The sequence below is a fragment of the Octopus sinensis genome, linkage group LG6, assembly GCF_006345805.1.
Source record: "Octopus sinensis linkage group LG6, ASM634580v1, whole genome shotgun sequence".
Classification (NCBI taxonomy): domain Eukaryota; kingdom Metazoa; phylum Mollusca; class Cephalopoda; order Octopoda; family Octopodidae; genus Octopus; species Octopus sinensis.
The window spans coordinates 46,740,528-46,975,527 of NC_043002.1; the positions used below are offsets into that span (position 1 = coordinate 46,740,528).

The 235,000-nt window shown below is 35.8% G+C and overlaps 1 protein-coding gene and 1 long non-coding RNA gene across 3 annotated transcripts; one reads left to right on the forward strand and one right to left on the reverse strand.

Annotated features, from left to right (window-relative positions):
* Positions 1-37,186: 37,186 nt before the first annotated feature.
* On the reverse strand, positions 37,187-225,873 carry LOC115213502 (unconventional myosin-Ic). 2 transcript variants are annotated; one of them, XM_029782508.2, is made up of 32 exons: positions 225,450-225,873; positions 151,999-152,244; positions 148,622-148,737; positions 141,908-142,106; positions 138,474-138,554; positions 137,289-137,468; positions 133,480-133,578; positions 131,534-131,644; positions 129,555-129,626; positions 127,087-127,206; positions 126,760-126,827; positions 125,203-125,308; positions 121,578-121,658; positions 118,345-118,482; positions 114,081-114,176; positions 111,954-112,034; positions 109,303-109,408; positions 106,275-106,392; positions 102,262-102,375; positions 85,289-85,365; positions 82,514-82,582; positions 79,065-79,149; positions 77,900-78,059; positions 74,930-75,013; positions 70,238-70,331; positions 68,368-68,438; positions 62,664-62,805; positions 60,386-60,456; positions 56,966-57,001; positions 43,455-43,555; positions 42,515-42,614; positions 37,187-37,658 (listed from the first exon to the last, which is right to left on the reverse strand). In XM_029782508.2, the coding sequence occupies exons 2-32, from the start codon at positions 152,122-152,124 to the stop codon at positions 37,638-37,640; spliced, it is 3,123 nt and encodes a 1,040-aa protein (XP_029638368.1). In that variant the 5' UTR covers positions 152,125-152,244; positions 225,450-225,873; the 3' UTR covers positions 37,187-37,637. The 2 variants fall into 2 exon arrangements, with proteins under 2 accessions (XP_029638368.1, XP_029638369.1); XM_029782509.2 differs by lacking the exon at positions 56,966-57,001.
* LOC118763913 lies at positions 87,551-182,017 on the forward strand. Its single transcript, XR_004999673.1, has 3 exons — positions 87,551-87,767; positions 166,450-166,536; positions 181,812-182,017. It is a non-coding gene; the product is annotated as an uncharacterized LOC118763913 (long non-coding RNA).
* Positions 225,874-235,000: the final 9,127 nt, after the last annotated feature.

The window sequence follows — 235,000 nt, forward strand, 5'->3', positions numbered from 1 at the left end:
TCTCGAGCGGAGGACGTTATGATGAATTTTTAGTATATCATTTTCGATAAAGGTGGAGTTTCAAGCCTTTGGCTGGGACTGGCGTACTACATAAAGTATAAAACATCAATTTTCAGCTTTTGTAGAATAGCGGGCCCTGCTGACAATTCTCTAATTGGGCACCGCACTTCCTAGTGTTGGTCCTGCTCCTACCCAACATGTAACCCTAAAATTTATTACCTTAAACCTATCCGAATGCTGGCCAAAGATACAGAAGTTACAGTTCTAAAAGAACATGGAGACAATCCGCTCACTCTCACAGCTTAATGATTACAGCTGAAAGTGAATATTTAGGGATGAAAAAATAAGAAAACGTATGCTTATAGTTTGACAATGTCGACGCGTCTAATAACCAAAGTTTTTAAGTCTTGACAAAAAAAAATCATTTTCTCTTTTTCTCAGAGAACTTAGACCAAATTTAGGGAAAGCTCCGAGAAAAATTAACAGGGTTTATCTTCCATGAATGTGGGTAACAAGCAACTCCAAAGACCCTACAGTTGATGAAAGCATAATGCTCATTTCAGTTAAGAAACACCGCTTGCTCTCATCAGTTTTAAGTATAACTTACTGATATAAAATTCTGTAGGAGTGTGGTAAGTAGCTTGCGTACCAACCGCATGGTTCCGGGTTCAGTCTCACTGCGTGGCACCTTGGGCAAGTGTCTTCTACTATAGCCTCGGGCCGACCAAAGCCTTGTGAGTGGATTTGGTAGACGGAAACTGAAAGAAGCCCGTCGTATATATGTATATGTTTGTGTGTTTGTGTTTGTCCCTCCAACATCGCTTGACAACCGATGCTGGTGTGTTTAGGTCCCCGTAACTTATCGGTTCGGCAAAAGAGACCGATAGGATAAGTACTAGGCTTATAAAGAATAAGTTCTGGGGTCGATTTGCTTGACTAAAGGCGGTGCTCCAGCACTCAAATGACTGAAACAAGTAAAAGAGTAAAAGAGTAAATTTAACATATAGTTTCGTTGATTTTAAAATTCTCTTTATAATTCACTTTTGGAAATAATTGGTAATTTGAAGACGATCAAGAAAAGAATGGCCAATTAGATTATTCTTTCCTTGATCATTTTCAAATATTTGATCCATAGAAGCAGATTAATTACACCGCGGTAAAGTCATAGATTTATTAGTATTTAAAAACCTGATTACAGTTATTAATATATAATAAAATAATATATAATAAAAACCATTGATAAAGTAATGTTTAAAGATCCTTAAAGCTCCTAGGATTATCACATTTCGTCGTTGACAACTAACCTGATGTGCATGCATATTGTGAATAAAATGACGTATAGCTTTAAACAGAGAATTAATTTAGATCCAAAATACTATTAGATCCAAAATACCATATTAAAGCAGCTTCCCCTAATTTCTTTTACGCTAAGCAATATCAAATTTATTCAAATGTTCCATTAAAAAAAAACTACCCAATCCAGGAGTGAACGCCATTCATGAGTATTCGGTGAGATTTACAAAATTAAAAGTGAAAATATAAACAATTATACAGTCCAAAAAAATGCTTTTATTTATTTATTTATTTCAACGGAAAGAGATTTAATGCGATAATTGTTATTCAAGAAGGAATTACTTTACTATTTTTAGACCGAGAGGAAATGCTCCCGCAGAAATATGTATGACCATCCATTATAGAAAATGGTTTGCATATTTCTCCTTTAATGAAATGAAGAATATTTATGCGAATACTAAAGTTATGTTTTCATTTGTTCTTACGACAGACGAATGCGTAGAGCCTCGTAGTAGGGATTAACTGTGCAATGAAAAAAAGGTGAAAAGGGATGAGCAAATAAAATCGGCTAAATTTTCAGTTTAGTAAAATTTGTGAATTGGAGATCTTATAATGAAACATTCGATGTAAATCCAGTATTGGGGGGGAAATGCTTCTAAATAAGAATCTACAGGTGAAATAGTATACATACGAGCAATGAGTTACGCGTGAGCTGTAGCACGTAGGCTGGTTAATGACAGCATTAGTAGGAAGAGTAGCCTCTCTTAGAACAAACGTCACATTTTGAAAGATATATCTTGGCGATCATATATTACGTATTGGTGGTGATGATTTGTAAATTCCATTGAGACGTTTGAAGACTGAACAAATTATATTCATATATTGTACGAGGGACGTTCAATAAGTAATGCTCCTGGCCCACTTGCAATTATTTGAAATTTTGCATGTGCAATTATTTATATCTCTATAGAATACGTGGCAAATTACAGCTCTGGACTAATTGCAGTTTCTGATTTACAGGTGTTTGAACTGAGTCAAGTATGAAATGGAGCCTGTTGAGTGTCGAGCAGTGATCCGGTTTTTGTATTTGAAAGGACGCACACCACGGAAGACTTATGATGAAATGAAAGTAACTTATGGTGATGATGCCCCATCATATGACCTTGTAAAACGCTGGCATCGTGAATTTAAACATGGTCGGAACTCTGTGGAAACAGCTCCCAGATCTGGTCGCCCCCCTTCTGCCATTCATGAGGCATCTGTCCGTCAAGTTGAGGCTGCCATTTTGGAAGATCGACGCATAACTATTCGCCAAATAGCCCATGAGGTCAAGATTAGTACCGGGTCTGTGGAAATTATCATTCATGACCATTTGGATATGCAAAAGGTGTCTGCAAGATGGATTCCCAGGTTGCTCACACCTTTCCAGAAGCAAGAACGCGTCGAGTACTCGAGGATGAATTTGGAGATGTGCCAAGATGAGTCAAAATTTTTCAAAAGACTGATTACACAGGATGAAACCTGGGTCCATCACTATGATCCAGAGACCAAAGCCCAGTGAATGCAGTGGAAGCACCGTGACTCACCTCCTCCAAAGAAGGCAAGGGTTCAGCCCTCCGCTGGCAAGGTCATGCTCACAGTCTTTTGGAACCAGGACGGAGTAGTGATGACAGCTTTCCTGGCAAAGGGTACCACAATTACAGGAACCTATTATGCTTCATTTTTGAGGAAATTAAGAGAAGCTATCAAAATCAAGAGGCGGGGCAAGATCAGCAAAGGCATCCTCCTCCTGCTGGACAACGCTCCGGTCCACATCTCGCTTGTCGCCAGATCAGAAGCACAGGTGTGCGGCTATGAACTCCACCCCCATCCCCCCTACTCTCCTGACCTTGCACCCTCTGATTTTCACCTCTTCCCAGCCATGAAGTTGTTTTAGAAAGGAAAGCATTTCCCAGATGATGCAGCCTTGATTTCTGAAGTCACGTCGTGGTTGGAGGACCAAGCTGGGGTCTTCTACAAAAACGGTCTCCAGAGCTGCATCAAACGATGGGAGAAATGCGTAACTCTGGGTGTTTTCTATGTAGACAAAGACTAATAACTGTGCCATGTTTCGTTGCTCTACTGCTATAGGAAGTGGGTCAGGGGCATTACTTATTGAACGCCCCTCGTATTTAGCGGGAGTCTGCCAAGATATATTCACGATAACTTATGACCTCAGTAAGCTAGCGAAACACATCAGGTATACAGTGACCCCCGTATTAAAAATGATAAGATGAAGCTACAGATATCTATTTACAAGAAAGTAGACTGAGCTAGTAAGAGATAAATTACTTCGCTAAGAGTACAGGTATGCGCCAAACAACATTAAAGACTAACTGAATATGAGGTATAAACTTTTAGGTTGTTAGGTACATACCCAGATGCAACTGTACAATATGAGATTGTTCTGTATTGATAAGAGATGTAAAAGCACACGAAGACTTCAAAGTATGGCAGTAAATGTTGACTACACCAAATTGTATGGAGAATATGTATCTTATCAGCAGTTTCAAAAGTTATCTCTCTGTCTGTGTATGAGTGTGTATATATATTCCTTTATTCTTTTACTGGTTTCAGTCATTTGACTGCAGCCATACTGGAGACCACGTTAAAAAATTTTTAGTCGAAGAAATCGATCCCAGGACTTATTCTTTGTAAGCCTAGTACTTATTCTATCGGTCTCTTTTGCTGAACAGCTACGTTACGTTAACACACCAACATTGGTCGTCAAGCGGATGGGGGGGGGGGACAAACACACATAAATAAACACACACATATAGGGCAGGCTTCTTTCAGTTTCCATCTATCAAATCCAAGATTTTAGTCGGCCCAAGGCTATAGTAGGAGACACTTGCCCAGGACTGAACCCGGAACCACGTGGTTGGGAAGCAAGCTTCTTACCACATAGCCACGCTTATATATATATATATATATATATATATATATATATATATATATATTATATATATATAATATATATATATAATATAATATATATAATAATAATAATAATTATTATAAATAATATATATACATATATGCATATATACATACGTATATGTACATACATATATCTATACGTATATATATATATATATATATATATATATATATATATATACGCATATGTGGGCACAGGGCGTCATAAAACGTGTACACAAAAAAGTACGAAGCACGACTACATGGAACATGAACAATTCTTTCGAACAACGAAAGACACAAATGGAAAACAAAGCAAGCATAAAGAACAACCCTTCATCAGTTGTTGGCTGTTTTTCTAGTCTTGTATTTCGAGCATTTAACAACAATATTCTCTTTCGATAAAACAGTGGCTCCCGCAAAGCAAATTAAATAAAATTTGGGATTTTTGCGGAGGTTCAAAATAGGTAGCACAAACAGGACAGTGAAAACAAACAGGAAGGGCTGCTAAGCCTAAACGAGGTTGTGGTGGCGAACGTGTAAATCAAGCTAGGACAGGAGACAAACAAGAACACGTCTTCCTTGTTCCAGCTACAACAGAGAGAAAGGAAGAAAGACAGCCGATGGTCACGTGGGAGCCACGTGAGCAAGGGAAGAGGAGCGAGGGAAAGAGAGAATGACAGAGTAATAGAATAGAATAGCAGAAGAGGAGGTAAAGGAATAACAGAGAGAAAAACAACAAAAGAGTAAAAAGATCGTATAGAGTGCGCATCAGAATTAAGATAAAACTTAGTTGGAAGAGGATGCGTGGCGTTTAATCATATAATAATATATATATATTCATATATACATACATATATGTACATATTTACATCTATACGTATATATATATATATATATATATATATATGCATATGTGGGCACAGGACGTCATGAAACATGTACAACAAAAAAGTACGAAACATATATATATTTCAAACATTTCACAGAAACAAAAAAAAAAACGGAAAATTTGTTGCTAATTCCTCATCAGTCAACGCCCAAAAGATCCTTACATTTTCGCGCTTTTATAAACACACACACAAACTCATATATATAAACATATACTTAGGTGCAGGCATGAGTGTGTGTGGTGATTAAGAAGTTCACTTTGCAACCATGTGCTTTCGGGTTCAGTTCCACAGCGTGGCACCTTGGGCACTTGTTTTTATGGAAGACCAGCAGTCGCCTATGCATACCAGTCTCTGCTCTCTTCACACCACCAAAGGAAAGGCAAAAGCGGTTACAGCTTAGCACCAGTGATATCGCCACTCATTTCTACAACTGAGTGAACTAGAGCAACATGAAATAAAGTGTATTGCTCAAGAACACAACACACAGCCTGGTCTAAAAATCGAACTCACTACCTCATGTTTGTGAGCTCGACACTCTAACCACTAATCCACGTCTCTTCTGCTGTTGCTTAGTCCCATCTCTACTCTGATCGACCATACTCAGGATAATAAAATTTTTAGCTATGGCCATTTCGGAGTAGAGGTTTCCTCGGTCTATATGAGGCATAAACCGCCTTTTTCGAGAAGCGGGCCGTATGAGACGTGGCTTATCATCAAGCGGGCCACACTACTCAAGAAAAAATACAAAATGAAGATAGGTTTTGTTAGGTATGCCATTCAGAATGTCCTGCGAGCCGATTGTTGCCAACGACTGCTCTATATTATCTAATGTTCTCCAGTTTTGTTTCTATGTGCTGACATGTGAACTGAATATTGGGCTACTACTTTCTAGCTGATCGAGCGACCACATAAAGGCTTTGCCATCGGTAATAAAATGGAGATATGTGCTGAGACAGATGAAATAGACACTCTGAAAGGCAATCATCAGATTCCGTGTGAGATTTTAAAAAAAACATAAAGGTAGGGGAAGGACCGAACATTATATCTCAATTTTTTTCCGTTTGTCGTTGTTTAGCTTCAGTTCAGCACAAGATGATCAAGCCTATAATTACAGACGTTCCATCCATGGCGCTACCATCCTTTTATACAGAAGGGTCTTCATTGCCTAGCCCTTTATTTAGGACGGATAGGGTACAGTTTGTCGAAAATTTAGCAACAGACCAAACCGAGCAGCCGCATCCAAAACTCTTTCCCTGGTCGAGTAGAAGAAAAAAATACGAGCAAAAACACAAACTCTCTTCTATTTTTTATTGATTTATTTTTATTGATTAACCCCAGCTCTGTCCTGGTCAATCAACTCTATGATCAAAAATGCTCCAGCCGTCACTATATCATTGCTTTTATTCCAGATATTTTATATCTAGGCCATAATATCTGCTACTCGCAAGCGAATATGATCTGGTAGCTTATACCCACGCTTTCGCTGTTTGTTTTGTGAAGGTGCGTAGTGTAGTGGTTGGTGTGCGGATCGCAAACATAAGGTCGTGTGTTCGATTCCTGGTCCGGGTGACGCGTTGTGTCCTTCGTTTCACGTTGCACCAGTGTTCTCAGCAATAAATGAGTACTGGTCGGGTAGTAATGCAACCCTCTTTCCGTCCAGCTATCATATCGTAAGTGAAACTGTTTTATTTTTGATCCAGATACCAATGTCCTCGAGAGGAGCTCTCTTGAGGACGACTTCGTAAGGCAAAAAAAAAAAGGAAAGAACAAAAACAAAAAAAGAAAACTGAAAAAAGAAAAGAAAAGCAACTACACTGGAAGAACTATTTAACCCTTTGTCTTTGTTTTAAGTTTGTCTTAAAAGTCCATGCCTGTTTTCAGACTTTTAGATAGTCCTTGTTTGATGCGTTCTGGGTTAATATGTAGCTTTCATTTCATAAGTCCAAAGTTTCTTTGATGGTTGAAAAAATTTGGAAATGTGTATCAATATATGATGCATGGAAGGCGGCGGGCTAGCAGAATTTGCCTTTCATCTTTTTGGGATCGGTGAAATAAGAACTAGTTGAACGTAACTCGATTTAATCCCTTCCCCGAAGTTGCTGGCCTAGTGCCAAAATCTGAAGCCAATATATGATGCATGGACGCCAGGGAAATATGTCCTGTGTATAACAGGTAAAGCGCAAAGGGTTAATAACACGCAAAGCTGTTAAATTTACTTTTAAATTTGAAATTAAAATTTATGTAAATGAGCGTTAAAATTTTCGTCACACAGCTGCGGCCTGGTTTCCGCGGCTTCAAGGTCTTCTAGACTCTTTTAAAATTCTGTTTTGATCCTAAGTGGTTTTACACAAAATTAAAGAAAGATTTTAAAAGTTTAAGAATCATCATCACCACCACCATTATCATCATCATCATCATCAGTATCATTTATTTATTTGCTAGAAATGCGGTAGAAGCAAATCTATACCTTAATAGACGTAACAGTGTTAATAAATTTACTGCTGGTAAGGTAATCGGTAAACAGAAAATTTAGTCAGCTTGCATCGTGTACACATGCTAACAATTTATACATTATTACACCAGCTACTCTCAAACCTTTCTTTTTTTTCCTTCTGGCGAATCTCTTCCTTATAATCAACAGTGTTGGCATGTTCCATGTGAAGAATATAATGCAAAAAAATAGTTGGATACCATAGAACATACAATAAACAAGTATTATTTGTTATTAATTTGATTAAATTTAAACATTGTAAATCCTGTCAATTTCTTTATTAACCACGAGGTTGAGAAAAAGAGGGGACGATACGAGGACAGACAAAACAAACATTGGGGTCAGGGTATCGAATGAGACGAAACGTATGAATAAACAAACAATTAAAATATATACAATTAAATGAGAATGAGTGATTTACAAAAAATGAAGCGGAGGACGCGGTCGACCCCACAAACCACATACGTCGTCAAATGAACTTTTCTTCCAGAGTCGATAGTAACCTGTGAAGTACGGTACCTCCCACCCCTTCTGCATAGGTTTCTGGCCGTGTGCTTGTGTACGAAATCACTTTAATTCAATGTCATGTCACCTTTTAAACAAAGTGGATTAGTTTGGCTCTCTCTAAAATGTAACTCAATTCACGGCAGTTTCAGAGAGGCGCGCGCGTATACACACACACACATCATTCGCAATTGACAGTCAGTTTTGCTCGAAATTTGTTTTCTGTTATAAACATTGCCGAAAACCATTGTTCACACAACCAAGTATATGTGTGGGAAGAGCAAAAAGTACTCCACCCATTTTCTAGACAAACAAACGGCTTGCGTTTAATTAGTTGCGAATACTTGGAAATTTCAATGTTTTTACAGACCTTGAATATCCCAAAAATTTCTTATGCATACCCCTGGGAGGACGCATATCACCTGGGGGTACGCTTACTACAGTTTGAGAAGCCAGAATTACGTATTCCGCCGAAAAATACCTTCACTAAAGTGTAATCACGAGCTCCTGTGAAGCTGACTTTGCGATGCAGTGTCAATTCCCAGTTGAGCCAAATAGGGAAACCCCTACGTAGCCACTCGAGATTCTCTATGAAGCAGACGAAATTCCCTCTATCGTTAAAAAAAAAACAATAAATAAAAAAAAGAGGAACGCAAAGGGTAAGATAGTCTTAGGGACACAATGGTAATAAAAAAGGGGGGGAATGGTCACGGTTGGAATGATTTTGATTACAGGCTTGACTGATGAAGATGGCGTGGGATTTAAACATCAACAATTATAATATTCCACTTAAATTCTCGTACTTTGAGTTAGCTGGTATGCATATTTACATTCATGCTTACACGCTTACATACTTACATTCACACACTCATGCATGCAAACACACACATACATACATTTATACATACATTTACACATACATACATACATACATGCATACATGCATGCATGCTTATATGCCTGAGCTGTGTATAAACGCGAGAAAGGTACTGAATGCAGTTTCTTGCTACGTGCGATCCTTCAGACAAAAACACTAAATAGCAACGAACGTATTCCTCAAATTTAAATGTACGTGTGTGTGTGTGACTATACACTAGCCTACATTTAATACGAACTAGGAAATGCAGTATTGTAAGGTGTCGTTTTTTCAAATGTATTTAGTAGCATAAATATAATGAACTTGTATTTCGCGAGAAGCGAAACTGACCAATATTTTTTAAGTGCCTGAATCACCACCACCTCTTATTCTACAATATTCGACATCATAAATGCAAAATTCAAAAAACTTTTGAAGAGGGAATATCTACACAAAACTTGGAAGAGAGAAAACAGAAATCTAGAATATGTGTATGTTACAGCGAAAGAGCATTTACATTATAGAAAATCTACTTCTATAGAAATATAACAAAATCTATCTACCTATCTATACCTGTCAGATAATTTGCACATAATACAGTTTGATCAATTTGTTTGTTTATATATCTTTTAGTCTACTTTAACGTTCTCTATATCCATTCAGTTTAGGCAGTCATCTATCTTCAATCTATCAGCCCTGACCGTATTTTATGTCTGTACATTATTTTACATTTTTTAAATTTTCTTCGTCATATTCCTATAATCCCCGTCAATTTATTTATTGAACGATTTTCCAGTTCTATTTCATTGTGGTCAACACGATTCAAAACAACTCTACTGCCACTCTACTACTGCTACTACTACTGTTCTGTTGCTGTGGTGTAGATGTTATTACCGCTCCTACTACATCACTATTGTTGCTCCTGTTATATTATATATATATATTTATATACACACTTTTTTTCTTTACCACAAAATTCAGGTCGATTCATACTTTTTATATACACGCAGTAGATGTTAAGCCAGAAACAAGAGAGAAAGAGGGAGACAAAGACAGACAGACGGAAAAAGAGAGAGAGAAAAAGAGAGATTAGCAAACAAAAGGGAAATGAACGCTACAACTTGCTGTTGATGTCTCTCCTCTCTAGGTTCGAATCATGCAGACGACAAGCCTTATACACTTTATAAAATAGCAATATAAAGTAAATATAAGCAAACTTATAACCCACAATATTCATTCGTTTTATCCATATTTAGTAATATATATGTGTGTCTGTGTGTGTGTGTGTATATATTGATAAGAGGTGTGATATGAGAGAATAGATGTTTATTCCATTAGTTGACGTATTTTTTTTTCTCGATAGCCACGCACCAAGCTTACTGTGATCCCTGATTCTTTGAATGCCTATTCTTATATATATATATATATATATATATATATCGGGCCCTAAAACCGTGATTGCATTAACATTAACTGTTGGTCTTCGTAGCATTTTAATCGTCGATTACAAAAGTTAATAGATCGTTGGATATTGTAACTGGTCATATCAAAGAACACAAAAATATATTCTTATAAGTGCCCATACTCTTGCTCTGTTTTCTTCCTATCTCTCTCTCTCTCTCTCTCTTTCATACCCGCGCACGCACACCCTCACGTACGCAGATACTGGAAATGTAGTCTTGTGCATGTGACTAAACGAATTTCGGGACTATATAACAAACATAAGCATCGTATACATGCCATACATTCTTACAAATCTGAATATATGTATGTATATTATAGAGCACTGCTGTTTACAAACATACGTTTGGGTGCGCGCGCGAGTTCAAACTAGTCATGTTTACAAGAGAATATGTATGTGTGTGTGAGTGTGTGTGTGTGTGTGTGTGTGTGTGTGTGCGTAGAGTCTACAACTATTGAAGAGGTTGCAAGAAATAACGAAAATTTTAGGAAAAAAATTAATAAATGAGTAGAAATTGAACCTGAGAGTGTTAATTAATAAAGCATTAAAACAGAATGACTCTCCCCAGATACAACACAGTATATATATATATATATATATATATATATATATATATAGAGAGAGAGAGAGAGAGAGAGGGAGAGAGAGAGTAACGATAGATAGGTAGGTAGGTAGATAGATAGATAGATAGATAGATTGATAAATAGATAGATAGAAGATAGATAGATAGATAGATAGATAGAAGATAGATAGATAGAAACAGTTTTGGTGATGCAAGCAGGAAAAGAACTCAAGACTTAATAATTAGCAGAAGATACATAGTGACCCAAGGGCCGAGAGTTTCGTGTATTGGCTATTATCATACTATTATACATGTGGAGAAAGAGAGAGACAGACAGACAGAAAGAGAAATAGATAGATAGATAGATAGATAGATAGATAGATAGATAGATAGATAGATAGATAGATAGATAGATAGATAGATAGATAGCTGTTATACACGCATTCTCCCATGAACATGTTTACAACCAGTAAACACACGCATAAAAAACAATAAAAAGCAACAGTAAAAAAAAAGCACAGTAAAAATCACACAAACAAAAAGAAAAACCATAACGTAGCTGTCAATCATAATGTTGAAAGCTGACGACGCCTCGGAAGTAGTCCAGACACGCCTCTCATTCCTCTGAAATTGACAACCCTTTTTCTAATACGACTTGCTCAATAGCTGCAAACTAGTTTTTTTTTTCTTCTTTCTTCCACAAAACACTATCTCTCTCTTTCTACCCAATTTGGCTTTTCTCTCTCTCTCTCGTCTAACACCCACCTTTTTTTTCTTCCTCTTCTGTATATCACCAAATATTTTGATTATTTCTAATAAATGTTTTAGAAATTATATTTTTTGAAAAATTTTATTTACTACAATCGTATTTTAACTACGGAAATTTAAATGATACTAAAACCAATGAATATATGTATGTGCATATATATATATATATATGAATATGTGTGTGTTTGTGTGTGTGTGTGTGTGTATATATATGTATGTATGTATGCATATAGTCTCAGATTTTTTCTATCAGGATTTTTAAACCAATATTTACACGCTAGCTTTATCTGCTTCGAGGTTTTCATATTGTACTAGTAATATTAAACAGTACTTATTGATAACTCAAAATATTTCAAAACCAATTATTCTTTTGAGTTCCCCAATCAATTTCAAGACTTGATGATACTGTATATCTATTTGTCTGTGTATTCCCAATGTATATGTATGTTATGTATGTATGTATGCAAGCAGGTATGTATGTATGTATGTATGTATGTATGTATGTATGTATGTATGTATGTATGTATGTATGTATGTATGTATGCATGCATGTATGCATGTATGTATGTATGTCTATCTAAAATATCTATCTGCGTTGATACTTTGGCCGATAACTGATGGGGATTTGCCAACCTTCTGTGTCTGTTTTCATTTGTTTGTACATTTATTGTTTTTAACTTTATATATATATATATATATGTGTGTGTGTGTGTGTGTGTGTATGTATGTATGCATAACCTTCTTTAGTTATTTATTACATAAAAAACGAACATTAATATCGAGAATTTTGCAAGGAATGATTGTGTGAAGGATTGTAACATTCATTGCTTTAGTATAAAAAAAAATATTAGGTTAACAATGTAAAAAAATTTGTTTAAAACGGAGCGATTTCAAATGAGAATTAGAACTGGGTAGAGAAACAGAAACAAGGTTCGCTGAGAACTAATTGCCTAAGCAAGCTATCCACTACTCTAATAACGGTAATGATATACTTCAATTTAATCGAAAATTAACACAAGCTTTGTCTTGCTCAGTCAAATACAACAGATTCTTACGCACGCCTTCGCATGCATTCATCTTTCTCTCTGTCCGGGTCTCATGACTACATATTTTTTTCCTTATATGCATTGACATTCATATAAATTTGTGCATAATTAAATAGATTATATACCAATAAAATAAGAACATAAACATCATCTATAGCTATCCATCCATCTATCTATCTATCTATCTATCTATCTATCTATCTATCTATCTATCTATCTATCTATATGTATATATGTGTGTGTGTGTGTATCTTATATACACATCAAGCTATATTTCTGGTTGTGCGTGTGTGTGTGTGTGTGTGTGGTTGCGTCTATGTATGTGTGTGCGACTGAATTTAAAGACCAACACATCCGCTTCCGGACGTTGTTTTCTTATGGCAATGTCAAGTATACAGATACACAAGAAAATACGTACATTAGCATCCCTATTGCAACATCCAAATAAACAAAGAGGATGTAGGGTTTTTAAGGAGCTGAATAAAGGAAGACGTGACCTTCGTACCGTTCCTATCGTCATTGGTGACATAGACGAAGTAGAAATTGTTCAAATGAGGGCTAGAGCTGGGAGCACTCCTCTTAGTCAGCGATACGCGCGCGCACATACTCACATGGTCATATCTACACCTCTCTCTCACTCACTCTCTGCGCGCGCACACACACAAATATATATGCACATACACGCTTCTGAAACTGATGATTCACTCACTCACACCTCAAATTTTCTCTGACCCGGTCATTGACACAATTCCGTGGAGTTGCATCCGCTGACCAGGTCGCAGACGTGCGACGAAACTTTTTGATACTGCATAATAGACTGCTTTTAAAATAATGGTAAAGTATATATATATGTATATAGCAAGTAATGTTCGTAGTCACTTCAATTAGGCTGTTCCGTTTGAAAGGTCTTAACTGTGATTTTTTTTAACCCCAAGAGGACATCATATATATATATATATATATATTTCGATAAATAGATAGATAGATATATTCTTTTACTTGTATCTGTCATTTGACTGCGGCCATGTTGGAGCAGCGCCTTTACTCGAACAAATCGACCCCAGGGCTTATTCTTTGTAAGCCTAGTACTTATTCTATCGGTCTCTTCTGCCGAACGGAGACGTAAACACACCGATATCGGTTGTCAAGCGATGTTGGGGGTGACAAACAAATACTCACACACACATATATGTATATACGACAGGCTCACAAGGCTTTGGTCAGCCCGAAGCTATAGTAGAAGACACTTGCCTAAGGTGACATGCAGGGGAACTGAACCTGGAACCATGTGGTTGGAAAGCAAGCTTCTTACCACACAGCCACGCTGATATGTATGTATTATGTATATATATATATATATATATATATATATATATATATATGCATACATAAATGAGTATCTTGTGTCTGTGTAAGCATATGTACGAGGGACGTTCAATAAGTAATGCCTCTGACCCACTTGCAGTTGTTTGATCTAGCTAAAATTTTGCATGTAGAATTATTTATATCTCTATAGATGAAGTAGCAAATTACACCTCTGAACCAATTCTGGTTTCTGATTTACAGGTGTTTGAACTGAGTCAAGTGTGAAATGGAGCCTTTTGAGTGTCGAGCAGTGATCTGGTTTTTGTATTTGAAAGGACGCACACCACGGGAGACTTTTGATGAAATGAAAGTAACTTATGGTGATGATGCCCCATCATATGACCTTGTAAAACGCTGGCATCGTAAATTCAAACATGGTCGGAACTCAGTTGAAACAGCTCCCAGATCTGGTCGCCCCCCTTCTGCCATTGATGAGGCATCTGTCCGTCAAGTTGAGGCTGCCATTTTGGAAGATCGACGCATAACTATTCGCCAAATAGTCCATGAGGTCAAGATTAGTACCGGGTCTGTGGAAACTATCATTCATGACTATTTGCATATGCAAAAGGTGTCTGCCAGATGGATTCCCAGGTTGCTCACACCTTTCCAGAAGCAAGAACGCGTCGAGTGTTCGAGGATGAATTTGGAGATATGCCAAGACGATGAGTCAAAATTTTTCAAAAGACTGATTACACAGGATGAAACCTAGGTCCATCACAATGATCCAGAGACCAAAGCCCAGTGAATGCAGTGGAAGCACCGTGACTCACCTCCTCCAAAGAAGGCAAAGGTGCAGTCCTCCGCTGGCAAGGTCACGCTCACAGTCTTCTGGGACCAGGACGGAGTAGTGATGACAGATTTCCTGGCAAAGGGTACCACAATTACAGGAGCCTATTATGCTTCACTTTTGAGGAAATTAAGAGAAGCTATCAAAATCAAGAGGCGGGGCAAGATCAGCAAAGGCATCCTCCTCCTGCAGGACAACGCTCCGGTTCACAACTCGCGTGTCGCCAGATCAGAAGCACAGGCGTGCGGCTATGAACTCCTCCCCCATCTCCCTACTCTTCTGACCTTGCACCCTCTGATTTTCATCTCTTCCCAGCCACGAAGTTGTTTTTGAAAGGAAAGCGTTTCCCAGATGATGCAGCCTTGATTTCTGAAGTTACGTCGTGTTTGGAGGACCAAGCTGGGGTCTTCTAAAAAATCGGTCTCCAGAGCTGCATCAAACGATGGGAGAAATGTGTAACTCTGGGTGGTTCCTATGTAGAAAAAGACTAATAACTGTGCCAAGTTTCGTTGCTCTACTGCTATGGGAAGTGGGTCAGGGGCGTTACTTATTGAACGCCCCTCGTATATACACATACATTAATAAATATGATATATATATATATAATATATATATATATATATATATATATATATATACACACATAAATGCGTCTATCTATCTGCCCTCTCTTTCTCTCTCTCTCTCTCTCCTCTCTCTCTCTCTCCCTCTCTCTCTCTCTCTCTCTCTCTCTCTCTCTCTATATATATATATATATATATATATATATATATATAATTCATACACACATACGCATACATCACAGACGCATGTATGCATTATTTTGGTCCGAAGTTCACCCTCAGATAAAGTTTAGTTTACTGAAGTCTCTATGCACAAATTCGTTTAATCTCGAATTGGTTTCAGATATTGAGCTGCGGCTTCTACGGTTTAATCAATAATATCGATTCCAGTATTGCTTTCAATCTGATACTCGTTTTATTACTCTCTAGCTGTCGACCTGCTTCGTTAAAAGTACTCAATTTAAAGACAGATATTAGACCGGTGCCAATATAGAGATGCGTTGATAGACACACTCATATGCATGCTTGCACACACACACACACACACATTCCCATTTTTTATTGTTTAATCTTTTACTAATATCAATCTTCGGACTGCGGCTATAGTCGGGTCTCACCTTGAGGGGTTTAGTCGATCAAGCCGATACCAGTATCTATCTCTTTTATAGCCGAACCGCTAACTTACAGGGACATAAACAATAAAACACCGGTTATGAAACGGTGAGAGACAAATACAAATACGAAACTCAAACGCGCGCACACACACAACACACACATACGTGGCCACACTGATAGATGCATGCATACATGCACACACACACACACTCACACACACACACACATATCTATATATATAAAACTGTAGTTGTGTGAGTGTCTGTCCCCTTCGATTTAGATTCCTAACTACTCCCACATTTTGCGGTGCAGTTTAACCAAATTCGGGTATCTTATAGTCGTGATTCATATCGAGCCCGTCTGGGTATTAGCGCGCGTCTACGATGAGTCTACGATTTTAAAAATAATTTAACATAATTTTTTATTCCATTTTAATGCATAATTTTTCGTGTGTCGATGGCGGCGGAGTTGGCGTCCATGGTCACACCTGTGTTGCTTCTCCCCCTTCTTCCCTCCCTCGTGAAGCTGTGGGGAAGGGAGTGTAAGGAAATCAACGTCGTAAAGCGTTGTCAAGGAGACCAGCGTTCTTTTAGAACAACGACTTCATGGCTTGAAGACACCAAAACAGAAATGGCTAAGAAAGCCCGAATTGGCATCTATAAGGGAAGTAACTCTCTAAAAGTGCTTATATAGTTATTTCCCTTACAAACCCGAGCAACGCCGGGCGATACTGCTAGTATATATATATAACGAGAGAGGGAGAGAGGACATTTGTATATACATATATATGTACGTTTGCAATGTATATATGTATATAGTTTTTCTTCGGGATTTGAGTTTTTTCTTTGAAAATTTCAGCCCGGCCACTTATGAAATGATATGGTTGTATGGTTAAAGTGAAGGCAGTTCGTTCAATTTGTAAACATCTGAGTTGGTTGGTGTGTACGTGTGTGTGTGTGTGTGTGTGTGTGCGCGCGCATGCGTGCTTATGTGTATGTTATGGCCAAACCAAAAGCACACCAAATCCAGAAGAGAGCAAGTCGATTACATCAACCACAGTGCTCAACTGATACTTATTTTAGCCAACCCGAAAGGATTAAAAAAGCAAACTCGACCACGGTTGACTTGGAACTCAGAACATAAAGACGGGCGAAATTATGCTAACCATTCTACCAGCTCACCGTCTAAAGGAGAAGCTATTATTCCTGTCGATATTGTTGGTACTCTTATGGCGGCGATGAACAGGCAGAATCTTTAACATGCCGGGCGAAATGCTCAGCAACATTTAGTCCGTCTTCACGATCTGAGTTCAAATTCACCGAGGTTGACTTTGTCTTTCATCCTTTAGGGGTCGATAAAATAAGTACCAGTTGAGTACTGAGGACGATGTAATTGACTTACCCACCCACATCCGAAATTGCTGGCCTTGTGCCAAAATTTGAAATCAGTATTGTTGATACTCTCTAGCTTGCGGTATGTGTTTATTTGTTTGTTTGTTGAGCGAAGCGGTCTTCGTCCCAGAGCTTGCAAGATCGCGCCTCTGTAGTGGAAGAAGTCCGAATCGAGGTCCTTTGCTATTCGTAAGACCCGCAGAAGAGAGAGCAGGTCAACCCCCGACACCGAGAGCATCGACGGATGGATGAATGCGCATCCAGGCTCAGCGGTTGCGTAGGAAGTCGAGGACAAGAAACAGGAAGAAAGAGTGAGAGAAAGTTGGAGCAAAAGAGAACAACAGGGGTAGCCACCACCCCCTGCCGGAGCTTCGTGGAGCTTTAGGCGTTTTCGCTCAATAAACATACACAACGCCCAGCCTGGGAATCGAAACCGCGATCCTCCGACCGCGAGTCCGCTGCCCTAACCATTGGGCCATTGCGGTATGTGTATCTGTGCTGGTATGATGAGTATTTCTTCTCCAATTTTCTGTGTAAGTAGGTCAGCCTAGCCATCCTTTGGTTCACATGGTACACCTGTATACTCAGAGTATTTGTTTAAGAGTTCTTCATTTAATATCATGATGTTATCTTCATTAGTGAATATACTTCTGCAGCACTCATAAGTCTTCAAGAATGATCTTCTGTCACTTCCTTTATCCGTCCGTTTAATATTTTCTTTCAGTATCGCTGTTAATGTAGAAGTTGCCAGTGGTTGTTAGTACCTTCGCAGTCCTTATGTCCAAGATACGTATTTCTTCAATTGCCCAGTCAAGGAAATGCTGGTATAAATGCTGGCACTATGAAAGCAGTGTGGGAGATTGTTTTAGTTTCTGCATTGCTGTTGACGTGGAAGTTGCTACTTGTTGATAGTATCTTCGTAGTCCTGATATACAAATTGCATATTTATTCAGTTGCCCAGTCTAGTATCCTAAATGTTGGTACAGATATTGGCACTGTGAAAGCAGTGTGAGATATTGTTTTATTGACTGCAGATAGCTCTGACTTCCTAACATTTTGAAGTCTACTTAAGTATTCTTTTCTTTGTCTATCTTTACTCACAGCATCAACATACGCAATTTTCTCGTCGATTCAGTATTTGTAGCACTCATCACTGGTGTTAAGGGAAATAGACATTGGTATCTATGTTCCTTGTTTGGTTGACAGTTTTCCTCTCGTGACTACCAAATATCTTTTATCTTTTACTTGTTTCAATCATTAGACTGCGACCATGCTGGGGCACTGCCTTGAAGAATTTTTAGTCAAGTGAATCGACCCCCAGTACTTATTTTTTCTAAAAGCCTGGTACTTATTCTATTGGTCTCTTTTGCCGAACCGCAAAGTTACGAAGATGTAAACACACCAAGACCGGTTGTCAAGCGGTGATGATACACACTCGTATACGACGGGCTTCTTTCAGTTTCTGTCTGCCAAATCCACTCACAAGACTTTGGTCGGCCCGAGGCTATAGAAGACCCTAGCCCAAGATGCCACGCAATGGGACTGAACTCGGAACCATGTGGTTGGGAAGCAAGGTTCTTACCACACAGCTATGGACACTCATCTTCACCAAACTCCATTCCTATGTCCCGTGAAAACGTTGCGACTAGTTCTAAGTGTCTGTTGGTATCGCGGGTATTACTGAAGTACAGCTAAAGGTCACCAAGTAAGAAAGAAATTTTTTTTCACTCCGTAGCAGCTCTTATAATCTAGCCTTTGCATTCCCCTATTAAAGCTGACAAGGACTTCGCTGATATGAAGAAAAGCATTGCAGATAAGCTCTCACTTGGTAATATTTAAGCTGATAGTCTGTTAGTGAATATAGTAGTAGCTTCGGCTTTACAGCAATAGATCCGCATAAAAACCTAGAAATAATGGTTTTCTCAAAAAAAAAAAAAAGAGAGAGAGAGAGAGAGAGAGCGAGAGAAAGAGAGAGAGACTGATTCACATTTTTTAAATACAGTTGATTAGTAAGTACAGTGAAAATATGTAAAACATTCCAAGGATTCTCTATTTGAGGCTTTGGGGATGAACACATATACCCAGTTACATGTATATATAGAACATTCACTCATGCATTGGCATAAACAGTAATAAAGCACACAAACACGTGTACTAAAGGAACACGCATACATACATACGCACACGCACACACACACACACACACACCATTCCAGATATCTACATAATCCAAGACCTGTTTTGACTTAATCTCCGTGATGTGAATATTATTCAAATACAGATTAAGGTAATAAAAAAAAATCTGAGGTTGATATGACTCTTCTTTGCAGATCCCATCACGTAGCCTTTCCATTTCCTTAGCAGAACTGATAAGAAGTTCACTGCGAAAAAGAAACGCAATATTCCAAGGTGACAGATAAGTTATCGTTCTGGAATATTCTCTATTTATAGTATAATGTTGTCAGTAATATAGTTCTTATCGATAGTTTTGTGGATCATGGCGTTGTCAGTCCCTTAACGGCATCAACAAAAGCAGCTGGAACCTAGACAAAGTGTAGTGACTCTAAAATCCACAAGTGAGGGATGGTGCAAAATGTTTACTTATAGTCTAAATTATTTCACTTCCTTAAGGACAGCTTGGTTGAAGGGAGTGCTGCTCAGTACATACAGCTCCACATTCCTTTCTTCCCGCCTGCTCACATTGGGTGTTTCGCAGTGATTCAACTAACCCGTACACACCTTAGACATTACATTCATGCATGATGTGCGACTGTGAATTTTGGGCACATGAATCTCCTCGCTTTTAGCTAACAATATTGTACGTACAACTGCCAGCCAGCGTGACTCATCGAGATCAGCGTTCATTGTTCTTTTGAACAGTTTAACGGGGGATTTCCCTGTAGAGTGTGAGCTTCCTATACCAATAACCGACGATAAAGTCTCCTCCAGGTAATTTTCCAATTGGTAGTTTCACAACCGTCAGGTGAGTTTCAAGGGCGATATTGGAAGAGAAACTTGCACAGTTATCATGCCGTTGCTCATTTAACCATATTGCATTATAGTTGTGTTGTCTGATTACGTTCTAGATGCCACCTCTTCAAAAAAATTTTTTTTAAAGCCCCATCGAGATCAGTGGTTCTCAACCATTTTTTTGCCTATGAATCCCTTTGATTCCTATTTTACTTAGTGGGTGGGAGGGACCCCCATAGCCGTTTGACGACTAAAATCTCCTTAAATGTTATTAGGAATTGTATTTAAAATTGCTTAAATATTTTGTGTATCGTAGAAATATAACCAGTTTATTGCATATAAATTTTAACAACAAAATATTGTATGGACCCCAAACGGCCATATGGGCCCCTGTTGAGAACCACTGGTCTAGATCATTCTGGAGAGCGGCTTTTACGACCCTGGTGGTATTGGTCTTTCATACTGTGATATACGGCTTGTGAGGTTAACGTAGTGTGATTGTTGGCAATTCCCTTACTTGCCGCCTGTAGTTAATGTTTAATAGCAATTAGCTTAGCCGTTTGTAGGTCTTGTCGACAGTTCCTGTAGACCTTATGCAATCTATTATAAAGTCGCAGATGGTGAATCGTGGATTTATTATTTACTTTGCAGCGGCTATCCTATATTTTTTTCCTGAGTCTATGAACATTTATCTTGATAGGGGTCGGCCATTTTAATTGTGTTTTCTCATTACGAGCGATCTCTGTCACTCCCATCTCTTGGCGGATGGTAATCGTATCTAAGTATTATAGGATATTCAATGTTCAAAAGCCAGGATTCTCGATCTGTGCTAGGTGTTCCTTAGCAACGCAATCGATCACAGATAACATGAAATCAGTTAGTTTTCTGTTGATTCATGTCGTAATTGTTCCTTCATATAATTGTTTATTAATGTAAATGATGAAATGTTGTTTCAATTTAGCTGTTAGTTTTTTTGTTTTTTTTCCTGTTTTCAATTCTTTATATTCTTCACTAATTTCTGTTTGTTCATTAGCAGCTACCACCCATCTATTTAGTGGCGATATGTTCGTCTCGGTGTTATTCTTGTTATTGTTGTTATATCGGTATCATTTCGCATTATTTAAGGTCTTCTAAGGATGACAATCCATTGCTCTGGTCTTTATTTAATGAGCGATTTTAACAGCTGATTTTTTTTTTACTCGGTGAAGGTGGCTTGTAGTCAAAAATAGCTAAAAAACACAGGCCTGTCTTTTAAAATGTATTTTGTGAGTACGTTTTACATCTCTGTAAAACTACCCTATATGGTAATTTCAGGTTTGCAGTAATAAAGAGCCCAAACTAAACTCTTCTATTTAGCCATATCCGATGATTATTAATTTAACTTGCTACACTTGGAAGATTCTTCAACATGAAACCGTTCGGTAATATGACATGGTTATGAGACTAAATTTATAATATTATACAAATATTACCTAATATTCGAGTTCCTGCTGACTTACTCTTTTACTCTTTTACTTGTTTCAGTCATTTGACTGTGGCCATGCTGGGGCACCGCCTTTAGTCGAGCAAATCGACCCCAGGACTTATTCTTTGTAAACACACCAACATCAATTGTCGAGCAACTGTGGGGGGACAAACACAAACACATGAATACACACACATACATACATACATACATATATACATACATACATACATACATACATACATACATACATACATACATACATACATACATACATACATACATATATATATACATATATACGACGGGGTTCTTTAAGTTTCCGTCTACCAAATCCACTCACAAGGCTTTGGTCGACCCGAGGTTGTAGTAGAAGACACTTGCCCAAGGTGCCACGCAGTGGGAATGAACCCGGAACCATGTGGTTGGTAAGCAAGCTACTTACCACACAGCCACTCCTGCGCCTAAAATGCAAAATTATTGGACACCCATATATATATATATATATATATATATATATAGGCAATGTCAATTTGATTAAGGGAAATAAATGAACATCACAAACATTAATTACCCCCCCCCCCAATTTTTCTGTGCAAGTTATTCAGCAAGAACTTACAGAGCCTTCATTTATCGTCTACGCAGGAGATAGATTGTCAGTAGATCATATATCCGAAAAAGAAGCACACTCTAAGTAAAGTATAGAGCAGCAATGTATTTACATGCAGTTAAATATCTGTTAAATAAAGCTAAGCTCTTTACGGATGCAAAACCATTGGTGACTCTATGACCGGACATATATTTAACTGCGTATATATATATATATAATATATATATATATATCGCTCAGAGATTTAAAACATGTTGTTTTTCTCGATACGAGATCAGCGACTGTGTTGCTTAAAGAATATATATATATAATGAAAAAACGGAGAAAAAAGACAAGAAAAAAAACAACAACAACGCGAGGACGTAGCACATGCAAAGTATAAATACGATGCTCAGAGAAGAAAAGAGTGGTTGTTTTACGTTTCGAGCATAGCTCCTCTTCGGAAACAGGAGACAAAGAAAGCCCAAAAGGAAAGGAAGGAGGGAAAAATCGCCAACAGTCCACGTGTAGTTATATTTTTGAAATGACCAGAAGTAGATGGACAAAGAGAAAGTGCTTTCTGGGACAGGAAAATGTGAAGAATGGTTAGTATTTGTGTGTATGTGTGCGTGGTAACGTGTGTAAGTGTGGTACTGTACGTGTGGTAGTGTGCGCGGCAGCGTGTGTATGTGTGGTAGCGTGTGTACGTGTAGTAGTGTGTGATAGCGTGTATGTGTGTGTGGAAGTAACTGTGTGTGTGCGTATGATGGTAACTGTGTATGTGTGTGTGTGTGTGTGTGTGTGTGTATAACGGTGTATCTGTGTGGTATTAACTGTTTACATGTGTTGTGTGATTGGTCTCTGTATGTTAAGGTCGTAATGAGAGATCAGTAGCTATAGTGATAGGAGCGTGTATGGGTGGTTGTGGCAGTGTGTGTGTATGTGTGGTTTTGTACGTGTGCGTAGATGGGATGGTCGGTAGTGAGTCGGGGGCAGTTTGAAGGATAACTGAGAGGCAGTCTGAAGGGTGTGTATGTGTGTGTGTGTGTTTTGGTATGTGTACGTAGACGGAGTGGGAATGTGTGTATGTGCGTGAATAAGTGTATGGATGCGTATGTGTGTCTTACTCTGTCTGTTTATCTGTTTGTGTCTTTCTCTCTGTCTGTATATGTATGTGTTCGTCTGTGTGTGTGTGTATGTACGTGTACATGTATATGTGTTGTGTGTGTATGGAGGTATATTTGCGTTCATGTGCGTGCGTATGTGTACCTGCGTGCGTGTGTGCGGGAGGGAGAGAGAAGTGAGGTGGGGGTGTGGGTGCATTGTCATATAGATGTATGTGTATATGGCGATGTCCTGTTCTTATTGTATATTTTTTGGTATTTTGTCCTGTACATATCGCTCGTGCATTTACGTATTTTTCACTTGATGTATTTTATATTTATAATCGAACGCCATGCAGCCTTGTCCACAATAAGTTTTTATTTTTTTATTTATAATTCCTGCGACTCTACTCTGTTTCTTTCTTTCTCTCTATTCCTCTACAACCACATTATTTTCCGTTTTTCCCTCTCCTTCTTAGCTGTCCCCTGTCTATCTTTCTTTCACACCTTACAATCTGCCGTTCCTTCTCTCTTCTCCTCACTCCCTTTGTTTCTTTCCCTCATCCTCTCTCTTGTCTCCCTTCTCCTCTGCCTGTTTGCTCCCACGTGACTACAGGCCATTTTTTCTCACCTCTCTCCTATCTGGATGCGACGTGTACTTCGCTGGACGTATTTTTTTCGCCTCCCGATGTATTCTCTCTCTCTCTTTTTTTTTTTTTTTGTCTTCTACTATTTTCTTCCCTATCTATTCTTTATCCTTTCAAAATTTCTCCCGGGCGTTCTCCATTACAATGTATCTTGGCCTGACGGCCCCTAATGTTCGCCTTCGTCGATTGTTTACTCTGTACATCCACTCTGTCGTTGTTTGTTCGTTCGAAGCTCTAACGCTACACAAATTTCGTATTTTTAAAAGTTCTGGATGCTGCTGTTTTATGAGGTTATCCTATCTTGTCATTGAAAACTCGAAATAGGGAGTAATTAACAGTCGACAACTGAGAAATAGTTAGATTTCTTTTGGTATTTTGTCCCGTGTTTGTCTCTCGTGATGTGTTTACGTTTTTTTCACTCGTTGGTGATGTCCTCTACTTGATGTATTATATATATATATATATATATATATATATATATAATATATATATATATATACATGCATGTATTAAAGGTATTCAACGGATGCCTTTTTGCGTCGCTCCGTTGCTTCTTGGAGTTTCCATGGATTCAGGGAAACTCAGAGTGATACAAAAGTCGTTGGCTGAGTACCCTCTAAAATATATATTGCATGTTTTCCTTCCCGTTCATTATAGAATATAAAACACACACATACATGTGTGTGTGTGCGCGCGCGCAGACCAACTGCGTTCACGTTTCTGACACTGAATTCAGGTAAACGCCCAGTTGTCTTTAAAAACCACATTTATGAAATCATTTAGATCAGTTGTTCTACTTGATGTCCTCTACATCAAGTAGAGGACATCACATACATATATATGACAATGCACCCACACCCCACCTCACTCCTCTCTCCCTCCCGCACACACGCACACATACGCACGCACATGAACGCACATATACCTCCACACACACAACACATATACGTGTACACGTACATACACTTCCACACACTCACACGCACATACACACACACACAGACGAACACACATACATATGGCCCTTGAGGGTCTATATAAAATTTTTGTGGGTTCACGCAACAAGATAGTAACTTGGGGATCCAAAATCGTATTTTAAGGGCTCCTGAAGAATTTTACATTAGATGTATGTATTGGTATGTATTGCAAGAAACAGCTAGGTTATTTTTCTCTAACATTTTTCATAGTTCAACCTAAACAAGTTAATGTCTGAAAAACAAAATAGGAATTTTGAAAGAAGTTTCCATAAAACTACTATTTAAACATCGAATGACTATAGGGGTCCACTAGAATAAAATACTAATCAATGGGGCCCATAGGTAAAAAAATGGTTGTGAAACCCTGATTTAGATGAAACGAAAATTGGTTATCGTTGCACTTTAATGATCATAGAACATATAAGTTTGCAAGTGATGCATTGGACAAAATACTTTGCAGAATTTAATATGACCATTATAGTCTAAGTTCAAGCCGAAATTTGTCTTTTAGCTTTTCGAGGTCGATAACTTAAAGTACCAGCCAAGTACTGATGGTGATTTATGTTCCAATAATGTCCCTTAGATATCAAAAGAATTATAATAGAACACTTAGAAAATTCACTCATCTGATTTTATTATTGCTGCGAGATCTCACCAGCCCTGTTCGAGAAATGATCAGCCTTCTCTGCCACAAAGATAATTAGTCTGACGACACGGAGGCAATCTAGAGACCCACTACTTCAGATATCTTATGCCTCTGTCCGTGACCGCACCAAGCACGCAGACACGCGATAGCTTATCGTAGGTGGGGTGGGGTGTGCAATATCGGAGGAGGAGTGGGGTATTAAAACAAGTAAATACTTTTAATAAATCCTGTTTAATATCTGCAGTTCAAAAATCAGACCGAACTCTCGTTTCAGCCTATTAGTTTATCCAGAATTCTACTGTTGCAAGCACTCTATGCAGCCGTGTAGTATGGATTTTGGTCTCACTGTGCAGTAGCCAAATTGGCCTATCCTTCATTAAATGTAAAATACCTTTGACTAGAGAAAACACTGTTCATTTATATATATATATATCCATTTAAAAGTGAGTGCTGTGTTAGAACACAGAACACTATAATAGTTACTGTGAGAGAACCTCTAATATGGGACTTGTGGTGCATATAAGCACTCCTGCTTATATCGCAAGCGGAAGATAACCACATGGCTTCAGGTCCCGTTCTACGGCATGGCAACTTGGACAAGTGTCTTTTACTAAAGCCCCGAGCCAATCAAAGTCTTGTGAGTGGTATAGGTAAACGGAAACTGAAAGAAGCCGTTGGTTATCTGTGTGGATACATGTATGTATGTGTCTCGCATGAGAGCCAGTGTTGGTTTGTTTACATCCCCGTAACTGAGCAGTTCAGACAAAGAGACCCATAGCATAAGTACCATACTTAAAAAAAAACAGTAAGACAGCACAGAAAACGTACTGAGGTCGATTGTTCGATTAAAACGCATCAAGGTGGTGCCTCAGCATGGCCGCAGTCCAATGACTGAAACAAACAAACGGTAAAGATACTTGTACTTAATGGCCACATAATTGATATGAGATTACATATGTATAAAATAAAATAATCACTTTTTGCTCAATATCTTTAAACAAAACGAAAGTTAAGTCAGAATATTTATTGAAGATTTCTGTGACTTTTCCTGTATTAACTTGCCTATCACAGAGACATATACAAATGTTATAGCGTATGTATTGGATGTACAATCCAAGATTCTGTGTACAAGGGCACTGAAATATGTAAACAGCTGTTGAAGATAGAAATGTTTTCTGGCATTGAAAAGGAAAACCGTATCTTGTTAAATTTCTAGCAACCACTTGAAGCATTTCAAATTTTCACCAAATTTTTTCAACGTTTTCTACACTGATGTAGTTTCGAAAATTTAACAAGATTCTAAAGGGCTGTGCCTAAATGATATCAATGATGGTTTAAGTATTTCAATAATGATTGCGGTTGAGTTGATGTTTGTTAAATTTCTTCGAGCCACTATTTGAGGTACTTCAAGTAACTGGAAGACATTTAACAAGATCCAGGAAATTTAGCTCTTGCTATGTGGAGAATACCATCTCCCTAATATATTCTCAGACGGGTGTTACTAATTAAACATTTATACGGGATGTAATGGTTTGAACTCTATTATTCGTAATACGTGGATTACAATTTTGTCGGTTATTCTTCTTGGCAAACGTAGTGTGTTATACTTTAAAACTTACAATTCCGTAACAAAATGTTTTAATGGTTCCATTTCTGGAGAATGTGCATTCTTAGCGGGACGTGTTGAGGTATTTCGTACAGGAAATACTTTTATAATCAAGGAAATTGGATAATTGTCTATCTGCATCTTTAAATACTTGTGTCGGAAAACGGAAATATAGACAAAAAACAAACAAACAAAAAAACAAAACAAAGAAACAAAAACAAAACAAAAAAACGTTTCAATACGATTACAAAATAAAAGTCACCAGAAAAGAGTAACATCTCATTTAAATGTCATAAGTAATTTTTTTTTAGTATAGGGAGAGGACCTGAAATTTGGCGGCAATGTGTTAATCGATAAAATTGATACTCAGTACGAGATTAGTACTTTATTTTATTGACCGTTGAAGGATGATAGGTAAAGTTGATGGCGGCAAGATTTGAACTCAAAATGTAAAGAGATGGCAGGGTGGCTAAAGCCTCTAAAAGAATGACTTGCGGTCATTCTTTTCGAGGCTTTAACCACTCTGCCCATCTACTGCTCGCAAATACAAGAAATAACATTTAAAGTTATTAGATATTTTAAGTAACTTATTAACTAACAGTAAAATGATTTATACACAGTGACAGTGCAGGTTATATTACAGTACTAGCAAACGCACCCGACCTTTGGACGGTTTAAGCTGCTTTGGTGGTATTTTTTTTAGGAAATAATTGAACTACGTAGAAGGTTTATGAGTAGCACAGCAGTCTATGTTTCCGACTAACCTAGGAACGGAAAAGTAAACTGAAGGTTGGTTATCGTTGCCCTTTAATGATCATAGAACATATAAGTTTGCAAAGGATGCAAAGTAGAGCTACTGAAGTGTTTTGGGAGTAGATTACGGATGACTACAAAATATAGTTGATTTACATGAAAGCGAAATTTCTTGTCAGAAACAGCCACATAAATGGTGTAAGGAAATTGAAGGAAGACGTTGAAACTTCCCCTCTGCGAGTTTTTTTATTCAACAGCAAAGGGAGCTATTTTTTCGGAGAGATAAGCTAACAAAAGCCTCTTTATTCTGTCTTCACACATAGCCTGCGCATAAACTAACAGCGAATGCCGCATAAAGTTAAATTGGTATGGAGTTTTCTGAAAGATACATATAGCTTTCGCTAGTGGAAGCAAAACTCTTATTTAAAGGATGATTCTTTGAAGCGAATTATATGCTAAAACGTATTTGAAACAATGGACAACAGTTGAAATATCAAAATGGATTGGTAAATAAGGATCCGTAAGGTGAAACAACGGTATCAAAGGTAAATAAATGTATCAACAAATAGAAGAGAAGGAAGGGAACATCACATTTCAAGTAACACAGAATAGGTAAAGGTAATCTTGCCAAAGTTTAATGCAGTTTAAATATGTAGATTAAGATAGTTTGGTATTGGATATTCATCGCGTACAGTATTCCTAGTCAACTGAATCACCGCCGTAGGTGGACGCCGGAAATAAATAAGACAAAATCCTTTCACTTATAAAAAAAAAGAAGATTTAAAATGTATGGAAGACCTACAGACAAAAAAGAAAAACAATGCCAATTTACGTCCAATTATGCGGGAGCTCTGAGCAAAATGTTATAGTGCATGACCATCCTTGGGACATAAGTAATGTATGTGTAAAGTTTGGTGAAAATCGGTTGAGAATTGTGGAAATGTATGCGTCAGTCATTATACACACATATACTGTGATTTATATAGGCGAACAGTGGCAATAAATAAACAGACAAAATTCTTTCACTTTTATAAAAGGATTAAAAAAGTATGGAAAACTCAACATACAAAAAAACACTTTGTCCACTTACGTCTATCTATGCGGGAGCTCTGGGCAAAATGTTAAAGTGCATGACCATCCTTGAGACATAAGTAATGAGTGCGTAAAGTTTGGTGAAAATCAGTTGAGAATTGTGGAAATGTATGCGTTAGTCGTTATACGCACACATACTGCGATTTATATATACTAGATTACACATGTAAAAAAAATCACGTTTTAGACAATATTTTTATTTAATAACTTAAAACAATGAATCGGAAAACAAAAATTAAGTAGGCGATGTTTCGTTTTGTGATCTAGAAAGTGAAACTATTGAAGTCGGAAAAAATCGGGTTAAGAAAATGAAATTAAAATAATGCTCGGTGGTTTTCAACTAAACTTGGCATTGGAAAGAAATTGGATTTTTTTTTTAACTGAGTGGGAAAAAAATATGTCGTAATGGATATTTGTATTAATACAATGAACTACTGTAAGTATAATTAACTTTCTTGCATCGTTGGGACAAATTCATAATAATTCAGCGATATATTGGAATGAACCAATGTGTTTGGTGTTTCGCCACACATGCTCAGATGGAATAGACTTGGAGGTGTTGTGGATGCGGGCAGCATCAAAGTATTCGACAGGATTCTCTGGATACCATATCTCATTGTGTCACCTTGTCGTGCTTTTATATTGGTTGGTGGGCAGCAGTTGGCTACAGTGTTTTAGCAATGGAGCCGATTGGTGTCGGTATAGGAGCAATAGTTAACTGGGAAAAACTATAATGGAGATGTATGTGTTATGTGGTATATGGATCATCCTGCACAGATTAGCGAAAACGATTTACACAATTTGTTAAATGCCTTCGACAGCGTAATTGTTTACTTATATATTAATCTATAACTAAACAAATTATAAAGCAATTTACAAAAAATCGGATTTTACAATTATGATTTCGTTACATCATGTTTATATCACTTTTATTTCAGCTTGTTTTAGAAAGTAATTCTTTCACTTATCAAGTCGAGTTTCCGGCAAATAACGATCTCTACCGACTTCAGTAGTTTCACTTTCTGGATCACAAAACGAAACATTGTCCTCAAATCATTTATTGAAAGTTTCCTCAGACATTTCATCATGTAACTTTTTTGAGATTTTTTTTCCTGGTGACTTTTCTTCTTGCTTTCGTTGTGTTGTGCAATGAGTGCTCGATTGTTTTTACTACGAGTCACTATTTGACGATCCTTGAAGTTAGTGCTCTACTTATTTGTTTATTAACGACTAGTATAATTTTATATGACGGCCGGCAGAGATTAAAAAAAAAATATTGGCTTTACGTGTAGCAAGTAAACAGTCACCGCAGTAATACTAGCGATCAGCAGAGATAAGTGAAAACTAGGTCATAGTCAAACTGAAAAGATAAAGTCTAACTATACCACAGAAGTTGTGGGAAAACCACAGCGAAAATAATTTTTTTTACTGGTGGAGAGTCCCAGCTCAAGATGTTTTTACGGAAGTGAGAATGGTTAATTGTGACATTGGCCAATATTATGCTCGTTTTCAAACAAAACACAAAAATGAATACAAATTCTAAAGGATTTGATACAATCATTCCACCACCACCACCACCACCACCGCCGCCGGAGAGTTGAATGATTAAATGGTTAACTCTTATTTTTACTTGCTATGTCTAGAGGAAGCGTCAAGGTTCATGGCCTTCAACAGACCCTCTGAGACCGGTGAGACTGATGTCATTAATGTTGCTTTCGAACCATTGCAAGTGAACACCTGTAGGAAAGATATGACGAGGGAGGGAATTCCAGAGCGCCGACATTTTGTGCTGGAAGGATTATAAAGGATTAGTGCTGGACCTAATGGCTAACCAAAACAAAGTTGATGAGAAGAGAGATGGCTGAGTCAGGAATGCCTGGGTGGACGTAGCATGAACCCGACCATCTCCGAGAGGCAGATGCCATTATGGTAACGTTAGAAAAAGCAGAGGGGAAACAAACAGCGTGCTAGTGGGGAAAAGTCTGGAGCATGTCAGAGTGATTTTATGCCAATCAATCAAGTGGTTCTTTTTCTGGCTGCAATTTAGGATGTTTATGTTCGCAGTAGCAGCCTCATCCCAGATGTGATCATTTGGGCATTTTAGAATATCAATAGCTGTTGGACCGAAAGAAAAAGGTCAGTCGTTGGGAGGCAGTCTTAGCTATGCCAAGGATTCACTTTCACCAAGAGTAATACTCAGTGTTAGTGAGACCCAACATTTAGAGCGATCATGAGAGCTCTTGTCGTCTTCTAAACGTGTTTAAGAGAAAGTAGTATAATGAGGTTTTCTTGATGAGTGACATTCGTGTTTCCTTGCAGTTGTAAAAGACATCTCAATTAGAGGTTGCTTCTGAACTCTTTATTCATGGAGTCACTGCGAGTTTGGTTAGTAGCGTCTTGGATGCGAATGAATGATGCGTGGTTGTGGAAGGTTATGGAAGAATCAAGAGTAATATTGTCTGCGTAAGAGTGGGTGTTATTGGACGTGACAGTAATTGGTCATTGGTGTATAGAAGGAAGATATAGGGGGGATAAAACGAACCCGAGGACACGTCAGAGTTGATAAAATGAGGATCAGAAAGAGCTCCGCCAATACGCACCTCACACGTTTCAACAGAACGATTTGATAGGAAGCTAACGATTAAAGAGATGGGAACCAGATGAAACTCAAAGGTGAACAGTTACAATAGTTTACTTGCTAGACACGGTCGAAAACTTAGCTAATGTTGGGGGCGACATTTTCTTTTACCAAGCCTTTCCAGGGTAAGGAGCCCACTGGTGAGTGACATAAAAGACTAAACGGTTTACTGAAATTAATCCTACAGATCTTTTCGGTTTGAACGGCAGTTTTTTTCTAGCGGTGTCATATGAAATTGTCACCCATAATTATGACCCTAGTATCGATCTATTGCATTTCAATCTGTTTTAGGGTTAGGGTTAGGGGTGGGGGGAAGAGTATCTTTTTTTCTTCAGAAATGTAAATAAACCCAATCTGTTTCTTAAACGAGACATATTCATACAGCACAGAATGTTTTCACCTCAATAGACGCCATTGATTGGTTGAAATTGCAGAAATTGAAGAAAAAACAACAAATATCTTACAAACTATAGAATTTTCTCAATAAAGCCAAGAGAAAAAGATATACGAAGTTTAAAAGTGTTTAGTTACGTGGAAATTATTTTAAAAAACTGCCGGTCTAACCGAAAAGATCCAATCCTACAATACAAAATCAACAACAACCTAACTTAAATACAATCCGAAAAATACGAAAAAAATTTCAAATCTTCACCAGTCACCAAGCGAAGTGATATTAACTGTTAATAAACAAAGTAAAAATAAACTAGTAAACGCAAGGACTACTCTCATTTTTCTTTTATAAAACTGTTTACAATATAGAAGAGCTGAGTGAAAGTAGCGCAACGAAGCACTAAATGCTCTACATGCTATGATAAAACCAGGCCAGAATTTGGTATTATAAGTCCGTAGTCGATAAAAAATAAATAACACCAATATACAATCTAGATTTTGTCTACTATACTCCTTCGCACTTAATGAAAAAAAATATAACAAAACAGAAAAACAAACGAATCTAACAATACATAAACATCACACTTTCCTCATTCCTTTAAGCCTAAAAATTACCCCCCTCCCCACAAATCGATATCAACTCGCACCTTATCAAAACTTTCACACATTGTCTAAAATATGTCAATAATAAGTAAAGATTCTGACTGACAAGATCTTAGAAAGTTTTATATATCAACGCCCACAGAGCTGTTCAGTAAAACATTATAACTGCACCAAATTAGCAACTCGCACACTTTATTTTCCCAGTCTTTTATGTGGTTCATATAACACAAATTCTCTTTCAAGTTGTCGGCGACCTGTCTACTCGTACGGTTTAGCAGCCAAGTCAGTTATTCTTTGATGCTGAACCGCTTTTCAGAGTTAGCAAGTGATGCCGTTGTCGATTGATCTTATTTGTTTATTTATTTATTTCTACATTACTACTATCATTAATTCAGTGTTGGTTGGAAAGTTTAAATTAGAGTAGACTATAGTGATAGTAACGTAGAGCTAAAACTAAACGATAGCAGTAGTTGTGGTTGTATACAACAGGACTAGTTGTATAGTTAGATTTTGTAATTTATATAGCAGTAATAGCCTGAGTATTTAGTATTAGGCCGCTCCGATCTAGGATGCATTATAGATATATAAATCGTCCCAAATACTTGATTGGTACTTTATTTTATCAACTCTGGAATGATGAGAGTCAAAGCTGACATCGGCGAGAATTGAACTCAGACCATATAGGGCTGTACTCGAATGATATAAACGATGGTTTTAAGTATTTCAGTAATGATTGTGGTTGATGTTTGTTACTGCAATGATCTACGTGTTTGTAATTAACAGGACTTTATGTGATACACCCACTGTACCGAAACAAGCGCTGGGAGTGAAGTATATATATCTGAATACTAATTAAGAAACGTTTTTTCCATGACGAAATTTTCCCCCAATGACATGAAATCATACATAAATATATACACATTCGTTTATGCATTATTATGGATTAAATATTTATACACTCACACGCACACACATGTATGTATATTTACACACACACCTCGCAAATCGTTCACCTCTTTAAACTGAACAATATCCTCACGGGAGAATTAATGAAACAAAAAGCTATAATAAACACAACTCTAACTATAAGGAGTCTATATTAATTATACTATTTTCCACTATCAGTAAAGAAAAAAAGTCACAACATAAATGTAATAATAATAAGAAAAATATAACAGGAGATATAGTGAACCTACAGCTTTAGTATTGCGTAAAAGTTAATTGCACAACATTCTGAAACACATAAACGACGTTTTTGTTTAAGAAATAAGAAAATGCACCTTCATGTTAGTGAATAAATATCCCGATCACAAATAAATAAAACGGCGAAACTATGCCAATAAAACTATCGAGTTTATCGTAACTAAAAATAAAGAATAATTCTTAAACCAAATATTGCTAGTAACGTCCTAATGTAAAGCATATTTCTTAATTCTCCGGATGTGTGTACTTCGGGATCCAAACTTAAGTTCTACGGTAATTTTTTCATAGTTTAATAGAGATGATTTTTATGTAATGTCTGAATCACTGAAGCAGCGCTGATTATAGCATAACTTTCTTAAGAGGGTTACTCTTTCGACGTCATTAGTAATTTAGCACTTCACGTTTTTCATGAATTTCTGGATAAGACTCCACTTCTAACGCCGTGTGAAATCACTCAATAAGATATTTAAACTCAAAAGCCGACTTAGTAAATCGACATTTCACATAGTCTTTCCTCATGCCAGACATAATAAACTAAAGTCAATGATTTATATACGTTGATACAGAAATAATATTTTAAAGCGACAAACTATAAAATTATTTTACCTGTGGACGCATATTTGTGTGTTGTAGCCGTTAGTTTGAGGAACAAGTGCATGTAATTTTTAAGAGCGCTTCTTTATTTACCTCACTTTTTTTTTTTCATTACATGGGCATTTCAAAATGAGAAGAAAGAAAATTCACCTGCATTTGTATCAATATTTATTCCAATTTCAATTTCATACTCCCAGAGAATATCTTTTCACATACATATTTATCTGCGATGAATCACAAACGTTTACCATCTTTTACCTCGATTCACTTATTTTGATTACCTCATGTATCATATTCCGTAGGAAAACAAATTTTCTTCAAAGACAGTTATATTGTCATTCGTCCATATTTCTAAAACAAATTCTCCATAAATTATAATTTGAAAGTCTGTATTTAGTAAATGACATAAGAATCAGTGAAAATATGGTATGATGCAACGTAATAACAAAGGCAGTGCTATCCTCCAAAATTAGGTGGGATGTAGGGTCAACATGGAAAGGGAGGTTCAGTAAAACGAAATGCAATTTTATTTATTATGGTCTTGGAGATTACGAATGGGAAGAAATTCATCAAGAGGAGAAATGAGTGGGAGATGAGGTGGTTACAAAGTTCGCTAGTCCAAAGAACAAAAACATTGTAGTAAAGTAGAACAGACAAGAATTATCTAGTTCAACAGTGTATCATAGGTTGAGAGTTGCTTTTCAAGCAATTTAAAAAAAATAAATTTTTTTTTACAGATGTAGTGCTGTGAACACCATCTGAAATATGAATGGTACACTGGTGTATGCTATATCTTTAGGAAATACATGTGGATTGTGTTGAATGTAAAATGGAACATCGTTAGTGAGTGAGCTGCTTTTAGCTGTGTAATGCGTTGTCTGCTCTTGAATAGTGATGAACATTGCATGTTTTTGTGAGGTAACATTTGACAGCGTACAAGTTTATTCTAAATTCCGCTTTCCCTCATACCTTCTCATCCATACTTATTAAATGTGTAGCCCTGGATCCCCGACACAACTCACCTTATCACTCTACCCCTCCCTTCTCATTAAACTCTGACATTAACCCCCTTCTTTTCCTTGTCCCTTCCATACTCTCTCATCCAATAGTGACTACTCTTCTACTCTTTCCATTACCTATTTCTTTATTACCCACAAGGGGCTAAACACAGAGGGGACAAACAAGGACAGACATAGGTATTAAGTCGATTACATCGACCCCAGTGCGTAACTGGTACTTAATTTATCGACCCCGAAAGGATGAAAAGCAAAGTCGACCTCGGCGGAATTTGAACTCACAACGTAACGCAGACGAAATACCGCTAAGCATTTCGCCCGGCGTGCTAACGTTTCTGCCAGCTCGCCGCCTTACCACCTTCTCATCATACTTTACCTTCTCTCATCACACTGTCTAGAATTATTGCACCGTCTTTTCCATTCTCTTGCTATATAGGAGGTGTCTTTAAGCCCTTAATCTTTTAAGGTGTAAAGCAACTGATTAGTGTTGGTGACCAGAATCAAAACAAAGAAACAAACAAAAAAAAAGAAACACCACACCCATTAAAACCATGCCAAAGTATACATGGGCACATAATATGGTCCTTCAACTCCTTGGATCCTGTAAACTGTTCAAACCATACCTGCATAGAAAACAAATGTCAAATAAAAATGATGATGATGGTAGTACTGGTGGTCAAGGAGCAATAACTATAAAAATACTTAAAGATAACTATTGAAAAATATTAATTTTTCAAAGTCTTGTAATCGTTTATTTTGATCGGTTATGATTTCTAAATCTACTCTTGGCATTTTCTTTGTTTGAGCTACAGTTCATTGCTACAGTTCACCTATCTGATGGCAGTAGGCACCAAATCATCTGATAATGTTATTTGTGATAGACTTGTGTTGTATCCAAAGGGAAATTTATCTTCAAATACTTCATGCTATCAAACTAAGAACTAAGTACTATTGTATCAATTAGTTCTCCACCTAGGGGGATATTTATTATGCATTTACTTTCTAAGCCTCATCCAAAATTATCTCTTATCAAATAGATATTACTTTATCCTGTCGAACTTCAGACTGTAAAAAACAAACGAAGTCAACCATCTTTGCCGCAGATCATTGAGCATAAAGCTCTTCTGGTTGATATTATGTGATTGTATTTATCTGACTCGATTCTGTCTTTCTTGTTCCCATGTGCGTATTGTATAATATGTAATGTATTTATTGTGACAAGGAGTGGGGGGTTTCTAGCACAATCTTGTCAGTATGACTTGTAAATAATATATCACTTTCGATGATTAGTAACAATATTGGAAAGCTTGAAAATGATGAAATAAAAACAAACAAGAAAACAACATTAAAAGGCACTTGCTAGTAACACTGGCTAGCACCATTTCTTTTTAATCATCAGATTGTATCAAAAGCTTATACAACTTTGCACAGGCCTGTGTGTCTGATTTAACTACAGTTTCTTTATTTGATCATTCTGGTAAAACATACAAACTCACAAGTGGCCTATTTTATATTAAGGGAGCGCAAAAGAAAGAAGAGAGATAGGAAAGATTTTCAAGAAAAGGAGAAGAAAAAATGAAAATGAAAGTAGATATATTATTTATCGAAGCTGAAGTTGTTGAGAGAAGCTGCAGTTTTTAAGTAGTTTGACAGCAATTTCTATATCACAGGGAGCAGTAGAGGCAGAAAGATCTTTGAATGCAGTGCTCTGGTCATTTGAAAATCCTCAATGTGGAAACTGCATTGTCATAGCACCTGGACAGCCTGAAGGGTAGGAACTTACTTTTCAGATCACTGTAATGGTGGAGCAACCTGGAAATAAAATGAATGATTACTTGGAATGGAAGATTTGAATTTCAGAAATTTATAAACATATACCTTGAGAGTTTGTTTTGGCATATCACCACTATCATCTTTATCTCCTTCTTGGCTCATGATTGTAATGTTGTGAGTATGATTCTCAGTAGTGCATTGTGTCCTTGAGCAAGATACTTTGGATCTTTTCGGTTTGAACGGCAGTTTTTTTCTAGCGGTGTCATATGAAATTGTCACCCATAATTATGACCCTAGTATCGATCTATTGCATTTCAATCTGTTTTAGGGTTAGGGGTGGGGGGAAGGGTATCTTTTTTTTCTTCACAAATGTAAATAAACCCAATCTGTTTCTTAAACGAGGGACATATTCATATAGCACAGAATGTTTTTTTACCTCAATAGATGTCATTGATTGGTTGAAATTGCAGAAATTGAAGAAAAAACAACAAATATCTTACAAACTATAGAATTTTCTCAATAAAGCCAAGAGAAAACTTGTTTCAGTCATTTGACTGCGGCCATGCTGGAGCACCGCCTTTAATCGAGCAACTCGACCCCAGGACTTGTTCTTTTGTAAGCCCAGTACTTATTTTATCGGTCTCTTTTTGCCGAACCGCTAAGTAACGGGGACATAAACACACCAGCATCGGTTGTCAAGCAATGCTAGGGGGACATACACACACACACAAACACATATATATATATATACATATATACGACAGGCTTCTTTCAGTTTCCGTCTACCAAATCCACTCACAAGGCATTGGTCGGCCCGGGGCTATAGCAGAAGACACTTGCCCAAGATGCCACGCAGTGGGACTGAACCCGGAACCATGTGGTTGGTTAGCAAGCTACTTACCACACAGCCACTCCTACGTGAAATTATTTTAAAAAACTGCCGTTAAAACCGAAAAGATACAACACTTTATTTCACATTGCTCTAATTCACTCAGCTGGCAAAAGTGAGTTATATTTGTAGTCCAAAGGGCCAGCCTTGTCACATTCTGTGTCATGATAAATCTCTCTCAGAACTACATTATGAGTACACATATCTCTAGAATGCTGAGCCACTTGCATGTCTATTTCATGAGCAGGCTGTTCTGTTGATCAGATCAACTGGGACCTTCATTGTTGTAACCAATAGATTGACAATTAACTACTCCTAACCACCCCTATATAATGTGTGGTTGCCATGTATCCCTTCTGTAGCAAGACACCTAATCTGTTCCTCAATTATATTTTAGCCTTTCAACATTTTGCATAAAGCTACTTTGCCTTCAAATACTCTCCTGCTCACTTAGTACTATCAAATGATAATGATGATAATGGCTGTTCACAGAGATAAAAAATATAATAAACAAAATATACAACAGCTGATTGACATAATTGGTAGTTTGTAGAATTCACTTGTAATTTATAGAGTTCTAAATACTAATTACAAACACCAAGGAATGATTTCTCACTGTATGCAAAACATTTGTTGTTGCATAGCTTCTAACTAGGTTAGTTTGAGCAGATCAATAGCAAAGACTTAATCAATTCTTTAACAGTAAAACACATTTACAACACCCCATATTTTCAGATCTAAACTGCTCTGTGATTAGTTTGGGATCAAGTGTCATCAGTACTTTGGTGTTCTACATATAATCACCTGGTTGCTAATGTTGATCCTTTTGATCAAAAATTTACATCTTAAAACCTGTTGTACAGTTCCCATTTTTAAAGCTGATAGAAACTTTGTTGAGAGAAATTTGACTGCTATATTGGGCAAGTCAAGCAACTTTACACGGGATTAACATTTCCAACACAAAAGATTGTACTTATATCTGTATATATATAAGGCAGGATGTGTGTATGTGTATGTGTGTGTGTGTGTGTACGTGAATGTAGTTTATGCACATCCACAAATTAGCATGCATGTTGCTCAAATTTTAGGAGGACATTTGTCATGATCCTAGCAGTATTTTCGTCAAATCATTTTCCCCCAAGGCAGCTGTCAAGTAGAGCAGCAAGAAGGAAGCTACTTCTTTGACCAGCCAATATCAAGTAGAGAAAATATTGGGCCAATAAGATGGTGGAGAGGCCACTAGCATTTTGGGACACTGTCATATTCTCCAATGAGTCCAGATTTGCTGTATTTTCTGCCAGTGGTTGAGTGTGGGTCTGGAGACTCTGTGATCAAGAATTTCATGTGAAAAGATTGCAGCCAACAATGAAATATGACAGCTATTCTGTGATGTTCTAGGGAGCAATGGTCACTCAGAGCTAGTGGAGTGTGAGGGAAACATAAACTCTGATAAATATATGTTCATATTGTAGAAAGGACTTCTTCCAATCTTCTCCAGTGGTAAAATGATTAAAGAAGACTATTTATGTAACACAGCTAGAATGACCCAAGATGTGTTGGATGAGAATGGCATTAATAAGCTTCTCTGGCCAAACCAGTTACCATATGTGAACCCTACTGAACACCTCTGGGGCATAATGGACAGGACACTTCATAAAAAGAACAAGAAAGCATCTTCAAAGCCAGATCTTTTGAGATTACTGCATGAAACTTGGCAAGAAATTCCTCAAGAGAATATTCGTCATTCTGATCATTAACATGCCTAATAGGATCCTTGCATTGAAAATGCAAAGGGCATGTCTACTAAATATTAAATATTCACATTATAACAATTAATAAATAATTTGAATGTATAATTTCAGATTTAAATAAATTTTAACAGTTGTAAAGGTGTCTATTTACTTCTGTCATATCTGTGTATATATTCAATGGGCTTCTTTCAGTTTCTGCCTACCAAATATACTCAGAAGACTTTGGCTAGCCTGTGGCTATAATAGAAGACACTTGCCCAAGGTGTCATGCAGTGGGACTGAACCTGGAGCCATGTAGTTGGAAAGCAAACTTATTACTATACAACTATGCCTGCACAAAATTTTATTACTTCATTCATTAGTGAGAAGAATTAGTCACATGTTCATGTTAATACATAATAAATTAATGTATTATCATATATAATCATAAATAACAAGTTTGCTGAATATATGAATATGCTGTAAATATATGATAAATCAGGTGTTAAGACTTGGTCTGATGAGAGCAAAGACTGTTGAAGGTGATGTAAAGGTTCTGATGTTAGACACAAGTCAAGGGTGTTGGAGGAGTCAGTGTGTCAGTGTCATTAACAATACAGATAGGCAAAGAAACTAATTGATGTGTAGATAGTTCGATCTGGTGTCTCTATCTGCATTGTTGGTGTAGGAAGAGGGCAAGAGCCACGAGGAGTTGTGAGCAATGAAATCGTTGAGGATAAAAACAAAGGAAAGAGCCTAGGTCTTTTAAACAGCATTATAGGTCCCTGAGTAAAGCAATGAACTGTGGACACCTATATGAATAACCACAGCAAATATAAATTAGCTTTGAGTCCTATGATGCATGGAGTCCTCAGACAACTACCCAGTGTGTCTATGCCTTAAGTTGGTACTAGAGAGAATTAAATTGTGCAAGATGTTTTTGATGCAGAACAAGAATTAGTGAAACAATAACTGTGTGGCTGGAAAGAAAAACAAACATGAATAAAAGCATTCTTGTGATGCTAAAATAAATGTAACACTAAACTGATCCCAGAAGTGAGATACTGAAAGGCAGTGAATCCATAGTGATAAGTGAATATTTATTAAGAGGACCTATCCAACACAAGTTGGATCTATTCCATCTCAATCACAGATTTTTTTAATTAATTTTTTTTTAACTAAACAGTTTGAAACTTTGAATACTGGTACAATTTCTCATGTAGAACACGAGATGTATTGTTATTGTTGTGATTTTATCTTACCATAATCAACAATAAACACATTTCGTCAATATAAAAGTCTTTATTAGATAAAAAATAACATCAAAACATGAAAGTAAAACAGAACAAATAGCGGGTTATACACTGGAAAATACAGTAATTGTAGTGGCAGTGACAAGTTCACTCGCTGGCTGCTAGTTGATAGTGTAGAAGGGAGGGAAAGAGTAAGGAATGTACAGTGCTGACTAGAATGGAAGAAAGAATAAAGGTGGTTTGTTCACCATAAGAATAGAACAGAGTGGTGACATTTAGTAGAGATGACCTGGAAGTTGTTTTTCTTTGATTACTATCGCAAACAGCAGTAGCTTTCTTCAACCGAATACACATTGTTGATTGGTTGAAATTATCCAAATCCAACAACTTTAACATGAAATAACTTCTAAAATACGAAATTTGTCAAAAACATTCAGAGTAAACCATGTTCTATGTGAGAAATTCTACCAGTATTTGAAGTTTCAAACTGTTTAGTTAAAAAAAAAATTAATTAAAAAATCTGTGATTGAGATGGAATAGATCCATGTATGTTATGATGCTGATCCAGGAGAAATAAAGTAATATTCTCTCTAATTTTGGCACAAGACCAACAGTTTTGAGAAGAGTAATTTGATTACATTGACCCTAGTACTTGACTGGTACTTTATTTTATTAACTCTGAAAGGCTAAAAATAAAAGCTGACAACAGTAGGATTTGAACTCAGAATGTAAAGAGTTGGAAGAAATGCCATAAGCATTTTGCTTGATGTGCTAATGGTTCTACCAGCTCACTACCTTGAAATATAGTAATACTGGATACAAACTTCAGATAACAGTTCAATTTTTAATTAATTGACTAAGAGCATATCAAAATATAATTCAGATTACTCTAACAAAAACAAACAAAAAACAAAATAACCTAATTAGTTACCCTAATAAAAATAAACTAAAAAAATCAAACAGCTGATAATGAAATGAAATGAAATAGTTCATTAATATTAAATTATGTAAACTAGAACTTACAACAACAAGGCCTCCTGCTTTGTTTTTCTTTACAGAATATACAGCCCCTTTGGAGAACTGAATGTTTCCTTGTTTACCACTTGATACATCATGCGTAATACTATAGAAAAAAGAAAAAGCAAATCAAATATGATAATTCTAACTGAAAGGAAACAGAAAAAAGAATTGTTTTAATATAATTCAAAAATTTTGAGAAATGCCAACCAAATAATCTATCAGATTGAACACTTCTCAAATCATAAGCACTATAAAGATAGCTGCTGAGTTTTCTATTTTATTTCCTTTCACTCATAATTACTAGGTCTGTGTTCACAGCTCTACCTCTGTCATCAATTTGTAGTTGGCATCAGAGTAGGTTTGAGTCATAGTAAGTAAGAAAAGTCACTGCAAGAATTGGTGGCTTGGTGTGCTGAGAGCATTCAGGTTTTGAGGCTTCATTTTATAGGAGCAGAGATGTTGATGGTAATATAATGGTTGAGATACTCAAAATTAACAAAAAAAGATATTATTGTGGGCTATAATAACAGGGGCGGACCCAGTGGTAGGGTGGGCCTAATGGGCACATGCACCCCTCATGAAAAGAAGTCGTCCTTCTAAATAATGTTATTATGCCTTTTTCTTCTGGAATTGTATTCCCTTAAAAAAATTCCTGGGACTGTGCCTGAATATATTAGTATGTTGAGCACACTTTCCCATTTACAGATATGAGAAAGGAACAGTTCACAGCTTAAGATCCTTTTAGCAGTACTCATTACAGAGGATCTGTAATGCGGGTTTCTTGTTGAAAGGAACCTCAAATGCATCTGTAATTTATTTGGATGACAATAAGAATGATGAAATGAGATAGTTCAAGCAGAAATCAAACCTGTATTGTAGTCTCAGCTCACTGAGAGCTTGCCATTACTTTATGACATTCTAAATATTGCAAAATATATCTTACCTATTTCCTTCGGCAACTGTCACAAGGTTAGACTTGCTAGTAGCTACAGCAATTTTGGTAAGGGCCTCAATCAAATAGTCACTGTGAAGTATTAAATCACCCTGATAAAAAATAAAAATTATTCCAAGTCATAAACTTGGTAATAAATGTGAAATAATTAATATACTACTGTTGCGTTTTAGTTATAATTAAGTTGTCTATGGCAAGTTGACTTATTTCATTATGAGGAATTGAAGGAGTTTTGTAAGTGCAGAAATCTAGAACTGCGTGCCATTTTTATCCAAACCAACAGTTATTTTCTGTATAAGGCTGCATGGAAAAGAAGCAGTGTATAATTTAGTATAATAAAACTAAATGAAAAAAAAAATATGATTAAGGAACTGAAGAGATCCAGACATACAGCTTTTAGATACATGCCAAATTTAATGACTTGATTTCTTTTGAGTTAGAAATGCAAGTTTATCTTTCAAATTGAATTAATTATCTTATTTGATACTGGGATTTTTATTTACTGCAGAAAGATGAAAGAGTCACTCTTTTGAATGGGAATAAACAGTAATTGGAGTATTATTAAACACTGCTTTCTGATTGCCGATTTCAAAAGGGCGCCTATGTGGTCATTCAACCTGCTTTAATTAACTGTCAAATCCCATTTGTTTTACACAACCATCTTAAAAGGGGATGACTATGACTTAAATGCTGGTCAAATGATGTATGTTTGTTACACAGAAACACCTGCAAAAACATGAGTAGACATCATCAGAACACAAAACTAAACATGAAACAAACCATAAAATTTTCTAAAGCAATGTTTTCAAAAAAATATTCATACAAATACAAACAACACTATTTACAAAACTTCTACATAAATGCACAATGTTAACAACAACAAAAATACTATATACTGTCATTTTCTCCTATTTTGACGCCACAAAATTCATTCATTAATTTAACACCTGCTTATTTCTTGCTAGTATGGATTAGATGTGGATTTATTTGAAGCAAAATTTTATGACCAGAAGCTCTTCCTGTTACCATATCTTACCTGTTTTTCAACTAAGAAATTGTTTATTTCACAGGTCTTTGAAAGCACAGACAGATCAAATGTAATATCATCAATGAATGTATACATCAACACTGCTTCATTCAAACAGTAGCAAGCATGGAATATCAACATATATACACACACACAGACACATATATTATGAGTTTCCTACAGTTTCCATCTACCACAAAGCATTGATGGGCCCAGGGCTATAGTGTAAGAATGCTTGTCTAAAGTGCTGTGCAATGGGATCCAGGACAAGAATACATTAAAAAAATGTCATAACTCACAGAGTTAAACTTTGTAAACAATACGGAAAAAGTTTAAAATACCAAACTAAAAAAGTAATAACTACAAGTATTATGAAACTATTATTGTTAGTTCAAAAAATATTAACATATACAATGTAGGATACCTCAAATTTCTAATTATATTCTGATGTACATATCAGCACAGCTAAGGCTTCATAGTATGAAGTACATTAATATAATAAACACATATACCACTACCAACCTCACCAACCTTCCCACCAGATTACGTATTCTAACTGCAAGACTTTAACATAACTGAAGAAGACATCAATGTACTCCACAAAACTTGGTTTTCAAATAATACAAGTAATACATGAGGTGACAATAGTGTTCATACAAAACTCTTCTTAAATCCTAAACAACCTAAACTGACACAAGCACATATAATCTCACTAAGCTAACTACAACAACTCTCTAGGTGTCACCTTCTGCTCCACAAACCTTGCTATCTAACAATTCCCTAACTCATTTCTGACTTCCTACTCATTATCAATCACAGCTACATATCAATATAAAAAGTAAAACTACTCTTACAAAGTTAAAATAAAGCCCAAAGTTTATGCTATACAACTTGCCCTTATTTTTTTTTAATCATGCGCACAACCACATATACAGATAACATCACATTCATGTCCTCCAATATTCTCCAGCCACAACTATACAACTACTTCAACCCTCCAGCTATAACCTTGAAACATAAATTCAAACTTAAAGTAATACCAACTAAATGCATTCCCCCTCTCTCTCTCTAGCAGCAATACCAAAGTACATCAAATGTAACAAGCCCTCATACCCAACAACATAAACATACAACACATACACAGGACAATAATACAAGGAGTTACATAGAATACTTCCAGAAGATTCACAACATGCACAGAAGAGATAGTAAAGAAAGCAAAATTATGCACAAACATACTTAGAACACTCACAGGCACAACATTAATAGAAACAAACAGCAATGCAGATATTTAAACAATCGATTAAATTCATTACAAATTAGGCTAACCCTACATCGGCTGCCAATCTCTACATCATAAACTACAAAATATACCACCAATACATTACACATTATAAAAAGTTGTACAGAGATCACACTCAAAATGAACCCCAAAATACTAAAAATGAAGTACCACCTAGATATGTGAACGGCACAATTTGTTACCCATACAGATCCTTGCCACTACATAAAAAATTAACTCAAAGCAACCAGTCACATATACAGCATGGCAAAGCATTAGAAGAACAGTAATGAGCCAATGACGGAGTCTTTACAAAGTGGTTTGACCAGGAAGAAATATAGACATATCTCCTTTAAATCACAGCCCACTACCTTAAAAAAGAAAGGCACCCAGTATAAAGTGGTCTTCAGAAAAAATGGGATGGTCACAGCCAGAAAGTTTTTGATAACAGGTCTCCTGGATTAGAATTGACCTGCAATTACAAAGCAGCTAGAACAGTATCATAAAATCCTTATCTTTACCACTTAGCTCAGTCAAACATAAAAATAGCATATATATATATATATATATATATAAATGCTTGCAGTATCACTAACTGTAATCATTGCTGCACTACATGCCACCAACAATAAGTGCAAAGAAACAACAGCTGTCATGCTCTGACCAAGCCTACAATGCCTGCCTTAACTGTCACTAATGTCTGAATCTGGAGGCATACAAAACCAGGCTGGACAATGGAGTAGTTACATGCCTTGACTGTCACAGGGCAGCTTATATAATTCCTTACTGTATGGTCTTTAGCTAGATAGGAGGGCATAATATAAGTAGAAGGACAGCTTTGGGATTGTCCTGTCATTTGGTTGATTACCTGCATACCATAGAGCTGCTGGATCAGAGCTGACGTGGAGCTACATAACAACAATGTTCTTAAAAGTATCTTTTATAGCTACTTAGAGACATATAGTTGTTATATTGATCAACTGGAGCAACTACTTATATCTCTCAGATTATCAAATGTTCTGGTGACAATAGGAAACCAAGACATAAGTTACTCCAAAACTAACTTCATCTACTGAGCAATGCTAGAAATACTTTTACAACAGTTCAGAAAACTCATTTTAGTTATTATTATATTACAAAGTTTTAAAAAATCAGCTTTGAAAGAAAATTAAGAAGACATAACAATAATCAGATTGTACATTTCAATTACCATTTAATGACACAAAATGAGATATAAAAGAAACAAGCATACAAAGGCAAACAAGTGAAAATGATTAAAAAACAAATTGTAAGAAATAGCTCTCAGGCAAAACATTTCAAGACTATCAGAAAAGCAAATATGGAAAAATGTTAAAGATTATTAGATTTGGTTTTAAATGGGGAAAGACAACATATCTATTTTATTTTCATGTTTTACTTACCCATCCATCATTGACTTTTAAATAGTTTATACATTTAAAAAAATTCTTATATAACAAAATATCCAGTGTTGCCCAGGCTGGAAAGTAACTGATAGTGGCCCAGGATTGTTCTTAATGATGGTATATTCAGTCGAATAGAAAACCATTGCATTTCTCTAGGAAAGTTATCTTTCAAACAAGAAATGAATCTGTTTTCCATTGTGTTTGTAACAGTCCAGTGTCTGATATATTTTATAGTTCAGTTATGTATTTGACATACATCTAAATCAAACATATTAGATAAGAACACAGAATTAACTAAATTTGAAAACAATTTTATTTCATTTGAAATTATTATTAAACATAATATATTATCTTTTATTCTTAATGTTAAATTCTTAAAATCATTTGAAAAATGAGCAAAAACCTAGAGTGTTGGGAGCTAAAGCATCCATGGAACAACAGGTACACTCAGAGCAGACCCACACATCTAAATTGTGGGACTGCAATACATGCAATGATAAAGAAATGGCATCAATAACTGTGATGAGTCTCAGCTTATATGATAAATGTGTACCCTTCATAGCCCTGGCACTTCTCAACATTGTCATGTCAACACCTCACAATATGATATTTTTGATTTTACCAACAGAAGCATAAATAAAAAGATTATGGGGCTTCCAGTTATTGAACATTACACATAAAGTTGGCAGTATTCCTCAAAAGTATCCTAAATAAAACAATGCAGTATTCTTCAAGAAGCAGTTTAGCATCAGAGATTTATTGATTAACATAGCAGTTTAGATGTTCTAGAAGCTGAAATCTTCTAAACTGAAAGGCAGATCTGTTGGTATAAATGAAATTTCTGGGAATAATCGCACCCTCTCCTTTGATGCACTCAATGAGAAAAGATTTGCCAATGGCATGTAGCATTAACCATTTTCTTAACCACTAGTCTTGTGCACTGCATAGAGCTGATATAAATTAGGCAGTAGTGTCACTGGAGATTCTCTTTTGAGCTGAAATGAGTGTGACTGCAAAAACCTAAAGGTCCCAATGAATTGAAAAATTTCACAGGATAATAGCTATGGCTGTTTCCTAGATGTACCTGCAACAGCTCCCAGTTAATGCTGTTAATTCAAGCAGTTTTTGTTTTTTGCACAACCACTCATAGGTTAGCTAATGAATGATGTTGCAAGTTGAGGAATACCTTCGATGTCAATTGATCAATTGCCTGAATCAATACAATTATGGGCGCTAAATTTATGGCGTGAGTACTATACAAAAGTAAATCTCCTCTCTCCAACTTGTAATAAATTTTTGGCATTAAAAAGACGAGTCTCATATTTGTAGATAGTTTGATGATTTTAACTTTGATCCAAAGTGATGTCAATTTAAAGGTAAACTTAGATTTCATTGCTTTTGTTGGAATTACTGGCAGAGTTTGATGAAAGTTATCTGACAATGTTACTGCCACTCCACCCAGTTGAAATCTATTGCTGAACACATCATCTAGAACTCTTTTGTGAGTCATTGTGTATTTATCTCAGACAATCATTTGGTATCATTTAAGAACTTATTCAGTTCCTGAATTCTTGGCAATGTTACAAAGAAGGTTATCATTTGCATCCAAATCCATAATGATTTTGGAATCAGAAATGTACTGTATGGTCTAGAAGAAGGAGTATATTAGCAATACTTGAAGAAACATGTGCAATAGCTATGCTTTTATATCAACAAACATTGGCAAGTAAGAAATAAAGAAGAAAACAAAAGATGTCTAAAATGATCATGTTCATCCACTGGTGACCAAAGAAGACAATGATTTAAACCATATGGTATCTCAACAGGGGAGCAGGGAATCACTACTCCAGCCAATATGGAAGCCTGTGCACCTGAAGCTATGGAAGTAGTAGCATTTCATTGTAGCAAACATATACCTCCATTGCATACATGAAAGGATGGCTAGTTGTGGTTTGAAAAAGTTTCAATCATCAATAAAGACTATGATTGACTACCCAGCACTTCATCAGGAGATGCAATGACATGATGTAAGGGCAGAAGATTATAGCTGTCCCCACCTGTACTACACCTTCCATGAACCTGAAGCTATGCAACTGGCAGTAATACATAGTTTCAAATTTGCAATACTACTACTGTCTCAATGAAAGATCCTCTGTCTATGGCTCCAAGAAGCTTTGGCCATCAGTAATAAATGAAAACTCTGACTGTGTAGCACTTCAACAAGGGACACAGTAATGTTGGGGAAAGAAAACTGCTACTGTTCCTGCCTATGCTTTACCTTCCATATGCCTAAACTATGTAAGAAGTGATATTTTTTTTACAGATGTAAACCACAACAAGACTATCTGATTCTTAGTTGGAGTTCTGTCAATTATGATTCATGTAATCTTATGCATTAGACACAGATGCTAGACCAGTGCAAGGATGTTTAAAGTGAGAAAGAGCTGTGTGCACACCAGACGCACACTCTTGTTTTCTCACAATATACTCAGTAGCAAGATAAATTTAAGACAATTAAACTTGTATGAGGATACAGGAAATTGTTAAAGTGACAATGAATCTCCAGAGTTTGCAGTACCTTCTAATATGGTGTGTGTCATGACCATAATGCCATAAAACATCATTCTAGATGTTTTCTCTTCAACATGAATTCTAGCCCAGTATCATGGTATGTTGTCACCTGCAGGATGTCCAAAATCCACCTCTTCATCAAGCAAATTTTGTGAGGTTGGCCCAACCAAGTGCAGGTTGTATTGGGTTACACTACCAATACTGGGTGCCCTTAAGCAACCTGACAATACACACACACACACACACACACACAGTGGTTTTAGTCATTAGACTGCAGCCATGCTGGAACACCACCTTGAAGGGTCCAGTTACTCAAAGCAACACTGATTATCAAGCAGTGAGAAACAACCACAAACATTGACATGTACACACACACACACATGACAGGCTTCTTACAGTTTCTACCTACCACATTCAATGGTAGTCATAAGAAAAACCAGTTTGAATGGGTGAAGGAAGCAAGAGCATGATGGCAGAGAGAAGTGATTGAGGTACAAGAGTTGTATATCATTGACATAATACTTCTGACACTTCCTTCATGAAATGCAACATCTTTAAATCAGTTTTCATCACTTCTTCCAAGTCTTTCTTGGTCTCCCTTATTCCACAGGATTCATTCACTCTGAGCATGCAGCACATCTTTATAAAGCTGCTTTCCTCCATTTGATTTCTTTCATTTCATTTGTACTCTATTATTCATGCTCACTAATATTTTATACTCAGTGGAATATGCTTGTTCATTTCTTTCTAGTATTCAAAGATCCTTTGCATTCAAGGCCAATGTTCTCTACCTTGTAGCATCACTTCACTTCACACACAATATTCCTTTCACACTGAGGGAGAAGTCCTTTGTTGACAACAGTGGCAAGAGCTCTCTGAATTTGAATGTGTATATACATATATATACATACATACATATATATATATATATATATATATATATATATATATATAGATAGATAGATAGATAGATGCACACACACTCACACACACACACATATATATACAGTAGTATCTGGCAATATCTGCATATTAAGACAGAACAGATATACATAATTCATATGTTATGTCAAAACAACACCACTAAAGTGAAGATTTTATACACACACACACACTATATATATATATATATATATGTGATAGTGAGGGATTATCAATCTGGGCAAAATACTTCATAAGCTCACTGTTGGCACACCAAGCTAACAATATAAGATTAGTGAAGAACTCTCCTGGTACACTTTTAGTAGGGTCCGAGGGTATGATTTATCACAATTCTATATTATAAATCTATGGATGGGCTCCAATATATGTGTGTGTGTATGTATATATATATATATATATATATATATATTGAAACTCACACACATTGGACGATACCTTTATGTTAGGTAAAAGGAAACTAAAATACTAATCTACCTCAGATTATTGCTGTCAGTATTTCTTAGCAAACATCTATATAGTCTCTTAATAGTTCACTATTTAAATAATTACAAATATTCTTTCTCAAACTGGTATGAATCCAGGCAAAGTTGTTTTTGAGCCACAATGAAAACATTTAAAACAGATTAATTTAAGACGAGTTTCTGGAGGTGGAATCCACATGGCACTTGGACTTGAATTAAAGCCACCATGAACTTTCTTAGAAAATCATTCTAAAAGTTAGTTGCAATATGTGTCATAGTATGTATTTGTTCTTATTTCAATAGATGTATGTAAATGGATGAATAACAGGCCACTGAAATTCCTCTGGGATTGTAGATATTAATATTTATTTAACATATGTAAATATGATGTTTAATGTTGATGTGAATATATACATCTATGAACTTTTAAAACACTATTTCTATCAGGGAGAAGGGTAGAAAAATCTGCATTCACTTAATACAAAAGAGCACTGAAGCAAATTATAACTTCTATGTATCTTGATTGCTCAAATAAACTGTCATCTTCCCTATCACTCTCTTTTCACTATCTATCTATATTGACTATTTGATATCTATTCATCACTCTCTATTTCTCTGTATGGTGCTACGCTCAGTCTATCTATCTATCTATCTATCTATCTACATATATATGTATACATAAATATGCATGCATGCACACTCACACACACATACACACCCTAATTAGCCTGTTGTTGCTGGGCAATTTTCACAATAGAATGTCTTTATTTCAATTTTTTTATTCCATGTCAGACCATGTCTTTTCCAACAGCCTCTTGAGCAGAATGGATTTCTGCATTATTTTGGGGAATTTATGTCTCAGTAAACAAAGTTTTTGTTTTCCCATTCGGTGCATAGGTGTAAAGATTTTTCTTAACTTGCTGCTGGTGTTTGTTAGTTTGTTTGTTGAGCGAACGGTCTTCGAGAAGTCTGAAGCGTGGTCCTTTGCTATTCGTAAGACCTGCAGAAGAGAAAGCAGGTCAGCTCCCAACACCAAGAGCATCGAAGGATGGATGAATGCGCATCCAGGCTCAGTGGTTGAGTAGGAAGTTGGGGACAAGAAACAGGAAGAAAGAGGTAGAGAAAGTTGGAACGAAAGAGTACAACTGGGGTTGCCACCACCCCCTGCCGGAGCCTCGTGGAGCTTTAGGTGTTTTTGCTCAATAAACACACACAACGCCCAGTCTGGGAATCGAAACCGCGATGCTCCGACCGTGAGTCTGCTGCCCTAACCACTGGGCCATTGCTGCTGGTGTTTTGTGAGGGTCTTTTGATTCTGTCACCCTAATAAAATTCCTTATACACATGTACACACACACAGTGTGAGTGATATACATGTAGAGAGAGAAAGAATGAGAGAGAATATGGTAAATATATACAGAGAGGGGGAAGTTTACTGTGAAAAAAAGGGTAAAAGACAGAGCAATATATATATAGAGAAATTTCTTCTGTTGCTGTCACAGATTTTGAAATTTGAAAATTAAGTGAAAAATTTCAAATTTGGTTAATTGGTGTGATTCCTTTATTCTGGAAAAATTTGAGTAAAATGTTGCAGAGGTTTAAAGTTTGATAATTTTTACCCAATCAGAAAACAGGATTTGGAAAGCTAGCAATTTCTGAATGATAGCTGTCTATCACAAAATGAAAGCAAAAACATTGATGATGAAGTATTAAACAAAACAAAAGGAAAACATTTCATTCAAGTTGTGAGAAGTCTTAATAAGTTTTAATGAATAAAGTCATGTAAATAATGTACATAGAGATAGACAGACACTCTCAATATTTCATTACATGAAGTATCTAGAGGGAGAAGAGGAGCAGCATGCATGAAAAGTATGCATATATATATATATATATATATATATAACGGGAAGCTTTATGAAAATAAACAAAAGACGAAGGCAGGTGGAAAACAAACGAACAATTGCATATATATATATATATATATATATATATATAGAGAGAGAGAGAGTGCTAAATAGTGTGGTAAATACATAGAGAGGAAAGGCATAGAAGACAGAAAAACCCTGACACACAGATAGAGAGGTAGATTTGGTGATCTAAAATTGAATTATTTCTTGGAGCAAATCATATATATTTTTTATCATTAATTACCAAAAACTTTCCCGTTGAAAATCAAATCTGTTGCACTCTTTTGGAGCCTTTCCATGATATACACAAATACATACACACATATACTCTCATTTATATAGCGTGTGTGTAAAGTTAGTCAGAGGAAAAGTTAACTTAGTAAAGTTATGGTTGCATACAAGGAAATACTGGTTTTTACACCTAGTAATTTTGGGAAATGAAGTTTCTTTAAATCAATAGGTATGTATTCTTAATATATGAACTTATATATATATATATGTATATATATATATATAAATTTAAAATAATAAGGGTGAAAAATTGAATATTAATTTGATTAATATCAATTTAAAACCAGTGGTCTAGCATATAGAAAAATCTGAAGATTCAGAAAAATTGTATTACATACACACACACACACATATATATAGGGAGAATTCACACAAAAAAAACAAAAGATGAAGACAGGTGGTGTAGACAACAAACAGATGTATTAGTATAACGCTCAGGAAGTGAAAAAGTCTTTAACGTTTTGAGCCTACGCTCTTCCACCGAAAGGAACACAGAAAGAAACAAGGAGAGAGAATAATAAAGAATGTGTAGTGGCTAGCGATCTATCATGGCAAAGGCCGGACAGAAGGATCACACCTTTTAAAGGGGAATAGAGAGAGAGAGAGGGAGAGAGACACATAAATAGAAGGAGTGATGGAAAAATTAAAGACACAAATTAAAAACAAAAGAGAATACACAGCATTTGAAGCCTTACAAAAAAAAAATGGTTGCCTTCACTACTTTCACTCTCTTTACTTTTCCTTCATGTGTGACTCTCATTTTCTACCCCTTGCCATTCCCCTATTGAAAGAATGATAAAGAGAGAAGGAGAGTGGTAGAGAGAGAGAGAGAGAGACAGAGAAACAGACAGAACTACTTCTTTTCTAATTTTTGTCTTTTTACAGGTTTCTTGATCGGTAAATAGTGTCATACAGATCTAGCAATAAAAATAGGTATGGTTTTGTTGTTGTTCACTTTGTAGTTTCTGAATATAAGGTGGGCGTACAAGTAAACAGATCATATATATATATATATATAGACGTGCACAAAAAATAAATTAATTTGAAGCTTGGTGAAGAGAAAGAGTTGTTGTTAATATTTCGAGCATAGCTCTTTGTTGGAAACAGGAAAGTCCAAAGGGAAGAAGGAAAAATAAGGAAGAATCGCCAACAGTCCACATACACGCACACACACAGACATGGTGTTCCCCAAAAATGTGTATGCACTTTAATGGCCGATAACTCAATTCTTATTTCTTTTTAGTTTTAACCCATAAAAAATAATCCTTTCTTCTATAGGCACAAGGCTTGAAATTTTAGGGGAGTAGTTAAGTCAATTACAGTGACTCCAGTACTTAATTTATCAACCCCGAAAGGATAAAAGGCAAAGTCAACCATAGCTGAATTTGAACTCAGAATGTAGTGATGGGCAAAATACCACTAAGCATTTTGTCCTGAATGCTAATGATTCTGCCAGCTCAAAGGGAGCCAGACTAAACTTTGATCAAAGGAAATTTATCTTAAAGTACCGTAAATCCTCAAGTATAGTCTGCCCTTCGGTATAATACACAGGGGATTTTTAGGGGGCTGTACCTATGAAAAACCTAAACCTTGTGTATAATACGCATCCCTTCTCTAACTTGAGTCAAGGAGGTCTATATAACGTCCTTGGTTTGTAAAAATGTATACGGTAACATACTTTATTATTATTGTATATATAACATAATGCAAACGTGTAGCATTTTTGTGCATTTTCTTTGCAGAAAATAAAAAAAATAACAGTAATAACATTTTATAAATGTTGCTTACTGCAAGTTATGGATGATTCTTTTATGACTTCATTGCTTTCAGGCTTAGCTTAAGGTATTTTCGCGCCTGACGTCACAAAATGCGTCTGAATAAACATTGCTGGACAGCAAATAGAGAACTGAACATTGCTTATAAAATAATTTTCATTTTTAATCTCATGAACTAGGAGTTTTGACCTTTAAATTTTGGGAAAAAAATGTGGATTATACTCAAGGATTTATGGTATCTACTAAATTTGAAAATGTAGTCAAATTGCAAAGACAGTTTTAGAGGGAGTTTTAATGAAGATGATCTGGACTGAAGAGAGGAGTTTTGTGAATGGTACTTGGTAAGACATGTAGAAGATTCACACTTTCCAACAGAAATCCCTTCATGTTATCATCATCCAGTTACATTTAAATTAAATGGCTCAATTAACTCCAATAATTGCACCCACTAGGGACCCGAAAACCTGCATATTACAAAGAAACATCATGTTACAGTACAGTAAAGCTTATTACCAAAAGGGTTAAATTGGACCATTCACTTTTGGTGGTACTGTAACTGGTACCCTTCACTTGAACTTGCTACAACGATCCATTATGTGAAGCATTCAAGAGGACTTGAAAATGTGGAGTTTTATTTCTGGCAAGACATAATGTGTGGGCCTATCTTGTTGAGATTTTGCCAAACAGGTGGATTTGATGAAGAGGTTCAATAGCAAACTCTGCACAATCACTATATCTCACAGCACAGTACTTTTTCTATGGAGATACTTAAAAGATAAAGTTTACAGTGCAAAACCAGCAAGAGTTGATGAACTGAGGGCAGCCATTGAATAATAATGAACACAAATACCAAATGAAACATTTCTTGATATTTGCAGTTCCATTGCTTTGTATTATCAGCATTGTCTGAACCAGAACAGTCATCAGTTTGAAAACAGGTGTTCATAAAAAAAAAAATAAAATTCCACCTGTATATTCTGTTAAATTTTGAAAATGAAATGTATTTTAATGAATGGTAACTATATAATCATTCAATGGGAGTACACATTTTTGGGAACACCCAATATGTGTGTGTGTGTGTGTGTGTGTGTGTGTGTGTGTGTGTGTGTGTGTGTATGTATGTGTGTATATTTATATATAAACTGACTGTTGACATTTCAGAGAAGCCTCTCTAACTGGTAACACTTCAATTCTATTCCAAGCATGCTAAATGATACCAGATACTTGAAAAATAATCACTGCCGAGTCAGGGGTATAGATCAATGCAGCTAATGGTCACTATTATAAATTCAGATAAAGGAATTGTGCTTTCCTCAGAAACCATACAATGTATTGTAACAAAACTATTGTAAAGACTATAATGTGGTTTACGTTGTCCTCTGAACATGATTTCAAATTCAATAGAACGTACGCTCTGACAATGACTTCTTCAATGAGAAAACTTCTAGCATTGGAAAATATTTCACTGTAGCATATCATGAGAAACTGAAGCAATCTTAGAATGATTTCTTAATAAGGGTATGATGAGTGTTCTAAATTAGCAATCATATTAGGAGATATACTTACTAGAAGAATTGCGTGACCCAACAAGACAATTTTAACATTGTATAAAACATTTGAAATATATTTTACTGAAAATAGAATCATTTCTGGCTAGAAGCAAACTTTCAATAAATATTCAGAAAGAAAATAAGATAAAACATCTCTATGGAAGTAAAGTTGCAAAGAAAGTTGAATCATGCTTATTTGAAGAAATGGTCATAAGAATCATAAAGCCTGTAAAGGGAGGAAGTACTTTCATGAAGGGTATGGGTGTTACCTTATCGTAATCAGGATCATCATCCTCACCTCCAGACTGAGATAGCAAAATGAAGGGGAAAGAAATAAAATGTTAGTTCAATGAAATGTCATGTGAATGGGAAGAAAGTGCAATAATAATAATAATGATAATAATCCTTTCTATGATAGGTGCAAGGCCTGAAATTTTGAGGGAAGGGTTAAGTTGATTACACTGACCCCAGTACTCCACTGGTACTTAATTTTATTGACCCTGAAAGGATGAAAGGCAAAGTCGACCTTGGTAGAATTTGAACTCAGAATATAAAGTTGGATGAAATGCTGCTAAGCACTTTGTCCAGCATGCAAATAATTCTACCATCTCCCTACCTTAATAATAATAATAATAATAAAAATAATAATAATTATAATAATTCTTTCTACAACAGGTACAAAATCTGAAATTTTGTGGGAGGAGGCTAGTCGATTACATCGATCTCAGTGCTCTACTGGTACTTATTTTATCAACCCCAAAAGGTTGAAAGGCAAAGTTGACCTTATTGCGATTTGAACGTAGAATGTAAAGCCAGAAATGCTGCTAAGTATTTTGTCAGATATTATTAAAGCTCACAGCCATAATAATAATAATCCTTTAAACTCCAGTTCTCAGCTGATACTTAGTTTATTGACCCAGAAAGGATGAAAAGCATTGTTGACCTTGGCAGAATTCAAACTCAAAAGGCAAAAATGACCAAAAATGCCACTAAGCATTTTTTCAATTCAATTTTTATTGGCTTAAAAAGGAAAAGCAAGGCCATGTAGGGGGACAGAGAGTTATGTACAGGGAGGGTGGTCATACAAAGAGTTCAGGCCATTTCTGGTCAAGAAAGACTTGGAACCGAGTGGTCGTCGGCATCTTATTCCACAGATCCGCAACCCGGATGGAGAAAGTCCCTCTCCTTCGATTGAGATGAAATCGTCGCTTTTCGGAGTGACCCCGCAGCCCATGCTCTGGAGCAGGAGTGAAGAACAGCTCTTTCGAGAGGTTACACTTTCCAGTTATGATGTTGTGAGCGACAGTGAGATCACCACGGCGTCGTTGAGAGAATAATGGTTGAGCATCTTCAGCCTTTCTTCATAAGACAAATGCTTGAGACCAAGAACCATGCGGGTAGCCAGCTTCTGGACTCTTTCGAGATGATGTATGTCTTTGTATGTATTTTGTGTAGTCTTCTAATGATTCTGCCAGCTTGCCACCTCTATGATGATGATAATAGTAATAATAATAATAATAATAATGATAATAATGATAATAATAATAATAATAAATGAATGTAGGCTTTTTAAGGAAATTGTAATATGATGTATTCTAAAGTTGTAATGTATTGTGTTAGTAACCAATTGAGCAATGACAATTATATCACCAGTAATTTATACTGTGTAATACTTCGTTTTGTTTTGCAAAGTATTATGTAGTATAAATTAACCTAGAAACAGATAACAGCTATGAAGAAAACAAAACACTCAGACAATACAGTTTTTTAATCAAGCAATTACTTATGAAAATTATACTTTCATGGTTCAAAATTAAATGAGATGATGGAAATTAGCAATTTTGAAGAATAGGTGATAAATGTTGAAGAGCCATGGGTAGATTCAATCACATATATTTTTGTGATACTAGAGTGCAAACATGCCTAAGATAATTGGCTAATAAAAACAATTACAATTATTTAAAGAAATAACAAAAGATTGTATCCGCAAGATATAAAATACTATCAAGTTTCCAATGAAATTCTATATATCTTTTTGTAATTTCTTAACTACCATAAAATGTTTACATTCTCAGATAAGTAAAATTATTTCAGCTGTTAGAAGCATGAATCAATGTCAAAATATTGTAAGTAAACTAAATTTGCTAGAATGTCATTTTTAATATCAACCTGTTTTCTTGGCTCTATGATATAAAATTTCTATTTTAAAGTGATCTAATTTAAAATCTTCTGTCAAAAATTTCATGTTAATTCATGTTCTAAACCAGTTTAATTATTAAAATGTTATTTTACTAAATTCTTCATTATTTTCACAATTAGTTGAAACAAAAGCTATAATTAAGAGTTAAACTGGTTACAATATTTTTCTTTCATTTCTTCATTATTATGCAGGAGGAAATTAAAAAGGTTTTCAAATATGGTCAAATAAAGCTTTATTAAAACTATAGTATATAATATATTGAATCAACCCAGAATATTAGAATTTATTTTGAGTCATGGGGGGAACCCCAATTTAATCACAACAGGAATTAAACTAAGAATATAAAAGCATTTAGTCTGGTACTCTAATATTTCTGTTTACTAGTTACACAAATATTTTGGTATAGCATAAAGTGGAAAATTAAGAAAGCTTTCCATTTTAAAATTCAACTTATGAAAAAAATGCTTCCTATTAAGATAAGATAATAGTCTCTTAAACATATCACAAACAAATTGAAAGTTTTATTCTTAACAGTGCAAACTATATCTAAGTTGACATTATTCATGAAAACTGGGAAATGTTTGAATTTCCACATTTCTATCGTCCTTAATTGAACACTGTTAATATATATAGTGTAATTATCAACAACACCTAAACACAAAAGAAAGCAAAAAAAAAAAAAATTATAAGAATAAAGAAAAACCTACTTCAATCAACACCAGCTGGTTATTATAGAAATTAAAAAGACCAATGCCAACATAATCATAAATGTATTAATAAGTTCATTTACTATGAGGAATGAGTGTAGAAGATAACATTTCAGGTTGTTGTCTTTCATATGAGTGAAATAAGAATAAAAAAAAAGTGTTGCTAATTGCCTCCATCACCAATCTTTATATTGCTCCTTTCCTTATGCACAGATGAATCGTAAAACCCAAAATATTAGATTCTACACTCATTGCAGCAATGAGGTTATATCCAACTCTCTTATAGACTAATTGTGTCCAATGTAAACCATTGCTACTTTCCTCAAATTTTACATTTATCTCACGAATATAATAAACAACTTCTAATTTAGAAATTATCCATTTAAATTATTGGCTATTTTATTTTCAGAAAAATAAAAAGTTGCTATGCAATTTAAGAAATGTTTATAATTTTATTTTAATATGGTGTCAATTAATAGTGTTCACTACAAAGAGTTGCTAATAATTCTATAGCTAAGTAAGAGAAAATATAACACTGTCTGGTATAGAGATGTATATAGATTAATTTCACAAAATGGGTTGTAGTACTTTCACATCCTAAAGTGTGGCAATGTACATTCTTGCTTATGGTCGTTATCAAAATAATTAATGCAGTATTAGTAGTTAAAATATAATTAGATAAATCTTTTTTAAGTCATGCAATTTCTTACTATCATTTTTAAGTATTAGTCACGTTATTAAAAATTGCATAACAGATGCTTTTAAACAACAAGCTCACTCACCTTGGTCCCATTTTCCTCAGTTGTTACTATAGCAACAAAGATACCATCTGTCAAAGGGCTGGTCATTACACCTATATACAAAAGCACAGAATAGTATATATACTCTGACATGTTCTTATTGGAATTAGGCAAATAATTGGTCTTATAGGAAATCAGCATAAAAAACACAAACAAAAATAAAACAAGACTTTATTATTAATTCATTCATAACGAACAGTGAAAAGCTTCCATAAAAGGGAATGAGATGTTTTCATATAGCTGTTTTGGCCTGCCTTTTTGGCACCAATGATTTAATGCTGACTTATTTAACATCAGACATTTTAATATTTCATTTGCTCTCTCTCTCTCTCTCCCTTTACATGTGTGAGGAGAAGAAAAGTGCTTATGTCAATAGATTTCAATTAATAAATTGAAATGTCTTCCTCCCTCTCTCACTCTTTCTTTCTCTATCTGTATGTGTATATTTCAGTACACACACATATGTGTGTGTGTGTATGTGTGTTTGTCACCAGTGTCAAAAAGTACTGTCACCAAACAGTTTCAATGTCCAGTAAGCTGTGCCAAACTCAATGAGTCCAAACAGCTGAGCCTCCATCATTTCATTCCATCCAAAATATTGGAATATATGATTTATTTAGCTTGGTGTATCATAGTACAAAAATGAAAACTGGGCTGCACATGTCTCATGTTCCAGATCAAGATAACAAAGTACTTATTTGCACAATGATCTTACAATTTGTATGAGTGAAATGCTCCTGAGAAAAGTACTTAAACTTTCAGCACTCTGGAGTCAGTCAATGCATATTAAGCATTTTGGCAATGCCAGTTGTTGGAAAACTGCCTTTTTGATGGTAGTACAATACTCTGTCAAATGACAAAGAGGCATTTAATCAGTTAGTTTTGAGGTACTGAATAAGGGATATCTAATACTTAGTTTAGCAATATAACTGAAGTGATAGCAGATGGTGCTGTAGTAAATAACTCTGATGCCAATGTAAATCCACAGATTTGCAGTTTAATTTCATTAATGGTTGAGTTTGCTCTCAGATCATTTATGTCAACACAACCAAATTCAGCAGTTTCTTGTGAAACTCTGGATGTTTTCACAAGTTCTAGAAGATATTAGTTTGGATCTACTGCTGAATATAGAGGGACTAGTAACTAAATTGTAAAATAAAATCAGAGAAAGATCCTGGTAATGACAGCAAGATTATAGAAGTCTAAAAAGCATTATGGGAGCGAATTATACTACAGACCTCTCTAATTCTTCAGAGAATGGGGCAATGTGGTAACTTACTCCCGCAATTCAAGAATGCATAGATAGTTACCATTTATAAGAGCAACTGACAGGACTGTGGAAACTACTAAGGAATTTACCCACACTCAATTGTAGGAAAAATTCTATCAAAACTACTGCTTAAAAGATTGTAAATGATATCTGAACAAATTCCTTGTTAAATATAATGTGAACTTCATGTATCTTGGAGCACCAATGTTCCTAAATGCACTTTCCAACACATTAAATAAAAGTATATCTTGAAGATCAGGGAGTCTCTCAAGGTTGAGCCTCCATTTCTCTGAATTGAAGATGATGAAGGGTCGAGACTCTGATACGACAGACATGTGGTTAGAATGTTGCAGGAAAGGATTGCAAGAAAAATTCTTCAAGCCATGCCAACTGGCAGGAGACCTAGGAGTACTGTGAGTGAGATGGTTGGATAATATCCATTGCCTCAGTTGGTCATGCTTGGGAATCCAGCAGGAAAGCATAATGAGGACTGATCCTGATAGTGCCCTATGGAGGAGATGCCTCTGAGAACTCTAACCCTCAAAACCCTTCTGGGAAAAGCGAGTGGCAAAAATGGAAGGATAGATAGTTCCATACGTGATGAAAGAACAGGATATCCAAGTATGTCAGAGGATAAAATGAATACAGTACATCAAATCACTAATAAAAGTTCATATGTTTTTCTTCATGTACCAGCACAAAGACTCATTTTCTTAAGGACATCTGTGCACAAAATCCTGAAGGTTATTTTGCATAAAAAAGAGCTACCATTTGCAGGCTTTACACAATTCAGTAGATAACTAACACCATATGCTCCTTTGTATTCACTGTAAGGGGTTTTAAAAGAAAAGCATAAAGTGAGTAATTTTTATTAAAATAAGTACTTGACTTTATATCCACCCAGTATCTGGAAAAGGAAATTCTCTTTTGCAACCAAATGACACTTCAAAAAGAAGAACAAGAGCATAATGACTGAAGAAACATACTTACGTTTTAGTTGCATGAAAGTTATTTTATCCTTCACTTTGAAATCTTTTTCATTCAAAACATAGAGAGCTTGGTTTGTAACAATGAGGATACGGTTTCGAGGCTTGTAACCATGACGATCATACTTGGTAACAGCAGTTGCATACTACAAGAGAATTGTCTTGCTAAAGTTATTCTGCATAGATTTAGGAATAAGAATGTAATTGCACACATAGAAATAAATATACACACACCTGAATGTGTGTGTGTACAAAGTGTCCATAAATTACCATTACAATTTGAAGTGTATGAGTGTGGAAGTAGTAAAGATAATTTATAGACACCATGTGTGTGTGTGTGTGTGTGTGTGTATGTGTGTGTGTGTGTGTGTGTGTGTGTGTGTGTATGTATGTACACTGCATAAACTGGTGTATAATATGACTGAGTGTATAAGACAACCCCAAGTTTTTGTGGAAAATAGCTTGAGTGCTGAAGGCGCAAGGTTTTTGTTTATGGGTGAGCTGAAGCTTCCCCAGCAACCCCTGAAATCTCTATTTTTCTTGTATTTCAATAGCATTTTAAGAATGTTTCAATCAGTAAACTTTATATGCAACAATTCTGCAGTCTGGTTGCTTAAAATTTATTCAGTTCTTTTTAAAAAGTAGTCAAATATTGTAAATTACCTACAATAGTACACATCAAATGTACCTGGCTGTGGTATAAACACTACCCTAGTGATGTCACTTAGACATCACTTATTTTACAGGAACTAACATGGTGTCAAGTATACCATAACAACACCATCTACTTCAAATGGATTTACAAGTTCACTTACAGTATGTATTATATTGTAATATATTAGAAATGTTGTTACAAAGTACACTGCTAGTATTTTCTTTAATTTGTAAATTTTGTCTTGCTTCATGAGACCATTGGTCTTGAAACAGTGTATCCATTTTGATGCTGCTCATGGACCATGTCTGTTACATGCTTATATAGAATTGGTCGGTCTGCAGTGCCTCCTCTCATTGCACATTTTGTCCTGGGTTCACTCCTTAATAGGTCTTCTTTTAATCTCCAAATTCTTACCATCTTCTCGGTTACACTGTATTCTCTCGCAGTAGCACAATTGTGGGACTTGGTGTTTGCTACCACTTTCAGCTTAAAACCTACTTCATATTTCTTTCGTTTATCATTTGGAGCCATGAGGGAGGTTTTACAGTCGCTGGAAATTAATGTTCACCCAGTGAGAGTACTACTGCTTATGAAAGAGTGACAACTTGAGCCTTTTCAAGAAACCCTGTCAGTAAAAATTTAAAAGTAAGGTTTATTGTGATTGGTCTGACTGACACAAACTGGCCAGTCACAGAAGGTACTGCTATATGCTGCTAATCTGCCATATCAAGTAGGTTAGTTACTGTAAACTATGCTTGTTCTGAAAGCCCTCAGCTGGCTGGGTGCTGTATGAGAGAGCACTCTAAGGAAGCAGTGTAAACAGAACGGATCTGGGACATGGCTGAATGGGCTGATTGTTTACATTTTCTGTCTGCCAGCTGTTGTAAATGGTGACTGGTGTCTGTCCGCTAAGATTGCTGTGCTGTTATTTTGATATGATTTTAATATTAATCCAGCTTCTCAAACATATGTGTAAGTATCAGTAGAAAATACTGAGTTGTAGAACCATAAGATCTATGTGAATGTTTCACAGTGTTCTTCATCGATTTGTCTGAGTATCAGTAGAAAATACTGTGGTGTAGCACCATAGGACCTATGCAACTGCTTTACATTGTTTTCCATTGCCATTGGTGCTACTCTAAACCACAGGAAGTTATAGTTCAGATTTTATATGGAGTATATAAAATGACCCCTAGTTTTGGGTTGATTTTTTTTGAAGTTCAAATTCAGTCCTGTAAGCCAGTGTGTGTGCGTGTATATATATATATATAAGTATATGGACTGTAGCCATAGTAACAAAGTTAAAGCACATAGAGTGAAGCCGTTTGTCAAAGACTGAACTTGAATTCTGCTGTGCTTGCGCACTAAGGTTTAACATTCTAGCTCACTTCTGCTATTTACAACAGTGCTTAGAAAGAAGGTGTATAGCATATGGTCATTGCATTGACCATGACAAAGAAAGTTGTCATGGCAGTACCTGCTCAGAGGCCTGTGCAAAGTTGAAGAAAGTGTATGAACTGCAGATGTTTCCAAGATGGCCAAATAAATGTCAATATTGATGAATGTTCTGGGAGATCTGCAACCAGCAGAACTGAGAAAAACATCATAGACGTGTGCGAGGAGAAATCATCGAATTACCATCTGTGAGTTATCAGAGGATGTGCAGATTAGTTGTGGTTCAGTCCATTATCATTGAAGATTTGGGTATGAGACATGTGTCTGTCAAGTTTGTGCCAAAACTGCTTTCAACTGACCAAAAGGTCACTCAGGTTTCAGTTGCACAAGATGAAAACTTTTTGAAAACTTTGCTTAGGCTTGTGAGCAGGTATCGCCAAGCTTTTGGCAAATTTTGATGCAGATCCTCTGCTCAACTTTCTCTGTTATGGTCAATGTGACAATTACACACTACACACCTTTCTTCCAAGCACTGCTGTAAACAGCAGAAATGAGCTAGAATGTTAAAACTTAGGTCAATCTTTGCCAAGTGGTTTCACTCAGTGTAGTTTAACTTCATTATTATAGCAACAGTCCGGATACTCATTGATCAGACTAGGTATATATATATATATATATATATATATATATATTTATTTATTTATTTATTTATATATATATATATATATATATATATATATGCTTGTGTGTGTGTGTGTGATTGCAGAAGGAATATTCATAGGAGTATATTGTTTATAGCAGAAGGATTTTCAGTGTTGCATGGGAAAATAAACAACTCAATTTTTGGTCAATAACTTGAATTCAAACCAGGTAATTTTGCATAAATTCATGATTTCATACACATTATTTTCTTTGTTTTATTCATAACAGAAATAAATTTTAAAAAATTATTGAAACATCTTTAAATTTTACTTGAATTTCAATCATTCATTATCAAAGAAGATACAACAGAGGTATTTCAACCATGCCAATCTAGTCAATATATATATATATATATATATATATATATATATATAGAGAGAGAGAGAGAGAGGGCATGTCAGAATATAATATTTATATACATATACATATATATATACATACACACACACACACATACATACCCACACATATATACACATACATGCACATATATGTAATAAATTGCCATGTGTGTGTGGTGTACCAAGTGAACAAAGCAATGACTTACATTTTTAATATGTTCTTGCAGATTTGAACACAAATATGTTAATTGCTGATATGCTTCATCAGAGGTGAACGATTTTTTCCACAACAAATGTGTATTCATAACACTTTTGATTCATTGCCATAAGGGGACTCTGGGACACCAGGTGTTTTGACGTTGTTGTGTCTCATCAGCCAAAGCTATTGCAAACTAATTAATCTAACAAGAATTTGTGGCTCTTGTTTATAATTTCAGCATGCTTCAACAATTAATTTATAATTGCTGAAGCATGTTGATATCTATTAACTAGTAATAAATCATCATGTGCACAGTAAAAAAAATGACTTACAGATCTGTTCTTAATCCAGTCCAATCCAATCCAATCTGTCCATCCACATGTCTGTCTGTCCATCCATCTTTCTATTCATCTATCTATCTATTTGTCTCTCTCTATACATATGTATATACATCCCAACCCATACTTGCATGGAAAGTAAATGTTAAATGATGATGATGACGATATTGTATATATCATTTAATTCATATTGAATATATATAAATTACATATCAGTTGATGTATGTGCATATATGTGTGTATAAATATGTGTATGTATCTTTCCGCAAAGGAAGGTGTTGGTATATACAGGAAAGTGGTTTACATTAACCTATACAGTGTTGGCTAAAAGTCTATTCTGCAGTACAGTGTATATATATATATATATATATATATATATATATAGAGGTGAGTTGGATACAAAAATTCAGGGTGAATACTTGATAATTGTAAGCACCTGTATATACCATTTGGTGGTGTAGGTAGTAGAGTATATTAATCAAAATAAAAACATGATGCCAAGGATTCAGTGGTACATATGTTTCGGGCCTTTATTAGACGGATTTATAACAATGCATTGTGAAGTAGTAATTGTGCACGGCTGAAGAAGGCATTATGCATTGTTATGAATCCGTCTAATAAAGGCCCGAAACATATGTACCGCTGAATCCTTGGCATCATGTTTTTATTTTGATTAATATATATATGTATATATATAATATATATATATATATATATATATATATATATATATAATGCCAACCGCTTTACAGAATGTGCCGGGTGCTTTTATGTGGCACCAGCATCGACTCTTGGAGGTCAATCCTCTCCACCAAGGTTTAACACTTGCGCTGTGGAGTGCAGGTCTTCTTGAGTTGAGCAAGGTACCAGGCATCTTGGTCTTTTGCCATCTTGCCTGAAAGGTTCAGCACCCTGAAATCATTCTTCAGTAATTCAGACCATGTCTTTCTGGATCTCCCACTTCCACATGTTCCATCTACTTTTAGAGATCAGTACTTCTGTATGGAGTTGTTGGCATCCATCCGTATTACATGACCAAACCAGCGCAGTCTTCTTTCTTGCACACAGCATCTAATTCCTCTTATACCTAACTTCTCTCTCAATACACTAGAACTCTGTCAAACATGAACACTTACATTACACATCCAGCAGAGCATACTAGCCTCATTGGTTCACATTAAAAGTAATTACAATAAATTCTTTCACAATTCCCGTTGCCAGCCCTCATCTGTTTCCAAGTAAGGTAATATTTCCTCATGATCAGAAATGTTATTCATGGAAGACTGTAAATGAAGTAGACTGCTTACAGCCATTACATAATGTCAAGGCAGGTAAACACACACACACACACATGATAAGTGACTTTCAGTTTGTGTTCACCAAGTCCATTCACAAGGACTTGGTTGGCCAGAGGGTATCATAGAGACACTCGATCAAGGTTGCTATGCTGTGAGACTGAACCTGAAACCATGTGTTTGGGATGCAAGCTTCTTACCACATGGCCATGCCTGGACTAAATATTTTTGAAGTAACTTGATGTTTAACCTGCATTGCTATAGTCTTCTATAACATACAGATTTTATACCTAATATACAGTGCTTCAAGCAAACTTCAACACTGATATTTTTTAAAATTTTGTTCCTATGGCTGGATGCCTTCCCTAACAACACTTTACAGAATGTACTGGGTGCTTTTGTGTGGCACTAGCATTAGAGAGGTGTCATATCATCAATAAGACTAAAGGGTCCTCACAACTTACACTTTGTGTCTACTGGGTATGTTTTTTGAGGCACCAGCATTAGAGAGGCAGCTATGTCCTCAACATGATTGAAAGAACAGATGAAGAATTAATATCATTACATATAATAAATATATATTAAGTAAAAGATTTCAGTTTCAAATGAGTATACATGTACAGGTGTATACATATAAATGCAATATCAATATAGTACAATGACAATAACACAACATCTATTTGGTTCTTTTCTAGAAAATATCATTATTTCAGATAAATTTGTTCTTTATTTGTTTTCTGTACTGAAAATATGATAAACAGAAGCATGATTTGGATAACTTACCACAATTTCTTCATTTTGTGCTTTTATAGTGGCATCAAAAACGGATGTTCTGAGATGTTCATGGTGTGTTGCTGAAGAAATAAATAAAATTTTGACTGTATTGTTCCATCAAAGAACCATTGCATATGCTTTCTTCTTCAGGTTAATACTAGTATTCAAATCTGAAAGCTATATTTGTTCAAATAGTCATACCTAGTTTTGCAGATAATATATCACGAAATTACTCTTTTATTCTTTTACTTCTTTCAGTCATTTGACTGCAGCCATGCTGGAGCACTGCCTTAGAGGGTTTTAGTTCAACAAATCGACCCCAGGACTTATTTTCTTTTAAGCCTAGTACTCTATTGGTCTCTTTTGCCAAACTGCCAAGTTACAGGGATGTAAACACACCAACACTGGTTGTAACACACCAACACTGGTTGTCAAATGGTGATGGAGGACAAACACAGACACACAAACACACATAGGTATATACACTGATATGACAGGCTCTTTTCAGTTTCCATCTACCAAATCCACTCATAAGGCTTTGGTCAGCCCGAGGCTATAGTTAAAGACACTTGCCTGAGGTGCTATGCAGTGAAACTGAATCTGGAACCATGTGCTTGGGAAGCAAGCTTCTTACCACACAGCCATGCCTAGTTTATATTTGTCTCGTAAATTTCCCAGTTTTATATCTATATACCATTGATATTAAGAATGTTAAAAATTTACAAAATATTTTTGTTTTGTTTATTGCCAGATAAATCTGATTAAACAGAGCAATAATCAAAAACAATCCAGCTGTGATCATCTTGTATGTTCATAAAAACAGTTTGGTTGAAATGAGGGAAATTTGGTAGCTATTTCTTGAATAATCACGTAAGGGGATCTGCATTGGTGAAGCCCATCATTATTTTGTCAGTTTTTATTTTATATGCATAGATGCCTGTAATATGATGGCTTCATTCAAATCCAGTATGAAGTAGCTATTTATCACACATCTATTAAGCATACCATAACCTTCAAGAGCTATTTGGGTCATTACTTCATGTCATGTGTCAAGCACAAATCAGCATGGTGGGCCCAACATTTTCAAAGCTATTGACTATAATCAGAAATTGCTGGCACTAGAAATAAGAAAAGTGAAATGATTCAACCAAAAATTTAAACTGAATTGTAGATTCAGCTTCCATAGGTGCTGAAGTAGCTGTGTGGTAACTAGCTTGCTTACCAACTACATGGTTCCGGGTTCAGTCCCACTGCGTGGCACCTTGGGCAAGTGTCTTCTACTATATCCTCGGGCTGACCAAAGCCTTGTGAGTGGATTTGGTAGACGGAAACTGAAAGAAGCCTGTTGTATATATATATGTATGTATGTATGTATGTATGTATGTATGTATGTATGTGTATATATATATATATATATTATATATATATATATATATATATATATGTATATATCTTTATGTATGTGTGTGTATATGTTTGTGCATGTGTGTTGGTCCCTCCCACCATTGCTTGACAACTGATGCTGGTGTATTTACGTCCCTGTAACTTAGCGGTTCAGCAAAAGAGACAGATAGAATAAGTACTAGGCTTACAAAGAATAAGTCCTGGGGTTGATTTTCTCAACTAAAAGGCAGTGCTCTAGTATGGCCACAGTCAAATGACTGAAACAAGTAAAAAAGTAAAGAGTAAAAGCGTGTCCTATATCATTCACAAAAAAAACATAAAACAAACATATGATTACTGCCAAAACATATTCATTATATGAAAGCAGTTCTCACATGAGACAAAAGCTTACATTTTAATGTGAACCAGCGTTACTTTCTATTTTACTCTTTTTATTTTATACAGAAAAAAAAAGAAGAAAAATTATAAAATTTACCTAGACGATTGGTGACGAAAGGATCTTTAATGCTAAATGGATAGGATTCCTTTTGACCTCGAAATATCCGTTCTGCAAGAACTTTTTGTTCCATCTGCAAAAATATTAGGAAAATAATTAATGATGTGATGTAACATACATTGACAACAATTACAGAATAATTTTTCATTCCATGGGGATGGGGGACAAACACAGACACAAAGACACACATAGGTACATACACATATATGACAGGCTCTTTTCAGTTTCCATCTACCAAATCTACTCACAAGGCTTTGGTCAGCCCGAGGCTATAGTAGAAGACACTTGCCCAAGGTGCCATGCAGTGGAATTGAACCTCGAACCATGTGGTTTCACTGACACTATCAGCATCATCCTTTGCCTTAGTACCCATTTGGGATCTTTTCTGTTTGAACGGCAGTTTTTAACATAATTTCTAGGTAACTAAAAAATTTTAAACTTCGTATACTGGTAGAATGTGTTTATAAAGCATCTTTTTCTCTTGGCTTTATTGAGAAAATTCTATAGTTTGTAAGATATTTGTTGTTTTTTTTCTTCAATTTCTGCAATTTCAACCAATCACTGATGTCTATTGAGGTAAAAAAACATTCTGTGCCGTATGAATATGTCCCTCGTTTAAGAAACAGATTGGGTTTATTTACATTTGTTAAAAAAAAAAACATACCCTTCCCCCACCCCTAACCCAAAAACAGATTGAAATGCAATAGATCGATACTAGGGTCATAATTATGGGTGACAATTTCATATGACACCACTAGAAAAAAACTGCCGTTCAAACCGAAAAGATCCATTTGCTAATATAGGTGTCTTAAAATACGCTCTAAGCAGTTTTCCATTGTAGTCATCCATTTTTTAAAAAGTTTAAATTATTTTGTATGCCACACATATCTAAGCTTTTTACTAATTAATCTTAATTAGACTAGTTAATATATATTTCTTTATCATTTCAATTACATGTTTTTTAAAATCGTATGTTCTCCAGTTATCATCAGGTGATATTATACACATGTGTGCACACTACTTCAGATTAGGATTACAACAGTGTGTGACACATAAAATTTATATGCTATTCTCCTGCAATGCTTGTATGTTCCAGTCTTTCATATTTAAACATATTTCAATAAACTTATATCACTGGCTAAGATTATAGTATGTTTAATAGATGTGTGATAAATAGCTATGAAGCCATCATATTACAGGCACCTATGCATATAAAATAAAAACTGAAAAAATAATGATGGGCTTCACCAATGCAGATCCCCTTATGTGATCATTCAAGAAACAGCAGTTCATTTAAACTAAGTTTTTATGGTGCTTCTTTTTCCATGATGGAAATCTTATTTGAGAATGGCATAGATTTTATATTTTTATTCCAGTTAATTTATTCCAGTCTTGACCTCTCCTCAGAACGTTCTAATGTTTTTAAATCCTTAATTTTTGGCATTATTCTGTTTCATCATTTGACAAATGTCTTATCTTTCACTTGTTGCAGACATTGGACTCGAGCACCACCTTGGAGGAATTCACTCAAACAAATCAACCTCAGTACTTATTTTTATGCCTGGTACTTACTTTATCAGATTGTTTTGCTGAATTGCTAGTTATAGGGTATGTAAACAAATGAACACCAGTTATTATATGGGATGCATGAGTATGGGGAGCAAAGATAGACACAAATATACACACATACACAAACACATATGGTGGGCTTCTGCACAGTTTCCTTCTACCAAATTCACTCACAAGGCATTATTTGGCCTGGGGGTTTTGTTGGAAACACTTGTTCGGGGTGCCATATGGTGAGACTGTTCTGAAACCACCATGTGGTTGCAAAGTAAGCTTCCACAAACATAAGTGCAGGAATGAAATTTGCTTAGGAGTGCAAACCCATTTTTTAGGAGAATGTTCAAAGTGTTTTCATTCCCCACTCCCCCAATTTTAGGGAGTGTGCTTACACTCACACCCTGTGTCCACAAATACATTAGACAGTAAAGGGCCAATTTTTATATCTATGTTTCAGTCATCTCTTTGGGAGGTTTTTGCACTGGTGAAGGCTCTGTAGAGTGTAGAGTTGATCCTGAAGTTAGGATATATTTTCTACAGATTCTTTTTGTAATTTCTCTGAAAGACACTTCTACTATATCAGAGTTACAGGGTTTTGGTTTTTGCCTACATCTCATATTTTTGAGATGCTAGAGGGCTCAAGAATTATCAAGACATTCCTTTCAGGAATGTATTCTCATTAGGTGACATTGTTTTTGTCTGTACATTGTATTTGCATCAACCTGTTATGGACACTGTATTTTTAGTATATCCAATTTTTGTTTCAATAAATGAAAATCTTGCACCTTTTTTTAAATCAAAATTTTTTTCTCCTTTTCCAGAATGAATTTTATGGAGATGTGAATATTAGTCCTTATGGTTCAATATATGGATATCATCATGTGATTGAGGAAAAATAGAAGATAAAGTCATATAATGAAGTTAAACTGTAGGTCCTAATGAGTCATATTCTTGAAGTTCTTCATATCAATATTTGCGATATGGAAGGTGGTGAGCTGACAGAATTGTTAGCATACTGGGCAAAATGCTAGCTTTACATTCTCAGTTCAAATTTTGCCAAGGTTGACCTTGCCTTTCATCCTTTTGGAGTTGATAAACTAAGTACAAATTGCATGCTGGGTTGATGTAATTGACTTATCCTCTCTCCTAAAATTGCTGGCCTTGTGCCAAAATTTGAAATCCATATTAGCGATATAGATGCAAAAAGTGAACCCATAAACAGTTTTCCGCTTGTTCATGTGTCTCCAGATGAATTTTTTTTCTGAACCCCATGACTTATAAGGTTGGAGCATAACCCAATTTCCATGGCATATAAGTGATTGAGATTACTGTACTCTTTCCTGAATAGAATGTTGGTCTGTCACAGGGTTAACTTCTCACCTTTTGCTACAACTCATTCACCACTAAGTGTACCAAAACAATGTGAGATGAAGATTTTGCTCAAGAACACAATGCACTGCTTAGTCTGGAAATTGAAACCATGACCTCACAATCATGAGTGCAACACCCTAACCTCTACACCACACACCTTTACTTTCAGATGAAAGTAATCAACTATTTTTATGTGGAATATTAACATTTCTTTTACTTTGGGTAGAGAAATTATTGCTCTTTCTAGAAAGTTTCGATTGTTTCTTGTCGGTGGGTGAGTCCCATTTTGAAAAATCAATACAAGTTTATTAGTTGGAAACACTGCAAACAGGTAAATAAAGCAGTGACTAGATATTTGAAGAAATCTAATAAATCAGCTCAGTTTTAATAGATGCAAACATATAACATCTGAAGACAAAGAAATGATAATTGTAGCATAGTACAAATAAGAATAAAAATAATAATATGGCCAAATATTATTAATTTCTTCTAGATATTTGTTAACTTATTATTTTCTTTATTGACATACGTTTGTGCAATATTACTGACTATCTTTCTTTTCTTTGTTGGAGCCAACTGGCCTAATAAAGTAGGTAAAAGCCAAAGTCCAAGGACACTAGTAGAGGTATGTGTCAGTATATACTATGCAGTAAAGTTCATGAATTTGGATAAGTTTGTATATATATATATATATATCGACTGCTATCTTCACCAAGATAAGACTGCTTATCCTGTCTCTTTCATAATAAGCTGTCTCCTCAAGCGTTCAAAATAAGTTTTCCATCGTCTTGGCTGAACAGCCCTCATTGTTTGTTTTTACTGTGTTATTCTCTTTGTTCTGTCTTTTACTGTTTTTACTTTTATTGTTTTTACTGTCTTGTTTTGTTCTTACTGTCCTGTTCTTGTTTCCACTTTTACCTCTCCACAAAAATGCTAAATTTTATTTAATTTGTTTTGCAAGAAGGACTGTTTCAACGAAGTTGCGTCTTGTCCTTGCCTTCGGAATGCAGAGTAGATGAAACAGGGACAATTGAAGAAGGAGAATATTCCTTGTGTTGTATGTCTTGTACTCGGTTCTTTCATCGTTTAAAAAATAGTTTGTTTCCATGTTTTTGTTTTTATGCTTTAGTTTCTCATTGTGTTCAATGTTTTTTTGATGTCCTGTACCCATATATGCATGTATATATACATATAGATGTAGGTATGTACATATATGTATGTATATATGCATATATTTATATATTATTTATATTATATGTACATATATATATATATATATATATATATATATATATATACATGGGAAGAAGTGACAATTTTCAGATGATGGGAGAAGTGTCAAAATATGATATCTGGAGATTATTCTTTCAAATATTTTTCAAGTAAAACTCTTGAACTTCTCTAATAAATTAAATTTGGTAGACTTACACAACATTTAGCTAATGTTCTGAAATTATTTTTAACCTCACCATTCTAGTAATACTTTCTTTGAAAAATATATAATTGTAATTTACTTTACTACTTTTTCTTTTTTTACCATTTTCATTGACCATCAGCCTCAGAAACTCCTGGATTCATTTTTATCACATGAAAATGTTCTTACAGTCAGCCCACCAACTTCTCCCTCTATTTCTCCCCTTCTTGCATTACTTTTTCAGAGAATCATCATGGTTTCTTATCTTGGAAATAAATTTATTTTTTCTCAGAGAACAAGGAAGAAAACTATATTAAACTTACCTGAGTTTTTCTTTCTTTAGAAATACTAAGACAATATTTCAACACCATATTTCTCATACATAATTTACACAGCAGTGTAGATGTCTATGAACAAAAGAAAATAGTTAAAGTAATAATTTATAGAATTAAGAGAAAATGTTCTGCAATAAAATCAATGAAATAATTTTGAAGATTATTGTGATATCTTGAACGTATGTTAAGATATCTAGAATTATAGATGCTTCAATAGTCCTCCTCCTCCTCCTTCTTCTTCTTCCTCACCACCACCACCAGTGGCAACAGCAGCAGCAGTTAATGCAGGGTTTCTCAACCATTGGTTCCTATTTTGCTCGAATGTACCCTCCGAGCCATTTGATGTTTAAAAACTCCGATTACATTTTTATAATTAAATATTATTAGAAATTGTATATATATAAAAAAAAAATTAAACTATTTTGTGTATTGAAGGAATATAACCAGTTTATTGGACATGAATTCTTTAATAACAAAACCTTATATGGACCCCAGTTGAGAACTACTGATGTAACATCTGTTTTTTATGCTAGCATGGGCTGGTCAGTTTGACAGGAGCTAGCCAGCTGAAGAGCTGCCCTGACTATGTCTGTTTTATATTATTTACATTCGACGGATATTGTCCTCATCTTGTTTGTTGTTAGCATAACATTTCAGCTGATATACCCTCCAGCCTTCTTCAGGTGTCTTGGGGAAATTTAAAACCTGGGTTCTCATTCCTAAGGTATTTTTCGATGTTGTTATCATTATTGTTATTGTTTAGGTCACTGCTTGGAATCGAACTTGAAATCTTGGGAACAGTAGCTGGTGCTCTTAACCACTACACCATATGCCCACGGGCATATGGCATAGTGGTTAAGAGCATAGTGATTCCAAGCAGTGACCTGAACAACAACAACAACAATAATAATAATAATAATAATAATAATGACATTGAAAAATACCTTAGGAATGAGAACCCAGGTTCGAAATTTCCCCAAGACACCTGAAGAAGGCTGGAGGGTATATCAGCTGAAATGTTATGCTAACAACAAACAAGATGAGGACTAATATCCGTCGAATGTAAATAATGTTCATAATTCCTCATCTCTTAAATATAGAATTGTATGTCTGTTTTGTTGTGGTTTCTATGGCTGGATGCCCTTCCTAATGCCAACCACTTTACAGAGTGTATGGGGTTTCTGTTATGAAACCAATAGCTATTTTAGCTTTCTTTCTCTCTGTGATATCTTAATGATTTTTCTAATTTAATCACAAAATTGAAATTCTTTTAGGCATTTGAATTTCTTCGATTTTTATATGGAAGGAGGACAAGAAAGAGTAGAGCAGGGGCTTAAATAGAAGTCTTTAGTTTCATGCCACTAAGGTTCAAATTTACTGTTTCATTGCCCTGGCATACAAAAGTACAAAAACTTGTATTCTGAGATTCATTTTACACTGATGTTTAAAAGTTGATGAATCATCATCATCATCATTGTTTAACATCCACTTTCCATGCTAGCATGGGTTGGACGATTTGACTGACAACTGGTGAACCAGATGGCTACACCAGGCTCCAATCTTTATCTGGTAGAGTTTCTACAGCTGGATGCACTTCCTAATGCCAACCACTCCGAGAGTGTAGTGGGAGCTTTTACTTGCCACTGGCATGAGGGCCAGTCAGGCAGTAATGGCAACAGCCATGAAAAATTCATGTTTATTTACGTTTCACCTGCACACTGGCACAAGTGTCAGTAAGGTGACACTGGTAACGATCACGCTCGAATGCCAGTTAGCCACCAGCACGAATGCCAGTTAGCCACACTGGTAATGATCACGCTTGGATGGTGCTCTTAGTGCTCCACTAGCACGGATGCCAGTCATCGAATTTGATTTCGATTTCACTTGCCTCAACAGATCTTTGCAAGCAGTGTCCAATGAAGGGAAGGTACGCATAAGTGGGTTGGTTACACCCCAGGCATAGACCACATGGTTATGGTCTCACTTGGCTTGCCGGGTCTTCTCAAGCACAGCATATTTCCAAAAGTCTCGGACACTGGTCATTGCCTCAATGTTTGAAATTATGAGCTTCCATTAAATGCTGGTAACTTAACCGTTTGGTATAAGTCTATTTTTATCGATGTATATACATTTCTGCATGATTGTGTGTGTGTGTGTATACATGTGTAACACATAAAATCATGATCATTATTGTCGTTTTAAAGCACACTTTCCATGCTTGTATGAGTTGGATGGAATTTCTTGAGGCATATTTTCTACAGCTGGATTCTCTTCCTGTCACCAACCCTCACCTATTTCCAAGTAAGGTAATATTTTCTCACGACCAGACATGTTTTCATGGAAGATTGGAAATGAAGGTGATTCTTATTTACAACTATCACATGATGTCAAGGCAAGGTGACACGAGGTCACATTGTAATCAATACACAGAAAACAACAGCTCAAAATATTCTCAAATTATGAATTTGAGCTGTCCAGGGCAACAAAAATGAATAAATCAAACACAAGGTTTAAATGTGAGCTACCATAAATTTCTTACTCAGATAGTATAGTAATTGGATGAGCTTGCACAGTGTGCTGTGTAATGCCATGCAAGTGCTCATGCTTAAAAACAGTATATATATATATACATATATATATATATATATATATATTATATATATATATATATATATATATATATATGTGAAGTTTTAGTTGTAAACAAGCATCTCTGTCATACATGCAATGTTGCTTGTTCCTAGTCTTCTGTGAAAAACATGTCTGGCTATGGGGTAGTATTATGTTGCTTGGAAACAAGTGAGTATTAGTGACAAGAAGGGTATCTGGGCATAGAAAAATCTGCCTCAACATACACAAAATGTATATGGAATAGTAGAACTAAAATCTAACTTAGGTGGGTAATAAAACTTATTTTTACAGGTTACTATTTAAGAAAAAAATAACTCACAAACTTACCTTTTGAAGTAATTCTGGATATGGAGGCCAGGATTTATCTAAAACAGATTTTGGCAGCTTTGTTTTCAGTCTCTGAAGGTAGTTATATTTAGTATATTGAACAAATTCTTGGTTTTCCTTACACGCTGGTTTTTTGCGGTACATAAAACCTTTGATGAATCTAAAAACACAAAGCAGAATCACTGGTTAGCACAAATTGAAGACATTCTGAAGGAATTGATGACAAGGTTAGATGAATGCATTTATATGAATAAGAGCATAGCAATGAGGCATCCTTTATCACTTACATAAAATATGTTGGACTTATACCCAAGGAATTAAGAAGAATATATTTGTCATATACGTCAATTATTTAACTGATTGTGAAAATAAAATTACATGCATAATGTACCTTTAAAGCAAAATGGGGAAAAATCTCAATAAAAAAATGTTTGTAGAAGTGACATTTTTGAGGACCAAATCTACATTTCTGGCAAGCATAGCTCTCTGTTAAAAAAAATTCTTTGATCATCTGTAAAGTTTTGACTACCTTCTCTAAACATTATCACAAGTGTGTCCACATCCTAGAAACTTGCTCGCTTTATGTCACTTCCACTTAACTCTTTTGAAACCAATATTTTACTAAATCCCTCAAAATTTGTTAAAACACATATATCAGAATGGTCACAAAGGAGTTATACATATATGCCATACCTGTCTATGTTTCTTTTATCACTCATATTGTTGTACACACATACTAAACATTAGGTCTGTTTTGAGCCAACTAGGAGACATTCTGTGCCATCATATATCATCTTAAAATTGCAGACAAGCACCCCTTGAATCACACCCTATTATCTTAAATACAAAAGGATAGATTAGATAATGTAGTTCCTAATATAACAAGTTAACTGGATGGTTATAGCTAGAATACCTTTGATCATATACATGCTTGATCAAGGTTGAGTTATGGCTATATAGCAACTACACCTGATTCTTCATCATAATAAGTGTATCTCTCCAGAAGTTAGTCCCATCCCATGTTTTCTCCTTCCTACACAACAATTCAAACTAATCCCTATATATGTTAACTGCAGAGAATGATTTACCTTCAAGAAGATTTTCTAGAACTTTGAGTTCCAACTATTTCTCCAATACTGAAAGTGATTTAACAACATAGACTTACTTGCGAATGATTTGTGCAGCTCTCTTTCGACGTTCCAACAATTTCCGGGCCAAGAACTGTCGTATCCAGCATTGCACTACAATAGCTAAAATATAACAAATCAAAAGATTGTTAAATGCTTATTTATTAGATTCACAAAATAATAAAAGACACCTTAAAGTTCAGTGAGTAAATTACAAATTTAGAACCATGCAGAGTTTATTTTTCAGGCATAGTTGAGTGATTAAGAAGCTCACTTTGCAACCATATGGTTTTAGATTCAGTCCCATTGCATGGTACCTTGGGCAAGTGCCTTCTACTGTAGTACTTAGCCAACCTGTGAGTGAATTTGGTAGATGGAAACTGTGTGGAGGCTTGTCATATGTGTGTGTGTGTGTGTCTTTGTATTTGTATATGCCTCCTCACTGCTTGACAGTGTTAGTTTGTTTATGCCCTCGTAACTTAGCTGTTTTTGCAAAAGACTGTCAGAATAAGTACCAGACTTAAAAAAATAAGTCAGTCAATTAGATTAAAACCTTCAAGGTGATGCCCAAATATTGTTGCAGTCCAATGACTGAAACAAGTAAACGATAAAAGAAAAATGATAGCACAGATGAGATAATTTTGATATTTTAGTTTTGGCAATTTATATTCCTTTTACTCAGTTGTGAATAAAGAGGTGAACTTATCAGTGTGAGAAACTGAAGTAAACAGAATTAAAGACTCTTGTCCAGAATCACTTGCAGAAATATGGAGATCTAGAGAAAAAGTGAGTGAGCAAAAGAATAAACAGAAAAGTCACAGTCCAAAATGTTAACTGAATTAAACATAATAAAATGTTCCATGTAGCAAAATTACCTTCAAGTAATACCCTGGCATCTTAAAAAAAAAAGGAAGGACACATTGAATAATATATCCCTGTTTATGAAACGCTATCTGAAATAAACATGGGATGTTCACTTGGGAACAGTAGCAACCAATACTATTGATATGTAGGATAGTTATAGTTAATATTTCTTTAAACAAAATCTAGATAGCTGATACACACACACATAAGTGAGTATATAAATAATCTCCTCATGAAAATATTTACTGTATGTCCAGGATTTTCAGCTGTATGGAAAAGTTTAACTATATTGTAATTTAATTACTATTCAAACTGATAGCAGGTTCCTTGCGGGAGTGTTTACTATGAATTCTCCTTGATTCTTTGAATCCATTTTTCTACTTTGTGTGTGTATATATAAAAATATACACACTTTATGACAGCTGTGATAACATTTAAAAATAAAATTTCTTTTTATGAAGGAATTAACTGCTCAGATTTTCTATATAAAGTGATGCCAGAATTTATCATTGCCAATTTGAGACAGAAAAGATAAACAAACTCACTAATACGATCTTGAACCAAATATCTATTCCTTGCCAATCAACCATTTTACTAATTACACAACAAAAATTTTCTTCTATAGTAAGTACTCCTAAAATGCAGCAGAGATTGAATTTCACGTGAAGATTCATGAGCTCCAAACACTTGGACACTCAGTTCTAAGGATCTCTGTTGTTTGAAGTATTTGAAGTTTGAAACAAGTAGTATGTGTGTGTGTGTGAAAGAGAGAGAGAGAGAGAGAGGAGAGAGAGAGAGAGAGAGGGGGGAGGGAGGGAGAGAGAGAGAGAGAGAGAGAGAGATCTATATATGATGCGACAGTGCCATTGTCATTAGCAGTAAGAATTCACCATCTTTTTTGGGTTTAGATATTCATGCTAACATGCCCCAGAAATCTTTACCCATTGTTATTATTTGTTTTGTGCCTGTTTCTCCATGCTGGCACAGGTTGGATAGGTCGGTCTCATTCCAAATTCCACTTGGACTTGGCATTGCATCATAAACTAGAACATAAATTAGCCCTAAATTGGATCTGACATGACTAATATAGTAGCATTTTGAAACATGGTTTCATCTGAACTGGGCTCACTAAGAATGCTAAATGAATGCTATTACAAGTATAAATAGCGTTCAGCAGTAAATCATTTTATGACTTTCATGTGTCCAGTATTTTAAATATAATAGTAAATATGAACAACGATCTCTAAAGCAATGTGTTGATATTAGCACTGTAACATTACCAAAGATGAAGTCTTTCGATTTATTTGGGCCAAGTTTCTAAAAATAACATTTATTAACACAACTCCAGGCTCATTAACTGTTGACAAGACCTTATCTTTTAAGTAAAATACTGACATGCTCGCAGTGTTTATTTTCCATGCTAAATTTTACTATGGGATATACCCACAGATTTTAGCTGCCACTACTTTAATAATTCAACTTATTAGATACATGACAGTCACAAATGTCTGCCGTGGAAAAGATGTATCAACTATACAGGCATTTCTAGTAGTATAATACTCTCACCAGCAATTATTTACCCTACATTAGTTACCAATGCAAAAATTTAATGGTGAAAATCTATGGTTTTACTTCAAAGTAAAGCTTACTTTTTAAATACTGGAATAGAAAAATGACATTGCAAGGTGGAGGTATCAACATCTGATAGTAACCTAAATTAATTTTTAATGAGTTAAGACTGTTCTGAGAAACAAAGAAAAATACATATACATATACCCAAGCTTATTCCCCATTTTTTTAAGGAGTGGGTAGCCACAATAAGACACACATCAGGCATACCATTCATTTCCTGGGTATGACTATAAACTACATCTGGTAGTGGGACCCTGGGGCCCTGGCTTCAGGGTTTAAAGAGTGTAGAACTACCTCATAGCCACTATTGTTCTCAGGTCTACTCTGGCCCAGAGTGGTAGCACCTGTAAGGGTCTCAGCTATTGGTTAATTAGCAAACCCTACTGTGACTGGGGAGTGGGGATCAGTAGAATGCAGTCACCGTATTCCCTGCATGGTGTAAGAGGCGACTAAAAGGGGCTGGAGCCAGGGGGATGGGAATCCTCTCCTCCTAGTAAATCCATATTCCTAAAAGGATGGCAAGAAAAGAAAAATACTTCAGAATATTTCAAATGTTTCTAAAAGAATTAAAAGATGATCTTAAGCAGTTGTATTTATGCTTACATTAAAGCTAATATTTTTGCTTTAAGATCATAAGCAGTAAAGATTTTAAAGAGTTATATATCACCTAATGTGTTTATTAGGTTTACATACCAAAGATTTAATAATTGCAACAAACTTGCACCTGACTTTTGAAAAAATAATATATTTCTATCATAGGTAATTTTCTAATTTAGCAATCATCATAAACTATTTGATAACTTAATGTTATTCATGAAGAAATCTCACCAAATATTTCTTTTAGTAAGACAACTATACTGAGCAACTTTATAATTCATAAGTTTTCATACAAGATTTCCATATAATATTGACTCAGTTCTGCCTTCATGGAAAGTTGAATAAATATAAGTCGAAAAACATAAATGGTATCGAAGGAATGAAAATAGTTTACCTGAGAATCGTAATTTCTTGTAGATCTGTTGTTGCCTATAGCCCTTAAACTTAGCTTGAATTTGTGTAGCTGAAAAAATAAATAAAATATATGATAAAGTTTAAGAGATAAATAATATATAAGATAAAGTTTTATTATCACCAAGGATCAGATATTAGACATGATTCATGAGGTTAAGGGCCTTCATAAATTTTTAACACAGAGGAGATGAGTAAAATTTAGTGAGTTGATACATACTTTAAAGTTGTACATTAGTGTATTGTAAGAAATCTCAGGAAGGATAAGAATTCTAAAAAACAGTTATCATCAGAATATTGCAGATTCAGGAAAGAAACAGATTATGTTATTGTCATCATCATTTAACATCTACTTTTTTATTCTTACATAAGTCAAATGGAATTTGTTGAGGCAAATTTTCTATGATCAGATGCCTTTTTGTTGCCAACCATCACTTGTTACCAAGCAAAGTAATATTTCCCATAGTTTTGGTCAGTCCAGGGCTATAATAGAAGATACGTGACTAGGATGCTCTGCTGTGGGACTGAACCTGAGACCACATGGTTGGGAAGCAAGCTTCTTAACTACATAGCCATGCCTGTGTCTCATATATATGGTAAATAAAAACACAGCTGTATCAGCTGAATCTAAAGCGGGGGTGCAAACCACAAAAGGGGGGGGGAACCCCAGAAAAACATTCTGAAGATTAAAGTGAATTATGTCTGCTTTAGAAGAGACAGAAACAAAACCAAATCACGGGGCAAAGACTGGAGTTTTCCAAAAGGCAGGTTTGTTGATTTGCATGTGATTTGAGATGTCAGTGATCAAAGCATCTGCACCATCTCAGAGTTGTGTTTATAGTAGGTAGTAGCTAACCTTTGTGAAAGTGACAATATGGTTCCAGAACTGAGGTATTTCTTGGCTTTAACCCTTCAGTGTTCACATTATTCTGCCAAAATTAATCCTTTTTTATCCACATTGTTTTGAACTAATCATGCATTATCTTGTAGCTATGAGATTTTGATGAGGTAGCTGTTAATTTTTAAAATGATATTGTAGGGTTGGTGTGAGAGACCAGATCTGGCCAGTTTGAACATAAAACAGGCAGAATACTTTTGGTTGGATATGGCTGGTTTAAATGCTAAAGGGTTAAGGAGATAATACTTAGTGTCTTAGATGCAGTTCTGGCAATGCTAAGAATGTTTGGTTTTGAACTAAGCTTAACACGGATGGTAAGTAGCAGCGTGTGTGTGAATGTGTGTGTGTGTGTGTGTAAATATGATGAAGATAATTAGTTAAGTTGGAAGTAGTTAACAAGTCTGTGTGCTATTTCTGCCTTCTTTGAAATTAGTATTATTTATATTTTATGTCATTAAAAGTTATCAGATTGTAACAACTCCATTGGTGCTTGAAATGAGTACTGTGTGTATGAGTAGACACACACACACACACACACACACATATATATATATATATATATATATATATGCAGGGTGTTTGTGTATGTGTAGACAATTTTTTGGTATGTTGCAACATAAAATCAGTCATTGGCAGTAAGAATTCACCATTTTCACTGCTTCAGTCACTCAAGTTAATATCCTCCAGAAGTCATTAGTTGCTGTCGCCATTGTTGTTGCCGCCATCACCAGCTCCACCACCACCACCACTGTTGCCATCATCACTGTTGATAACTTTTTATTTCTTCTTTACCATGGCTAGCAAGCGTTAGCATCATGGTAGACAACTAGTTATTAATAACCTCACTGAGAAAAGACTGGAAGTTTGTGTGTGAGCTACTGTTATTAACACCCGGTAAGACATTGGGTTGATGAAGACTGAGTGAAAGAAGAATGAGGGTTGAGCAGATCAAACATACTTTTTTTCAGAAGGTACAATTTGTTATCTGTTACAGTACAATTAGCAAGTTCTGGATCAAGATGATTATATCTAAGCATAATACCAAAGACAGACAGTTTATGCACTGAACTTTAGCTTCATGTTTAGGGATTATACTGTGTAGCAACTGTTATTTCCTATTTGCTTACTCCTTGAAAGTATGAAAAATGGCTAATATTTCCTTCAAACTTTGCTTTTCTTACATTTATTCAAACCCCAAAGAATCCCTCTCAACACATGATTATCATGCTCCCTCACTACTCCTGCTCATCATTAGAGATGCACATATTGTCAGCCACTAAGGGACAAGCTCAAATGGTTATGGTCAAGCAACTGAGAAGCGAATCTGTGGTGCTGAGCAGAATATTTGTTAAAATGATATTTCTGCTTCAGTAACTTAGTGTTGAATGTGTCTAAACTGTAATGGAAAGTAGGCCAGTTTCAAAACATTGATGGCCAGGTCACAAAAGCAAAGTTTGAAGGGAATAGTAGTTATTTCCTTTGATTCCTAGATATAAGCAAATAGGAAATAACACTTTCTGACCAAAGACAAAAGAATAAAAATTTAATTACAGTGTAATGTTATTAATTTTGATCTTTTTTCTATTAAATTAAACAGGAAATTTAGAACCACGAGCTGTTTTAGACAGGTTGGTATCACAAGGGTTAGATTGACCCAATAAATGTTTGGTATTTATTTTATTGACTTCCAGAAGGAAGAAAAGTGAACATCAATCCTTGAAGGATTTCATGCAAGTTCAGAATAATGACTGATGTCTCATAAATTATAAAGTGAATGATTAATACAATACGAAATTGGAACCAATGTCTTATACACCGTCAGTAAAACTAAAACTGATTCTAAAATTTAATTATACATACCAAGGCAATTTTTTTTCATTTGAAAGGCATCTTCGGTGGCAAACAGTACTCGAGGAAAACGAATGAAAAGTTTTGTTCTGAAAATAAAAATAGATTCTAGTCAAGCAAAGATTTATCAAAAGAAAACAAAATTTTAAAAAGTATCTTTTTTAACAAGCATTCAGAAATGAAATTTTGGACTTGAAGACAAAAACTGATGTAGAAACCGGATTTACCTTAAGCTAGTTACAGACAATCTGCAGACTGCAGGTTGCATGGGCCTATGGACTTTCTGAGTGGCATGGCTAATGAAAAATTGTCTTTAATTTTTGTAGTTGTGTGGCCCATCTGATGATTAGCCATGTCTCAAGTGGCCTGCTTCTCGAAGAAAGTTGCTCATACCTGCCCTAAGCTAATGCTATACACATCCTAAACAGTCAGAGAGCTACTAATGTTAGAGCTCAATTGTATATGTTTCGAACATCAGTGATATCCATTAAAAAAAAATATTAGGTGGTTCTAGTTTTTACCAAGGTTATTTGGTTGATTGATTACATCAGTGATTATGCAGATATCTCAGAAACCTTTGAAACTAAGAAGTACAAATGTTTGGTCAATGATTAAGTACAACAAAAAATTGTTTGGATGTTTTTTTCTTTATACATAAATTTGATTTCTTAGGAAATTATTGGGACACATGCTGGGGAAGTTACGAGTTACATAACAAAAACAAAACCAGTTTATGGAAAAATTTCTTGTAGATATTAATGGTTATAATAGTTCAGAGGAAAATATCAGCCACTCCATTGACAATATTAGTAAAATAATTTCCACCCACCCCACCTCTTTATTAATAAAACAAAATAGAGATGGTCTCCATATAATTCTTTCTTTATCATGGTATTGGATAAGTTTAAAAAGTTGTCACCATCTAAATTTTATTAAACTTGGTAATGTTTTTGTCATCTTTCAATCTTCACAACCTCTCTTCTACAGAAGAAGTTGCAGGTCCTATAAGAAGTGGTATTCAACCATTGCATTAATTTAGGGTCTGGAGAGCCAAAGAATATGATTATATCCTGGGATCCTTTTTTAAAAAAATGTAGACATAACATAGTTCACTTGAATTTTGAAAGGACATCTTCTTCACTCCCAGGTCCCAAAAGCATCTAATGCTAACTTGCAAAATTCTTCTTGGAGACACCTGAGGTTGTCTACACCCCCATCCATATGAAATGCTGGTTGAGTCAGAGCAATGCTCATGATTTCTTCAGCATTTCAATTCCATGACTATAAGGGAAAGGGAGGAGTTATATTTAGAGTTACATCCAGTTTGAATGCTTGCAGCTGAGTGGGCTCTGCTAAATGCACTAGAGAACCAGATGATGGTGACAAATTTAGGTCTTCCACCCAAGAACATGTGCAGTCCAAATGACAGACTTCCGCACAGTTTACAGACATCCACCCCACCCCTTGGTTGACCTGAAGCTATGGATAGAATGTAAAATCATGCAACTGAAAAGTGAATTCCTCAAACACACAGCCAAGTCTGTTCATGCTTCAGTTTCCTGCTTGTAAAGAACAAACACCAGATCTTCAGAGAGTGTTTACCAACAAGAGATTAGCAGCTTATCTAAGGTGGGATTTATCTCATCTTTTCATAAGTTTTTTTTTTTTTAGTTGCTTATAAAGATATTCATATTTACAATTTCTAAATGATTAGAAATTTGAATGTTCAGTAATTATAAATATTTGATTTGTATGAGTTCCTGCAGTTTCTGTTTACCAAATTCTTTCACAAAGCATTTGTTGGCCTCGGGTTATAATAGGAGACACTAGCTTAAGTGCTGTGCAGTGGGATTGAGCCTGAAACCATTTGGTTTCAAAGGGACCTTAAACACACAACTGAGCATGTGTGTGTGTGTGTGTGTGTGTGTGTATGGTGGGGGAAGGGATGCTGCAAGTAGCAGTGTCACTATAAAATTAAATGAATCTTGTTTTGCAGTAGTAAAATAATGACAATGAGATGAGGTGGAAGAAAAGGAAAAGAAAAGAAGAGAAGGGGAGGGCAGAAGAATAAGCCCAAGTAGAACTAGCTACGACATTATGTCCAACCCTCTCAAATAGTCCTGAGAAGCATTTGCTTTTATAAAGAAATGATAAAATTTTAGTTTTAACCAAGGATAAATTACCTAAACAACACCAGTTTGAAGTTTTATTAATGAACAATCTTAGTTATTTGAGAAAGAAGATAGGAAACTAGGATGCGAAATTTTTTTTTCCACGAGAGTTCCAGACCCCAGTTATGAACTCATTTGCATACAGCCAATCAGAGCTCAGCTATCAAACTAATGTCCACCTAGTCACGAAAATACTCTAGTTGAGTTTAGTGGAAAATGTGCATTATAGCAAAATCTAACTGTTCTAAACAGGTTAATAGGGGTGACAAATGTGAAATTTAGTGAATAGAGTGAATGGAGAGCTGCTCACTGCTGGTGTCGTAAGTGTTGCCAATTTGTATAATTTACTAGAAAATGTAAATGAGTGTAGTTTCCTAATTTTTTTTACTGATTTGGTACATTCCTGATTTAAAATGTTGGTGTTGATCTGGAAACATTGTAATCAATATGGTGTTGTGTCATATTGCACCCTCCTTGCATATATCAAAAGGTACATGCAGTATCACTAATCTCAGTCTGTTCAGTCTGAGCATAGGTACCTAATGTTAGTTCCATGCTCAATTGATCTATGAGGATGGGGTGGGGTGGGAATGTGGTGTTTATGTGTGACCTGCTATGCTGTATTCACAGAGTGGCATACACAATTCTATGCCTGACTGACTGTACTAGTACACAGTATGTGGATTTTAAAGGTAAGCTCCGATTGGCTGTATGCAAATGAGTTCATTACTGGGGTCCGGAACACTCGTGAGAAACAAAATTCCGTGGCCAAGACATCAGCATTAGTAGTAGAGGCAGGAAAAACAGGAGTGAAAATTGAACTCACTTTAAAATCATGTTCAGCTCACCCATTGAAATCAATCTGTGCTCTGGATTTTGTCTATATTTTTTTTTTCAGAGAGAAAGTTTTTATTTTGTCTTTACACAAAAACTGTGAAGGCGCTTGGCTCAGTGGTTAGAGCGTTGAGCTTACGATCGTGAGGTTGTGAGCTTGAATCCCGGACTGGGCTGCGTGTTGTGTTCTTGAGCAAGACACTTTATTTCACGTTGCTCCAGTTAACTCAGCTGTAGAAATGAGTTGCGACGTCACGGGTGCCAAGCTGTATCGGCTGCTGCCTTTCCCTTGGATAACACTGGTGGCGTGAAGAGGGGAGGCCGGTATGCATGGGTGACTGCTGGTCTTCCATAAACCACCTTGCCCAGACTTGTGACTAGGAGGGTAACTTTCTAGGTGCAATCCCATGGTCAGTGTCGTGACTGAAGGGGGTCCTGACCCGACACAAAAACTAATTTTTTGTCAACTTATGGTTATATTTGGCGGTGATCATATTTTTTTGCCAATTAACCACATACACTATATATACGTTCTTCACTTCAGCTTTATTATGATTCTTATTTTAGTGTCCTTTGTCTGAAATCTTTCATCACACCTCCTGTGACCTCTTCAGTGACTCTCCACCCTCGTGTCTCCTCCTGTTCTGTTTAGTCCATTCTCCATTTCAAATTTTTTGTCAACATATTTACAATAAAGAAATGATTAAAACAGCTTGTCAGACCACATCATGGTCCCAATAGACAATAGAAAAGACGTCCCAGAGGATGGTGAAGGAGATGTGCTGGGAAAAACTAATTGACTCATGGGGCTCACACTTACGGATAGCCATCTCTGCCCCAACAGCAATGAGCAAGAATATGGTCCAGGGTCCAAGAAAGCCGGAGATCTTCATCTCCACAGGTTCGACCATAAACCTGTCAGTATATTGTTTCTTTTCTTGTTATTCTATTAATCTTTTTTGTCACAATGTTGAAAAAACATTTAAGGTGGCGAGCTGCCAGAACAGTTAGTACACCAGGCGAAATGCTTAGCAGTATTTCGACTGTCTATGTTCTGAGTTCAAATTCCGCCGAGGTCGACTCTGCCTTTCATCCTTTCGGGTTCGATAAATTAAGTACCAGTTGCGTACTGACGTCGATCTAATCGATTGCCTCCCCCCTCCCCCAACATTTCGGGCCTTGTGCCTAGAGTAGAAAACAATATTGAAAAAAAAACATTGGCAGAATTCTGGTTTAAGCACCCCTCATAACATTTTTATTTTTTGGAATTTTCAGAAAAGTTTTGCGAATTTATGTTCTACTCATGAGAATTCATAGAATTAGGAGAGAGAAAAAAAGATAATTAAAAAAATTTTTTAAACTAATCCTGCCTCCATAAATCTTTAAATTTCCACTCTTTTTCGATTTAATAAAAAAATCTAACTTTAAAATAAAGACTGATTTTTTTTGCTTAAATCCCAGCAATGGACCATTAAATGTGTTTATGGAAAGAAATATATTGAAAAACATCAATACATGTCAGAGAGAGAGAGAGAGAGAGAAAGAAATGAGGGGGGTATCAGGTGGTTGTGAGAGGTGCTAAAAATAACCGCTAAATCATACACACACAAACTTTTTTTTTCGTAACTGTATGAATTCTCGTGTGTAGAACACAAATTTCTGAAAATTCCCAAAAAATAAATGTTATGAGGTGTTTAAATCCCATATGAGGTGCTTAAGCCAGAATTCTGCCAAAATATTAATGACAATCGAGGGCTGTCCTAAAAATATGAAACTAAACTGGGATAGAAAACGAGAATGACGTGAAAACCCATAAATCTTATATTAATAAACACGAAAACTATGCATAGAACGTATATGCGTACATAAAAGTTTTTTCAGTCTTTGAACCTATTTTGTCACCCATGCTCTTACAGATACGATATAAATAAATCATTACTCATTCCCCATTGTCACCTGGGTTTTTCTTGGCGAGTGTCCACCACCTTTCTGTGTATGGATGTTCCTAATCAACAAAAGTTTGAAAAAATGGTTCATACTATATAAGCTAGGAAACCTCCCCGTGGTTTTTCACTTCTGTTAGTTATTTAGGTATACTACTTTACTGCGGTGTACCTCATTTGCTATTTCAGAAATGATCATGCCTATGACTAGAAGATACAATACAACAAGGAGCTAGTGTTTATAAAACTACGCGATTTTAACTATTGTCACTTTCAGTTCAGTTTACTTCCACTTTTTTTTAAACCAGAATGTTTTCGTTGTCACACTTGTGCGCTGAGAAGTTCAGTTACGGATATTAGTCGCAAGAGGGAAGTCGAAATTTGTAATAAGGAACAGAAACTGGGTTTCAAAGTTATTCTATCTATTTATTTATTTATTTCAGAGCAATTTTGTAAACAGGTTTTTTTTTTAAAAAAAAAAAACGTCAATCACTGGTTCACTGCATTTACGATAGCAGGAGTTAGTCTAAAAGCACCGGTTTTCGTGTTTTCTTGCCAGTGTTGACAACTATACGTTGCTGAAAGATATACATATACTAGTGTATATAAACATACAGACTTCCGCCTACCAAATTCTGTACACTAAAGCATTAGCTGACTCTTGCCATAAGTGCTTACGTGATGGCAACGAACCCAGTGTCAGGTGGTTGCGAAACGAGTTTGCAAAAACTTCGCGTCCGACTCGCCAACTACATTTTTCAATACGTGCGAACCTTCAATGTTGTTACTGCATTTGTTAGCCCCGAGCCAATCTTGATTAAGCGGACCCATTATCAAAAGCATTGTTGCCTAGACCACCATCTCGTTTCTTCAGTGGAAATGGAGACGGTGTAGCATTTAAACTCGGTACAGTCCTAAGTTACACAGTCTGGCAGTCCCGTGTTACAAAATTACAACAGGTCTAATAAAAACTGAAGACACGAATGCCTTTCAGCTATTTTGAGGCCTCTGTGGATAGAGCGACCTAAAGTGTAGCTTGTTTAGTTTATGCTTAAATGTAGCACTAAATGTATGTAGGTAGGACATTTTCCAGTGTCATTTTTAAGTTCAAGACAGTCGAGTGTGATTTTTAGACACAGGCAATTTCTCCTAGATCGAGTGACTACGTACAAGTTTCTTCGACAGTTCAGCGATCTACTGAAACAGCGGTTATATCTCCCTTAAGTCAAAGCCCACTGCCTCGTTTTCAATTATCAATTATATTTAAATATAATTATATATTTAAATATAATTTTATATTTAAATATAATTGAAGACGAAGATGGTAAACAGGCTAAGTTGACTTCGGCGGGATTTGAAGTCCGAAGAATAGAACGGGACGTGGAAATAAACTCTGAAAAATAGAGTAATATTTAAGAAAAAAAAATGAGGTGATAATAGACATGGCCGAACCATCTTTAGTCAGAGTTCGTTTAAGTCTAATTAAGTTTGCAACATCATTATCAGTAGATGAGTAGAATACTGAATCAAATCATTACAGTATTTTGTAGTGTATCGTAACTCACAATCATACTTCTGGGTGTGATGAAATGTGCTACATGAAAAGCCTATTCTAATTGATGTCTCTTTGTGTACGTTGCAGGTTATAATCTAAGCAAACTTTCTCGTAGAGAAATTCTAATGCGACCTCCAAAATTTGTAGATTTCTATACAGCTATGGCTAATTGTTTATAATACGGAATAGGGGATGATGGTTTAGACAATTAAAGCGATCTCAGTATTTCACTGGTACTTAATTTATCCACCCTGGAGTTTTAAAATGCAATACTAGCCTCCAGCGGGATATGAACTTGAATAGAAAGAGCTGGTGAAAAATACCGTAAGGTATTTTTTCCGCCTTTGTAAACGATTCTGTAAATCTAACACCAAATTACTAATACTACTACAAAAATAATAATGGTTTCTGATTTAGGTGTATGTTCATTAGTCGATTACAGATGCGACAACGGTAAATTTATGCTCGTAATGTTTGAATCTATTGATATAGTTGTTTTTAACCACGGGAAGCATGTGATTAAACATGTTCATTTAATCTTTAATTCAAACATAGTATATCTATTACCTCATTATTCATTAACATTTTTTTCTTTTCCGTTTACTTTATTTATTTTCTCTGAAGACGATCATGTGTGATTAGAGAAAGACTTGACTGCTATTTCTACTTCCTCGAGCGACCGTATAAAAAATCTCGTTGAATTGTGGTCTCCCTTGTATGAATAATAGGAAATACCCCACCACCACTTATGGAAGCAGATGACTAAGTCACGTAGCAAGTATAAACTTTATCAGAAGAAATGAAAGGAATAATAAATGGAAAGAAAAGTAGTACTTTATTAAGTTTTAATATCATGTAAAATATACATTTAAATAAACCTTACATTTGTTACATTACTATATACATACATATGCATAAACACCCGCACATGGCATGTAGATAGATAGATGGATAGATAGATAGATAAATGGGAGCAGGTGTGAGTGTTTTAAAGAAGTTTGCTTTCCAAAAACATGGTTTCAGGCTCACTCCTACGCCACTTTGAGCAACTATCTTTTACTACACCCACCAAAGCCTTGATGAAAACTGGAAGAAGCCCTGCATATGTATGTGTGTGTGAACGTTTGTGTCCTTGTCTTGACATCGCACGATAGTTGTGAATGAATATCACTGCAAAAACATGCCCCCACACACACCATAGGGTAACATTATCTTGCTTGGAAACAGGTGAGGATTGGCGACAGGCCGTAGAAAATCTATGCCGTCCGACCCATGCAAGCAGGGAAAAATGTATGTTAAAAACGATGATGATGACGGTGGTGTATATACGTACAAATGTGTATATAATGCATGCCCACCTTTACAAATTATACACACACACATGAATAATCCCTCTTTCTCTGTCTCATATACTTATATATACATTTAAGTTTCTTCGAATAATTTTGCTTTTTATTGTTTCGTTTAATAGCACTTTACAATTCCCCCTTCAAAATATAGTGTTTAATAGCACATGACAATTTCCCCTTCAAAACACAGTGTTTGTCGTACGTCGCTAAGAATACCTATTTTTAAGTTAATTTCTTTTACTAACAACGATTCTTTCAAGAAAAAAAAATCACGTAATCCTGTGAACTAATTGTTCTCGATACAGATAAACCGGGTTTTACCCTTTTTATAATAGCGCCAACTGTTAATTCACCTGTTATTTCATTCATTTTACAAAAGGTACTAATAAAAACAAGGGAGCTTCTACGATTGCTAGAAATAGTAGTCAAATTTTCATTAAATCGCACCCTTCCCTTTAAGACAGATGGCATCAAAAACTACGTTGGATAATGTAGTATTAAATGCTCCGTTATAGAAAATTCCCGAGATGGTTACGACTAGAATGCTTTTGGATACAGGTTAATAAATTAGGACCGGCTAAGGAACAACAACGTCACGTGATTGAGTCATCTGCCTTCGTAGGACAATGAGGAACGGGAACTACCTATGTAAACTACAAGCGAGGGAAGATCCACGCGGTTGAAATTGAAGAAAAAAGCTATAATGTGGAAGATCGCCGAACACACACACACACACAGATACGGGTTATTTAAATGTACGTGTGTACACCGCACATGTACATTTAAATAACCCGTGTGTGTGTGTTTATCAGTCACAAAGTTCAGATTTTCGGTCGATTGACTTGCAATCACGCGGTAACTCAACATGCTAGAACTGGCAACCAAATCTTCCACAAAACACTCTTGTTATCTTAAATTGTAAGAACTGCGACTGTTGAGCACACGAAAGTGAAAGTAGCATGTTGTATTCAAAGATCTCCGTAGTTCTAGATATATCTAAATACAAGATGAATATGCTTGGAACACTTGATTATTTCCTATTTAGTCGATCAGGGCTGACCTAGGATTCCATGCTGGGACTAAAAAATGACAATTCGAGTCAAAATATAGTGTTTGTCGTACGTCGCTAGGAATACCAATTTTAAAGTTAATTTCTTACTGTCTAATACTACCAATGAAATGTATCAAAATAATTATTATTACTAACAATAATCCATTTCAAGGTAATAACTTGATAGGATCGCTAACTTTGCGGGCAAAATACATCTCAAGGATCGCTAGATTGGCGGGCAAATTATCCCGCAATTCTCTTTTCCTTATATTCCGATACGAAATCTCGCTAAGAGATTAGTATTCAACAACTGACTTGATTTAATCGTCTATATCCTCCTACAAAATTGTTAGACTAACTTTCGGATGTCTATAAAGAGTCGTTTTACTTGGTAAGAACCAAATTGAACGTGGATCAGTTTCTGTCCGCGGGGAAAATGAAATAAAAATAACTCCTTTAAATTGAAAACTTTCAGTTTAACACACAACACACACACTTTTTTCTTTGACGCCGTTGTTTCTGTAGTAACCCCATAGTTTAGGCGCCGAAATAGAAAATTTCTCAGATTGGGAATAAACGTTTTGACACCTTTCGCATGCGTGGATTCGAGTATACAAACGCGCGAAAACATGCGTCTTTCTAAAGGTGTCCGAACCGCGTTGAGTCTCATCTTTCAAAAAACGTTCCAAAGGCGACCATCCCGTCCTGTAAAAAGAAAGTGTTCAAATTGTGCACATCCAGTTTATTTTAAAGCTTCCAAACCGTGACCACCTCTATTTTTTGTTTAGCCCAAATCTCCATACCCAACAATCATTTTGGTTGACCCTAACGCCTTCCTTTCATTAGAGATATATACTACATCAAAGCTGATTTGGGGCTTAACAACAATGACAACTAGCGATAAATTCGTTTATGTGCCTGTACAGCTGTTATCCAGCTATATTCCTTGCCACTTTCGTAGTTAAAATTCATTAAACATTATTTTAAATAAGATCTGAAAAGTAAAAGATGGGATAATCACGTGCAGAATGCCTTTGATCATGTGACTACCTAGATCAGAGCTGACCAACAACTACGGGCTGATACAGCTCATCTAACGCGGAATTCTACTGTCACCACCCAGTCTGCTAGAAATAACAGCCAAATCATTACTGAAACGCCTTTCATTATACAAGCCTGTTGGATCAAGGATGACCAAAGCCTAATCAACAATAACAACAACAGACAAAAACTATGCAGAGGTAGGGGAGATTCGTCAAGACAGATCGTGTGACCGCGTAATGGGATCCTCGTTAGCTGAGATTAAGTTTGTCGCCAGTTATAGTCGTTTCGGCATTCCAGCTACGACCATCCCATTTTGTTTTTTCAGTATTATTTGAAATATGTCTACTGTGCGTTATTATTTGGTTTTTAGTATTTCTATGGATTAGTCTAATAAGGAATGTAACTGTTATTTCTAATATATTGAGTGACAACAGTGCATTCACACGCGCGCACATATACAATCATAACACAAATTTGCGGTTCGTTATTATTTAACCCCAGGTCAGCTCTGATCTGGCAGACTTAAGACTGAAAACATTCCACATATGACCATCCCATGATTTTAGCATAACTCGGACTACATTATTCAATGTCTTGAAAAAAAAAATTAAGTGTGAGATAAGGGAGATTTTAGCTTAAAAAAGTGAAATGGTCACGGTTTTAAACGTGGAATGGACACGGAACACTTTTCGAAAAAGAATGGATGTTCACGGTTGGACTGCCTTTAGAAAAATGCAGTCACGCGTTGACATATTTCCGAGCCTTTTGTTATTTGTCTTCTCAGTTTGCACAACTGGTCCGTGCACTGAAGTGACTTCTTCAACCCCAGAGAACCTCCAGCACCCGAGGGTTCTCCATACAACCTGAATGTATGGAGAACTTAGAGTCCCGGACACCAGAATTCCTTTCGCACTCTGACTGGTATGGTTCAAAGGAGTGAAGAGTAATGCGTTTAGCACTAGCTTCGCTGCAGTAGTTCTCAGAGTAGTGTCCAGTAGAACACCAGACCGTCTTTGGAGTTCCCGACTCCAGATTTATAAGTTTTGCTCCCTAAACTTTCTATCTCATCGAGCCTATTCCAGGCATTTAGGTAGAGCTGTCCACTCGAAATAGTGATCTCAGCTATTTAACCATGGTCCAAAGCTACGCTCTACGCTTTTATTATCGTAAAAATTGACACCATCTCTTTAAACTTGAACACAATTGAGTTTTTAATAATATAAAAAATTTACGGAAAAAAATATATAAAAGAATACTAGAAAGTTAACAAATCGCAGGCGTGGTTGTGTTGTAAGAATTTTACTTCCCAACCACATGGTTCCGCACTTAGTTCCACTGCGTAGCATCTTAAGCATGTGTCTTCCACATAATTGGATTTGGTAGACGGAAACTGAAAGAATGTGTGTGTGTGTTAAACACCATCGCTTGACAACCGGTGTTGGTTTGCTTGTTGTCCCCGTAACTTAGCAGTTCAGTAAGACAGACAAGATCGTATATAATATCAAGCTTTGTAAAAAGTACTGGGTCGATTTATTCGACTAAAAATTCTTCAAGGTGGTGCCTTAGTATGACCGCAGTTTAATGACAGGAACAAGTAAAAGTCAAGGTTTTCTGCCTTTAGTGAAACTAAACTCTTATACCAAGCCAAAGTGAAAGTCATTGTTTATTAAGCACCTAACAACACAACTTATTAAAATGCGCATTATGTAACTACAGTTTAGCGCCGTCAGCCCGCGATTTTTATTACTGTATAATTTTCTGAAAAATGCATATTTTTAAATGAAACTTTACAGAGATACGTTTCTGAGAAACATGATTATGTTGTGATAATATTCAGAAACAAAACAACCTTTTTATGGCTTGAGAAGTGAATTTCGAGTCATCCTCTCCCCCACCACTAACCCCGTTAACTTTGTTACCACCAATTTTCCCTAAGTTGAACACTTTCCACATTTTAAAAAGAATTTTATGTTCGAAACTCCAACATTACATAATATTATACACTATCGTAAATGTATTTCTGGAAAATGTCATTTAAAATATGCATTTAAAAGAAAGCCGTGAAGAAACGAAGTCGAGAGAGGAGAATAATCTCAAACTCTTTAAAATAAATGTTAACATAATCGTAATCTACACCCTCGGAAACGTATCACTGTAAAATTACATAAAAAAATACGCGTTATTTAGTAAGTTGTGAAGAAAAAAATAAAATCGGAGGTAAGAATCACCAAAGTGTAGTCATGCACGTTTATCTTTTTCAATTCGAACATAACTCAGAGTTGAGAAAAATCCCTCGTTTAGTGACTTTTGAACACACACACACACACACACAAACAAAATTATATTATTTTTATTTAAGGACTGCATATATAACTTGTTTTATTTCAAATGTTGAAAACATGACGGAAACAAACCGTTGATATTGGTGTTCAGATCATTACTTCCAAAACGGAATAGAAATAGCTTATCAAAATTAAGATAATTAGTTTTCTCTGTTAAAACATGCCCACCGCCACTCTCTATACAAAAAGTTAAACAAGGAATCACTTGTGGCTTTTATCAAAAAAAGTTCTTAAATCTCCGGCCACGAACATAAGTGTTGGGAACTAAGTGATAATTAAAGTGTTCAAATTCAAACCTGAATTATTTTTTTCATAACGTAATTGAAATGACCAAGTTCGTAAACTGGAAATATATTCTCCGATAATTCAATAGCCCTTACGTTCTTTCATCTAAATATGCACTAGTTTAATTGAAACAGAATTTAAAACAGGAACAATATGTTACGATTTCTTAAAATCACAGAAAGGTACATAGTCGGCTGCTTCGACCTTAGTACCTATTGACTTCGAGTGGGGAAAGACAGCGAACAAGGACTTTTTAAAAAATAAATAATAAACATTAACCATAATTCTTTCTATTATTATTTTTTTTTTTTTGTAATTGTGTTCTTTTAAAATAATAATGGTTCATAGACACAACGTTACAGATATGAGGGTAGTGGTGACTATCTACCCCGAAGTTATAAAAGTGAAGTCAGCCGCAACGAGATGTTCCGCTACAGTCTACCGTTGGTCCACTGTAGGCGAGTGTTTCGATTTATTTCTTTGATGATCTCATCACTTGTTACTGCGACGTATCTTAAGGAATTTTCATAACTTTTCTAGCATGAGTTGTTTTCCGTAATTCCACTTGGAAAGACCCCGCCCCTATTTTCTCGCAAATTATTGGCTTAATTTTTTTTTTTTTTGCCAAAAACCCACGTTTTCGTATACTAATATTCCGGAAAATTGCTAAAAATCGGAATTTTTTTGCCCTCTCCCCATTCTTCAATTTTCCCTTTTTTTCCGTAGACCTAATCATAAAATCCCAACCCTAACCCTAAAACCCTAAGTCGAAAAATGTTTGGAAATTTTTTTTCAGAATCTTAATCCCCGTTTTTTCCGCATATTTTGACAAAAAAAAATTGTGAAAAAAGTTGAAAAATGAAGAATTGGGGGGGGATTTAAAAATGCCGATTTTTGCCAAATTTTTTTGCTGATTCGTATTCTCCGTAGCCGAAAACAAGGGTTTGTGTACAAAAAAAAAAGGGTGTTTAGGGGGTGTACAAAAGGAAGTCTTGTCTTCCGGAACCGCTTCCCCACCCAATTATTGTGTGTGGAGAGAGAGAGAGAGATGAAAGTAGAGTGCTACGTATGAAAAAAAAAAAGAAAATATCAGTTAATTAGTACGATGTAGGATATTACTGGTAAATTTTATTAAAACGGGAAGAGAAAGTAAAAATTAACTAGCGTTAAGAGATTCTGTCTAGTTCTTTACGATTTCGGTTACTTTTCCCCCCATCCGTTCATTTTTACACCATCGGCATGAAACCTGTAGTGGGCTAACAGGATGTTATATTCATGATTCACGACCTCATTGCGACTAAATAAAGAGAAATTCGAAATCGCAATCAACGTAAATGTGATAACAAAGGGAAGTAACTGTCAGACCTCTGTCCCAGCCTGAGTCAGTCCGGCGTAGTTTAAGCTTGAGTCATCTCCCAGTGTTAGTAGTTTCCTATCTGTTACTCATCCTTTCATTATCCAACTTAAATTTCCAAAGTGAACAAAGAACTGTTTTGGAGCTGAGAAATGCGTCCAATGCCGAATCTCTATGGATCCCTCTTCCAAATTCAATGAGCCACCTAACGGAAGAGTGTGAGTGTGTGGTGGAGGGGAATGTGCCTCAGTAAGAAATCAATAATGACGAAAAGCAATGAATCTGTGTTTAATTAAGTCAAATGTTGAAAAATAAATATTTCATGAATATAAAAAAAACTAATGTCGTATATTTTGGGGAGAGAGCGTGAGAAGTTATAATATTTATACCTTTTCTAAGTTATGAATTACGTGAAAAACGTTCAAATTAAGCTACACCACCAGGTAATTCAGGTGGTGCAACTTAATTTGAACGTTGGTATTATCTAATTGCAAAATATTTACCTAATCAGCAAAATGATAGTTTAAAATTACTAAATGTCACACAAGTTATAATTAAAATAGATTGTTGCAGTTATAAATTAAGATAGGAATAAAGATTAAGAAATATAGAATCTATGATTCATAGCATTTTAATAAATTAAATTATTTCATTGGCAAGTGAACTTTAAGTTTTCATTTTAAAATTAATCTTGCTCTGATTGTAATAATGCCATTTAACCCCAGTTTTGCACTGATTAAGTGCAGTCACACTAATTATAAACAGGGCTGCAGTAATAAATTAAGACAGCAACAAAAATTAAGAGATATAAAATCTATGAGCCATGATGCTTTAATAGATTAAATATTTCATTGGAAATTGAACCTTAAATTTTTTATTTAAAAATTACTTTTGCTCTGAGAGTAGTTTGCCATTTAACCACAGGTCTGCATTGATAGAAAGGACCATCCTATCTTTTTTAAGAGTATTTAGGAATACATTATCCAATATGAACTTTCTATTTTCCAGGTGACAGTGTGATTAGAGGAACATTTGACTGTCATTTTTAGCGAGCTGAAGGAGAACAAAAGATTCCTTTGTTGGTTTGCTACTAGTAATATATCTGATATATTTTCTAGATGTAAACATAATGGGTTTTAGTTTAAACAACTGGAAAATTTTTATATAAAAAAGAAATCTATATTCTGAGTATAAGAGGCAAGGATTAAACAGAAAGTGATGAGCTATGGTGATAGTCATTCTTTGATCTCATAGTTGAAACCACTCCATTTATATTGCAGATGCTTTAGAAAAGGCATCGACATCACAACACCACCATATTTTCAGGTGAATAATAATATTGCAATTATCTTCAATGATATGGCATGAATATAGATACTTTTAAGGTAAGGTCAAATAAATGTTGAAATACTGATTTCAAATTTTGGCACAAGACCAGCAATTTCAGGGAGGAGTAAGTTGGTTACATCAATCCCCAGTACTCAACTGGTACTTATTTTATTGACTCCTGAAAAGATGAAAAGCAAAGTTGATCTCAGCAGAATGTGAAGATGGATAAAATGCTGCTAAGCATTTTACCAGTTCATCACCTTTAAGTGTTGAAATAATATAAGAGAATTTTGTTTTACTATCCCAATTTTTTAGTTTGTTTTTTAAATTCAATTAGTTTTCATGTTGAAACTTCAAACCAAAAGAGGAGAGAATTAAGTGGGGTGAGGAATTGTATTGAATTTTAAAACTGATATGGAAAACCAAATGCAAATCTGAAATTCACTAAAACAAATTGACTATATTTAGCTTATATGCTTGTGATCTGTATTCAAATTAATTTTTTTTATTTCATAATTTAAAACTTGAAGTAACATTCAGTATATATAAACTGAATTTTCAAGTTTAGAATTTCCTTTCCAAATTCTGGAAAAATCTGAAAATTCAAACAACAACAACAAAAAAAGAAAGCTTGTTTAAATGAATTTGAATCAATATTTCCATCTCTGGACTAACGGTCTATCTGTACTCAAGTTATGCAACTCTGTACCATACCACTTAACACCAATAAAAGGCATGTTACCAGATTGCTAATATACACTCTCAATATTCCACACCAATATTCCACACAGGAGAAATTATATGGTTGCTTGACTTAACAGAATTTTGCAGAATCATTCAACTGAGTCTAGCTAGAGTAATACTAAAAGTATTTCAGTTCTTTATTTGTTGCTTCCAATAAGTGGAACTGGAGTATATCAAAACAAAATCTACACAGTAAATTCCTCTTTCTCTATTCTTCAGTTTATACCTACTTGTAGAGCATATAAAACAGTATGCTTCAGATTACAATTGACCTTATTTATCCAGGATTTCTTTAGTTATCACTAAGAAGATACTTAAATTTCATGAACCCCTGGTACAGACATGGCTGTGTGGTTAAGTAACTCATTTTGCAACCATATGATTTTGTGTTCAGTTCCACTGTGTGGCACTTTGGTCAAGTGTCTTCTATTATAGCTCCAGGCTAACCAATGCCTTGAGAGTGAATTTGGTAGATGGAAACTATGTGGAAGCCCATCATATGTATATGTGCATGCATATGTATATTTGTGTTTGTTAACCCACCTCACACTGCTTGACAACCGGTATTGGTTTGTTTAAGTCCCCATAACTTAACAGTTTGGTAAGAGAACAACAAAATATGTACCAGACTTAAAGAAAACCTAAGTGCTTTGGTTGATTTCTTTGGCAAAAACTCTTCAAAGTGGTGCCCCAGCATGATTTGAACAAGTAAAAGATAAAAGACCTAAAATCTGAGTACCTTTTGATGTTACTCTTAGAGGACAGATGACCAAAACAATGACACTTTCTTCATCTGATAATGCCCTCAACATTGAACAAACTAAAGTGACACTAAATTTAACAAGGATTTTCTCATCAAGAAATCTGTAGTGCAAATCTATCTAATCATAGCACTATCATTAGGTTTGAAGACATTGCAAATGAAAAAATAGTAAAAATTTTAGCATATAAATTAAAGCTTCAATGATTAAAGCAAAAACTTACTTTCCAAGTCGATAGTCATCGTCTCCGTACTTTAGGTACTTGACTAAACACTGGACACCATCTTTATGTGATCCATTGAATGAAGGCCATGTTGAAGGACATAAGGATTTATACCTGTTGGAAAGAAAATTTTATTTAAAGCAAGAAATTTGTTTTTAAATATTTAATATATTTCATCTTCAGAATGTAACCAAAAACTAAGTTCAAGTTGCTATGCAGAGCTTTTCAGTATGTTTAATACACAATTTCAGTGTCTATGGTATTCTATTAATACACACTTTTTACATATATAATCACTATTGACCACATAAACTCAGTCCATGTGCCTTGCTTGTTTGCTGGTAGACTGTGATTTGGTGCAGTGAGGATGACCCCCTCAAAGCACTGGGTGTTAAAACACCTGAAAGTCAAAGAGAGGCAAGACAACTCACCCAAATTCCATTCAAGAGCAAAGGTCATTGATGTTTCATCACTTTTGTGACTTATCAACATTGCACACTTGAACCAAACTGGAGATGAACTGTTAATGTTTACAACAGTAGCACTGTTTCTAATTCATATTTGAATATCTAATCGCACTGAAAGATATGGTAGGACTCAAGGATCTAACCGTATACTATAACTCCCAATCTATGAATTGTTAAAAGAGCTAAAGTATTTAAAATGATTTTATATTTTGTGAATACAATTGCATTGGAAATACCTATTTCTTTACCACCCACAAGGGGACAAACAATGACAGACAAACGGATTAAGTCAATTACATCGACCCCAGTGCGTAACTGGTACTTAATTTATCGACCCCGAAAGGATGAAAGGCAAAGTCAACCTTGGCGGAATTTGAACTCAGAACATAACAGCAGACGAAATAGCGCTAAGCATTTTGCCTGGCGTGCTAACGTTTCTGCCAGCTCGCTGCCTTAAAATACCATCTAATATTGCTTTTCATAAAGACAAGAAAAAAATTACCCTACATTTGTAATACATTTTAGTATCCACATATATAGATTTACAGTCAGAGAATAGAAAGAACTAGAAAGCAGCCAGAAAGAAAGTTACCAATCTTGTTTTCATAAAAGATAATTTTGGTATAAATATGTCTTTTATTCAACAGTAGAATAGATAGGTGGTGAGATAAAGGAATATTTAAAGATGTTGCTTCTTGAGTAAAATGGTCACATTAAAAATTGAATATGCAAATTTGGGGTTAAATTCCTTAGAAAATGAATGCAAACAGGAATTTCAAGGAATAAAAACTTAAAGCAGGATCTTCTACTCAAACTCATTCTGGATTTTTCAACGAAATCAAATAGTCAGCAGACTGCTGTTGATCAATTTTGTAGTGAAACATCATAATTAGTATGTTGGTTTATATTAATATATTTAAGAATGCAACAAACCAAATCAAAGAGAAAACAAAAGTGAATATTTAATTAAAAATATTAAACTGAAATGAATACCTCATTTAAAAGTTCCAAGATTTTATACAATTGATGTACTTCAGAAGTTAGGTTTAATTAGGATTGATTTTTTTTATACTCCTGTTTAATTAATTTGTTTGATGCTAATTAATGTCTCATTGGAAGTATGATGATCAGCGTAACAACAGATCAAAAGTGTGTCAATAATAATAAAAAAAAGTGTTTCTTGCTTAAATTCCAGCTTCAGAACAAAAACAATACCAAACAATCAAGAAAACCAAGGGAGGGGTACAGCCTATATGTAGTTAACTGACCAGCTCATGTAATGTTGAAATGTTCTCAAGAAATTCTATTATTTTTAAAATGAATTTCTCATTGTAACATATACACTTTCAGGAAGGGCAATCCAACCAACTCCATAATAAAAACATGATGGCCAAAGAAAAACACTGATCTATAAATGAACCAAAGAAAGAGTCTCTCTGTGGTCATTCAATCTGCTAGAAATAGCATCCAAATTCCTTCATATTACATCTATTTTAAAAAGGACACATCATTTTAGATATCCCTAAAAACCAGAATGTTCGCAACTGACCTAAAACTAAAAGCCACTACCACCAACAACAACTTGGTTCAAACAAACAAAGCACCTTGTGCAAAGTGTCTTCTACTATAGCCCCATGTCAATTAAAGCCTTGTGCATAAATTTGGTAGATGGAAACTGAAAGAAGTCAGTTGTGTGTGCAGTCCAACCCATGCTAGCATGGAAAGCGGACGCTAAATGATGATGATGATATATATGTGTGTGTGTGTGTGTATATATATATATATGTATATATCAGAGGTGACTCCAGATCATCAGCTTTACTCAGGCTCATCACAGATTTCGCATAAAACGCATGCCTGCTCGATGAATTTCACGTTTTTCCGCAATACTTTTAGCCCCAAATAGCTTATTTTTTTTATATCTAGCACTATGTATTTCTCCATTTCTAAGTTAAGGGTAAAAATAAAGCAACCTTGCAAAGCACAATTGATCTTAACACACAGACGCACAAAATAACAGTAATCAAATAACAGCAGAGTGCACAACAAACATCAGTGATTTGACTATTGCTTGTTCTCTTGACAAAAGATGCCAGTTAGTCTTTTACACCTGCCAGGCTCGTTCATACTAGTTTGAGTTGCTGAATAATTTTTCGTTCCTTTAAGAATATTGTAGAACGGAAACTTTTTATGTATTGGAATTTAAATCCTTGAATTTATTTCTTCAAGAAAACATCGAATTTGAATTACTTTTTAATTTTTATGAGTCAGGCACGTGTGAACGATGCCGAGAGAACTGATAATTTGTGACACAGGACACCTCTAAGATGACTGCCAGATGCTGAACAAAAACAAATGAACTGCAACCAGGCTCAATAAAAGAGGCCTGAGTTATTGGCTGCAATTACATACTTGAAGTCAGTGTCGGCAGAAATTAAATTGGCTTGCAAATACATGTTCACTTCACTAAATTTATACTTGGGCTAAGCCTGAGTGCCAGAGTTGCCACTGATATATATATATATATATATATATATATGTGAACATTGCATGATAATTGTAAGTGATCATCACTGTCATACAAGTGGTGTCGCTTATTTCTAATCTTCCATGAAAACCTATCTGACTATGGGTAAATATTGCTTTGCTTGGAAACAGGTGGGGGATGGTGGCAGGTAGAGTATCAGGCCATAGAAAATCTGCCTCAAGGAAATCAATCCGATCCATGCAAACATGGAAGGGTGAATGTTAAAATAATAGTGATGTAGCAAGTATCATTAGGCTGTGTCTTTTGCTCCAGGACATGACACAATAACTCTAATGATATTTGAACTTATCACTGTGCAGTCAGTAATCCAAATCTTAACTTAACAGCCCTCCCTTGATATTTAATAAAAAGATTTCTTGAAATTGGTCAAGTCTTACTGAAGATATGGCTGTGGAGTTAATCAGCTCACTTTTCAACCATGTGGTTTTGGGTTCAGTCCAATATGCAACCCTTGGGCAAGTATCTTCTACTATAGCTCTGAGCTGACCAATGTGTTGTGAGTGAATTTGGTAGCTGGAAGCCTGTCCTATTTATGTTTGCTTCCCACCACCACTGGACAACCAGTTAGTTTGTTTAGATCACTGTAACTTAGTGGCTAGGCAAAATAAGCAAATAAAATAAGTACCAGAATAAAATGAATGGAATTGAATTGACAAAACTTTTCAAGGTGGTACCCCAGCATGGCAACAATTCAACTACTTAAACAAATAAAAGATAGAAGATTCTACTCTTTATGTATCATATCTGTATATCTAAGACATTGGGATTTTGTCTCCTTGTTATTCAGTCAATTGTCTCCACACCACAAGTCTGTTCAAGTATTGTTGACTAAGGTTATCCAACAATGTCATCAGTCATATGAAAAGTAAAACTGATATATGTTTCAACCAAGCCACATTCTCATGCATTATTATTTGCATGATGCACAAATAGATTTTAAAGAATTTAACAAGGTTAAAATATATAAACAAACTGTTTATAGAATCTTATTTATTTACCTTTTCAAGAAAACTTCGTATGGTCTTCTGTAAGCAAAGCCAGCTCTTCGTACACGTAGATTTTCCATCAGACCAAGGTATTTCACCTGATGACTAACAATTTGGTCATCAAAGAGGTCTAATTATAGAAAAACATTAGAAAAAGGAAAGTATTAACAGAGATAATGAAGGAGACAACCATAAAGTGATATGGATTATAAAATAAACAAACAATACCTGAAAAATATTAGATTTTTCTATCTGGAAGACAAAGGAGAAGTTTCAGGAATTTTAAGGGTTCTGATATTATTTGATTGGTAGAATTAATAGAGGGACAGACAACATGCTTTGTGGTGTCTAGTTATGTCCCTTTATCTTCTGAGTTCAAATTTCACTAAGGTTGACTGTTGTTCATCTTTCTGGAAGGGTCCAATAAAATAAAGTGAGTTGATTTATGTCACTAGGTCCTTTCCTCAGAATTGTGACCCTGTGCCTATGCTAATTTTATGAAATAGAAGGAACCATGAAGTTTCTTTGACACATAACTAATTTAAATTTAAAGACAAGTATTTTTTAATAAAAACTTTCATGTTACCATACTATTTACCAAATAATGAAGGAGCTTCTAAATGGTAGTTTGGTATGCTAGAAATAGCAGCCAAATATCCCTAAAATCAGACACTACTGTTTTAAAAAGAGGGTGGATGGCTAATGTATTCAAGGATATATGTTTGAAAACATGGTAGAATAATTACAAGTACACTGTCCTAAAGCTTATGTCCCCTTGATCAGGGATGACCTGAGGCTGAACTTCTTAGATATTTACAAAGTTGAAGTGGTGAAGGACAAATAAAAAAAAAAAATGGAAACTCTAGTTGCTTCTTGTTACATATATAATAGGGGTACAATTCAGCATACAAAGCATGCTGATAGATTTTGGTTGATGACAATATTTTTATGCAGTTCTGAACAGATGAGGAAACATCAGAACATGTCTATAGTTTACATATCTGAGACAGTACAACTGCTATATATACAAACAATCTTAATCACATGCAAAGAATCTCCAACTAATGTGAAAAAACAAAAACAACAAAAAAAAACACACACACAAAAAACAAAAACAAAAAAGGGACTACTCATCACTGTAAGACATCACAACCACAAGCCTACAGGTATTCTATATCCTCTCTTTGATTCTTCAACCACTATCAGAGCAGACCATGCTCGTTTGAATCAGCAACTTGTGTACTTTGTCAAGTCTACATCTGCTGCCTCCCTTACTTCTATGAAACTCATCTTGCTATCATCATTCACAGTCTCTTCACTCATTCCTTCCATTCAGTGTATCATGTTACTGATAGTATCCTATATATCCAACCATCATCCTCTCTTTACTTCCAGCCACCACTCTCTCTTTCACAAGCCATTTGCAATTGATAACTATTATTCACTCTTAGCACTGTTCACCTCTGCTTCTGTTACTAACCCTCCATCACCAATCATGCTGCTCCTACACTCGCTACCTCCAGTCACCCATCCAGGTCCTTTTTTTGTCATGACTCTCTATTCTATCTAGCTTTTTTGGTCATTTGTCCAACCAAAACGAAACATACATATGAAACATGGTCCTCCAGCCAATGCAGAAGAGCAGTAACTCTGAATAAGAACTGGCTCGGACTGTAATGACACATACAACCCACACCAATAGGGAAAACAGACTAACAAAAAAAAAAAAAATACAGCAAAGTAACACCTCTGCTTAAAAGATCTAAAGTACCTTTTCCTTTAATATTGTTAACTTGACCGTATCTCACCATTCCTAAACCTCATACTAGATATTCTTCTAAGCCTTCTTCTCCAGAACTGCAATCCTCTGAATTCCTTCCCTGTGAAAGTTTTCCAAGATACGTTGATCCACAGACACTAAATCTAAACATCAACAGCATTGATCTCACCAGCTTAGAGAGGACCTTGCAGTTTTCCTTGTATTCAGTAATGTTGCTAGGGGAGGGGTGATTTGCTCTAGGCAATGCTTTTATGGGTGGGAGAGAGGCAGCACTTTTGGATCTGCTGTATAAGTCTATATAGGTTTGGAGCCCTAGGGGTAGGTGTGTGACAAAACTCATGAACTGGCCTGCGTGCTACACACTCTAGCTACGACTCAGCCTGAATTAAGTACTAACAACGGATTGGCCATATCGTTAGAATAGTGAACAAAATGCTTTGTGATATTTAGTGATGAATCTGGGTTCAAATCCTGACGGAGTCAACTTTGCATTTCATCTTTTAAGTTCGATGAAAGAAAGTACCAATCAAGTACTATGATGATATATTCAACTTTACCCTTTGTTAACTTGTAACTAAGTTAGAAATCCCTTCTATTTCATGTGTCTTCGTGTTAATACAAATAACGATTTAAAAAGAAATTATAGTTTAAATTAGATGTAATGAAAGTTTCTTCAGTAGAATTTCCCTTAGTCACAAGATTATAACTTATTCGTAATTTTCCTGAAGGTTAAACTTGTGCAACATGCATTTTGAAAACATTGTTGGAAGACTGACTGTACATCAAAAGAAAAGTTCGGCTACAAGAACTTTCATTCATTCAATATTATAGCGTATATTACTACATGCCTGAAAAATTATCTTCCTTAGATCTCAACGCGCTAACTTCCCTTTTCTTGAAAGTTTACTTAAGATTGATCCATGTTATTTTGTTTTTAAACTCAGTGTCAACCATGATTGAATGGACCTATGATCAAAAGCATTCCAGCCATGACCACTCCAGCTTTTTACACCCATCTTTACATGATCGCTCATTTCTTGAAAAGAATAGATACATTATTTAATGTGTCTGTTTTTTTCAACAAAGTAGGGTACAATCTATAGATATTTGGCTATGATTTCTTGCAAGTCAAATGATTACAGGGTAGCTTCTACAATGATAGTTCCTCAAAGTAGTCCCACAAGGTGTGTTATATTACAATAATATAATAACTGAAATACAAAGAGACCTAATGACAAGCTTGAAATAGTGAGGACTAACCAGATCGTTTAGAATCATTTGGTTTAATACAACGAACATAAGAAGGTTCTTTTGACATCAGATTTTCCATAAGTTGATTAAGGCTGACCTTGAACTGTGTTGCTGCCTGAAAAAAAAAAAAACCAAAACATTATATAATTATTTGTGAAATAAGGAATATTTTGGAGTTTATTAATATAAGAATTTGAATTAGAATCAAATGTATATGCTAGATAAAAATGAAACCAAAACAGACTTATTTGCAACATAAGGAGCATTTCGGATTTTATTCATTTAACAATAAAATTAGGATTGAATGTACATGCCCAGTAAAAAATGAATCCATAAAAGAATTATTTGTAAAACGGGGAGCATTTTGGAATTTAATCATTTAGCAATAGAATGTACATACCAAATAACAATGGAACCAAATATTTAAATAAAATATCCACCAGTTTTACTAGCAAAACTGAATTTTTTTTAGTAATATTTTCATTATTTCTATTTTAACCCCAAAAGGTTTCAATTTTTAAAATGAATGACAAACAAAAATATGTATGACATTTTTCCTTTCTTGTATGAAAATTTATAAAATAAAATGGAAAAGTTCACAGTAGAAAAAATATCCTTCTTAAATTGTCAAATGGTTTGAATAAACATAGAGAACTAGCACTCCGTCAGTTATTATGATGAGAGTTTCAGTTGTCCGATCAATGGAACAGCCTGTTCATGAAACTAATGTGTAAGTGACTGAGCACTCGACTGACATGCATACCCTTAATGTAGTCCACAAAGAGATTCAGCATAACACAGCTGTGACAAAGCTGGCCTCTTTGAAATACAGGTACAACTTATTTTGGCCAGCTGAGTGGACTGAAGCAATGTGAAATAGAGTATTTTGCTCAAGGACACAATACTTGGCTGGTAATTGAACTTATGACCTTATGATTGTGAGCTAAATACCCTAACCACCAAACCATATGCCTTCACAAACATAGAGAGCTTCTGTACAAAATCTAAACTTCTTCAATGTCAGTTAAATGTTCTTTAACAAATTTCCTAATATCCTTAACTCTTTTGATATCAACTGACCTGGGACCACCCTTGGTTCTAAAATATATATTTCCTATCTAAAGAGATATAAATTCAAATTTCCCATTAAAATTCCATGTTAAAGTATATTCCAAACATCAGCATAATATTAACAAAGTTATTTTACCAAATTCTTCATAATTTTAAAAATTAATTGAAATAATAAGCATGTATTTCAACAGAAGTATGGTAACAAAAGCGTTCCGACTAAGCAGTTAACTTAAAATAGTTAACAATTCAGAATTAAGTTTCAGAGCTATGTCAGTCTTGTCATTTACCAGAGCAAGGAGTGGATTAAAAAAAATGAAAAGTTAAGCAATATATGATATATATTTCTTTACTACCCACAAGAGGCTAAACACAGAGGGGACAAACAAGGACAGACAAACAGTTTAAGTCGATTACATCGACTCCAGTGTGTAACTGGTACTTAATTTATCGACCCCGAAAGGATGAAAGGCAAAGTCGATCTCGGCGGAATTTGAACTCAGAACGTAACAGCAGACGAAATACAGCTACGCATTTCGCCTGGCGTGCTAACGTTTCTGCCAGCTCGCCACCTTTGGTTGTGATAATATATGATATAACTCATCAAATGCTTACTTATTAGATAATTTATATTTTATCTGTTACTTGTTTCGGTCACTGACTCCATGCAGAGGCACTGCCTATCAGAGTTTAGTTGAACAAATTGATTTGATTCTAATATTTATTTTATAGTCTGGTATTTATCCTATTGACCTTTTTGCTAAATTGCTAAAGTATGAGTAATAGCTGAACCATGGACACATTGAAACTCCGACGTCTGGCAGCTGACTTCGCAGACACCCATAAAATTATTAACCACCTTACAAACAATAATGGACATGTTTACAAAGTCAGAAAACAGCACAGCTCCCATGACTTTTGAAAACATTTTTTCACGCTAAGAGTTGCTGAAGCATGGAACAAACTGCCGGCATCAGTTGTTAGTTGTCGGAGCACTGCATCCTTCAAAACTTCCATGCTTCCTGAGATTCGCCAACACTACACCTGATTTTCTCCCCTCCATACACATGCAAGTATGTATCTGACACATACACTGTTCGCTTTCCAGACATTTGTACATTACTGCATATACTTTATATGCACTTTTGACAAGTTGTGGTGCACCTGAGCACTGTATACAATAATTTCATTATATATTATTTATATCTGATGATTGTTAAATCATTCTACCACCCATGGAAGGTTCTTTAGCATGAAACTGTTCAGTAATATGAATTGGCTATTATGAGACTAAATTTATAATGCTGTATGAACAATACACCCACTCTATTACCTAATAAATAATTGCCTGATTTTTCCTGAGTTATGAAAACTTACTGGACAGCTATATATGTGAGTATGTTTGTTTGTGATGTAGAGAGATAAATAAGTCTACAATCCCAAATTCAAGAATACTGTAAAATTCTAAAAACTAGCAGTTAAAATTTTTTAATTTCACTTTCTCATAAAAAAAAATCTTAACTGATGATAAATTTCAATCTAAACAAAGGACACAGTAACAGTTTCAAATTCAAGCCTTAAGAAATACATACAGTTTCTGGTCTTTTCTTGCTGATAAGTTCTTCCTTCTGAAAACATAATGCAATTATTGGATTTGTTGCTGTACACATCACCTGAAGAGAGAGAAAAAAAAATATATATGTAGAGATAAAATGTATCAACACCACTAGAATAAATTAGCAATTTTCTTTTTATATCATAAGCATTTAGGTCGATACAGCTTGGCAACTCATTTCTACAGTTGAGTGAACTGGAGCAATGTGAAATAAAGTGTCTTGCTCAAGAACTGGTGCCAAGCTGTACTGGCCTTTGTCTTTCCCTTCGATAACATCAGTGACATGGAGAGGGGAAACTGGTATGCATGGACAACTGATGGTCTTCCATAAACAACCTTGCCCAGACTTGAGCCTTGGAAGGTAACTTTCTAGGTCCAATCCAATGGTCATTCATGACTGAAGGGGTCTTTACTTATAAGTATTTAGAAACTTTGAGAGAACATGAAATTATTTGTTTTTAATTGTAGAACTAAAGTTCTACAGTTAAAAAAAACCCTGATTATTTCATGTTCTATTGAAGTTTCCAAATTCTTATGATGTAAACAACATACAATTATCTGGTAAGAACAAAGCTTCTAAAATGAACAATGAATTTTGAAGGATTGTTTTGGTCCAATGGTAGAAAGTCAGTCATGATTACAGAAGATGTGGGTCCCAGAGGCAGCCTTCAACTTTTCTATCCACAAGGGTTTTTGACCCAGTATTTACGCCTATTATTTATAGCTTTATCTCATTTGAATTCTGCAGTTAAAAACTCTTCTAGTCAAGGTAGTGCCCATAGCCCTTTACAGGGTCTCCAAGACTGACAGGAAGGAAGGAGGAAGTAATCTTCAAGCCAAAGACCTAGTCTAAATGCTTGCAATAGAGTGGTGTTTACATAAGGCATCGCAGGTGTTAGATGGTAGTGTTAAACTGATTGTCGAATTAACCCAAACAGACCATGGTAGGATTTGAACTTAGAACACAAAAGGACTGGAACAAATGCTGCAAGGCATCCAGTTTAATCTTTTCAGTTCTGCCAATCCACAGCTCAACATTGATACTTTTCTTTCTTTCTGAACCTGAAAGGTTGAAAGCAAAGATGACCACAGCAGTATTTGAACTCAGTGAATAGAGTCAAAACAAATAATACGAATGTGAGGTATACTTGCCATCTCAATATGGCTAACCACTAAGGGTGGGTGTTACTGTAGCTTGTAGCCCCAGGAGAACATCGTCTCCAGCTGGCTTTAGGCACACTTTCTGTGCCCTTATGGTATTTGCAAAGGGAGGTCACCCTTCCCTCGTCAACCTAAGTATGAGAAATGATTGGGGCAGAAGAGCCAGGAGTATGGGTGGATGGAGGCAGCAAGATTGTATGAGGGAGAGAGATTTATTAAATAATATGAAGTATTTTTCTTAATGCTAAAATGACTCTGCTGATTCTTACAACATAAAAGAAAATATATGTGCTTATTTCATCACTGAATGTCTATGCTCCATGTTGGCATGGGTTGGACAGTTTAACAGGATCCAGTGAATCCAAGGACTGCTTCATGCTCCAGTGTTTGCTTTGGCATGGTTTCTGCGGATGAATGCCCTTTCTAATGCCAACCACTTAACAGCAGATGCTGGGTGCTTTTTGCTAGCTGCCAGTACCAGTGTGGTTGCCATGTGGCTCACAAGACTATAAAACTAGACAGGGTGGCTTTATGCTAGGACAGGATGAGTAAAGTTATGAGAAGGGGCCAGTGCAGAATAGATTTCTTGCTACAGAGGAGCCATATGGCAACTCACATTTTAGAAGGGAGTGTGGGAGTAATTGGGTGGAGCTAGAAAGAGATAAATATAGGGGTGACGAAATATCTGGATGGACTCTCAAGGTATGAGAAATGATTGGGGCAGAAGAGCCAGGAGTATGGGTGGATGGAGGCTGCATGAGTGTATGGGGGAAGAGAGAGATGGGAAATGTATATGATGGAAGGGAGGTAAGTGACAAGTGTAAAGATTGGGAAGTCGAAAACGAACATCATATAATTGTCGATGATTATCAAAGAAAATTGTAAATCAGAATAAAATTTAATATCACACAGTAGTAATATCAATAAATTGTATATAACTTACTTCTTTTAAGTCTCGGTAGAGAAGGTCATTATTTTTATCTAAAAATCCTTTGACATTATATGTAACCTCTCCAGCATAATGGATCAGACGAAATTGCTAGCAAAATAATAATGGATCAAAAGTTAAATGAACAATTAAGGAATATATGAAGCTTTTTGGATATTATAGTTTTTAGAAACAGTACCAATTTCTTCAACTCAGGTATTTTTTATTGTTAATATTATTTTAATGAAATTATGCAAAAACCATCAAAAGTACCGTAAATCCTCAAGTATAATCTGCATTTTTTCCCCAAAATTTAAAGGTCAAAATCCCTAATGTGTACTATATACGAGATTAGAAAATGAAAAATATTTCTAAGCAATGTCTGAGTCTCTATTTGCTGTCCAGCAATGTTTATTCAGACGCATTTTGTGATGTCGGGCGCGAAAATACCTTAAGCTAAGCCTAAAAGCAATGAAGTCATAAAAGAATCATTCATAACTTGCAGTAAGCAACATTTATTAAACGTTACTACTGTTATTTCTTTATTTTCTGCAAACAAAATGCGCAAAAAAGCTACATGTTTGCATCATGTTATATATATAATAATAATAAAGGATGTTATCGTATATATTTTTACAAACCAAGGATGTTATATAGACCTCCTTGACTCAAGTTAGAGAAAGGGTGCGTATTATACACAAGGTTTAGGTTTTTCAGAGGTACAACCCCCTAAAGATCCCCTGCATATTATACTCAAGGGCAGACTATACTCGAGGATTTACAGTAATCTATTTTTAACCAATTATCTTAATAGGATCTGAGCTAAAGTTAGTAACAACTTGCTCTATTATTTAGATAATAATGTATTAGATAATAGTATAACATTTTGCAATCTCTCTTTAAATTCATTGTCTTTTCTTAAGGGTTAGTAATGATGTTCACACTAGTGTGCATAGCAGCTTTTATTGTTTAAAGGTATATCTCTGAATATGATTCAGCTTCTTAGTACTTATATATCTTACATAATTTAGGCTAAAAACCTCGCTTAGTGAAAGTAGATCATACATTTGCACTTGTATATGCAGACATAGATAAGCTTTTTCTCAGGAAGATTGGCAGTTATCCATACATGGGATTTTTTCTTCTCTGTGCCACTTAGACATGTGCAGTATTTTGGCTTTGTTTTGTGTTTTCTATTGTATTGTTGTTGCTAACGTTTGTTATAAAACTGAATTTTTACCATGTGTATTATTGAGAAAATAATTTTATTTTATTTTATTTATTTTTTTAAACTAATAAATGGTTTCAGAATATCTAAAGGTCCATTCTCCACTATTATTCTGAAATTTTTTGACATTTTTATTGTGTACACATACTACTGTAAACATCCAATTTGTTTTGCTTATTAATAGTTTAATATAGCTATCTCTAAGACAGCTGGTGGGAGTACTAGTCACTAAGATGATAGCAACAAATATACCCCACCAACCAATTTTTGAAAACACAACATAAAAACATAAAAGTAAATTTAATAACAAATAAAATTAATAGAAAAAAATTACAAACAGTTATAAACAAAGACAGTTAAAATTAGACATATAAAAATAAGTGGTGAAAATGCAGACTTGAATGACAATAACAAACGCACTGACAACAACAATAACTCATTCCTTGCCAGAATTACAAGCCAAAATAAGATATTAGACACTAGTCAACTCCAGACAAAAACAAAAAAACATAGGTGTAGTATGTTGTAAAAGTGAGTGCTTCTTTACAAAACAAAATTACATAAGAGAAAACAAAAAGGGAAATGATTTAGCTTTAATTTTCCATAAAGCAAATCTTGGCTTTCATTTATGCTTTTAAAAACGAAGTTGGAGAAATCACTGGCCAATTGACTGCAGCAAGGGATATAGAAGCATGTGTCTGATCTTTAAGACCATGGGTAATGTAAAGAGATAGGCAGAGCTGGTATGCCAGGTACTTGTGGACAGGCATTAGGAAAATAGGGTCATGGCCAGAAATATTGGTATTCACAATGCCTCTTGATTTGTCGTCCTCTTTTTTCTCAGTATGATCAAGTAATGATTGCAGAGGTGACCTGTGACAACACAAAGCCAGAGAGTAGACTCCACTCTACTCTCACTCAATCTCTCTTTTACTCTTTTACTTGTTTCAGTCATTTGACTGCGGCCATGCTGGAGCACCACCTTTAGTTGAGCAAACAGGCCCCAGGACTTGTTCTTTGTAAGCCTAGTACTTATTCTATTGGTTTCTTTTGCCAAACTGCTAAGTGATGGGGACATAAACACACCAGCATCGGTTGTCAAGCAATGCTAGGGGACAAACACAAACATACACACACACACACGCACATATATACGATGGGTTTCTTTCAGTTTCCGTCTACCAAATCCACTTACAAGGCTTTGGTTAGCCCGAGGCTATAGTAGAAGACACTTGCTCAAGATGCCCCGCGGTGGGACTGAACCCGGAACCATGTGGCTGGTAAGCAGGCTACTTACCATACATTATTTTTATATGCGCATCTCCATTGTAACATTTTGTAATGTATATATGAGCCTCTGGGACTAATAAAATATTATTACTATATATTAAAAGAAATCATCATTATTATTGGTGCTGTTATCAAAAGTAATACTACAGGGAAGTTGAAATGGTAAAGTGCAAGACATTCCAAAGTTCAAATGCCATCAGATCTGAATTGGTATTTCATTTCTTTGCGTAAGTCAATAAAATAAGTATAAATCATGTAGCAATTTGACTGACTGACAATAACTATTCCCCATAAATGTGAGGTTTCTGCCAAAAAATGTTTTTTAAAAAAGGCCTTTATTACTACTTAAAACTTGAAAGTTTATTTTTCATATTTTTCTAATTCTACACCTGAAAAGTTTTCAAATGCAAGTTTCTTAAGTGACAATATTGTAGATGCACAATAGATCTCTTTATATAGCAGACCATAGGAAAATCAGTATGGCCAGAAAATAAAGTCAGCACTGCAAACTAACAAATCACTTTTTAATTTTACAATCCTGCAACAGTTCAGAGCAGTAAGTTGTTTCAATCTTGTGACACTTATTCTTTTATGTAGAGAGACTAATCCATTTGAAAATTTGTTTTGGCTATGAACAAAATTCTGAATTCTATGCACTTTTAATATGATATAGTTAAAAATATCTAAGGTAATGTAGAAATATTACAAAACCATTTTAAGAAGTAGTTGGAGTAGTCCAAACTACAGTAGATATATAAAGGTACCAAGAAATTTGAGCATGTGCATATGCATGCACATAACTATAGCCAATGAAAGCTGGTATATCTATATATATAAAACTGTAGTTGTGTGAGTGTCTGTCTCCTACGATTTAGATTCCTAACTCCTCCCACATTTTGCGGTGCAGTTTAACCAAATTCGGGTAGCTTATAGTCGTGATTAATATCGAGCCCGTCTGGCTATTAGCGCGCGTCTACGATGAGTCTACGATTTTAAAAATAATTTAACATCATTTTTTATTCCATTTTAATGCATAATTTTTCGTGTGTCGATGGCGGCGGAGTTGGCGTCCACGCTCAAACACCTGCACCTGTGTTTGCTTCTCCCCCTTCTTCCCTCCCTCGTGAAGCTGTGGGGAAGGGAGTTTAAGGAAATCAACGTCGTAATGCGTTGTCAAGGAGACCAGCGTTCTTTTAGAACAACGACTTCATGGTTTGAAGACACCAAAACAGAAATGGCTAAGAAAGCCTGAATTGGCATCTATAAAGGAAGTAACTCTCTAAAAATGCTTATATAGTTATTTCCCTTACAAACCCAAGCAACGCCGGGCGATACTGCTAGTACATTAATATAAATAGTATTACTGGACCCTAAAGTAGAGAAAGTAGATTTAAAGCTAGAATGTAGATGATAAATAGAAAACAAATGAGCTCATATATCTTGAGCTGAAATGCACATCATTGTATCATAAATGCCTCCTAGCTGCTGAGAATATGCATCCAATCAACTAAAAATTGTCTGAAATAAACAGGTGTCTTATCAAGTAGATTCAATTCAACTTTTGCCATTTGAATCCATGGAATTACAGCTAAATAACAACACTTTAACCACCCACCTCTCTGAAGATTAGGATACATTTATAATAAATAATTCAGTTAAATTTCAGTGATCTGAATTTTGCCAAAATTGAGATGAATATAAAGACAAAAGCAATTATTTAAAATAGAAAATAGAACAATATTTCTTAAAATTTCAACATACATCCCGTTCAATTGTTTTTCTTGTTGCAGTGTCTGCTGATACATGAGATATAAAATGTGCATGGTCCTTGTGAGTCTGAGATAGCTTGTCTAAGAAAGTCAGATCTGTTGGATCTCCAGGACGAACACATTCTTCATCCTGAAATAAAGTAAACATAGTCTACTTGTTAGAAATAAGAAATTTTATAGAGAATTACTTTGATCAATTTGTCAGTGTGTATTTATGACATATTAATGAAAGGTCAGGCAAAAAAAAAAAAGAAAAAAAAAATATTTGTAGTTACTATCATTTTGCAAGTCAATTTACAATTTCTTCAAGATAACTTTCATTAAAATCATGATTCAAAATGCAATCAATTATGGTTAATTGTTTGAAGTCTCTGGATGCATATTTACTAGCAGTACTATCTCATAATGCCTAGTTGACTAGTAGAGATGACTAAAATAGTAGTTGCTAGTATTAATGTTTTATTGAATTTAATTCCGTCTCCTTTTGATTCTGAGTTCAAGTTGCAGTGAAAATTGAATTAAATTTTCAGTCATGAAAACCAATAAAAAAATTCCATAACATACTGAAATATATATATTTTATATATATATATATATATATATATATATTTAATATATATTTTAAATATATATATATTTTATATCATCATTATCATTTAACGTTTGTTTCCATGCTAGCATGGGTTGGATGATTTGACTAAGGACTGGCGAACCAGATGACTGCACCAGGCTTCAATCTTGATCTGGCAGAGTTTCTACAGCTGGATGCCCTTCCTAACGCCTACCACTCTGAGAGTGTAGTGGGTGCTTTTATGTGCCACCGGCACAAGGGCCAGTCAGGTAGTACTGGCAATGGCCATGCTCAAATGGTATTTTTTACATGCCACCTGTACAGGAGCCAGTCCAATGGCACTGGCAACGACCTTGCTCGAATGATTTTTCACGTGCCACCAGCACAAGTGCAAGTAAGGCAATGCTGGTAATGATCATGCTGAATGGTGCTTTTTATGTGCCACCGGCATGCAAGCCAGTTAGCTGCTCTGGCAACGATCATGCTCGGATGGTGCTCTTAGTGCTCCACTAGCACGGATGCCAGTCATCGAATTTGATTTCGATCTCACTTGCCTCAACAGGTCTTCGCAAGCAGAGTTTAGTGTCCAATGAAGGAAATATATGCATAAGTGGGCTGGTTACACTCCTGTCATAGGCCATGAGGTCATGGTCTCACTTGGCTTGCTGGGTCTTCTCAAGCACAGCATATTTCCAAAAGTCTTGGTCACTAGTTATTGCCTCGGTGAGGCCTAATGTTCGAAGGTCGTGCTTCACCACCTCATCCCAGGTCTTCCTGGGTCTACCTCTTCCACAGGTTCCCTCAACCGCTAGGGTGTGGCACTTTTTCACACAGCTATCCCCATCCATTCTCGCCACATGACCATACCAGCGCAGTTGTCTCTCTTGCACACCACATCTGATGCTTCTTAGGTCCAACTTTTCTCTCGAGGTACTAACACTCTGTCGAGTATGCACACTGACATCACACATCCAGTGCAGAATACTGGCTTCATTCCTTGCAAGCTTACACATGTCCTCAGCAGTCATGGCCCATGTTTCACTGCCATGTAGCATGGAATATATATATATATATATATATATATATATATATATACACACACACACACATTGAGAGAGAGAGAGAGAGAGAGATAAAGAGAGAGAGAGATTTGTTAGTGCATTTTACATCCGTGTTTCAATGTTAGAATGGTTGAGAGAAACATATTATTGAGGCTTGACAGCCAGCTGCTCTTCCTAACAATAACCCTTACCTGTTTTTCAAGTGACGCATTTCTTATTTCACATGACTTCAAAGTTGTGAAGTGAGCAGACAGTTTATTGAGAGGGAAAGTAACACTACAACGTAACTTATACAACTGACTTTGTTGATTCCAAATGTAAAGAAACAGATTCATGCATACACACAAACATATGTATATATGTGTATTTGTGTGTGTACATACAGAAATACACACACATATGACAGGTTGGTTTCAGTTTCTGTCTACCTCATCCATGCATAATGAATTAGTCAACACAGGGCTGTAAATAGAAGACACTTGTCCAAAGTGTTGCACAGTGGGACAGAACTTCAAACTACACGACTGGAAGTGAACTTCTAAGCTACACAACCATGCCAGCATACACACACACATGTAAAGGTGTGTCTATTAAAAAAAATTTAATTTAATGCAAGTAAAATATTAAGTACATTTGAGTTACAGCTAATGAATTTTATTTCTGTTTTACATACATTTTTTCACACTTATGGTTTTGTAAATTTGCATAACAAAACAACCCACTTTTTGCAAGAAACAAACCACTTCCTACCAAAACAACCACTGCCTAACAAAAAACCCTCCCAATTAGGGTGCAAGAGAGGAATCTATGTCAGTCAGAAAGACAAAATTATGTATCTCAATCAGGAGCACAATAGATCAAACATGCTTTGAATGTACATTCATGAGATCGGTAGTCCAACACCTTAAAACCAACACTCATTTTCTCTTATTCTTTTATTATCCATCCATCCATTCATCTTCACCCACCATTCTTGGGAGAGCTGTGGGAACAGAATCCTCAAGTACTTCTGCCAAAGGCTCCTATGAGAAGCAACCATCATTAGACTTTCTGGCTAGATTCCCAAGCATGACCAACCGAGGCTTAGGATATTATTCAGCCACCTCTTTCTTGGTCAACCCCTAGATCTCTTGCTTGTTGGCATGGCTTGAAGAATCTGTCATGTGATTCTTTACTCAACATTTTAATCACTTGTCTGTAATATTGGAGTTGTGGAGAAGTAACAGATTGACCTGGAGAGATTCCTTGATGTTTGTGCTACACACCCTATTGAGTAATGTTACTCTAGAGATCCTTCAGAGGAACATTATAAATGAGTAACATGAAGAACTGCATTGTGAACGAAACATCTCAATGTTTAAATTGTAAAACTGAGATTCACAAAACTTGATTCAGTTGTTTCAGTATTGTTAAGTCAGACACTATCACAAACTTTTATCTAATTAGATTTTCATATTCAGTTATTTCCTTAAAAACACAATTGCAGAGTTTACATCATTCAAATTTTATTCTTTAATAAAGTTTCAGCACTTATCAATGAAAGTATATACCATATGATTTTAAGAGATGATACAATATTAAAATGATGCTTACCATAATAGCTATCACACCAATTGGTCTCCCTTCAACCATATCACAGATAATTTTATTGTTAAAAAACTGAACTGGTTCCCACTGAAAGGAAAAAGAAGGTAAAGTTACATTTTAAATTGCAGAAGGATTCTAAGATCCCCAAGTTATTTAGAGGCAATTTACACATTTGAATCCTATGATTGAGGATAAAAAATATAAATTGATGATCAGTAAAGAGAACAAGTGCAATATAGAGAATGGCAACAATTGCTTAGTAAGGTTTTAAGTCTTTGTAAATAGATTTACTATCGACCTCTGCATTATTCAATGAACATAAGGACATTACAAGATGCTACAGTTGCAATGTTAGTAAAATAATACATAGTAATAATAATAGTTTGGTGTTAATGAAAATAATTAAAACTATTCAATTTCTTTTTTTTTTTCATTTTCTAGACAAATTGAAATATTTTCTGAATAATAAGAAAGAGAGAGTCAAATCTAGATATTTTCTATCACTGGAATCGAGTTTTAATTCTCCTTCACATAGCAAATGTAACTGTAAATTGGTGCCATACATGTACAATTCACTGCTGTAAGGATTAGATACACTTCAAAATTAGTGGGTATTCATTAGCTTCAGGGTATTCATTAGCTACATTATCAACACATTGTGTTGATAATATAATTGCTTGAAATGAATGAAACAAGTAAAAGATAAACAACTTTATTTTACACACATTGTTCTGGAGAAAACTTTTCATAGAGTTAAATGGTCTGTTGATTAGTGGGCAATTATAAGATTAGGTGCAAAAGGACCAGTTGTGGAGCTTTCCAGGTGATATATAATGATGCTAAAACTAGGGTCAGTATTGGCAGTGCACTCAATTGGACTTACAATAAATGTATTCTCCACACTTTTCTGTTTGTCTTTGATTTAATTGTCCCAGAGTTCAGTGAAGGACTCCCATGGAAGATTTTGTATACTTTAACATGGCTCACATTGCATAATCTGTCAAATAATTGTACAAGTTGCTTAAAGCTTGAATGAGTTGAATTAAATGAAAAGGCATCAATCGTTTAAGTAAACAAGGCCAACTTAATATTGTGCAGTGAGTGGAAAGAATGGGCACTCAACAAATTTTATGTAGCTCAAGTGGATTGAGACTTGATCAAAGCTTAAGGTACATCAAGTATGTTGAAGCAGGTAACAATATAAAGAAGCATTGAAAAGGGGATTATGGGTCACTAGAAATCAAAGTAATGTCATAGGCTACCAAGACAAATCACTTGAAATAAAAGGTAAGTTTTGCTGCTAAAGTTACATGAATAGTGCTGGAGATGGAGCTAGAAATATGTATAGTTCAGTGGGATGGAAGACATCAAATAAATTATTACTGCCCTCGTATGAAAAGACATGCATCTGAAGTATTATGGAATATATCAGTGAAATTTGAAAAGCAAATATAGAAGATTTGTATCAAGTGTATAATGGTAACTTGTAAGGTTGATTATTGGTCAGTGAATAAAGTAACTAAGTATTAAGCATATTGAGTGATGTATGCAGGTGAAACAAATTAGGTTTGAAAAGACATATATGAAGTAATATTCTGGAAGAGAAAGTATCAAGAATTGTTAGTGGAAGATGTTACTAGCAAAAGTAAACCATAGAAAACTTGAAGGAAGTAAGTTGATCACATAACAAGAGGATCTTTCAGAGAAGATAACAGAAGATTTAGACATAAAAAGGTGTGTTACAGTAAGCATGAAATACATGTGTTGTAGTGATGGTGGTAGTGAATAGTGAATAGCAGAAGCATTAATAATGGTTGGTAGTGACTGTAACAGTAATAGTGAAAACAAATAATAAAAAAAAAGGTTTATCAAGAGGTGTTAGATTCCAGACCTATTTTAGGATATTATCTTTATATCTATTAAGATATACCACAGAGCTTTATTAACCCTTTTGTAACTGTATTTATTTTGAGATGCTCTGTATTTCTTTCAATTACTTTAAATATAACAAAGAATTTAGTAAAATAACTTAGTTATCATTCAGCTAGTGTTAGGAACATAAATTGTGACTAAGGTTTGGTGGAAGATTTTAATTCAAAACTTATGAAAACAAGACATTTGTACTCAGAGCCAGAGCCGGTTTCAGCCGGATTGGTAACAAAAGGGTTAAAGCAGAACAATTTACCCAATGGATTTATATACATAACAGAAGAAAAGTCATATGATATTTAAATAATGTTGCTGAAATTCAGTTATAACAACATTAAACAGTGTCAACTGTGATTTGTATAACTTAACATTGATTGAATATTTTGTAGTGTAGTTCTTTCCTGACTATATCTCTAATGAGCAGACTACCAGTGCTTCACTTAATTTTCAAGACAATCTGGAGGAGTTTAGTTACTCTCATCCCCACCATCTCTCTCTCTCATGCTCCCTTCCATTCACACTTATAAAGAGTTATAGCACTGGATCTCACCACTACACAATGTACTGCATCGACCTTTCAACTTTGTCTGTCTGTGTCTCTCTCCCTTTCTCATCATCATCATCATCATTGTTCAACCGTGGTTGAGACAATGGAATTTACCATGCTACGCCAGACTTCACAGTCCATCATAGCATTATGGAGGTCCTGTTGCTGGATGCCTGTATCCCTGGAGATTACTTCAGGGTAGGAGAGTGTGTGCCCTCTGGTGTTGCGAGTAGATGGCTTCCAGAGAAGAAGAGTAGAAATTGCCTCGTTTTCAGCTCTACAACAATGTCCAGCAAACTGGACTCTCCTACCTTTCACAAGAGATGACACAGGTGGTAGTTTCCCATATATTTGCATTTTGGTTGGATGACGCTTCCACGAGAGATTTTGAGCTCTCATAAGGAGGCGAGTGTAGGTTCCATCCAACCACCTCTCAAGCTTCTTTGATAACATCCAGGTTTCTGAGCCATATAGTAGAATTGGTTTGACTGTGGCTTTGAAGATTTCAAGTTTGAAGTCTCTACTTAGATTTGATGACCAGATCTTATGCATGTCATTACAGGCTGACCAGGCCATACACTTTCTAGTTAGAAAATCTTTTCCAGATGATGATATGTATGACCCAAGATATTTGTAACCCTGGACACTACTCCTTTCCCTCCCCCTTTCTCCTGTCCCTTTTATATTTCCCTTCCCAACACTGTTTACACCGTTAATCTCTCCATTACCACCCTCACATCATATTTCACCTTCCCACCACCATGCTGAAAATCATCACTCTTTTATTCCATACTCCTTCCAGTTATGGCAGTTATTTAGTCTTGCCTATGACAAGGTAACCTCACACATGTTGGTGCTACAAAAAACCCAAAACCACCCAATACACTCTATAAAGTAGTTTGCATTAGAAAGAGCACCCAGTCATAGAAACTATGTCAAAATTGAAACACTGGAGCGCAACACAGCCCTTTGACATGTCAGCTTCATGTTGAACCATCCAACCACTGATGCTAGTGAACTGATAATAATAGTTAGATTATGTTGGTGATGACTGACTAAAATCTCATTATTTCATCTATGCTAAAATGAAATTTTAGTTAAGATTTTAATTTAAATGTGAACGGATTGTTAATAAAATGGTTAAGCCATTCTTACCTCAATTCCTTCACGTTGGTACTCTTCTTGTTCTGATTTCAATGTTAGCTCAATAAACAGCTGTTGGAGTTTCTCATTACAATAGTTGATGCAGAATTGCTCAAACCTGGAAAAAGGAGAATGAATTCATGAACGAAACAACAAATCAGAATTTATTTAATTATATAGGCACAGGCATGGTTGTGTGGTTAAGAAGTTCATTTTGCAACTACAGGGTTTTGAGTTCAGTCCCATTATGTGGTATCTTGGGCAAGTGTTTTCTACTAAGCCCCAAGCTGACCAATGCTTTGTGAGTGAATTTGGTTGATAGAAACTGTGGGGAAGCCTGTTGTGTGTGTGTGTGTGTGTGAGTGTGTGTGTATGTATATGAGTGTATGTCTTTGTGTTTGTCTCCCCTCCTGCCCACTGTTTGACAACTGGTGTTGGTTTGTTTATATCAGAGACTGATAGAATATATATCAGACTGAGAAAAAAAAAAAAGAAAGAAATATTGGTGGTGATTTGATTGACTAAACCCTTCAAAGCAGTGCTATCTGAAATAAAATACAATCACATAAGAATATGTAGTACTATAGTATATTTTAAAAGTGGAATGAAATTCTTTGATCATAGGTCAATGAAGATTGACTTCTGATTAAAAAACAACAACAATACAATTGACACCACCAACAAAAACCCTACCAAAATCAAAACCAACACCGCTACTAACCTACCAACTTTTGAGTAACCAACTAGTAATGACATTAATATCAGCATAAAAAAATTGTTTGTAACTACATATGAAGGTTGGAAAATATATGTGACATTACAAGATTTTCATAAGTACAAAGTCTACATCATATTTGGAGTGCTATTGTGACACTTGCAAATGACATAATTGTTTCAATAAATCATAGAAGATGAAGTGCTCAAATTGCTACTGTCTCACAGAAATTTATTTGGAGCTAATGCTGTAAGAACAAAAGCAATATGAGAATACAGATAATAATAATATGGAAATTCCACCAATTCAGTGCATCCACTAAGCTGTAGAAAGAGATTGTGCATCATAAACATCAAACAATTTGGGATAAGTTCTTTAACCCCAAAGTAAATGACGATTAAAAATTATATGATAGTGGCTTTCATCCTCCCAGTAACCCTCATTCCACTCACCTCTCACACAGTAGTCAGCAAGTTTCATGGTAAAACATACCCTATTACGATATGAGTCTTATTTATTTCCAAACATATTTCTCTTCAAATGTTTTTATTTATACGTATTGTACAATGTATGTTTAGAAATTATTTTTATGCATTAAGTGGTTATGTTATCTGTTTTTTTTTTCAAAAAAATCTATCAGAACACATTATCACTTTATACTACGAAAATAAATGGGAAAAATTAATTTTGCTTTACAAGAACACATTATTCTCATAATATGGGATATTCTTGTTGTCAGAAATTTCGTACTGTTATTGTCAGGGCAAATGAAAGATGGAAAAAAAAAAAAATTCTAATTATAATTAACACTAACTGATACAAAAATATTTCTGTATAAGTTTAGTTTAACTTACCCATTTATTTGGAATATTTCGAAACCATATATATCTAACAGTCCTAGTAAAGTACATTTTTCTTTACACTAAAGAAATAAGAAAAAGAAACACATTGAAGAAGTAACAGCATGTGTGAAGCCACTGATAAAATATACAAGATTAAGGATTACATTTTTATATAATTTATAAATTTTCTTTTCAGAAGTGTCAATTTCATATAATTTTGAAAATTTTCAATTACAACAATATAAGCTAAAACATGACTAATTTTAGTAGTAAACACCAAAGTCAAAATATAACAGTAATTAATAACTGATGATTAAAATTTCATTATTATTTTCTTACTTTTGTTGCAAGAGATGTATTAATCTTTTTGACAATCCAAGTAAAAAGCCTGTCATATATTCCTTTAGCAAGAGCATCTCGAGCATAAATTGCTTGTTCCAAATTTAACGGGGTCTGCATCTAGAAAAAGTAATAAATACGTGTTGAATTAGTGAAATATAGTTTTGGCCACTGATGAACTATTAATAAAGAACCCATAGTTTTTTTTAATAAACACAAAAGTACAGGCATGGGTTTGTGGTTAACTTATCATCTTTGCAACTTTGTGGTTTCAAGTTTAGTCCTATCAGTCTCACTGCATGACATCTTAGGCAAGTGTTTTCTATTATAATACAACTTCTGTACATGTGTGTGCCTGTGTGTACACACACACACATCATCATCATCATGATACTGTTTTGTGTGTGCATCATGTATGTATGTGTATAAGCATGTGTGCATGCATGTTCTACTGTTTTTACTTCATAATTTCAAATTTATGCAAATTTTACTGCCACTTTGCATATAAGTAATCTTTCAAAATTCAGCAAGGACTTATGACATATGATGACATGGTATCTTTTCCCTTTTCACAGAGTCTTTGGAATTAGAATATCAATGTCTTAGGGAAATACCTTATGCTATTTACAAAAAATGTTCACATTCAAATTTATTTTCTCAAATGTTGCCTTTTTATCTTATGCCTTATGGGTTTCAACTTCTTTTACACTCTTCCTGTCTAATGTAAAGCATATTCTACCCTCATTAGTTCCAGATATCATTATGATGCACACCACCAACAATAATTGGAAAAGAACAACAACTGTCATACTCTATCCAAGTCCACCAAGCCTAACTTTGTTGAAAATATTACCAGAATTTGCAGGCATATAGAAATCAACTGGGCCATCTTGGAAAATAACATACCATATTACAGCTGCAAACTTTAGCTTTCATTTCAGTTTCACAAATAAACAACTTAACATCATTATCATCGTCAACAATATCATAATAATCATCAACATCAATAGTAACAACAACAACAACAAATAATATTAATGCACCAGTAAGAATTTTGAAAAATAAAGAAAATATTGTTATAGTAATAATGATTTTAAACAAATGAAGAAAATACTGTTCAGAGCTAGCAAGGAGAACTTTTGGATCATGTTCAACAACCATCAGATTCGTATGTGTATTTTACAGCCATTCATAGTACTTTATATCATGGAACAGTAAATCCATGAAAAAAAATCAAGTATTACAGAAAACAATTGGCACACTTAGACACACCCCTTGTCTACCCAATCACCCTATCCAATCCTCTGCATCACTTCTCTTACTTATATTCACCTTCTTGTATTTGAAGATGTACTCTGACTTTCATCACAATCTTCTCTCTTTTCCAACTGAGGCATCTGCTACTGTTTTTCTATCATCACCTGGTTTAAAGCTATCGGGCCCGCTCCACACTATACAACCCTCAATTGAGGGGTCTTGCCTTGCAAGTTACTTGATGACCTCACTAGTGCTGGTACCACATAAAAATCACTCAGTACACTCTGTAAAATGGCTGGCATTAGGAAAGGCACCCAACTATGGAAAAAATGTTAAAATTGATATTTGATATTGAAGCTTAGCACAGTCCCCTAGCTTGCCAGCTCCTGTTGAATCATTCAATGGACATTAAATGGTGATGATAATGATGGGACAAACTGAAAACTAAAGGCTAGTAGCAAAATGAAAGCTAATAAACCACTAAAAGAGAATGCTCTTAAAGAAAGCAAAAGTGAAAAATTGTATGATATACTCCAAGATGGTTATTTATCTCTAAACACTAAATGGCATTTCTTTGCTCTAAAAATGGGTTCCCCCTGCTGGAAATGTCAGGCTTCTCTTCTTTCTCACAGCATAAAGTTTCATGTCTTGAGGAACCACCTGGACACCTTATCACTATTTACCTTTTTGAAGCTCCTACTTATCATTCTCATCCTCTTTTCTAAAAGTGAGTAGCCATGTAGCTCCTCTAAAACAGGAACTTTCTCTGCTTCACTCCAACCTCCTCTCATACTTTTGACCCTACATCTCCACACATAAAGCTGTTTCAACCACATTGAGTTTCATAGTCTCGCAATCTGCAAAGTGATCTCACTAGTGCTGGTGGTATGAAAAAGAAAAAAAACCCATTCAGCTGTATGTTGGTGTTAGGAAGGGTATCCAACTGTAGAGGCAGTGCCAAAGCAGACACTGGAGTACAATGCAGTCCTTGGACAAATTGGATCCTGTCAAACTGTCCAACCCATGTCAGCATGAAATATAAATGTTACATGATGATGATGATGATGATGTTTGAAGTGATCATTAACAAACCATGCAATTTGTATTCTGTTATTAATATAGAATCAAAGTACGTTAATACATTCTTTCTGATCAAATATTACAGTGAAAACTAAAACTTCATCAAATTTTTGTAATATAATGATGCATACCTTTTCCTGTCGGACATCAATAGTTCGGTGTTCCAAAGCTGTAATTAGCTCCTCTTCTGGACATCCAAGTAACTATAAACAAAGAAATATATTTATTTCTAAATTTCCAATAGCAAAAAACAGAAATTAATGAGCAAAAAACATAAATTAATGATACTCAGTCTGCTAGAAATAAGAGCCAAATATCTTTAGTATCATCTTAAAAATTGACATTTGTATAGTGGATTCTTGGTTACAAAGTGCTTGAGTAAAAGATAGAAAGGTAAGAATTTGAATTCTTTTGATTATGGTTAAGTTTGCATAATTAAGGATGACCTGGAGCTAAAAAAGGTCATCCAGTCTTGTTTTAATTAACCACTAGAAAGGCTACATTTTATCTCTGTATTTATTGTTGTATCTAAACATCTGCTGAACCACATCCTTGACAAAGGTAAAGTAAAGGGTAGTAACATAACCAGGTGAAGGTGTTAGGACAAGGGTGAAGCACCCCGGGTGATGCTTTTGTGGGGGTGGCACTTCTGACCTAGCAACCAAGAAGTGGAGAGTGGGGAGAAAACTCAAGAGCTATCCCCGGCAGCACACATTCTGGTTACACCACTGTTACAGTGTCTTCTTTTTTATTCTTTTACAGAGTCAAGAATTTTTCAACCCTAAGCTGAAGTATTATATTCAAGAACAGTTTGGAACAATAACTGTAGTTAATTACTCAGAGACATATTTGCATTAAAATAAAAGTTAAGTAGTGTTAATGTATTTAATGAAGTGAGCATTAAACGCCTAATTTTAAATGACAACATTACTTCAAAGATTAAAATTATTTTAATCATTTCAGTATGGAAGATAACTCTACACATGTTTTAGTTATTAGACCTAAACATAAAACTTCCGAGGACTAGTGAAAGTAATGATTAGAAAATCATAAGATTAATGTTCAATATTATAGATGGGCACCAAAAATCATAGCCATGACTTGCAAGTGAGTATGATCTGGTAGCATGTACCATGATTTTGCTCATTATTTTAGGTGCTTATGTAATCACGAGCAGACATAGACACCATCTCCACCCCCATCATACAATTTTTCACTTTTGCTGTCTTTAAGAGAATTCTCTTTAAGCTTCCATTTTGCTACTAGCCTTTAGCTTTCAGTTTGTCCAATCATTATCATCACATCAAGGATGTAACAGCTTCAGGGAGGGAGTGAGAGAGCTGCACTAGCAAAGGCTGGTACTCATTTTCTTATTTCTTTATTGCCCACAAGGGGCTAAACATAGAGGGGACAAATAAGGACAGACAAAGAGATTAAGTCAATTACATCGACCCCAGTGCATAATTGGTACTTAATTTATCGACCCCGAAAGGATGAAAGGCAAAGTCGACCTTGGCGGAATTTGAACTCAGAATGTAACGGTAGATGAAATACCTATTTCTTTACTACCCACAAGGGGCTAAACACAGAGGGGACAAATAAGGACAGACAAAGGGATTAAGCTGATTACATCGAGCCCAGTGCATAACTGGTACTTAATTTATCGACCCCGAAAGGATGAAAGGCAAAGTCGACCATGGCGGAATTTGAACGCAGAACATAATGGCAGATGAAATACTGCTAAGCATTTTGCCCGGTGTGCTAACGTTTCTGCCAGCTCACCACCTTACTTATTTTCTGTTGGGAAGACAAGAACAATGTGAAATGAAGTGCCTTACTCAAGGACATAACTTGTCACCTAACCCAAAAATTGAACAACCAAACTTTATGATAACAACCAGGCCACCCATTTATGCGTCCATGATTAAGTGCAAAAAAAAAAAGTATATTATAAAAAAATGAGATTACACTCGTAATTACCACATGAAATGCAATATGTTAACTTTGAAAAATACCTGATTATCCAACCTAAACATACTTAATTTATTTACAAGATAAAGCAAACAGTTCAATAAGTGAAACATTTTCAGTAAGTGGTTGAGTTACTTACTTTGGCAATATAAGTTTCATGTCCATTAAGTGATAGTTTAGCCACACCCTGGTCTTCTTTATGAGTTATATTTCCTAAGTGGATCACAGCTGCAACAATAGAAAACAAGGACTGAAAGAGAAAAAAAAGGAAATGGAATATTTGCAAATGATAATGAATTTCTAAATGGAAAAGATAAAAATGAGATAAATAAAAGGTTGAGCAATATGACATATAACAAAAATAATAGACAATTTGAAAAATAAAGAAAAATTTTTTTAACAATATCCACTATTAACAAGATGAGTATAGGATTGGCTGGCTGATATTTTCAGACAACATGGTGCTACTTGGCTTGTCCGACAGTGATCTGCAGCATGCACTGAATGGGTTTGTTGCCATGTGCTGTAAGGCAGGGGTGAGAATAAGTGTTGTGAAGACTGAGACAATGGCCATCTCAAGAAAGTCTTCCAGATGCACTCTGCATGTTAATGGCATTTCACTGAGGCAAGTGGTCAAGTTTAAGGCTGTTGAATGTTAGAATTGCAGGTGCTGTCACAGTAATGTGCCAACTTCAGCATTCAATCTTCAGAAAAGGAGAGGATGGTAAAAATGCCGAATTTACTATCTTTAATTTGGTCATGAATGTTAGGCAATGACCGAAAGTATTCAAATATGAACACAAGCAGCTGAAATGGGATTCCTATGAAGAATCTCTGGGGTAATGTTACTCAACAGAGTGTTACGTAGCTTGGAGATCAGGAAGTCTCTCTAGGTTGAGTCGCAACTTGTCCCCCATCAAGAGGTCGTGGCCTCAGTATTATGGACATGTAATTAGAATGTTACAGGCAATGATTACAAAACAAATTCTTCAAGTCAAGCCAACTGGTAGGAGATCTAGGGGTAGATCATGAGTAAGATGGCTGGATAACATCCATAGTCTCAGCTGGTCAAGCTTAGGAATCCAGTAGGAAAACGTAATAATGGTTGCTTCAGATAGGACTTTATGGAGGAAGAGCTTAAGGACTCCTATATAATGACCCTCTCAGGAACAATGGGCAGCGAAGATGAGGGGACAGTAACAAGATGTGAAAGAAACTGTTTTGTAATCCTTCATCATAAGTTTCACTTTCATATAGATCAATGGTGCTCAATCTATTGACTATGTAGAGCACAGAAAGACGAAACAAATATTTACTGGTATACTTCATACAGAAAGTTAATAATTACAGGTACATTTCATCACCATCATCATCACTACCTTCTCTTCCTTCTACTTCTGAATATCCACTTTCCCATACTTGCATGGGTCAGATGAAATTTGTTGAGGCAGATTTTCTACAACCTTCACCTGTTTCCAAACATGTTAGTATTTCTCTGTGGTTAGACATATTTTCATGGATGACTGGACACAAATAACACTGCCCTTAACATGGTGATACCTATTTACAACTATCATGCAACATCAAGATCAGGAGGTACAAACATGCACCCAAACACAGACACACACACAAATTACCAGCCCAGGTAATTTGAATCAAACCATGTGGTTGGAAACCAAACTTCTATCCCACAGCCATGCCTGCACTTATGAAACAAAAATGAAATATTGAATAACATGGATATTCTAAAGCCTAAAATTATATTTCCAAAAATCTATGGGTTACCTAGTAGCACACCATTTAGGAACCACAGGTACAGAAAATATTGAGAATAAAATTGCAATCTGATAGAGCTTAGTCTTCTCTAAACTATTATGCATCTAAGGTCAGAGATCATAGGAACAAAGTATCAACGAGGTAAATTACTCTGTTAGGAATCTCATCTGCATCACAATCTTAGTTTAATAGGAACTCACCACTACATCCATACCAAAACAAAGTCATTAAAAATCCAATTTTAAAAATTCAATTATTACACACAGAATATGCTGATATTGAAACTTAAGTTTAAATATAACATCTTACCTCTTCTTCAGAACTGGAGAAATCACAGATTTTCAAGGCTTGACGCATTTCTTCAAAGTTCTTCTTATCGTCAATAGATGCAATCTTAATACTTTTTCCCTGAAAATATATGTTGAATACTTAATGGCACAAACAGATATAACAATTTTTTGTGCAGAAACATGGATAAGTTTTGTAAAAAAGAAGTATTGACAATTGAATAACTCAGTATATTACAAGTGCTTAAAACTGCAAGTAATATACTGGAGTTCATTCAGTTGCATCTTCAGAATTTTTAACTTAGAACTTAAACAAAGACAAGGAAGGTTTCCACACTGTATCATTCAGTCTAGGAGAGGGATACTCTGGTAAAGATTAGATTAAACTCCTGTAAATAAATGTGCAGAGGGAAAACATGACCAGAGGAAGTCAGGGTTGCAATTTAGTCGAGGAAAATATTATAAAAAGTGTTGAAGTGTGAAGGTTTATAAGGCATTACCTGTGTATTTTTTTGCATGTAATCCAAAATATGTGGTGGGTACACTGTCCCACAGATTTGATCGGAATACTGTACTGTAGAGCACACATGGTCTTGTACAGAGCTAGCATTTTTCAAGACACTTCCTAAAAGGGGATAGCCAGAGGAGGAAGGGCAGTACTCACAGCTGTTTTCAGAGCATCTGAGACAAGTGGGAATAAGTTATGTTTAGACTGGTGACCTATTCAAAAGACTTGCAGCAACTGAACTCTGTTAGAGGTACCCAAGAGCCAAAAGGTGATGCTAATTAGGCTACAGATTAAGTTAACCATCAAGAGTAAAAACAATCCCACATAAAGGGTTTTACACAATTTCTGTTTACCAAATTTCATAAAGCTTTCATCAACTCAAGGCTATGGCAGAAGGTGTTCTATACTGGGATCAAATCTCAAACCACATGGTTGCAAAACAAATTTCCTAACCAAAAGTCATGCCTGCAACAAATATTCCTGGAATTGTGGTGCACCTGAGCAATGTATGCAATAATTTCATTATTATTAAAAAAATCTTTGTAAAGCAGACTTCCTACTACAAAGTCCAAGCCTTGTTGCTTGCGTGCCTCAGTGAGCCTGAGAGTTAAGCCAGAGAAGCACAAGCTTCTGATGGGGCTTTCCATGATGGGCAGGTCAAAGAAAATGGGTCAGACTAATAGAGATCACCCCTTCCAAAAGGTAAACATGAGTTTGCATAGGGCCAACACCCCTACAGTAAGTTACAAACATCAAAGACAATTCAATAATCAACAAGCCTTGGGAGAGGGTCTTCTTTCGGGGAAATAGAAAGTACAGGTACAGCCCAGAGTTGAGAACAATGAGAAAAGTTGTTGATGGCCTATGCTCTATAGGAATTGAATGGGGTGCTTAAGTGGAACAGACTTCAGTATATGATATATGTCATCACTATGAAAAGTTTTCAAGGATTATAAGATGAATATTTGAATAACACATGTGGAAATCATCCTTTTAACAACAGACAAGCACACAAATTTTAAGCTCAAACACTAGCCTTAATAATGCTATTTTTATGTGACTAATTACCTAACTAATGTAAGATAACCCATTTCAGCTTTTTCTAAATAGTTTCAAAGTTTTAGCATAACCAAACAAGTAACAATGAGAATTTCACTGACAAATGAATTATAGCAGTGGTTTTCAGGGGGTGAGGACTGAAAAGGGGTGGACAAATAATCATATTTAATAAAACTAAGATAGTTTTAAGTCTTTGAATTTGTCCAACACCATGGAGAAGAAACTAGAATTAAACAGAGGCCATCTCTATTCTACACTTGCGTCAGAAATTAATTAGCACTTCTCAAATTTCTACATTTTCTTACATTTTCTTAACTTGTTATCAGAAACGAACCCGTTTTTAATCAAAAATTTATTAAAACATATCCCAGCATACCACATAATAGTCAATATCTTGTTGCTCCTCCTTTGGCAGCAATGACAGCTGCTACGCGGGCTGGCATGCTGTCTATGAGCGCCTGCAGGTACTGTGCAGGGATAGCCCTCCATGCAGCAAGAAGTGCCCCATGCACATTCAAATCCCTACCCAATCGACTCCAGAGGTTCTCAATAGGGTTCAGGTCAGGTGACTGGCCAAGCCAGGCCAGTCGATGACCGTCACCCTATGGTCCTTGAAGAAACCAGTTGTGAGCTTGGCTGTGTGGGGTGGCGCGTTGTCCTGCTGGAGCACGTACTCCTCACCACCAAAGAGGTATCCCACAGAGGGTAGGGCAGCATTCCGTACTATCTCAACGTACTTTGCTGCGTTGATGTTGCCTTTGACGGCATAGAGCCGCCCAATACCACTGTAGCTGAATGCCCCCCACACCATGCTTCATGGTGGGAGCAATGCAGTCTTTGTTGAAGCGCTCACCCCTGCGGCGTTGCACATGGACAGGCTTGTCACTGACAAGACTGAATCGCGACTCGTCAGTGAACATCACTGTCCGCCACTGCTGCACGGTCCATGTCTTGTGGGCACAGGCCCAGAGCAGCCGCCTCTTCCGGTTTTGGGCTGTAAGGAGCGGCTTACGGGCGGCCCTACAGGATTTTAGACCAGCTTCCAGTAATCTGGTCTTGACGGTGGTTGTAGACAACTGCTTCCCTGTCACCTTTTGCATCTCCTCCGCCAGTTGCCGGCTCGTTGCCCTTCGGTTGTTCAGCGACTTTCGGATCAGCATCCGGTCCTCCCGCTGGGTCGTCAGCCTCTTCTGTCCCCTACCCTTTTTGTCAGCTGCTGATCTGGTTTCTTCGTATTTCTTAAATAAGCACTGAATTGTGCGCCTGGCTACACCAAGTTTTCTGGCTATTGCAGCCTCCGACAGCTTCCCACGCCACAAGAGAGCCTCGTACCGTCTCTCCAAGGTCATGCGAGGTCTTGGGCCCATCTAGGAATGAACGATAAAAACCAGTTATTTTCATTAATACTATTCATTTGAATAATGTTATGCTATAACAAAACTACTATGAGTTATTATTCATTAAACAAAAAAAAAGAAAGCAGAATTTCTCACTTTATTTGATGTATAACAGAAAGTTTTGTGAACCGGAAGTGACGTCACGAAGCAGAGTGTAGGAGAATTTGTGAGGAAAAAAAATCTTGCAAATACACAAATCAATTAACCTACAAGCTGTTCAAAACGTCTTACGCGATGAGAAAACTTAGTACGGTGTGATTTCGGTCCTTGCGAGGCGCTACCTATATCTATTAAACAAAGGAAGATTTGTCTGCATCCGCACTCCAAGTTGTTGTTGCACTGCTATGTCAACATCATTAGGCTGTAGACTCTCAAACTGCTCTGCAAACAAAGTTACGTCATCGTTCTGTGCAACAGTGAACTCGCAACAAAGCAATAGTTCGAGATATGGCCACTAGGTGACAGCACATACCTTGAGTGAAGAGCAAATCAAGGGTGCTAATTAATTTCTGACGGTAGTGTATGTAACTATAGCCATTAACACAAGGGAGATAACTACAAGATACCTCAACACGAGGCAGAATTTGAAATTAAATCATTTGAAGATACATAGCATTCATTTTTTGAAGTTCCCACAGTATCTATTTGGTGGGAAACATGTATAGTACTATTTCATTCGTTTCAGAAATTTTTGCTTTCTCATTAATAAAGAGGGGGCAAAAGTGTTTAGTTATTACTATTTGGAGGTAGGAGGCTGGGATTTTTCACTTTATAAACTACTGAATAATATAACAAACACAACAGAGTTTTAAACAAAAGAAATAGATTTATTATAAATAAATTTATAGTATTTTAAATGCATATTACCTGACATAAATAGTGGTACTTATTGGGATCATCATCGAGATTCACTTTCTCAAGTAATTCCTGATCTTTGCTGCATAAAAGTTGGTAAAACACATGAAAATTACGTTCTCCAGGAGCATGGTGAATAACTCGAGATTTTTCCAGAAGATAGTTGAGTATATGTCCACCCACAGGAGCTCCCTTTAATAGAATTTTAAAAATATGGTCAGTTTATTTTCCAAGGTCTACTTTATAAAAAAGACTCTTACAGTGACAAGGAGAGATATCGAAACACAGAATCAGACAAAGTAAAAAGAGAAATGGGAAGAAGAAAATAAAAAAGAAGATAGAAAGGGAATAAATTGTAAAAGTGACAGAGAAAATGTTTTGAGAAAAGAAAGAAGAGAGAAAGAGACAGGAACATAGAGAGAGTGATCTGATATTTACTTAGACCTGAAACCTCATAATAATCATTGCGTTACCCGTGGGAATTCCATGGCTTTGAAAAACTTGATGATTGCTGGAAGTTTAGAGAGCTATGAAATACACAATTTCTTTTGTAATTGCATTTTCCCTCAAGTGCTGATTCTTAAGACAGAATAAAGTCTGCATAGGTAGTATTGAAAGTGCAGTCTTAGGATAGAACATCTTCGAAAACTATATTCTTTGCCATACACTTGTCGTCTTTTCCACCTTGAACGTTATCTGTTATTCTTATCTTAATGCCAACTGTAAACATGTTCAAGAAAGAATTACATACAACTGTCCATAACAAAAGACTGGTTCACTTCTCTTCACATTTCTGTGGTGATTACATTATTATAATTATAGAAAATGAGTTGAAAAAATAATCAGCATCATCATCATTCTAATGTCCACTTTTCCATGCTGACATGGGTTGGATAGAAGTTATTGGGGTGGATTTTCTACAACTAAATGTTCTTCCCGTTGCCAACCTTCACCTGTTTCCAAGTAAGGTAATATTCCCCATGACCAGGCATGTTTTTGTGGAAGATTGTAATTCAATGACACTGCTTCTTACATGACAGTGACATTCATTTACAATGACAAGGCAAAGCCAAGGCAAGAAGACACACATGCACATATGGTTGGCTTCTTTCAGTTTCTGTGAAACAGATCCACACATAACAGCTAACAATGTTAGCTGTTAGTTGTGTTTACAACTTTAAAATGTGTACCACTTACCTTATAATCAAATTGTATATCCATAAATTTTCCAAATCTGCTAGAATTATCATTTCGCGTAGTTTTAGCATTTCCAAAAGCCTATAAAAGAAAATAAGATTTTTTTTTTTCAAAAATGTTTTAAATTCAAATTATGCTTAAATTAAATTTTTTTCTACAACTATATGCAAACAAAAAGTTCCATATTTAAATGTAAGCACTCTCATTCACAGATATCCTTCTCTTTATCTTTAACTTGTATCAGTCACTGGATTGTGGCCATATTGGGGTACCATCTTGAAGGATTTAGTCAAACAAATTGACCCAAGTATTTATTATTTTTAAGTCTGGTAATTATTTCATCAGTTTTCTGCCAAACTGCTAAGTTATGTGCATGTAAACAAACCAACACCAGCTGTCAAGTAGTAGAGGGGACAAACACAAACTTACAAACACAGATATATATATGCAACAAGCTTCCATACAGTTTCCACCTAGTAAATTCACTCACAAAAGCACTGGTTGGCCCAGGGCTACAGTAGAAGACAATTGTCCAAGGTGTTACACATTGGAACTGAACTCAAAACTAGGGCTGGATTAAGACCCACAGAGGCCCTAAGCACTCAAAAGGTTTTAGTGCCCCCACACATATGTAATCCAAAATATAAATAATAATAAACCATAAAATATATTTTTATTCTTCAAAATGAAACGAAACTAACAGTAAGATGGAAAAGAATGTTTATTTTTGTATACTTCCACTTTATTTATATTTGAAAAGTTTTCTCCAACTTTCTTTAAAGTTTTCTCCAACTTTCTTTAATTGCAATGTTTTTGAGCAGATCTTCAAAATTAATCTTATGTAATGCATCTGCTTCTCTTCTTAGTAAAAATAAAGCATCCATCCTTCTTTGTAGCACAGTTGTTTTGATGAGATTGTTAATATACTTTAACTGAGAAAATGAATGCTTAGCTGAGCAATTTGTGACCATTAATGTTAAAAATATATGAAAAGTAATGTCTACATTTGGAAAGGCACACTCGATATTTATTTTAGCAAGTCTAAAATGATTTCTAATGTGCCGTAAACTATTTACAATTACTGTGGTGCCCACCCTTCCGTCAATGCCCTAAGCATGTGCTTATTTTGCTTAAGGGTTAATCCAGTGCTGCTCAAAACCATATGGTTGCAAACTGAGCTTTTGGACAGCCTTCTTCTAATTTTTGTTTTCTCACGTGTTTGGGAAGAATCAATATATAATAATCACACCCACTAGCCACCAATCAGGAAACTCCAATTTCTTACAATTAGTTAGCAGAACTAGGAAAAAGAATAGATTAAAAAAATGCACTGTTCTCTTACAGAAGCTTCCTATATCATAAAGTCCAGTTAGTTATTATCCAACCCTGTTTGGATCATACCGTCACTATCAATGGAAATTTTTTTTAGAATGAGAGTGACATTAATGCTATAAAATAAAGTGTAAAAATAACAGCAAAAAGCGAATAAAAATAAGAATCATGCTCCAGCTTTTCAATACATCTATAGAGGTTTACTTTCCAAAAACTAAGTCTACAAAAATGAAAGTGAAAAAAATTATCATTAGCTTTTATTTTTCCTTTGTTTCAGTCATTGGACTGTGGCCATGCTCGGGCACTGCCTTGCAGAGTTAACTCATTAGCATTTAAACTGGCCATATCAGGCCGAAATATTCCACCTGTTCTATGTTCAACTCAGTCAGATTCAGTCCCTCACACCTGCTCTATAATGTCTTTCTGGAAGTATACAATGAGGTCATTGAAATCTCAAAGCTATGAAATAATGCATGATTAGCTCAAAATATTGTGAATAAATAAGCATTGTATCTGACAGTCTAATCTGAATTCTAATGGGTTAAATCAAACAAATTGACCCAGTATTTATTTTGTAAGTATGGTACTTATTCTATCAGTCTATTTTGTTTATCTGCAGAGTAACCTGGCTGTAAACAAATCAACACCACTTTGTTAAGTGGTGATGGGAAAGACACACAGCATCATCATTATCATTTAATGTCTGTTTTCCATGCTGACATGGGTTGAATGGTTCAACAAGATTTAATAAGCCTCAGAACTCTTTTGAGCTCTAGTGTCAGTTCTGGCATAGTTTCTATGGCTAGATGCCCTTCCAAACACCAAAGACTATACAGAGCATACGGGGTACTTTTTTTTTACATGCTACTGGCACTAGTGTAGTCACCAAGTAATATTTAAGACAAGAAAGGAGCAGGGAATAAGAAAATAGGAAAAACTCCTCAACCAAGTGTGTATGTGGGCGGGGAGTATTTGAGAGGAGTATGGTGGTTTTATATCAGGTGTTGAGAAACTAAAGTATGATAGGTGGAAAAGCAAGGTGTAGAAGCAGTGGAGGAGGGAAATGTAGAGGTACATAAAGAGGGAGCTATAGTAGGGGTGTAATGTCAGATATGAGAGTGTATTGAGAGTGATAGCATATAGGAGCGGTATTAAGGTAGAATATGGCACGAGAAAGTGTGATAGCTGAAGGCACAGAAAGGTGATCAGTAGTAAATGGTATGGAAAGGGATGATAATGTAAATGAATGATGGAAGTAGTTCATGGGGGAGGAAATAACTGGAAGTGCAAAGTAAGAAGCTATGTAATATGTGTAAATTCTGCAGCTGAGTATTGCCATTGATAGAAGAATTATGGGTGTTAGGAGCTGGAATTAGGGGAAGGCTTGATGAGGCAAAAAGAGAGGAGAGATAGGGCTCCACATATAAAAGCATAACCAAGGTAGTTTTAGAACATCATTTTTGCTGTGATGGATGGGTCTTCTCAAGCACAGTGAATCACCACTCCTCACGGTCGTTTGTCATCTTCTCATCAACTCACAAGGCATTGGTCAGCTTAAGGCAACAGTAGAAAATACTTACCTGTGATGCTACATAGTGGGATTGAACTTGAAACAATGTGGTTGGGAAGCAAACTTCTTAACCACACAGCCAATCACTTCTACCTCACATCTAATCATGTAATACTCTCTCCTCATACTCTTATGAAACTACCTTCTCACCCCACATCCTAATCTACTGTCTGTATCCTCTTTCATACTCACCTTCTGTATCTTGAGATACTCTGGCATCTCATAACTACCATCTTTAGCTCTTTTTCTAGCTACCTCCATCCACCCTTATACTATACTGACTTGCCATATATTTCATTTGTAGTAAGACACCTGTGCTTTCCCTTAATCATACTTTAGTCTCTCAACACCTGACTGTATGTATGTGTGTATATGTGTGTATATATATATATATATATATATATGTATGTATGTATGTATGTATGTGTGTGTGTGCGTATGTATGTATGTATGTATGTATGTATATATATATATATATATATATATATATATATAATATATATATATAAATATATATATAAAACACACTTACCTCTAAAACTGGGTTGGATTTTAAAAGCCTATCTTTGACCCTTTCAACTTCACTGGAATGAACATTGCATGCTGCTATGTATTGAAGCAACTTTTTGGATGCTTCTGTTTTGCCAGCTCCAGATTCCCCGGAGATAAGTACACATTGGTCCCGATTTTCTCCTCGCATTGATCGATAAGCAGCATCAGCAATGGCAAAGCTATAAATAAAATGATAGAAAATTCAACTCATTTTGGTAATGAATCTAAAAATAATATATAATATAATGTATATTTTACATGGATATATATACAGTAATACTATAATAATGTACATAATACATATAATATATAAAAATATATATAATATAAATAATAATTAAATATATAATATATAGAAATATATAGTAATATATATTGAGAAATTGAGACCCCTTTCAGTCATGACTGACAGTGGGAGTGCACCTAGAAAGTTACCCTCTGAGGTACAAGTCTGGGCAAGGTTGTTTATAGAAGACCAGCAGTTGCCCATGCATACCGGCCTCCCCTCTCCATGCCACTGATGTTATCGAAGGGAAAGACAACAGCAGATACGGCTTGGCACCTGTGACATTGCAACTCGTTTCTACAGCTGAGTGAACTGGAGCAACGTGAAATAAAGTGTCTTGCTCAAGAACACAACACACAGCCTGGTCTGGGATTCGAACTCACAACCTCATGATCGTAAGCTCGATGCTCTAACCACTGAGCCATATATATATTTTTTGAATAGGTGCTTAAAGGATGCTTAAAATATCTCATGGAATAGGATATGGTCTAGTCATCTACATAGTTAATCAGATTGTACAGGAAACTACCACAGCAGTTGTAGCAGCTTTATAGTCAACTGTTAACTGTTACGAAGAGGTATTAAATTGATGGACCGGGTTATGAAAATTAGGAAAAGAATTATTGCTCAACTAATTAGGAAGAGAATTAGCCTGAATGAGATACAGTTTGGTTTTGTGCCCGGAAGAAGTACTACTCATGCTCTCTTTCTAGTAAAGCAATTGCAGGATCAAATTTCTTGGCTTTCATGAATCTGGAGAAAGCCTTCAATAGGATTCCTTGCTCTGTGATCTGGTAGTTGCTGTGGAAGCTAGGAAAGATGAATGACTGGAGAGAGACATCCAAGCCATTTACAGGGGAGTGGGCAGTAAGGTAAGAGTAAGCTATGAGTCATCATTATCATCATTATTTAATGTCTGTTTTCCATGCTGGCATGGGTTGAATGAGTATGGCAATAAATTTAATATGCAGGTCGGAATCCTTCAAAGTTCAGTTCTCAGCCCCAATCTATTTTTCACCTTCCTCCAGGATATAACAGAAGAATTTAAGACCAGCTGCCTGAGGGAACTGCTCAATGCTGAAGACCTTATTCTTATAGCTGAATCTGTAGAAGAATTAGGAAAGAAATTCCAGGGTGGAAGCAAAACCTGGAATCAAAAGGCTTTAAAGTTAGTTTGGTAAAGACCAAAGTTCTCTAGTAAGCAGGAAAACAGAATATACTAATCCCTTCAGGAAAATGATGAAAATGGACCTGTTTGATATGGAGAAAAGTTGTAGGTAGAAATTCCATATGTTGTACCCAATGTAAACTATGGACACATAAAAGGTGTAGTGAATTTATAGGAAGATTAACAAAGAATAAACTTTGTTTGTGGTAGATGCATAAGAGCAATAAACACCAAGAAAACAGAGGATATAGTTTTTCTTAAACAACCAGGAGGATCCTTAGAGGTAGTAGGTAGTTTTAGAAAATGAATTGGCTGGGGAAAGTTCAGAGAATTATTATCTCTGTTGGTAATAAAAAGCCTGTCTCTTTCAGAGTGAAAGCCAGATGGTGTGATGCTTATGTATGAACAGCAATGCTACATGGTAATGAAACATGGGCCGTGAATGCAGAAGCTATGCAAAGATTAGAAAGAAATGAAACTAACATGCTCCATCTGATGTACAATGTCAGTGTGCATGTATAACAAAATGCAAATGTGTTGACAGAAAAGCTGGGCATAAGGGGAATCTTGTGCCCAGAAGAATCTTATGTAATGTGCAAGAGAGAAGACTATACTAGTATGGTCATGTAATATGTATGGATGAGGACAGTTGTATAAGGAAGAGCTGATCACTAAATATGGATGGAAACTGTGGTGGAGGGAGACCAAGGAAAATGTGGGACAAAATAGCGAAGACTGACCTAAGGTTGAGTCTCACAAAAGAGATGACAAAACTAAGACGATTGTCAAAAATGAGGTCAAAAATAAAAGCATATAGTTTATGTCAATGCTCTGCACCCAGTTTGTACCTGTCAAGTTTTCCCCGCAACCCACAACTCACTTTCATAACACCCATCCTTTAATCTCCCTTCTATGGTACTATTTCCTTGCAGGTTGTAATTACATGGGAACACAAAAGCATATATTTCATCCTGTCTTTTGTGCTGTCACTTATTCTTCTCTTTGAAACCGCTTCCTTTGTCGCCCATCCTGCATTCTCAACATCATACCTTAGCACTACATTTTCTACTGAATACTTCCTTCTCCTGAACACCCACTCATACCTGTCATTGACACCTGCACCCCAACATTTGTTGATCACTCACTGTATCTACCCCTATGAACCTCTGATCTACAACTCAGTTACTGCTCGTCCCTCTCTCTCCCTCACACTTTATATAATTTCTCTATTTCTCATTTATCTATGACTTTATGACACTGATGCTCTCCATTTTTCCTTTTATGTCCTTCCATCTATCACTTCCTCCTCCCTGGCCCACTTCTATTTTCCTTTATCATCCCTAACTGAGATTCACCATTGATCACACCTCCACCTTTGGTCACCATTCACTGCATCCACCTCTATCTTTAACCATCAGGCACCCTCCTTTCTCAGTCTTGCAAACCTACCCATCCAGCTAGGATCAAATTTCTGTCTTTATTCACCATTTATCCATCTTCATGTACCCTGACACTTCATCTCCACTATTCTTTCTCTCTTTCCAGCTGGGGGATCTCCTTTACAAGACACCTATTCCTGTCGTTTTTTCATACATTAGCCTCTCAACACCTGGTACAAAGCTACCTTCAATAATATTGTACCTCACTCAATCGAGGGGTCTTGTCTTGTGAGTAACTTGGCGACCTCACTAATGCTGGTGCCATGAAAAAGAAAACCCAGTACATACACTATAACGTGGTGGGTATTAGGAAGGGCATTCAGCCATAGAAACCATGCCAATACAGACACTGGAGTTCAAAGTAGTTGTTTGGCCCATAGAATCTTGTTGAACTATCCAACTCATATTAACACACAACACTGATGTTTGATGATGATGATGACAACAACGATGACAATGATGATGAATTTTCAGAGTAAGGGAAATTATTAACTAAATTGATGGTATGCTATTTGTAATCCTTTATTTTTTTAAAATTCTAGTGGGTTGAAAGGAAAAAAATTAATTCAAATTGTATATAAACTCAGAGCTTAAACTTCCAAATTCTGGAATATCCTTAACAAAAGTCTTGTCACGTAGGTTCCTTAATCTTGAGTAAATTATTTGCGATAAAATTTTGTTAGCATTAGCTAGGCATAACTTAACATTTTGCTTATCATAATTTACCTCCTGATAGTCAAGAATGAAACAAAATTCAAGTTCTATACTTTAGCAATAAATGATGCACAAATTTGTTCTACTGTTAAATAGGCAAATAGAAAGAAAGAACTTGCCATGGAGTGACCACTGCAAGGAAAGTAAGAACTTTCCATACAGTGATCACTGCAAGGGAGACTACCCTTGATTACATAGAAAAATATTCTACACATGAGTTATATGATAAAGAAATGGATATAAGTGTGGGTGGGGGAGAGAAAGGAAAGCGAAAGTTAATAGTATCATCTACAGCTGTGAAAATGATTTAAATAAAATGCTCATTAAGGGAAATTTCCTTGCAGAAAAAGCCAAAGAGGAAATCATTAGCTGCAAAAGTAGATAATAACATAACAGAGCAATGAAAATGGAACTAAAACATTTTTCTATGGGATTTTAAAGCAGAAGTAAAAATTTTCTATGAATTTGTCAAAAAGTAACAAACACTATTAATAAGGATAATGATGTAGTGGATGAAAGTTTTTATAAAATAGATGGGTGTCGTTGAAAAATTCAATATTTTATGGTTCTGACGAGCATAATTTTTGTTTTTCTGATATGAAAAATAGGTCTATTACCGTGAAGAGGGGAAGGAGAAATTTAATGCTATTAATAAAAAAAAAAAAAACAACCCTCAGTGGAGCTTTTAAGTAAATGCGTAACAATTTGAAAAACCTTTTTGCCAATGTTTTAAGCTCTAACTATTAAGACATACTACTTAAATTGACAGCAACAAGACTGGGATAAGAATTGTAATGCTCAAAGATACAATTCGAATTCAATGATACAATTTTATACTCATATTTTTTAACATGATATTGAGAAAAACTCAAATACCAGTTGTAATAATTTATAAAGCTAGTGCAACACACACATACACGCGCGCGTGTGTGTGTGTACACAGATGTACATAGGTAGTATTTTAAGAACCCACATTCATGGTTATAAAGTTAAAATTAAGAAAGATCCCAAATACACACACACACATACATTCATTGTTTCCAAAAAAGTAAACAGCTATAAGAGCTGACATGCCCATAGGTGCAGGAATGGCTGTGTGATTAAGAAGCTTGCTTTGCCTCTGCCAATGACTGAAACTAGTAAAAGAGTAACAGACCTTGGCTACATATTCTCATCTAATTGTATATCTATCATTATCTTTTAACATTCACTTTTCCATGCTTGCATGGGTCAGATGGAATCAAGTAAGGTAATATTTTCCCATAGCAAGACATATTTTGTCACAGAAGACTGGAAATAAACAGTCTAATTTTTATGATGATGAAGCACATTAACATCATCATGTGATGCCTTGACAAGGGTACACACAATCACATTCACACATCTCTCTCTTGGTCCCTACACACCCACACACACACATACGACAAGCTCCTTTCAGTTTCTGCCAAATCCATTTACAAGGCTTTGCTTGACCGGAAGCTGTAGTAGATGACACTTGCCCAAGGTGCTACACAATAGGACTGAACCCAAGACCACATGGTCGGGGAATAAGCTTCTTAACTACATAGCCATGCCTGCATCTATATATTTATTTATCCACAATACAAATTCATTTTCTTTTCACAACAAAACAAGAAACCCCAGTTTGATATAATTTTTGACATTGGTCATGTAAAAGCAGTCTACTATTCAATCTAAATATTTTTATTGATTTATGGGTTTTGATTACAATATAATGTATTTAATAAAATATAATGTTTTAAAATGACTTTATACTACACAGTCTTTCATTAAAAAAACCCAGTTAAGGTCTAACTGAAACCTACAGGCTTATGCATTCAGAGCTTATCCAGATTTTCAAGGTGTTTATAGGCTGAAAATACAAAACTCAGATCCTTAATAGAGTACCAGTCTGTAAAAAGGTTAACTCCCAAGGTGTCATTGATACTCATTTTCAGCTGAGTGTACTGCAGCAACACGAAATGAAGTGACTTGCTCAAGGCCACAATGCAATGCCTGGTCTGTGAATCCAACTCATGACCTAACAATTGTGAACACTACATCTAAACCACTAGGACACACACCTTCACATTGTGTATGTTGCTTACTATAATATGACAGTGTTAAACCCTTTAGCATTTAAACTGGCCATATCCAACCCAAATATTCTACCTGTTTTATGTTCAAACCAGCCAAATCCAACCTCTAACACCTATCCTACAATGTTATTCTAAAAATATGCAATCACATCATCAAAATCTCAAAGTTACAGGAAAATGCATTATTAATATATAGTAGTGTGATTTAATTAGCATTACTTTTGAGGGGTTAAATGGAAAGAATATTGGAATGATTTCTCATTACCTTCTCCTAAACAGCAAGAAACCAAAGATATTTAGAGGAAGGGAAATAAAAGTTGTAATACTCAAACTCTATCCAAGAATATCAATAATCTAAATGAGGTGAAACATCTCCATTGTATAGTATTCCCTTGATTTTATCTACTTGCTCCTGAGAGGATTAGATTGTATCAATCTGCTCATGAGAACATTTGAATCAAGCTCTCCAAGTTATTTATACAGTGCTTACTGTATTTGATGATACAAAAGATATTTGGGCATATTAGAAGCATTCCAATTTCAGTAGTATGTGTTCAGGAAAAAGAGCCCCAGGGACAAAATTAGCTTATGGAAGGTTCAACTTCGTAGTGTGATCATTTTGAAATTTTTGAACAAAAAAACTTGTCACTTATATGCTTTCAAATACAATATATTAATTTTGGTAGCAAACTGTACTCTTTTCTACCTCAATGAACCAATGAGTGTTAAGTGAAAGCAGTTAAGGGAGATTTTCTGAGCAAACATGCACAGATTTTGCTATCTTAACACTGATAAAATCATAAAGAATGGGGGACTGATGATTTGTCAATAGACTCTACATTTGACACTATTTTCCATTTCTATTTTTATAGATCGTCTAATACATGTATGCCTTCTCTGATGAATTAGACTATTATTTCTTCCTGAGTCGTTCTCATGCAATCACACCCTCATAAGAGATAGGTATTAAATTTGATTTTAAACTTACACGTGTGGAGGAAGTTCATAAAAGTTGATATTGCGGTAACTATGCATAATATCATTGTTATAGATATCCAGTTGACAGTAAGGATTCACTGATACTAGGACAGGACCAATATAAGTCTGCAACAATAAAAGTTAAAGTTTTACATCATGTTCATTACAGAGATTTTATGAGAAGTTTTATAAAAGATTAAATCAGTAAATTAAAAAACAAAATTACTTCCCAGGTAAATGGACCACCAATACCGAAAATCTAAGCACAAAAATCTTTCAGCTAACTAGTAACAGATCATTTTTTTTTCTTTTTGGAAAGAAACATAAATTTACTAGACTGCTTTGACAACAGTTGTTGCTATTAAATGGAATTTTGATATAATATTGGAAAAGAGGTTGAATTTAATTAATTGTTTTTCTAGAAATACTGTATGAATAATTATTTTTCTAGAAATATTGTATGAATAAACTCAGAGAAAAGCCCTTGTTTATTTATTCATTTCATATTCAGAGGTAGCAAGCTAGTAGAATCATTAGCCTGTTGGACGAAATGCTTAGTGGTATTTCTTCTGGCTCTTTATTCTGTGACTTTAAATCCCACAAAAGTTGACTTTCATCCTTTCAGGATCAATAAAATAAGGACCTGTTAAACACTAGGATTGATGTAATCAATTAACACACCATTTCCAAAATTGCTGGCCTTGTACTGAAACTAAAATGAATTTATTCCATATTTATACTAAAAGTACAAAGAGAAATCAATTACTTAACTCTTAACTTCCTGTGCATATTCTATGTACTGTTCATGAAGTTTGGTTACTTTTTCTGATGAGTTGTAGTGCACCTGAGCACTGTATACAATGAGTTCATTATAATTATTATTGAGAGAGAGAGCAGCACATGCCATCAAAGTGACACTGAAACCCAATATACCAATCATGACTACACAACTGATAAGGGTACACCATGCACATGCATCACAACCACATGTGCATGACATGATGACTTTGTATCAAGCTAAACAGTGCATGACCAGTTAAAAGTTTCTTCAGGTCGAGTAGCCCATCCCACTCAAACGGTCCCTGAGTAAGGTTTGTTTGAGGATGATGAACAAAACACCTATGTTTCCAGAAGTGAGTTATTCAAACTCCAAAGAACTCCTCTCAACACATGGCTATGATGCTCCCCCACCACTTCTGCTTGTGATCAGAGATGCACATATCGTCAGCCACTAAGGGACATGCTCAACTGGTTAAGGTCAAACAACTGACAAGCAAATCTGTGGTATTTAGCAGAATATTTGCTGTAGCCCATCTTTTATACAAAGACGAAACATGTACATGATAATGCTTCCAATCAGTTTGTTGATCAGGCACCTGTGGCTTTTATGGGTTTTTCCAAGAGTAACCTTTAAAGCACTTCCCCCTATTGAGAGTTTTGTTACATTGTTTTATTGTTATCAAATGTTTACACAAGTGGTTTTTTTTTGGGTTTTTTTTTGCAAAACCCTTTGTATATTGTCAAGTGTTGTCCTTTAATGTTTTGATTTATATTAGTCCTTGAGGCTGATAAAAGAATGAACTATTATTATTATTATTATTATTATTTATTATTATAAAATTTATCAACTTTTTTTCACAGATTCAGTTCTTATTTAAAGTGAATACTAGATCTGATTTTCACAGTAGTAGCAGTAGTAGTAGTAGTAGTAGTAGTAGTAGCAGTAAAATGAGGTGGGTGATTCCTAAGAGTAGCAGTACTCATGTATTACTATCCCCATAGCATTTTGAATGCTCCTCTTCATGCTATATCCATACTGTTCATAGTATATACATACTGTATTCATACTATTAGAAAACAAATCATATATTTTAGTTGCACATTTAAATCATAGAATATAAACATACAATTTATCAAATATGAAGCATAAAAATTTAATGTATTTTACCATTTCGCATAAACTTTCCAATAAACTGAAATTAATGGCTGAAAAATACCCACAAAAATTTATAAAAAGAAGCTACTAAAATTGTTAGAATGTAAAATTCTAAAACATATTCACAAATTATAATATTGTGAAATATGAATAACATGTATATGATCTATATAAACACAGATCTATTCAAACAGAACGAAGAGATGGTTGTGGGTTCAGTCCCACTGTGTGGGAAAATGTCATGTACTATAATCTCAGGTCATCAAGGCCTTGTGAGTGAATTTGGTAGGCAGAAACAGTATGGAAGTCCATGTGAGTGTATGTCTTTCCTCACTCACCACAAATCGGCATTGGTTTGTTAACATCCCTGTAACTTGATAGTTTAAAAAAAGAAACTGATAGAATAAGTACCAGACTTAAAAAATAAGAAATTTGTTCAACTAAACCCTTCAAAGCAGTGCCCTAGCATGGCCATAGTCCAACGACTGTAACAAGTAAAAGAAAAAAGATATAAATGTAGTATTGCGGGCCTATTTGGTACAGTACACCTTGCCCATTACCGAAACCTATTTATGATATTGGCAATTCATATATTGTCACGGGTACATATTGTTATGCTCATTACTTATTTCTTAGTGGTCAAGTCCATCTTGCTGAAAGTATGTATTATAATGTAGTTATTTCTTTACTACCCACAAGGGGCTAAACATAGAGAGGACAAACAAGGACAGACAAACGGATTAAGTCGGTTATATCGACCCCAGTGCGTAACTGGTACTTAATTTATCGACCCTGAAAGGATGAAAGGTAAAGTCGACCTCGGTGGAATTTGAACTCAGAACGTAATGCGAGACGAAATACGGCTACGCATTTCACCCGGTGTGCTAACGTTTCTACTAGCTTGCCGCCTTATTATAATGTACTATAGTTTACTATTTTAATCAGTAGTACCAGATTAAAATTGATGAGTGTTTTCTTTACTGGCAAGAAAAGGATATTTAGGTATTGGACCAACAACTAATTGAACTCGCTACTTGTAAATTACAATTCAACATAAACTAACAATAAAAGAAGTTATGCCAAGGTTGTGTGCACTGCAAGGCATTTGGAGAATGGAAATATTTATAGAACCAGCTTTCTTTTTGGAGAAGTTAATTTAGTACTGGAAGATCTTAGGTTCAGATTCATCTCCTTTACTTTTAATGAATCATTTGTTGGCTTATTTCTCAGCCTTTCTGCTTCATTAATACATTTGTTGATGAGAGAGCTATGATTTGCAGTGTGAAAGTAAACATTAACAACTTGCTGAAACTAAACATTAACATTCTTTTTAAGCAGCAGATTACACTGTATCGGAATGGAATAGAAAACATTTTAACAGTTTAAAATAAAACAAACAATAAAAGATCATTCAAAACATATCCGGAATTGACTAAAGCAATTATACTTACATAGATAAGGTTTTCTTTAAACCTTTTCTTGAGGTTGAGCTTAAAAGCATCAGGATCAGTAAAATTTTCCAGAAGGACAAAGTCCTGCAACCCTACATGGTCTCGCTTGGTTAATTCACTCTCCATGTTGATGCAGACTTGGAAAAGCTGGTCCACAGAAATAAAAGAATTTAATCACGTGCTTTACTGGCTGCTTGTTGTTGTGCAGTGAAGAAAGAGCTGAATGTATTGACCTTCTCCGTACATCTAAAAAGCAAACATAAAACAAAAAAAGATCTAAATGTAGCAAAGACTAGTAACAGAAAAATGAACAAAAATAATAAGTAAAAAATTTTAAGTTTCGAGATGCAACATTAATTAGAAGTTATGACTAAAACAGGAAATTATTCATATAAGCCTCATTATCATCATCATCATCATTTTTTACATCTGATATTTCCATGCTATCATGGGTTTGAAGAGTCCCCTCCAACACAGCATCCCACTGCTTGTTGCATTCCAGCCATCCTTGTATGAGGTTCACCTTCACGAGTTCAGCCATCACTACCTCTGCTTGTGTTTACCAGGGTCTTCTTTTTCCATTGAATCTTTCAACATGACTAATATTTTTTCACTCACCTGTCATCTTCCAAAGACATATATATATATATATATATATAAATAGATGTGTGTATTTTTCCCTGCGTTTAACTCCATTTATTTATTTATATATATATATATATATATATATAAATAGATGTGTGTATTTTTCCCTGCGTTTAACTCCATTTATTTATTTATATATATATATATATATATATATACACACATACATATATATACATACATATAGACATATAGATATACACATACATACAAATATATATATATACATATTTACATACATATCCATAATACATATATTACACACACACACACGCGTGCATGTGAATACACACACATCCCTTTCTTACAAGACATACATAGCATAATCATTACAACACAAGGAACTTGCAACTATGGAATGAGCTGCAGAATGGCATGTCTAAAAGGCAGCAAGTAAGCAACTGAATGATCAATGATTTGTACTTTATCACTGTGCTGTGCTACACTCATGGCCAAGACACTTAGAACTTAACAACCCAATCCACCTAACTGTAAGTAGGTACCAGATGGTGGTTTTTGTTGTTGCTGAATGAGATGTATGCTCATAGAAGAAGTTAAATGCAGCACTTGAGATCAACAAAATGCACTCATATATTTCATACAATCATATGTATGTTAAGTATAGTGGTAATGGTGGGAGTTTGTTCAGCTAACCCTTCAAGGCAATGCCCCAGTGTGGTCACAGTACAAAGAATGAAACAGGTAAAAGAAAAAAAAAAACATATAGGTCAAATGACCTTTTAGAGGTTCCAGCATTGTGGTAGAGTTAGTTCATTGCCATTAAGTCATGGCAACATTTTAAAATATATGAATGCATTTGTTAATTTTAAGTGCTTACAGTCATATGAATAGAGATACATCACATGGGAGTACAATGTTATGACATTTTCAGACAGTTATTGATGATATCAGTTACATCTTACACACAATTTTCTCAAAGCTGACAGTTGTTGTCAGACCTAGATATTTTGACTAAAATTTAATTTTTGTTCTTGATGTAATTTACTAGACATCTCATTCTAAAGGAATTCTAAAGCATACTCCTCAAAACAGAGTGCCAATATCTTCAAGAAATTTTGATAAAATGTCAAGAGGTTTGATGCTGAAGAATCCAGATTTCTTTGTACACATTCTGAAATGAATTTAAACATTATAAAGCCACATTATCAGCTTACTGTGAATGCAAACACATTCATTCTATGCTACAGATGTATAGCAAAAAAAGAGAGAGAGAATTTACTGACAGGCTGTTTCACAATTAGTTAACTAATCCTCAGAAAAGATCAGAAAAAGTCTTCACATCAGCTGCTATATAAAGCAGTCATAAATCAGCTTAGTACTATAGTGGATGGTCACTACACTCAACCACCACACTACTTATGAACTTTACACACAGAACACCGGATGATACAAACTGTTCTATCTACCATTTATTTCAATAAAGTTTTGACTTTATTCTTTGATACCTACTTATAAAATACTAAATACAACCTAAGAAGCAACACAAAATGCTACCTGGCTAACGGCCTTCCGGGTCACCAAAATTATGTAATGTACATTCTAGAATCTGCAGTTTTCCAAATGGTGTATCAGAAGTGCCTGCCCTCTTATTTCCTTGTCTTCACTTGAACCTGTATAGCCTGTCCTGTCATATCCTGACAAAACATACATACCGCCTCACCCACAGATGGCATTATAATCACACCGTTCCATTATTTTCCAGACATAGATGCGCAACTACTCCAGCATGACATCAAATATTTAGAAAGTTTCTAAACAAAAAATATAACTAGCACTACCAAATCTACCAGCCTTTCTTTATTCGCCAGTAACATCAAATGACATCATACAATGTCCTGACATTGTACTCCCATGAGAAGTATCTCTGTCCATATGCCTGCAGGAAGAGGTGAATATGGCACTTAAAATCAACAAAGAAATCTGGGTTCTTCTTGAGGATTAAATCTATTGACATTTTGTGAGAATTTCTTAAAGATACTGCTACTCCATTTTGAGGGATACACTTTAGAATTCTTTTCACATACTTAACAACATAAAAGTATTGTGAACCAATAAGAGTTAATGTGTGGTTACTCAGCCAGCTAGTAGTAGTAGTAAAATATCTTATAAATCCCATCATACCATCTGAGAAAGAAGAATGCAACAATGGATAAAGAAATCGCAGATACACTTGGTTCTGGTATATCTAGGATTTGCTTATTCAATTTGCTAGTGCCACAAAAAAAAGGTAACCACTTTGTAAAGTGGTTGACATTAAAAAGGGTATCCAGCCACAGAAACTATGCAGAAGACATTGGTGCATCATGCGCTTGTCCGATCATTAGCCTGTGAAACTGCAGCCCAGGAAAGCCAGATGTTAGATAATGATGATGATGGTTAGGCTAAAATGAAAACCAGGATAGTCCATGACCTTTGATCATTATATCAGTCTGTATTAAGTGAAAACCTTGAAAATGAACAACAGCAGCAAGAATATGAATGGTCCACTCAGAAAAATGAAGAACAATTTGAATGAGCATTGAGAAAATTTCTTTGAGGCATTGTTAGATATGAAATATGAAAAATTTATATGATGTGAATATATATACATATATATATATATCAGAATCAAAATCGATCAATGGAATTGCAGATGTGTTACCAGTGCCGGTGGCATGTCGAAACTCTACTTGTGAAGACCCGTTGAGGCAAGTGAGGATCAGAATCGAAATCGATCAATGGAAATTGCAGATGTGTTACCAGTGCCGGTGGCATGTAAGAGAACCTTCCGTTTCGCGACCGTTGCCAGCACCGCCCCGTTTTGTGTCCGTTGCCAGCCTCGCCTGGCCCTCGTGCCGGTGGCACATAAAAAGCACCATCTGTTCATGGCCGTTTGCCAGCTCTGTCTGGCACCTGTGCGGGTGGCACGTAAAAAGCACCCACTACACTCTCGGAGTGGTTGGCGTTAGGAAGGGCATCCAGCCGTAGAAACACTGCCAGATTTGACCCCCAGTAGAACCGTCCAACCCATGCTAGCATGGAAAACGGATGCTAAATGATGATGATGATGATGATGATATATATATATATATATATATATATATATATAATATATATATATATATGTGTGTGTGTGTGAGAGAGTGAGAGAGGGCGTAACAGACAATATCCCTTCTCAACATCAGTATATGACTCACAAATATACATAGATTACAAACAGGTAATAAATACAATTGAGTAACACAAAGAGACAGCAATGCAAGTAAAATATTAGACACTATATGGTTACAAGCCAGTCTTATCTGGGTACCTCAGACAATCCAGAAGAAACTATACCTACACACACAAATGCAATGCGTGCAAAATCAGGACACTTTGTATAGTTACATCCTGCATAAAGACTACTGAAACAAAAAATAGGTCAATATCAAACTGATAAACTGACTTGCAACTTGTTTGACAACCATTCAAAATTACATACACCATACACATGCACACATGAAATAAATGCAATTTATATACATGCAAATACAGTATATATATATATATATATATATATATATATATATATATATATATATGTAGGAAGAAAACAAAAATAGAGACAGTGAAGTTAATAAATGTTTATTATCAATAACAAATCAATCACTATCCCTTACAGCTGTTTCAATTAATACTCAATGAATTAAATATTAAGTTCCTATGCCCTGAGCATAATATCTTCAGAAGGGGAAAAAATACACCCTAAGATGTTTTGACTGAATTCATTATTCAGTCTGATATAATGAATCCATAAACACACATATGAATTTAATTCACTGAGTATTAATTGAAACAGCTGTAAGGGATAATGATTGATTCGTTGTTGATAATAAATATTTATTGACTTCACTGTCTCCATTTTCTTTTTCTTCTTTTATATGAATATAAACTACATGGTTTATATAAATATATATATACCTATTATTTTAAGGAAATATTCCCCCCAAATATTAGGTATTGAACTAGTATTTCCTTGGATGAGACCATCCCTTCATGAGGCTAACATAACCTCTAATCAAATTATACATATTTAATATACATACATACATACATGTATATATATATGTATATATATATATATATATATATATATATATATATATCATCATCATCATATATATATATATATATATATGGCTCCATCAAACTCAAACTCGCAGATGGGACTATTCACAATACACAAGGCCACCACAGCAAATAGACCCAAGGTGGACACCGCTGGCAACAGCATACACCTCATCTCGATGCTCCTACTGAACATCAGAGGACTGCTAACACTCAGTAACAGGACAAAAATCCCGTTCTTGAGAGACTTTGTTGCATACAATCAAGCCCTTACGGAAACACACCTGAAACCGGACATAGCAGATGCGGAAATACACATACCACTGTATGTTGTACTACGGACCGACAGAAAAGAAAGGAGTCATGGAGGAGTTGCTATGTACATCTGTGAGGACCTCACACCCCAGGTCCTTTTGTCATACTCAAATTCGGTGTGTGACATACTAATTGTACATATAAGGCAACTTGGTGTAGTTATATGTGCTACATATCACCCTCCAGATGCCCCAAGCCATGTAGGCAAGTTTGAAGACTGCCTTATAAAAATAGAAGTTCTAGTCACATTAGAACAACACATAAGTGTACTTCTTATGGGAGACTTCAATCTACCCAATGTCAGATGGCCCGAGGGCCTTTCTCTCCCAGGAATGACACGATGTGAACGAGGACAGGCGAGGTCCCCCCTGAACCTCATCAACACTCTGTACATGGAGCAAGTAATACTCCAACCAACCAGGGCAGGTAACATACTGGATCTGTGCTTCACAAATAATATGGATCTTATCCATAATGTGAAAGTGACACCGACACTACTCTCGGATCACAACATGGTAGAGCTGACCATGTACGGGCCAAAGGAAAGCATGGACATGCAGCCTACAAGAAACTCTCTGAATCTTTCCAGCTTGAACTTCCATAAGGCAAACTGGAAACAAATTGAGAAAGAGATCCTCAAACAAAACTGGCCTGAATGTCTATCCTCACCAGACATCGACATGAAACTTCAACAATTCATGTCTGTAATGCAAGCCATATGCTACAAATGTGTCCCAGAGAGAAAGGCCTCTGTACACAAGAGCAAAATCCCCAGAGAGAGGAAAATTCTAATGAGACGGCGTACAAAAGTTTCAAATCGCCTAAACAAACAAATTGAAAGCAGTGAAAAGTCCCGCCTGAAAATAAAACTATTGGAAATTGAAAAATGTCTGCAACTCTCCCATGAAAAAGAAAGAGCAGACAAAGAAGCCTGGGCTATAGACAACATAAAATCTAACCCCAGAGCTTTCTACAGGTATGCCAAAGAAACAGCTACGGTGCACTGTAGGATAGGGCCACTCCTTGAAAAGGATGGCACACTCACAGGAAATCCAATGAGGGTAAGTGAAATACTAAATGAGCAATTCAAGAGTATTTTCACCCCACCCCTAGGGCATTTTCAAGTCAGCAATCCAACTGACTTCTTTACCACTGCAGATATAAAATCGGAGGCAGCAATGATTGATTACATCAATATAAAGGAAGATGATGTAATAAAGGCTATTGATGAAATGAAAACAAACTCAGCTACTGACCCAGATGGATTCCCAGCAATCCTTCTAAAAGTATGTAAGAGAGTCCTAGCAAGACCACTGCAGTTCCTCTTTCAGAGCTTCCTTGCAACTGGCAAACTTCCAAGAAAACTGAAGGAAGGTAAAATATGCCCTATTCATAAAGGAGGTAGCAGAGCGGAGGCCAAGAACTACAGACCTATCTCTCTGACCTCACACATCAGCAAGGTCATGGAACGAATAGTCAGAAGGAAACTAATCACCTTCCTTGAAGAAAATGACTTGCTGCCTGACACTCAACATGGTTTCTGACCAGGAAGAAGCTGCTTAACTCAGCTCCTACAACACTATGACTGGGTGCTGAAACGACTGCTCAACCACTCAAATGTGGAAGTCATATATCTCGACTTTGCAAAGGCCTTTGATAAAGTCGATCATGGAATGCTATGTCACAAACTGCGTGATCTTGGCATAGTTGGAAAATTGGGAGAGTGGCTTCATGACTTTCTGAAGGATAGAAGCCAGGTGGTAGTAGCCAATGGGGCCACTTCCATTAACATGCAAATAGTAGTAGCCACTTCCACTAACACGCAAATAGTGAGCGGTGTTCCGCAGGGCACTGTTTTGGGACCACTATTGTTCATAATGGCCCTCTCAGACATACCCTCAACCACGCAGAGAGCCACGATCACAAGTTATGCAGATGATACAAAAGTTTCACAGGCAATACAGAACCCTGAAGACACTAAGCACCTGCAATGTGAGCTGGACAAAATATACAAGTGGGCTGAAAAGAATAGCATGCAGTTCAATGCTGAAAAGTTTCAAGCTCTATGCTATCAGCACGCAAAACTAAATGCAATACCCAATAAATACACTGGACCTGGAGGGACTGCAATCCCAGAGGCACAATCAGTGCGAGACCTGGGTATTTACATGAGTGATGATGCAACTTTTCATGTGCATGTTGCTAAATTGGCAATGAAATGTAGGCGGCTGACCGGATGGATTCTTAGAACCTTCAGAACAAGAGACCAGGAAACCATGATGGTCCTCTGGAGGACACTTGTCCTAAGCCACTTTAACTATTGCTCTCAGCTATGGTCACCATCCAGTGTCAAGTTAATCACAGAACTTGGGGTGATCCAATGAAGCTACACGAAGAAGATAGCCTCTGTGCAGCATATAAGCTATTGGGAAAGACTCAAGAGATTTTGACTCTATTCCTTAGAGCGTAGGCGAGAAAGATATGCCATAAAATACATCTGGAAGATCCTAGAAGGACTTGTCCCAAACTTTGGCATCGAGAGTTACACAAATGCCAGAACTGGGCGCCACTGCATAGTGCCAAGGACTCCAAATTTGCCATCAAGATGTAGGACAAGATACTGTGATAGCCTGGGCTTCCGAGGCCCACAGCTCTTCAATATCCTCCCGAAGAACCTAAGAGACCTGCATGGGGTGGATGCAGATGTCTTGAAAATGAAACTGGATCTCTTCTTGTCAGGTATCCCAGATGAACCAACTTCACGGCAGGAGGTGCAGATGAGGGCAGCTGCATCGAACTCTCTCATGCACCAAATGGCAATTGCTAAAAAGTATTCGTGAAGTAAAATCATGTAGCAACACCAAATGGCGGTGCCCCAGCATGGCCACAGCTAGTGAGCTGAAACTAGATAAATAAAAATATATATATATATATATATATATATATGTATTCCATCCTTGCTTTTGTTTACATTTGATGCTTTCTTCCAAGGAATCTAATGCTCTCAGCCTAGTTTTTCCTTGGGGCTGGCCAGATTGGAGCAATCTCAAGAATAATCAGCCAAAATTGTGAGGATAATCTGGTTCTTGACTGAAGATAGGAAACTTCGAATGATCCGTCCTTGTTTTCTTTGTATCGTCTATCTGGATGTTTTGTTGTCCCTTTTTGTATCACCTAGTTGTCCGGATGTTTTGCGTGCTCGTCCCATTTTGTACTTTATATATATATTATATATATATATACATTCTCTTTTACTTGTTTCAGTCATTTGACTGCAGCCATGCTGGAGCACCATCTTTGTAAAATGTACTAAGAGTATTTTATTGTAACAGTATCACTAAGGAGAAGTTACCATGCCCTCAATAAGACTAAAGGATCTTCTCAACCCTCACTTTTCACTCACTTACCAACAATTGTGTAAAGTCTCCTGGGTGGATTTATAGTGACACCAATCTTAGTGTTGTTGCCTTATATACTGTAAAATTAGAAAGTCCTTGCTACTCTATGATATATTCATTCACTCAGGAAAGACTATGTGGCTTAGGAATGCAGTGAATACTGAACATGTGTGAAAGTGTGGGTAATATGAATATCAGTTTTTTTTTTGTGGGGTGGGGGATGAGAAGAAAAAGGAAGCAGCAGGGATGATATGAAGTGTGGGTGGTGTGTGAGAGATGCACAGTGCCAGGATGAGGCCAGAGGTGTACAGGGACAGAAACAGTGGGAGACAAATACAGGTGGTGATGCGGGGGAGGAGGTCTGCCATTGGCAGAATGTGATGTACAGGTTAAAAGTGAAGGTGAGAGGGGCATTAAGTGGAAAAAAAGGCGGTAAGAGATCATACTGAAAATGCAAGAGACAAAGGAAGCCTGCATTCTCAATATTGTCGCTTACAGAGGATGCCCTATTTCTATATAATGACTGAATGGTTAACAACAGTAAACATAACAACAATGCTAAAACAAATTTTGTTCCTATAAACAACATTTCCTCTAATACCTTCAGTAATATTATGCCAAATTGTTGAAGCGCTAATTTTTCCTAGCAATGAAAATTAATTTCTGTACTGAACTGTTAAGTGCATGTACACCTGAACATATTGATTCTTCAGATTGGCACAAGGCCACAAATGTATATTGGAGGGGATAGAATTGATTGAATTATCCCCTTTTTGAAAAATGACTGGTTTTTAATTTATCGACATGGGAGAGATGTCAGAGTCTTATTCAGCAGGTTTTACAGTGAATAATATGGAGAAAGAGAGAGAGACTATCTAGACTATCAAGAGTAAACCATATATTGTGAGGTATTTCAATCTAGCATCCTACTGTTTAGTTACATTATAATATCAGCAAAAATAATTATTTAGTGTAGCTTATGGAGGCAAAGCAAATGCATACTGTTTCCAATCTTTGCAGAACTACAAATTTAGCCAGTTATCTCCATGAGATATAAGTAGTTCATTCCTTTTAAACACATGTACTTAATTGTCTGTGTGTTGGTTAATTTTCTGTGGGTACTGGTAGTATAAAATATGTAAACTACTAGCACAAATAAAGAAAACAATGTCCAATAATATGCAAAGGAGGTGAATAGGCGCAGGAGTGGCTGTGTAGTAAGTAGCTTGCTTACCAACCACATGGTTCTGGGTTCAGTCCCACTGCATGGCACCTTGGGCAAGTGTCTTCTACTATAGCCCCAGGCCAACAGAAGCCTTGTGAGTGGATTTGGTAGACAGAAACTGAAAGAAGCCTGTCGTATATATGTATGCATATATATATATATGCATGTGAGTGTATATGTTTGTGTATCTGTGTTTGTTCCCCCAGCATTGCTTGACAACTGATGCTGGTGTGTTTATGTCCCTGTAACTTAGTGGTTCAGCAAAAGAGACCGATAGAATAAGTACTAGGCTTACTAAGAATAAGTCCTGGAGTCGATTTGCTTGACTAAAGGCAGTGCTCCAGCATGGCCACAGTCAAATGACTGAAACAAATAAAAGAGTAACCCATTCCCCTTGTGATATTATGAAAATAACCAAAACAAATTTTTCTATATTCCTTGTTCATGTAGATACACCTCTCTTTAACTGAGAAATATCACATAATACATTGGCACAAGGCCATACATATTTAGAGAAAGGATAGTCAAATGGATCTACACTAGTATAGTATAGATACTTAATTTACATCTTCGACACTTCTGGAACATTTCTGAAGGCAAATTTAGTCAACTATACTCTTACATTACACACTTGTTGCTTTCTGTCATTGAGAGCAATATATATTAATGAGCTGAAGAAAGGCGGAGTGAGATGACAGAAAGTATAGAACATTGAATTAAATAAAATACCTTACAGTATTTATCCTGCTATGTTCTGTGTTAAAATTTCAACAAAATAAACACCATTAATTTACACAGATCATTTAAATTGATTATCTTCCACCACTAATAAAAATATTATATATAGCCTTAAGTTAACTTAGGGCTATGAATATAACCTTAAGTTATCTCAAGGCTATATTCATAAAGAATATAGTCTTAAAATAACTTAAGGCTATATTGAAAATGCATCAGCACCTACTACAATATACAAACAAAAGAAATATTTGACCTAATATTAATTCTAAAATTAATCAATGAAAATAAAAAGAAATTTTTTTTCCACATTAGTGCAGGCCCTGCTGTGTGGTTACGAAATTTACTTTGAAACCAAATGGCTTTGGATTTACTTCTACTATTCAACACTGTACTATAGTTTTGGTTTGAGCAATATCTTGTGAGTAGATATTACAGGTGTAGGCAAGGCTACAGCATAGGTATGGTTGTGTGTTTAGGAGTTTGCTTTGCAACCTTGAGGTTTTTAGTTCAATCCTTCAATATGATACTTCAGGCAAATGTCTGCTATTATAGCCCTGAGTCAACCAAAGCCTTGTGAATGGAGGTAATCTGGCTGATGGTGGTGTCATGTAATTAGAACCTTTTCAGCATTGAGTTTCACAGAGACAATGAAAAATAACTGAGACCTTTGGCAATATGCTGTGCTTGAGTAGAAGACCCACCAAATCAAGTGAAATCGTAGTCGTGGCAGATGCTGGAGTCATGCAACTGGCACCCATGCTGGTGGCATGTAAAAGCACCCATTACACTCTCAGAGTGGTTAGCGTTAAGAAGGGCATCCAGCCCTGGTCAAACCGTTCAATCCATGTCAGCATGGACAACAAATGTTAAATGATAATGATGATATATATATATATATATATATATCACTGGTGGCACCCCAGCATAGCCACTGCCTTAGGTCTGAAAAGTAAAAAAAATAAAAGAATATATATATATATATACACACATATAGTATGTGTGTATGTTCATGTATCCTTGTCTTGATATCATGTACTAGTTGTAAGCATGCATCACCATCAGAAGTGGTGTCGTTTGCTTTGCAACCTTTGATGAAAACATGCTCAGTCATTATGTTGTTTGCATTTGAAGACAAGAAGGAATGTAACCTTTCTTAGACACAGGTGAAGGTTAATGACAAGAAGAACATCCAACCATAGAAAATCTGCCTCATGGAAAAGTGTATGTTAAAAAACATGATAATGATGATGATGATGATCACATATTAAGCTTGAAACTTCATTATTTGATAACCCAGGTTTAACATTTTGAATCTTTGTTTAAAGATTAGAAACACGAAGTTCAGAGTAATGTTTATCAAAGTTTTCAGTTTACTCTTTATTCATGCAATTTTTTGTGTCAAACACATACATATGTGTGTGTGTGTGTGTGTGTGTGTGTGTGTGTGTGTATGCATGTTTGTATTCAAGTCTGTGTTTTTTGTGTTGTGTCTTTTATATCATATAAATTAGCACTTCAACAAATAGATCCTGATAAAAGAAGCAACTGCCAGACCAAAAGTAGTCCAGGGGTTGATATATAAATTGACCAAACCCTTCAATGCAGTTCAAGGAGTAAATCTAGCAAAAGAAGAAAATACAAACATTGCCGATATCTGAATGCATTTTGTATTACTAAGTATTATAGCAACCAATAATATTTGAAGGAAAATCTGTTGCTAAGTTACTTATCAGTGTGAACATATATCTCTAGGATTTCATTTTCTATGTAACTGATTTTGCTTTCCATACAACCCACAGTTCTCGTCATATATCCAAATAACTTAGCAAACAAAAAATAAATTAACCAAATAAAACTTCTGTAAACAATAGCAGGCATGGCTGTGTGGTAAGAAGCTTGCTTCCTAACCACATGGTGCTAGGTTCAGTCCCACAACATGGCACCTTGAGTAAGTGTCTTCTACTATAGCCTAGGGCTGACCAAAGCCTTGTGAGTGGATTTGGTAGATGGAAACTGACAGAAGCCACACATAGAAGTGGCTGTGTGGTAAGTAGCTTGCTTACCAACCACATGGTTCTGGGTTCAGTCCGACTGCGTGGCACTTTAGGCAAGTGTCTTCTGCAACCAGGCCTTTTGCAATATTCTTCAAGCCAGGAACTTTATGCACCCCCTTGTTATGGATTTTAAGTTTGATATTTCAGATCACCATCATCAGCATTTTAACATACATTTTTTCAATGCACCATGTCTGGCTACAGGAAAACATTACCTTGCTTGGAAACAAGAGACAGAGAAATTCTGTCTGACATATTGGTAACGAGGGACTCTACTCAAATGATGATGATGCTAGCTTACAAGTATCCAATGACATTAAGACAAGGTAACACTAAGACACACATAAATACATACACATACATATTTATAACATATGGTATAATTATAAACAGGGCAAATTTTAGCCATTTCTATGCAGACTGAAAAAAATGATGAACAAACTTAATGGGTTCTCAGCAGAGGCATCCACATCATTCCGACAGTCTCCAGAGAAACAAGCAGCCAAACTGTTTATATACTCAACAAATGCAGTAGTTATTCTATGGAGTCCCTAATTTGCATACTGAAAATGTTTAACATGCACACATACATATGTATATATAAACTGGCACTCCATTAGTTATGACAATGAGGGTTCCAGTGCAAGTGGCTGAGCACTCCACAGACACATATACCCCTAACATAGTTTTTAGGGAGATTCAGTGTGACACAGAATGTGGAAAGGCTGGCTGTTTAAAATACAGGTACTACTCATTTCTCCAGCTGAGTGAACAGGAGCACCATTAAATGAAGTGTTCTGCTCAAGGTCACAAAGCACTGCTGGAATTGAACTCATGACCTTACAATTGGGAACTGAATACACTAACCACCTTCATAAACATACATATATGCATACATACTCATACATGTGTGTGTGTGTGTGTGTGTTATACATATATGATGAACTTCTTTCAGATTCTGTTCACAAGGTGTCACACAGTGGGACTGAACATGAAACCACATGATTGAGAAGCAAACTTCTGAACCACACAATGATGCTTGTGTCATTTAACGAAAATAATAACCATTCCCTACATTCTTTTACTAACAGATATATAATTAAAGAACAAAAATATTAATGATGTCACACACTGCAGCAAGCCCTTGAGCTTGTGATAAGTTTGTGATAAGGCTGTTTATTGTTAAGCAGATGTGTGATGAATATTTCCTTAGATAGGGGTATTAATACATCATAGATAATGTTTAAAAAAAAAACTGGTGAAATGAGGTAATAATATAAAATTAAGTGTATAGTTCACAAACTCAACAGAACATTGGTAATGAATTTGAACGAGTTACCTATAAGCTAGCAAACTAATATCATAGTAACCTGCCCACTATATACATGTGTGTACAAACACACACACAAACACATATTTTTAAAAATTCTTTTACTTGTTTTAGTCATTTAACTGCAGCAATGCTGGAGCACCATCTTAAAATATATAAACACACACACACACACACACACACACACACACACAAACTTACACATGTATGATGAACTCTCCCGTTGCTTTTGATGCATAAGGTTCTGACAACCTATACTTTCTTTGTCAGTCATAATGCTTTATGTCAAACGTGACATTTTGGTCCCACCAACGATTTGCAAAATATGGGGATTATAGGTCAGTGCAGGTGGTATATTTGCAACTGCATTTCTCCCTTGCCTTGCAGTCCTTAGCCTGTTAATATTAGGTCACTCATGAACGCTTACTGGTAACACATAATCCAGTATAACCTGTTGCATGGTTGAACTGTTTGTGACTAAATTGGCAATCCTACTGAGGTTGCTTGGTGTGGAGGGTGGTTGTCGGACACCCTGTGTGGTGAAAAATAAAACCTGTCAAAACCTGTACAATGTGTACACTCACACACATACAAGTTTTTTCATCACCATTTAACATTTACTTTTCTACACTTGCATAGGTCATAGGGAATTTGTTGAGGAAAATTTTTCACAGCTAGATGCCTTTCCTGTTGCCATTCCTGACCTCTTTTCAAAGAAGAAACAAGGTAACATTTCCCCATAGTCAGATATGTTTTTCAAGGAAGACTGATCATTATCATTATTATTGTTTAACATCTGCTTTCCAAGTGTGTGTGTGTATGTATATGTGTATACTCTTTTACTCTTTTACTTGTTCCAGTCATTTGACTGTGGCCATGCTGGAGCACCGCCTTTAGTTGAGCAAATTGACCCCAGGACTTATTCTTTGTAAGCCTAGTACTTATTCTATTGCTCTCTTTTGCTGAACCGCTAAGTTACGGGAATATAAACACACCAGCATTGGTTGTCAAGCGATGTTGGGGGAACAAACACAAACACACAAACATACATATATATACATATATACAATGGGCTTCTTTCAGTTTCCCTCTACCAAATCCACTCACAAGGCTTTGGTCAGCCTGAGGCTATAGTAGAAGACCCTTGCCCAAGGTGCCACACAGTGAGACTGAAACCAGAACAATGTGGTTTGTAAGCAAGCTACTTACTACATAGCCACTCCTACGCCTATGCATATGCACATATATATGCACACACACGAACATTGGGGTTTATTACCTAACAAGTCCCAGTTAAACCTCCCACCCCATCTGCTGCCCTATCATCTCTTTAACACTTTATGTCCATCATTTCTCTCAATCCAATCTCTTTTTCACACAGGTTCTCTTCACTCTTCCTCATTCCTATTCACTACAATACTGACAATATGACAATGGATCTCTACCATCCTCTGCACCATGCAGCTCATGTAACAGGAATGACATCGGATCTAATCTGGCTCTCTCACCTCTGATATTTTTCACTTTTTCTACTATCCATAGCACTGTCACCTATATCCTCTCGACTCTACCTCTCTCCAAGATTAAGATGTCTGTCAGATAGCATTGGATACGTCCCATTGCTGCCATTCTTCGGTCATTCTCAATGCTTATCTGTATCCTTTTGCCTTAGTTCTCTCTTGTACTCACAAGCTTAATCAGCTGCCTGGAATGTACAGACATTGTAGGGAAATAGAGACTCTCAAGACAAGATGTACAAATCAACCTCACTGGTGGTGAGTATCCATGTAGTTCCTCTACAAAATCCTACTCTTCCTACATCTCTATTCTCTTCATCTCTTAGAATAAAGCTAACTCCAATACCTCATTGTTTGTAGTCTTGTCAGCTGCATGGTATCCTCACTAGTGCTGGTGGTATGAAAAATGCACTAATTACGTACTGTAATGTGGTTGGCATTATGAAGAACACCCTGCTGTTCTTGAGGAGACCTACTGAGTCAAGTATGTCAACACCAACATCAACATGAAAATCAAATGGAAATTGTAGTTAAGATACCCGTACTGGTGACATGTTAAAAGCACCATCTGAATGTGGCAGATGCCATTGCCGCCTGACTGGCGTCCGTGTCAGTGACATGTAAAAGCACCAACCGATCGTGGCCATTTGTTAGCCTCTTCTGGCCCCTGTGCCGGTGGCACATAAAAGGCACCCACTACACTCACGGAGTGGTTGGCGTTAGGAAGGGCATCCAGCTGTAGAAACACTACCAGATCAGACTGGAGCCTGGTGCATGGAAAACGGACGTTAAACGATGATGATAATGATCCAGCTATAAAAAAAACATGGTAAAGTAGACACTGGAGTATGATGTAGTCTTTGGACTCGCATGTATGTATGATGTGGATAAGTTCTACCCATATGTCATACATCTCTACACACAAACTCATATTCTATCTCCCCTTTATTATTAATAAAGTCATTATACTGTATTATTGATTCCTATATCCATTTATTATGGCCTACATTATGAATAGGGCTTTTAGGAATAATTGTCTCTGTCTGGCCTATGACATCTAATTTATGCCTCAATCCAACTTACAGAGCCAAACAATTTTGACATCCCTGCTCTAAACCAATTGAGGAGGGCAATAACACTGAATAAGAACTGACTTGGAATGTGATGATGTGTTCAATCCATGCTAGTATAGAAAGCAAACATAAAATGATGCCATAATGTGTGTGTGTGTGTGTGTGTGTGTGTGTGTGTGTACACACATGCATATCTTACCCCAATTAATGTAAGCAAAGGATCTAAATATCACAAAGAAAATAAAAAACAAAACTGGTGCTTTTTGAATGACATTCTTTGTAGTATTTTTCCTGCACAGTTTAAAAATACTCCCTTGTGACATTCACCATCAAAAATATAGTGAACCAGTGATTAATCCACTGGAAGTCTATAATCAATGATGTTATCTACGCAGTTGTGAGATACAAATAAACACTGGGGTTGATTTCATTCACTGAAAATGGTGTATCCTAGGTTTCTTCAATTAAAGAAATATAGTTGAGAATCCTGAACATATCTTCTTCATGCTGCTTATGATTTAACACTGCCAATAGTATTACTGAGAAGAATAGCAATCCCAGATATCATTAGTTTTGAAAGACAATATTGGCCCAATTCCTTACAATACTGGAATTAACAGAATATATATGGCACATGTATCATGATACCAGGCATAAGTTAACAGAATTAGGGCAGTTACTTAACTTTTGATTCAGTAACTTTAAGGAGATGTGAGACTAATCTCTCTAAGGTTAAGATACAAGGGTATTGCTGGTAACTTCTCCAGATATTCTGTTATCTGTTTTAGGGAAACTGAGCTATGTCAAACTAAACATCCTACCCTTCACTTCTTTTTATTTAATTAATGCTGGTGAAAATACTAACAACAGACACACAGCTTGTTTGTCTCTTATTTATTTATTTATTCATTTATAAAGAAACTATTAATTGACTGAAGGCAATTCTTAATTATGATGGTTGCTGCTTTATATTGAATACTAACCAGCAACTGTGTCTAGCTAGGAATGACTCACAAATGATGCCATTCTGTCTAGCTTGCAGAATAATTCAATATTTCTGATGGTTTTTTTTTCTCTTCTTTCCTATTGACATCACAGGAGTGTTGCTATGGAACAGGATGTATGTTTAAATGTAATCAAGACCTTTCAACAATAGTGTAGGGACACTTGTTGGTCAACATATGATGCCTGTAACAAATAACTGTTCTTCATGTTATTTTCCATGTTCAGCAGTGAAGCAAAGAATGGATCTGATATTGCAAAGATATTGATTATAGACCAAATTTATGCAACTGATAATTTTATCCTAAAGGGATTCAATAAGATGGCTATCACAAATAGCAAGAAATTGTATTGTAGCCTTCAATAAGTCTTTTAATATTATTTGTAAATATCAAAGAAGAGATTTAAGCTATTCCTTCTATGGGATATTATAATTAACAATTGTTTTATTATTTAATATTGTATATTAATTGTTATGTGGTAGCATAGATGAAATAAGATAGCTTCCAAAAGGTCTGTATGTCTTTTCTTCAGCAAAAAACTGCTGGTATTACTGAAGTTAGTGATTGCTATTTTTAGATTTTAAGCATCCCTAGAGAGTTTTGTCAACTAATTGCATGAATCATCTCGGTTAATTGAAAATTTTCACAACACTCTATAATACACATGCAAAACCATACAATGTTTATTTGTATTTATTATGCAGAATGCTTCTCTAAGATATTTTCCCTCAGTCCATCATTTTCATTCATGTTGATATACATAATCAGTATCATTACATTTCCCCAACTCTTTATATCATCATCATCGTTTCATGTCCGCTTTCTATGCTGGCATGGGTTAGACAGTTTGACATGGAGCTGGCTAGCAAAGAGCTGTCCAGACATCAGCTGTCTGTTGAAGCAGGGTTTCTATTTGGATTGGATTTCTATTTGGGCTGGATGACCTTCCTAACACCAACCACTTAACGGAGTGTGCTGGGTGCATTTAACACATATACACCCACGGTTGCATTTTCGCAATGCAAAACCTGCTCCTACTTGTTTGGACATGAACTTGCCAGGAAGCATCTGACTGAGCATATGAAATATTCAGTAGGTAGTCGACACCCATAGCTAACAGTTGCATACTGTCCTTCTCTTCCAGATTGTGAAAGCTTACCATAACATTTAATCTAAATACAGTGAAATTTTAAGACTTCATTTTTTTATGAGCATATATGGGTTAATGTGGTAAAGGTAGACCCAAGAAGACCTGGGATGAGGTGGTGAAGCAGGATCTTTGAACTTTGGGTCTTGTGGAAGCAATGACTAGTGACTGAGAGCTTTGGGAATATGTTGTGCTTGAGAAGTCCTATTAAACCGAGTGAAACCGTGGTCATGGCAAATGCTGGTGTCACGTAACTGGCACCTGTGTTGGTGGTACATAAAAAGCACCTTTTGAACGTTGGGCCTCACAAAAGCAAGGTGGCTGATACCGGTGGCATGTAAGAAGCACCTTTCAAGTCATGAGCCTCATGGAGGCAATGATGAATGATTGAGACCTTAGGCATTATGCTGTGCTTGCGAAGAAGACCCATCAAGCCAAGTAAAATCATAGTCATGGCAGATAATGGTGTCGTTCAAATGACATCTGTGCCAATGGCATGTAAAAGCACCCACTACACTCTCGGAGTCATTGGCATTAGGAAGGGCATTCAGCCATAGAAACCATACCAAATCAGACTGGAATCTGGTGCAGCCTTCCAGCTTTCCAACCCTGGTCAAACCATCCAACCCATGCTAGCATGGACAACAGACGTTAAATGAGGATGATGATATATATATATTTTGATCATTTCTAAGTCTTGTCAAGTGAGCTGAGGAGATCTAACAAGACTAAAACATATCTAAAACTTTCACTTGTGCCTTTAAAAGCAAAATCATTTCCTTTTTTTCAAAACAAAGAAAACAAGCCAATTTAAAAAGAAAATATGTTATTTTGAGCATCGCAGGTGAAACTTTCAATTCTTTTACCAGCATTGCTAGCAATAAAAAGAAAATAAATGTGTAACTTAGCAGAGAAAATATTAAGGTAGACAAATGAGATCAAAGAAAATGCCTCTGTATCTGAGATATTTATCTCGGAGTGAGCAAGGACGAAGGTCACAATATCTGTATCTATGAAAATACAAGGTTATACTAATGCTCTTAAAGTGACAGCTGGAGATAAACCTCACCTATATATGGAGTCATATATTCTGTATTGATTACACAAGGCTTATGTGACTAAATACCTGATTTTCAAAATTAAAGAGAGAGTGAGAAAGCAAATCAAGCTGGTGTAACATACACTTGTCAATAAGTTTTTACAACAATACAAAGGACAATGCAACAGGAGGACCTGAGTGGAGAAGAATGGTGATAATAATAATTTTTGACACACTGTTACCTTTGTAGTACAGAACAAGCAAGTGGTGAGCTTTGAAGTGACTAGAAATGACATGTAGCTGGGAGGAGTCATTACAGATACTAATGTTTTAATGACCTCCGAAGACTTCAATATGGCTATGGAAAGACAAGCAATGAGACTAGTGAGGTAAGGCAGAAAGGTCAGCTGCAACTCATTTAATAGTAAAAGTCATTTGGGTGTTTTCTGTTTGAAAGAACTCAATAAACAGGCAAGAACATTAGAGACATCAACAACATCAAGGTACAGAAACTGTTCTTCTCAAAGCATCACTGAATTGAGATTTTGGAAATAGAAGAGATTGCCTTGTCCTCAGTCCCAGTAGCCTACAATAAAAGACACATCTCTCCCAGCCATAACAAGTAGCACTACACAATTATCTTACAACCACACAGGAGATGGACAATGAACAGGAGTAGTAGATTGCTAAGAATAGTAGAAAGAATAAAAGAAAAAGGATAAAGACTACTAAAGAAAAAACAATATATTCTAAAGGAATGCGTGTAAAATGTGCATGTGTGTAGATGAGCCTTTTCCCTAGAAAAGCATGAAGTTTACAGTGATTTTGTATAGTAAATGCCAAACTGATACATGATGCTTGCAAGAGAGAGATTGCTAATAAGAACCCAATTAATTGTCTTCTGAAAAGGAATTGCTTGAGGACATTTTGAGGACTAAACATTTCAAGTAAATGAATGCAGAAGGTGATAAAGGTCAAGGATACACTGATGAAATTCAGTAAGAGGATTCTCATGAGTGTGGTTATATGGGATGCCCATAAAAAGCACCTAACACACTCTGTAAAGTGGCTGATGTTAGGAAGGGCATCCAGCTTTAAAAACCATGCCACAACAGACAATTTGGAGTCTGGACAGCTCCCTAGCTAGCCAGTTCTTGTAAAACTGGCCAACCCATGCCAGCATGGAAAATGGACATTAAACAATGATGATGATGTCTCTGTAATCCCCTTTTTTGTAACACATTGTTGTACAGGCTCTGGTGATAAAATAAACAAAAGGTTTATTATTATTATTAATATTATGATTATGATTATTATTATTATTAATATTATGATTATGATTATTATTATTATTACTATTATTAAGGCAGCAAGCTAGCAGAACCATTAGTGTACTGGATGAAATACTTAGTGGTATTTTGTCTGTCATTATGTTTGGAGTTCAAATTCCACTGAGGTTGACTTTGCCTTTCATCCTTTTGGGGTCGATAAATCAAGTACCAGTTGAGTACTGGGGTTGATGTAATCGACTATCCCCTTCCCCAAAATTTCAGGCATTGTGCCTATAGTAGAAAGGATTATTATTATTATTATCTAAGGTGGTGAGCTGGCAGAATTGTTAGCATGCTGGGCAAAATGCTTAGCTCCATTTTGCCTGTCTTCACATTCTGAGTTCAAATTCCACTAAGGTCAACTTTGCCTTTCATCCTTTCAGGATCAATAAAATAAGTACCAGTTATACAATGGAATCAAGCTGACTTAACCTCTGACTTGTAATTGCTAGTCTTGTGCCAAAATTTGAAATTATTATTATTATCATTTATAATAAGAATGATTATCAGGGTTGATAAAATAAGTACTATTCGAGCACTGGCGTTGATGTAATTGACTAGCCACCTACCTGCAAATTTCAGGCCTTCCACTGAGTGGAGGACTGGGCATGCTGTGGTTAATAATCTACAGACATATGCTGAGGCTGTGACATCTCCAGCATTTTCTTAACAGTGAATGGGTGTGGTCACCATTTGTTAGGCAGGATTTTCTGCAGCTCAATGACAGAGCTACAATCCTGGATCAAGCATAGACCAAGAAAGGGCGCTTGGCACCTGGAATATTGGCAAGCACTCACAGCTTTTCGCTGGTTTGGCAACACAGTGGGTGGATGTTTCACTATGGAGTTCTATAGGGGTTTAGTGGTGAGCAAGAGCAACAGCGTCCTCAAGGAAACTCTGGCTATCGGAAAGAGTCAGTTAATTTTTGTCTTTTCTGGAGGACTTTCAGGTCAGGCCTATGAATAACTTCCTGAAATTCCTGGTCTGGTAGTGATACCATGGAGCTTTGCCATTTTGAGACAAGCTCTACAGACATGGAAGTGCTGTCAGACAGATCTGTCTGAGGTGTGTGCAGGGTGACAAAGTCATTCTGCATGCACTCGTCCAGTGTCTGTTTATTACTGGTTTGTGGAGCTTTGTTGAACAGCTGTTGTTGCATATAGGATGGATCTGGCTATCAGCTAAGTCCATCGTGAAGAGTGCCCTACCATCTTCTTTTGGCCAGGAAGGAAAGGCAGTTTTCTTGTCTGGTGTTTATGGTGAAGGAGATAGTGTGGTGGATGAGATTGAAAGGACTGAAGACAGATACTTTCCTCTTCGGCCAAGCCCTCATTGATTTTTTCAAGTTCCACTTGAAAAGGAAAGTGACAGTAGAAAGGGAAGTTCTGCCCACCCAGAAAGGTGGGTGATTGTGGCAAGGAAGGCACATGTGAATGGGCCTACTCTGAACTTTCGCTGGTAAACCAGAGTTGAGAAAGAGAGAGATGCCTGCTAAGGTGCACCTGGCAGTCAGGATAACCAAGATTGTGGGGTTCCTCGGTTGTCCCTGTGAGGAACTCCCCACTTTTGGTGAATTTTTATTAATTAATTGTTTCGTTAATTGTTTTTGTTACTTAATGCATATACAGCATTTTTCAACACCCTACTTGTCCCTTGTATTGTATTGTCCCTATTTGTTTTGTGTTTGGCTCTTGTGGCCAATAAAAGTATTATTATTATTATTATTGTTTTTATTATTATCATTATTATTATTGTTTTTACTATTATTATTATTGTTTTTATTATTATTATTATTATTGTTTTTATTATTATTATTATTGTTTTTATTATTATTATTATTATTGTTTTTATTATTATCATTATTATTACCTCTTCAAGTTCCACTGAGGTCAACTTTACCTTTCATCCATTCGGAGTTGATAAAATAAGTATCTATTTCTTTACTGCCCACAAGGGGCTACACATAGAGGGGACAAACAAGGACAGACAAACGGATTAAGTCGATTATATCAACCCCAGTGCATAACTGGTACTTATTTAATCAACCCTGAAAGGATGAAAGGCAAAGTCGACCTCGGCAGAATTTGAACTCAGAATGTAGCAGCAGACGAAATACCGCTAAGCATTTTGCCCGGCATGCTAATGTTTCTGCCAGCTTGCCACCATTGATAAAATAAGTACCAGTTGAACACTGGGGTCGATGTAATCAAATCATCCCCTTCCCAAAATTGCTGCCCTTGTGGCAAAATTTCAGCCCAATATTATAATTATAATTATCTAGTAATAAAGTGGTGGCTGTGAGAACCACTAGAGCATAGGAATAAATGCTTTATGGTATTTCTTCTGACTTTTCTGGTTCTGAAAATCCTACGGAGATCAGCTTTGTCTTTCGTTTGTTCAGAGTAGATAAAATAACGTACCAGTCAAGTACTGTGGTCAATAAAATAAAGTATCAGTTGACTATTGGGGTGGGGGTGGGTCACAAAATATAATAATAGTTGAGCATTGAGCTCAATGTTATTAACTAAACCCCTTCCACATAGTAGTAGCAGTAGTGGTGGTACTACTACTACTACTACTACTACTACCATCACCACGACCACGACCACCACCACCACCACATACGTAGTAGTGGTGTCAACACTACAAGTAGTAGTAGTAATAGTAGCAGCAGTTACAGCATCAACAGCCTGGTTGTAGTTGAGAGGTTTTCCAAAGAATTAATTAACTGCCACATGCCTGCGGAAGTAAATAATGAGTAGAGTGATGATTAGAGTAATAGTGAATTATGTTATATAGGGAATAAATATCCTCACTGTTCAAGAGAAGCCAACAATAGGATAAAAAAAACAAAACACACACACACACAAAAAAAAAAACTTGCTGAAATTTGCCACAGGGAAAAAAGAATATCGATTTATTATTATCATTATTATTAAGGCAGGATGCTGGCAGAATGATTAGCTTCCGGGCAAAATGCTTAGCAGCATTTCATCCATTTTAACATTCTGAATTCAAGTTCTGCTAAGGTCAACTTAGCCTTTCATCCTTTTGGGGTCAATAAATGTAATTGACTTACCCTATTCCCCGAAATTGCTGGCCTTGTACCAAAATTTGAAACCATTATTATTATTTTTGTTGCAGTTGTTTGTTCAGGTGGCAAGCTGACAGAAGGATTAGCATGTCAGGGAAAATGATTAGCAGCATTTTGTCTGTCTATACATTCTGAGTTTAAATTCTGTTGAGGTCAATTTTGCCTTTCATTCTTTTGGGGTTGATAAAATAAGTACCAGTTATGCACTGAGGATGATGTAATCAACTAGGCCCCTCCCACCGAATTTCAGGCCTTGTGCTTATAGTAAAAAGAATTATTATCTTCATTATTTGCTACCTCCCAGTGAGTTTGTGAAAAGATGGGTGACTGTGGCAAAAATGGTTAGAGTGAACGATCTGACTCTAAGTAAGTGCTTGTAGATTGGAGAGCATGAGAGAGGGCTTGTGCCATTGGTGGTCAAGGTAATACTGGATCTGAGTGGTTCCTTGATTGGCCCTAGCTGGAGTTTCTCCCATATTAGGAAGACAGCATTATTCCTGTTGTCACATCCTTTTATATGTATACTTTTATCACATCTTTTATCTCCATCTTTACCATTTCTTTCTTCTCATCCTTTACGTAAATCCCCACACGAATTGTTGTCTGTCCTTGTGCTGGCCCTGTCTTCTATGACCCAGTGGATAATAAAAATATCATTGTTGTTATTATTATTATTATTATTATTATTAGTTGACTTATTTACTTATCTTATTAAAAAATAAGTAAAAATTGAAAAAAGAATTTTGAGTGGGTGATTTCAACACAAACGTCTTTTGGTTTAATGTTGCTGAATTGACTTTAAAATAAAAATAGCAATATTAGTAATGAAACATTAGAAGTGTCTTTTAAGACTTCCTATTTAAGCTTGTTTTATTCCTACTTAAAAATACAGTGGTTAGTATCTAATAAACATAATGGTGCCTTTCATGCTTGCATACACACCCAAGTCATAACACACGCATACATGTATGTATGTATGTATGTATGTATGTATGTATGTATGTGTATGTATGTGTATATGCATGTGTGTGTCTTGCTATATATATATACATACATACATACATATATATATATATATCATTATCATCATCATCAGAGAGAGAGAGAGAGAGAGAGAGAGAGAGAGAGAGAGAGAGAGAGAGAGAGAGAGAGAGAGAGAGAGAGAGAGAGAGAGAGAGAGAGAGAGAGAGAGAGAGAGAGAGAGTGGGGTCAAAGATATATAGTACATAATCATTTAATGTCTGTTTTCCATGCTGGCATGGGTTGAATGGTTTGACCTGGAGCTGGTAAGGCCAGGAGCTGCACCAGGCTCCATTCTCTGTTTTAGTATGATTTCTGTGACTGGATGCTCTTCCTAATGCCAATCATTTTATTGAGTGTATTGGGTGCTTTTTATGTGCCACTGACACCAGGGCTTTTCATGTGGCACCAGCACTGAAAAGGTAACTTGCAAGACAAAAACCCCTCAGCTAGGAGTGGGAGATTTAAGGTGTAGAAGGACAAGGATAGGTGTCTTGCTGTAGAGTGGATGTGCCTCAGGGGAAGAGGTTTTCATTCCAAGAATTCCAGTCAAACCAACAGACATGCAATTTGAGTTCAAATAGACACAATACCCAGTGCAACTTTGCTTTGCAATGACTATTAATAAAGCTCAAGGTCAGACTTTGAAATCTACAGGCTTGCACTTAATTGAGTCTTTTTTTTCTCATGGTCAACTTTATGTTGGTTGCTCCAGGTAGTTTGCAAAACTTATTTGTTTATGCTCCATACCAGAAAAAAATAAGAATGTTGTCTACCTAGAAGCTCTTACATAATTTCCATCAACATATGTGATAAAATTTAATCTCCCTTCATAAAAGTAGCAAATTTTGTATTTTCGTTTATTGTTATTATTATTATTATTATTACTATTATTATTATTATTATTTTTTTTCATTATTATTATTATTTTGTATTACGAATCCAGAATTGACTTCCCTGTTGAAGAATAAATTGAATTTAGAATAACAAATTTCTATACAACATATTTTGCTTTTTCTTTCCTATATATAAGGAACAATTTCATTCTTGGGCAATGCTGGGTGCCTTTACTAGTATGTATGTATATATATATATGGGGGATATATTATATATATTCTTTTATTATTTTACTTGTTTAAGCCAATTGACTGCAGTCATACTGGAGCACTGCCTTAAAGGGTTTTAGTTGAAGAAATTGACCCCAGAACTTATTCTTTGTAAGCCTAGTAGTTATGTTATCAGACTCTTTTGTTAAACTGCTAAGTTACAGGGGCATAAACATACCAGCATCAATTGTCAACCGATGGTGAGGAGACAAACACAGGCACACGCATGCATAAATATATACATGTATGTGTGTGTATATATGTGTGTGTGTATACAATGGGCTTCTTTCAGTTTCTCTCTACCAAATCCACTCACAAGGCTTTGGTCAGCCTGATGCTGTAGTAGAAAAAACTTGCCCAAGGTGCCACACAGAGGGACTGAACCTAGAACCAAGTGGTTGAGAAGCAAGCTACTTACCACAAAGCCACACCTTATCACCATTATCATCATCATTTAATGCCTTATATATATATATAAACGCACAGAGACCAACTCCCATACACATATATGTGTATTGTACTATGCTTGGGTGTATACATATCTGAGTATACGTGCATAAGAAAGGAAAAGACATAAAACTTTGTGAATGAATTGAAATGCTTTATGATTGTATTAGTTTTTTGGTATTTCAAGTTGATTTTTGACTTCTATAAAGGATCAAAAGAACTTGTAAATCCACATTTAGTTAGGTATAAAAGTGGGAAAGAAACATTAAAACACTAAAAGAAGACAAACTTGGACATTTTATGAGTGATCTTAGACACATAAACTATTGTAAATGTTTTATCTTTTATGTTTCGCTTGTTTCAGTTATTGGTCTTTGACTATGTTGGTTGTTGTTGTTGTTAAGCAACAAGACGGGTAAGGGTGAATGGTCTAAGGCTTAGGGGCGGGAGACCCCAGACCTTGGAAGAGAAAAAAAAAACTTTGGTTGTCTTGTTGTAGTCAAGGGCTCTTTGTTGACGCCCGACACCACTGGGAGGTGGCCCTCGAAGTCGCTGGAAATGGAGATCTCCAGGTCCAAATTCTTGAACGGCTGACTATGTTGGTGTACAGCCATGAAGAGTTAAATTGAGAAAATCAACTACATTACTGTTTGTTTTTAATGCCTGGCATTTATTGTATCAGTCTCTTTTGTTGAATTGCTAAGTCATGGGGATGTAAACTGACCGACTCTAGTTGCCAAGTGTTGGTAGAGAACAAACACAAACATAAAGATGCATGAATGCATGCACACAGACACACACGTGCATACAAATGTAATAGGCTTCCACACAGTTTCCATTTACCAAATCCACTCACAAGTCATTGGTTAGCCTGGGGCTATAGTAGAAGACACTTGCCCAAAGTGTCATACAATGGGACTGGATCTCAATAGTTACAAAGCAAGCTTCTTAGCCACATGGTCTTGAATGTGGAGGATTTTGAAGAATAAACAGTGCCACTAATAATAACCATTGACTGATGAAATTGATTCCACTCTGATTCTTTTGGTGATGGGGTAATATAATTGTTTCACCAATTATATGTCTACCCATATTAACAAAAAAAAAAAATGATGCTAAACAGAAAAACGAAAAACACAAGCAGTTGCTGTAAGATTAAGTTGTTGTTAGATTAAGGTACTTGACTATTGAGACCATGATTAAAACCTTGTTATAGTCATAGTTACATGTTTCTAGAGTTTATGTGCCTAACTGACACTGCTACAGGAAAGATTAGCAGTACAAAAGATGTTTGGATGTTGGCTATCAAAATAATTGCTCTAATGATATTTTAGAAAAAAAAATAAGAACCTGTTTACATCCGTATTGACAAGGATATCAGATTAACAGATTAGCAACTCAAAAAGATGAGTGGTTTGTTTACTTTCCGTTAAGCTACATTTCTTTTTCTTGGCTGAAACATTTTGCTCAAATGGGTAAGTTCACCTAGCTGTACATAAGTAACCTCAATGTGGTAGAATTCATCACAGCTGTAAAGAGGTTTAGATAATTCCTTTGATTATAACTTGGATAAGGATATTCTCTTTCAAGCTAACTTGTAGATACACTACATTGATATGAAGGTTTCAGTATAATCTTACAAACAGGTTACGTGACTCAGTCATAGTAGAAAAGTAGAACTAAAAGGACAGTATGAATATAATGCTGAACTAAAAGCTCAGCTGATGTAGGTACAATCCACTATAAATTTTATTTGAGATGGGCTAACATCCTACTCTAGAAGATATTTATCTCTTGTCTTCACCTGATATCCTTAACTCCTTTGATATCAACCTTTGTTCTATGATATAAACTTTCTATTTTAAAGCGATCAAAATGAAAACTTCCTATTAAAATTTCATGTCAATTTAGTTCAAACATGAGCTTAATAATCATAAAACTTTCACCATATACTTCATTATTTTCAAAATTAATTGAAAGAAAAATGTATATTTCAACAGAAATATAGGAACAAAAGGGTTAAATATTCCTCAAGGTTTTGGAGATATTTACAAGAAAATATCTACTAGAGACATCCTGAAAAATCTAAAAACCTCATTTTAAAACATAGGTGTAGCAAATTGAAAGGTACTACTAACTAGTGTACAAGAAAATAATATAAATCTACCCAGGCAGATCTCTATGCACTAAATAATTAACTAAAGCATACAGCACAATAAAATTACACAAGAAACAGCTGACCAGTTTTTTAGGGGTTTCTGTTCAACAGTTATGCACTATATAGATATATTACTTTGTTTAGACAACTGATATCTCTCACTCACAATATTTTTGTTCATATTCTACAGGAAAACAAAAATTCTGATTTTACTCCACAAAGCAGTCCAACCCATGCTAGCATGGAAAGCAGACATTAAACAATGATGATGATGATGCTGATGATGAAAGCTTACTAATAGTAGTTAAAGAAAGCTTGGAATTATAAAGTAATTGTGAGAAATGTAACAAGCAAGTCCCCAAACCCAATTTTCAGCGATGATAACAATTCTTACAGAAATAATTAGATAATATAGGTAATATTTCTGTTTCCTTATATAAATTATTTTTCAGTCACTTTCCACTGTTCTATTCCTTTTATTTAAAACTGGTCTCTCTATATTACTATATTCCTTTTTTTTTTTTTACTTTCACTGAAACCATCCAACAGACAGCTAGTGATTGCAGCAGTGGGAAGGCTCTTTTATTTGTTTATCTAACTACTTATAAACTATATTTAGATTACAAAATCTCTTCTTTAACTTCCTTTTTGTCCAGGACAAAACAAGTGCAGCTGTAAGACCTAAGACAAACATAGCACACAGCAAGTCAGCATTTGTTGCTATTTCTGTAGTTCTGAAGATGCTTTCCTTAATAGTAACTATTCTAAAGAAGTAAGGGTGTGTGTATATTTTATTTATATGGATATTACACACTTTATAAATATTACAGAAAGATACGCCTGTATTTGTATTTATAGTGTGTGTGTGTGTGTATTCATTCATTCATTCATTGAAAAATGAGACACCAAGTTTTCCATTTCTATAACATTCTTCAAGCCAACTTAACACACAGACATATGTTTACACACACACACACACACACACATTGCTTCCCTCTCTTGTAACTCTAAAATTAGTTTCTTCCTTATTACATCTAACTTGACATACATCTTTGATTTTTACAGAACCAGATCTACTGAAGAAATGCTTTTCTACATCAAAAACTAGTGGTTACTAGTAGTGTAGAACTTCGGTGAAAGCAATGTTGTTGCACTTCATACCAGTAAAACCTTTTGCTTGAGAACCTCTGAATTAAGTTGACCAGGCACAGGTATGGCTGTGTGGTTAAGAAGTTTGCACAAGGTTTATGGCTCATTCTCAGTGCATGGCACCTTGGGTAAGTGTCTTCTACTATAACCCCAAACTGACCAAAACCTTGTGAGTAGACTTGGTAGATGGAATCTCCTAAAATCCCATCATAAATGCATATGTGTATATATATATATATATATACACACACATACAAGTGTATGTGTGCATGCATAGGAGGGGATGTTTGTGTTTCCTTGTCTTGATACTGTGTGATAATTGCAAATGAGCATTACTGTCATACAAGCGACTTCTTCCTTGAAAATATTTTTGACCATAGGGAAATATTACCTTACTTGGAAACAGGTGAGAATTGGTGACAGGAAGAGTATCTGGTGGTAAAAAAAGTCTGCTTCAATGAATTCCATCTGACTCAAGTAAGCATGGAAACTTAGACATCAAAACTATGTTGATAAGGATATAGTGATGATGATGATTAAGAGCTCTACGTATATCTTGTTTCTTGGTTCAGAAGTTTTCTCTCAGCTGCTTCATTGCAGTGTTGCACAGATGGGGCACTATCCTGTCCACATTTAATACACTTTGGTGTTGGAAAGGTTTATCTTCCAAACTCTTCCTTATGTATATTCATGACCTACTTGGTATTACTGCAAACAAACACCCACTCTCATGCATATGATACTGCTTTTCACCCCTCATGACTTTCTCAACACACACGTCATCCACATGAAACTTAGAAACTTAACACCAGGCATGAACTATTTCCTTGCAAAAAGACCTTGAAAACATCATCTACTGATGACACGATAACCTAGTCTCTATCAACAGAACAAAGGCACACCCACTACATATATTAAAGAAACAGTCTTGCCCTAAATACCCCCTTTACATAAACAACACACTAATAAAACCCTCAAAATCTTTACAAATGTTACACCTCTGAAAATCTTCTGTAGTGACTTCACATACAGTCATCACTCAAAAGGTTCAAGGCATAATGACATGCATCACAAAATAAAGATATAATGTTGCAAAGTTTGCTTCCTCCTCTTCAGAACCAGAAATACTTTAGCCTTCATTACAGTACAGCTCATATATTGGAGAAAGTGCCGTTACCGCAGACCATATTTTAAAATGCTAATTGATTGTTGTTGATGTCTAGCTTCATATCAATTCTGACTGAGCAAATCTATGATCAAACACATTCCGACCTGATTACCCTGCCTCTTTGAGGCCATGTAAAGGACTACATTAGCTCATGTTTCTTTTCTAATTTAACACAGTAAGATGTGCTTTGAGAAATATTTAGTCAATATTTTTAACAGGTTGAGCAACCGTGTAGAGGCTCTCTTATTGGCTTGTTGCTATTTGATCGATTAGCAAAAATTTATTCACTAAAACACAGCATAGGCACATTTTATTCTCCATGACTCTTTTAGAACTCACATAAAAACCTTTGCACTGTCCCAATCACTTTGGTTACCTATTTCTCTTTCTCTCAGCCCCTCTTTTAACTCTATCATTCCTTCCCAAAACTTCAAAATGAAGATCAAGCACAACAATGCCACTAGTCAGAGTGAGCTTAATTAGTAATAATAAAAAGATTTAATGTTCAACTTCATATTTTCCTAAACAAAATTTCACAACCTAAATACTCACCACCATATCCTATAATTATTCAAGTCTGATAATTAATTAGATCTCTGCAACTTAATTACTAATCATTAAAGGATAAGCAATATGCTTCACATCACTTTCCACTCAAACTTGACAAACCTTTCTCTTCAATGTAACAATCTATATTTTGTTGAAGTACATAAACTAGCCTTTCGAATATCAAAAGCTATAGTAGTAGATGAAAAACTAACACAGGTAAAAAGCACAATTTAGAGAAAATTTGAAGGAAACTACAAGTTGTTGAAAAGGTAATCAAAAGAGTTAAATAATTATTGCACAACATATGAGGGGCGTTCAATAAGTAATGCCCCTGACCCACTTCCTATAGCAGTAGAGCAACGAAACTTGGCACAGTTATTAGTCTTTTTCTACATAGGAACCACCCAGAGTTACGCATTTCTACCATCGTTTGATGCAGCTCTGGAGACCGTTTTTGTAGAAGACCCCAGCTTGGTCCTCCAACCTGAACGCGACTTCAGAAATCAAGGCTGCATCATCTGGGAAATGCTTTCCTTTCAAAAACAACTTCATGACTGGGAAGAGGTGAAAATCAGAGGGTGCAAGGTCAGGAAAGTAGGGGGGATGAGGGAGGAGTTCATAGCCATACGCCTGTGCTTCTGATCTGGCGACAAGCGAGTTGTGGACCGGAGCGTTGTCCTGCAGGAGGAGGATGCCTTTGCTGATCTTGCCCCGCCTCTTGATTTTGATAACTTCTCTTAATTTCCTCAAAAGTGAAGCATAATAGGCTCCTGTAATTGTGGTACCCTTTGCCAGGAAATCTGTCATCACTACTCCGTCCTGGTCCCAGAAGACTGTGAGCATGACCTTGACAGCGGAGGGCTGCACCCTTGCCTTCTTTGGAGGGGGTGAGTCACGGTGCTTCCACTGCATTAACTGGGCTTTGGTCTCTGGATCATCGTGATGGACCCAGGTTTCATCCTGTGTAATCAGTCTTTTGAAAAATTTTGACTCATCTTCTTGACACATCTCCAAATTCATCCTCGAGCACTCGACGCGGTCTTGCTTCTAGAAAGGCGTGAGCAACCTGGGAATCCATCTGGAAGACACCTTTTGCATATGCAAATGGTCATGAATGATAGTTTCCACAGACCCGGTACTAATCTTGACCTCATGGGCTATTTGGCGAATAATTATGCGTCGATCTTCCAAAATGGCAGCCTCAACTTGTCGGGCAGATGCCTCATCAATGGCAGAAGGGGGTGACCAGATCTGGGAGCTGTTTCCACAGAGTTCCGACCATGTTTGAATTCACGATCCCAGCGTTTTACAAGGTCATATGATGGGACATCATCACCATAAGTTACTTTCATTTCATCAAAAGTCTCCCGTGGTGTGCATCCTTTCAAATACAAAAACCGGATCACTGCTCGACACTCAACAGGCTCCATTTCACACTTGACTCAGTTCAAACACCTGTAAATCAGAAACCACAATTAGTTCAGAGCTGTAATTTGTCACTTACTCTATAGAGATATAAATGATTGCACATGCAAAATTTCAGCTAGATCAAACAACTGCAAATGGGTCAGAGGCATTACTTATTGAACGTCCCTCGTACAGCCTATAATCTCTCAATTGTCTTGAGAGGCAAGCAAATCTCTTTCCACTAATTTTGCTGAATTTTCAACCATATCAATTGTCGCCAGAGTAATTTTTTTACCAGATGTTTAAAATATGATATATCATTTCAGAAATACCCTTGGCCTTTATTTTAATGTAATTATGTGTACTTCCTTCTTGTGAACCTGCACCAGTGAGTCTATATTTAGGGAAGCTTATGGCTTCTTTCATAAAATAATGTTATTGATAGGATTGTGCGTGTTAGTCATAGAAGTTTCTTGGCTCATCCTGATATTCCAGTGCAACTCAATTTTGATGAAAATTAAAGAAAAAAAATCAATGCAAAAATCATTAGTCATGTGGGAACAAATGTAGATTCAGGCCAAACAATAATGAAAATATTTGTTGATTACTAAGAAAGAATACATTGTACTGATGAGGTCAGCCAACTAGTCTTCATCCTATCTATCACAGCTATCAGTTCCCTTTCATTAGGTTTCATATGATCACAAAGAGAATTATACCTTGCCATTTGCCTTCTTTGTATGCATAATAACCAGTAGTTTTATAATGAAAGTAAGTGGTCTAAATGACAGTAACTGACTGAATAAATAATAACATTTACAAAGCATTTCAAATCAGAGACATAGAAATTGGACAGGAACACTATTAAGAAATAATTTTAAATCAAGTAGTGTATTTTGTATTAAAGAATGGCAATTGATTTGACAGATTCTGAAAATTATAAAATAAAAATAACCAATTCATCCATCTACTTGTATTATTATACTTTTATTACACTTGTATGTTATCAACTAAATGTTTGGTGAAGCATCAGTACATAACATGAGACAGTTTAATATTGTGCAAGAAAGGCTAATCAGTACACTAAGGCCCTGTGTAGATGGCTTTTGAATGTTGAAGAAGATCTGAAAAATAACATTAGTTGAGCTAATAAAATTTTGTATGTAGAACCTTGAAACTTTAAGAAAAGGTTTAATTGTCTACCAACTCCTAGAAAACTTTATAAAAACTTTATGTTAGATTTACTAATGACACAAAATAATATTTTTTTTATCATTTATTCAGTTGGGGAGGACAGAGTTCATAATTATTTCCAGAACTTCTGAGACTAGTGAGAGGAAGAAAATTATCCTCAGACCAGAGAACAGGCCTTTGAATGCTTACACCATAGTTGACTCTGCTAAAAGCACCCAAACGTCAGATGCTAGTGTTTAATTGGGCAACAGACTAAGCTTACTATCGAATTCAAAGTTTATTAATGCATTGACAAAAATATAACCTCACAATGTTGTTGTTGGTTAGCCCAGGTCATTTCTGAACTGACCAACCAAACCTATGATCAAAAACCTTGACTATTTTCTCATTTTTTGCTTAAGTGTATCTAGGGCAGCATTATCCAGTCTATCTTCTTTGTTATTGTTATTTAATGCCAGGTAAAATAACTCTAGGAATTTAGATTAACATGGATGTTCAATGGGATGTTTTAACTGAGATCACTTTTAAACTGGAATTTGTAACATAGAAGTAGGAACAGTCCAAGGTGGGTTGGTATCAAATGGGTTAAACACTAGATCTACTTCAATCTATATTGTCAATATTGTTCAAAATTTTCAGTCAGCTGATCATATTGGAGTTGTTTTTAGCTGTATTGTTTTCCCCAGAGGAAATTTTGTTTCCTAATTGCTTGAATAATCTCAACTGACCGAAGATTTTCAGCTCACTATATAGCATATGTTAGACCTTATCACATTAATGTTTAGTATGCAGACCACCCTCACTGAAATATTCTACCCATGCAGCCATATTGTTTATTCTATAGATAAAATGAATTTAGTGACATGGCTAGAATATCAAGCACAAGTATGGTTGTGTGATTATGAAGTTTGGTCCCAATGCATGTCTTTTAAACTGGCTGTATCCAGCCAAAATATCCTACCAGTTTGTATGTTCAAACCAACCAGATCTGACATCTCACAACAACATTACAATATCACTCTAAAAAAATAAACACACACATCATTGAAATCTCAAAGACGTGAGATAATGCATGGTTAATTCAAAACAATGTGTATAAATAAGCATAACATTTGACAAATTAGTCTGAACGTTAGAGGGTTAATGTATGTGTATCCTATTGAATGAAGTGTTTCGATAATGAGATTCACTATTCATTAGCTAAGGTGTATCCAGTTCATTTAATACATGAAATATACTTGGTTTGTTTTTCATTAGGTGTGGTGTCGTCTATATTGGCTTTATTCTTGTCTTGATATATAATATCCAGCTTTTTACTTTAATTAATGTTTGTCTTATTCTATTAATGTGTATTAGGAATACATTTTGTGGCAGAGAATCATAAACTAGCATTAATAATATATTAGAAAAACAAGAGTTTAGTGTTCTGCAGGGTTCACAAATGATGTTTGTCGACATCAACGTACAGTTATAACATGGTGTCAGAAGTGAGATCAGTAAGTTGTTGTAAAGAACGAATAGAAGAAATTTTATCTTGATCTGGTTTTACTTGTTCTTTGAATACTAAACTGTTGTATTCTCAAGATTGAAGTAGTAAACCCATTTCATTAATGCACATTACCTATTATGTGCTTATGTATATCTTGTACAACATGTGTAAGAGAGGATAATTCTCATTACATTTTCACCGACAATAAACCACAAGTCTTTCAGAATAAACTACAGCTGACTGGTGTCTGCTTTAATGCATATGAGAGAGTTGTTAACTGTACAAGTACCACACTTTCTCATAAGATAGTTATGCTTCTACAAGTAAACATTGCAACACTTTATATTACACAACATTAAGCTAGATATAAAAAAAAATACACAGTTGATAATCTATGGTGTAAAAAAATTAAAACTCCCAAATCTCCGAAATCCAACAGTTTTTTAGTGAGGGGAGCAACAGTGTAAGTGGAGAAAGTGGTCAATAACCCAGATCATGTACATTTGCTGGGATGAGTGAGGAGGGGGACCAGAAAGAAGCAAGAGTAAAATGGAAAAGGCAGGATTATTTAGGAAGGAGTTGGAAGGTGAGTGATTAGTAGAAGTAGAGGTGGACAAAGGTAAGGGTAGGTAATGAGATGAAGGCAGGAATAGGTGACAGGTGGTAATAAAGTGATTGGCAAAAGTAGAAGTGGACAAAGGCAAAGGTGAAGTATAAGTACAGATCTCATTCAAGGCTCTGAAGACTTATTCTTGTGATTCAAGAGTGTTCGATTGTACAATTTGTTTTCTCAAAGTATGTTAAAATAAACTTAATCTTTCAGGATATAAATGCTATCAGTTGAGACAAGGACCAATGAAGTGAACAAATTAGCCAGTACAGAGTATGCAATATATTTTACATAACAGAAGAAGGTGTCATAGAAGAGGACTTGCAGAGCCACCTTGAAATGATAGAGAAACATCCTGTTATAGTGACTAATCAATGCTATGCTAGTGTAGTTTGAATGCTCTAGATATCTAATTTCAGTTAAAAAGATTAAAGCTGCAAAAATTGACTGCCATTCTAATAGATATAATATGACACTGGCATATTCTATTGTAATATTGTGACTTTCTGCTTGAAAAATAGGTCTTGCTACAACAGTAATAATAATATAAGTAACTGGAAATATCAAATGAAAAATTCAAAATGCCCCAACAATATCTGAAATCTTGATAATTTAGAAATTTGTTAGCAGACTAAACTACTTCACATTAAGATATGAAGTCTTATCGATGTTTAAGAAATTTCGCAGCTATTTTGGTTGTTGATAAGAATACTGTGTATTACTTCCTTATCTGCGTGGGACAGAATATTTGTATGCAAGGTTTGCTTGTATGTGCACACACACACACAGTGATGTTTATAGACCTAAATATATGTATGTGCATAAATGCACACACAGTAAACACATATTACACACACACAAACTGTCACACTAATACACATACATATACAATAGGGTGACAATCTAAAACAACAGAATACTTATAAACATTAACATCTACTCTTTTACTCTCTTTTACTCTTTTACTTGTTTCAGTCATTTGACTGCGGCCATGCTGGAGCACCACCTTTAATTGAGCAACTCGACACCGGGACTTATTCTTTTGTAAGCCCGGTACTTATTCTATCGGTCTCTTTTGCCGAACCGCTAAGTAACGGGGACATAAACACACCGGCATCAGTTGTCAAGCAATGCTAGGGGGACAAACACAGATGCACAAACACACACACGCATATATATATATATATATATACATATATACGACGGGCTTCTTTCAGTTTCCGTCTACCAAATCCACTCACAAGGCTTTGGTCGGCCCGAGACTATAGTAGAAGACACTTGCCCAAGGTGCCACGCAGTGGGACTGAACCCGGAACCATGTGGTTAGTAAACAAGCTACTTACCACACAGCCACTCCTGCGCCTATGCAAATGTATTTAATTTTTTTTTTAATATTTCATGTACAATTGATCAAAGATACAGTGGGGTCACTTTATATGAGCATAATTCACTCCAGAGCCCTGTCTGTTAACCAAATTGTTTGTTAGATTTCCAGCATGGAAAACGAACGTTAATGTTGATGATGAAGAGGAGGGGGAGCTCACTGGTCAAATTTCAGCACATTATCAGAGTTTTGTTTCCTTCAGAAATACTCTTCATTATTCAATATGTTTGTTTAAAGAACTTTTTGTATATGGGTGCCCCATTTTATTTACCAAGAGGTATATAAGAGAAAAATAAGAAGTTGTAGCATTTACATATACTCCATTGGCAAAAGTGGAAATAGTAAATCAGATATGAGTTACAGATTCAGTTAGCCAGGAGTTTTATACCCCTAAGAAATAAATTGCTATGCAAGTAAATGACATGCCCACAGTTGACTATCATCATTATCATTTTAACATCCACTTTTCTAAGCTCACATATATTGGGTGGAATTTGTTGAGGTAGATTTTCTATGGTCAGAAGTCCTTGCTGTTGCTAACCCTCACACGTTTCCAAGTAAGGTAATATTATCCCATGAACTGACATGTTTCCATGGAAGATTGGGAATGAAGAACAAAACATATGGATAGTGGGCTCTCATTAACAACTATTATGTGAAAGGAAGGGAAGGAGTCAGTAATGTACACATACATATATACATATATATACACACACATGCATGCGATGGGTTTCTTTCAGTTTCCATCAGCCAAATCCACTCACAAGGCTTTGGTCAGTCGAGGGCGCTTGCCCAAGATGCCACTATGTAGTGGGATTGAACTCAAAATCATGTGATTGGGAAGCAAACTTCTTACCACACAACTATGTCTGCACTTATACACAAGTTCAGCTTCAGAAGGATTTTAAAAGATTATTTATGACTTAGTCACAAAATGAAGAGCATCATACATGATCTTTTTTGAAGGACTTTGAATATAACACAGAGGGAGAAATAAATTACAACTTGTGAACTATCCAGACAGGGCACCTGGTTAGAATGTTTGAAACAGAGTGGATTTTGCTAAAGGTACCCAAGCAAGAGCAAGGTGGTACTTTTAAACTGGGCAACATATTAAGTCTACCATCCAACAACAGGTATAGTCAATCAAATGGGTCTCTGTACAATTTCAGTCTTAGTTTTATTCACAAGGCATGGCTCATTCCAAAGATATAGCAGTAAACTACTTGCTAAATGAGTCATGCAATAGGATCAAACCAGAATCCATAGAATTGCCAAGCAAACTTCTTAGTCACACAGCTGTGTCTGCACCCATACAAAAGTGACAGGATATATAAAACTGTATCAGTTACTCTACACATAACATCCCAGGTCATCTGAACCATCAATTTATGTATCACTGCTGCCACCACCACCACCACCATAGCCCAATTTGGTTAATATAGCAGCTTCTTTAACTCTGACTAATTCCTACTTTTTTCTCAAAGACTGTCATATTTAAGGACCAAAACACATTTTTTTTACTGTATTTTTAAAATATACGCAATTCAAACATCTATAACAATGGTTCTCAACAACTTTTCCTATGGACCCCTTTAATTTCTATTTTACTTGGGTTGATCCCCATAGTCATTCAATCTTCAAAAAAATCCTATTGTATTTTTATCATTAAATATTTATTTCTTTATTGCCCACAGAGGATTAAACATAGAGGGGACAGACAAGGACAGACAAAGGGATTAAGTTGATTACATCAACCCCAGTGTGTAACTGGTACTTATTTAATCGACCCCGAAAGGATAAAAGGTAAGGTTGACCTTGGCAGAATTTGAACTCAGAATGTGACGGCAGATGAAATACCACTAGGCATTTCGCCCGGTGTGCTAACAATTCTGCCAGCTCACCGCCCTTTAATCATTAACTATTATTAAGAATTGTATTCACAAAATTGTTAAAATATGTTGTGTATTGTAGAAGTATAAACAATGTATTGCACATAAATTTTAATGACAAAATCTTATATGGATTCCATCCCAGAGTTATATGGATCCTGGTTGAAAACCACTAATCTAAATGTTGACATAACTATAGAACTAAAACACTATATTAGTGCATAGCTCAGTTATTAAGTGTGTGTGTGTGTGTGTAGGAGAGCAGATTTGAGGCTGAGTTGATGTGGATAGAAAATAGTTTGTTTCTGTTTAAAGATATGGAACCAACCACAGATGCCATATTCCTGGTAATAAATATTGCAGTGATAAGTAACATAGAACATTTTGTTGACCTAGAGGAAGCCTTTAACAAGGCTCAGTGGACAACTGTATTAAAGTGAATATTTACAGAGAATAGAAACCGAATGCTAAATGAAGAATTGCTGTGAATAGATGTAGAACAAGGAAGACTTGGTTGAGAGAATTATAGAGAGAGAGGGCAAGGCACTTGAAAAAGTAACTACATTGCAAAACTGTATTACTGTCCTTTCACCTTAGATCTTTAACGCCAACCTCTCATCTACTATTGCCCATTTTGCCCATCTCCTTTATCACTCTTAACTCTAATCTCCCCACCACCAGTGCTGTTCACACCATCTTCATCACCCTGCTCATTTGCCCTACAATGCCAGCATGCAAAATAAACATGATGATGATGATGAGGAGGAGGAGGAGGAAGCAGAAGAGGAGGATAAGGGTGATGAGTACGGTAACCTAAACTTGAAAAATAGCATTCATTTAAAATATTCTACACAATTTTAAGTGCTACATATAAAAGAAAGATAACAATGAAGTAACTTAAATTGGAAACAGAGTTGCATATCAAATAAACAATCATTTGTTTGTATCCATGGTCTCTTGTATTATGCCAGAAGTATCTTACAAAGAAATGCTTTATCAAATGTTCTAAATAAGCATTAAAGGAAGCTACAATGAAAAGGATAGTAGAGAAGTATGATTAATATAAGACACATAGTTTTTTGTTTGATAATAACCTCCAAAAGCTAGTAATCTTTTCAATCTTCTACACCTGCTTGTATATACACCCTCTATCTCGCTACTTTTTCTCCTTCCACTTCTTATTTGTAAACTTACAAATATAGGTGAATATTAAATGTGTGAGAAAAAGAAGAGTAAAAGAAATGGTTGGGAGATGATAAAAACTTAACTTTTGCCATACAACAATGATGACAGACATGAGTAAGTTGCTGTTGAAAACTAATTCACAATGTAGTATTCAGATGATAAGAATGTATGTACTATTACTTTCAATTAAAAAAATTTTTGCGCATTCAGATTTTTTTATATGATAGTCTTACATCAATTTCTATTAACCGTGCCAATATGGGCAGGGTAATTTCTACAAATTCCAATATTTGCATAATTGTTATTTGAAAAAGACAACAACAGAGCACTCATATCCCACTCCTATCATTAACCACTCAGTCAAGACAGAATGGAATCTGCCCGCATTGTTAGTCTGGCAATCTGGTTATTACCTTGTTCTCAAAGGCATGAAAGAATGGCACCTGGGAAAAATAAAATACTTTCCTTAATATTTTTAAGCATGCATGGAAATGTGGTTAAGAAGCTCACTTTACAACCATGTGGTTTTGGATCCAGTCCCACAGCACAGCACCTTGGGCAAGTGTACTACTCTACAGTAAACCCCAGGCCAGCCAGTGATTTGTAAGTGAATTTGGTAGATGGAATCTGTAAGGAAGTTGTTATTGTTGTTGTTGGTGTGTGTGTGTGTGTGTGTGTGCGCATGCGTCCGCATGTGTGTCATTGTGCTTGTCCTCCACCACTGCTTGTCAACTAGTGCTGGCTTGTTTAGGTCTTCATAATGTAGCAGTTCAGCAAAAGAGGACAATGGAATAAGTACCAACTTAAAAATAAGTACTGGGGCCAATTTGTTCAGCTATACACTTCGAGGTGGTGCTCTAGCATGGCCACAGTCCAATGACTGAAACAAGTAGGAAAAACAGAAAAGGACTTCAATAATTTTATGAATAGGGGGACATTTTTTAAAAATGCTTTTTGATTTATTCTAGAATTTTGGAATTTTTCTAAAATATGAAGCCAGAAAGGAAATGGTGATATACAAAGCAAAAGTATGAAAGTTTTGAACTAAGACTTACAAATAAAGTACAAAATAAATAACATATGGCTGCAGCCTCCCGGCTTGTCAGTTCTCAGTCAAACTGTCCAACCCATGCCAACATGGAAAGCAGATGTTAAATGACAATGATGATGAAAGAAGCTCACTTCCCAGCCATGTGGTTTCAAGTTCAGAATCAATGTCTTCTGTTTTGCGTGTGTGTGTATATGGGTGATTGTTCTTGTTATGACATTGCAGGATGGTTGCAAACAAGAATCATTGTCATACAAGCAATATCATTCATTTTCAATCTTCCATGAAAAACATACCCGACAATGGGAAAATATTAACCATGCATGGAAACAGGAAAGGGTTGGTGACAGAAAGGGCATCAGGCCACAGAAAATCTGTTTCAACATCTGATCCATGTAAGCATGTTAAAACAAAATGATAAATAAGTAAAACAATAATTTTTAACATGGTTGTTGCAAATTTTGAAAGGAAGAATGGCTGATTAAACTGACACCAATACTTGACTAGTACTTATTTTATCAACCTACCAAGATAACAGGCAAAGCTGGCCCTGGTGGGATTTTGTTTCGGGTCATCAAAAAGTGTGACTAAATACAACAAAGACTTAATTATCCAGCAATCTACTGATTGTACTATTCCACTATCTTAAAATGAAAACGTTAACATTTTCTTGTAGATCACAGAAAACAGAGGTGAGGTGAAGAGGGAGCCTGCTTGAAATAACTGCCAAATTTCCCATAAATTACGCCTCAGCTTCTTGAAGTGAGGGTTCACTGGATAATGTGGTTCTAGAAATGCAATGTTTGAGAGAAGTATAGGATGCCATAGCTTGACTACTTTTGGTCAAAGTTCTGGTCAATCTGGGCTGATTTAGAACTAAACAACAACAATTGTTTTAATTGTGATTTTGTTAATTTGTTTCATTTGTTAAATTTGTATATGGTGGCTGATAGTTCAGGAGTAATTGGCTCAAAAGAATGAAAGAACTAAGAATTAAGAGAATTAAGGTGGCGAGCTGGCAGAAATGTTAGCATGCTGGTCGAAATGCTTAGCGGTATTTCGTCTGCCATTATGTTCTGAGTTCAAATTCTGCCGAGGTTGACTTTGCTTTTCATCCTTTCAGGGTCGATAAATTAAGTACCAGTTATGCACCTTTGGCTGTCCTTGTTTGTCCTCTCTATGTTTAGCCCCTTGTGGGCAATAAAGAAATAAGAACTCCTTGAGAAAGCTAAGAACAGTATAATTAATTTATATCAACTTTTGCTGACTAGCTCTTCCTAACATATTCGTACTCATTTTTATTTTGCATCAACTTATTTTTGAAATGTAGCATTCAAAAATCTGCTGTCTTTTGACCCAAGCTTTTAATTTTTAGCGATAATTCCCTATTGCTTTTTGCTGCTATCTTGAGGTAGGACTTTCCCCTCAAAATGCAGCCATTATACATGTATGTTTATAATGTAGTGACCCTCATACAAGCGAGTGACGTTTTATTTGTTCACCAATTTTTACCAGTTTATTAGAGCAATGAGAGGGTAGTACCTCTCAGCCACTGGTTACATAAGCAGAACTCAAAGTTCTCTCTCTCTCTCTCTACTTCCCTTTTTCTCTCTTTGGTAGAACTCAGTGAGAGAATGAAGCAATCTACAACTACTCATTTTAATCAGCCATCATACAAAACATGTTTCAGTTGAATCAGTCATCACTTGGTAATATTGTGATTCTCACTAGTTACTGCCCACATATGTTGTTTTCCTTTCATTTATCTCAACAATATTTTCCATTCACAATTACACAAATGATCCAAAAGAAGTTTATTTGCAGAACATGCATAACAATACTTGTACACTTTTTATGAATGGTGCTATTGGAAATTGTTACTTTCCTATGCATGAATTACTGTCTCATTCAAACTGGTATTTTACGAACCTGTTTGAAGTAAATACATGCAGTTATATTAAATTGAATTAGCATGCCAATTAAGCCAGCAGAAATCTAGCTTATGATGATGCATAGAAAAATAAAAGAAAATCATTCTTTTGAATACAATGATGAGTGCTTCTAATACTAAGTTTTTGTTTTCTTTTATCATAGATTTTATTGTATCAACATTCAGTGAATTATGCTCAGGAAATTCCTCTTGTCAGTCATCGGAGATGTCCAGAATTTAAAGCTCCTGTTTCAATACTCAAGAGCCTATACATTTTGCTACATTTCTGAAAATCTTGTTTACATTCTTAACATTAAACTACCACTGTCACTAACTAGGTCACAAAATAAAACTATATTACCTCCAGAAACCACCACAGAAAGCTACAGTATTACGTTATTGGCTGCTTACACTAAGCAGCTAAAAATTAAGTGCATATATAACATACAATACTGATGTCCTGTTAACTAAAAGTCGACTATACTGTCAAAAGAAATTTCAATACACCCTTTATGGAGTCATTGATTCTGTAGTTAGATAAGGGCTTCACATTAATCAAAATATGTGGGGGGCTGCAGCTGTAGGGAGAAACTTCTAGAGATTGGCAATCTGGCATAGACAACAAAAGTTCCTCAGTTGCTTTACAAGGAAATAGGACAAGCATATATATATAGAAGGCCACCAGTTTCATCATAAATTATAAAACAAGCAGTAAAAAAGGGTTTCAATGGAAAGGGGTGGGGAGGAACGGAGGAAAGATTCAAGTTAAATGTTAATAGATATCCACTCAAATTTTAAGGGAGTTGAATCTACTATTAAATATGAACCACATCATGGGACTTTTAATGAATGGATCAATGGTGATAAATAAGTTGTAATTATCAAGCTGAACACTTTGCTGCAACTGAAACAGGATATCGACATTTATATAGCATGTAATTTTCCCATGGTAGTGAGGTTATTGCATTAGGTAATTTATGTCTCATCACAAGCTATGTTTTATCAAGTTTTGTTTTGGGAAAGGCAGCTTTTTTAGGTTTCATCATTTTCGAATATTTGGAAGGGAACATGAAATCAACTTTTCTTTGCAAAGATGTATTTCCCTTTTTAAATGAGGCCAGCAATCAATTGAAAGTGGAACTGTTCATCAATAAACATGAGGTATGTTAGAAAACCTGCTAGTTAAAACAATATACTTCAAAGATAATTTTTTCCAGTCACACTGAAGAAATTTTGTTTATTTTATGAATTGTTTCACATAAAAAAAATCAATAACTGTGATTTTCACATGCATCCAAATACATTGGGATTGTTGAGTATTGAATATTGATAGTTGTTTGCTTCTTTCACATTTTCCCTGGGTTCTAGAAAGGTGATATTTACACTGATTTGTCAAAGTCAGTTTCTGTAATAACAGCAATGAAAATTTCATTAATATTCTGTGTCAGGAAGTCATTTGTTCTGCTTGTAGTAAGGGATTTCTATTTGCAAACATGCTATGTGTATGAAACATGTGTAAAGCATGTGATACTGCAGGATAGTGAAAATGGACAAGAAGTGTGGAAAAATTGTGATAGAGAAAGAAATAGAGTATTGTCTGTTGGATAAGCAATGTTAACTTTATGGAGTTCAAGAGAACTAAGAAAGTAGCCAGACATTAGCTTACGTACAGGAGAAATAGTTCTACTAGCAAAGACATGTGATGCTTTTGGATCACACTTCAGTGAAAAGTGGTGTATGCTGATAGTAGAAAAGACTTAAATATAGCTGTGCTACTGTGCTGGAAGACCGAAAAAGCACTGAAACCAATGGTTATGTTAGCTCTAAGGATGCTGAGACCCAAAGAAATGATAGTGTGAGCTCATCAATGCATAAGCAAGTAATGATGATAATGGTAATGATGAAGTAAGCTGAAGCAGTTGAACACTGGCTAATCTAATTGCATTATGATATTTAGTTTCCATCCTGAAGCTTTGGTTTAAGGTCCAACAAAGTTTTTTCCTTATCTTAGTTGATAGTGGCCTTTATCCCTCTATGGTAATATACTGTAAACTGATTCTCTTGACTTTTCCCACAGTTCAAATAGCTGCCTGAGAAACCACTTTTGAAAGTCAGGTGGCAATTGTTTTTTTTTTAATTTTTTTTTATTTTCTGAAGAAATTAAAATTCTTCAGTACCATGAACTTAGTTAAGTAACATCAACTTAGTTAACATGTGGGCTTGGTATTGAAAATTCCGTATAAGAAAATGTTAATATATGTAGTAATAGTTTTCAGAGTTAGCTGGGAAAGGGATTGTTCTTTACAATGAAAGATTACTCTGTGCTGTTGACATAAAAAATAAATACTATTATTCTGAAAACCTTTATGTTTTTCAATTATTATTTTGCTAATACTTGCCTGACTACAAACACTACAAAAGACACCTTATTTTTAAACCAAGTTTCAATGAATATAATCTGATATACAAAGATTGATTTACAACATGTATATCAAAATTGTATGTATAGATACATATGCACAGTCTCTCTTTCTAATACAAACACATGCAAGTATTACTTTTGTCCTTTATCTTTTTTTTTAGGGCAGTAGGGTGTGGTTGAGATTATCTAAAAGTAATAGTTTCAGACTTTGGCACAAAACCACAATTTTTGGTGGGGACAACAACAGATTAAATGACCTTATTGAACCCTGCAGAATGGAGGGCACGATCCACTTCACTATGATTTGAACTCAGAATGTAATGTGACATGACTGAATAGAACAAGGAACTTTGTTTGACACTCTACTGATTGTCATCCCATCAACTTTACCTTCTAAAAGAATGACCAAATAAAATATAGATTAATTTTTTTTTTTTATCATGAGATGCATTTATTTAGATGTTAAGGCTTGAAAAAATGCAGAGCCACACTGGCCCTCGTGCCGGTGGCACGTAAAAGCACCCACTACACTCTCGAAGTAGTTGGCGTTAGGAAGGGTATCCAGCAGTAGAAACTCTGCCAGATCAGACTGGAGCCTGGTGCAGCCATCTGGTTCACCAGTCCTCAGTTAAATTGTCCAACCCATGCTAGCATGGAAAGTGGACGTTAAATGATGATGATGATGATGGCAAAGCTCCTCGGAAACACTGCCAAGCCAGGGACCTTTAGAAGTTGTCCATAGGTCCTGGCATAGATGTTCTCCGGTATAAACTGGCAAGTTGACTGTCATCGAAGCCCAGTTTGCCCCTACCGTCATCATACTTGGCCTCTACCAACTCCCTATAAAAAACAGAGATGGAACCCCCGCTACTGGCATCACTTGAACGGGAGAGAAGCACAAGTGCCTGCCGGCACTCTGCCAAGCTCCCAGCCTTGGTCTGCACTTTATCCATGGTTCCAGTTCACCAAAAGAAGTGAACCTGGGAAGCATCAATTTAACAAATGGAGACCACACCCATTCACTGTCCAGGTAGGGCTAGAGATACCTCAGCCACAGCGCATGTCTGTGCATTTTTAGCCACAGCATCCTAAACCCATCCTTTAGCAGTTGTTGGCAGCAAATAGAGTGCCTTACAAGAGTCCTCTGCTTTCTACAAGAAGTGGAAGAGCATTCGTTCCAATTTGTTCAACCACGAATCTCATCAAACTTGAAAGAATAGCAATATACTGGTGTTGGAAGCACATCCAGCCATACCAACAACAATAAATGGGTATCAAAATGATGATGATTTTGAGCATTATGATGATGATGATACATGAATGTTTACATGCATGCCTAAGTCTAAGTTTATGTATTTTAATAATGAGGATATATATGTTATAGATGCATTTATTTGATAAGATTATGTGAATGAATGCATATGTATGCACACGTGTATGTGTATATGTGTAGATTAGTGGTATGACTTCTTTTATTGTTACATCCTGAGTTGGCTTATTGTCCTGTTTTGATTACATTTCACAATGCCAATATCTTCAATATTAATTAGTGATGATGACAATATTACAGATATTTATCTTATGGATAACATTGCATGGTCAGGAAATAAAGATACACTACTTTGTCTAACAAGCATATTTACCCATGAGCATGGTGAGCATTATGGAACCTCCACCCTTCCATTCCTACTCTTACCTAAACAATTACACCCAACCATCACTACTACAATCACTTCCACTCTGTACCCCCCAATGGTTACCTAGACAACTTGATAAGTATGATCAACCATGTCTCTTGTCATTGCAACTCTCCCACCAAGTATGCCCAGCTGCTATTACTCCAATTACCCTAGCTATTATAAAATACATGATCAATTGTCATTTATCCAATTACTTCAACTCTACTAACATGTTATGATCAGTTGTCATTTCTCTAGGTTATTTCAACTATTCTGACAATGCATGAAAGTGGAAGGGCTTCTTTCTACATGGTTGCTCACACAGTCCTGATTAGAGTGCTCTGAAGCGTGGCTCTTCAGCTACAATAAAGATGGACCGAACAAGGAGGGTAATAACTTTGAAAGAGATTCTGCATAGGAGAAGGATAGATTCTACAGGCTACAATGGAAGTAACATGCTTAGGAATGTAGTAAAATTCTGAATAAAAATTCTCAGAAGAAAGACACAGACTTTGTGCAAGTAATAGCAAAGATAACCCATTTAGTATTAAAGAAGAAACACTTTAATACTGAAAAACAACCCCTGTTCATGCATTGGCGATAAGATCATCCATTTAATAAAACAGTGTCAGTCATAAATACAATGAAAATCTTGAAATACATATATATGGTATTGCTTATACCATGTTGGTATTGATCATAGTAGTAGGGCAATCAGGTAGAAACACCTGTCCATGTATGAGAACTCTTGACCATTATCAGATAATTATACAAACTTTCTTCCTTTCAGATATAAAAAATTGACATCAAGCAACCCATAACTACCACTATAGGAAACCCAACTCTCTTCTTGTCATGTACAAAACTTAAGACCTACCACCATAAAACATTGGTACAATAAAAAGTACATCTGAAGAGATTGTAGTGGTGTTGAACAGAAGTGAGTAGATGTATAATATGTACAAGCTGTAAGGTGGGATGATGAAGTCTCAGTCAGTTTTCTCATAGGCAAAGAACATAGGTAAAAAAAATTAAGGTGCATGACCTTATGTTTAAGGTGTTGGACTCATGATCACAAGATTGTGGTTTCAATTCCTGGACCAGGCAACACATTGTGTTCTTGAGCAAAACACTTCATTTCACATTGCTCTAGTCCATTAAGCTGGCAAAAATGAATAATCCAGTGTTGCAGAACTGGTCCTTCTAAAAGTGCCCTTCAATCATTGGGCAATATGCCATGCTTGTGAAGACCTGTTGAACCAAATGAAACTGTAGTCATGGCTGATGCCAGTGCTGCCTGACTGGCACCCGTGCCAGAGGCACGTAAAACGTACCATTTGAGTGTGGCCAATACCAGTGCTGCTTGAGTGGCACCCAAGCCATGCTAGCGGCATGTAAAAAGCATCATTCAAGCCAGTGCCATCCTGACTGGCTCCCATGCCGGTGGCATGTAAAAATCACCATTCAAGCAAGACAGATGCCACTTCTGCCTGACTGTTCACTCATTTAGCATTCATTTTTCCATGCTAGCATGGGTTTGGGCAAAGATGTGTTTGAGGCAGAATTTATGGCCAGATGGTCTACTTGTTGCCAACCCTTATTGGTTTTTCAAGTACAGACATCATTCTTCCACAGGTATTTGAAAGCACTGAGCAACTAGTCATGAGCACTCTGTCAGTTACAATGACGAGGGTCCCAGCTGATATGATCAATGGAACAGCTTGCTTGTGAAATTAACATGCAAATGGCTGAGCATTCCACAGATACGTGTACCCTTAACGTAGTCCACAAGGAGATTCAGTGTGACACAGAATGTGATAAAGCTGATCCTTTGAAATACAGGTACTACTCATTTTTGCCAGTTGAGTGGACTGGAGCAACATGAAAATAAAGTGTCTTGCTCAAGGACACAACACGTCGCTGGGAATCAAACTCACAACCTTACGATCATGAGCCGAGCCGAATGCCCTAACCACTAAGCCACATGTCCTCACTGCAACTGACAACAAGGAGTGCCAATATCAGCATTACCTTGCTCAAGTTATGATCAAATAAAAACATGCACACATGTATTATATACATATGCGTGAACATGTATGTGCATGTGTCTGTCTGTCTGTCTGTCTCTCTCTCTCACACACACACACATACACACATGCACACACACACACACACACACACACACACATTGAAATGACACTGATTATGGATTTATGGATATCAACCAATATGCCTGAGAGAAATGACCTCAAGAAAGCATTCTCCATACTAAATACAATATGATATGGTTTCATGCATGCAATATTAACTAAGATTACCCATGCATATAGTAGACAAACTCCCTCAAAGAGGGCTTAAAATCTGAAACAACATCAGGGAGAGGTAACTCCAATAAAATCACGAGTGATATTTGTATGAGCAGCAAGAGCTTTCCTTACATTACCGCAGATGAAGTTCAATACATGCAGACTAAAATGAATTCATATACAAAATAAGTAGAAATGACAACTGGGTAATTTGTTAAAGATCTTATGTCAAAGTAAGTAGTTATCTCAGAAGGTTAACCTATTGATATATTGATAACAGAGATAATAAGTACAAAATAAAAACAGCAAAAAAGGCAGGTAGACGAGATAAAATAGCAGTCGTCTTCATGTTACAGATTAGATCGAAGGTGGAAACCAAATGAACTGGTGTAAAACAATATACATGCTACGTACTTCAAATTTTACATTGAAATAGAGAAGAGAGGTAGATAAATTCATAAGGAGAGCTATAGGAAATACTTGACTGTAAAGCTAAGATATATAGTCACAGATTGCAATGAGCTATGCACAAATTATGCCAATATCTAAAAATAGAGTGAGGGTGAATAAAGATAGTGTTACTGAAGGTGCTTGAGACAGATAAGAAGTCATTGATTAATAGAAAGTCTCTAGATTCCAAGTTTTTAAGCTATGTTGTATGCTCTTAACTGAACATATTACAGCAATCTTTTGCTCATTGAATAAACAATGAATGTACTAATAACTGCTATAGTTAAAATTTATATATTACTACTTCAAGATATAACTACTTAAAAAAATATGAAATCATAATTGAAACAAGTTACATCCATTCAAGATTTTTCCATGATATTTCAATAAATTTTACTTATCTGAGTAGGTGGTAGATAAATCAATATTTTCACAATGACTCTACAATTTTCAGGAAGAAAAGAATGAAACAAAAAACAAAAACAACAATGCACGAATTTAGAATGATTTCTAAAAACCTATTAAATTATAGACCTAATTTAAAGCCATGCTAAAAAAACAACATTTATAATCAGACAGATTCCAAATGTTTAATATGAATCAGAACAAAAACAAGCTGACTATAAATGTAAAATTCACCCTAACTTTATATACTCCTACAGAGATGTGATAATTTGACATTTTGCTTCATTATTTAAATCTAATATTCTGGTCATTGCTAATATCAGCTTCTACAAACCTAGAAATTCTATTCTTTCAACAATGAGGACCTTCAGTAACCATATCTTCTAATATTTAAAGTTGCCATAATGATTTCTAATACAGTTATAATGACATAAACTTAAGAGTATATTGTAAATCCTCGAGTATAATCCGTATTTTTTTCCCAAAATTTAAAGACAAAATCCCTAGTGCATACTATATACAAGGTTAAAAATGAAAATTATTTTCTAAGCAATGTCCGAGTCTCTATTTGCTGTCTGGCAATGTTTATTCAGACACATTTTCTGATGTCGTGCGCAAAAATACCTTAAGCTAAGCTTGAAAGCAATGAAGTCATAAAAGAATCATCCATAACTTGCAGTTAACAACATTTATTAAATGTTATTACTGTTATTTCTTTATATTCTGCAAACAAAATGTACAAAAAAGTTACATCTTTGCATTATGTTATATGTACAATAATAATAAAAGATGTTACCGTATACATTTTTACAAACCAAGGATGTTATATAGACCTCCTTGACTCAAGTTAGAGAAGAGATATGTATTATACACAAGGTTTAGGTTTTTTTTTCAGAGGTACAGCCCCCTAAAAATCCCCTGCGTATTATACTTGAGGATTTACGGTAGTCATTGTTTAGATACCCAGTAAAGTTGACTCAATTTGGATTTGAACTCAATAGTAAAGGCAAGTACCTAAATAATATGAGGCATTATATCTGACACGCCACACAAGTGTCCTTTAATGTCATCATAATAGTTAATTTATGATGCAATTTCTTAAGTATTGAGTCACTTAGAGTAAAAGGTAAAATATTCAGAAAGGAAATATTAGATGTCCACAAAACAGCTATTTCTGAAGAGTTTCACCGAAGAAAAATCCAAACTCCACTTGTCATCAAAAGCCTTCAGCTTAAGGAATATTCTTCATTCTCTTCAGCAAACTCTAACAGAAACCTCTATAATCTTAATGTAGTTAAAACTAGACTTCTTTCACAATTCTGATCAACTGTTAACTCTTTATGTCAATGACCTTATTAAGTATTCTTGTATTTTAACAGGAGTGGCTGTGTGGTAAGTAGCTTGCTTACCAACCACATGGTTCTGGGTTCAGTCCCACTGTGTGGTACCTTGGGCAAATGTCTTCTACTATAACCTTGGGCTGACCAAAGCCTTGTGAGTGGATTTGGTAGATGGAAGCTGAAAGAAGCCCTTCATATATATGTATATATATATATACATATGTATATATATATATGTATGTGTGTATATGTTTGTGCGTATATGTTTGTGTGTCTGTGATTGTCCCCCAAACCATTGCTTGACAACCGATGGTAGTGTGTTTATGTCTCCATAACTTAGCAGTTCAGTAAAAGAGACTGATAGAATAAGTACTAGGCTTACAAAGAATAAGTCCTGGGGTCGATTTGCTCAACTAAAGGCGGTGCTCCAGCATGGCCACAGTCAAATGACTGAAACAAGTAAAAGAGTACTAAGAATAAATTTAGTCTTTTCATTGGTAAATTTTTCTTTACTGAAACCTTTCAATGCATGACTCATTGTTACCTTATATTGGTTTCAACTTTTGACACAAAGCCAGCGATTTTGAGGTTGGGGGAGCTAGTCAATTACATTGACACCAGTGATCAACTGGTGCTAATTTTAACAACCCTGAAAGGATGAAAAGCAATGTCAAACATGGCGGATTTGAATTTGTAAAGACGCACAAAATTCTGCTAAATATTTTGCCTGGTATGCTAACAATTTTGCCAGCTCACCACCTTCATTGATATCTAAATCATTCTTCCTCTTTTATTATCAATTCAATGGGATCAGTACTGCAAACTTTTCTAGTAGTTAGAGCTGACATTCTAAAGTGGACATATTCTATTAGGCAAACTGTGCATCAAGTATTTTTTTACACTCACTGCTATTATAACAGGAAACTCAATGCCAATCGCAACTAGCTTGTCTAATGACGTAAGGTGTTTTTGAAATAAGTAAGATTGTATTTGTGATCTAGCATTACAATAAGTTGTATTCATGAACACAGACACAACACATTTTAATTATGACATTTCAACATATGTTGAACCTGGAGTGATTAATCAATAGAGAGAAAAAAACGAGCAGAGAATAAAAATCAAAATCAAAAAGAAAAAAATCAAAGAGATAGAGTAAGAATATAATTTTGAAACTGTTATAAAACTGTGTATATTTGAGCAGAAACATACACTGACAAAAGTCTCACATCAACAGTTGTGATTCACTCATTAAAGTAAAGAAAATATCAAATATTCACTCACTTTCACTGAGATATTTACTTAGAAACTATACAAATATACAATATAGCTGACTAAACAGTACAATCTTTACAAGAAAAAGAAATATATATATATATATATATATATATATATCAGTGACAACTCCGGCACTCGGGCTGTTCGGGCTTAGCCCAAGTATAAATTTGGTGAAGTGAACATGTATTTGCAAGCTGATTTATTTTCTGCCAACACTGACTTCAAGTATGTAATTGCAGCCAATAACTTGGGCTCCTTTTATTGAGCCTGGATGCAGTTAATTTATTTTTGTTCAGTGTCTGGCGGTTGACTTAGAGTTGCCCTATGTCAACAAATGTCATTTGTAGCAGATATAGTCCCGACATCGTTCACACGTGCTTAACTCGGGTTCAGAAGTTACATCCTGTGTTGTTATCTATAATCGTAAAAATTAAAAGTAATTCAAATTCAATCTTTTCTTGGGAACAATACATTTCTATAGAGATTAGGATTTAAGTTCCAATCTATGAAAAGTTTCCATTCTACAATATTCTTAAAGGAACAAAAAATTATTCAGCAACTCAGGCTAATATGAACAAGCCTGGTAGGTGTAAAAGACTAACTGGTCTCTCTTGTCAAGAGAACAAGCAATAGTCAGATCACTGATGTTTGTTGTGCACACCGCTGTTGTTATATGATTACTGTTATTCTGTGCCTCTGTGTGTAAAGATCAATTGCGTTTTGCAGGGTTGCTTTATTTTTACCCTTAACTTAGAAATGGAGAAAGATATATTAAAACTATTTTTACTCTTAACTTAAAAATGGAGAAAGACAACAAAATTATATTTCTGTCTTATTGTTAAATTATCAGTGTACATATAAGTCTGCAGTGTACATTATATCTCTTACCTTCTTTTGTACATGTGTCTTATGTGAAATCTGTGATGAGCCTGAGTGACGCTGATGACCTGGAGTGATATATATATATATATATATATATATCTGTAGCAATGAGACTGACAGATATTGTTATACACCATTGGTCACAATGTGATTTCTCAAACTATTGTAGTTTTCGAATGATACCACCCTAGTAGGTAGTAGGTAGGCAAACATTCTCCCAGTACAGAATGCTGGTCTGTTGCAGGGTTACCCATTTATAGTTGAAAGGACTGGAGCAATGTGAAATGAAGTGTTCTGCTCAAAGATACAACACAATACTAGTCCAGGAATTGAAACCACAATCTTGCAATTGTGAGTGCAACATCCTAACTACTGAGCACAACACCCTCTCCACTAAGCCATGTACTTTCACACACATCATCATTTAACATCTCTGTTCCAAGCTGGAATAGGTTGGACAGTTTAATCAGATCCAATGTGTGCAAAGACTGCATCATGTTCCTATGTCTGTTTTGGCATGGTATCTAGAATTGGGTGCCCTTCTTAACACCAACCACTTTACAGTATGGATTGGGTGTTCTATTTGTGCCACCAGCATTATTTAGGTCACCATGCAGCTCACAGAACTACAATCCCTGGTTGATATATATATAGATACATACACACACACACACACATTTATATATATGGATATATATATATAGATATATAAATGTATGTGTATTTTTCGATGTGTATAAATAATATGGAAAGAATAAATAAATAGTTACCAGAGTAGCAAAAATTCACATAAGTGCCAAGGATGTTACACCCTACTTATAAAGGTAGAAATTACAGTGTTTAGTGAAATGTTTTTATATAACATAGATAAATTAAGAAATGGAGTTAAACGCAGGTGTTATTCAGATCTTTATGCTTCTGGCATATGTTTTGAAGAAAACATTAATATTATTCTGGAGGGAATAAAATGAATTAAAACAATGCAATCATCTAGTCAGGGAAAAAAAGAGAAGCAAAACACATCAATAAGCCATTTTAACCAAATATGATTACCACATATATGATGAAGGGGAACGCTGGCAAGTTATTTTTTAAAAAAACCATTAACAGATTTAACGTCAAAGTTAATTTAGAGAGAGAGAAAGAGAAAGAAAGAAATTAACAGAAAATTAATATATCTATTTCCATGCTTTTAGGCTTATTTCCATTAATTTCTGTTAATTTCTTTCTTTCTCCTTCTTCTCTTTCTCTAAATTGCCTTTGATGTTAACAGGTTTTTAAAAATAACTTGCCTGTGTTCCCCTTCATCATATATGTGGTAATCACATTCAGTTAAAATGGCTTATTGATGTATTTTGTTTCTCTTTTTTTCCCTGATGAGATGATTGCATTATTTTACATCATTTTATTCTCTCCGGAATAATATCAATGTTTTCTTCGAAACATATGTCGGAAGTATAAAGATTTGAATAAACACCTGCGTTTAACTTCATTTCTTAATTTACACACACACACACACACATATATATATATATATATATATATATATATATATATATATAATCAAAATAAGCAACAAGGATATCCAGGGGTAATGCAGTACGGTCATTTCATGCGACTCCATTTGATTGAACAATGCAAACATTACATCAATTTAAAATGTAGAGCAATCTTCAGCTGCATAAAAATATAGAATTTAGTTAAATTCGAAGGATTCATTTGTAAAATTTTCTTTTTATCCAAAATCACCAAGAGGATAAGTAGATAGACAAAGAACATGTTTTACCAACAACATCACAGTTGTAACAGATTTTTCCAAAAAAAAAAAAGACACTGCTTATTTCTGTTATTCAGATTTACTAGTGGGGGGAACCTAAATTTTACTGAACTTATATATATATAATGTGTTTCTGGTTTTTACCAAATTATTTTACTTCTAAAGAGTGTATTGGTGTATTGATTAGCCAACTATAGTATTTGTACAGTTTCTGAATGAATATTTTAATGAAATTGTTGTGTATGTTCAATATTTTCCTTACTTTAGCACATAATTTACAAACTGTTAAAATAAGGTTTTGTCATTTGACATTTCTTCTCTTCAAATACAATTTTATAACAAAAACCTGGACTGTAATGTTAAAACTGTCTCATTGATTATATTTTAAATTGATTTTAGGTGTTTGCTCAATCAGACCTGACCTAGCATTAAACAACAACATTTGCAGCAGTGACAACAACATATCCAATGCTCCATCTACAATTCTCATATATAGTTCAGGCATGGCTGTGTGGTTAAGATGCTCACTTTGCAGCCATGTTGTTTTGGGTTCAATCCCACTGTGTGGCACCTTGAACAAGTGTCTTCTACTAAAGCTTCAGGCCAACCAAAGCCTTGTGAGTGAATTTGGTAAACAGAAACTGAAAGAAGCCTGTCATATACATACACACACACACATACATGTATGTATTTATGTGTGTGTCTCTTTGTGTCAGTGTTTGTCCCCCCACCGTCACTTGACAACTGATGGTGGTGTGTTTATGTTCATATAATTTAGCAGTTTGGCAAAAGATAGTAATAGAATAAGTACTGGGCTTACAAAGAATAAGTCCAGGGGTTGATATCTTTGAATAAAAAACCCTTTAATGTGGTGCTCCAGCATGGCCATAGTCAAATGACTGAAATGTGTAAAAGAATATATATATATATATCTTTTTTTTTTTCTTATTTGTTTCAGTCATTGGACAGTGGCCATCCTGGAAACCATCTTGAAGGGTTTAGTTGAACAAATTGATCCCAGTACTTATTTTCTTAAGCTTGATATTTATTCTATCAATCTCTTTTGCTGAATTATTAAGTTACAGGGACATCAACAAACCATCACTGGTTGTCAAATAGTAGTGGGTGACAAACACAAAGATATACATAGATACAAATACGCACACATATGAATGTAGAATGGGCTTATTTCAGTTTCTATCTACCAAATCCACTGATAAGGCATTTATCAGCCTGGGCTTTAGAATAAGGTGCCAAAAATTCCATGCAGTGACATATATATATATATACATCTTTGTGTTTTCTTTTGTGTCTCCCACCTCATCCACCACTTGACAACTTGTGTTGGTTTGTTTATGCTCCTGTAATCCTGTAATTGTGCGGGTGGCACATAAAAAGCACCCACTACACTCTCGGAGTGGTTGGCATTAGGAAGGGCATCCAGCCGTAGAAACACTGCCAGATTTGACTGGGCCTGATGAAGCCTTCTGGCTTCACAGACCCCAGTAGAACCGTCCAACAGATGCTAGCATGGAAAACGGACGCTAAACGATGATGATGATGATGATGATGAATTCAGTAGTTTGGCAAAAGACAGGTAGAATAAGTAGTAAATGTGGGAAATATAAATACTGGGGTTGATTTGTCCAACTAAACCCATCAAGGTGGTGCCCTTAAGTGACTGCAGTCCAATGACTGAAACAAAATAAAAGATATAAGTGAATAAAAACCCTGTTATAATACTTAAAAGATCATGGAACCCACAGCAAAGGCTTTGTCTACATCTTGGTCAAGCAGACCTATTATCAAAACCATTTAATCTATTTAGTGATATTTAAGACTAAATCATCTAATATGCCTTTCAATTTCATTTTTTTAAGATGATGAATGTATGATTTGAGGGAAATTTAGCTGATATTTCTTGTAAGTAGAATGACTACATAGAAGATCCCTTATTAATACTTTATGTTGTAAGGCAAGGGTACATCAACCTGGCAAAACCTAATAAAAAATGTAAGTTACAGATAATGGCTAGTAAATATAGGTACAAACATATATTGAATGAAGTGCCACAACCAAGAACAAATCCAGCTACCATTATAGACTTAGCATTGCAGAAATTTAGTGTCACTCTATGCTGCCAATCACTGTAAGTGGATTTGTCTGATAGAAACTGAAAGGAGCCCATCATATTTTGTGTGTGTATGTGTGTGTTTTCCTTCATCTTGGCATCAAATGATAGTTGTAAACAAGCATCACCATCATGCAAGTGGTATCATTCATTTCTAATTTTCTATGAAAACAGGTTCTCTCATAGGGAGATATTTTCCTTTCTTGAAAACAAGTCATGAAAAAATCTTTCCCAATGAATTTTGTCTGGCCCTTGCAAATATGAAAAAGTGATTGTTAAAGCAATGATGATGATAGATGAGAATAGGACTTTTCAGTCAAGCTGTAAACAACTTATCTGGCACCAGTGGCAAGATAAAGAAAAATCATGAATTTAATCCATACACAACTACAAAATTGTCTAGCCTTCTCCGTAGCTGTGTGTTGCAGATGATTCAGACAGCAGTAGCAATAATGAGATGGTGTAAGAGCCATCCAAATCCATATAAGCATACAAAAAAAAAAAATAATAATAAAAAGCAGTTGTAAAATAGTGATGATGATGATGACAACGACGATGAGGGTGGTGATGATGACATGGTTAATAAACAATAGAGTAATTAGACTAATCACTAATCTCTTCTCATTAGTTTCATCATGTATCTTTGATATTTCAATGACTTCAATTCTATTTTCCATTTTAAGCTATTTATTTATTAGTAAACATGTCTCAGAGATTGACTCCAATTGGTTGTGCAAACAATTCACTTTATTTGCAGAAAAGAAAAAAAGCTTGTAATTGGCTTTCTCTCTGATGACAGCCTATATACACCTAACTTTTAGAACTGGTTGTTGTTGTTGTTGTTTAATCCCATGTTAGCTCTGACAGAGCAAAATCTATGATCAAATGAATTCCATTTGTATCTAGGATTACATTATCTAGTGTGTCCTTTTCTTATTTAAGGTAACAGGTTTTAAGTTCAGCAAGATTTGGTTGCTATTTCTATTTCTAATAAAGTGAACCACATAGAGACTCCTTAATGAACCCATTCAGAACTGGTGTTCAGTAACAATGTCATACAATCTTTATTTCAGATTTTTGATTTTTTTTACTCTCTATTAGTTACCCTATTACTAATCATTTGAATCAAGAGCTTCTTGTCAGATAATCTCATTGGGGTTGATTTGTCCAACTAAACCCATCAAGGTGGTGCTCCTAAGTGACTGCAGTCCAATGATTAATAGATGCACCTATTAACTCAGGTGCATCTTAGCACTTGTTATTTACTCCTTTTCTACATGTATGATCTACTTGGTGTTACTACTAACCACCCTAAACTTACACCTTCTACTCGGTACTCTGTACTCATTTTCAACCACCATTAACATCTTTACCCAGCTATGCACAATCTCCAAGAAGAGCAAATGCAAAACCATTCCGCAGTAGAGACTCAATGTTTAACAGTACTGGGTACAATGTTCAACAGTACTTTCACATCCAGGATTGTGCTGCTGCTATGTACACAGATAGCCTGAGCTGCATCCAGAGAAAAATCACTCAACTAATAAGTATTAAAATCATAAACGGAAAATGGCCTCTAACCCACTGGCATGCTGTTAAAAATATATAAAAATGTTCCTTCTCGCGCCATGCCAGGCTCATAAGGACTGGTTTCCTGGTTTCAGTGGCACAGAAATTCCCCACCTGGACGGAACGCCGGCCCATCGCATGATTACTCATTTTTGCCAGCTGTGTGAACTGGGGCAATGTGAAATGAAGTGTTTTGCTCAAGAACACAACACATTGCCTGGTCCAGGAATCAAAACCACAACCTTACGATCATGAGTTCGACACTCTAACCACTAAGCCACTTTCTCTGTCTTTTCTATCACTACCATAATGGCCTCTGCTCTTCAGCACTTTCTGGTCTCATACCTCCACCACTCAGGCACACCCAACCCATTCTCTCCACCTCGTCGCCTTTGTTGCATCCAAGCCCTATGGCCCTGCACTGATCACTATGCTCATTCCTTCCTCCCCTGACCATCAGTCCTGTGGAATATTCTCTCTGCTCACATCTTTCTGGTAGGAATATTGGTTTCAAATTTTGGCACAAGGTCAGCAATTTCAGGGGAGGAGTTAAGTTGGTTACATTGATCCCAGTGCTCATCTTGTACTTACTTTACTGACTCTGAAAGGATGAAAGGTGAAGTTGATCCCAGCAACATTTGAACTCAGAATGTGAATCTGGAAAAAAATGCTGCCAAGCATTTTGTCTGTTACAGTAATGATTCAGCCAGTTTGCTGACCTAAGTAGGAACATCAACAGCATCAAGCTCACCAGTCTTGGAGAGCAGGCAAAAGTCATGAGCACTGCATCTTACTCCTAACTCAGTAGGTAAAAAGAAAATCCCCAAAAAACAAAAACATATAGATAATAAATATTTGAAGAAGCATATCCATAAAACTTACTGTTTGTGAATAGCTCACAGCTAAAACCATAACACATTCAACCCTATACCATACTATCCGATGGAGGTGGTTACATATATTTCATGAGCAAACTAAGTAATAAATACTGATCTTGCTTTTTCATGTGTGTGTTTTGTCTGAAAATACTGGAGATTGTGCACTCACCATACACATACACAACTAAACAAACATTCACTCTTCCTTCAACATTTTAACGCTCCAGCCACTCCCCCCATTATCAAATTGTGTCCTTTGACATTTGATACTGCAACAACAATGGTTTTCATTTCTCTGCGTTTGCTGAGTATACTGTTTTGTCATAATTTGTTCACTAAACCATGTCTCTTTTTCTCCAACACTCCACTATATCTGTAAGAGATTTTAGGCTTTACATTAATGCTTTTACTGTAGAAATCAGATACAGCTATTCAAAATTTCCTTGACCTTAACTGTGGAAAGCATTTTGTCTGTTACAGTCTGTTGAGTCATGTCATGTTTGAAACTATTTCTGTTGAGATAACTCAGATTTATTGAAGTTATACGCCTTGTAGAAAATACAACCACACAAACTGTCGAAGTAAATTTCTAAAGCAAGTACAATATTCAGGTCACAACATTAATTTTATTTTTCTTATTGCTTTTTCAGTTCCTTTTCTTGGTATGGATACCTTCTATTTTCAAATATCAACAATAAAACAGTTGATGAACTTAACCCTTAAGCATTAAAACTGGCCATATTTGTCCCAAATATTCAACCTGTTTTCTATTCAAACTGACCAGATTCAACCTCTCACACCTACCTTACAATGCCATTTTAAAAATAAACAATAACATCATTGAAATCTTGAAGATACATGATTAATCAAAATAATGTGAATATAAATAAACATTACAGAGTAATCTGAATGCTAAGAGTTAAACAACAGACTTTTTTTTTTTCCATTGAACTTGTTCATCTTTGTCAAATTAATCTTATTGTTAAATACTGAATTAATTAAAAAATGAAGATAGGAAAGTTCATGGAAAACTAATTCAATATCATGTATTATATCATTAATGATTTGATGTGCTGATGAAGAAAATGTTGAAATTATCTCTAATAAACAGAATACATTGTTCAATAAAACAAAACAATAGCTGTGTTGATACCAGTAAACTATTCTATGATTTTGTGGCAATGAAAATCACAAAGAAGTCATTTTATAAGAGAATTGAAAACCAAGTACATCATTAATATAAATTTTTTTAAGACTGAAAATAAATTACTGTTTTGATTAGTTATTAGATACTTGTGATAGCATCCACATGATAAACAATTGATCAGTAAGTATCTGCATTGCTTAAGTTAATGATTATCATCATCATCCAGTACTTCAAATCTGGGCCTGGCGCCCACTATTTGGGTGAGGGACAGATCCACCTCAATGCCACAGCAACTGAGGTAGGCAGATGCAGCCCACCCCAACCTTTGGGCTGGCTGGTGCCCATTCTCCTTTGCTATCATGAGGCTTTTTTGGAGCTGGATTTTCTACGGGGAGCATACCCTTGCTTACCCCCAACCTCTGTTTCTAGACATGAGTGGTCCCGAGACCAAGGCCTCTACCATTATTTTTAAGAAATGTGGTCGAAAACTAGCTCAGTAAGGCAGGGATGCTACTCCCTGAGACCCCTTTCAGAGCCCTCCTATTAATTTTTTTCATTTTTCTAGCAAGCGCAAAAGACAACTCCAGAACACATTTCTGCCTGTCAGCAAGGTATAGATTCAGTGTAACTTACTACACTATGAGTAATAGCAAATAAATCACTAAATAAATATATACAAGAATGTATATATTTGTTGGTATAGGAAAATTGAATGAAGTACTCAGATATTCAAAATTAGAATTGTGTTACTGTTAGTATTGTATGTTGTTATCCACAATGTTGTATATTGTTATAGCTCTTTATAGAAAAAGAAATTTTATAACTTAAAAATTTTCAATGTTACATGTTTCCCTTTGCAGCCCTAAGTAACACAATTAGACTTTTTGCTCCTTTTAATAGTTTAGGCTGATCAAGAGAAGCAATCTACTTTGGTAATATTTACTAGATACCTTCAGTTCACCGATAAGCTTAGCACTACAATGAAACTTGTGTTTGAAAGGAATAATCTAGCTGGCTGAGAACGTTTCCTATGTAGTCAATATCACAGCTTGTTTATTTATATAATTGTTCTGAATATAATTCTTTATATATTGATTTCAAATTCTGACACAATGTTTGCAATTACAGGGAAGGGGTTAAGTTCATTACAATAACCCCAATACTTAACCAGTATGTATTTTACTGACACTGAAAGGATGAAAGGCAAAGTCAATTTTGGCAGAATTTGAACTCATAAATGTGAAGATGGACAAAATGCCATTAAGCATTTCATCTGGCATGCTAATGGTTCTGCTAGCTTGCCACCTTATAATTCTTTATATATAATATATGTGTGTGTGTGTGTCCTTCAATATGGCAGGTTATCTTCTTTCTATAACTGCTTCACTTTGGTGGCCTCTGCTACAAACTGCAAGGGGGTACTGTAAAGTTCATGGCTTTGAGGGTATTGCGAAATGCTTGGTTGAAGGTCCAACCATCCGAGTTGTTTTAAGGGGCTTAGTAAAAACTGAAGAACCACTGTAATAAGTGTGTGAATCTGAGAGGGGAATATGTTGAATAAAATCATAATTAACTGATCTTCCTGTATTTTCTTTTACTCAAAGCCAAAACTTTTCAGTACCCACTTTAGTTTCAATTATACGAATAATTTAATACTAAGTTAACGAGAGACTTTCCAACATCTTAGCAACAATATCTCAAAGACTATTCACCATCTCCAAATTGATCTCCACAGCCATATTCCTACCTAAGTCATTTTTAATTAACCTCTCATACTGACATGTTCACATACTTATTTCATGACCATCTGCCACAGAAGGCAAGTGTGCTCTTAACACTTTGAACAGGATTCTCCCGAGTGACATTCTTGTGTGTTCTGACATATTATCATGCAAACTCTAAACACTTCACACCTTTTATTATCTCATGTCAAAACATTGTCAAGCTTTCTAGTCCAAACTATGTAAATTTGACGTTTAATGTTCTCTTTACTTTCAACATTCATTTTCTTACTATCATTATTCTAAATTTACTTTTAGAATTCACTTTCTTTTGTATGTTCCTATCTACAAAACTATTTCACCATAAAATTCCTGATAGGACTCTGTAAATTACTTCTCAAAGCTGGCCAAAGTTTTGAAGTATATTAGCACAAAGTTTTATGCAGTTGTTCTCAACAATGTAGGTGTCCTTATTCTATAACCATGTATAGAAATATTAGTTTAAGTAATATTCTTTTCTACTCTAGACACAAGGCCCAAAATTTTTGGGGAGAGGGAGCAGTCGATTAGATTGACCCCAATATGAAACTGGTACTTAATTTATCAACCCCGAAAAGATGAAAAGTGAAGTCGACTTCGGCGGAATTTGAACTCAGAACATAAAGACAGACGAAATACCGCTAAGCATTTCACCCGGCATGCTAACATTTCTTCCAGCTTGCTGCCTTAGCTTAAGTAATATTCATGATAGGCACAAGCATCATTGTTTTGGCTAAGAAGTTTACTTCACAATCACATGGTCGAGTTCCACTGCACAGTGCCTTGGGCATATGTCTTCAAACAATAACCCTGGGATAGAAACTGAAAGACCATCTTGCATGTGTGTATGTGTTTGTGAGTGTGAGTGTGTATATACATATGCATGCATGTGAGTTACTATGTGTTTGTTAACATTTGTGTGCCTCTCTGAAAGCATGTGCCTGAAAAGTGTAGAAATATGAAGTGGTATCATAAAGTTCCTGGACTAGTTCTGTAACATGCCAACAGAAGGCAACACATTGTTGTGTACACAGTGAGCGCTAGCAGTGACCTTCATGAGGTAGTTTGCTGAGCGACATTACTGTGTTTACTTCACAAGTTGTGAAATTTGAGTTTTTGTGATCAGATGTATACTGCAGTGTACAATTTTTGTCATGGACAGGAAGTTGGAACAAAGAGCCTAAGTAAAATTGAGAAGTTTGCAACAGAGACACTGAGCATGCTTTGGCAAGCTTATGGTGATGAGGCAAAGGGTCATTCACAATGTTTTGAGTGGGTTGGGTGCTTCAAAAGTGGAGGAATGTCCCTGAAAAACAATGAGCAATCTAGAAGACCTGCCACAAACGTCACTCCAAGAAATGTGGTGTTGTGCATGGAAAATTTGACTCCTGGCCAGACTGTCAATTGAGAGTTCTACTGCAATGTTTTGAAGTGTTTGAGGGAGGACATTTGGCGAAAGTGACTGGATCTGTGGAGTGTGAAGAAATGGATTCTTCACAACAACAATGCATCCTGTCACCAAGCTCCCTCACTCGAAAATTTCTCACCAAAAACAATATGGTATTGCTTCCACACTCACCCTATTCGTCAGATTTAGCACCTGTGGATTTCTATTTCTTCTCCAAAATGAAAATGCAGCTCAAAGGTTTTAACAGTGTTGTTGAGATCCAGGGTGAAATGCAGAAGGTCCTCAACACACTTATGGTAAATGACTTCCAGGCTGGATTCCAAAAGTGGCAGGGACACTGGGACCGATGTATTGCTGTGCAAGGTGACTGTTTCGAAGGCAAATAAGTTACTTTTATTAAACATAACTAGTCCAGGAACCTTTTGATACCACCTCATATAAAACAAAGAAGCAACAAAAAAAGAATATAATGAAGTTCAAAATCCCAAAGGAAGGAACAATAGAATCTGACACTTTCATTCTGGGTGTGACCCATTATCAAAGAGAAAAAAAAAAAGATAGGAAAAGGAGGGTGCATACTTGTCCTTTTGTAGTTCTATTTTAATTTTTCTTTTTTTGTGGTCAATTTTCTATGTATATCTGATGAGGGCATTTGCTAGATGTTGCAAAGTAGGTATATCATTTGAGATTGTCATTATGATATGAGACCATTGTTGTCGTGTAGCCATTATTATTGTCGTTAATTACTCAATTTAGGAGTGGATTTTTTTTCTGCTTGTTTAGTAGCTTATGCTGGATACTAATGTTTGCCAGTTTTCTGTTTCTTTAACATTTATCTATTTCTATTGCCTTGTTTAGTTGTTTGATTTTTAGGTCCGTTCTGAGTTGTAGGACTCATAAGACTGGAACTTAACTTAATTTCTATGGCTGTAAGTGACTGAGATTAGAACACTCCCACACTGAATGGGACACCAGTCTGTCACAGGGTCAACTTCTTAGCTAATGCTGGAGCTCATGTACAGCTGAGTGGACTGAAGTGATATGAAATAAAGTATTTTGTTCAAGAACACAACACACCACCTGGTTCCATAATCAAAATCATGATCTTACAATCAGGAGAGCAACACCCTAACCATCAGGCCCTACATTGACACCTGGTTTTTTGATGCGGAGAATTATTTTGGTTGTATGTAGTTTTAGTGTACTAACTTTGAGGTTCTTTTTTTCGTTTTTTGTTAAAAGGTTAGCTCTTCCTGGTGCGACTAACAAAGCATTGTGTAACAAAATTTTTATTTTGTTTTTTTGTCTTTGGTTAGTAAGTGTTATTTCCTATTTGTTTCTATCTAGAAATGAAAGGAAATGACTACTATTCCCTGAACATCAATGTTTTGAAACTGACCTATTTTCCATTACATTTCAGACAGATTCAGTGTTGAACTGTTGAAGCAGAAATATCATTATAGTAAGTATTCTGTTCAATACCACAAATTTGCTTGACCTTAACCCCTTGAGCATGTCCCTTTGTAGCTGACAATATGTGCATCTCTGATCATGAGCAGGAATAGTGGGGAGCATCATAACCATGTGTTGAGAAGGATTCTTTGGGGTTTGAATAAATCTAACAAAAACAAAATCTGAAGGAAATATTAGCAATGTTTCATACTTACTAGGAGTAAGCAAATAGGAAACAACAGTTGCTGTACTCAAGGACAAGGATGGAGGTTATACAGTGTAATATTTCATTAACCCTTTAGTATTTAAACCAGCCATATCTGGCCAAAATATTTAATCTGTTTTATGTTCAAACTGACCAGATCCAGGCTCTCACACCTACCCTACAATTTTATTCTACATTAAGTAATTACACCATCAACATCTTGAAGATATGAGATAATGCATGATTAATTCAAATCAATGTGAATCAATAAGTATTATGTTTGATAGAATAATCTGAACACTAAATGGTTAAAATGCTTTGTGGTATTTGGTCTTTAAAATATATGTTACTGCAGTGTTAATATTAGTGATTGTAGTGTTGAATTCTGAAAAAAAAATTTCTTCATTGAGGTGCAAGAGTGTTGAAATGATAACTGGTAGGTGGTCAGCGGGGAGTTTGGGAATTGTTTGCCAAACGTTTCTAGTAGTTAGGTGTGGGGAGTAGAAGGTTATGTCTGTGAGTTGTTGTAGTTGGCTAGGAAATGTAAAGTGATGATGACAATGATGTGTGTGTGTGCTAGTGTATATGCATATGTATGTGTGTTAATGTATGTGCATATACATACATGTATAAGCATATAAACACACATGCATGTGTGTGTGTGTGTGTGTCCTACACAAGATTTAAGAGTAACTTCTCCACCATGTTGTCTGTATTCAGTTACCAATCACTTTACAAGAGTGTATTGGAGACGTGTTTTGTCATGATTGGGTGGGGATAGAATGATGAGAGAGGTAGCAGTACATGTGAAAGAGGGTAAAGATCTGAAGGAGAGCAATAAAGCTAGGTTATAAGGTGACAGTAAGAGAGAGTAAGTGATAAAAAACAAGGAGAAGGGTGACGGTAAGAGAGAGTAATGATTAGGAAAAGAGACATAGCTGGAAGAGGGTTGATGGTTGAGGGTATTGAATATAGAAAAGAAGTCACATGATACAAGATGATGGCAGGAGGGTTTAATAAGGCTAAATGTAATACCATCTTTCATTATACAAGTGGCATCGTACATCATCATAGGTTTATTGTTCACCATTCCAGACTTGCATGGGTCACATGGAATTCATTGAGACAGATTTTCTATGCTGGTGGATTTCCTATCACTAACCTTCATTTATGACCAGACAAACTAATATTTCTCTCCTGGCTGGACATACTTTCATGGAAGACTGGAAATGAGAAACTCCACTGGTATAATGATGGCATTCATTTAAAACCTTCCTGTGATGTTAAATCAAGGAGAGAAACAAGAACACACACACATGATGGCTTCTTTCAGTTTCCATCTACCATTTCACTCTCAAGGCTTTGGGGGTGAGTATTTGTGATGAAGGTAATGGAAGGCGGTGGAGCAGTAAATGCAGACTTAACATTAACATTATTGGCAAGAGACCCAGATATTCTACATCCCACCAACCACCACTATTACAACATATATTTTGTCAGTTTCAGTGGATATTCTTTTACTCTTTTACTTGTTTCAGTCATTTGACTGTGGCCATGCTGGAGCACCGCCTTTAAAATATATGAAAAGATAAAAGCAAATTCGACCTCGGTGGAATTTGAACTCAGAACGTAAAGACAGATGAAGTACCGCTAAGCAGATCGCCACCTTATGTTACGAGCTCACCAGGATAGGTAGGTCTTTTCTAGCATAGCATGTTCTAACTCATTGCAATACTTTGTCATCTCCTTAGTGAAGTTCAGCTTCTTAAGATCAGTCTTCACCACTTTGACCCATCATCATCATCATCATCGTTTAGCGTCCGCTTTCCATGCTAGCATGGTTTATACGGTTCAACTGGGGTCTGTGAAGCCAGAAGGCTGCATCAGGCCCAGTCTGATCTGGCAGTGTTTCTACGGCTGGATGCCCTTCCTAACGCCAACCACTCCGTGACTGTAGTGGGTGCTTTTTATGTGCCACCCGCACAGGTGCCAGACGGAGCTGGCAAACGGCCATGGATGGTCGGATTGGTGTTTTTACGTGCCACCGGCACAGGGGCCAGGCGAGGCTGGCAACGGCCACAAACGGATGGTGCTTTTTACGTGCCACCGGCACGGGGGCCAGGCGAGACTGGCAACGGCCACGAATGGATGGTGCTTTTTACGTGCCACTGGCACGGAGGCCATATCTTCAAAAAATTCTATTCAGTTTGAATACTTCTTCATACAACTGTCATCCATAAGTATTACATACCCATATCGATGCAGTCCTTTCTTGTACACTACACCTGATTCCTTTGCATCCAGCTTTGCTATCAATTCATTCATGCTCAATTGCTCAGGCATACCAACATTTTACTTCCAACAGAGCATGTTTGTTTCATTTCTTTGCAAATCTTCTGCATTCAAGGCATGTGACTTACTACCACTTAAGCCTAATAAAATCAATCCTTCAAGAGATAAACCTTTTGTTCCTAGTAGAGGTAATAGCTACTTGAACCTTTCTCAGACTTCTATGCTTTTGGAACACTCATATCCACTGTTAGGTAACATCTAAATAACAAAAACTATCACCTACTTCTTACATCTGTACTCTTAAAGTTAACTACTCCTGTGCATCTTTCACATACACAGTCTATTTTCTCTGTTAACCTGCCTGTTAACCCACTGCACCTCATGTGCATTCATAGTTTACACAGAATATACATTGTAAAATTTTTACCTACAACTTTTCTACACATCAAGCATGGTCTTTTCCTTGATGGTAACCTCTTTCCCACCTACAACAACTTTAGTTTTTGTTATGTTTACTTTCAGGCCTTTCAATTCTCAGGTTTGCTTTCGTATTTGGACTTAACATAAATATTCTACAAATTCAGCTTTAAGAACTAGGTAATCATCATAAAAGTGGTCCTATAGATAGCCTGTCTTAAACTCATCTGTTACAGCTTGGGGAATTTATAAACGGGAATGAGACTGAGAACTTGCCTGAGGGTCCTTTAAATGTGCTTTAAATCTTTTGCTGAAATCATTGTTGAAATCATTGTTAACTCTGAACAAGACAATTTGACTTAAGCTCTGTACAAGGTTTGCACAGCTCTTACAAGCTATCCATCTTTAACTAGTTCCCTTTGTAACCGCCAAATTATAGTGTGGAACTCTATCAAAGGCTTTTTCCAGGTTGATGAATGCAAGTACAGAAGTCTGTTTTAGCTAAATCCAAGTCCTGAAGTTGTCTCACTAAGAAAATGGCATCAGTTGTACATCTTCATCACACAAAGCTGAACTATGTATCATCTAAGTTAATTCTCTTCCTAATAAGTTGCTCTTTAACAGTTTCAGTAACTTGGTTTATCAATTCAATGCCTCTAGTTGCTTCTCCCTCTAGTATATTTCTTTTATCCTGATAGCAGTTAATGATAATTCAGTGATTCAACAAAGCTAATGCTTGTCCTCTCCACTCTCTCTCTCTCTCAATCCAACCTCCTTATTTCTGTTTATCCACTTAACCTATTCATCAAAATATGTCTTTATATACCACACGTATTTTGAAACCATGTTGCTCTACTTACAAGATGAACCAAAAGACAGACATAAGGATTGGAAAATCAAAAGTCTCACAGTCCGATGGAGACAAATAAGATGAAACTTTGAAGTCACTGTCAACCTTTTCTTTGTAAAAATAATATGTATGTGCATGTGATATATGACACACACATACCATCATTACTCCTTCCATGCTGGCGTGAGCTGGATAGTTTGACAGGCAAATTAGAAGACTGCACTAAGCTATACTATTTGGTATATTTCGACAGCTTGCTGCCCTTCCTAACACCAACCCAGGACTGTCTTAGCAACATATATGGAACAGGGAAAATACTCTTGGTCTGGTATTACCTTGCTTTATAAGAGTAATAAGCAAAAATATAAGAAACTACCATTCCATGTTCCTCTTGTCTCACCTTTACAAGATTTTTACAATGTTCACAGTCACCAGACTACTGAAACATCTCAATAATCAACAGCCAAAGAACGAAGCAAGTTTTCAGAACAACTACAGCATGATAGACCACATTCCTCTAACATAGCAAAGGGGTACCAGTTGCCTTGTAACATTACCTTATTGATTACAAAAAGCTTTCGATAGCATCAAGATCAACACAGAGCTGAAGTGTCTGAAGATGCAAACTTCATTAAATTTCTCAAGGAGGCAAACTCAGGATGTACCACTGATGTAGCTTTGTTATCACCTATAAGAGATCCAGTTGGGAAGGTCATCAAAGATGGGGATACTACCTCTCTCAATCTCTTCATAGCACTGGTTAACAGTGACAATGACTGGAAAGACTGTATCAACAGTGAGTTACTAATACCTCCAATTAAGAGACATTGTGCTCATCACAGAAACTTCAGATCAGCTGTAGACCATCTTAACAGAAGTGGAAACCCAGAGTTCGGTAGTAGGCCTCAAAATATGTTGTGTGAAAACAAAACACATATAGTCCAAAGATGGAGAGCCTCAATTAAAGACAAGCTCAAAGCACAACTGAATAAAACCTTACATGCCTATCTCTACAAATGACTGTTCTGTCTGCATTTAAGTAAAAATGGGCTACTATGAAGAATGAACAAAAATAATTGGCTATGATACAGCTGATCATAAAAGACCTATTCTGAAGGTATCATTGTGGGAGCATATCCAAATGTAGTCTGAGAAGAAAGAGAGTGGAGTGAATGATGTAAAAGCAGCATATTGAAAGTACATGTTCTGCTGTGCTGGACATATCATAAGGCTCAGAGTCAATAGAGGGACCAATGTAGTTGTTGAGTAGTATCCAAGAGATCAAAAGAGACAACTCAAAAGACCTCCAAGACTATGAGAAAATGACATAGTCGAAAAACTCAGACCCAGATAGAAGACAAGGGCATTGTCAGAGGAGGTATAGAAAGGCATGATGAGTAAGGACATCTGATAGCCTGGTTGACATAACTGTGTGAATGTATCAATTCTTACATGTTATTAATAGTTTGCATGTTTAGACATTTATTCTATTATACACACACACACAAACATATATATACAAACATGTGCACACACATATACAAATTTACATCACTTATATATACACATATAAATATGTATATAATACATACATACATATATATATATATACCAGCATGGAAAGCAGATGTTAAACAATGATGATGATATTTTACACACATATACAGGTTTCTTTCAGTTTCCGTCTACCAAATCTACTCCCAGGGCTTTGGTTAGCCCAAGCCTATATATATATATATATATATATAGTTTTGGGCTAACCAAAGCCCTATATAAATATATCTATCTATCTCTATATATATATATATAACAGGCTTCTTTCAGTTTCCGTCGACCAAATCCACTTACAGGGAATTGGTTAGTCCAAGACTATATAGTAGAAGACACTTGCCCAAGGTGCCATGCAGTGGGACTGAATCCGGAACCATGTGGTTGGGAAGCAAGCTCTAACCACACACACACATATACACACACGAAATTGCATATTTACATCATATATTACATATGCATTTCATATTACACACATATATATATCGTGCGTGTGTGTATGTTATATCGTATATTGATACTACTCAAAAAATGTTACACATATATAATACATATTACACATATATTATATATATTATACACACATATATAATATATATTACAGATATATTGTATCTTGTATACATACATATATATGATCCATTACACATATTTCGTATATATCAGGTATATCACACGCACAGATATACATTTATGATATATTACATCCTCATTCACAAGCACACATACATATAAGCATGTGTGTATGTATCTTATATATATATATAACAATTAAACTGTTGGTGCTTCATGTCTTGTCATTGGCGCTGCACTCTTGCATTTCTCTGACACATCTGAACCGACCGGTCATCCACAGCGTATTTTCTGTTTAACCCATGGTATACCTGATTAATAAATCTCAATGGTAAAAGGCATTCCAGTTGTATCTCGTTCGGAAATTAATGAGTACATGGTAATCAATGAATTCTTCCTTTTTAGACTTTCGTATTTTATTTGAAGATTTTGGTTGCTATTTCTAGCTTGTCGAGAGACAGTGCAGACTCCCCCTTGTTAGCTTACACTGTGTATTGCAGTTTGCCGGTGAAAGCAGCCGTAACACTGTAAAAATTAATGAATGATTTGGTGGTGTGCCGTGTTAAATTCAATTTCACCCGCGGTAAAAGTTGTCTTCAGATAATTGAAATTTCACCCAGGAACAAATTTATTTTTGATAAGTGAAAGCAAGATTATGTACATATTAAGCATATATTATATACATGTGCTTGTGTATGCGCTCATATACACCCACCCATAGACGTTCATATAATCGTCTATAGAAATGAAAATTACCATTTTTTTAATGCAAAGAAGTTTTATGGCATACATAAATATGTAATACATACATAGATTACATAATATAATATATACATAGACACAAACACAACAGCAGTGTGGTAATGTGCGAGAGAGAAAGAAAAAAGAAAGAGAAAGTGTGTGTGAGAGAGAGTGAAAGATTCGCTTACTTGTCCGTCGGTAATTACTGACCGCTTCTCCCTGACTTGTCTTTGTCGGTAAGGTTTCGTTTAAAAATTCACCCTCAATCTGTCAAACCACAGTGTTATATACTCTGATATATGAATTTGTACAGCAAAACAAAGACTGCCTATTTGATAAATAATAGTCTATATATACTTGTTAAAGGCAGAACAATTGCACATACACGCGCGCGAAGGTGTATACATATATATTGCCTCTCTAACTCGCTTTCTCTTTCTCACTGTGCGAGTGTGTGTGTGTATGTCTCTCTCTTTCTCTCTCTCACACACACTTTCTGTCCCCCCTCTCTCTCAGATTCATTTATTCTCTCAACTTTCTTTACTCTGTTCCACTACTCGCATGCACTACATTCCAATTCCCGTCTTCTTTCTCCGCCAACCACTCCTTATACATTCTTACGTATGTTAACAAAACACCTCCGATCTCCACTTCTTTCGTTTTGCTACCCTTTAATTGTTCCCTTATTGTTTTTTTTCTTTTCTTTTAATATTATTATCGGCTTCTCTCCTTGCTCATTCTTCTTTTTGTTACATCAATAGTATTACAAATTTCTGAAAAATTGTATTTTGCTTATTGATTTTTCTTGTCTTTCGCTCTCACATTCTCATTCTCATTTTCCCGTTTATATTAGTACAAAGCATGAGTCATGCAACAGTTGCAGCGTCATTTTCGCTTTCCTATTCTCCAAGATAGGGATAAAACCATGTGCTTCGTTTTTTTGTGCCTATGGATGGTAAATTCAAAATCGTTTCGCTTCACCAATCTAACAGGTGGTTTCTGACGACTTAATCAGCTACCTCTTGAACATGTACCATTCGTAAACAAATGTAAATAAAACGACTATTTAATTATAAGTAAACAGATATGCACGTGTGTACACGCCTACACACTAACACACACCCGTAAAGGCACAAAAATCAAGGCGAGAACTATACTGGAGTACCGGCTCGCACACACACACACGTTTACATTAGTGTGCCCCCACCAACTTTATTTCCTCATAAATTTCAGAAAAATGGATATTTTTAAATGAAATTTTACATAAATATCTTTCAGATTGTGTTGATTCCGGTTATATCGGAAATATTAATGAACTTTTAGAGTATTATTTATATTCTAACACAAATCGATAACAACAACCTCGGTACTAGACTAGTATCGGACAGATAAAAGGCAAAGTTGACCTTGCTGCTATTTGAACCCAGAGCTTAAAATCGGAATAAATACATAAATACCTCCAGACGTTTTGTCTGAAGGTCTCAAAATTTGCAGCCCCTATCTATCTTCTCGTTTTTTCTTGTGATTTTTCTTGTATTAGTGTCCAGATTTGCAAATTGAATAGACCATGTGCTCAGAGTCAAAACATTGCTTGGAGCCATAAGGCAGGTTATGAAGATCCTACCTAGATCCGCGTCTCCAAAGCAAGAAATTACCAGTAGCTCCTATCTTTATACTGTGTCCGTTAAACGATATTCATCTCTCACTGGATGGAGTACTTTATTGTTGATCTTACCTTAATGTAACAGTAAACTATATATATTCTGTTGTGTCTAGGGAGAGTCATTCTCTTTTAGTGCCTTATAATTTAACACACTCACCGGTAAAGTTTCCACTTATTTCTTTTATATTTTTCTAAAATTTTCGTTGCGCCTTGCAACTCTGCAACGAAAGTTTTAGAAAAAAAAAAAAAAGAAGAGTGTGTTAAATTATGAGGCACTAAAAGAGAATGACTCTCCCCAGACAACAGAATATGCTTCAACACACGAACTCACATAAAGAATCTTGCAAACCAAATCTAAAAACGAAATGTGTATATATATATATATATATATATATATATATATATATATATATATATATATATATATATACAAATATATATATAAGTACATCAACATTAAAATAAAAAATCAAATGGAAATTGTTGTGATACCTGTGCCGGTGGCACCATCTGAACGTGACCAATGCCAGCGCCGCCTTGACTGGCTTCTGTGCCAGCGGCGCATAAAAAACACCAACCGATTGTGGCCGTTTCCAGCCTCCCCTGGCCCCTGTGCCAGTGGCATGTAAAAAGCACCAACTACATTCACAGAGTGGTTGGCGTTAGGAAGGGCATCAAGCTGTAGAAACACTGCCAGATCAGACTGGAGCTTGGTGCAGCATCCTGGCTTCCCAGACCCCAGTCAAACCGTCCAACCCATGCTAGCTTGGAAAACAGACGTTAAATGATGATGATGACAAATATATTTATATATATATATATATATATATTTATGTATACAAATATATATATTGGCCGATGCCAGCACCGCCTCGTCTGGCTTCCGTGCCGGTGGCACATAAAATACACCAATCCGACCGTGGCCGTTGCCAGCCTCGCCTGGCACCTGTGCAGGTGGCACGTAAAAAGCACCCACTACACTCACGGAGTGGTTGGCGTTAGGAAGGGCATCCAGCTGTAGAAACACTGCCAGATAAGACTGGAGCCTGGTGCAGCCTCCTGGCTTCCCAGATCCCCGGTCGAACCGTCCAACCCATGCTAGCATGGAGAACGGACGTTAAACGATGATGATGATGATGATATAAAACAATGGATGTTAAATTATATATATATATATGCTAGCACCCTGGTGTTGCCATTGTGTTATGACCTACAGTCACATTGCATTATTTGTTCCTTTCTTATAGGCATAATCGGCACATGAGCAAATAACTCTTGTTTACAGACATGTTTTGGGGTCATTTTCTGATAAATAATGCTGCAGTTTCCATTTACCAAATTCAGTCACAAGTCTGTGGTTAGTCTAGAGCTATAGTAGAAAACACTTGCCCAAGGTACCATGCAGGGGGACTGAACATAGAATCATGTGGTTGGGAAACAAAATTCTTAACCACACAGTCACTCTTGCACCTGTGTGTGTGTTTGTATGTTTAAATTTGTTGTTAAATCGAGTATTGTATCCCACTATGTCTCAAAGTTCATCAAGCAGAGATCTATAAAATAAATGCTAGATTGAAATATGTACTGAGGTCTGTATGATCAATTAAATTTTTAAAGGTGATACTCCATCATATCCTTCTAGGTGGGTTATAATGTATCTATCACAGGATCAGGAGAGGTTTCTTTTCTTGTCAATGCTGCTGTTATCCTCTAGCTTATAGCATATGAAACCATGTATGGCTCTTTGCTGGTATGATGTATGATTCTTCTTCAAAACTATCATGTATGTGCATTTATCTTGGCCAAACTCCATTCCTATGTCATGACTAGTTCTAATTGTCTCTTGATGTTGTTTGGTTACCAGAATATAACTTTAGGTCATCAACAAAATATATGAGGTTACATTCATTTAATTCTTTTCGGCATATCTTAGCATGTAGCCTTGGCATTTTGTTAGCTGACATGGGATTCACTGCCAGTACAAACAACATTACAGATAAACTATCACCCTGAAATATACCTATTGATAACCTAATTCTGTTTGTAACAGTAGTTGTCAGTAATAACAGTGTAGACCAAGTTGTGGTCAGTCTTTCAATGGCATTCATGATAGTAGCTGGTACTTTGACAAAGTATAGTTCTATCATTCATGTATGCGGAACAGAGTCAAATCCTTCTTGCAGTCTGGCCACATTGTTAAGAGATTATGGTGATGTTGCTTGGCTTAGAACAGTTTTGTTGATGAGAAGCTGTTCAGCACAACCCCAGACACCTTTCTTTCCTCCTGTCTGTTCATTAGTTATCACCTTATTTGTTTGGAAGTGCTCTTGGAGAAACATATTCAGGCAACCTGTGTACAGTTTGTTCATAGCATTCAAGCATATTATGTGCCTATAGTTTTTGACTACATGAGTTTCTTTGTTCTTAGATATAAGAATAGTCTGTGCTACAGTCAGCCAATCAGATATATCTAGCTCAGCCTCCATTGTTTTTTAAAATAAAGTCGTGAGAATTTTCCTGTACTTTTTGTACCAGTAGTCTATTTATTATCAGGTCTCTCCCAGGTGATTTTCCATTCAGCTGTTTCATAATAACCAATCAGAGTATTTCATTGGTAATGTTATATATATTTTGGGAAAGGCATTTACACAATACTCACTGTACTGTGTCATGATTGTGTTCTTTGTTTACATCTCAGATTCCCTGCCAGAATGACTCTAGGTTTTCCTGGGGAGGAGCATTTACTACCTTGATGGTATTGCCTTTCATACTGTGATATACAGCTTGTGGTTTTTAGGCAAACTTGCAGTTTATAATTTTTCAATCATGTAATTTTTTTACAGTAATGAAGTTTTTCCCTTGCTGATTGTAGATTATGCTTGAAGGGGATCAATTTGCTTGTGAGTGTTTCTTAGGGGCAATTCCCATATAATTTGGAGAATTTATCATGCAGTCATAATTGATGATAGATGATGTATGAATTCACTTTTAGCTTTGCATTTGATGATAGTGTCCAACTATTCTGTCTTTTTCCTCGGTCTGTTGATGTAATTTTGGAGGGAGGTAATCTATTTTGGCCCAGTACTATTCTTTGGATTCATCTCTTTTATTCCCATAATGTTCTTTGCATTTATTCGAAGATCACTAGGCTTGTGTTAATGGCAAAAATTAAAGGGGATAGTAATAATTTTGTAGGAGAATGAATAGTCCTCTAAGCATGTCTGTATTTAATGCCATGTATGTATGTACATATGTGTGTGTGTACTCTTGTCTAGACATCATGTGATGTGTGCAAAGGAGCATCATTGTTATACAAGCAAGGTTGTTTCTAGACTTACATGAAAACAATGTCTGGCCAAAAGGAAATATACTTCATGCATGCATGGAAAAATGGATGTTAAATGACAATGACGATGATGAATTGTATGAGTTAGATCATAAGCATATAGCCATCCAAATTAAGAACCTTAACATAAGATTATCTAGGGACACATATGTATGTAATTTGCCCAAATGCAAAGACATAATTACTTAAAAATCATAAGCATACATACAAGTGTAAGCACACACACACACACGTGCATATGTACACATACACATGCACAGTCAAACACACACACACACACACACACACATAATGACTTGTAAAATCTTGATACATTCTGGCAGACTCAAACCTGAATAGGTTAATTGTTGTAGTGCTTAGTCACTGGCGAATAACTTCTCTACAATGAAGATGTATTCATAATAAACTTGATTTATTCGTACAAAGGACTCTGGGACATCAGGTGTTTTGACATTGTTGTGTCTTTGCAGCCCAAAGCACCCACTGACCAGTTAATCTAGCAGGAGCCAACAGTTTTTTTCATAATTTCAATGAACAGACTGTTTGCTGAACTATCCTTATATCTTCCAACCAATAGTAATTATTATATGCACATTTTTTTCTTTAACTAACAATCAGCAACTAATTTTAAAAGTTTTTAAAGTAGACCATTTGTTTTTGCTAAGGGAAAAGTGTTACAGGAGAATGTTTAACATAATAAATACTAATACAAAAGTACCTATGTATGTAATATAAGGGGTTGGAAGATTTTGTTCAACTGAGATTGTAGTTATCCCTGCCCTTCTTTAAATTTATACAAGCAATGGAAATATCTTTAGTGTGGTCGGCTGACAGCAAGTTTTGGACAATATAAATAATGGAGATTAGAGAGATTTGGTCTCTTGTGAACACAATTAGCTATGTTTTTATTTATAAGCCACAAATATTTTATTTGCCTCATTCAAATTATTACATATCGTATTCTATTAGAAGAAAAGAAAAGTACATAAATATAGTCGGCAACTTAGTGTTTGGCTATATTATAAATAGAATATTCAAAAAATTAGTTACTTGAATTCAAATATCCAAATTTTTTTCTCTTGGTTTTAGTTGCAGCTATACTATATGTTGATATCTATTAGGTGATGGTTGGATGCATAACAGTCCATCCTATGTAATGTTTAATGAGTACTCTCTTTTACTTGGTTCAGTCATTTGATTGCGGCCATGCTGGAGCACCGCCTTTAGTCGAGCAAATCGACCCCGGGGCTTATTCTTTGTAAGCCCAGTACTTATTCTATCGGTCACCTTTGCCGAACCGCTAAGTGACGGGGACGTAAACACACCAGCATCGGTTGTCAAGCAATGCTAGGACAAACACAGACACACAAACACACACACACACACACATACATATATATATATATATATATATATATATATATATATGAATGGAAATTGCAGCTGAGTTACCAGTGCCGGTGGCACGTAAGAGAACCATCCGAATGTGGCCGTTGCCAGTGCCGCCCCTACTGGCCTCATGCCGGTGGCACATAAAAAGCACCATCCGTTTGTGGCCGTTGCCAGCGCTGCCCCGACTGGCCTCGTGCCTAAGGCACGTGAAAAGCACCATCTGTTTGTGGCCGTTGCCAGCCTCGCCTGGCCCCCGTGCCGGTGGCACGTAAAAAGCACCATCCGTTCGTGGCCGTTGCCAGCGCCGCCCCGACTGGCCTCGTGCCTAAGGCACGTAAAAAGCACCATCCGTTCGTGGCCGTTGCCAGCTTCGCCTGGCCCCCGTGCCGGTGGCACATAAAAAGCACCATCCGATCGTGGCCGTTTGCCAGACTCGTCTGGCACCTGTGCAGGTGGCACGTAAAAAGCACCCACTACACTCATGGAGTGGTTGGCGTTAGGAAGGGCATCCAGCCGTAGAAACATTGCCAGATCAAACTGGGCCTGGTGCAGCCTTCTGGCTTCCCAGACCCCAGTTGAACCGTCCAACCCATGCTAGCATGGAAAGCGGACGCTAAACGATGATGATGATGATGATGACAGTGAACAGCAAGATTCAAAATGATGATTTACATCATCATCATCATCATCATTTAACATCCGTTTTCCATACTGGTACTGGTTAGATGGTTTGACTGGAGGTGGTAAGCTGAAGATCTGTACTGGCTTCAGTTTGTTCTGGCTCCATTTCTATGGCTGGATGCCCTTCCTAATACCAACCACTCCACAGAGAGTATTAAGTGCTTTTTACATGTCTCCGACACTGGTGCCAATCATGCATCACCAGCACTGGCCATGGCTATGATTTCACTTAGCTTGATGTGTCTTCTCAACCACAACAGTTTACCAAAGGTCCCAGTCACTTGTCATTGCCTCTGTGAGACTCAACACCTGAAAATCACATTTTACCACCTTGTCTCACACCTTCCTGGCTCTACTTCTTCTACAGGTTCCTTCCACATGATCTAGCTGATTATGACAAATATGTGTTCAAAGAACTCTTGATTCCTGAGTACAAGCACTTGTGTCTCATCAGTTATATATATTTGTACCTGCCCGTTTGTGTTTATAGTTGTGTCTATGTATGTGTGTGTGTATATGTAGACATAAAAAAAACGTAAATGATAAATGTCGCCCTTTTCAAGCCTAGCCAGGCTCATGGGCCCATTTTCCTGGTTTCTGTGGCGTATGTGTTCCCCCCAGCTGAACAGGATGCCAGTCCATTGCAGTGTTACTCAAGAAATAGGAAGAGAGAGTGAGAGAAAGTTGTGGTGAAAGAGTACAACAGGGGTCACCACCACACCCTGCCGGAGCCTCGTGGAGCTTTTAGGTGTTTTCGCTCAATAAACACACACAACGCCCGGTCTGGGAATCGAAACACAATCTCCCAACCATGAGTTCGCTACCGTAACCACTGGGCCATTGCGCTCCACATATATGTAGAAATACAGTAGTATAAATGTATATTTTTGCAACGCTGCAGCCAAAGAGTCTACTAACTGCATAAATGCATATCTAATTTCCTTACACCATCCCCTACACTGTCCCACACATTAATTACCAATAGTCTCATACTGGTTGAATAAAAATATTTGCACTGATGAATGCATGATGCACTGTTTTTGAAACATGATTTACCAAGAAACTGAGACACAGTTTATATATATATATATATATATATATATATATGTGTAGGGAGAATTCACGAAAAAAACAAAAGACGAAGACAGGTGGTGTAGAAAGCAAACAGATGTATTAATGTAACGCTCGGGAATTGAAAAAGTCATTAACATTTTGAGCCTATGCTCTTCCACAGAAAGGAACACAAAAAGAAACAAGGAGAGAAAAATATGTGTGTAGTGGCTACCGATCTATCATGGTGAATGATATATATATATATATATATATATATATATATATATATATATATATATATATATATATATATCATTATTTAGCATCTGTTTTCCATGCTGGCATGGGTAAGACAGGTTGATTGGAACTGGTAAGCTGGAGAACTGCACCAGACCCCAGTTAGTTTTGGTTTAATTTCTATGGCTGGATGCCCTTGCTAACCCCAACCAGGAAAAGTGTCTGGCTGTAGAAATTGTATTTTAATAAAATTCCATCTGACCCATGCAAGCATGCAAAAGTGGATAAAACAATGATGATGATAATTACATTATAATCACATCTATGTTGATCTTTGAATACTTGTAACATCTAACATCAATAGTACCCTGACTATTCTGTTATTTTGACCAAACAATGATATCTATGGACTGATTTCAAATGATTTTTACAAAAATTAAACTATTAATTCATATCTCTGTAGAGAATATTAAATTCAACCAAAATAATGAAAATGTAGAATAATAGATTAGATGAGTTTAATGGGGGAAATATATTCTCCAGTGGTCAATAAATCAATTTAGTTTTAACAAGCTCAATCAGCCACAATGAAAAATAACGTTATATATGATAAAAGTTTCTATTTTCACATCAAAAAATAATGTATAAAAGGGGAAATATTACAGATTATGCAGCAGAACATTTTATGTACAAGGGTTGTGCAAATAAATACAAACATACATGCCTACAATATATATCAAATAAGTTAATCCAAACATGAAAACACAAAGAGAAAACACAACAATGCAAGGAAGTGGAACAAGTATAGTGTTATTGGACGCTCAGGAAAGGAAAGAAAGAAGGAGGGTTTAATGTTTCGAGCAGAGCTCTTCATTAGAAACATAGGAAAAGGAAAGATCCAAGGAAGGGAAGACAGAGGAAAAAAAATTGCCAACGATACACACACGGTCACATAGGTATAGATGTGTCTATTCCCACTGCATGACACTGTAGAATTATGTCTTTTAGTATAGTATTGAGCTAACCAAAGCTTTATGAATGGATTTGGTAGATGGAAACTGAAAAAAGCCATTCATGTATATGTATGTATGTATGTAAATATGTACATCTGTCCATTTTTATTGTAGTTCATCATTTAATGTTCACTTTTCCATGCTTGCAGAGGTCAAATGAATTTGTTTGGGCAAATTTTCTATAGGTGGATTCCCTTCCTGTTTCCATACAAAGTAATACCTCTTTGTAGCAAGATATGTTTTTCACAGAAATCCGGAAACAAATAACCATGCCTAGGCAAGGGTAAACACAAACACTCACATACATACATACATACTTACATACATCTTAGCTGCAAAGCCATTGCTAGAAAG

Coding starts and splice junctions, on each gene's coding strand:
- LOC115213502 (XM_029782508.2), bottom strand. CDS start 152,124: ATGGAGAGTGAATTAACCAAGCGAGACCATGTAGGGTTGCAGGACTTT. Junction 82,583..85,288: donor AATGAAAAAAAATTGCCTTG/GTATGTATAATT, acceptor TTATTTTTTCAG/CTACACAAATTCAAGCTAAG. Junction 37,659..42,514: donor AAGCAGGAGGCCTTGTTGTT/GTAAGTTCTAGT, acceptor TTTTATTTCCAG/GTTGCTCCACCATTACAGTG.